This window comes from Agelaius tricolor, unplaced genomic scaffold (genome assembly GCF_023055355.1).
Source record: "Agelaius tricolor isolate 1412-34295 unplaced genomic scaffold, bAgeTri1.0.p SCAF_3, whole genome shotgun sequence".
Classification (NCBI taxonomy): Eukaryota; Metazoa; Chordata; class Aves; order Passeriformes; family Icteridae; genus Agelaius; species Agelaius tricolor.
This window is the reverse complement of record NW_027269263.1, coordinates 21,511,717-21,782,678: the sequence shown is the minus strand read 5'-3', so window position 1 is coordinate 21,782,678 and position 270,962 is coordinate 21,511,717. Positions and strand designations below refer to the sequence as shown.

The 270,962-nt window shown below is 44.8% G+C and overlaps 9 protein-coding genes and 1 non-coding gene across 21 annotated transcripts; 6 read left to right on the top strand and 4 right to left on the bottom strand.

Annotated features, from left to right (window-relative positions):
• Positions 1 to 3,749: 3,749 nt before the first annotated feature.
• On the bottom strand, positions 3,750 to 7,455 carry LOC139588675 (cytoglobin-1-like). Its single transcript, XM_071424287.1, has 3 exons — positions 7,346 to 7,455; positions 5,219 to 5,450; positions 3,750 to 4,034 (listed from the first exon to the last, which is right to left on the bottom strand). Exons 1-3 carry the CDS (start codon positions 7,438 to 7,440, stop codon positions 3,906 to 3,908), a joined length of 456 nt encoding a protein of 151 aa, XP_071280388.1. The 5' UTR covers positions 7,441 to 7,455; the 3' UTR covers positions 3,750 to 3,905.
• A 3,792-nt stretch (positions 7,456 to 11,247) lies between these two features.
• LOC139588091 (heat shock 70 kDa protein 12A-like) lies at positions 11,248 to 19,292 on the bottom strand. Its single transcript, XM_071423042.1, has 4 exons — positions 18,953 to 19,292; positions 17,571 to 17,795; positions 17,041 to 17,212; positions 11,248 to 15,554 (listed from the first exon to the last, which is right to left on the bottom strand). The coding sequence occupies exons 1-4, from the start codon at positions 19,232 to 19,234 to the stop codon at positions 14,491 to 14,493; spliced, it is 1,743 nt and encodes a 580-aa protein (XP_071279143.1). The 5' UTR covers positions 19,235 to 19,292; the 3' UTR covers positions 11,248 to 14,490.
• Positions 19,293 to 19,399: 107 nt separating this feature from the next.
• LOC139588093 (golgin subfamily A member 6-like protein 26) lies at positions 19,400 to 25,966 on the top strand. The gene is made up of 8 exons (XM_071423047.1): positions 19,400 to 19,855; positions 21,170 to 21,313; positions 21,767 to 21,820; positions 22,113 to 22,202; positions 22,701 to 22,881; positions 23,512 to 23,595; positions 24,156 to 24,233; positions 25,294 to 25,966. The coding sequence occupies exons 1-8, from the start codon at positions 19,566 to 19,568 to the stop codon at positions 25,543 to 25,545; spliced, it is 1,173 nt and encodes a 390-aa protein (XP_071279148.1). The 5' UTR covers positions 19,400 to 19,565; the 3' UTR covers positions 25,546 to 25,966.
• Positions 25,967 to 29,783: 3,817 nt separating this feature from the next.
• Positions 29,784 to 29,932, bottom strand: LOC139588730 (U12 minor spliceosomal RNA). Its single transcript, XR_011678789.1, has one exon. It is a non-coding gene; the product is annotated as a U12 minor spliceosomal RNA (small nuclear RNA).
• Positions 29,933 to 30,199: 267 nt separating this feature from the next.
• Positions 30,200 to 43,948, top strand: POLDIP3 (DNA polymerase delta interacting protein 3). 3 transcript variants are annotated; one of them, XM_071423044.1, is made up of 9 exons: positions 30,200 to 30,343; positions 33,615 to 34,002; positions 36,219 to 36,293; positions 38,111 to 38,206; positions 40,024 to 40,206; positions 41,062 to 41,139; positions 41,732 to 41,861; positions 43,056 to 43,122; positions 43,459 to 43,948. In XM_071423044.1, the coding sequence occupies exons 1-9, from the start codon at positions 30,285 to 30,287 to the stop codon at positions 43,631 to 43,633; spliced, it is 1,251 nt and encodes a 416-aa protein (XP_071279145.1). In that variant the 5' UTR covers positions 30,200 to 30,284; the 3' UTR covers positions 43,634 to 43,948. The 3 variants fall into 3 exon arrangements, with proteins under 3 accessions (XP_071279145.1, XP_071279144.1, XP_071279147.1); XM_071423043.1 differs by having other exon boundaries at positions 36,216 to 36,293; XM_071423046.1 differs by lacking the exon at positions 30,200 to 30,343 and adding an exon at positions 30,577 to 31,059 and having other exon boundaries at positions 36,216 to 36,293.
• A 1,607-nt stretch (positions 43,949 to 45,555) lies between these two features.
• RRP7A (ribosomal RNA processing 7 homolog A) lies at positions 45,556 to 50,244 on the top strand. 4 transcript variants are annotated; one of them, XM_071423054.1, is made up of 7 exons: positions 46,816 to 47,008; positions 47,147 to 47,289; positions 47,480 to 47,605; positions 47,880 to 48,003; positions 48,605 to 48,702; positions 49,103 to 49,301; positions 49,759 to 50,244. In XM_071423054.1, the coding sequence occupies exons 1-7, from the start codon at positions 46,957 to 46,959 to the stop codon at positions 49,842 to 49,844; spliced, it is 828 nt and encodes a 275-aa protein (XP_071279155.1). In that variant the 5' UTR covers positions 46,816 to 46,956; the 3' UTR covers positions 49,845 to 50,244. The 4 variants fall into 4 exon arrangements, with proteins under 4 accessions (XP_071279154.1, XP_071279152.1, XP_071279155.1 ...); XM_071423052.1 differs by having other exon boundaries at positions 46,816 to 47,056; XM_071423053.1 differs by lacking the exon at positions 47,147 to 47,289 and having other exon boundaries at positions 45,556 to 47,008.
• An 873-nt stretch (positions 50,245 to 51,117) lies between these two features.
• SERHL2 (serine hydrolase like 2) lies at positions 51,118 to 60,387 on the bottom strand. Of its 2 annotated transcripts, none has more exons than XM_071423048.1 (12): positions 60,125 to 60,387; positions 58,497 to 58,721; positions 58,312 to 58,425; positions 57,291 to 57,332; positions 56,537 to 56,556; positions 56,275 to 56,349; positions 55,397 to 55,506; positions 55,042 to 55,121; positions 54,680 to 54,714; positions 53,847 to 53,923; positions 52,276 to 52,369; positions 51,118 to 51,922 (listed from the first exon to the last, which is right to left on the bottom strand). In XM_071423048.1, the coding sequence occupies exons 2-12, from the start codon at positions 58,642 to 58,644 to the stop codon at positions 51,806 to 51,808; spliced, it is 912 nt and encodes a 303-aa protein (XP_071279149.1). In that variant the 5' UTR covers positions 58,645 to 58,721; positions 60,125 to 60,387; the 3' UTR covers positions 51,118 to 51,805. The 2 variants fall into 2 exon arrangements, with proteins under 2 accessions (XP_071279149.1, XP_071279150.1); XM_071423049.1 differs by having other exon boundaries at positions 53,847 to 53,920.
• Positions 60,388 to 69,934: 9,547 nt separating this feature from the next.
• LOC139588090 (suppressor of cytokine signaling 1-like) lies at positions 69,935 to 85,149 on the top strand. Of its 2 annotated transcripts, none has more exons than XM_071423041.1 (3): positions 69,935 to 70,216; positions 80,148 to 80,272; positions 83,472 to 85,149. In XM_071423041.1, the coding sequence occupies exon 3, from the start codon at positions 83,538 to 83,540 to the stop codon at positions 84,219 to 84,221; it is 684 nt and encodes a 227-aa protein (XP_071279142.1). In that variant the 5' UTR covers positions 69,935 to 70,216; positions 80,148 to 80,272; positions 83,472 to 83,537; the 3' UTR covers positions 84,222 to 85,149. The 2 variants fall into 2 exon arrangements, with proteins under 2 accessions (XP_071279142.1, XP_071279140.1); XM_071423039.1 differs by lacking the exon at positions 69,935 to 70,216 and adding an exon at positions 70,258 to 70,407.
• A 13,457-nt stretch (positions 85,150 to 98,606) lies between these two features.
• On the top strand, positions 98,607 to 114,307 carry NFAM1 (NFAT activating protein with ITAM motif 1). Its single transcript, XM_071423038.1, has 6 exons — positions 98,607 to 98,799; positions 100,852 to 101,190; positions 102,205 to 102,314; positions 104,796 to 104,897; positions 109,438 to 109,524; positions 112,127 to 114,307. Exons 1-6 carry the CDS (start codon positions 98,718 to 98,720, stop codon positions 112,184 to 112,186), a joined length of 780 nt encoding a protein of 259 aa, XP_071279139.1. The 5' UTR covers positions 98,607 to 98,717; the 3' UTR covers positions 112,187 to 114,307.
• A 9,217-nt stretch (positions 114,308 to 123,524) lies between these two features.
• Positions 123,525 to 255,292, top strand: TCF20 (transcription factor 20). 5 transcript variants are annotated; one of them, XM_071423035.1, is made up of 7 exons: positions 123,525 to 123,810; positions 135,249 to 135,362; positions 207,403 to 213,018; positions 239,382 to 239,475; positions 246,219 to 246,268; positions 249,246 to 249,373; positions 253,115 to 255,292. In XM_071423035.1, the coding sequence occupies exons 3-6, from the start codon at positions 207,439 to 207,441 to the stop codon at positions 249,327 to 249,329; spliced, it is 5,808 nt and encodes a 1,935-aa protein (XP_071279136.1). In that variant the 5' UTR covers positions 123,525 to 123,810; positions 135,249 to 135,362; positions 207,403 to 207,438; the 3' UTR covers positions 249,330 to 249,373; positions 253,115 to 255,292. The 5 variants fall into 5 exon arrangements, with proteins under 5 accessions (XP_071279136.1, XP_071279138.1, XP_071279137.1 ...); XM_071423037.1 differs by lacking the exons at positions 123,525 to 123,810; positions 135,249 to 135,362 and adding an exon at positions 172,668 to 172,743; XM_071423036.1 differs by lacking the exons at positions 123,525 to 123,810; positions 135,249 to 135,362 and adding an exon at positions 177,976 to 178,190.
• The last annotated feature ends 15,670 nt before the right edge of the window (positions 255,293 to 270,962 follow it).

Genomic DNA, 270,962 nt, shown 5'->3' with positions numbered 1-270,962 from the left:
CTCGACCTCCAAGCCCCACCTGTTTCTCTAACCCTCAGATGTCTTCCCTACCTTTTTTGCAGTGGATCTTGTCCTCTGAGGGTTCTCTCATTGTCCTGGTGTGAGGGTTGCTGTCCTGTCCCATCAGGAGGGTTCCGCTCTGGTCTCGCTCTTAGGGTTGCTGTGTTATGCTGCTGTTGGGGGAACAGGCTGTTGTTAGGGGGGCTGGTTAGGCCAAGGTTAGGGCTGGGCTGAGGGGTGCTGCACCTCTACCCTACCTTGCCTCCGAAGCTGCACCCTGTAGCAGCCCTGATCACTGCACTGTCCAGTCCTTAAAGCCCTCTCCCTTTACCCCTCAAGCCCTCCCTCTGCCCCTCAGGCTCTGTCTGTCACCCTCAAGCTCCCCCTATGCCCCTCAAGCCCCCTCTCAGCTGCCCCTCAGCTCCTGTGTGTCACCCTTAATCCCTCTCCTTTGCCCCTCAGCCCCCAGCTTCTCGGTGTCACCCTCCAGCTGCCCCTGCCACCCTCAGGATCTCTGTGTGTCACCCACTGTCCCCTCTCCCTACTCCTCCCTCAGCTCCCAGCCTCTGCCACCCTCAAGCCCCCACAATACCTCTCAAGCTGCCCCTCAGCCTCTGTCATCCCCTGAAAAAACCCTAAAAAACCCTATCAATTCCCTAAAAAGCCCTAGTTTTCAAAGTGTCCTAAACACCCCACAAAAACCGAAAAATAGCCTCAGAATACACTAAAAATACTCTACTTTTAAAAAGCCTCTAAAACACCCCTAAAAATCCCCAAAGAACCTCTAAAAAATCTCTAAATAGTCCTAAAAGAGCTCTAAGAATACCCCTAAAATCTTTAAAATGCCCTGATAAGACCCTAAAAAAGCCTAAAAAATTCCTTTAAAAACCCTAGAAATACCCTAGTCCTAAAAAAGTTCTCCATATACCCTCAATACTCCTCAAAAAACCCTAAAAACTTTTAAGCAGTCCTAAAAAAGCTCCAAGAATACTCAAAAACACCCCTAACAGTTCCAATTAGTAGTAAGCCCTTAAAACACCCTAAGAAATTCTTCTAAAAGACCTGAAAAAGCCCCAAAGGTATCCTAAACAATCCCAGAGAATTCCTAAAAAACTCCTGCAAAAAAAACCCCTAAAATATCCTTAAAAATCCCTGAAAAAAACCTAAAAAACCCCTAAAAGACAGTTTAACTCCTACCTGTAACTCTGTGGCCTCCAAACATCATCTCTACCTTCTAACTGGGGTAATTGCCTGCACCTGCTGGGAGGGTTCTGGGGCTGTCCCACCATTTGGGTTCACCTGTACCCTAACCCTACCTGGTACCCCGAGTCCTTTGCACCCCTAACCCTCAGTGTCAGCTCTCCACCTCTCAAGCCCCCCCCCTTTGCCCCTCAGCCCACAATGTCTGTGTATCTCCCAAAGCCCATGTTTGGGATCCCACGTGCTGCTGCAGGGAGTCACCGCTGGGTGGTGGGGGAAGTGAAGGATGGGGTGACCTGCATTGAAGAACCCCAGCAGAGGGCCAGCCACTCAGCACCAGAGGACCCTGAACACCAACGCCGGCCCTTTTCCCTGGCAAACAAAACTCACCAGGCCAGGTTCCTGATGGCAGATTGCAGGAGCCACTTGGCACTGTCAAACCAGCCCCAGCTGGCACTGGTGCCAGCTTGGGTCTGGGAGGCATCCTGCACAATGCTGACTTTCAGCAGCCAGCTAGGCCAGGCTGGGCCACAGGCCCCCAAACACCAACACCAGCCCCTTTTCCCTGGCTAACAAATGTTGTATCAGCAGCTGGAAATACAAGGAAAGAGGAAAAAATGTTTGCTTCTAGCCCTGGCTTTCCCTGCTTTCCCCTCTGTGGGCATGTAATGGAGTCGGCAGGCAATTAGAAAGTTCTCTCATGACCTACCTCTCCTGGCTCTGGCTTTTCAGTTCTTATTGCTGGGCAAACTGCAGTCCCAAATCCCTTTCCCTAGGCTCAGTGGTGCTGCCACACCACTGCAGGCAATCAGAGTTATAGGAGATGCTCCATCAGAAAAGCAGGATTAACTAGCAGCAAAGTAGGGCTGGATACCAGCAAGGTCACAAAGGGCCTGAGAGCAGCAGGAGCTGCCGTGGCTGTACAGCCCTTTCCCACTTTCCCAGGCTGAAACTATCTGACAAGTGCTGACTGTGGTAAAGTATTGATGGTGATGCTCATTTAAGTGCACAAGGGTTAGAAATCGTTCCAGGTGCTGGCTCAGAGGGGTTGAAAAGAAGGCACTTTTACAGCACTGGCCCTCAGGCACCTTCAGCCCGCCTGGAGCCTCCGTCTCCATCTCTGGAAGGTGGTAAATGGGTGGGGACTTTGCACTGGAACCACTGTAACTTTTCTAATGGCTGCCTTCAAATCTTCGGAAGCTCAAACTGGTTTGCAGCAGAGCAATGGGAGTAAAGAACTGCCACCACCTCTTTTCTGAGCTTTAACTACTTGTACTCCTTCAGAGGGATTTGAGACTATAAATAGTTTTTTACACATATTGTTCTTGTTTTACAGTTTTTGCCAGTTCTGTGCGATATGCTTCACTTTCTCCCCGAGCTGAACAGAAAACTGAAGCAAATAAAGCAGCCTGCCCCATCTTCCCCTCTGGCTAGAGTTCCTTTTCTGGACTTTGGGATGAAGCATCCTTTGCCAAATGCACTGGGTGATGAAAGCTACATGTTAAATGAAGAAACCTCTGCGTTTTTACTTGTTTACAAAACTGTTGCATCATGGTTAAGTGGAATCCATGAGAAGCCTGACTGCCACAAGTGTGATGAGTGCCTGGGTGGGAGCTTGAGGTGGTTTTTGAAATCCCCCAGTACCACCAGTAAATGTGCACTGAAACCAGCTGCCATTGCTGCACATCACCTTTTCTGTGAAGCAAATGAGAGGGCACATCTGCTTTCTCTGTGTTTATTGCATTACACTGAAGCAAACCAGCATGTGGTTATTTGCAGTTATTAGCTGATTATTTCACCAAGTCTAAGGAATACCAAGAAAAGCAATTAAATAGTTCAGGACCCAGTTAACACTGAAGGGAGGCTCAGGCTGTGTGACTGGACAGAACGAGTCCTGTGCCAGGCTGAGGCCCCTGTGCTGCCCACGCAGCAAGGCAGCAGTCTCCATCAGCTGGGTGCATTCTGAGTGCACCAGAGCCAGTGAGCTCTACTCTTGCTTCATGGGGGAACTCAACCCAAGTAATTTCCTGGGAGTAACACAGTGAAATCCACACCCTGGGGACGTTCATCCCTGTCCGGAGTGGTCCAGTGGTGACCACACTCAGTGTTGTCATCCCTTGTGCTGGAAGCTGCTCTGAGAAACCAAGGCTGGGTGAATCTCCTGGCTTATGCAAGATGGGCCTTTCCTCATGTCTCTCCCAGATGCTGGTCATTCCCATACAGCACTTCCCCCTTGTTTAAGTTCAAACACAAAACAAAACTCAGGCCTCTTAAATAATGACCTCTACAAAGATTCTAGAGATGCTCCAAAATGTCCTGTCATTCATGAGGATAGAGAGGTGGTAGGTGAGCCAAAGAGCTGCTGGTGCTGCTGGCAGGAGTAAGTCTTTCTTTTAGGAATAGAAAGCTTAAAGTCACCATCTTAAAATGCAGTCTTCAAGGACAGTGGCCAGAGGAACCCACCTGAAACAAACTGCAAAGCAAATCAGGATTTGTTGGTTGACTTTGATGTATCTGCAGCTTTTGTTTAGCTGTAGAAACTCAGTTTGCTAAGGAAATTATTGACATTTATATTCTATATTGTATAAGCCTTTTTTCTTGCTTTTTTAATTTTTAAATTTTAATTTTTCCAGCTGTGGCTGGGGGCCCAAAAGCAGCAAATCGGTGCTGGCAAGTTGTTTGAAGAGCCTGGAGGGTGCACAGCCTCACCAACCCTCCTCTTTGTAGATATTGTTCAGGTGGGTACAGATTTCATTGGTGACCTTCTCAAAGGAAGCTTTGCAGTCTCCGCCAAATTTCTCCTCCATCAGTTGTAAGATAATGTCACAGATAATCTAAACAAGGAGAAGGGAAGAAACAACCAGGGTGAACTTTGCTCCATATTAGAGGCATAAGAACTTATATATCTTTAGCTGGGATTCTTGGAGGGCAGAAAGGAGTACAAGAACAATTCAGAGCACATGACCTGCAGAGCTTGTAACAGGGCATGGAAAATAAGCTGCATTAAAGAATTCACAATAAAACTGCTGCTGGTGTTTTTAACTACCCCAGTTAATGTTGACTGCACCTATCAATTAAGGATAGCTGTATAGGACTGATGTGCTTCATCCATCCACTGCAATCCTTCTCCAGGCAGGGGACTGTCCCAAATATTTAGAGGCCATGATGAGCCCTCTGTTGGACACCTATGGAAAACATACATGGCTTGGGGGCTAAGTTTTTCCCTGACCTTTCCTGCTCATTAGCTATCCAGCACGCTGTAGCAGAGTTCTTGCAGTAAGGTAGGTGGTATACTTTGAAATGCCAACTCCTTTCCTCTACAACATTTATTGTTTTATGTGCATTTTTACCCTGAAAAAGTATTTTCAGCCATAAATCATCACTTATTTTCCCACTCATTGAAAATTGGGCCCACTGCTTTTGAAATCACCTTCATTTGGAAATAATCTTTGCCAGAAGGTGCCTCTTTTTGCTGTGTAAGGCAGACAAAATAGTTATAAATGCACTCTGCTAGTGACCTTAGGTGGATCTGGGCAAGTAATTTGATCCTGTATTTATTATTTGAGTTTGTTTAATTATGACAATGCTGTTGTCATTGTTGCTCAATAACAGCTGGTTCAGTTGTCCTGGAAAATCTCAGCTCCTGTTACAAGATAAAAAATACATCAGGGACTGAAGTCCAGTGTTAAAGTCCTTTTCTGTATCTTGTTATTAAATGGCAGGTATGGGAATCATATTGCTCTGAGAAAACCTCTACAACTCATGGGCAGCTGTGCAGCTCCCACCACATCACCTGCCTGCACCACATCTGCTGTCCAGCCATCTTCCCCACCAATGCCAGATCTCTCACTCCTGCCATCTTCCACCACCAACCTCCTCACCTTCCACCACCTCCATTCTCTGAGGCATATATATGTATTCCTACATACAAAGCCTATGTTCCTCAGTTCTGCCCCTCAAAGAGGAAAACATGCTCTCCTCACAATTACACCCTTTGGGAAGAGGGCTGCTCACTCACCCTAAAGTTTTTGGGGTCAATCTTCAGCTGGGTGGCATGTTTCTTGCCAAGTGGGGTCACTATCCCAAGGAAAGCCTCAGAGTTGTCCAGGTGTTGCACCATGTCATTGATGGCACTGAAAACCTTCTTGCCATGGCCCCTGACTTGATCTGACTGTTTCATCTCTTCAGCAGAGTCCATGCCTCTGAAATGTGTGAAGTAGGACTTGGTGTCTGGGTGCTCAGTAAACATCCTGTTGAGGAATGAGAGACATCCTGACTTGTGAACCAAGCTATTAATGCAGATATAGCCACACATTCCAGGCCCTGCCTTCCACATTTATGTCTCTTTTCCCCCTTCTCTTTATTAGAACAGACACTTCTGCATTCCTTGTTTCTCCTTTGCCTTTTGCACCTGTGCATAACCCCCAGGCACATAGCAGCCAGTCACTCTCCCTTGCCTCTCCAGGGCATTTCCTTTGCTCATTCCACCTTAAAACCTATAATGAGCTTATTCCACTCCTTCTAAAGATAATATATTCTCTGTGTTACTTTCACAAAGAAGTGGCAGCACATTCACATGACTGTGACAGTTTAATATTCCCAAAGATGTTCTGGACAACAGATATGACCACTGTGATACTGGTGGGTGTTTTCATAGAGAAACCCTACTATTGGTTTTGTTAATTAATCCCTTCCTAGAGTCCACTGCAAAACTTTCTTACTGCCTGTGACAGACTGTTGTCTGAGTATGGGGTACTGCTCATTCCATTTATTCAAAAGTAACACAATTCACTGTGTTTGAAATTACCTTCGATCAATTACAGTCATCTTGGTCAAACTCTTTTTAAAAAAGCAGTTTACTCCTTTGGGTAAACTGGTTATCCACCTGAAATATCTATAGCAAATTCTACAATGCATTTCACAAAAAAGAGTCACAAAATGGTTGGGCTTGAAGGAACCTCTGGAGGTCATCTGGGTCAACACCACCGGTCAAGCCAGTTGCCCAGGACCATGGTCAGATGGCTTTTGAGTATCTCTGTGTATGGAGACCCAACAACTTCTTTGGGCAATTTGTGCCAGTGCTCAGTTGCACTCAGAAGTAAAAAAGGAAAAAAAAGTTTCCTGATGTTGAAGGGAACACCCTGTGTGTCAGTTTGGGCCCATTGACTCTGGTCCTGTCTCGTGGCTCCACTGAGACGAGCCTGGCTCTGCCTTCTTTGCTCTGTCCCTTCAGGTTTTTATGTACACATTGACAAGATTCCCCTGGGTTCTCTCTTCTCCAGGCTGAGCAGTCATAGCTTTCTCTGCCTTTCTTTATTGGAGAGATACTACAGTCCCCTCATCATCTTCCTGGCCCTTTGTTGGACTCTTTCCATTATGGCCACGTCTCTCTTGTCCTGGGAAGCCCTGACCTTCTCTATAGGCAGGCCTGGGGCTGTAGGACACTAAAGCAACACCTTCTAGAGTAAATTAGCCCAGGGAGGCAAGCTACTGGATGCTACTAGCATTTTATGGCTGCATTTCCGACCCTAACTGTGCTCAGATTGTGCCACCTGCAGAAGGAAAGAGCAGCATGTAAGGCTTTGTGAGGGTAATCCAGGCACAAGGGGTGACATACAAGGAAGCTGGAGGGAGGGGTAAATGTCTGATAACTAGAAATAGTATTTTAACTGATCCATGCTTATGGAAGTGATGTAAGTCCCAGATGAGAGTAGAGTATGTGAAAGGTGAACAGAAGAGAGGGAAACAGGATGGAAATTAAGAGAGGAAAGTCCACAGAAAGGTTATAATACAGTGCAAGGGATGGACTGAGGCTGAAGGAGAATCAGAAGTGAAATACCGAGTTTTTAAAAAGCATTAAAAGAGTTTAGAGGTAAAGAGGAAAATAACGCCCATGTTTTGTTCCCATTCTCTTTCATACCACATTTTCTTTTCTTTACCTTACATGGGTGAAGATACTGTTCTTGTCTCTTCCTCTTTTCCCATCCCCTTACCCCTTTGTTTTTATTTTTCCTTGTGTGGATTGCTCCTCTTCCCAGCAAGGGCTGCATGAAAAACACCATGACATGCTCCTAGGCAGTAACTCCATCCTTGCTGTTCCTCCTTCACCCCTCCAGGGCAGCAGTTGGATGGGCTCTTTCCTTACCTGACCAGCACAGCTGTCCCATTGTCCTCAGCATCCACATATATCTTCTCCCAGGCACCACGAGCACTTTGCACCTCTGCTTCAGAAAGCGACATGGTGGAGGAGATGCTGGCAACAGAGGGTGCAGCAGGAGGGAGAAGCACAGGGAGGTCCTGCAGGGTTCTTCTGCTCCAGGTCTCTCCTCAGGGCTCTCTAAATACTGCCCTGGGGATTTAAGAGATCTTGAAGGGTCTCTTTGTCTCTGTTACCCTCAGTAACATTTCTGCAGGTTTTAGAGCTACCTAATCACTTTTAATCAGGAAAGAAACCAACCACATGAGGAAGAGGACTAGCCCTGTAGTCATAGGTCAGGTGCCAAAGCAAAGGTCTCACTGTCTGAGGACAGAAGGGAAAAAAGGCAGTTTTCAGTGGGGGAAAAAAAGATAAATTCTCTTCCCCTCTCTCCCCTGCCAAAGCCAGTGCTTGGCTCCTTTTCCTGAAGGTGATCCTTGCCTGAGCACTAATTTTCCTGGTTTTCTCCCAAGAGTGCTGCTGTGCTGAGGTCACTGTGGTGCCCTGCCATCCCCTCTCCCTAGCACTCTTTGGTCTTTCAGGCAAAGATCCTGTTTCTAGTCCAGCAATTCTCTCCAGTCCTGCCTTCATGCCACAGTCTCTGCTTTCCCCACAGCTCTCTGGTTTTACAGGGGCTCACCCCACAGCTGCTCCCAGCCTTGGTCCCATGAGGGTGGGAGGCTTCACCAGCCCAAAATCCCAGCATTGCAGGGATGGTGATGGCAGCGTGGCACAGCATCCACAGCCATCGTGCCCTGCAAAGCCACTTCCTTTTAGCACTGGAGGTAAAGGGTGCACAGGAGCAGAGGCATTTCACTTTCCTAACCCTCTTGGCTGGCAGCTGGGATCTCTGTCCTGTCTCTGAGCTCTGACTGCCTGGGAGAGAGAGAAGGGGTGGAAGAAGGGCCAGAGTGGAGCTGCAGACAGAATCTCTGGACTTGTTACAGTCACAGTCACTTGGAACTGGAGGCAAAAAGTTTTCACGGATTATCCATGCAATGCCTGGGCTTAACCTCTGGCAGGAATGTTCTGGTTAAGTCCAGGGCATGCACGCAAAATAAGGGCTAAGGGGCTTGAGAAACTGCTGCTGGATGCTGAGGGCCGACAAAACTTCATATTGTTTGGGATGGTTTAGAGGGGGGAAGGAACAGGTGTGAGGGGAAAATATGCAGCATGTCAAGAAAAACCAGCCTGATACCCCAGGGCAGAAGGAAAGTGCTGGATGCAAACTCACAGAGACTGATTGGTCTTGGTGATGGTTGTGTCCCACTGCTGCTGAGGGAGGCTCAAATGATCTCACTGAAATCTGTCCCCTCTTGCCTCCCTCTCCCTTTTTACCACACAGCAAACAAAGAGCAGTCTGGTAGAAAGCTGCAAAGCATCTGTGAGTGCCCCATCCCTGGAAGAGTTCAAGGCCAGGCTAGAGGGGACTTTGAGCTACTTGGTCTAGTGGAAGGTGTCCCTGCCCATGGCAGGGGGGTTGGAACTGGATGATCTTTAAAGTCCCTTCCAATCCAAAACATTCTATGATTCCTTAGTAGACTTCTCCTCTGCTCTCCCCCATTCTCCTCTGGGACACTGCAGTATGAACATGCTCCATCCCTTGATATATAGTCAGACATGCTGTCATGGGCCAAAAATACCTATTTTGAGTTGAGAAATTTCAATCCAATTGCCTTATTGCCAAGTAACAAAAACAGCCAACCAACACTTAGATGCCTCACTTCCCCCTGTCCTGTTTCCCCACCCCATGCTGCAGGTTACAACCAGACCTTTTGGTGAGGCCATGGGTGGTGCAGGAGCTGGGATTGGTGTGTGGGAGTCCCTTGCTCGTGCTGCTCCTTGTGTCCCACTCAACTGCTCCAGCATGGGCTCTTCCACTGGTCATCATCCTGTTGGATACTGTACCTGCCCTGAACTTTTCTCTCCCTTTTCAGTGCTCCCTGCCCTTTCTTAAACACATTTCCATGGAGGCACATTTATCTTACTTGGTGGGCCCAGTTCTGGGGCCAGGGTGACAATTTTGTCTGTGACCAAGCAGGTGTCAGCAGCACAGGGCAATCCCTGACCAGACAAAGCAATGACATCTTCCCTCAAGCACGTCACCATGCTCTCTCTGTGACATGCTTTTCTATTCTTCCATCCTCTGGTGTTACTTTTACTGTTTTGGAAAATTATCTTCTGTTTTCCCCTTGCATGATTTGCCAAGTCCTTGTAGATGAATACAATAATTCCTCATAAAGTTTTGATATCTCTAACAGGGTTATATACATTTATTCAACATCTAGGCAATCTCTAGCAATTGAAACAAAAAAGCTTCAGAAACCCATTTATTTTGGCCTGGAAATGGAAAAGCTATGGAAAATGTGCTGTTTAATCATGAAGTCATTGCTGATACCTCCCCACATGTGAGCAAGAGGATGAGTGCTTGGTTTATTTCTTTTTCCTCTCATGTGGTTTGTTTTGTTTATTATGCCAAAGGAAGTGAATCCTCTCATGCATAATTTCTATTGCATGAAGAGACATATTTTCTAACAGGGGTGAAGTTCCTCTGGATGCTATCCCTAGAGAAAGGAATCCTTGTGTGCAAGAGCAAAACAACACATTGAGTCAAAATATGACTTTATTACAAATCTGAAGAAAAGGGGGCCAGGCCAGGCCTTTTACAACCTTTTGGGAAACAAGCAGAGTCCTTTTTACAAAAAGGTAACCAAAACCAATTCATATAGAAACAGGAGATTGGTCACTCATGTTTGTGTTACAAAATTGTTGATGTGCATGTGCTGATCTCAGTCCAGTTCATTATCCTATCATTTCCACATACAAATTCCCCTGGGGATGTGTTCTTTAACATTATAATTATCTAAGGTAACTTGAGGTTGTCTTTACATCCTATCACCTGTTGCTAAGTTATCATTTAATTTTATTTTGTTAAACCTCTGTTGCAGTTTCTGCTTGAATCTATTTGAACCATTACTTGTCAAGGACATAAGGATTTATAGCATTCTGTTCCTAGGGTCTCTTCATGGTTCCATTCATCCAGCACCCCACTGTCATGGTTTCAAGGCTAACTTATAGTGACTGCGAACTTGTTGTGAATCTTTAATTTCCTCTGACATCCAGCAAGCAGGGTGAGCCAGATGGCGCTGGGAAATCCGGAGCAGAAAGCACAGCCACGGTGTTTGGGCTGTGACAAAGCTGCTCCTCTTTCTGTCCCCAGCAGGGGGAGAAGGGGATGTGCCTCTCACCTTGCTGCCAGAAGTGGTGTCAGTACTGCAGAAGGGGGGTTGCTTTCTCTCAGTTTCCAAGAAATCACGTGTTTTAGGCAGAAGGCAGCTGGCAAGATCCAGCCACGGAAATGGGCGACACCTTCTACTCACTCAGCTATTTAGGATCCAGCAGCCATCACAGCTCTAGAGCTCATTGATGTCCTGGTTGGAGGCACTGCAAACCTCAGTGTCTTTTCTTATCCTTGAAACTTGGGCATCTGTGATTCTGTGTTTTTTAGCATAAACACCCTATTTGTTGTTCAGCAGGGTTGATTCCCAGCTCAGCAGACACACCTGTTTCAGAGGATGGCTGCCAGGGGCTCAGCAGCTGTAACTCTTATTTTCCCAACTCCCATGGTGGTGTCAGGCTCAGGGTGGAGCCCCCCACATTGCCAGGTTTCAGGGACGCTTAGCCCAAGACCCTGACACTCAGTGCTGCTTTCACAGAAAGGACAAACACCTGCATCTGCTCATGCTCAGTGTCTGAGGTTATCAACATAATCAGCTCATCAAAACAAGCAAAACTAGGAGCTGCAGTCACAATGGTTGGTGTTGTTATAAATTATCAAATCGGTAGCCAAATTTATTAAAAATTTAACAAAGATTTATTGGATCGATAACAAAAAAAATAGAATTTCGGAAGAGAACCACCACAGCCAAGACAGCATCAGCCCCGGGCGCAGGCGCTGGGTGAACCAGGGTCCACTGACAAAGTGACAGCGTGTCCCCAGGAGTTCACCCCGAGTGCTTCCAGCAGCCAGCTTATATACAGTTTATTCTGCCTGAGGCAGGGATGACCACATATTTCTTTGTGTCTCTTCACATGTAGAGTTGGATCCATACATGTGCAGGAACAGACGGAGATGGATCCGGAGACTCAGACAAATGAGTATCCAGGCAGAAGCTGCATTCACAGGTATTTGAATGATACCAGTTCCTGAGTACTGCAGATGTAATCATGCCCAGGTGCAGGTCTTGTGAGCTCCTTGAGACATTCCATTAATCATGGTCCAGGAAGGTCCAGATGCTATCTCCCAGGTGTAGATGCCAGGGGAAATCATCTATGATGGTCCGGGACTGTCCAATTCATACAGTTGTTGGATCGGTGGGAGAAATGCGGCACACAATATGAGCGAGCAGCAAGTCTCGAACCTTATTGATAGTCACACATATTTATATTGGTGTTAATGAAGCTCATACATATTGCAAAGAAGAGCTCATTATTGGTTAGTTACTTATCAGCCAACTACACCTACTTCTGCATTCTTAAGGTTATTCTGTTACTACTTCTACATTCTTGTGATTATTCTGCTGAAACTATCTTCATATTTTTGGCAAAAGATCCTCTTCCCTATCCTGTTGTTGCACCAAGGGCACAATGTCCTTGTCAGTGGTTGGACACTGACTGCTGACTCCTGGACTTGTCTCCTTCTTGCTTAACCAGTGGTATTATGTAGATGTGACCTTTCTCAGCTAGCCAACTGTCCACAAAGCTCTCCACACTTCCCCCGTTTTTCTGTTGAACAAGCATGGTCTGATTAAATGCAGCAGATATCATCTTTTGCACCATGTTCTGTAGGCACATGCAAAAACATGACAAAATTAATACTACTAACTAACAAAGCTATGATGCTTACTATAATGATAACCTTAACAATCGAGCGTAACCATGATCCCAGGCCTAAAGATTTGAGCCATTCATCAATACCAAAACCCGATTCTACCTGCAGGTTTCCAGTTAACTTCTGCAACTCAGAGAGTTGGGAGTGGATGGACTGTGAATGGTCAGAAAGGTTCACACAACACATGCCTTCAAATTCTTCACAACCATGGCCTTGTGCAAGTAAAAGAAAATCTATTGCAGCTCTATTTTAAAGCATTGCATGACGAATAGAATCAACATCAAGCAAAAGGCTGGAAAGTGCCAAAGAGGTGGTATTGGTTTGCTTAGCAAGCCAACATCCCAACTTATTTAAAATGGCATGGGCACCTGCTGCCGATACCCCTGGAGCCAAGAAAGATGCTGCAACTATGGCCTCTGGGGACCAAAATTTTACATCATCCTTGCAGTCTACAGCAAAATTTTACATCGTCCTTGCAGACTGCAGTCTACAGTCTCCACATACGGTAACAGATCTGATATTATCTTAACGCTGTCCGGGAACTGGTTACAATGAGAATAGAACTCTGCTCCCAGCCAGAGTGGTCAAAGGCATAACTTTGGACATTCACAATATTTTATACACACATATATCTATCTATATAGCATGAATTATCTATACCATATATTACAGTGTCAACGTCTGAATCCCAAAGCCCACCTAGCACATGGGTGGGAAAGGCTTTCCCCACTGCCACTGTCCCAGACCGTACTTCTCTTCCCATTCCAGGGCCTTGGTGAGCTTGGGTGGAGCTGTGTTGGGCTTTCCACTGGTGAAAACACCAAATGCAAAGAGTAACAAAAAGCAGGATTACTCAGCTTCTTGGGACCTCGCCCCCAGAATAGCCCTTATGAAGTGTTCTGAGTGGTACCACCTGACATGGTAGAAATGTACATAGGTGTCTGTTATGAATATTTTTATTGCATGCATAACATTTTAAATGTGAAAGGTAATAATTTCAAAATCATTTCACTTTTCTATATCATAGGGCATAGTAAATATGCAGGTTAGTCCTCTGAATGCTGCTCTCGATTAACAATATTCAACACATGGCCAGCAGTGACTCTAACATGATTATTCAACTAATAAGGATGACAGGGCTGAGTTTTCTTGCACTGTATCCAGCTAACCAAGAATTTGCATTCGTGGAGGCTGGTGTTCAGCAGAGAAACTTTACATCCTTGGTAAAGGGGAAGAAAGCCAACTCCACAAACCCCAGCCCACCCCAAACCATCAGTGTGCTATCAGCATCATTCTGGACCCAAACCACACACCAACATAAGGGTTGCTATGAAGAAAGTTCACTGCACCTCAGCCAGACACAGCACACTGCAGGACTGCATCCTTTTTGTGGACAAATTCAGGCTCATGAAGCCTTCACACTGCTCAATTTTGCACAGGTGCTGCAGGCAGGAGGAAAGAGATCAGTTTTTACAGATATAAAAAATATCATGCCCAAATCAGAGATACAGAGTACCAGGGCTGGACAGAGGCATCAGGCAGCAGCATATGCACTATTCACATCTGTAGTGTTACAACTGGCCCAATTGATGAGATTGAACCACCCCATCATTTAATGGAAACAGACTCCCATAGGTTTTGGACACAAGCCCCTAGACTGGTTCACTCAACTCCCTTGTCTGGGACACTGGAGCTTTAATTACATAGAGTTTATATAAATCATATTCTGAAGAAAACAGAAATCCACTAAATATCACCCCCAGCAGAATTAAACCTGGACTCCAGATAAAGTGACCTGATGTCGGAGAAACAGAAGGTGTAGCTGCAAGAAGACATCAGGCTAAAATAAACAGCTATGGGCTGCTTTATGTGGAAGTTAGACACCAGTCCAGAGACTTTCCATCAAATACAGGTATGTCACAGATGACTGTCTTGATGGTATGGACTATTGTGTTCAGAGATGCAAGCTAAAAGGGCATGAGATAAAGCAGCAGGAAAACCTGCTGTCAGATACAAGAGAAAACGAGATGTTGAACTGTAAGGGCAGTTGGTGAGGAATGGAAGGAACCAGAGAATCAGACTAGTACTTTTCCTGCGTAAAAAGAAAGTTGAATGATGAACTTACTGTCCAATTGTCTCCTCTATGGTAAAAGTCATAGAATTGTTAGAATCATAATGGTTGGAAAACGCATCTAAGATCTGTTCAATATGATGAGTGATAATTATAAGATAAAAAATCTATTATAACTGTACGACTTTCTTGGGAAGTAACATCAGTACATGTGGCTTTAAATTCAGTGAGCCCAAACTGAATCTCCACTTTCAGCCTGCGATTTAACCCCAGCCATGTGGCTGGTGATGGCACTTCACAGGAGCCAAGCATTTCCATCCCTTCCTCATCCACATACTGAGCATTCTGTTTTTTTGTACAATAGAAAGTAAAGGTTACCTTTGTTTGATCTGGTTCTATTGGAAAGAAATCATAGTGGGCAGCTTTGTGTATGTTCACTGACTCTCCAATTTCCACCAGTTTCTGGAAGAGTCCTGTGCAATAAATAAAGTCACCAGCTTTCGAGACCCTCCGTTTACGGATGTCATGGATAGCATCATCAAATTTCTCACACACACTTAAGCCATATGTCCTACAGCTGATTCTTGAGGTAATGATGTGTGGATTAACTCCAAATAAAACAGCCCCTTTTGCAATGGCTGCCTGGGCCTCCATGGGACAAAGGATATGATACTTGCTGCTAAAGGCCTGCCTGACTGCATCTCGCAGGATGATGCTGCATGCAAAGCCTCCCACAAGTAAAATGTACTGGACTTTGTCCATCTCAGGTTTGGAAAGAATTTCCCTCAAAGCAAAAATTATATTGTTGACACTGTAGTCAAACAAGCTCTTCATTTTCTCATATGTAATCATGATTGTCCCATCACACCACACAGCTCCTACTGCATTTTCAAAGAACTTGGAGATGTCCTTCTTGGACTCTGCCACTCTGGTCAGGTTGTAGTAGCAGCGTATGTAGACTGCCTCCCTGCTAGCAGAGCATTTCTGTAAGCTGAAGTTGTACATCATATTTTGTAATTCAGTAGGGTGCTTCTTCACATATTCATCCCATACGCCATCACTGAATATTTCCTTGAGGAAATTGGTGAAGTTTTCATCCACTCTGTTGCCTCCCCATCCACCTCCACTTGCCTTATGTAGCTCCTTTAGGCAATGGTTTTCTTGGATCTCGTGTACTGTGATGTCTATGGTGCCACCTACACGTGCAAACACACACACAGAGACTCAAATTAATTGTGCTGTTTGCTTTAAAGTGCACAAGTTTCCACGGAATTCAGTCTTATCTTCTGAATTCCCAATTCACAGATGTGCTTTTCTCCTGCTTTCTTTCCTCATCCTCCCTCTTCTGCTATTGCCTGTACTTCTCTAGATTTCTTAAATTTCTGCACTTCTGTTTAAAAGCCTGGTCTCATGAGGCTCCTACAGTTATTTCTGATAAGAGCTGGATGCTCCAGCTTGCTCACTGAACAAGCCAATCTCCTGTCTGATCACAAAGCGAGCCTGGCCTCCTCACATAGGTGGTTGACTCCTGAGCAGTGGTGAGAAGACTCTCAGGAACTTGTGGTCCTCTTCATGCCTTTCTGTTGCAGTGTGATGCCATTTCCTGTTTCACCTATCCCAACCCCCCAGGTGTGCCAACCTCTCCTTTCCCCTCCCTCTTTGCCCTCCTGCTGAGAGCTGTCCATCAATCTTAACATTCCAGCAGGGTCGTGGTGTGGTTGGCAGAAGTTCAAAAGAAGCCCCTCAGGTCCGGGCTCATTGGCCTGTCCAAGTGTCTTTGTCCCTTGAGCCTTCCCCTCCTCCCACCTGGTTGGTGCCTCACCTGTCCCTTGCCCTCCCCCTGTCCCCGGGGCTTAAAAGGACACGAGACCATGCAGTTGGGATTCTGTTGGGAGCTGTTACAAGATTCAGAGGTCTGTCATCCTAGAATAAAACTCTGGATTAAAACTCTACGGCAGAATCCTCTCCTTTTTCTCTTCATCATCACCTGAACCTTTTCCACCAGAGGTGAACTGAGTTTCCACTATGCCTGGATTTGTTCTGAGTGCCCAGCTGCAGCACCCAGCCAGCCAAAGGTATCTCTGAGGTGAAACACCACAGCTGCCGCCTTTGGCCCAGCAGCAAGGGTCAGACAAGGCCAGGCACGTCCCACCAGGTAATATTGGGATTAATATTCCATACCTTTCTGTATTTGTTCACAACCACCAAACTGCTCTTGGCAGAAAATTCACATCACTCCAAAAAACCTCAGGAATCTAGAGAAATTACTGCGAAGTGCTTCATCAAATATTCTTAATGATTTACTCTCCGGTGCCTGCTAGCTCTTCTCTTTGGTCGCTTCACTGGGCACTAACTACAGCTGCTTCTGGAGAGGAGGCTGTGAGCTCAGGCTACACAAGAGCTGGTGGCTGATGCTGGGACACTGTGCCAGCTGATCTGGTGTGAGGGCAGGGCCTCGTGTTGTGACTGTCTGGCCTGAAGAGCACTGCAGTGTGAGACACAACTCTGTTCTTCCCTCCTATTTTTCTGCCTGCTCACAGGATCTCATTAGGTGAGAAATAACATTTAAAAATCCATGACAAGCACAGCAATGGAGTCCAAGCTCTGGGACCTTCACTATTGGGAAACAGGCATGCACCATGCTCAGCAAAGATGGTACCTGTTGAACAGGGAAAATTTTACCTCCACAGTCAACGACAATATACTGGATCCCAGGAGAGTCTTCAAACTTCTTCTTGTCACTGCTATCTGTCATAAACCCTTCCTGTGGAAGCTGCTTGCACCACAGCGATGCAGCTTCTGGCTCCAAGGCAATGATCAGGTTCCTAGAGAGCATGCCAGAGATAATTCCTGCCTAAAATCAAAAAAGAGAGGAGTCAGGTCAAGGAAAAGGAGTGAGATTACTGCTGCATGAACACCACCTCCTAGGGAGTCTGTTCTCACCCTAGCGGCTCATGCAAGGGTGGTGGTTCTTGCACTGCTGATCTCTGTGGGGCTCATTTCTACCTGGCGGTGGGGAGAGAGGGCAGAGCTGTTATAGTGCCATTTGGGGACATCCTCTCCCTCACCACCCTCAATGTGGAAGATTTCTCTGCCCAATGGGCTGAAATTTGAAATACAGGTTGTTTACATATTGAGGAGTTCCTATGGTTCAATTGGGCAAAGAAACCTCCAAAGGTAATTTGAGGAAAGGGGGTAACCCCTGCTTTTACCTCTTTTGCTGCCAGGCGCATGAACTGCTTGGCAGCAGCGCTCCATATGGCCGGGACAGTAATGACCCAGGTGATCTCCTCCGGGTCATAGACAGTTTGGGAAGAGGCCTCCTTGATGGTGTTCAAAGCATGTTCCTTCATGAAGCGCAGGCTTTCGGAAAAGACTGTCAAGGCAGGAAGGAACTTTCCATTGGTGGCTTTCAGCTTCATGCCAGCTGTGACGTTCTACCAAAAAAAAGGCCCAGGGTCACATGGTGCAGTGTCAGTATGAGACCCTTCACACCAACACTGCACTACATGAGGCACCCAGACACCCCTGTCTCCAAACCAAACTCCCAGCACTGGCTTCACTACTGTGGCTAAGTGGCACAGGTCAGCTACCAAACTGCTCACCCACCACACCTGTGATTCAGAAGGCAACATGTCAATGTGGTTGATAATTCAGCTCTTTCTCCTAGGCCAAATTTTGTAAAGACCCTGTAGATCCTATAGATTCCTCAAGAGCCAGTGGGGAGTGATTCTGTAATGAAATTTTTCTTCACCATTTGCTCCTCAGATGCAGAGAAATATTTCTGAACTAAAACCTCTCTCCAGCCCCTGCTGAAAGTGAATGAGAACCAACCACTCCAGAGGTGACCTTATGACAGACCATGTCATTCCCAGCTGTCCTGGGGAGGAAAATCTTCTAAGAGGCCTCCCATCCATCAAAGAGAGGACCTGAGGCTTTTGCTGGGACTGGCCTTGTGCTCTGGCTTATTCTATGCTTGAGAGGCCCTGTGGGACCCAGGAGCCCTAGGGTAGTCTGGTGTTTGGCTGAACAAGCAAACACAGATAAAGCTGTGAACTATTCTAAACCAACACAGAGCCTTCAGAGAGAAATTTGATAAAGCCACTGGAGGCTTCAAGGACAGCTGGACATCTTTATATTAGCCTCAGCATCACATTTCAAGGGAGGAAGAGACAAGCTAGGGGGAGCTGTATAACATGGGATGAGATTTTAGGCAATCCCAAAACTGCCCATCTCATTTGAATTACAGAAAATTTCACTTGATCCCTGTTTCTTGTTGAGGACTAAGGTAGGGAGTCCCAGAGGGAGACCAGTTTCTCTGTCAAGCTCGGAAACAGGGCAGCTTTTTATTAGGAACCGATATTTGCCTTCACCCATGTATACAGTCACGTTTTATTGTCTTTAGACAAAAAACAACATAAAGGAAGCGCCTAGGAAGCTTTTGGAATTAAAAAAAAAATTCTTCTTTTGTTCATCAAAATACTCTCTGACTTGCATTTATTCATTCTCATCAACCAGACTTACTCAGCCTAACCCCCACCCCTCAAACAAATGAATAGCTCCAATCCCCATTAGTAGCAGATCTTCCACCTACCGTGCTGTACAGCTGCATCTTGAAGTTCTGGAAGAAGTACCAGCGGTCAGCTTGGCTGGAGGGCAGGCTCTTGTACTTCATCACAGCATCATAACCAAAATATTCAAACTCCTGCTTCTGGTTGAACAAGATGCTCGTAGGTGTCTTTGGGGTCTTTAACCCGTGCTCTGCTCCCCAGTAAACCTGGCGGATTTGGTCTGTACCTGAAGCAAGACAAAAACAGTACCCGCTGTAGGATGTGCCAAAATCTATAGCAATGACAAAGACTGACTCGCTGGCCATGGCCACGGTAGTGCAGAGGCGTGCAGCTCTGGGAGCAGAGAGGCATAAACAGGGACTGGACTGAAACGAAACTGAAACGGACTGATATTGCAGAGGGAGGGGCAATTTCCCCTGATTTTATTGGCTGGAGACAGATCTAACTCTAGACATCCTGTAAATTGTATGTTTTCCTGTAAACCAGGGGGGAAAAAAAGGAAAAAAAGCAGGGCTTTTTATAGCAGCAAAGTGCCTTTGTTGGGGAACTGTCTTATCAGGAGCTTTCTGCACTCCCAGCAGTATCAACAGTCCTCAGCGCTGCCCACACATTTCAACAAACATTTTTTGCTTCTGCATGAACAGACACAAGGTTTCTGGCTCCAGAAGAAGAAAAATGTGGGCTACTGGCAGTCTTTTTGGTGACAGAAAAGCAGAAGTGCCAGATACACCTGATATTTCTGGCTCCAGCAAAGGATATGTGTGGCATACACCCAGTGGTTCTGGCTCCAGCAGACAAGTGTGGTGGACATCCAACATTTCTGGCTCCAGAGGAATACAATCATGGCATGTAAAAAAAGGAAAAGAGGTATTGGAAAGAAAGTGTGAGGATACTGATCCCATAAAGACAACTGCAGAAGGCAGCAGGTAGGTTATACAAGGGGGGTATCTCTGGATAATATTATTTAATTTTTCTAGGTCTGAGCATTTCTACAAAGTTTCTTGGAGAGTTGCATGAGGGTTGCTGAATTGCAAACATTTTCTGACTGTGAAATATTCAGTAAGAGCTCTGTTTTCTACTTCCTAACTTTTCTAGTCATCACAGAGATGGTTACTATCCCCAAATTCTGCTCAAGTTCAACTCAACAGTGGGAGGCAGATCTTAAATTGGTGCAAGAGGAAGAGAAACTAGAAATATCAGTATAAAGAGTGTGACAAGATCTGGGATTTCATGGCTCTGACTCTGAGCTCATCAATTTTGCAGGGAAAGGTGGACTAAAATGTAATTTTTTTACTGGATTGCTTAGCTTAAAGAAAAAGGTTGTGTCTTCAGTGAAAGACTGAAAGTGAAGTAATTTACCTGGAAAGGAATCAATCCAAGTAAACAAAACCAAAATGTGCTTCAGTGGGAAGGAGTAATGCTGAGAGGGGCAGCAGGTTTTTTGGCATAAACCAAAGGTAAAGCCTCATGCTAAGGCTTGCTCTGGCATCTGGTTGTGGGGATGAGCTTGCTCTCTGTTCTACCTGGATCCAGGCTGCAGGAGAATCTTAATCTGGGACTCTTTCTCTAATAATAGCTGATATTTGGGATCCTCGTGAGGAAACAGGACACAGCAGTTGTATAAATAAAAAATTACCTTGAGAACACAGAGCTTTGTACTCCTGTGTTAAAAAAAAACATACATTGCAAAGTTGGTTTTAGCAGAACAATCACCCGCATTTGCTGTTCTCCCACTCTCTGCAGGTCTGGGTTGAATTTGTTTCTCAGGAGCTGTCCTTGTATCTTGCTCACTTTATCCAGACCTAATGATTAGTCAAACCCCCCTGGTTTTGGCATACCTTGGTGTGGGAAATAGTTAAAGTAAGATTTCTAGAAAGCCTTAAAAGCAGGCCTTAGAAACAGGAAGAAGAGAAAACTTAGAGCTAGCTGCAGCTGCAAAGTCTGAAAGTAGAAAAAGTTACAATAAGACAGCAAGCAAGGACATGAAACAATAGCTTGAGTTTTAGGCTTGGCTAAGATAGACAGCCTGTGGAGTCCTCTGAGCTGTACCAGGCATTATCTGGGAGAGTGCTAACTCACTTGTGCCACACCTGCACCCGTGTGCCCTTTTCCTGGCTCTGATCCTTTTGCTGGCATGGACGTAGCCATGAAGCCTCTGCTCGCAATTATAAAGTACTTTTTTGAGGATGTGTTCTTACCCCACTTCATTATAAGAATTCCTTTTTCTTTTTTTTCCTCAGATATATATCTGACACCTCACGGCAGCCATCAGCCTATGGAGACCAGACTTCTAACATGAAGGAAATGTTTGAAATTATGAAAGAGATGTACAAGAACACAAAGGAAGTATTTGAAATGATGACAAAGATGGACAACAAAATAACGTGAGAGTCCAGTGATCAAAAATGACACTGTTTAGTGTGGCATCTGACAATGAACTGTAGCTGGTGCACACTAGGATGGGTGGGACAGAAAATGAGCCAGACACAGGGAGGGCTCTGCATTAGCAACAAATTTTGCCCAGGCTATACTGGGAACCCAGAGCCAATTTACAGAAGTTGTTGGATTTGCACCATGTAATGTGCAGGTCTTACACTTTGGGTATTTCATTTGAACTGTTGGTATTGACTCCAGAGTCACATACTGTGCACCTGGCAAAGAACAGCCTTGACAAGTTTTGGTCTCTAAATTTCTTTTCCCTATGGGCTGATCAGAAATTGGAGGGGAGAAGTTTAGCTTGTGCATTTTTTAAGACTTTATTGCATACTTGCCCACTGATTGCAATGTGGTTTATTGTTTCTTTCTTTCCCTTATGGATGGATGGACAACGAGAACAGAAATTTGTCTGACACTGTTGATACTCTATTTCACCTTCTGGACAGTCACGTCAGGTAATGGTGATTCTCTACATTAATAATCAGTGTAAGAGGGGAAAATCATTATGATACTCACAACCACACCTCTATTTCTTCTGATGTAAACAGCTTCCCACTTGATTTGAGCATAAATTCTGGGTGGGAGCTTTTAGGGGAGGTGTTCAGCTCCCCTGGAGTTTTCCTGGATGCTCTTGCACTTTCCCACCTCAGAGCTTTTTTCCTTGAACTCAGATTATTCAACAGGGGCATGTCCACTGTTGTGCCAGTGTCCAAGTACAAATAAAGAGATTTCCCAAATCTGTTTCAGAGAACTTCCTGAAAAGGTAATTAAAATACTGCATAAGGAGAATGAAGAAAATGAGAAGCTGAAAGAGAAGAACAAAAAGCTAGAGGAAAGGTAAGGCATTTATTCATATTTCAGACATAGTGTGTGTTTCTACACTGAAAAGCCACATGCTTCTTGCTTCCTCCAGTCCTTGGGGACTCTATTTCTGACCAGACATCCATGACACCTTCTTTCCAGACTTTCAACCTGCCAGCATCTCTTTGTAACTGACTCTGGAAGATGGTTTGGGTTGTTCTGCAAAGGGAAGAAGACATTCTGCAAAGGGAGGAAGACAGTTGGGGTAGCCAGTTAAATATAAAGAGTAAAAGAAACCAGTCTACAATGACATAGTCAAGATGCCACTCTGATTAGATGCTACAATGATCATGCAAAACTAAGCTGAGAAAGCACTATTTTCCACAAAAAACTGCTTGCCAGCTATATAATATAAATGAGAAGTGCATCATAGAAAACATGGGATTCATTAAACAGTTTCATAAGTAAAATATTTACATTTGCTCATTATTTCATCTTGACTTAGATATGTTTTTAATATCCCCCTTGACCTAGAATCCAAAAGCTGTTGGCTAAAGCGATGGCCATGCACCAGCACTCTGAGGACATCAATGACCCCTCACGTTTGTCTGCTGTGCTGGAGAGATACGAGATTCTCCGGCTGCAGGAATGGGAGAAAGTCAGGTGCTCCATGCTCCACCGCTGGACCTATGAAGAAGGCAGTGACGCCATCAAGGTTTGTTCAAGTCCATTTTCTCCATCTGATCCTTATCACATCAATTATGGTGTAGCCATATAGCAGCCTTTGAGTATTTGTATTTCTGTACCAGACAGGGTTTGGGCTAAGTTTGGGTCTCTGATTTTCCAGCCCAGCAGGGCCTGTGGAATGCTGTGGAGATCAAAATGACAGTGACCTTCTTCCTCCTGCCTTTCAGAAGGGCACACTCAAATACTAGTCCCATCTCTCACAGGTGTTAAGCACAAGTGGGAAAACAATCCACTTTCCTTATGTTAGTGCTTGAACTGATAGCTGGGAGACCTCATTTTGATGTCTGACTCACTGCTGTGATGCTGCTGGAGACATCTAAAGGAAAATACCACCAAAGTGGTATTACCTGAAAGGACAAGACTGAGATGAGGCCATTATTAGCATTGACTGTGATGATAAGGCCCCACAGATGCTGAAGAATGGGCTCCAATATGCAAGCAGCTTGATGAAACAGTTTGTTTCACAGCTATTGAAGACATGTTTCAATCAATTAGCAGCCCTACAATTTACTCTAATCCAGTTGTTTTCTTAGCTTTGCACACCACACCTGTGGTTTCACTGTGATTGATGCTGTAATCAGTTGTTTTTGCACTGCAGAAGGTGTTTGATGCCTGTGAAAAAGATATACAGCAGAGAAGAGAGGACATACTTAAAGTTCTTTACGTTCCACCTTCGAATAAGGTAAAAATATCTTTGACCAAGGTATCTTATGTTTCTGTAAAAGGCCTGTAAAAAGGCCTTTTATGGCCTGTAAAAGGGCCATTGGCACCTGCCATTTCATTTAGAACTTTGTATCTGCTAAGGACGCCTCTCAAAATATGTCAGCAATGACACTGGGGATACCTTCTGAGCTGAGAGGTCTGGGGCCAAGCTCTAGCAATCCTAGGTATGAGAGCAGCACTGGATAAAAACCAGGTCTTTCTCTCTAAGAGTTAAGCTATTCCATGGAGAAGCAGGGAGCTGGAGTTGAGGATCCTTGTGGGAGCCTTCCAAAATTAAATTATTCTCTGTCCCATGACACACAGGCATACACTGCATATCTGAATTGTCCAGCTGGATGAAGCACATATATGAGTGCAGAAAGCATTTTCCAGCCCTGCGTTGCTTTTATGGGACCCTCCTCCAAAGCCTGAAATGAGTGACTTCCCCATTACTGACTGACCCAATATGAGAAACAAAAGTTCCCAGCGTTTGCCTTACCACATGGTAACAGCCTGCTTTGTGCTATGATTGTTCTGTAGGTGATGATGCACGACATAATGAAGCTGTTAAGGCAACACTATCACCAAAACTGGAGGGTTTACAACCAGATTGTTCAAGTGAGTAAAGATACAGCCCAGGAACCGGGGCAATGGTCCAATTGTCTGTGCAGCTTGTTATTTAAAACATGAGAGGTCTCCCTTCTGAATGAGGTTGTTTTCCACTTGAGACCAGGTTGTTCCAGTCCATATACTCCCAAAATATTCTCCAGTACACATAACCTTGTAAGGGGAGTACAGCAGGATGGGCAGGGTCGTGCCCCTACCAACAAAGGCACAGCCCTACTGGACCCTAGCAAGGAGCAAAGAGCAAAGGGCCAGTGGTGGTGACCAGGGTCAGCCACAAACCAGTGACCACTGGGCAAGCTCAGCCAGGTCAAGACCAAGCTGTGAAGTTGGTCTCTGGGTCAGGACCAGCAAGACTGGGCACAGGCATCCCAACACCACAGCTCAGTCAAGCACCCAGCCACCACTCAGCTCCTGGGTCAATTGGTGGCCAGTTTGTGGGTGAAGATGAGGCTTCTCATAACTCCTTCTCACACCACCTTTCTGCCAGCTTGGCTGTTACTGCAGGAGTTGCATACAATTTCATATGGTCATGCTAAATCTGAGCTGATCTTGAACACAAGCAGCCAAACCCCTGCTTGTGAAGGGGAAGGCAGAGGAAGTGTGCAGAGGCTGTTGATGAGCACAGAGCCCTGACACCTGCTATCCACATGGACAGGTCTCTAGTGGGCTTTTTTTTTGTGGAAGATATGACATATATATCACAGATATATGAAACTTCCAAAGAGGAGCTTCTTCCTTTTGCAGCTTTCTGGGTTTTTCGAAGAGCTTGGTCTTACCAAACTCCTTGCAGATCTCTCTATGAGGAAATAGAGACAGGGGCTGGACAGTGGCACAATCCAGAAGTCAGGACTTGGTAAATAAAAGAACTTTTAAAGTGGCCCTGGGACCCCTGCATGTCCCACTCAAGCAGCACCAGCAGCTTTGACCAGTGAAGTTTTTGAGTGCTTAGTTCCTGTGGAGCAGCTGCACAGAATGAGAGCGGGGAGGCAATGTAACAATACATCGGCATAATATTACAAAGCTTTGAAAACTGTTCTTATTTGATTTTCAGGAAGCTGACATTCACGAAAGAACTGAAAATGAAAAACAGTTCCTGCTGCAGTGCTGCCAAATTTATTGTTTGCTGCTTCTTCAGGATCCACCAGTTAAAGCTGAGTGGAGCATAAACAGCAGGCATGTAGAGCATGTGGACAAGAAAGATGTAGTGTACTGGCAAAATGCATCATTTCTGTGGCCCATAATGAAATGTGGGGAAGAAATTATTGTGAAAGGTGTAGTCTGGGACCAAAGGAAAATGACTTGAGAGTCAGGCTAATTACTTACTTAGCCATAAGATGAAACAGCTGCTATATAGTACTCTGCTTTTCTTTCTCCCATGAATTGCCTACTTTTCAGAGCTAGTAAGTTAGACATCCCCCACTTGGGACACCTAGGATAAATCATCATTACAAACCTGTATTAAAAATTGAAGCTATTCCAATTGTCTCCTCACAAAGACCACCTGTCTGTTAGCACTCCTCTGCTTCCTCACATCTTTACAATTTACCTCTCCCAAAGTCCTTCAGCTACACATGTGCCACAGCTCTGGACCGAAGAATTCCAGAAGTTGTATTCTGTGGCATAATGGGCATGCAATGAGGCAAATGCATGTTTATGCGATTTGGTGTGATACAGTATTCTGTGAGCAACTTGAGAATTACCAAATAAAAAAGACTTTAAATTCTGCTGTGTGCCTGCTGTTGGAATGCATGGAATAGAAGCTTCTCTGAGTCCCTCAGAGAGAGAAAGGAATATAGGAATTGAATTGGAACCTTTAGAGAAACTAAAATATATTAAACCACACAGACATGAAGTAGGAGTGTAAGTTTTAATTTTAAGTAAGGAGAAATATATCTTAAGTGCCTTAAGAAACTGTATTAGCTAGTAAAAAACCCTAAAGCCTAGTTTAAAGTTCAGTAGTGTTATCTTTCACAAAACTAACTTAGCTCCAGACATAACAAAACCATAGCAGAACATTGCTTACATTCCTAAATAGAACAGATAGAACTGTTTGTGTGAACAGATAGAACTGTATGTGTAGATTTTGTGTAAAAACTAACACTACTTTCACACATTAGAATTAAGCTTGGATAGGTGTAGAAAGAATGTTTTAGAATTGTGTTTTTAGCTGATGAGATTATTTATGAATAAATTTCCCCTATATTGGGATACAAAAAAGGTGCTAATTGCTTCTACTAACTACTACTACTTCTGCTGCTTCTACTCAAAACATCAAGACTCCATACCAGAAAGCTTTTAGCACAAACTTTAATACTGTAAACTCTTCACCTTCAGTACTGATGTATTCATACAATTAACAACTTTACAACAACGAACAACTACTCCTGTCTCTTTGAAGACCCAATACCCACTCAAGACTGAACACCTGCCAAGTCCTTTTCTCCAGTTTTCCTTTCTAATCCATCAGTTTCCTTGGCTGCACAAACTCCCTGGGATTTTCTCAATGGGCCCCCAGAAAGAAAGGCAAATTTCTGTGCAGCTCTCTGCAAGCAAATTGCTCTGCATCTCTCAGGAATTCAGTATTCCCTAAGCATATTGCAGGTCACTGACAACATAAACTGGGATACAGGTGTGTTCCTTTATTGGAAATATCTATTATGGAATAGAACAGGTGAAGTAAAATTACATATGTAACATATTTCCTACAATTTTCACAAAAAGAAAGAACTATCATTGTTGGTTTTTCATGCTTTTTAAAATGTTGCAGACTCAGATGAACACTGCAATAATATTTCATTTTTCCAGGCCGTAGAAGGTAAATGAGAGGTAAGTTGTCCAGTACAGGCACTTGACGTGACGTGAAGTAGAAGTTTCAGCATGACCCTGAGCCAAATGCCATGTGATTATGCAGGTATAATACTACACATATGGCAAGCTGCCGTGCTCTCTTTGTTACCTGCTTAGAAAATTTTTAGCCTATTTTTTTTGGTAGCTCCCTGAGTCTGTCTGGATCCTATGCTGTGCATCAGTTTTATCTCTGAAGCTCATCACTTCTGCATCTCCTCAGGTGTGTCCTCTCCTTTGATTTTTCTCTCCTTAATATCATTTTTGCCAGGCAAAAATACTCATCTTTCAAGGCCTTATATTTCAAAGACTGATTTAAAAGTCTTCAGAAGGCTAAAAGGCCTAGGGTTCAGTAGTCCTGAAAAAGAGAACGAACTGCTAAAATCAGAGGATTTTTAACCTCTCACTACAAACCGGGTACTTCCGCCACTGTCGCCACATTTCTCTTCACAGACAAAAGCAAGGCACAATTCTTCCCAAGGATATTCTGGGATTCACATTTCCTGAACCTCAGAGAAAGGGAAGACAATTCTTATCTCATTTGCTGTGCCTGTGTTTGTGCCAAAGTAGAATGCAATATGGAGATTGTTCACCCAGAGTGATGGGGTTTTGTTTCCTTGGCCTATCGGGGCCAAGCGTGTGTGTGTGTGTCAGTCACGAGATGCTGTGCAGTTGAGTGCTTGGCAGATTCAGTTTAGATGTAATGTAATATAGTATAGAATAATATAGTATAACAAAGTAATTATTTAGCTTTCTGATATCCATGGAGTCCTGCTCATCATTCCTTCCTTCGTTGGGGGTGCCCTGCTTTTCCAATAATATTTTACACAAAATTGGTGCAAGATGGTCTCCTCTGGTCTGACTTCCATGCTGTGGGGATCCCAGAAGATTCAGGATAGGGAATCTGCCTCTGGAAAACAAGGGCAGGCCTGAAAGTTTTCCAGCACACTGGGACAAGGAGCCCTTTGTAGAGATCCCTACACTCAGGGAGATCTCTTTGTTGCTGTTTACACAATTATCCCTCTCCCAGCCACAAGGAAGGAAGCAGGGGCCCAGGCCCTTCCTGGAACAAATACTCGACTTCCTATACACAGCTCAGAGAGGAAACCATGAAAAAACTGAGCTACAGCTTGTGTCTGACAGAAAGAGCAAAACAGTCAGAAAAAGGAAGAGAGAGGACAATCTTGATGTTTAAACCCTTCCTTTCTTGCAACACCATGACTCATGCCCCCCAATCAGCCTCCCACAGAGACAACATGGGAAGGTGGAAGCCTGCAGAGGGAAGGGAGCTTCAACCTTCACCTGTAGGAATGTCTGAGCAGGCCTGGAATTCTTCACCTGGACAAAAGAGGACTTCAGGGATCACAGGTGGAAGAGAGGGTGGGTGGCAGCTACACACACTCTCTTCAGCTTCAGTTGCAAGAACTAGGCTGATGGAAGTAAAACAAACAGGAGGATGCAGAAGAAGCAGAGACTGGAAGTACTGCCTGAAGGAATCGTGGCTGCACAAAGAGCACTAAAGTTGGTGGCGTGTCTGGAAGCCACCTCCACAGGAGTCCTTGCAGGCTGGAAACAGGATACTGGCTAGGTGGCCCTCTAGTCTGGAACCACTTGGGCTGCTCTTAAAGTCAAACGAATTTGCTTAAACAAACATTGCCTGTTGGTTTTGCAACAGCAAAACAAATATCACACATTACCCACCCCATTGCCTCAGTTTGATCAAGTACCTCAACAGCTGCAGAAAGGTAGCACAAAAAGGGCTGTATTTTGTGTATTCCTTTGTAGCACTGCAGCCGTGTGCCACCCTGGAGCTGGATCAAGCACCAGTGCACAACCAAGCAGGGACCTGGCATCACCGCTGGTATGGCTTCAGGCTCACAAAGGCCTCCTGAGAGGAAATCAGTGCTGTGGGGGCCTGAGCCTGTGTGGCTGTGAGCAGCTGAATCAGCTGCGTACATCTCCTCTGTGATGGTCCCCAGCCCTCCCTGGCAGCTCCCGCACTGTTGGAGTCCAGGAGCTTCCCCCTGGATCTCATGGAATGTGTTTGGGCCACAAGTTCCACAGCAACACGATGGGTGCAGCAGCACGCACGGCAAAGCCCCAGGGCTACTGCAGCTCAGGATTCCGTGCTGGGTAAAGGGCAGAACGGGAACAGCGAGCAGGAGAAGGGGTCACAAGTGAACCTCGTGACAGAGCTGCGGGCGGGAGCAAAGCTGCGTTTTGGAGCATCTGTGGCTGTGACGTGCTGCAAAAGGGCGTTTTGAGGGAGGACCAGCAGCACTGGGGCCCAGAGACCCAGAGCCGCAGTCGCGCAGGTTATGACAGGGCAGGACCCCGGGAGCTCACCGCTGCCCGAGCTGCACAAGGCACCCTTTCCCTTTCACTCTTAGCTTGATTTTAAACGGTGTAATTGCTCCCTCAGAAGGACAGAAAAGGAATTGCTTCCTGCAGACACATGAAGTATTTATTAGGCTGGGTTGGTGGTTTATTGTATTAAGCCTCGTGGAGACCCTTAAGGCACCTCAGCGAACAGAGCGACAAAGGAACAGCACAGGTTAACGCATTTCTGTTCTTCAGGCCGGTTGGAATGTCTGAGTGCGACGCGCCCTCGTGAGGCGCTGGCGCTGTCCCGCCACCCGAGCTCCCGAGTCACCCCGGTCGCGGCAGTTCTATCCTTGGCACGAGCGCCACGGAGGTCGGGCAGATCACGGCACCCGGGCATCCCGCGAAGTAAGCGGGGCACCCAGGGGCGACCTGTACCCGCGCAAAAATTCCTCTCACATTCGGAGTGAGGACCCGGGCGTCACCCCGGGTCGTTATTTTCCTTACTCATAAGTTTAAGGCATGACCAAAGTCTCGCCGCGCCGCTGGGACAGTGCTCTGCACTAACTCCACAGGTCAGGGCGAGCGCCGCCCGACGTGGCTTCTGGGTGGCCTACAGTGCCCTCAACACTGCGCTCGGTTCTTGTCCCCTTGCGCGCCGCGGAACCACTGCCGCGGGCCGAACCGAGCCGCGACGTGCCGCGCCGTATGCAAATGAGAGACCCGGCGGCCGCGGGGAGTTGTGGGGCGCCCCGGCGCAGCGGGCGGAGCCCGGCAGTGCCCGCCGTACTTCTGAGGGCGGGGCGAGGAGCGGAAGTCGTGCGGTGTCACTTCCGGGACTCGCTCGCTGCGTCTCATCGTTGGGGCCACGACAAGATGGCGGACCTGTCTCTGGACGAGCTCATACGGAAACGCGGTGTGACGGTGAAGGGGAGGTGAGAGGTTGGCACGGCGACGCAGCGCCTCGGGCCGGCGGCCCCCGGCCGCTCTTCGAGTGTCCTTTCGGGTGGCTCCGCTCCGGGAGCTACGGGCCGCAGCTGTCTCGGCGCGGCCCGGCCCTGCTCCCGCCCTCGCGTTCCCATTGGCTGAGCTGCGGGCCTGCGGGACTGCTCTGCCATGCGATTGGCGGCGGCGGCCGTCACTCAGGGCCGAGGCGGGGGTCGGGCCCCTATCTCGGCCCCTGTGCCTGGCGCTGCCCCGGTGGGGCAGGAGCGCTCAGCGGCCCATCCCCTCTCGGTCTTTTTGGGACTCCTGGCGCCGTCCCTTGTCTCACTGAACCTTCCGACTTGCCTTTTGCTTGTCCCCGTCGATTAACCCAGCGCTGCTCCCTGTAATGGGGTGGGCGCCCCGAACCCCGCCGGTAGTCGGGCCGCCGGTGTTATCGAGGCGGTGCCCGCGGTGCCCGGCGCCCTCGCGCTCCCGGGCGCGGCTCGGTGCTTTGTGGGAGAGCCGTGGGAGGGCTGCTGGTGATTGGAGAGCCGTAACCGACCGGAGCCGCCGGGCACCCGCGCGGGCGGGGCTGCTGGGCTCGGGCCGCAGCGCTGCCCGGCTCTCGGAAGGTGCCGTCCCTCCAGCGTAGTTAGTGGGGCTCCGACCGATTGCTTGCAGTGGCTGAGAGGACGTGGAGCATGTTGCAGATCGGAGCTGCAAGGTCAGGTTATTTCTTTGCATGGAAGATGTCTCCAGTGTAGGCTGGGCCATTTACTTCCACAGTTGGCAGTTCTTACTTGGGTTCTCCTTCGGTAGCTTTTCATTTTCCCTTTTGCCATAGTCTCTTAATGCTTCTGAAGAACTTGTCCCCCATCTCTGTTAGCTCAGTGTGCTCTTGTTGTGTTGGTTGGTTGTTCCCTTCTGTTTTTTGTTTTTTTTTTTTAATTTATTAGTCTTCGTTTTTGACTCTGAATGTGTATACATTTACATGTCTAGAGTAATATTCTGAAAGTTATCTGCTAACATATACTACCAAAACATTCAAACATATTTAAATCCTAGTCTAGACAAAGCCTTGGCTTTGCACTTTCATTCATGTTACCCTGCATATTTGGAAGAATCTTAGTCTGCTGACTATGCCCCAAGTACCTCCTTTATCCCTTTTCAAATCCCTCCTTAACTCTCATTTCTTTCAGGAATTTTTCCTGCTTTTTTTTTTTTTTTTTTTTTGCTGAGCAATAATCCCTCTGCAGCACTGTAAGAATTGTTGTGCCCCACACTCTTCTTGTATGTTGTGTTGAGCTCACTTTATAAATTCCTGAGGTAGCAAACTTGGCTTTGTGAAGTCTGGATAAACTGAATAAAGTTAAATCATTATATCCATGCTATTCAGTAGTCTAGATGAAATAAAAGAAAAAAATTCACTAATAAAATGTGCTGGTCCATAACATATTCAAGCCAGAGCTTGGTATCCTGGAAAGTGAATTAGATTTTTGAGATCCGCTTTTATTTCAGGTGCTGTGGCACAAATAGCTAAGCAGTTAATGCTCTTGTAGGGTAAGCAGTTACCTGTGAAAGAGAGTTGCTTATTAGGGTAAAGACACCAGAAATGGTGTAATCTTCAGTTCAGTTTCTTAATCTATTTCGTTGGGTTTTGTTATCAACAGTCTTAACTAATTCTAGTTTAAATGTTGACACATACATTTCTGGTTTTACTCTGGCCTCTCTCATGAACCACTCATCCAGCCCTTTGCAGCACTCCAGCTGAATGCTTCCAACATGGCTAAATAAACGTTTTTTAAAATTGCAAGGAAAGTCTTGCTCTGTCTCTGTTGCTTTATGGTATTGTTAGGTTCTTGTGTTCTGGGTTTATTTTCATAGATGGTCTTAATAATCCTCCTGTTTCTTCTAGCTGTTTTGCTTTGGCTGTAGGAGAGAGCAGCTATAGGACTCTTAGGTAATAAAATGGGATTCCAGTCCCAGCTTTCCAGACATTTAGACACAAGAATGAAAGAGGCAGAAGCAGAGGTTAAGTCTTTCATCTCTCAGTTGGTTGGGGTTTTTTTAAAGATCTCTCCATTGAAAATACATGGCTGTAAATAATGTGAAGGTTGTGGAGTTAGATCAGGAAATACTAATATAAGGGTGCATGAAGAATTGAAATAGCATCATAATTTGGTTTTGTGATACTAACGTTTTGATTATGACAACAAATTCCAGGTATCTACTTTTAAACTTTGTAATTCTGGACAACACATTTTTGAAAGCAGATTAACTTTGTAGCCCTATATTTTGACTTTTAAAAAGTCAACAGCAAGAATATTTTTTCTCTCTCTTTCTACTTTGTCTCTTTTTTTTTTTAATATGAAGAAACCCAGTGAAAAAAAAAAAACTTTAAAAATACTCATCAGAGGAACTCCATTAAGAAATTAGATAAAATTTTTTTGTTCTTTTGGCAGGTTTTGAAAAAGTATATCAGACCTGTAACAAGAAGGTAGTTCTAGCTTTCACCCTGTATTGTGCTGCTTTTTAGGAATACTTGTCTACAAGTACAAATGCTGTCATTTTTGCGGGCTGTTGTCTTTCTGTGCTCAGTATTGTAATAATGATATGCTTAAAAAGTAAAGGCCATAAGTGCAGTAGTTCTTTTATTAGATTAAAGAAGAGGCAGTCATGTTAAAAAGTAATTTGACTAACGACTATTCTTGCTGGAAGCTAATCAACCTTGAAACTGGTGGCTTTGAACTAAGATTGTTACTGGTGCTTGTACATACTAAAATTTGAGTTGCTGTGCTCCCACAAATCTGAACTTGCTGCCCAGAATTCTTGAATTCATGTGTAGTTGCATGTTTCCTTCATATCAGGATGTATGAGTGAATTACGGAAGATGCTTTAGCAGACCTGTTCACTCCTAAAGCTGGAAAGTCTGTTCCTGTTCCTCTTTGTCTTCAAAGGTTGCCCCAAAGTACCTGAGTTGTTGAATTTTGTGTAAATGTAGTATGTACTTAGCACAGCTGAAGTCAGACCCTTTAGTTTGTAAATGTGAGCTGAAGGGTGGATTTTGGAAATAAGTTCCTTAGCTGATTATGTAGGAAAAAAAAATCCAGCATAAAAGAGCTTAGGAGTTCTACTGTTGTATTTGGATGTCCAACTGGAGTGGATTTTTGTGCAGTAATAATGAACTTTTGTTTGCAGCAGCACAAATACTTTCATTGACACTGTATTGACACATAATGCCTGAAACTTTCTTTTTTTTTCTTTTTTTTCCCCCCTCAGACTTAACACAAGGCCAGTGTTTGGAGGTGTAAGATCTCGCATTGGGATCCAGCAAAATCTTCTGAATAGACCATCACCAGCTGTGAGCTTCCAGCAGACTTTTGATGCCCGACAGAAGATAGGACTCACTGATGCCAGGCACAAACTGGGGGTGAAAGATGCCCGAGAAAAACTGGTTCAAAAGGACGCTCGCTTCAAAATCAAAGGGAAGGTTCAGGATGCTCGGGAGATGTTGAATTCCCGTAAGCAGCAAAGTGTTGCTGCTGAAAAGGTGACCAAAGTGGTGGATGCCAGAGAGAAGATCAGCTTAAAAAGGAGCACTCCAGCTGCTATCAGCCCAGCTATGGGGACAGTAAATCCAGCCGTGAAAATCACCAAAACTATTCAAGTAGGTGAATGAGTCACCTCTGAGCCCCTCAGTTACTCTACAGCAGTGCAGTAGACATGATACTACTTCAGTATGTTCATATGGTTACAATAGAAGCAAGGATGATACAGTTCATTCCAGCCCATGGGGTGGGATTCTGATCCTTTTGTGTGTCCTTGCAGCTGCTTGGGACTTTTTGTAGAATCACACCTCTCATTTAAATTTTCGTTTTAATTTTGGGCCCAAAAAGACTAAGGGAGAGCTCCTGTCAGCATTAAAAGAGATGTCTTGAATGGTTAAGTAGTCTCTTTCCTGCCTGAATGCAAACAAAATGATGCAGATGTTTTGTCATTCTTATACTGCCCCTCTTTGCAAGTCTGATGTTGTGGATTGTCCTGTATAGATAACTGGTTTATCCTAGGGGTGGAATAGCAGTTTAGAATATGCAGCTGTGTTTGTATCTAAGAAAATTTAAAATTCAATGAGCCGTTCTACAATTTTCTCTTTTTATACTTGTCTGGTTTCCAGGGATTTGCCTGATCACATGAAGCATTCCTGCTGAGGTTCAAGATTTATTTCAATTGTATTATAATCAGTTGATCACCCTGACCTGCTGATTTCCTGGGCCAGTTTTCTGATTTCACTTTGCTGTGTGCGTGGCAACTTGATTCTTAGCCAGCTTCTCTGAGAAACTACTGCTCTTGAGCTGTGTCTGTTAGATACAATGTGTAGAGTCAGAAGAGAAATTTCCAGACTGTTGGGATTGTTGTTTGAGTGGTTTTGCTCCTTACCTCTACAAGCATGTAACTGAAGTTCCTAGTCTACCTCTTTCATTTTCAGTCTCCCAAAAATCAGCAGTGTGCTCACTCATACCCAGGAATCTATTGTCACCACTTTGAAAGCCTAGATGAGTCTGCTTTCTGTTCAGCTGTGGGTTTTGCTGAAGAGAAACGTCAAACATGTTTCTTCTGCAAATGGGCCTAGGAATTTTCCCACTAGTCTGCAGGTTTCCTGCCAGGCTGATGTAAGAAGGAGAAAGGGCTCTTGAGACAGTAAGAAGGGCTAATGGCAGAGCAATAGAGCACTCTGTTCAGCAGTTGTTAATTAGGAGGGTGATCAGTACTCTTGCTGTCCTTCTGAGCCAAATCACCAGCATCAGCCATGAGGAATTGAACATCTTCTATAAAGTTTCTAGGAGTTAAAGTAGTTTCTACTACTTTAACTTGGTGCAGTAGCTGTTTGTTCTGACCTGGTGTTTTGTGGGGTTTTGTTTGACTTGTTTTGACCAATAGTATTTTCTGTTTGCTAGACAACATAGTGCAAAGGAACATATATATTTATACATAGGGTATCATGGTGATTCAGAGTGTAGACAGAACCTTGCACATAATCAATTATCTAAAAGATTTTTTAAATATTTGTACTGAAATTCCAAATTGCCCCTGACCCTCCTATCTTCCCAAATGTGGGAGTGGAATCAAACTAGTGTGTCTTGATTGAAGGTACAGCACACAGCTCTAAATGTGCTGTCCTGAGGTCTTGTTTATCATGAAGCAAGGAAAAATCTTTGAAACCAAAAAATTACAGTAGGTCTGCTGGTGTTTCTGTAGGATGGGTATCCTTGTTTCTTTGATTAGCAGATTGAAATATGAGGTGCTATACTATAAGTTGTAGTCTAGAGAAAATGCTAATCTGAAGATTTTATTACCTGTGTGGACTATTTTTTCCCTGTTTCATGGTCTAATGGGCTGCACACTACCCTGTGCAGCATTTTATTCCACTACAGCTTATTCCAGCTTTAGTGCTAAGGGACAGTGAATACTTCTCCTTTTGCTTGATGGAGATATGCATGTTTAGTTACCTGTAGCATGAAAGAAGACACAATTCCTTTCTGACTTAGCCCATTCATGGTTTTGTATTGGCAGAAATGTAGATCTAATAGTCCTGATAGGACTGAAGTTAACTTCCCTTCCCAGCAATCTTGGACTAAACCCTAACTAATTTGAATCCATTTCTTCATGTGGTCTTAGATTTTAATTTAAGTGAAGCCATCTCATATTGAACATATCACAGGAAATACAGGTGTTACCCAGGAGCATGTTGTGGTAATATATTTCAAAGCAGGGAAGGTAAGTTTTATATAAGTGATCTCAGGGTATTCAGCTAAAGCTTTGATCTTCTGAACCTGATGGACTGTAATGCTTAATGCTTTGGTTCTTTATCTCTAACTGTAGCAGAAGGCTCCAGGTCCTGGACACTCTCATCCAGCAGGAATGAGGATCAATGTGGTGAACAACCATACACATAAACAGGTGTGTACCTGCTCTGTACTCTTTGTTACCTTTAACAGGGAAGAAAATCTGTCCATAAACGTTGGCAGGTGCAAAGAAAACTCCTAAGTAGGAGAGACGAACATTTGAAAGTTCTCCATCAGCTTAGCTTCCGTGTCTTGTGTAGTTAGAATAGTTTCATGGTAATTGAGGTTTTCATTTAGTATCATTTCTCTTGATTCCTAGTGTATTATCTGAATGAGATACAGGAATGAGAAGTAGATATTCCCAGTTTTATCTCTATGCTAATGGTATATTTTTTCCCTAGAGGCTGACCTCTAGCTCCGATATTTTTGTATAAATTTCTTATGACATCACATCAAGTTGTTGGCTGTTTTGATTCACCATGCTGCCAACCTCTTCAGAGAGAGGATGTGACTGTACATGGTCAGATGTGCTGCAGTGAGGTGGGAAGGGCCACTGCTGGAATCCTGATAGGGAGTGATGTTACCTAGTATTCTGATGTACTTCCAGAGTTCCCATAGCCCTTATCAAGCAGATTTTGAGAAAGACCTTAGGGTATTGTCTTTCTGGGATCAGTTTTAATGGATTTTGTCAGAGCCCCCAGCCATTCAGCCACCCTACTACCTTGGGTGTTTTCAGAGAGGAATTGGATATTTTTATTACTTATGTTGTGTGTGTATACACAAAGTATTGCATGAAATACTGGAAAACTGACGTTCACGATATCATGTCAGGTGACTTTTTTGCCATGATTATCATAATTTTAGGTATTTGTGTATGTTACCTTTATGCTGGCCTGCTACCATCACCTATCCCAGATGCTGTTGTTTAAGGAAGTGTCTTCGTTATTCTGACCTTATCACTGTAAACGTGGAATCCTTTCATTTTGTCTCAAGCTCAAGTCCATTGTCCTGCTCCCTAGTGTTTTTTCCAGCTCTTTTATTTTCTGCACAATTCTCCTCTGTTCTCTGGCCATTTTCAGGTTTTTTTCCTTCATAGCATTTCTGTCACTGGAACAACTTCCTTGTTTGTAAACCAGAATCTTGCTGACTAAGGACAACCCCACTGATTTTGCAAGCTCTCATTGCTAATCCCTCCAGTTTTCTTTACCTTTTTAGTGAATTAATGGGAAGCTGTTTGCAGTTGTGATTTCTTATGTTTTGGGCACTGCTATTTGTGTCTAGACTTTTTCTTAACGTTATTTAGAGTCAACGAAAAAAATGCTTGTGTAGGAGCTCACCTCAGTATTTTATGGCAAGGCTATGAGTGTTAAGCTGAACTGGAAAATGAATTATTCATTCAGTAAAGCTCTTAGTGCAGTGTTTTCTAGGGCCAGATGGATATGTCCTGTGGTAAGGAAAGCAGGCTATTCAAAAGGAATGTTCTGTTTAGATGTATTCAGCAGGCACTTGTTTAGTTGAAAAAAAAACCAATGAAAAACCCCAAACAAACAAAAAGAAACTCCACCTCACACCCCAAAATAATTTAAAAATCACATGCACGGGTGTCAACTGTAAAGGTAGGAGGGTGCTAAAATATAAGACACTGAGGCTCTATTCCAATAATGTAGCTTCAACAGTCCTAATGAGGTCCAGGAGAAGAGGGATCTGTATGTGATTTCAGTATATCTTGGGAAACAGTTTTACTGTGATGTTTTTGGAAAGAAAGTCCCATAGTTTTCATGCTGATGTTTTGACATGGACTTGTATACCTGAAACTAAAATGCAGTGTAAATGTTTATTAGCTGAAGATGGTTGAAGGCAGGAGAGCTTCCTATTTTTGAAATGTCTCGATGAAGTCTGCCTGCATGTAAACTATTGCCTTCTTCACTCCAGGGTCTGTATGACACAGAAGATGATGAGGAAAGTGTCTCTCCCCTTCCTAGCAAACAGATGAAAATCACCACCACAAACAGTTTCCTGCACAACTCGGTAAGGGGTCATCTGGGCAGTCTCTACCATGCCATGCTCACATTGCATGGACACAGAGGCTGTGTCTTTACAGGACTTACCTATCAGACAGTTCTTTTAAAGTCTGTAAATGAAGTTTTCTCCTCAAATATTTGGTCTTCACCCCACCCTTCCTTTGTGCCAATGCTTCTACTGTTATTTTTGGAACAGAGTTCTTTTAGGGTAACTGGTTTTATGGGCTCTCAGCAGCTAGAATGTGTGCTTTCTGCCCTGCTGGCAGGTTGTTGTATCCTGGCTCTTTCTTGTTGAAGTGCATCAAACCGGTTCTGTTACTGTTTGAGTAAACCAGCAAAGGAAGCTTTCTGCTGCTGGAGACTGGGCATCAAAGCAGGAAATCTCTTGCCGTGCAAAAATCGTAGTAGGCATCTTGTTGGGGAGGACTGTTGCTCTAGAGAAGATGGAATTTCAGTACAGACAAATGTAAGGTCCTGCTTTTGGCATGGAATGGCCCTCTGCTGCTTAAACTGAGAACTGACTGGCTAGAAAGCAGCAGCAGCTCTGTAGGAAGGAGCCTAGGGGTCCTTACTGTGTGATCTGCTAAGAATGAGTGAGTAGTGCATCCTTCCAGAAACAAAGGCCAACTTTAGATAATTAATCAAAGAAGATAATTATTCCTGTTTGACATTTTGAGAATGTATCCAGAATTCTGCACCTGTCTTGGGGCTCTGCAATACAAGAAAGACTTGACTGGAACCAGTTAACAGGGTGGTCAGAGGGCTGCACCATATTGTGCACGAGGAGAGTGTGAGAGAGCAGTGTCTCAAGGCTGAGAAGGCTATAGCAAGATCTACTGTGAGAGTGAGTCCACTCTCACTGCCTGGAAAAGTCAAAACCCAGGTTCTTTTCAGGAGTGTTCACAGAGAGGACAAACCAATAAATCTGCTGCAGCAAAAGAAATTTTATTTGGTGAAATTCTCACAGTATTGATCAGCATCTGGCACAGGGACCAAGAGAGGTTGTGCAGTCATCATTCTTGAATATTCAGTGCTTAGCTGGATAAGGCCCTTGCCAGCCCTAATGTTTGCTTGAAGTTAACCCTGCTTCAGACATGGGAGTTGGGCACAGGTTTGGGCTAAGTTATTCTCTGGTCTTGGAAAAGCAAATTTATGTGGTTTTACCATCATGCAGGCATTGTAGTACAGTGATTACCCCAGGAATTTATTTCCTTGTGTGGGTATTCAGAATGGAGCTTCTGGCTATTTGTGATTCTCAAATAATCTTATTAAGGTTTTTTGAGGTTTTTTTGGGTTTTTTTTCAGGGGTAAATTTGTTCTTTCCAGTGTTCACAGCAGCTTCCAAGCACAAGTTTTAGTCTGGCTTTAAACTCGGATATTTCAGCCTAAGTTCCATGTGTTTGTGTGCCCTACCTTGGTGATTCTGAGGAATTACTGCTTTTTGTTCTGTGAATTCTCAATCTTACTGTTAATGAGCAATCTTTGTGAACTCTTTATAAAAGTACTTGAAAGTCCGCAGATGAAAGGAGCTTTTCAAATTCAGATCACATTGTTAAAGTTTGTTTATGAAAAGTATGAAACCAAAAAGTGCTTATGAGGGAAGTGCTCTTTCTGGATAAGCATACCTTTTTATGTTTATGCCCAGAAACCTGCACTGATTTTTTTTTCTCTGAGCCTTTTGAAAGTCTCCAGCACTGTGTAGTGGTTTTGGCACTGGGAAGGACATGCAGTGCATACTAGTAATACTCTGGTGGTGGTGCTTGAAGAAAAGTGATGGGTTTTGTAGGCTGTAGCTCTGAGATACTTTCTTTTTTCTTCCTGTAGACTGGTCTGAGCAGCAATAAATTCTCTCTGTCCAAGACTGTTCCCCTGACTAAAGTGGTCCAGAACGATACATACACAGCTCCACCTGCAACCCTCCCTCCTATGCGGACAAAGGCCTTGGCAAACATGTCCCGGACCTTAGTGACAAAGGAAGTGCCTCCAAAAGAGCCAGCACCTGTTGAGGTGAGCTCAGGGAAGGGGAAAATGCTCTTTATAGAAGTCTCTGAAACATCTGAAACTTGTTCATTGGACATGTGAGCAGCTCATTTTTTCCTGGCTTTCATCATTAGTTCTGGGGTGTCATCAAGGTTATTCTGATAACTGCAGTCTGTGTCCCAATAATTTGAAACCTGTGTAAACATCCTTTCCCTGCACATGATCCTGGAGGAATCCATATTATAGGGAGGTGTTAGTTGTTGTTTTATACACTCCTGGGTGGCTTTCATGTTCCTAGGAGTAGTGTTTTAACACTGTTTGATACATTGTATGTTGCATGTCCACTCCACCTAGCAAGGAGAAAAAAGAGTTATTCCAAATGTACACATTTTCATGTACACATGAGACCTCCCAGGCAATTTGTAGACAGCCTGCCTGGAATTGCTTTGCCAAACTGCCTGATGTTGGGTACAAGTAACCCACCAGGTGTTCCTAGGTGTGCTGAGTTCAGCATGCTCTTGAGAGGCTGGAGCTGTGTATTGGGGTTTGCTGGCTGGTGTAGAGTACAACAGAGACAGGCTATTAAAAGTGTGGGCATGACCAGAGTACTGTGTATGCTGATTTGGTTAATGTTATTCTTGAGAAGAGAATAAGAGTGAAAAGTTATTTCAGAGAAAAACTAGCATGGAAAAGAAGTTCCTTTTCGCTGTCAGATGAGCTGGGCTTTAGTAAACATTGATATTTCCCATTACTAGCTTTAGCTTTCTCCTTTGTGTGTGTGTACAGACATTCCCAGACATATCCTTAGAGACTTTTCATTGCTTTCTCTGCTGTGCTGTATTTTGTGCCATATTTCCGTGATGCATTTGTTTGTGTTGGCAGCTGGCGTTCAGTCCTTTGGAAGGCACAAAGATGACCGTAAATAATCTGCATCCTCGAGTCACAGAAGAAGATATTGTTGTGAGTGTTGCTTACTGCCAGACTGTGCATGAGTGACACTTCCTTTCTGTGTCCTACCTCTTCTGATAAATCACTTGATCTATGGTGAATGCAGTGAAGAGGGGTGTGATGTGGGTTTGCTGTCCATGCAAAAACTTAGAGGGTTCCTGATTGTTTGGGGACACTTCTTGCTTACAAAAAGTTTGTTTACACTTTTTTTAAAAAGTGTGTGCATAAGAACATGGGACAAAATCCCACAGAGTATTTTGAGATACCTGACATCACGTAGAAGAAGAGTTCACACCAAATGATTCTTCTACCCAAATTTATGCCCCTATCCAAATTATCCAGGGGCTTCCATTCTCACCGGGCTGAGAATGAATCTGGTCGTTGTGCCTGAAAAACATTACTGGGTACTGGCCTTGAACTTCCCTGCTTGTGTGCTCTCTATTACTAGTGCCAAGTACTTATATCATAACAAACACAGTAAGACAAGTGTCCAGATCCTGTCAGGTATTGAATAAGCAGGATGGGTGGTGTGATGAAGCAAGTAAACCCTTCCCATGCGGTGCCTTTGATGTGACTATGGTCGTGACTGACTCTCTGCCCTCAGGAGTTATTCTGTGTGTGTGGCGCTCTGAAGCGAGCCCGGCTGGTGCACCCTGGCGTGGCTGAGGTAGTATTTGTGAAGAAAGAAGATGCTATCACAGCATATAAGAAATACAACAACAGGTGTTTAGATGGTAAGTTTGATGCCAGAGTTGCATGTAGGATAAATAAATCAAGAATGGCTTTTCCACTTGAGCGGAAGGTTTAAAAGTATCTTAGATGTTATTATGCTAGCAAGAGAGAATTACCAGAAAATCAGTTCAAGAGCTAGAGAAGACAATTATTGCTGTGTAACTAGCTGAATATATGCACAGTTTATTTAAATGCAATTAAAAACCCCACCCACATTTTCCTAGAAAAAGAAGGTTGAGAGCTGGAGGCAGGGTCCTGCTCTAACTTTCAGATGAAATTCCTTGTGTTTCTGATTTGGTACCAAGAGCTGGAAAGTTGTCACAGTTGAGACAGACAATTCAAAGCAACACACTCCATTTTCAGAAGACTTCAAACTGTTTTTTATTATAGCATCCATGCTTTTTACACATTCTTACTAAACTCATAAGTTTACACTTTACTCATTGGTCACAAGAGGCAAAGTGCTTATTGGAATAGGCAGTTGCAGGTTTCTCTTATTTATCCTTCTTTCTTTCTTGGTTTCTATGTCAACGACCTTGGTAGAAAATTCTTTCAGGGGTAAACATGGATCCTCTTATCAAACATCTCTCTGGCTCACAGAAGTCGCTGTAAAATCTCTTCCACAGAAAGTCCTTAGGAAGGCTTTACCTGCTTACAGAGCTGCTTGCAAAGTACAAGTAAAACTAGTATTTGCAATAGTTTCAGGGTATACTCAGAAACATTTTGAATTGGACTTGTAAAATAGTATCAGATTCTCCATAAACTTTGAATAATGCAATTTTATATTTTAACCATGTTAAACTGAAATTATTGTTGAACTGTTAATTTTTAGCTGGAAATAGGTGCTTTTTCTTTCTTTAGGTGAGTGACGTGTTATGGATGTCAGATGGGGAGCAGACAGCTAAGAATGGGGCACTTATGTCACTTGTGTCCCTGCTAAGGGCTTCATACTTGTGTCCCTGCTAAGGGCTTCATACTACTGTGTAACTTGTTAATTAGTATGATCCTTCCTATGGTACGAAGTGTTACAGTGGCTCTTCTGTTGCTCTGATTCTGCAACAAAAGATTATCAGCTGTTTTTTCTCATGTTTTCCCAGCATGTTGAACTCTGTTGCTTGCACTGTTGTGTGATGTTTCAAGGATCTTGCCTTACCCCACTTCTGATAGAATGAATTTTGTGTTTTGTTTTTATATAGGTCAACCAATGAAATGCAATCTTCATATGAATGGGAATGTCATCACCTCAGACCAGCCTATATTGCTGTAAGTGTCCTTCAGTGGGGAAAAGGTCCAAATGCTTTTGGAGGTTCTATTTTGAGAATTATTGTCCCTTGAATTTTCTTTCTCTCTCCTTCTGTGGCACAATATGTTGAGTGGAGTGCAATGTAGCTTGACTACATAGTGTTCTCAGCCTTGAGGCTCAAAAATAATCTAAGATGAGGATATTTTCTTGTGAGAAAAGCATATTTAAAACCTTTATCTCTGATGTTGGTAAGGGGGAAACACTGATAACAGTAAATGCAGACACAGTGTTAAAATTTATTTCTCATAAAGAGAGGTTAAATACTGCCTTTTAAATTCTTTTTTTTAATCCTCCAGCCGATTGAGTGATACCCCTTCAGTGAAGAAGGAAGGGGAACCACGCCGGTCAAGTGCAAGCGCGTCCTCAAATCCCCCAGCTGAAGTGGACCCTGAAACTATCTTGAAGGCACTCTTCAAATCCTCAGGGGTCTCTGCCTCTGTGCAGCCCACAGAATTCAAAATTAAACTCTGAGAGGGGGGGAGCAAGCAGTGGACTGGAAAACTCATATAAGCTGAGGGATGAGGAAAGTGCAGGAGTGCAGATGTTGTTTGCATTTGCCTGTCCTGAAATTTTTTGTTTTCTATGATCGCTACCTTACTGTACAATAGTGTTTCCTCTTGTGTGTGTACTTTCTGTTTTCATAGTTGGAGTTTTCTTCCATGATTTTTTTTCCCAAGAGAATAATCTTCCCCTTCTGCCAGTTATGTATTACCAAGCATATACCATGTAACTCCATCCTTTACTCCAAAGCCCCCAGTGGCCATTAAAAGTGCACATAGACTTTGAGGGAAGGAGTGGTGATCTCCTTCTGTTTTCTTCTGACTGACCTTTAACTCAAGGGTGCATCCCCTTGATTGTCCACAGGCAAAACACCACGTTGTTTCTGAAGTTGCTGCGCTGGGTACAAAGGCAGGCTGGGCTCCCTCCAGAAAGGACTTGTGTGCATTTGGTGGCATAACAACCATTCCTTCTGGCTGTTGGACGCTTTCCTGCTCAGCAGCTGGGACGTTGAGAAGGAGCAGGAGAAGCCGAGCTGCCCACAGTGTGCCAGCAGAGACATCAGGCAGGAGGGACGTGTGTGCGGGAGCGCCGGCCATTGTGCTACGGGCAGGGCTGTTTCAGCCCTGGTAGTGCTGGAGGGTTGTTCTGGCATTTGTACAAGGAATATATTTGCTCTGGAGAGTCAGGCTCAGTTGCTCTGCTCTTTCTGGACTTAAAAATTAAGAACCAGTCGTGTTCAGAGCTAGAAGAAACCCAGTTGTTTGACTCCCATTAGATTGTATTGCCTCCTCCTGCTGATGCACAGACATGAGTTTCTTCCTTGCCTTCTAACTCAGCCAGTCTCCTATAGAAAGGAATACCTGAGACCCTTTTCAGATCCTAATACACACAAAGTCGTGTGTCTGAGAACTTTGAGAGATGCTATTTGGGCATTGTTTGGCTGCTGTGCGATTTATGCTGCTGGATTTGGAGGACGATGGCTGCAGTGTGTGGCCTCAGGGAGAGGTTTAGGAGCAGCGGGCAGTTAGCGCTGTGTAAGGAACACCGGAGAGCAGTGGCAAGTCTCGTGCAGGGCGGCGAGGACGTGGCGTGGGCCAGCGAGTGTGTGTGACAGGCCACTAGGTGGCACTTCCAGTTCTTCCCGTTGTTTGTACCGCATTGGCGCTTTGGGTGTTGAAAAGTCCCTGTAGCTCCACTCGTTTGTGTTTGTTCAGACTGTATTGGAAGAGAGGAAAGCTGAGAGCAACTTCCAGAACTGGGTTGGGGTTTGAACTTGATCCTACTAGCTGGGAGACTAACCTAATCCATTCTGTTCAGCTCTGCTGAGTAGCTCCTGTAAGTCCAGATTCTGTTTCTTGGACAACCCCATGTTTCTTTTGCTTTCTTGTTCTGTATGAACTACTTCTTCTATCTAGCTTGTGCAGACCATTCCTTAATCTCACTGTGTCCCTTTTAGCCATGGAAATAATAAGGACTTGGCAGGACTTGTTTTTCTGGAGTACTCTCTTTGGTTTGAAGGGCAGTGACACCATGATTGGTGGGGTGCTTCATGTGAACAGCAGATGTTGGTAGGGGAGGGGACCTAAGACAGCTATTGTTCTCCTTTTTTAGATTGCCCACCAAATACATGTGTTTTAATTAAAAAAAAAAAAAGGCGGGAGGGAGGGGGAGGAAACATTAGGGATTGGAGAAGATAATGTATTACCTGTTTCTGAATAAAGGTTTGTTATACAGAGAGTGGATTCTAAGCCTTTTTAGATGCTGTGAAGCAACTAAAGATAAGTGGTGGTGTTCCAGTATTGAGTCAATTGCTCTTTCTAAGTGAACGTGGAAATTTCAAAACTGATAATGTGATGAAGAGCAAGAGGAGCTTATGGGTAAGAGAGCTGTTACTCATCCACCTTTTAGTCTGGATCATACAAATTAGCAGCTGACTCCTGCTAGTAAATTGAAGCCGTTTATGTGCATGTAATTCCAATTCTCTTTTTACAGAAAAAAAAAGTAGCCTTTGTTACTGACAGCCTAGTAATTTAAAAAGTAATTTTATAGCAAAAACAGCTCTGAGATCAAGGTGCCTGTTCTAGGTGAAGTGGATGCTTTCATTACCAGCTAGACAGCTGTGTAAATGTGAAACATGTATTGGGAGTGCATCTCTTGCCTCTTGTGAAAGAATGGGGAGACTCAAGGATTTTTTAGATTAATAGATTCGTGTCCGTCTGAAAAGCCAAGTAACAAGATGCATTTTAACATACTGTTAAACTCTGCCTTGTGTTTAGGCTATCTAAGAGTTTATGATGACATTGAGATACTTCCTTGGAAGAAGTACTGTCTGCTCTGTTCCAAAGCTCTGTGATCTGTGGCACCATATTCTTATTTTTTACAAATCAGTGAATTAAGTGGGTGTCCAAACACAATGTCTTGGTGTACATCGGTGTTCTGGTCTTGGTCAGCTCTTTAATGCACCATTGCATGGCTGCTTCTGCTGGGCACTGAAACAAGAGTAACTGTTTATTCCCGGTTCTTATCTGGCTATTCCCAGTCCTTTTCAGGTAGTTCGCCTTGGTTCTCCAGTTTCTCCTGGATATCCTGCAATTGTCATGCTAATCATGATTTCGAACCTACCACCTTCTGTCTAGATTTATCATCATGCAACATGGTTATATTCTTGTGTTGTTTTGGGTTTTTTTTTCCTTCTGGGCTGGCAGAAATTATAAACTTGCATTTGAAATACTAATTGCCTCCACTCTGAATTCATGTGCATTAATTTAGACATTAAATTAAATGGCTGGCCAGGACAGGTGGTAGGTAATTTGTAATGGTGTTTCTTTTGTTTATTTTGGATTTCTTTCTTTTATTTCAAAAACGTGAGGACTTCTGAAGTGATGCCACAATGTGCAAGTTTGGTATATTTTCATGGCTTTTGCATGTACCTTCCAATAATGATCACTAACTTGATATTTGGTTGGATCAATTCTCCATATCGTGTCATATTTTGTCACCTCCTACATTAGCCTTGCTTCAGTATTTTTAAAATGGTTCTGTCTTCCATTACAAGTTCGTCTGCAAAGGTTTTTTGAGTTATTTTAATTAACAAGAGTCTTTAAAAACAATTCCCTTTGAATGTTTCTTCATCTCTTTAATATTTACTTGCCTCTCTCAGATTACAGACACTGCGTGAGTTTTACACTCAACCTCGCGGCTGCGGCGAGTCCAGCCGCCGCCATTAGCGGGGCCGCGCCGCGCCCGGGGAACTACAGCTCCCGGCGGCCCCTGCGCCGCCGCGCGCAGACAAGATGGCGGCCGCCACGGGGCGTGCGGCGGGAGCGGTGCCGGCGGGATACACGGGTGAGGGGCAGCGCGGGGCACCGGGAGCGGCGCCGGCGGGATACGCGGGTGAGGGGCAGCGCGGGGCACCGGGATACGCGGGTGAGGGGCAGCGCGGGAACGGGGCCGGGGCGTCTCAGAGCGGTGCGTCCCTCGCAGCTCTGGCGGTGAAGTTCGCGGAGCGGCAGCGCTCGTACCACTGCCTGTTGGTGAAGGAGCACCAGGTGCGGGAAGGGGCCGACACCGCGCACCCGCCTCGCCGCACCCTCTTCGTCCTCAACGTGCCCCCGTACTGCGGCCCGGTGAGTGGGGGCGGCTGGGGGCCGAGGGCAGGGCTTGGGGGCCCAGGAGCCGGCGTGTGCCTCGGGGCTGCTGCGGGCGGAGGGCCGGGCTGGGGCCGGGGAGCCGCCCGGAGAACTGTGCGGGCTGTTCGAGGGAGGCATCGCTCCTGCTTTACTGAACCGCGTGTTTTCTCTTACTCTCCCTTTTAAGGACTCTTTGTCTAGGCTGTTCTCCCGCTGCGGGCATGTGCAGTCTGTGGACATCTGTGACAAGCCAGGGCCAGGAGAGAAAAAAGATAAACTGGCATCGAAATTCTTTGACCACAAAACTCTAAAGGTAAAGCTTGGGCAGGGGAGAGGAATCCTGATAGTTCAGTGGGAAAAGATGGCAAGTACTGAATGGTTCTCTTCAGAACACGAGGCACAGGAAACCATATGGGGCATTGGGTGCATGATTACTTACTTAAGTTTACACGGTCTTTTTTTTTTTTTTGCTATCCTACTGCCCCTTGTGGGTTTTTTTTTTTAAGTTATTTGTACTGCAGTTCCTTGCTCCATTGCCAATTTCTCTTACATAATCTGACTCACCTGTGTGGTTTTTTTTCTTTTAGGGATTTCAAGTAGCATATGTGGTGTTCAGGAAACCAGCAGCTGTCCAGGCAGCCAAGGCTCTATCACAGGAAGGTCCCTTGCTAATATCAACAGAGAGCCACCCTGTGAAAACCGGCATTAGCAGTATGTCAGCTCTGGCTATCTTTCTGTGGGCTAATGGTGGGCAAGAACTATACTCATTGCTTGCTGAATTCTACCCTGCATGTCCCATTTTGTTCTAAGCTGGGGGGTGTTCAGTGTTCTTTTATTATTCACTGGGTAGCAATCTTTTTGAAGTCTGGTCCAGTAACCCTATGGAAGAGTGGGGACTTGGAAGGGTCCTTTTTTCCTGACATTTTTTCATGTCCCTATTGCATAGATTCAGAGATACTGTCTGAATCTTGTCCTCAAAATGGAGACCAGACTCCTACAACAGGCCCCAGATGTCTGTCAAGTTGACAGCACTTCACATGTAATCGCTTGATAGAAGCACACCCCTGAATTTTGTGCCCCTTAGGCTTAAGGCTAGTCCACTTCTGCCTGGGCAAGTTGCAAACTCTTCCCATGGCATATTGATTGTGCTCACAGCCGAGTCTGTTTGAGCTGTAGCAGGGGGGAAGTTGAACACAAATGGGAACAGTACGTCCTTCCCCCATGCTAGAGTTCCCTCTAGAGCTGCCCAAAGGCACCAGACTAGCCTGCTTCTAACAGCAGTTGCTGCTGTCTTGTGCCCTCTCTGTCTCAGAGTGGATCGCCAGCTATGAGGCCTCCATCGTGGATCCAAAGGAGCTGAAGGCTGAGGTGGATGCCTACATGCAAGACTATGATAAAAAGGTGGCAGAGGTGAGGCCAGGCTAGGGAGGGACCCCAGCTAAGCAGATTTCTTGGGGCAGAGGGAAAGAAGAGAGATTTCTCAGTGTTCCAGCCATAGTGGAAAGGGCTGAGGGTCTCTCTGTTTGGCAGAGGTTTTTTTACTCCCAGTTGTTGGTGGGCAGTCAGACCCAGGCTTGGTCTGCAACACCTGACCCTTCCCCTAGGGCTTACAACAGATAACCACAAATAAATTGGTTTGTGGCTGACGAGCTGAGAGCTGAATGCCTGCAGCCCTGATCCCATGCCTTCCTTTAAATCTTGTGTGGAAGCAGGAGCTGTAACTTTGCCTGTGTTTTAAGGGAGGGCTGTGGGGAGCTGTGCATTAGGCTGTGCATCTGCACTGGGCTGCCTCACCCTCCTGTCCTTACAGGAAGAAGCCAAAGCAGCCATGGAGGAGGGTGTTCCGGATGAGGAGGGCTGGGTGAAGGTGACGCGGAAGGGCCGGAAGCCTGGCCTGCCCCGGACAGAGGCTGCCAACCTGCGCGTGCTGGAGAAGGAGAAACAGAAAAGAGCCCGCAAAGAACTGCTCAACTTCTATGCCTGGCAGCATCGCGAGACCAAGAGAGAGCGTGAGTGTGCAAGTCTCCTATCCCTGCCTGGGCCTTGTCTCTCACGCCATGGTCCGAAGAGCATCTTTCTGCCTTCAGGGGAGGTGACATCCAGCTGCCACTAAGCAACTGGCTGGCTGGATCTGAATGGCCCCTTGCCACCACCTGTCCTAGCAAGGGCTACTGGAATATTTTGTGGGAGGGTGTGGTTTTCCAAAAGGTGCTTATTCAGTCTGTACAAAGGCAGCGATTGAAGGGGGAAACTAGCCAATTCCTCCCCAAGAGGGAGCTGCAGCACCACCGGAGATGAACAGCTGAGCCCCAGCTTGGCACTCAGCTGAGGTGTAAAAGGACCTGCTCTGGGAAGTGGCTGGGACTGTTGGGACTGAGCCCCTCCAGTGTGTGGAAGTGAAGCTCCCAGGAGAAGGAGATCTGTTGCTCTTGTGTGACCTGTTCTTTCTCTTTTTCTATGTTTTAGACATTGCCCAGTTGAGGAAGAAATTTGAGGAGGACAAGCAGAGGATTGCACTGATGCGAGCCCAGCGCAAGTTTCGGCCATACTAGGTTGTGCTGAGCTGTTCTTCTTCAGGTGCCTGTGCTGGAGAGAGTAGGAGAGATGCCTACTGACTCCATTTGTCAAAGGATTTTGAGGAATTAAGGCAGCTTTGGGTTGCCTCTACCTTTGGATCTGAAACAGGAGGTCCCAGCAACTGCTGCTGGAGGAGAGTTCCCTTTACTTGCACCAGTATCTTCCTGCTCTTTTGTCATTCAGCCCCATGGCACCACTTCTCAGGGTGCTCAGGTCAAGGGGCTGAGGCATATCCTGTGACAACCTGTATCTCCCTGCCACCCAAAACTACACCTCCTAAAAGTTGGTGAAAACTGGGATTGATCTAGCACAGCCTCTGCAGGGGCAGGGAATGGCTGAAGAACTGTAAATAAACTGTTGCTACTGTTTTCAGAACATGGGAATGCTTCTCTCTCCCCTCTGGTCTCCTGTGGGAAACAGCTTCCTGTGTGCTGGGGTGGTGGTAAAAATTCTGGCTTGTAACCTGGTGCTCCTTTGCACATTTTTTTGAAGGAATGAGGAGGGAAGTGACTTTAGGAAAAACCTAACTGTGACTTGTCACAAGGAAAGATCAGTGGTTTGGTAGAGAGCCCTACCCCTTCTCTTGGTGATTCCCTCCGTGGCCAAGTGTTGCAGTGCTTAGTCATCCAGCTGTGCATGGAGCTCTGCAGCCATGTCTAGGCCATGGGAATTTCCTAATACCCAGCACTGTTGCAAGAACAAATGTCACTTTGAGCAGCAGGTCTGAAAGGAAAAACCAGACTCTCCACGCCCTGTTTCCACTTAACCTGTCCCCAGCCCACAGAAGGCAGGTAAGGATGGCACCAGGCATGTTTAGGTGTGGGGCAATGGTTTTGTGCTGCTCCTATAGCATTTGTGCAGCTCTGGAATAGTGGGAGGTCTGTGATCAAAGTAACCCACCCAGTCCCAGGCTTTTACACATTTATTTTACAATCTGCAGCCTCACTAGAGATGTGACCATGAATGTAAGGTGGAAACGGTGGTAAATTCCAGAGAGCTGAGATAAAATGTATTTACCCTCTCCTAAAAAACTGACTGCAAATACAGTTTGCATTGCTTGCAGAGATGACAGGCCTGCCTGCTTCAGGTGGGATTTTGCATCAATTTAACTGGGTGGCAGATCCTTAATAAGGCCTACCTAAGGCAGACAGTGTGTAAAAATGCTGCCTCCCAAGATGCATTTTAGCTGCCTGGGTGAGCAGCCTGAAAGAGAAAGGAGGTTTGTTCTATAGAGTCAAGAAGATGGACTTAACATTGGAATATTAATCTTTATTTAGGACAGAAATTGTCTCTGCCAACTTTTCCATAATTTGTAGTTCTCCCAGCTGCTTCAGATAGAGGATTAAGGATTCTCTAACATTCATTAAAATGGCCTTCTCTGCACGGGTGAGCTCTTATTTAAGCTGATTCTTAAACAGTAGTTCTCACAATGGAACAGAGACACTGAGGCCCTCTAAGCTCAGACATCTATGGAAGTAAGCAGAGAAACAGAACACTTTCCTTGTTTTTCAGCAGGTTAAATCCTGGGAGCAGCCTGTCTGCACCATCCTCAGGTAGGAGGCAAGATGAGCCACCTCTATTGCAGTGCCAAAGCTGGGGAGCTGCTGCTGTCACAGATGATGCCTCTGCCTTGTGTTCTGCTCTGTTTCAGGGTACACATTTGGAGTAAGCCATGGGGAAGGCCACTCTGGGCCTCTATCCCTGTACTCACAGAGCTGGAAGTAGAGCAAGGATTCCTTCTCCCTGTGGCAAATGAGATATTTTGCTCAGGTCTCCTTCAGAGTACCCCTGGCAGACCTGCTTCCACCCTGCAGTGAGCTAAGCATAGGAAAGATTATCACAATCTAATGCTGGATGTGAAGTAGGAATGGTGACAATTCTGGAGCTTGCTTGTTAGCTCCCAGTTCTCCTGGACTGCTGCAGCTGTGAGGGCTTCTTAGAGTCTGGCCCTGGTGTTCTGTGCTGTCAGGAAGTTGCTGATGATCCCAGATACCACCTTGGGCTCATTCAGGTGCACAAAATGACTCCCAGGCACTTCTGCTAGCTGGATATGCTGGAGGGAAAGAACACAAGATGTTAAGATGTGGACCAGGAAAGTGTTCCCTGAAGCACACACTGCTGTGTGACACTCGTAGGAAGGGACAGGGCAAGTGAAGCAGGACGGAGATGGGAGGACCAGGGAAGAGCTGGATCCAGAGGGCAGTACTAACCTGGGACTTTGGCAGCAGTAACAAAGTTGACTTCCTCCCCTGACTGCACACACTCCCCCACCCCCTTCCCCATGTGAGGGCTGTGCTGTTCAGGACAAATCACCTCATGGAGGGTGTCCACCAAGGTCAGCTGCTTCCCAGCTGCTGCTCCCAGGTTGGTGGCCAATCGAGGTGCAAGGATGACATTTACTCTCACCTCTTTGAGGTTGGACTCGAATGCCTCCTGCAGGGCTTTCACAAAGTGATTTCTGCTCGGTAGGTTGTGTGGTACCAAGAGTCCATCTTGTGATCTGAAAACAACAGTGAGGCTCAGTTCAGCACCCAGTGTGCCTCCATTTGTCTTTGTGGCTGTCCTGGGCAGAATCCATGTTCCCAAGACAGTAGGGTGACAAACCCAGCTGTTCTTTCCAGGCTGCTCATAAGCAGCAGGTGACAGCGCCATACATGGTAGTCAGAGTGCACCACACAGCTTGGCTAAGCAGCCATTTTATATCAAACTAAAAGGTGTAAAACCTTGGGTGACTGCCTAGTGGTATCAGAGTGGGGACTGGCTAAATATTGGCCTCCCAGGGCTGGCTCTGTAACTAGTCTGAAAACATCATTCCCTTCTCTGCCTTCTGAAAACATCATTCCCATGCTCTGCCTTCTGCTCTTAACTTCTTCCTTCCTTAGAGTTTCCACCTCTCCCCTCAGTCCATTCTGCCTCTCTTTGCTGCTTATTTAACCAAGTTATGCCCTGCTCAGAGAGGGAGGTACCAGGGCAGTTGCCCTGGAGAAGTCAGCATTACATCTCCTGCAGAGCTAAGATCATGCTGTCTCCTACTGTGCTGGTCATGGGACAAGCGGACATCTCAGGCTCAGTGGCATTTCTGTGGCACAGAGGACTTGACCGCAGCACAATATTACATTTCTGGACAAGCAGGAATAACCTGAAGCAGTTAGGATATTAAAACAGATCAGGGAAGTCAAAACTGTACCTCTTTTCTCAACTGCTAGCACTTCTTGTTTTCTAGACAATCTTCTAACAGCACCCCACCAGCCAAGATAGCCAGAGCCCTGCACACCTTGCCCTCGAAGGAGATGGGAAAAGGCAGAGGACGACTCGCAGAACAAGCTGCGCACCCAGACAGCTTAACAACTTCGCAAGCCACTGGCCCTGTCCCCAGAGCTGCTCGCCCCAGGTGCCACAGGAGAGAGCTTGCAGGAGCTTAGTCAGACCAGGGGCTTCAGGAGCAGCTGGAGGAGATGGGGACTGCTGTAGTTCCACCTGTTTGCTCAGGCAAGAGGTTTTGGGGTCTGGAGAAGGGGGCAGGCTGGGTTCCTGACTGGGGTACAGTCAGGTCAGGAGGACAGCAAGCAGGTGTGGTGCTGTGGAGGGTCATGTATTTGCCAGGGTGGCCCCTTGCTGCAGTGCCAAGGAATGGAAAGTTGTGAGGTGGGATTGTGAAGCCAAGAGCATGGGGAAGATGGGGCAGGACTAACATTTCCTCAGTCAGCCTTGCACCAGGGAGTCCCAGCCTGAAAGCAGAGTGCCAGGCTGGGAGGATGTTCCAGTTGCTGTCTGCCTTCTCCAGGAGCCTACCCAACTGAGGGCAGTGGTGGGGAACTAGGAAATACTTTTCACATGTGAAGCTGTACTGTTATACCAGCTGGCCAAAAGCCTGGATGACTAGTGTAGAGGAAGGGGTAGTGGAGGACTCCTTCCTAGCCTTCATTCCTTCCACTGAGGGAGATAGCAAGGGTTGGTACGGTTTGCACCTCACTCACATAATGATGAGAACACGGTCCTGGATCTTCTGCAGGAGCTTCACACACTGCTCCACTGTGAAGAACTCTCGACTCTGCTGCAGGTGCAAAGAGAGGGAAAGTGTCAAAGCTCAGGGACAGCAGCTGGGGGCAGAGGGTATCCCCAAGCTCTCCTGCACAAGTAGCTCTGAAGGTGGAAGTAACTGTGGCCCTGAAGCTTCCATGCTGGGACATGACAAGCATCCAGGCTGCACACAGGAGTAGATGGCTCTGCAAAGGCTCCTTCTGTCCAGCTGTGTTTCAGGGCTGCCAACAACATTGCCTGCTGGGCTGCAGCACATATGGGAATGATCTCATAGAGAAAAGCTTTAAAAATCATTTTACTAAAAAAGAGAGAGTACATTACCGTGGCTTCCATATCTTGGCAGTAGCACAGATAGAGGAAGCCCTAATTGCTTAAAAGTGGCACAAAACTATCAAAATAGCAAACCTAAGGACTTTGTTCCACTCTCCTTCTTATTCAGGTCACCTGACAAGCTGACAGAAAGCATCCATCCATCTGCTGCCTGAAGAGTTATAACAGTAGGAAAATGTGGCCAGGAGGCCTTGGGGCAGAGGAACTTCTAAAAAAACAAACAGTAACATTTTCCAGTGACTCTGTAAGCTGAATCAATGATCAAGTGCAGGCTCTTTTAAAAGCAGCATTTAAAGGACATGTGGGAATTCGGGAAGCAGAAAGTAAGCAGCTGGGTGGAGGCAGGGCCTAGCTCAGTGAGCAGGCATCCTCTGTGTGAGTGTTCTGTAAGCTCAGGGCTCCGAAGTAGCAGGGGGCATGTCAGAAGAGCAGTGCTCACCGTACGGACTCTCATGTCTCTGTTATACACCAGTCCTGGAAAGAAAAAAACAGAAGGTTTTCTTAGGAGCAGGAGTTGTTCGGTTTTAACTCACTTTTGGGGTCTGCCCAAGACTTTCTGAGATAGGAAGAACAGGATTCAAATTTCTTCTTTTTTAAAAATTTATTTTCTTTAGCTGTTTTAGGATTTGAGCACCAAACCCAGCTGCGGGGAATGGAGAACTGTGCCTCCAGACTTAATTGATCCCATCCAGGCTGTGTAAATCTGTAGCTAGAGCACCCTGTACCCTGAAGAAGACAATGGCTGTTGGCACCAGTCCCTTCCCACACCCAGCAGTGGCCCAGCACCACACAGCCCCTTACCAGCGGGTGTCTCAGTTGCTCCTCGCTGCAGCAGGATTGCCCCACCCTCTGCTGTCAGATGGCTGTTTGCTTCTAAAAGCCTGAGGGAGACATGGCAGAGAGATTGTGACACTGGAAAAAGGGATGAAGTGAAGCAAAAATGCCATGACAAGGTGACAGTGAGCTCTTAGGCTGCTTCAGAAAGGAGCAGGAAGAAGCAGCAGCTTCTGGCAGCAGAAGCAAAAGGTCATGCTGGGATTCCAGAAAAGGACTTGAAACGTGAAATGCAGGGATGGTTTTCCTTTCTCATTTGTGCAGCTGTAACTCTGTCAAGGTGAGGGCAGGCAGTAACTGAAGAGGATGGATGGGAACCCACCTCTGCAACGCTGCTTCGGGGCTCCGTGCTTTGGGAGTTTGCTGCTTTGCCTCCAGACTCAGTAGTCTGTCGATCACCCTCCTTTTTGATTTCAGCCATCCCTCAGTGTCCTGAAACACAGAGAGGTAGGGAAGAGGAGTAACCCCTTTCTTCTGAGTGATTTTACTCCTTTTTGGAGAGGGGAAGAGAGAATTTCACTCTTCAACATCTCTCAGAACTGGTATCAGTTATGGGTATCTTATTAAAAATAACTCACATAATTTCTGGGAGATAGTCCATTTTAAATAAATACAGCAATAGTGCTGTAATTAACTTATTAACCTTTTATCCTTGCCATCTTTTCTAACCCTTCCTACCTCACTTCTGAGTTGAGGACAACTCTCCAAAGTTTGGTATTTTTTGTCTCTCTGAACTAGTTTTGTCTCTGTGAACCACTATTGCCAGCGAAAGCTCCAGCATCTGGTAGCAATGATGGCAAGGTGGGAATGTAGCTTTAGGAACAGAAAAAAATCTACCAATCTTTTACCCAGGTCACCCAACATGCTGTTGGCAAAAAGATAACCTCAGCTGGCAGTTGCCTGGGCAGAGCTTCCAGTTTTCTTTGTTCAAGGGCTTGGCACAGACAAGAAAATTTCAGTGCTAAGGGACTGCAGGATGTGGAGCTCTAGCAAGTGTTCCCCAAGGGCCACCCTAAGGACAGACTTCAGTCTGTGCAACAAGGAGCAGATCAATGCCTGCCAAAAGGAAGAGCCCTAGGACTTGTGTGACCTGCCAGGAAGTGGTCACATCAGTGCTTTCTCTGAACAAGTGAGGAAAAGAAAAAAAACATATATTTTTATATTTTAAAAAAGTGAAGGGAAGGACACATGAGCTCTAACCTCTGGAGCTAGAAGAAAGCCAAGACTTTCCAGCAGGATCAGCTTGTCCACCATCTCAGGATAAAGGAAACAGAACTGAGAAGAGATGAAACAATAAGAAAATGAAAAGCTGAGCACTGAGTGATGTCTATCCTGCTGCATGGGAGAGGGGTCAGGGAAGGGCCTCTCCTCCCCTGAGATCCAGGTCTGCCCTTTCATTTCTGTCCTATTTGTTGTTGCAGCTGCAGAAATCAACCCCATGAAGAAATTATGCTTTACTCACCATTCCTGCCACAGCCCCACCTGCAAAGAAGAAAAGGGTGCTCAGTAATGCATAGAACAGCCCCTGGTAACAGAAATTCACCTTCTTCACAGCAGGTGCCACCTCAGAAATAAAAATGTGCATTGTACCATGGGACAAAACCCCAGTACAGAGGAGAGCTCTCCCAGCCCACAACATGCAGGCAGAGACCAGGGCTGTTGACCTGCTGTGTTCCCCATCTTATGCCTCATTTCCACCCCCCTCAGACAGCAAAGGCCAAGGAGGAGTTACTGTTTAAAATGTTTTGGTGTGCAGGTCCTGTTAGCTGTGACCACAGCAGCCCTGGGAAGCAAACTCCAAATTGTGGCAAAATCAAATAATATTCCAAGCTCAAAGGAATGGATCCTGGAGTCCAGTTCCCCTCATGCAGCTTTACAGCCCACCAAATGGGCTGTCTGTTCCCAGGCTTTGTGGGGACCAGGCAGGAAGGCCTGCTGTGAATTCTCCTGCGTAGACCACCCCCCTTTGCCAATCACTGTTCTGTCCTGTGAGTGGGGGAAATGCTCACAGCAAGAGTTACCACTGTCTGTACTGCAGGGTCTTGAAAACAGGCATTTCAAACACAGGCAGAGATTTCTGAATCACTCAAGCAGGAACCTTGTACTTGGCATAATATAATAAATATTCCAACCCAGCTCCTAGCAGCATGTCTTGGAAGTTAATTATCTACTGCTTTCTATTAATCTCACAGTTTACAAGGACTAGAGCCACTTACCCATACTGTGACCCATCAGGGTGAACCGTCTCCACTGCAAGGCTAAATGGCAAAAGAGAAAAACAGACAGTGCTGCATTAGAAACCAGAGCAGCAATATCTTGCTGCTTCTCTACTGACATGGGCCCTTTCTCCCAGGAGGGCTTTTGCACTACCACATTTGCTTCTTAATCCAGAAACTAAGCAGCTAAGTGGGCCGGTTTTGAAGAAAAAGAGCATTTACCACCTCATTTTCATGGTAGTTAAGTCATACAGCTCTCAAGTTCTCTCTATATGTCAAACAAACTCCAGCAAAGTCCCATTCACGGCCAGATACTAGACTGGCAAGAAGCAGAGGAGCCTGACTGGGTAGCATCTGGTGGAAGAGAGAAACCTTTACAGAGCATCCTGCTGCAGGGCATTCTGCAAGACATGTGAGGACACAGAGCCAGGTATGCTGCATTGAGGGCAGTATGATTCAAAGTGAAAGCTTTCTGCACCATTTAGCACATCAGGCTCTTCAGTCCATTTTTAGGGCACTCTGGGAGGCTTATAGGAAAATACAGCTTTATCAGTGCTGCCCATCTGAAATAGACCTCACTGAAAGATGGGATTTACCCTCTGAGAGCTTCTAGAGGCTCTTTTGTATACTGAATGCGGAATCTAAAATCACACATGCCAGATATGCAGATGGACAGTTACAGCAGGAATTATTAGGAGTACAAGACACTTTGACTTTCAGATTTCTTTGCATGGTACTAAAGCAAGTAGTAGACTGCCATCAGGGAGAACCAGAAGTTTCCAATTTACACCTAACACTGGTTAGGGGTCGCTGCTTAAAAAAAGCCAGTCTGGCATTTTTTTAGTTGCATTGCAAACCATTTAGTTGCATCCACCCCTTCACCACTACAGCTTTTTTAGTACAGAAACACACTAGCAGCAAAGTGTGGGGAACTGAAAGTGCTGCTTGCTTGTTGGAAAGAGCAGGACCAATACAGCAGCCCCTCTACAAGCACCCCTCGAGGGTTCCTTCCAGTACTCACCTGCTGCCACCCGACGCACATCGATCACATAATCTAGGAAATGGTAGGGGCAGCCTGCAGGTCGGTGGGAGGACAAACCATGGCCAGAAAAATCCATTGCCACATAATAACAACCTGAAAGGGAAAGAGGATGAGATGTGCAGCCCAGCCACACAACACAATCCATCCTGACGAGCCACACCTACCTCTGGGGAGCAGTGGAATGAGCTTGTCAAAGGTGTTGGCATTGTCCAACCAGCCATGCAAACACAGCACAGGGTGTCCCTCTGAGGGTCCCCAGGCCTTGGCTGCCACATGTCCCCAGGGCACAGGGAACTTCAACTCTGAGAACATGCCCAAAACAGGGTGATGTCCTTGGAGAGTCACGTACTCTGAGAAGGTCCCAGGGGTCTTGTTAATGGTCTAGAGCTCTGAAAAGAGTAATACAGGTCTTTAGTAACTCACCAGTCTCCTGTGGTCTTAATTAGCAGCTTGGTGATTTATAGCTCCCCATTCAACATCCCAAGCTGCCGTTCCTGACTGTCTGTTTGGGGAATCCTCCTCCCAGCACGTACTAGCTATGCTCCTAGGAAGAAATAAGCTTTCCCTGTGCAGGAGGAGAAAGCCTTCTCTGTGTCTCTGCAGCAGCTGCAGCCTGACCAGAAGGCACAGGAGATCTGGCAAGAGGGAACCATGCAGAATTCCCCCAGCTAGCTGCAGTCAGCCAGGCACCTGTCCTGAGCCAAGAAGACAGTTTGGGGAATAAGGATGCTGCCTCCAACATTAGATTGTTACCACCTTGCCCTCTTTTACCTTGGTGCTTCTCTTTCGCTCCACTGCTTGGTAATTTGGCTGGAGCAGCTGGCTCCATGCTGCACAGCAGGTCACTGCTGCCACTTGCCTGTGCACCCCTCAGGGTCAGGGATTTTGCATGGGAAATGGGTCCACAACCTGCCAGGCAGTTGCTCAATCTCAAACCATCTCATTTACCTGGCAATTACTGACCCTTGCTCAAGTACCAGCTCCTGAGTGAACCCAGCCTCTGGCGACCTTCCAATGGTAGCTTAAACATTTCCCTTTCACCCACAAGCCACAGGCAACCTGACTATCTCCAAGTCTTTCATGTCATATCCCCTTCCAAGTGACTTGTCTTGCGTATCTGCTCCCTTAATTAGCCCTCTGAGACTATACAGCAATTAAATCACTCTACAGCAAGTCCCCCCGGAGCCCATGCCTCTCTAAGGAGTGAGGATAGAGGGGGTCGGCTGCTGTCAGGGCCCTGATGGTCCCAATGAGCCAAGCCTGGGGCTCCCCATGAGTGTGTTTAAGCTCGGCCCAGGACCAGCCGCAGCAGTGCTGCAGCAGTGCCGGTGTCCCTCAGCAACGCCCTCGCCGCAGGAACCGTGGCCCAGCCTGCTGATCACGGGGCTGTGTCTGATCCCAGCTGCCCTCGCCGGGCCAGATCCTGACAAACAACCGTGGGCTGACTTCCCATAGTGTGACCATGGACCTGCCCTGTCCTTAGGGCCCGGGCTCCTGGCAGAGCCTGATGGCCCTCCCAGGCAGTCCTGTCTGGGCCCAGCGGGGCTCCGGCCCTGGGATCCCCCCGGCCCCGGGCTAAGGCCTCCCTGGGCGGGCAGGAGGCGCCGCTAGACCCGGGCCTTCGCCTCGGGGCGCCCTGGAGCGCCGGCTCCCGGTCCTGCTCCCGGCCCCGGGGAAGGGCTGCCCGGGGACCGACCTCCGGCCGGCGCCGAGAGCAGACCCCGGAACGCCACGGCCGACCCGGCCCCCTCTCCCCTCGCCGCCCTCCCGCGACGCCCCGGCCCCCTCCTACCGCTCCGCGAGGCCGGACCGGCTGAGCAGAGGCGGCGGCAGGGCCGGGCAGGGCAGGGCCGGGCCGGCTGCACCGCCCCGCTGCCCGCCTCCCTGGGGCGCCCCGGCCCCCGCCTCTGACTGCGTCGGGCTCGGAAAGAGGAACGGGAACCTAACGATGGCTGTGGGGTCTGGAGCTGCGAACAACCTCCTGGGCGTGATGGGAATCTCTGAGGAGTCGAAATCAAGGAAGTATGGCTGCATCCTTGACTACCTCCAGGACACATTACTGACGATGGAAACTGCCTGTACTGTGGTGACGCAGTGTGAGATGTTTTAACTGTGACCCAGGAGCTTCATATTGACATCAAACGGGCCCAGTGCTTGACACTGACACTGAACTTCTGTCACTCTCTGATAGAGAGACTCTTCTGAACTCCTAACGCTTGCCAGAATCGTGTTGCTTCAGGGACAAGAGTCACCCTCCCATACTGTGACCCATTGTAGTGAACTGACTCTACTACAGGGCCACAGACACACAGGAGACAGCACTGCCTCAGCCACTCCACTCCTCTTCTGCAAAAACAGAAAAAACCAGACCCCTCTCAGATGGAGAGGTTTTTATATGGTTTGCCTCATTAATTGCCCAAAAAGGTGATGTCTGCATAGACCAAGTTTCAAGGAAGCCAATACCCAAGTATGGCTACTTGCTGGTGCCTCTCATTCATCCAGCAGGCAGTCTGCTAAGCCTAATGCAGACCACAACCATTCCTCTTCAGTCAAGGACTCTGCGGTCAAAGTAAGCAAAGTCAAATCGCACTGTGAGCAGTGGGACCTCTTGCTGGAACAGTTGAGGGAAGCAGAATTAATGTATGTTCTTAGGGAATCATTTTTATATTGGTAACTGGAAGCCCTATACTCAGTTCAGCACATCAGTCTCCTAAATTACACAATATATTTTCAGAATAGCCTAAAAAGCTTGAAAGAAACCAGTGTAGAAGCTTAGAGCCCTATTTCTCCTGCCTACCTCTAACTCATCCTGGCAAAATGGGCTCTGCACCACAGCAGTTGAAACATAACCTTGGGGATCCATCACTGAGAAGAAACAAGAGCACTATGCAGCTCACAGCCTGCTCTCCATGTGAGCCATTAGAAAGGAAATCAGAACATGAATTTTTACAGGTTTGCAACATGAATTTTTACAGGTCCAGTGCCTTGCTTTTTCTTAAGCCTCCATACTGAAGGAGCAAGGAAAGCAGACTACAAGGGCTGCTTGGAGAAGGGCTACAAGGAGAAGGCCACAGTAGCTTCTACAGCTTCTTTCCTACAACTTTCAGAGGTGGGTGGCTGATTAAAAAAGGTGAAAAGCAAGAGACAGCTTGGCAGAACAGATTTGTAAAATGCACTCAATAATAATGAACAATAATCAAATAGCGGCTGTGGCTAATAGAGGGCAGGGCCCTCCTGTGAATTCCTGGAATTCCTCCTAAAGAAGCCACCAGACGGCAGTGTAATTGTTAGGCAATGTAATTGTTAGGCAGTGGCTGCTGCTAGGCTTGTGGTTCTGCAGTGTATGGCATGACTGATAAGGAAGAGGACCTGCATCATGAGAAGTTATGTGGACTATTGGTACACACTCCAGTGGTTGGTGGGACAATGGGTCATGGCCAGGAAAATCCATTGCCACTCATGAGCCAGACTCACTTCTGGGGCGCAGTGAAATGAGCCCACTGAAGGTGGTGGCAGTGTCCAGCCAGCCATGCAAGCACAGCACAGCACAGATTGTCCCCAGGCCTGGGCTACCACCTGTGCTTGGGGCATGGGGAACTTCACCTCCAAGAACTTGTACCCACAAGGAACATCCCCTGAGAGCTACATGCTGGAGCTCTACCTGACCTCTACCTAATACCAGTTTTTGGGCACAAGCCTTGTTTGGGAGAATCCGGGGATCCTGCTGTAAATGCTTGCCCTGGCAGTATATGCATCACCACCCACAGGTCTTGGACCACCACACTGGGCTCTCTCCCCCATTCCAGCAGCCAGTAGGATCCGGGCTCTCGTTGCTTTGGGTCACAGAGATTATTCTGGGACTCAGGTGGGAATAATGCATTCTCTAGTGACACTGGACTCCTGTGACCTGCATCCTAAATAATTTCTAGTAGGAGGCTCCATCAGCAACCACCTGATGGGAAAGGAAGCATTCCTCACAGAAATGATCAGGAGCAGGCGATTTCAGTTAGAGCTCCTAGTGGAGAAGATTGCACTGGGATGTGCTCTGTGCCCTCCCCTCAGTGGCAAGACTGTCACCCTATCAGCCAAAGCCATATTGTTGAGCTGTCCTCCACGTCCCTCATACCTTCTCTAGTGATGCTACTCACCCCTCTAAAAGAGCAGCCCAACATCCTACAAGACTGTGCATCTCCCCCAGCACAGCCTGGAAAACCTCCCAGGGGGAGGGCCCTATGCAGGATGCACAGCAGAATTTGGATGGCTCAGTGAATTCATTTTGCTGTCTCTACTTCTAGTAAGTGCCACAGGCCACTGCAGTGGAATTGCTGCTTGTGGAGAACCAAACTGGATTCCACCTGGAAAGGTGCTGAGGTGTTGGCTGGGCTAACTGGATTGGTGGTAAGAAAGGCTGGTTTTGAGGAAAGAACTGTGAGTTAGTGTGAGATATCCCATGTGCTTAGCAAAGGGTAATTTAACCTCTGTGTCCTTGCAAAGGAGCAGGGTACCTGCAAGGGTGAACACTGAGACATGCAAAACTGTTATGCTCCACTGACTTGGAACAGCATTGATCAGTTTGTGCTAGCTGCAGATCTGGTGAGGAAACTTTAAGTACAGCAGATTGATTGCTACCAGGGGACAAATTCCCCATAGCTGGTTGGATTCGAGCACTGAAGTACTGACATATTGATCTATTTATGTTGATTTATTAGTCATAGTCCTGTACCCCAATTTCTCTTGTGTGGTTATACAAATAATAAAAAAAAAAGCATGCTATTGCTAGCTTAACTGATTTCTTTCAAAGGATATATAGAGGACACACCTCTATATAAAGCCCCATGTTGTGAGCATATGCTGCAATCTATAGGGGACTGGAAAATTAAAGTGATCACAGGCAAGCATGTTATCATGCAAGCAGCTCCAACATGCTGGCTCATAGGCTTTAGTTTGAGCTCCAGCTACAAATCTTGCTTGCCTTGGAGATGGTCCCAGGAAGTCTCAAGAGTTTAAATGAGCTCCCCAGGTAGGAAGAGATGGGGTAGGATATCATTCCATGATCTCTGGGCTCTGCTCAACAGCAACAGACTCATCCAGGTACCTTTTGTGGTGTACTTTTCCTTTGGTTTTCCCTAATTTCTTGTAGAATTTCATTTATGTGAATTTCTGATTGAAAAAGTTGCTTACATATTAAGTGCAAAACAAATGCTGTGATGGCTTAGATTGGTTTCTCCCCCTTGCTTCAGATCTGTTGTGTTCCTTGTTTATTGGCATCATGCTGTAACCAACTGAGCTAAACTCAATTTTTCCAGAGCTCTCCAGCTGTGCAGAAGGTGGGAGAGACAAAGAGATGCTGGCTCTTTACCCACCACAGTCTGAGGCCAATATGATAATTTAAATGGAAATCTTTGTTTTAAGCCAAGCAATGAGTGGTTGAAAAAGTGAAGTGCATCTACTTCAGGGATTCACCTGCAGCATAATTTGGGTAGTGGGGCTGCTGGGGTGTTAAATCATTCCCACATGAACCACTACCATTCAGCTGGAAGCAGCCCCAGGCACACACCATGCATCAGGTCCAAGTGGTGCACATTTATATCACTTTATTTGCAGCTAATGAAATGGCTAGAAACATTTATTGCATATAAATTATATATGAGCACCCATCATATAAATAAACTCTTTCCAGTCTCTGCTTTCCATTTCCTCCTTAATCAGAAAGTCTATTATATTTGGGACAGATTCAGGAGTCTCTGCTGGTTCCCATCCCCTGGGCCTGTTTAGATTAACTTGAGAGGTGAGCTACTCTCCAGATCTCTACAAAACCCATACCCACCTTTAGACCATGCACCTATTTTAATGTATGAAGTGGCAGGGGAAGAAGAGAAGTTTCTCTCCAGCTCTTGTCTAGATTTAACCATCTTTCACTTGGAAAATCTGGCAGATTCCCCATAGGCTGAGATTAAATAATAGTGAAAACCATAAGTAATCTGACACTTGTAATTACAGGCCTACCAGCTCCTTATTGACCTCAGACAGAATAAGGAAATAGCAGGTACTAGGATCATTTAAAAACAAGGGAAAAGTTCTAGTTAACACTAAGTCTCATGTGTTTATGGAAAAGAATCTATAAAACTGCTTGGGAAGTTTTGGAGATATAAATTACAGATTTGGGTTATGGATTTGGCTGACAAAAGTAAAAACTGTTGAAGTAATAGCTCTCCAACAAGGAAATGGATACAATCTCACACTGTGTTTTGATTTTTAAAACACTGGAATGATACCAAATTAACACATTTTGTAGTAATCGGACTAAGAATGGACTAGGCAGCAAGTGTCAAAATATTAAAGTTGATACAAACATGTAAGGGGGGATTTTGAAACAGTCCAATGGTGAGTTATTCCACCCAGGCCACACTTTTGATCTGGCCATGCTGTTTGTGGAAGAAGTGACTCTGGTGAAGGGCTGACTCAGAGCAGAGCAGCAGCTGAGTGTGAGCCCCCAGTGCAGTCTGACAGGCTCATTCCATTCCCTGATGTACAAGCAGGGAATGAGGAACAGGTGTAATGAGATTATATTGCAGGAGATTATATTGTGTGTGCTAATTCCATGGAGGTGATTACTGGTGTGAAAGAACTCCCAGTTTTGACAGCTATGATTCAATGAGGAAGGGAACAAGTTGGAGAGGCTTCCTGGCAGAGCTTTAAGGCCTGTTAAGGAGTTGGAAGACATTTTATGAGAGAGAAGCATTTAGGACCAACATGATCAATGCCTTGGTATACCTATGTAGCATTGCATTTTTGCTCCTCCAATTGTCACACTGCCTAACAATGGCACAAGAAAAAAACAGTCTAGAGACAAGTTATACATTCGATAATGGAGAGAGGAGTTAAATACTTGAGGGGCTTACTTAGGGTGCTGGCAGCTTTCCAACCATTGGCAGTTTTTTAATGAAGATGGGATGTTTAACAAAACAACAATGATTAATGTGACAGAGTTCTCTGTCCTGTGATCAGCTGGAAAGCAGAGTGGTCTGGAAGTTAGTTCACTGCAATAGACACTGTTGTCAGATGGTACCAACCTGCAATGCTTTTGCTACAACTACTCCCAAAATTATAGTCCATAGCTGTACTCCTTGCATTTTACATTGTTTTACTTCATTTAGAGGCTTGGTTTCCTCAGCTGAGGAAGCCCCTGTTTCTAGGTCCAACAGTGACTCAGGACCTTTCTGCTATGGAGTCTCTGTCTCAGGCTGCTCCCTGCAAACAGCCTCTCCTGGCTGTTTTTGTCTGTTTTGGAGAAAAGCCTGAAGTGAGTGAACTTGGTGCCTGTGTCCTGTGAGTGGGATTCAGCATCACCGCATGCCTCAGTGTGGGGGGGCAAATCTGGGAAAGCATGGGCAGGACTGAGGCTACATGCTCCAAGTGAAGGATTCTGAGCAAAGGGATTTGGGCAAGATCCACCCATTTCGGCTTCCAGTAACATGTCCTGAAAAGGTGGGATAACAAGGAGAGGCATTAGACCTCAAGGATACAATGAAATCCTTAACTGAGGATTTCACCTCCATGTCTGTTGGGCAGCAATGTTGGGAGAAGTCACCTGGGGTGGTCATGGATTTATGTGGCCACAAAGCCTCAAGGAGCTCACACCTGAGTCCAGTGGTGTGGTAGGCTGGTACCTCGTTTCCCCTGTCCCGGATTGTCCTCTACTGCTCCAGGGTGTTTGCATGTAGGCAAGATTCAGAGGTGAGGGAGTGGTTTGCTATACAGTTATAAAAGACTGCAGCTATTTAAATCTGGCCTAAATACCTTTCAGATTATACAGCCTGATCTTTGTTTGAAAACGCAGAAGTCGCTGTGTGCTGGGTCTTCCTCCCTCAAGTGACCCAGGGGCGTGGACTGGCAACGAGTGAGAGAACTCGCGCTCTGCGGCGGCCGTGGGGGAAAGCCGTGGCGGGAGCAGAGGGTGTTGCAGACTGGCACGAAGGCGCGCTGGCCGCGGTGCTCGCCGTGCCCCCTGCGCGGCTGGCTCCGGCTGCCCTGGCTCCATCCGTGCTCCGGGACACGGGGCACGGCCGGGCACGGCAGCGCCGCCGCTCCGTGCCGGGGCTGGCAGCCCGCAAGCCGCGGCACCCGGCTCCCGCAGCCGCGCTGGGTCACCGCGCTCCGGGCAGCCCCTGTACCTTCGCTTTCCTGGAAAGCAGTTTCTCTTCGTTACTGAGAAGAGCCCTGCTCTGGTAGAGGAAGGAGGGGCCTTGCCACCGCTTCATGCAAAGGGGACACTAGTTGTACTAATTTTTCTCATAAGAGTGGAACAAAACCAGCCTCTGCTCGCTCTAAACCACTGAAGGTGTTTGGTTTTGTTTGGTTGGGTTTTTTTGGGTTGTTTGTTTGTTGTTTTTTTTTTCCTGGGAGAGCAGAGGAACAGGGCTGGGGGATTTTTGTGTGTTGGTTTAGTCCTCCTGGCTCTCTCTTTTTGTGGTATTGGGTTTTTTTTTCCTTCTTCTTAATGTTTTGCTGTTAGCACCTCCTAAAAGGAGGCTTTTAGCAAGTTAAAAGAGAGACCATCTCAAAAGGGGAGGAGAGGTCAAAAGGGAAAAACTACCTAAGACTGAATGCAATCAAACATTGTGCATTTTGTATTCTTTGCAGGTTGGACTTGCAGCACATCTGGAGATGGTGGCAGTCATTTCCTACCCACCCCACAAGCATCCTTCCATCCTCCTATCTGTACAAAATCTCAGGCACTGCCCACATCACCTCTCAACCCAGGGTACCCAGGCCTTCCGGTTGCTTTCTTCTCTCCCTTTCTTTCCCATTTAACCACCTGGCAGGAACCCCCCAGCTTGGGGCCCCGTGTCTGGGCCACTTGGTCAGCTACATTGTCAGGGCAGTTTCATATCCTACTCACATCCCATCCAGAAAGTCAGTGTCCACATCAGTGGGCAACAGCATGTTTGGGTCGTTGGAGCCCAGTAAGGCACTGAGATCCTAAGTAATTGGTCACCTGTGATGTGGAATTGGTGTTCCAGCCCCAGCTGAGCTTCCACACGCAGGTCTGCAAAGCTGAAGGGCAAGTCAGTACTGGATGATCTAATGTGTTCACTCATCTTCCCTCCTCTCTGCCCTCCATGTTCTTCTCCTTTGGTCTTTTGGTATCTTTTTTCCTTTCTTCTACAGATTTTCAATGTTTCATTACCTCCAGTTCTTTCCCCTCATCATATTATCCTCTCCCTTCCTCTGAGGCAATGTTTGCCTTTTGCTTTCCCAGAAAACCATCTTTATTCAGTAGTTTGCAATGACCTGACCCAAAATACTGTTCTTTTTCCCACACCTCCCAAAGTGACAGGAGTAAATAGGCAGACTGTGGCTCCTTCTACCTTATGCAAGATGTAAGGAATCTGCATGCTGAGAAGGAGTGAAGATGTTGGGGTGCTACTTACCAAAGACTTGGAGATTGCTGAAGAACAAGCAGAGAAACACCATAAAGTAGAACTATGATCCAAAGGTAGAATGAATTCAGACCTACTGCTCTCAGCAGCAGGACTTCAGAAAAAAACTCTCTGGAAATGGTTAATTCTGTCAGCAGCTCTATCAATTAATGCTTTCATGTTTAATGTGGTTTAAAGGGGATAGTGAGGGTATATGTATCAATATGCAGGGAAAAATTGAGGGGTAGGATAAAGCTTGTAAACCCTAAGAACAAATCCTGGCACCTTCTTGGGAGCTATTCCTTGTCACACTGTCATCAGCATCCTGGGCATCTCAAAAACTGTTTTTAGGAGGGATCCTGCTTTGTCCAGAGATGCAGCAGTGGGCAGTGTTCAAATTAGCCTGCCTGTATTCTCACTGTCATTACACAAAGCCTTTCAGCTGATTGCCTTCTCCTCCTTCACTGCACCGGACATAAGCTATTTCAGCATTCTTGTGTTTTCCACCTATAATGAAGCCATCTCAGAGGTACCTTGATCCTGAAGACATTTTGGACCCTGTGGTTTAGATTTGAGCTTTGGAAAGCTGCGGTCAATGGTGCCATTGTGACATGTCCCACTGGCTTTTATGGCTGAAGATGATTGCTGAAATACACTTCAGCTGTAACTGCTGCCAGGTCACAGTTTCGAGTGGATGAGAGAAGTATGAGCAAGACCCACAGACAATCTCAGAGCAGTGAGGCTGGATGTTAACTTTTCACAGGCAAAGATGAAGAAGAAGAATAAAAGGTAGAATTAGACTAGGCCATTTAACATTAAGGCAAGGTGGCTGGAAGAGTCTATGAAGTCACCCAATAAATGTTATAAATATCCACAGAGGGAAACAGACTCCCGACTAGGCAACTGTAAAGCAAACCACAGGATATTTTTGAAGCTGCCATCCAAAAATACAAAGAAAAGTGTGACAAGCCTACTTAAAAACCAAAAATGGAACAGATGAGCATTTCATCCCTGCTGTGATTTAGAGCTCCAGTGGCAGGTCCTCCCACTGAAGCCGCTCTGAAAAATAATGAAGTGCTTTGCCCAGATTCTTATGGAAGTTCAGAAATTCTTCTGTGGTCAGCAACATCTTCATGTTGGTTGAAAGAAAAAACAAGAACTGATGTCTCAACACTCAGTGGAACTTCTGGCGAGGCTGAGGATCAGATTCAGCAGCGTTTCTGACTGCTTTATGCTTCCCGGCAATGCCAAGCTGCTGTAAAGCTTTTAGTCTGCTGCTCAAGCTGGAATTACAGCTGCTTTGCATCACTAGGCTAGTACAGAGCAGCCAGAGCACATCTGCGTTGGGCGTTTGTATAGAGCTTCTTCAACAGAGCAGTTCACCTGGTATGCACACACTAGGGAATGTGTGCAGCATCTAAAGAAAGTATGTAGGTGAAAAGAAAGTATGTAGGTGAATGAGAGCTCTGATGACATGATCAAATCATAGCTTCATTACAGGCTAGGCCTTTAAACTGTGAGGTTTGTACTCCAAAGTTTGAATTCCAAAGTTTATCTTTTCTTCTATTACATCTATTCTCTCTGAGCAGCAATATGCTCATATATTTCATATCATAACGTTTCTCTGCATTTGTAATTTTTTACGTGATTTCCAATATTTTAATTTGACCCACCAAGGCAACAGCGTACGTTTCGCGGCACGCTCCTCCAATGCGTATTACCCTGCCACACACGCTGTGCTTCCAGGGTGCCCGGTGTTCTGAGAGCTCCTGCAGTGTCCGAGAGGAGCTGGGAGAACTCTGGCCGGGAAGGTCGGGGCCGGCTCTCTGTTTTCCGCTGGTGTAAGAGCCCTCTGCGCCCCCCTCCCCGCCCCCATCGGCCCTGGACATTGCCCCTTCCCCGGCGCTTGGAGCCCCGCTGCCCCAGCCCCGCGCTGCAGGGCAGGGGATGGGGGCTGGGAGGAGGGGCAGAAGCCCGGACGGGCCGCCGCCTCCCCGGGCCGACACGTGGCTCCGGCGGGTCCTGGGGCTGGCGGATGCTGCGGTGCCGGCCCGGTGGGGTTCCTCTGCCAGTCTGCGGCGGAGGGGCTTTCACGGCATCCTTTTTCTTCCTTTCCTTTTTTCCTTTCTCTTTCCCGCCCCCCCCCCCCCCCCCCACCATCCGTCCAAGTTTTCTTTTACAAAAACCCAAACTTTTTTTCTTCTTTACTTTTTTTTACTTTTATTTTTTTTCCCTTGCAAGAGCCACGCCGTGGAAAGACGGCGTGGTGGAGGGAGAAACCCCTCCCCTTCCCCTCCCCCCGTGGCTCCTTCCTCGGAAAAGAAACATTTTGGGGGTTTCCTCCCCTCCTACCTCTCCCCTCCCTTCTGTGCCGCTCCGCTCCCCCGAGCCGAAGCCGCCGCCGCGGCGCCCGCCCGCCCCGCGGCCGAGGAGGGCCCGGCGGGGCAGCCTCGCCGCCCCCGGTAAGCCGCGCACCGGCCCCTTTGTGAGCAGAGGGGCCGGGGGGGGATGCGGGGAGCGGGGCCGCCTCCGTTTGGCTTCGGGGCGGGAGACGGCGGGGGCCGGGCCAGGCAGCGCCGCTGTTGCCCCGGCACTGAGCGCTCGCTCGCACCGGAGGCAGCGCCGCCCGCCCGTGGCCCCGGAGGTGCCGAGAGTAAGTTGTGCTGCGTTAACTGGAAGCGGCCTTTTTGGGGGGCGGGCTGCGAGGAGTCTGTCTGTCTGTCCGTCCGCCTGCTCCGATCTCCCCTTGGCTTGCGAGGGGGTGCAGCCCCCACTGATTTGGCTCCTGGGGGTGTTGGGGCCGCTCTTGGCTGGGAAGAAGAAGCGTGTTGGAGCTTGGGGGGCTTTTCCCGAGGAGTCGAGGGAGATTTGGGGTGCCGGGATCTCACTGCCGGTCTTGAAGGGAGCCATGTGCTGTATTGGGGTGGCGGCGGGGTGCTGGGAGTAGCCTGGGAGGCTCCACGGGGACTGTCCTGCTGTCAAGGTGTTCTTCACGGCGTCAGGACAGGGAGCTCTTTCTTTTAAAGTGAAACCTGCAAATTATGTAATGTCTTAGATGGGTCTGTAGGGAAGCAGCCGCACAGGTCTGGGTAACTTGGTCTTCACAGCACTTCTTTCACATAAAGCACTGGAGAAGCGATGCTCAGAGCGTTACACTTCGTCTTAGCTGGCAAAGGGAGCTGCCTGCCAGAAGTGAAGGCGTTACAGGGAAGAGGGGTAACTGTGAACCGGGGGTGTACATGCCCGGCTGGGGTTGCCTTGAAGGGCGGAGAAACTCGCCGTCCTCCAGACCTGGCACAGTCAGAACGCAGCCTCACACCTGCTGTTTCTCAGAAGATCAGTGCTGCGCGCCCATGAAAAGCCTCATCGCAAAGGTTATCGCTAAATCCTCCTTCTTTATGCAATCTGAGTCATGGTGCTCACAGCCATGCAGGATCCGCTACTCACTTTTTCCCACAAACACACGCGCTGTTACTGAGAATTTTGGAATGGTTACCGCGTAAAACCTCAGCTCATGCTACTCTTAGGTTTATTTTTCTTTTTTTTTTTTTTTTTTTTTTTTTTTTTTTTTTTAATTTAGTTTAAGTGTATATTACTTCTTGCTAAAACAGGCTGGGAAACAGGATCTGGATGAATCCCAGAGGTAGCTGAGAAGAACTCAAGAATGCTAAGTTAATGTTCCTGGCTTTTTTCTTCTCCTACATGGTGAAGAAGGGAGATGTGGCTTGACCATTGTTCTGGAAAGTTGAGGGTAAAGAGTATTGTTAGCAAGCTGCTATTTAGGACTATGTGGTCCAGACAGTGCCATTTACTAGTTCTAGTCCTTGCAGCTCTCAGAGAATTTAAATGAAAAACCCAGTCACATGTTGACCATACTCAACTCTGTAAAATGGGGTGGAATCAGAAATAACTAGTTTCCTGATGTTTCATTCTCTACTGACTGTGTCCTTAGGAAGGTATGCAAGCATATCTTCTTTCTCCAAACAACTGCAACTGCAATTCAGATGCTGTGTGAGTGTCAAATGGCCCATTCAGTCACAGCAGGGCAATGGTCATGTGCTTTAAAATCATGCACATGCACAGAAGTTTGTGAGACTGAGGCTGTATTATCACATAATGTTGCTTTTAGTTGAATCAAGTTACGATGAAATGTGGCCAGTGGCTGCAGATGAAGCCAAGCTTTGTTTCTGTGTTCATGAGTGATTCGGCTGGGTATGTGATTTAAAACATAGTTGTTGAAGTATGGATTCTTGTTCCCGTCAGAGGGGACGGCTCTTGGGCACAAACCCGCAGGATTACTGGGATGCCAACCTCCCACACAAGTTCCCATCTTTTCCTGAGTTAAACTGGGATCTGGGCCTTTGTTATTTCTGTGTTCCTTGTTAATATTCTGTTTGTTGCATGTCCTTTAATAACCTGGCTTATCACTTACTTAAAAGTGGGGTTGAGTGGCAACACAGGGGTTTTCTGTAAGATTGTGTTGGAAGGCACGGGTAAACTGTGCTTGGGTCCCCAAAAATGGGCATAGAGGAGCACTAGGGAGAGGCTGAGCTTCTTCAGATCTTTCCAGGTGTGTGCCTCTGTCCTCACTGTGTCTGCTCAGAGAGGGCCAAATTCAGTTTCCAGATGACAGCTTCAAACATGCAGCCAGTGCCTCTTGCCCTCCTCAGTCCAGCTGGGATTTCTGTGAAGTTGGTGGTCGGTTTGTGCAAGGATAGAGCTGGGGCTGGGTGGTGTAAATTCTTAATTGCTGTCACTAATACTGTGGTTGCATTGCTGAGAAACAAAGGAGAAAATGTGCCTTTAGAGCTGTATTTTTTCCCTTGTTTCTCTTTTTCTCTGTCCCCACTGGGAATGTTTTGCTCTTTTCTCCTAGTTTTTCCCTGCAGCTCCTTGCCACCCGCTCTCCCCTTGCCACCCACAGGCTTCTCTGTCCTGATTTCTCCAGCCTTGGTTTGGTCAGCAATAAAGAGATAGTGCCAATACTTAAATATGACATCATTTGGTTCGGGTTGATACTGTGGTTAGATTAATAAAAGCTGTGGGGAGGTGGTGTGTTCCTGAGTTGTTATTCCAGGCCACTGCAGACCTCAGCTAGTGCTGCTTGCCAAAAGCTCACAAGATGGGAGAGGAAGGCACATGCATCTCTGTAACTTAAGATGTAGATGGTGTGAGAGCTGAGTAAGCCATACAGGAGCCATATATTTTAGAGAGTAAAGGTGTTAAGCGTGTATGTCATTAGGAGGCATATTTATTTAAAATAATGCAACTAAATGCTACATTAATTAGATCCTTGGTTACGTGTAAGTAGAGGCAGAGGCAGGTATGATAGCAACTTATCCCCTTTATCCTGTCAGTCTACTTCATTACAACCTACTCTTCTGGTTTGCATTTGTGCATATCCTGCATCCTTCTGCCTCAGTAAGGTATTTATTAGCTCACCATTTTGCTGAAATCTGTCTCAACCTTTTAAAAAAAGGTGCAGTGCTGTTTGATGTAGTAGGATTTGGTGACTTTGTGTTAGTGAGTGATCAAAATGATGAGTAGAATTCTTCCCCCTCTCCCCTCACCAAGTGTCAGGTTTCAAGTTAAGATTTAGAAGTGTGAGGTGTAGAAAATCCTACTTTTTAAACTTCTGGAACTCAATGCTTCTGTTCAATCAGTACTTAATAGTGTAAAAATGTAAATTCAGTTTCAGTAGAATGGCTAAATGCTGGTTTGTGTTGTCTTTGGAGACTTCAGGGCTGCCCCTTATTTTCATCCTCTTCAGTGGAGAAATGAAAAGGCCTGTGTGCACTTCACAGGAAATGAGTGTCTGATACAGGCTCGCAGGCTGCACATTTCCAAGAACCGCTCTCAAGGTATTTTGATAATGCACATTCTCTCTGCCTTCTCCCTTCCTGCTCCTCCTGCACTTTGTGTGCTTCTGCTTGTTCGCAAACACATGCAGAGTTGAGGGGAAGAATCAAACGGTGCCACTGTTAAGTTTGCAGATGGGTTCCTTTAGCTTTGTACTGGAGCAGGGGCTGGGAAAATTGGGACAAGCTGGCAGCATTCAGTTGCCTTTGTTGCAGAGGGTTTTTGTCCTTCCCCTCACTCCCTGCAAATGCTGAAAAAAATTTTGACTTCAGAATGTGACTTGTGCAACAAAGGAGTTTTTGCATGTATGTGATTCTGCAGTTCAGAAACAGTTTGGATCTACTTTCGTACTTCCTCAGTAGCAAAGTTTATTTGAAAACTTAGGCTAAAGCTAAGAAAATGAGTGTGGCTGTTAGCAGTTGGAAAATGCCAGAGATCTGCAATCTGTACTGTGTAGCTAGGCTTCTGCACATCCTGCTGAAGGCCCCTTGCTGAAGCTAAGGGGATTCAGCATAAGTTTGCCTCGGTTCGCACACCAGTGATGATAGCACAGGTTTGATTGTGCAGGAATGGATTGTTTGTGCTTTTTGACAGATCACCAGTGTTGTTCTTTATCCATATTTTAGTTCTACCTTGTATTCTGGTGAGATTTTGTGGTGTGGAAGGAGAGAAGTTGGAGCAGGAGAAACATTTACCGCTTTAGCAGTAAAGACTGAAATCTGCTGTTTGTGTAGGGTGCATGCCGATTTTCACGTAAGCAGATCCAAAGAAGAGGTGCTGTTCTTTTTAGTCATCAAAGAAAGAGGAAATCATGGACAGAGCTATTTTAACTCTGCACCAGGTCCATCGTTGATTCCTCATATTGACTTCATATGCCCTTGTTTACTACTTCAGTTTTGCACAAAGGACATTTATGCCTTGTGCTGGGCTCCCCTTAGTGTTATGTCAGGTTTGAATGGTTAAGAGATGTCTTAAAAAGGTGTTGCTCAAAACCCCAGCCCTTTGCTGCTGGATTCCTCTGCCTAAGGTCTGCTAAAGCATGATGTGGTGGGTACAGCATAGAAACAAAGCAAAGACATTTGAGAGGGAAGAGAAATGAGACTTCTCAGATCAGCTCTCTCACTTTCCCCAGTCTACATGATTGGAGTTTTTCCTTTTATGAGTTTTCAAATTAGTTACTTTTCAATCTTGGTTACCTTTGAACTTCCTCTCATCTGGTTTTCTGAAAGAATACAAAAAGAATGTCCTGATTGTACTGTATCTTTCTCTAGCATCCTCTTGTATATATATCTGCTCTCTAAACTGAGCAAGAAATTTCTCCAGTCTCTCTCTGTACAATTACGTGTTGCTTCTTATTACCCATCTTCAGGCCTACCCTCTTTGTTTCAGCTCTGTATGTTTTTATTTCAGGTAACTAGAACTGACTGTATTCTCTTAGGTGGTGACATTACCATTACGTTCCCATCCATTTTGCACCCTCCCAGTCCCGCTTGCCTCTTGGTTTTTAAATGACTGCTTTTGCATTCGGAGCTGGAGCTTTCCTTAATGAACCCTCAGCACTGTTACTTGGCTCATTGGTCAGCTGCACCACTTAATTTATTGCTCTTGAAAAGATAGACCCAGCTGGTTTTTCTACAAGCCTGCGTGCATTTGCGTGTGTCAGGACAGAGTCCTGCCTGACCTCCTGCTGCCTTCCTGCTGATGAATTTTTAATGACCTCTGACTTCTCTGTCCTGCAGGGAGTGAAGTGATTTTGTCACTGTTTACCCTGGGAAGGCAATGGAGAGGGCTCGCTACATTTTGAGTTGGATTTAAGTAACATGAGGCTGTGAGCTGTCTGCTGGGGAGCAAGGTTAGCCTCAGGGGTGTTGTGGGTAATGACAGCTTGAAGATGGAGAGACAATTCTAGGAAGAGACCTGGGTCAGCCTGTGAGTTTGCACAGTCACGGGGGAGGGAGCTGCTTGCATAAAAGATGGGGGAGCCTTTGGGCTGCTTGTACCCACCAGCCTGTTGAGGAGTGAGGTGGGCTGCTCTGCAAAGTGGGCTGAGTCAAACCAGGGGGAAGATGCAGTGGCTGGGAGAGTGGCAGAGAGGTGACCAGATGTTCAGGGGCTGAAGTCCCTTGGTTTCCTCTGGCCACCTCTCTTCTACCTCCCATTCACCCTGTGGCATGACTGCCCCATGTCTTCTGCCCATCTGCTTTACAGGTCCTGGCATGTTGCTGGCTCTTTAGCTTGTGTTCCATGTCTTGCTTTTTGACTTGCTTTGAGGAAGCACAAAGTGTGTCCTGTCATCTGTTGTTTCTTCAGGTGCCATCTGCCTGATGGGGAACTCTGCCTGGGGGTTGGCTCTCCCCCCACACCAGGTAGCCTTGTGCTGCTCCTGCTTTAGCAGCACATGTCAAAAGAAGTTCCTTCCAATACTTGCAGCCCTCTGGCAATTGCTAGTGCAGCTGATTTGCTTGAGAGAACACTTGCTTGAGAGATGGTCTCTTTGTATCTCAGCCATCCATTTCCAATTCCAAATCTCCAGGTATAGTCCACCGTGCCCAGCTGGCTTTCTGCTTTAATGTCACTTTTCCCTATCTCTTCTGATAGAGCCCCCTCTTTTTTCCTTTCAGGTTAATCAGCACTAAATACTGGGAAATGTCAATATCCTGTGCAAGAAAAAAATAATACCTGCTTGCTTGTGTAACTTTTCTGCAGTGTCCCTGTCCCCACTAGCTGGTATCCCACTCAACTAAATTATTCCCCCTGAGGTTTTCTGGTTTTGATAAGCTGAAAATGCCATATGTTTTCTGGGTTTTGTTTCGTTTGTCTTGGCCACCTACTGTCCCAGTTTCATAACAGCCATCCTCATATAAATTTGTTCCCTACTGTCAATAATTTATATTCCTTTATATTGGCTCCTCCAGGATGATTTTTTCATCTTCTGAAGGATTATTGAGGTTGTAGAGAGATTTGAATAGGGACTGTGGTTTTGTAGTGTATGTGTGTTTGATGTCTCTGATCCACAGCAGAAGCTCTTGCCAGCTGTTGCACCTACAGCGATACCTGCAGTGTGACCCATATTGTCCGCCAAGCCTGTCTTCTTAGCCAGGCAGCATCTCTGCCGTCATTTGTGGGAGGCCTGCACACTCTGTCACTTAAGATTTCCTAAATAACTTTTTTTTTTTTTTTTTTTTTAATTCTTTTTACTTTTAACTCTCAGGACTAGTTTCTTTATTTTGTGTGTTGGAAATCCCCCATTATAAAACTTAGTGTTGTGGTGTGTCTGTGCTTTCTGACCCTTGCCCTTTGCTCTGAAGGCACAGTAGCTGGTGCTGCATAATGGCCCCTCACATCTTTTGAAGCTGGTCCTCCTGAAGAGCCAAGGCAGGGTGTTTCCCTTGTCCCCCTGTGGTCCTGTTGGTTAATCATCTGGGACTCCTCTAGCAGCAGAGTTCTGGTAAGGATTCTGAGCCAGCTTTAGCTGCAGACACTGCTAATTCCTCAGAGTTAGCTGCTTCTTTGAATTCCTTTCTGGCTCAGTGTGATGGTTTTGATAAAAAGCCGGACCACTGATGGCTTTTGTGTCTCAGGATTTACTCATTTCCTCAAACAAGGTTTTGGAACAAAGTCAGTTCAGTAGAGAGAGGCAGAGGAAATGTACCTGTGCTGCTGGTCTGGGGGTGGGGGAAGCTGGTAATGCTGAGGAGCCGTGATGGGTTGGAGGCAGCCCTGGGCATCGCTACCCCCTTCCCACTGATCCCTCTCTCAGCAGGGAGATGGGATGGAGCATTTCAAGTAGGGAGACACGAGGGACTGCTGTTATCTTGGCATCTTTCTTCTTCCTCCTTGTGTCCTCTCCCTGTCTCCTTGTTTCTGCCCCCAAGGTGGGGAGAGCTCCAGCCACCTTTCCAGAGGGCTGCTTCCTGAGCTGGTATATGGTGTGGAGGGAGGGATGGCAAGGCAGCAGCCCAGATTCTGTGTTCCCTGGCCAAGCACAGGGCTGAGGTTTTGTGTAGCTGTGCAGCACTGACATTCACAGGAATGGCTGCTCGCTGTGAAACTGCAAAGGTCAGGAGCAACGCCACTGGGCTTCCCTCACTTACCAAAAATGCTGTTGGCCAGAGGCAAGCAACAACTCTCTGCTTAAGCCAAAGCAGGATAGGCTCAGCTGCAGCTTTGGAACTTAGTAGTAACTCCTCCTGATTTCCTTTTTCTATTTTTTTTTTCTTCTTGTTTCCCCAGTTACAGGAGAAGGCAGAAATAATTTAGTCTTCAGTAGAAGATGTCTTTGGCAGAATTCAGATGGTAGTTTTGGTAGTTTTACTTGCTGTGGAATAAGCTGTAGTTGCTTGTGGCTACTGCAAAGCAGCCTCTGAGACCAGGGAAGTGATAAGACTTCTCTGTTCTGAAATGGCAGGATTACAGTTTCACATTGGGCTATTTAGATGAGGAGTAGGCTCTTTTATTTGAACAAGTTTCTGAAAGTGCATAGTATTTCCAAGGCTTGAAAAGGGGACCCTAAAAATGGATGTCTTTCTTCTAGCTCCTTCAATTAGCTCAGTAAAGACAATTGGTTTTTCCTTTAAACTGCCACCTTGTTGAGTTTTTATTAACGTGTGTCATGGAGAAACCAAAGTGCTTGCAGACTTCCCTCCCTTGAAGAATATTTGTCAGAGATCACACTGTCTTGTGGGTTTTCTTGGAGTAAAAACCTTTCAGCCCCTATCAGCAAAGTGCCATATTAATTCAGAAAACATGTGTCATAGAAAAATATGTTGAGAAGTACCAAACATTAATATCAGATCCATGCAATGTTATTTGTGGGTTTTGAAGTATATTCTCCAGACCCAAATGTCAGGAAGTGTTTGATAAGACAAGTGTTCTTGCAAGGTGTCCAACTGCTGATTCCCAGAGCCTGCATGCAGGATCTTCCTGCACTGTGTCTCTGCTGTGCGAAATAGGAGCTGCCACAGTGTGTATGCTGCCTCAGCTTATTTTTTTAAATATTGCATCCTTGGATGCTGGTTGTATAGGGAAATGCAATTTTGGTTTGGGGTATGTATTGTGGTGTGGTTTGGTTTTTTTCCCACATATTCTCTCATGTGTCAGACATAATGGCACCCTCACATCAAACTGCCATGGCATAAAAGATAGAGGGAACTGCAATGTCTCCAAGGCCTGCTTTGTGCTGGAGAAATTGGCTGTGATTAACACTGGTTCTCTTGGCTGAGCTGGGCCACATTCTTCCTCTAACCACAGCTCCCTCTGTTCTCTTTGGCATGTCTGTCTGTGCATCTCCTTTCCCTTCCCCCTCCATGATCCTTTCTGGATCAGCCCTGGTCTCCTTGGCTGTGGCAGGGTGCTCATTGGTGTGACCGTGCGCCATGGCACGGTTCAAACCTGTGCCGATGTGTGGCAGGCGGTGGCAGCCTGAGAGCCAGCCTGGCCTACCATTAAAACCCAGAGCTGCGTGCTTGGCTCTTAACAGGGAGTTTTCTTCCAGCCCTTTGCTCAAGCTTTCCTTTGAAACAGCCTTCCCAGCCACAAATCAGTGGGCAGCACATTTCTGTGGGATGCAGACGTGCAAACAAGCGATGTCTGCTCTGGCGCTGCTGCCTGGAGTAGGGACGCTGTCGCAAGGCCTTGCAGGGTACGTTAGGGAGAGCTTTTCCTAATCCCAGCCTCCATCTAACTGCTCTGGGAACTGCAGGGTTGATATCTGGGAGATGTCAAAGCCAAATGGAGCAGGAATGGAAAAGTGTAATAATGGGATGGTAATAATGTGTAATAATGGGATTTTGCTAGTGGCAAGTCAGTGTAGCTTGTGGGGTGTGTGCCCAGTTCGGGCTGGGGAGGATGTGGAGAAGCGATGTTACATGGCTACAAGTGAAGCTGTGCAGGGCCTGCCTCTGAAAGGCCTGCAGAAAGCTGGGATTGTTTTTTCAGCTTGCTGATGGATCCACTGACAGACACGTGATTGCACACATGGTGGTCTGCAGCTCCACCAGGTCAGTGGGTTTACTTTACCATCTGCGAGGTGAGGAGGAAAAGTCTTGAGAGCTGGGGAAGCAGGGCAGAAGAGTGTGGGCCAGAACAGATTGGGTCACAGTGAATGGATACCTATGTGGTATCAAATTAGATACTCTAAATGTTGTGTTTTATATTCAGAACAAGTTGGAACTTTGCTGTTCTGAATCCTTAGGTTTATTTCTGTTGCCATCATCTCTTAATATTTGAGTTTTATGGTTCCTGCTTTTGGAAGATGATGGCAACTTTATGGTCTTTCCACTTGTCTTTGGGCCACGTGTGAGCTGCCTGGACCTACTCAGCTCATGGCTTTGTAAATAGCAATAATAACTACAACAGCAACAATCTGCTGTCTCTGTTGCTATCTGAAGTGCTGTATACGTGTTTCTACAGTAACACAGATCAAAGAGATAGAGACAAACAACCTGTCCCCAGATTTGTTGTATTTTAGATCCACATTACAGCAAACTAATGGGCTTAGTCACCTGCTTGATGGATGTCTTTTTCTTTTCAAAGGATGGATTTGCTCTTAAGTAAAGCTGTGCAGAAACTGGGAAGTGCCGCATCAGAGCTTTTGAATTTGGACCACTTGCAGTCCTGACATTCAGAAACTCATCCCTATGGGTGGCAAAGACAAAGAGGTAAGCTTTTTCAAGTGTCCTAGAAGAAGAGTGCGAGGATGCATCATAGCTGAGTACTTGAGGCTGATGTTGAACATGCCAGATTTGTCAAGCCCCAGGGTGCAGGGTTGGCTTGGCTGACACCACACGCTGTGCACAGTCCCCTGGTTTACTAGAATTGTCTACTTATATAAAACACCCTGCCTTGCCTGGGTCGTGAGTGAGGAGGAAAGCAGAATGCCCTGTGTCAAGAGCACTTATTTTGAAAAGCTCTTGAACTTGCAGTAAATCAGAAAGTCTGGGGAAACTTATCCAGCCTTTTAATTCAGCAGGACATCAGCTTTTTAGGATATGTTGCTTTGGCTGCAAGCATTGTTCTGACTTGCAGTAGAGAGGTAGTAACTTGTTTGGGCGTTGGGGTTTTTTGGGGTTTTTTGGAGGGGAAAAGAGGGAAAGCAAATCATGGTGTGACAAGTCAGCAGAACTAATTATGCATGTGTGTTTTATTACACCCCTGGCTTATTCCTAATCCTGGGTCTGTACATCCTCCGTGATGTGGAGGCTGTGTACGCCTAGGACCTGTTAAGCCATTAAAAGTGAACCTTAAAGGTAGTATCAGGAAGCACTTTTAGGGCTAATATTACTGTAACTAATGCTGTGCTGCAGGCCAGGCACTTAGCTCTTGGAAATGGGTCACTGAAGCTAAACAAATTCCCCCCATCTCAGGCTCTGACCTATATGTAGATTTCAAACTAAATGAACAAATTGTCAAGGTGCTATTTTTGCATTTACTTTGAATTTGAAATTATGACAGTCTCAGTTCTTAGTCAGCCAGATTTCTAGTAGCAGTGGATTTTTCTTAAAGGACTTGGGTGAATGACTAAAGGTTGAAAACTGGGAGAAACCAGTTTGGGTTTTTCTTCTGTCAAATAGAATCTGCAGCCCTATACAAATTATATATTTGTTGTTATTTTTAAAACTAGCCTGGAATTGAAAGACAGCTGCCTGCTTCTGTTTTTTTTGGTTGAATTAAATTTCCAGCCTCGACCCGTGAAATTGGCAAAATTTCCATTTGGACCCAAGAGAAATTGCTGTTTAGGAAGGTTCTTTATCACTCCTTTTGAAGCTACAGCCACAGCCCTGGAGGCAACCTAGCAGATGACCTTTGTTTCCTATAGGAGCTGATGTCAGAGGGCCCTGTAGCTTCCTCACCCAGCAGAGAGAAGAAGGAGAGGAGCAGTGATGCTACAACTCCTTGTGGTGCCTTCTATGCTGAGTTTTCAGTGGTGATAGATGGCCCTTGTTGCTGTAGTGGTGACTGTGTGTGTTTGCATCCTGCTCACTAAATCACCTTCACCTAAGATTTATTCTGACTTGCTGAATAGTCTAAGCAGCTTTCAGCTGCTGGGTTTTTTTTCTTTCTTTCTTTTTAAATGGAAAAGAAAAACCCAACTTGATTAACTCCTTCCCACCCCTCCCACCTTTCTCTAAGCATGGAATTTCCCTCCTACTATGAAACTATGTAGAGGGCAGGATCAACAGCACTCAGAACAGTACCAGGGACATTAGCAGCTTGTGGACTGCAAATCACAGGGCAATAAGCTGGATAAGCTTCCCAGGCTGCTCTTGGAAAGGATGCTTAGGGCTCCATATATGAAATGTGCCTGGCAGTTACATTATTCATATTACTGTTAAGTATTGAGAGAGATGTTAGACTAGAAAAGGTATCTGTGGTAAGGCACTGCCAGGCACATGCCTGCTCTCCCTAACTACTGTGCCCCTGTGAAGGAAAGATGTGTGTCCTCTCCTGGGGTGCAGAGTGGCCACCAGCATAGCCACCCCGCTGGCACGAGCACCAAAAGGAATGTGAGGCTTTTGAATAGCTGGCAAAGGGGAACCTTGCAAGGAGCTAAGCTTAATTAGAAGCTCTCCCTGCAGAGCAGGCCCAGCACAGGTCCCTGCACATTCCCTGGGGGGCTGCCTGCCTGCCTGATACAAGCCCTGAGCCCCAGTGCTCTGGCAAGTCTGTGGTGGCGGGGGGGACTGCTGGAGATGAAGTGTGTCTTCCTCTGCTGCAGGCTGTGCCAGCACTCTGTTCTGCTCCAAGCATGGCTGTGCTGTGAGTGAGTATGACTGGGTTAATGGAGTATGTCAAGGGAGCGAGGGCAGCATTTGGCAGCGAGCTACTGACTTGTCAGGCCTGGGGAAGTGGTATGTTACAGCTCAGCTTCTCACACAGAATGAGCCTCTCTGGCTTAGGGCTGTGGGTTTTTTATTTGTGCCTATACAGACACACACATTTAGAATATATATATTTTTTAATATAATTGAAGTGACTTGGATGGCTGATGGCAACAGTGGGTTCAGAAATGCAAAACAGCCTGGTGATAACACAAGGTGCAGGAGATGAGCAGGGTCATGACAGTACATTAGAGGACGGTGACTGGGAGAGGGCAGCATTGTCTGCAGGCAGGGGGAGTTGTCCTTCTGGGAGAAACAGAAGTTAAGAGTCTGGAAGGGCATCAGCAGTGCCTGGTACCAGTGTTAAGTGAACTCATTCAAGGTAGTTTCAGCTTGAAGTTGATGTAACATTTCTTGAGTGGTCTTGATCTGAGACCTTTGCTTTCTCCTGACATAGTGAAACAGGCATGTCTTGGGACAAGGGAGTGGTTCCTGGGATTTGGTGAGAAAGGCTCATACCTGTCTTCTGCTTTTGCTAAGTCCTATTGTCAATCTTTTTGCCAGAGAAAGGGTTGGAGAAGTGTGAGGAAACCTTTCTATCTTTCACTGAATGACAAAGTAAATTATACTTTCCTCCTTTAGGAAATCTTTCCCTTTTCATTTGTGGTGTCATTTCACCTCTCCAATCTCAAGGCCACTCTGAAGAGTCCCGAATGTCTATCAGAGGGAAATCTTGAAATGTTGAGATCTGCTGGGTTCAAGCTAGCCTGCTGGAGGGTGTGTAGGAGCCCTTGGCTGTGAATCACAGAAACCCAATGGATGCCAAGCTCTGTAAAGTGCCACCTTGTGCTGGTGGGGATTCCAGCTGGAGCCCTTTCTGCACATATATCCTTGGTTTTCCCCACAGCTGGGGGTTTGTGACATGCAATAGCTCCTTGGTACCCTCTTTGGTACTCATGCTGGTCTTTCTCCCACGGGAAGTGTCTTGCCCAGGTTGAAGAAGGTATTGGGTTTGCCTCACTCTCCTTCTGTCCCACAGGCTGGATGCAAAGGAGGAAGCATGGTAAAGGCAGCATCTGTCCAGGATTCATGGGCTCTTTGAGAGATGATCAGAGGGAGGCCAGATGACCTGCACAACACACAGAGCACTGTTTCTCCTCTGCAAAGGCAGCATCGGAGCGTTCTCCCCAGCCCCGTGCCGCCCGGCTTGCCCGATCGTTTCCGGATGTTTCGTAGCTGCGAGTGGGAAGTCCTGGAGCGATCCCTCAATATCCTCCAGGCCAGTGACTTCTACTGGGGCCCCTTGTCCGTGGGGGAGGCTCACGCCAAGCTCCAGCGGGAGCCTGTAGGCACCTACTTGGTACGGGACAGCTCGCAGGGGAACTGCTTGTTCAGCCTGAGCGTGCGGATGCCCACGGGGCCCGTCAGCCTTCGGATCTCTTTCCAGGAGGGCTATTTCCGCCTCAAGAACTGGTTTTCAGACTGCGTGGTCCGGCTGCTGGAGCTGGTGGTGGCGGGGACCCGGAACAACCCCTTGCACTTTGATGAGATGGGGGGAACTCCCCTGGTCTTCTCTGAGCCCTTGTGCCGGAGCCGCCGGGCAGTGCCCACGCTGCGGGAATTGTGCCGCCAGAGCCTCCCTGCTGGTGCCACAACAGAGGACAGAGCAGGGCTGGGGGGCTCCTTGGGAATGTGTCTGAGGGAAGAGGTGTTCTCACCCCTGGACAGAAGGGGAGGGTCAGAGGGGAGCGTTGGCCCCAGCCCCTCTCTGTCCTGGGCTAGGAGATGATGGATGCATATGGCAGATGAAAGGAGATGCCACTTTTATGGCTGTGCTGGTGGGATGTGTGCCACACCAGTGATGCTGGACTGGCTGCTGGGAGAGGAAGGGGGAGGGCAGAGGGAGCAGAGCTTGAACCCAGTGGCTGTGACAGATGTGTCCTTATACATACACAGTGAGTCTGACTTTCCCAGATGTGCCTGGGCTAAAGCCAGACCTAAAGAGCAGACATTGTCTCTGCCACCAAGTCCTACTCTTTGCTCCATTTATAACTTAAAAGCTTCAGAAAAAGGTGAGCTGCTCGTCTTCCCAGGTCCACCCTGTGTTCTCTTCTACCCCAAAGTGCTTGAGCTCATTCCTGCCTCACATCTGCCCTGGTGGAGTGCAGCTGAGTCCAGTCCCACAGCAGTGCAGCTTGGACATCGATGGGCATGACCCTTGTGCTGACCCACGAAGCTGTGGTGGAGCAAGAGCACGTTTCACTCCCTGCAGCACAAATGTGATGCCTGTTACTTCAGAGGCCGGTGTTTCCACCAAGTGAAACCATTGCAGCCATGTACAATACATGCAGCTTCACTGGCTTTTGCATTGCTTTATTCGATTGGATTTTGGAGAGTGAAGATGGGTTATGCTGTACTTATGGGCATGGCATTCCTGCAGAGATAACCCTGGTCTGGAGAGTTGTATCTGCCCTGGGAGGGTGTGAAGAGATGGGATCCTGCACCCTTTCTTAAGCTCATGTGATAGTGTGCTGCTGCCATCTGTCGAGCATCAGAAGATGTTTTGGTTTTGCCTCTGAAAGGCAAGGAATTTTTTATATAAAACTTCTAAAATTTTAATAAAATTTTTATATTGATTTTTAAAAGTCAGTGAATACTTGGTGATAACTTCACTCCCTTCTAATGTTAGAAGCCCAGTTAGTTTAGTGCCCAGCCTTGGCAATCAAACTGAAACTGACTTAAGTGAATTTCTCATAAAGGACACAAGCAGAGCATAAATGAGTGGTCCTAGCTGGGAACATTAAACTTAAATTCATCTTGTAGTGTAACGTAGTGAAGAATTTTCTAAACAGAGAATACTTCTGAAAATCTCAGCCCTGCATTTTTAGGAAGTTTTTTTAGTACCTCAAAATTTGTACTGAGTGTTTGAAAAAAAATAAGTAATTCAAGATCTTAGAACAGGGCACAGCATCAGTGAACTTGAACTGGTGAGTATGAGTACACATGAGAGGAACACAGTTGGCTTAAATAGGGTCATGGTTAATTTCAGGGATAATCGGTATGATGTCTTCAAAATGAGTGATTGAAAACAGCTACATGAAAGAAGAAATTCAGATACTCTAAAATTTGAGCCAAACTGTTTTATAGGCTGCTAAGCATCCATAGCTGGGCAGACAGCCTGCTTTGCTCATGCTGACTTTCCTCTTCAGACCTGTATGGAAGAAAAAAGCTGAACAGGGAAAGAGAGCACACTGAATTTGCTCTATTGTCTTCAGCTGTTTTATCTGAGGAACTAAAGTGTGTGGTCAGCACAGAGAGAGATACAGGCTGTGATTCATCACAGGAGCCTAACTTAGACACTCTGAATTATTCTCTGTAGGGCTTTGTTGCCCTGCTGGCAGTGAGGTGCCTGGCTGCCTGTCTCAGGGCATTGGCTTATCAACCAAGGTAGTTAGATTAAGTGTCAGGGAAGTGGTAATCTTGTCCTTGCTGCGTGCTCCTTCCAGCTGCAGGGAGGCCAGAGGCAGCTCGGTGGCCCTGCAGCTACTGTGTCTCAGCCCAGTGCAAAAGCAGGAGCTGGGATTGTTCATTTCTGCAGGGTGTGTGCCCTGGGGTGGCTGACATGTGGGCATAATGTTGCTTGCTGCCAGCATCTGAGGTGGCTCTGGGCACCTCTGGGACCGTTCCTGGGCTCTTGGGTGAAGGCCCTGCCTCAGCAGGGTCAGACACACAGCTGTTCTCCCTCTCTGCCATGCAAGAGTGGGACTGGATCTGCTGGCCCAGGCATTATGTCCACCCCTCGATCCTTTGCTTTCTTGAAGGTGTCTGCTGAGGTGCCTTGGCTCCCTTCCTGCCTTCCCTTCAGAAAGTAGGGGGGTGGAGGAGCAGTATAATTTCTTCCGTGTTTAGAACTGAGCATAGGAATGCTTCTGTTTTCTGGCCATGGTTATACCTCACTGAGGGAAGAGCTTTCTGACGGTATTGCTCTGACCTGGCTGTGAACTGCTCTCATTTGGCCACAAATGAGCATCTTGGGTTGTGCAGCTGGGGACTGCAGAGGAGCCCTATTTGCAGCCTGGATTGCACTTTAGGAAAATCACACCATAGGAGAAGGAAATAGTTTGTATTTTAATAAAGTCTACTTTATTTTGTCCCTTTTTTTTTTTTTTTTCTTTTTTTTTTTTTTTTTTTTTTTTTGTTTAATTGCGCAGCAAGCACTTGTCTCAGTCTTACAAGTAAGTCAATTCCATGCAGGGCTGCAGCGAATTGATTTGAGATCTGTGGATGAAAAGCAGTGAATTACTGCCAAGCATTGTTATATTGTGGAAGTTGAAAGCACATCATGTGTGAGTATCCTCATTATTCCCAAGGAGAGGTCACTCTGCAGATCAGGATTGGTGCAAGAAAGGAAATCAATGTAGAAAGAACAGGAAAGTGAAAAGTGCATTGGCTGAGGCAAGCATTAGAATCCTTCATTCTCTGCTTGGATGTTGGAGGAGAAACGTTTTTTTTCAGCTCTTGAGAAAAAAGATGTACAAAGCAAAAGGGTAAGAATTTACTTCTATGGGGTAACACTATCCCGCTGTTTTCATTAGAGTGGGAGATGTTCACTTTAATGACCCTGCCTCAGAATGGGTCCCTCTATCACGTAGGAGTAGCTCCTGGTGGTCTGTATCCAAATGTTTCTTTTGGTGGCTCCTAAGGGGACTTAAAAAGAAATTGCAAACTTCCTCACAACCTCTTGAGCACCATTTGGGGAATAGAAGAAAATTGTTTGCATTTTTATATGTTATGTTATACATTTCTCCAGCTGACTCATTTCACTTTGTCGAGGAAACTTACACAGGCTTTGCAGATGGTTTTTTTCAAGTGTTCTTCCTAACAGCAGAAGTTGAAAAGTTTAGTGCTTGCGAGAGGGGCTTCCTCTACCATGCTGTGAAGGGCCTGGATCTCAGTCCCAATATGCTGCAGGCATCCAGCAGGAAACTGCTCTTTGTCTGCTCCCAGCTAGCTGTCTGTTGGTAGTGCTCTGGGACCCCAAGGGTTAATTTCCCAAAATTCTTCACTGGAACTTGCTAATAACTTCCATATGTACCCATGTGTGTGCTCAGGAGGGGCCCCACAGCCATCAGCTCTTGTAATAATACTTGATTACCTCTGACATAAAGGTCTGTATGTTGTTAGGGATCAGGATTCACAAAAATTCACAAAAAAGACACAAGTTTGTGCAAAAACACTTTAAAAATGTATTAACATTTGGTCATCCTCAGTGATTTCTTAGGTAGTCAAGCTTCAAAATCAAGTCTGTGTACGCACAGGATTGTGTGTAAGGTCTCAGTTTTGACCCTTACCCTGATGTCCCTCTAAAAATGTGTATTTAGTCTTATGTGTCATTAGTCTCTAAGTGTGCAAAACCCCTTAATTTACAACACACCTTGGCTAGGGAAATGTGATGGGTTTGTCTGATGGAGTTTGTTTTGCCCCAGTTCCTCAGATGTTTGGCATCTGTACAGTTAAAACTGCACGCACTGGAGCTTTCTGCCTGCCCTGTGCCATTCCCTGGTGCAAAGGCCAGGCAGATGAGGGCAGCCTTCAGAGAGAAAGCAGGTGTCAGAGGGAGAGGGAGATGTGGCAGAGTTGCTCTGAAACTCCTGATGCCTCCCTGCAGAGCTGCCTGGGTCTTGGCAGGCTCCTGCTGCCTTCTGATCTCAGCTGGGGCTGGCGGAGCTGAGGTTTTGATTCAGGCAAAGCAAAGTACTTCCAAACGTTTCCTATGCAAGGGCTGGCTCAATAGTAGGACTCTTCAGCCAGAAAAGAGATGGCTGAGGTCTGTGGCAGAGATCTATAAAGCCTAAATGCTATGGAGTAGGTGACCATGTGTTTTCTTAAAAATCCAGGGAGGCGTCTGATTAAATACTTCAAGACTCAAAAGGAGACATTTCTTCATGTGACGTATAGTAGCTTAAGCTCTAGAAATCCCTGCCACAGGCCACCTGCAAGGCTAACCTCTATGTGGGTACAAAAAGGGATTAATGGTGATTGATGGAGCACCTCTGGAGGAAGAAAAGCAGAGTTGGAAAATAGGGGAGAGGCAGGATCCAGGTGGAGCTTTTGAGCTCTGTGCCTTGTGGAGCAGACCTCTGCTATGGCAGGAATGTGGGAACAAGGCCGCCTAGGCTCAGCCTGAGGCTCAGCAGCACAGGGGGCAGCCCAGGCTAATTGAGCCAGTGGCTTGGTGAGGGACAGCTGTGCTGAGCTCCCAGAACTGTGCTGGGCCTCTTGAGACACAGGGGTCTGCACCTGGCAGACCTGTACACCCTCCCTGCAGTGCAGTTGCGTGCCCCAGAGTTTTTGATGGCAGCCCCAAAGGGAGCAGCCCTCCGGCGCTTCTTCCCAGCTTTCACAAGCAGAAAAATTGGGACACCCATCTGATGCCTGGAGGCAAGCATCAGCACAGGCTGAGGATAAAAACATCACCATCATTCAGAATGAGTGAAGGAGTCTCAATTGTCAGCTGGGGGCACTGGGGAGGCCAGCATCAGCCTGAGGTAACGGCTGGTGGGGACAGAGCTGGGGGCTCCCAGCCTGACTAACTGCATGTCAGAAAGGAGCTGCAGAGCTTTGAGAAACAAAGCACTAGGCAGGCTGCTAGGTTCATCCATCCCAGAGCAAATGACTTGCATACACTTTTAAATATTTTTGCCTCCTGAGCTACCTGCTTTCCCAAGACACCACCCTTGGGAGGGTGGTGTCTTGGGAACAAGACAACAAAGACTGAATAAGAGGGTGGTGTCTTGGGAACAAGACAACAAAGATTGAGAGCTCTCAATCTTTGAGCTGGTCCCAGATGCCACTGAAATCAATGACCAGATTATTGTTCCTCTCTGAAGATTTTGGATTTGGCCTCCCTGTTTTGTCAGGCTGATGTAAGCAAAAAGTGGGTTTTCCACACTAAACGTAATCAAAACAAACCCTGCTCCCACTGGTTTGTGCAACAAATCATGCTGGGGGAATTGCTGGCATTCGGCATGATTAGCCCAAGTGCAGATGCCTTCCAGCTTGTAAACAATAGCCTAAAGGATTGGAGAGGATCACAAACAAAGCACTTACAGAGAAGACAGCATTTTCAAAAGGGACTTGAGAGCTTATGTCCATTGGGGGTTTGTCTTTTAAAAATAAACTAGAAGTAAACAAATTGACAGAGACGGCTCTGAAGGATGTAGGAGAATGAAAGTGAGGAGGCTGGATATAATACACCAAAATTAAGTAGGGGAAAACTAGACAGGGCTAATGGGTCCTCTTAAACTCTTCAACAAGATATCCCACAGCCTTAGGGATGGGCAGACATTAGAAACCTCATCTGTCCTTGTGAATGAAGCCAGTTGGGATATGTAAGGGATGCAGGAGAAAACCCTTCTTCAGTTCACAGGACAAAAAAAAATCCCTAAAAAGCGGTGAGAGGAACAAAAGGATCAGGCAACTTGTGCTTGTTTTATAGTGGTTCAGTCTGAAAGGGACATTCCCTCCTCAAACTGCAAACTAGTGAGAAATTGCTGTGATTTTCAGACTGAAAACTGTCCAAGTCACGTAAACCATAGTTTTTGTATTGTGCTTTTAATTATTTTTTCTTAATCTCATTTTTATATAGGGTTTTTAAGTATGGGCTGATTATTTTCAATTATGTCTCATTTCTCCTGGCCCTGGCAGAGTGAAGCAGCAAGTGCCCAGCTTCACACTCAAGAGCTCCTGCAAGGGGACAAGGTTCGTGGCACTGATGGTCACTCATTTAATCACATGGTGAATGGCAGTTGCAGCCAGAGTGCAGCAGTGTCTCTGTAACTGAGATGTTGTTTCAAGGAATGATAAATCCAGAAAGATGTGAGCACCCTCACGCTTTCCCTGTTTCTGTGTGTGCTAGAAACACGCGGTTAATCCCTTTGTTTAAAAGGTTCAGGTAGCAGCCATGATGATCACAGAGCATGAGGTGTTTGCCAGGTCCTTGCTGCCAGACTTTCAGTGCATCTTGAGTTGTTTTGGAATCCATGGAATCTCAAGCCTAGAGTAATACAGGTGCAAATCCAGGCGTTCCTGGTAGTATCCAGACTCCATGTTCTAAGTGCTTCAGTACTGCAGTTGTACCTTCTGCAGTACCGAGTTAGGAAGGACTGATGGTTCCTTTTATCCTCGGTCTTCTGTAAGGAGCTCTCCTAGGCATTGGGATGGGAGAATGGGGTGGTGGAGAACATGAGCTGCAGATCTTTTCCTGCTCTTCCAGACTGTGCGAGGAATCAACCAGATAGGAAGGCAAGTCTAATGCACGTGCTGAGATACCTAAAATAAGCCATGCAAACAAATCAGTCGTATGTTATCCAGATGGGACTGTTCAAATCCAATAATAGCAGTAAAGTGCTCCTGAACTCTGCAGAGAGAAAGATTATAGAAGGATCAGGTATAATTAGTGCCTTATTATTACCCTTCTCATCATTCTTTCTAACAAAGCTTTTCAATAGGATGGAAAAACTTCTTGCAGGAGATCCTAATGTGTTTGCTGGCACAAACATATAAGGAAGGATTTTTTCATTCTTCCTTCCAAGGCTGTTCAAGTCAGCCCCTGTAAGTGGCATTACTAAATATCATAATGATCTATACTATCTTTCAGATGAAACCTTCTTCAGCATCTCTTTATGGCCTTGACTGCAGCAAACCCTTTTCCAGAAACACCTCACTGTTGCTACCTCTAATAAAAGCACCAGCAAAAATTCCCCTGTACTGCTCTGATCCTTGCTTTGATACAAGCCCTTCCAAGCAGGGTTAAGTAATACCCTTGAAATATTAGTGTCTGCAAGTGGCTTGTCTGTGTACTGCTCCATGTATTCTACCTGGAATTATGGGTGGAATCATTCAGCAAAGATTCTCTACTTTGGAGAAGGTCATAGAGCTGGAGGTATATATCTGCAAGGTGTTCTCCCCTGCCCGAGTCCCATCTCCTCTGAATACCAGCAGTGCTTGTTAGAAAAGTCCAGGGTTATCAGAATCAGACCACAGGCAAAATGGGTGAGGGAAACACACATCCATGCCTGCAGGTTGGTCCCGTGGGCAGGCACCACTCAAGAGAAGGAAAAAAACCCTGGCATTTATTCAGCAGTATCCCTTCCCAGATCACTGCAGATCCCTGGAAATACTGCTGTAAGAGGAGCCTAACAGTGCAAGGGAGCCAGCTCACCTTGGAGGCACAGCCAAACAGTAGCTCTGAAACCCAGTGTGGACTTCCCAGGGAGGGGATTTTTCACAGGAGGGAAGTCCCAGGCAGCACTTCCACTTCTGCAGCTCCCCCAGCCTAGGCAGCATCTTGCTATGGGGAAAAGCTGTCGGTGAGCATGTGGATGGTAAAAACTACCAGCTCACCTTGTTCATAATCTGCAGCACACCCTGCATTGCCATCCTCATGGCCCTGATTTAGTGAATCCCTTGCACCTCTCTCAGCTTGGGGACATGCCTGTACCTGTGCCAAGTGTTGCAGTGCAGGACAGCATCTCTCCTAGGCTCCATAGCTTTATGCCCTGCTCACCTGCAAGTCCTGGGCAAACCAGGAGGAGAGGCAATGTGGTTTGAACAGATGCAGCAGGTTTGGAGAGGATGCATTAGGTTTATTTCTTGGGCTGGGAGGAAGGGGTGATTTGCTGAAATGGGTCTTCTCATCTCCCCTGAGCACCTTGTCAGAGCCTTGCTCTCAACTCAATGAAAGTAGGGCAGAGTCTAACCACATTTCAAGCTGTCTGTGTTTTTGGATTCTGGGTAACTGTGATCTTTATCTGTTCCTAGAAGAGATTTAAACAACTTATAAACCACAACTGGGCAGAGATAATAAAGGAAGTAGTACTGGGGTGGGGAAGGATTTCCCCAGAGTGTACAGAGTGAGGGGAGGAGAAACCATGGGCCCAGCTGTGGCAGAGGGTCTCAGAATGGTGGGACACAGAGGGGGTGCCTTAGGGAAACCTCAACAATATTAGTAGCTAGGTATAAAATGTGGGTACATGTGTATATACATGCACATATATATATTTATATGTATAAAGAGCAGGTGGAGATACAATTAGTCACAGATGTCTGAACCCTGCTATGGTATCTATATAGTCTCAACTCCATGCACTTGCTCCTGTTGAGGTTTGCGTCTCCATGCAGGCAGGATATGCTTCCTCTTATACTCCAGGGTTTTTTGCATTTCTCATTCCCGTGGGACTCACATCTGTCATCATGCAGTTCTCTAGGGAAAGGAGACCTCCTTCCATTGGAGGGGTTGCAGGGGGTTCAGGCTCAGTGCCTTACCTCCAGGCCCACAGGGAAGTTCACAAAACCCGTCCCAGTCTCCCCATGGCCTGCAGCAGCCTTGGATGCTCCCAGTGCACTCAGCAGTGGTCTGTAAGGGTTTGAAAAACAAAACCCAATGATGTTTCTCTTGCATAAGGTCAAAACTACAAATCCTTGTCCTGTAGTTCTGTCAGCCAGGAATGTAGACAGCAGGTGGGAAATTCAGGGGTAGGGAGGAAAACAGAATGAAACACATTTCTGTATTGGCAAAAATCCTAGCAGAGATGTGGTTCTTCCAGCACATGTTTTTGCCAGGATCCTTTATTTAGTTTTCATAGCCAGAATAGGGCCTGGTGGCAAAATTATGTTTTTCTACCCTAGGAGGGTGTGCTATTACAGCTGTATCAGCCTGCATATTCTCCACAGTCCACAATCAAAGCAAAGTTGAGGAATTAATAGAAAGAAAAAACAATATATTCACTTGCCAATAAGATACTTAGCTACTTAATCCTTTCCCAGCTTTCCTCCTGGGAGCTGGCAGAAGCCTGGAGTGCATGAGGAAACCTGTGCCAACTAAAGTGGGGTGTGAGTGCACTCCAGTGTCTGCTGTGGGGGTCCATGCTGGTTCCCAGGGTCACTGCAGCTGTGCTGCCTGTTCTACTTCCCAATGTCCTGAGCTGAAAAGCTCCTGCAGGTTGAAGAAAAGGTCCCAAAAAGATACCAAAAAAGGGGAAGACATTAAAAGGAAAATGAAAGAAAAAACAAAAGCCAGAAAAAGGGAGAGAAAGAGCAGGCAAGGGAATGAGGTGGTTTGGGTGAAAGGGAGTGCAGGGATTTCTTGAACAAGCTCAGGGGGAAGGAGCTTAGATTCAGAGTCAGCTGTGGGGCAGGCTTGGGTACCTGGGGGCAGTCAGAAACTGTTGCCAGGCTGCAGGGAGCTGTGGTTGGCACAACTGGCTGGCTCCAAGCAGGGCTGAAGCCCAAGGAGTTTTCCTGCACGGACAATACCAGAAGGGCCATCTGGCGAGGCCATTGCTGGCAGGAGCCAGTCCTGCGGCTCCCTTGCAACTGCTGCCATCTTGTCCAACATGATCCTCCCTGTGTGTGCCCTGCACAGCATATCCAGCACCTGCCAACCTTCCTGCCTGCCCCCCTTCACCCCCAGCAGGGAGGATGCACAGCCCTTCACTCAGGGCAGTTTCAGAGCCCGATGTGCACACCTGAAGGCATGCAGCTGGTGAGCAGGGGCTCAGGAGCTCCTGTTTTAGGAGAGCACTGCTGGCAGCATGCCCTGCTCTTCCCAGCATCCCACCCCAGCATTTTTGCTGCTAATAGGAGAAAGTTTGGGCTGGCCTGGTTGTGGCATTGAAGGGCTGGTGACACATCCTGTGACCGTGGGAGGGCTGTGTGCCTGCTACTCCTGTACTCATGCTCCCATGGGGGCTGTCGAGGTGTGCGAGTCTGTGGCTGTTTGTGGGGACACTCCTTTGAGCCTGCCCCTGCTGAGACAGACACAGCAAGCTGAACACCATTACCAGCACCTTGACAAGTGCAGCATCACTGGTCACTGGGATGAAATAGGTACTTGGGCTTTGCTTGTGGTGGGAAGCATCCACGCGTGGTGCCAAGAGGCCTCTGCAAGCTGAGAACTGTCATTCATAATAAAACTGTGCTCCTCACTAGCCCAGGCAGGAGTTTCCAGAGCACCCTGGGAATAGAAGGGACGGCTGTGAGTGCGGAGGCGGTGCCAGGGCTGGAGGCAATGCTGCCGGCAGCTCCCTGTGCTTTGCCCCCCGGCTGGGGCTGCTGCCCCCCAGAAGGGCTCAGCAGAAGTGGCTCGGCTGCCGCTGCCAGAGAGGGCTGCGAGGGGAGGGTCCGGCGGTGGGGCAAGAGGCGTGTGGGGGATAACTGGGCTGGGCTGCTGCGGGCGGGGACAGTGACTTGTGGCGCAGAGAGCGGCGACGAGAGCAGGACACAGCGGGGACGGGATACACCCGCGGCACAGCTGTTCATTTTCCTTTTCCACACCCGTCTTCTGCTGCTCCTGCCTGACGGGCGAACTGCAACTGCAGTATCTACAGCTTGCCGAGTAAAAGTTGTTCCTCGAGCTGTTGATTACGGTTAATTAGCATTAATTTTGCCTTAAATGGATCCTAGTTGTGCTCGTTTTCTCTAGGGTTGCAACTCCTCCGGTCCCGCGGTGCCCTGGGCCCGTGGTGGGTGGGCGGGCGCGGGAAGGAGGGAGGGGGCGGCCGGGGCGGCGGCGCCATCTTGTGGGCGAGGGCGCGGGTCGGCGGGAGCGGTCACCGCCCGCCCCGCCACCGCGGCACGGCCGCACCGGCCTCCGTGTGCGCGGCTCGGCCTCCCGCAGGGGCCGGGGGGGCTGTCCCCCGGCAAGATTTAACCCCCTGGATCAGGCGGACCTAACATGGCCCGTTCCGCCCTGGCCTCGCGTCAGCCCCAGGCCCGGCCAGGTAGATGTTCTTCTGGAAGGTGTCACCCTGAGTAGGCACAGCTCTCCCACCAGGCTGGGAATTCCCGCTGGCCACACAAAGAGCCAGTGAAGGAGAACGGGTGGGATTCGCCGCGAGGCTGAGGCACGGCCCCGAGTGTTCGTCAGGCCTGTGGTGGTAACTTAGTTCCTGGGAATCCTTCCAGCAGGTGAGCAGAGGAAAAGCAGGAGTGGGTGATTTCTAAGGCAGACTTGTTTTGCTGGTTAGAGAACTGTCCCCTCCCTTCCCCATGGTGGTGTCAACACCTCTAATTTTCTGTTTTCCCATCAAGTCACTGATCATTCCCTACAGCATTTCAGTGGGTTAAAACGTAGTGAGGGCATTGGCAGCTTTTACCTTAGCATCATCCAGCCCTGCTGAGAGGCACTCAACACACAACAGTGGTAAAAATGCTGGCAGGGGTACGGTCCTGCTCATGCTGGCTCCGCTATCGCTCCTGCTGCCAGACAGAGGGAAACTCTATGCCCTGGAGTCTGGGGTTAGATGAGTCAAAGAGATTGTGAATCCTCAGAGGTGCACATATTGCCACTGGCTGGCTTTCCAGCGATGAGGGTTTGAGCTGGTCTCTGACAAGGCAGCAAACCCAGAGCTGCCGTGCTGGGGAATGCTCTGAAGCGCTCTGTGCAATCAGGCTCGCTGAGCTGCTGCAGCTTTTCTGTGTGCCAAGCGGTGTTTCTCTTTTGGATGGTTGTGGTGTTAAACGCTTCAGCAATAAAGAGGCTTTGTTGTGGTCTCTGCAGCATTGCTTTTTGCCTTGGCTAGCAGCAACCTTTTTGTTTGAATTAATGCTTTCCCTGGAGTTGGCTGTGGGGGCATGTGTGGGCTCGTGTGTGTGCCTTGACTTGTGGGTGTACATTGGACACAGCTGTGAACAGGCACTTCTGGTAGGTGCAGCACTTGCCCAAACTTGTTGTTCATGCGTGCTGGAACAATGTGCTTTTCCTCTTGGTTGGGAATGCTGGCTACTATTGTGGGCTTTTTAAAGTGCTTCAGTGAAATTAATATCCACTTTTCAGCTCTAGGCAGAAACTGGCTTGAATCTACCCCAATCCCGTATTTAATTTCAGGAAGTGTCAGCATTTGCTGCATCAAAGGAAGGACCAAGCCGTACAGGTCCTGGCCAGTCAGTGCTGTGGTGGGTTTACAGCTGGCCAGGCTGTTCTCTCCTCATTGTGCTGTAGAGACTGGCTCACATGCACCCATGTACTGTATAATACATGACCTGTTCCTTTGGAGCTTTTTAATTTATTTCCTTTGGCACAGGTATCTTGGTTAGCTCCACCAAGTAAGTTTTGGGGCGATCAGTTCAGTCCTGCTACTGGCTGGTAACAGCAACTCCCCAGCTTTTCCTCATCTTCCTTCCATTTATGTCTCCAGGGTTAAAACTCAGTTCAGAATCCCCAGACCAAATTGAATTAGAATTTAACATTCAAAGATTCAGGCTCCCTTTAGGCTCTAAGGAACAGAATGTCATCCTGTCTCGCAGTTAATAGCTGCTGGGTAGTCGTTTCAAAGCCATTTCTTTTCAGTGAGCTCTACCATAGCAAATCCCAGCAGTGAATGTATTTCTGGCCTGGCTGTGCCTTTAATCCCACAGCTGAGTCTTATGTGTGATCTCTTTTGAAATGCTAGATTTTTTTTTTTAAATTCCAGACAGGGATATTTCTAGGACTTGGCATTTCGAGTGGCACCAGGATTGTTTATAGGAAGAGAACAGAAAGGACAGAAGGATGATGTTGACCTAGCAGCCCTACAAACCTACCTCACTTAATCCACTTATCACCCTGAATTCCTGAAGCAGATAAATGCTGATAACAGTTAAAACACATCACTGGCAGGAGCAGCATGTTCTGTCCTCTAGAAATACATCAATACTGGAAATTACAAAGCCGTGTGCTACCATGGGATGAGCATGATATAAGAGCCGAGGAAGCCCTCACTATTCAGTGGAGTTCTTCCACAGGAAGGTAGTGAACCTCTGTTTCCTTCTCTCTCCCTGCCCCAACTACCTTGAGATGCTGTTCAGGCCTGTTGTGACCCCAGAGCCACAGCTGCCTGATCTGTGCCTCCATATCTGAAATACCAAGTGGGCCCCAAGTGTCTTGTTACTGCTTTTGATTGTCCTTGCTGCTCAGCATTAAGACCTGTGAGGAGTGATTTCCAGCTGAGACCAGCCCCGTGCAGCTCACATCAGCATGTCTTGGGGAGAGGAGTTGGTTTTGGCTAATCTGAGCTAAACCTTCCCTGGAGGAGTGCAGCTGCTGCACCAGCCACACAAAGCCACTTTCTCCTCTCCCCATCTGTCAGGGTTCTCAGAGAGATACTGGAGCCGTCCCTGGGCATCATGCAGCACATGCCTCCCCCTGTGTCAAGACCCCTTCCTCCAGGGGACCTGTCCCAGGCTGAACAGGAGGAATAATGCTGTAAACCAAAGGATTTTTGGAGTAAACTTTGTTCCTACAAAGTCTGGAGGCATAAAACAACCGATAGCGCTTTTGAATACACAAAGCCTACAGGCTCATCTGCTGCCTTAGGTCTTTCCCCACGTGACCATCCCGCACCAGTCTCTGCAGCACAGCACCCCATGTGAATGGGCACCCTTGAAGTTGCAGCAAGTCCTTTCTTGTGGACACTGCAATTGTCCACAAGAAGTGTGAAAGGAGGAAGCTGCCTAAAGAGAAGTGAAGACCTCTCAGCCACAGGAGTTTTTATGAGTCAGATGCTGCTCAGCTGTTGCATTGCAGATGTCTTAGCTAAAAACAGGCGTTCATTGAAAATCAAAGACTCTTCCCGAGTATAGGCGGCAGGAGCCTCCCACAAAACGTGGTTTTTCTTCTTCAAAGGGCTCTCCTTAGATTTGCCTACAATAGATTACTTAAAGCTTGCCTGCACTGTGAAGCTGGTTCAGAGCCAGCATGGTGTGGATCTGAAATGGTCCAGCTGTTCGGGACGAATTCGCCGTCTGGTTGATGTGAGAATGTGAGTGCCTTCCTCTGGAGGGACCTAGTGGAGAAGTTGGCTGTGGAGGGCCATTTTATGGAGTCAGGGGTACAGTAGAGCCTTTGCTCTGTACTGACTACTTGTGATCTACTGGTTTTCTGTGTTGAAGGCAGAACAGGTGATCCCCCACTTTGTGGAAGGTGACAAAGTTTGTTGTAAATGCAAGCGATATTTTACAGCCATCAGGAAGCAAAGCTCTGTGTGTTAAAGTGCTTGTGGTCTAGTCTTTGGACACCCACTAGTAGGTCTAACACCATCGTTGTAGTACAGAGAAGTCAGCCCTGGTGTAGGGTGGAGTCTGACCAAAAAGCAGAAGAGCTTGCATCTGCCAGGAACTGCTTGCCAAATGCAGTGTGTGTACATCTCGCCTGTCCCTTTGCAAACAGGAGGGGATCGACCAGCTGCCCTGGCATGAAAATACCTGACAAACCTCCTTTGCCTTTTGGATCTTTGTGTCTGGGTGCATGCTTACAGCCTTTGACCTCCCTGTCATGATCCCAAATCTAAAAGACATCTTCCTGTTTCTTTGGTTGCTTCAGTGTGGAGGTAAACAAATATTTTCTTTTTAATTCCTTTTGTTTACTCTCATGTTTTTTGTATTAGAGCAGTTCCAGCTGCTATCTTTTGCTAATTTCCAGAGATCCCCTCTAGGAATTTGCACGCTGCTGCTATTTCTGTCTTTTAAGCATTTCAAAGCTAAGAGAGTGAATCCTCAAGAACGAGGGAACATGGGAGAAGGGTTAGATAACCTAAATAAAATGGTTTGGCTTTTTCCTTGGTATGTTCTTTTCAACCTAGTGGCTTCTGGGATAATATGAGAAGATGGATCTCTCCTCTCTTTTGTTACAGTAGTGCTTAGCTGTGTCTTATGTAGAAACAGTATTCATGTGTGTTCTGCTGTATAGAGAAGAGGAGAAGGATGATGAATCATTTTGAAAAATATGGCCCAGAATAAGCTACTTGGGTTATCACTCCCAGTGTCTGCAGGATTTTGTTACCACCTTTCCATAATATTATTGTAACTAGTGTACACAGGACTGAGCATGTCCCTGAGGACTGTACTGTATTTCAGTTGCTTTTACAGCCAAGAACCTTTCTCTGGTGTTGTAACCTAAGCTCTTCCTTACTGTCAGGCTGTTGTCCCTGGCTATGTGATGTGTAGAGAATTTTCCTTAACATATGGTACTTCCCAGCAGTCCTTTCGGGGCAGTAGCTGTGCCCTCTCTCCATTGTTGTCCCCCACCACGAATCCTCAGTGCTCAGCATTCAGCAGTGCTAAGTCTGAGTTGCCTTTTCCAATGCCAGCTCCTGCTGTGCTGAGGTGACACTGCTGTTGTGATGCAGCGTTAGTCCATGGTGACAGAAAAGCAAGCCTGGCTGTGCTCTGGGACAGCTTTAATACCTTGTTATGAGCCTGCTCATAGATGCAGAACTCCAGGGAATCCCATCAAAAGCATAAATGGAAAAGCCGGCCCATCCCCTACTTTCTCTCTCTACCCTTTTTTCCCTCTTCTCATTTCATGTCTCTGAAAGAATCCTTCATTTTGTGAGAAGACTTGTAAGTTTCCAGTTTCCTTTCTCAAAGAGCCTCCTCTTAAGTTGCCTTATATGTGGTTTTATATCAGTTGACAAATAAATAGATCCAGAGACTGCTTGATACTGAATCCAGATTTGGCTGGGAACCAAAGAAGTCCTGTACCCCAGTCTCCTTACTAGCCAGTGGCTCACTCTTAGGTTATTTTCCTTTTCATTAAATAAAACAGGGAGTGAACTGTGGTGTGGTTCCCCATCTTATTCGTCCTTTCTTTTAACTTCTGACATCATTGTCTACTGAGTTGCAGTGATAGATCACTTTAAACTGCCTTGTGTGTATTAGGAGGAAGCATGAGAAGGGCATGCTCTCATCTCTGCCTAAGATACTGTCACATATAAATACTTAAGATCTGCAGTCATCTGCAGATAGTTCCATAGCTAACACTGAGGCTTGTGCTTTGCTCCCGTTTTAGAGCAGCAAAGGTTTGGAGTGATTAAGCTGTGGCTTATTTCTCCTGGTGCTGGCTCCTATACAGAACATGCAATCTCCTTCCTCACTTGCTATTCAGAAATACACAGCCCCACTGATAACACCTGCTTGCGTACAACACCTTCTCTGCCACAGAGCCATCACACAGCCTCACGTAGATTCCCGAGCGTGGTTTATACATCAGGACACGTCCAGCTAGCGTTTATCTTGGAAAATTGCTTTCTATTCACCTGCTGTAAATACGTTCAAACACCACTGCAAAATCAGTTCACTTCCTGCTTAATTTCCTGTCTTTCCGCGTACTGCTGTTGTATGGAGGAGCTCACAAGAGAAAAGGGGAAGCCTGTGAATGCAGGAGGCTATCATGGATCACACAGCAATTACCCAAGAGATGTGACAGATCACACAGGGCACATGCTCTGAATCACTCAGCTTCTGACAAGGGCCAACACTGCCTGCTATTGGTGTGCTTCCTGGTGTATGGTTATTTTCAGAGTGATCCTGTCTTTGGGACAGCCATCCTCTCCTCACTAAAAGTGAGATTAGGTGACTGCTACCAATTATTACTCTTACAGGAGGAAATGTCGATGTACAGCAGAAACCTCCAATCCAGGTTGCCTTGCTCAAGGAAGAAATATCCATCCCCTGTAAAGTCATCTTCCCTTACATGCCGAAATACACCAAATTTTCAATCACCTATTACTGGATTAATTCACTGGATCAGAAGACATATATCTATAGTAGGGTGGAAAATGTAGCCATTCCTTCTGGAGAAGAGAATAAGACTGCTGCCTTATCTTATGACCACAGAATCATGCCACTTGAAAACACCTCCTCTACTGGCACGTACTACTGCGAGGTCAAATGGAATGGTATCCAAAAAATAGGAAAGGGAGTGTTTTTCCTTATTAGAGGTAAGTGAAAAACCAGAAAGTAAGGGCAGGAGGTTAAAAATCAGCTGTATCTGGCTATGGAAACCTGATCTTTGCTCTTCTTTTTCGCTATCCACACATGCTATGAAGTCAGGTATGAATAATGCTTTATGCCCAATACTAATTGCCATCAGAGTTGAAATGCACTTAGTGCAGGTGTTCTGCTGTTCCCAATGCATAGATAGGGACATGAAGAGACAGTAATTTATACCTGCCCTGCCAGATGGGAATCAGGATCTATCTAGGGACCCTGAGCACTGGATCAGACAGTGCTTTTAGGTGTCAGTGTTCAGAAGACAGTGTGGTTTGTTCTTCAGCAGTGTGACAGAGGCAGCTGATAAGGTCACTCATTAGGGTGCTTGCTGTTACCACATTCAGCATGCTCAGTTTTAGGGACTCATGAACAGGTTATGGCCTCACCAACATGCCTCCCTCTTTTCCATTTGGTACAGCGAGTTGGTTGGTCACTTAATGAGCATGCTGGAAAGCAGTGGAAAGCTTGATGCAACATAAGAGGAATGTTAAGAAAAGTGATAAGGAAGTGCATGCTGCTGACTGGCTGGATGTGCATTAATGACTGTTGGATATGAAGAACTTGTTAATGTAAATGCAAAGAGCTGTGATGAAGTAGCTTTGCTATACTGGTCAGAGGATACCTGCAGTACCCATCCTCCCAGTTCGTGTGGCCTGTGTGCATTCCACCATCTGTCTTTCTGCTCCTATCACAAAAAGACCTTTGCCAACCTCTATCTACCAAATTTCTTGTCTCATATCACCTCCCTCTGTGAAGTAGAGCTGCTTATACCCTGCATCTTCTATGTGATTCTGCAGCTGCACCCTGCTCTCTGTTAAGTCAGAGTATGTTTTGAAGGGTGTGTGCATTTCTGCCACTATATTCTGCACTCCTGCATTTTAGTTTTCTCAAGGCTCTTTCCAGGGTTAAAAATACAGCAGGGTTCCACTCTCACTGTGAACCTTTTACCTTCTTTCTTACAGATACAGGATACATAAATATCTTTTACAGCTGGGAAATCCTCATTACGCTTACTGTTCTTCTGGCTGTATTGAGCATCACTGCAACAGCTCTGCTTCTGTGGAAAAGAAAGGCAAGTAATAACTAAATACAAAGCAATACCTGATGCACTCTAGGAATTAATTCCATTTTTTTCTAACTTGGCTGAATTGGAAGTCCCTATGCTAAAATTTTCCATGCTGAGTGTCTGATCCAGTTTATTTTTTTAAGTTTTTCTGAGAAGAAAAGATTACAGGAAAGACAAAATAAGTAAGTGATTTGCCCATTAAAGAAATTCTGGCAATCATTTTGACTACAGCATGCTCTGCTTTAGAGCAAGGATTTGACACAGGGCAAGAAGGCACACTAGCAGTGTACTGGCTGTGAGAATATTCAAGGAGATGTAGCCTTGTGATGGGATTTTGGAAGATTGCAGTTTGTGCATACTCAGTCATGGCTTTTGTCAGTTTACCAGTTCAGTTGCCTAAAACCTCTGTGAAGAGACCAGTTAGACAAGTAATGTCCTGTGCACCCGAGCAAATCTGTTACAACCCTTATGGCAGGACTTTCCCTATTTCTAATCCTCTTTCAAGATGGAGGTTACTCTTTCAAGGAGACTGCAGCTGCATTCCTGAGCTCGGGCACCATAGCAAAAAAACTCTGCAGTGTGATGGGGATGGTGACCAAAGCCTTGGGCATCTGTTTGGCAAAGAAAACACTAAGAGATAGAGTGAGAAGGGAAGCATCAGGGCAAGGATCCCGAGGAAGCTTGTGTGAAAATTACAAATAACTGTGGGGAAAAAAAAAAAAAGATAAAGGGACGAGGATCAGACTATACAATCTCCAGGGACACCTTCCATTAGCAGTGATTCTGTGAAGCTGGAATAATGAGCCTCAGGGGGGAAACTGGGACTGGAATCTGGAGTGAGGAAGCACTAGGAGGGTCTTAAGACTGGATTGACAGAACCTCTTGGGTGACCAGACTAGTGTCCCAGGTTGGGACCAGATTCCAAGGAAGTGGAATCTGGGAAGCTGAGAGCAAAAGGGAGATACCAGGAGTGGGGAAGAAAGGATTTGAAGAGTGGGAGAAGAAAAGCCAAAAGCAGAGCTAGAAGATCTGCATGAGATGGACCCTGTGGAAAAACCATCTGGAGTCATGATATTGGAATCCCTGTTGTTTGTGGAAAACCTACTGCTTCTAGTACTGCCTCCCTCAGGTGTTCCAACAGCATCATCTGGATTCTTCCAGAAATCTCAAGGCTGGCCTAAAAATACCCTTACATCCTCTAGAATGGAACATGGGATTGTTGGTTTCTAGGTAGAGTGTGCCCCGTAACTCCTTGAAGCTGCTCTCTGCCACTGCAACAGCAGACTCTACATGCTCTTTTATGTGGAAGCTGTGCTGTGTGTACAGTCCTTGGACTCAAAGGAACATCAGGTTTCAGCACACACAGTCAGAGATCACCAGGCTGAAAACAGAATGGCAGCAGTTGGCAGCCCAGCTAATCTCGTGAGACTTACCTTGCAGGCAGTCTGACGTGGGGGAAGAATGTAAGAGGCAAAGGGAGTCAGCTGGAGATGGGCCCCCATCTCTGTTTGCCTAGAGAGTGTCTCTATGGGGATGAGGAGGGGAGGCACTGTCACTACTCACCAATTGGCATCTCTGGGTTTTGAGGTGGGCCAGTGAATCTCAGACTTATGGCCTCTCCTTGGGGTCTGAAGAGATTGTGCAGTCATTACATTTGCCCTCCTGCAGAACACAGCCCATATTTCTCACCACAGCTTGCTCAGACCTGCTGGTTTAAAAATGTTTATCTTTAAGAGAAGCTATTTAGCATCCTCCTTAGTTACTAATGGACTGGAAAGCAGTTTGTCGTTTTCATGTGATGTGAATATAATCATCCCACTTCTTTCTGAATTAGAACAGAGATACTTAGCAAAGCCTTCTGCCTTTTCTGCCTCTTCTCTTGCTTGCTGAGCAGAGCTAACCCTTCTCTGTGTGTGCATGGAATGTGTTCAAGGAGAACTCATCTAATGCAAGAAACATTCAGACTAAGGGTCCTTCTTCCTTCAACTCCATGCTGGACTTGTACATCCATGTATCACTGACTAGATGTCACCATTAATGATTATCTAGTGCTCTTCTGTAGACTCTTTGTATTAGGAAAAGCTTCCTTGCCAAATCCTGATAAAAGTAATTGCATTTTGCCTCTCTGAAATTCTTTTCTGCACTATGACCAGTGCCCTGCTTTACTCCCTGTCCTATAGCATTGTTTCGTGCTGCTCAATACTTACACCCTTCAGCCAGTAAGGTTTTGGTGGTGAAAGTGCTTTATATGTACACACAGAGCCAGTTCTCCTTTCCACTGCTCCAGTGTAAGTCACTGGATTCTACACTTAACCATGCAGTGAGGAAAGTAACCAGCACATGTACAGACACTGCCAACACTCTTCCTTGTGGAAACATTCAGGAGGTGTGCAAACAGCTGGCTTTGATATTGCATTGGTATTCATTTTAGCTTTGGGGACATGTGGTTTTCTCCAAATGTGTCATTTGGTGTCTTGTCCTGAGCAGGTGTTGTGCCCTAGAAGGAACCAGCCAAATATCCTGAGACAGAAGGTAGAAACTCAGCTCCCTTCAGCCAGCCCACCACCACTACCACCTCCTGTCTATGATGTGAGTACCAGAATCACCCTTCATCTCCTCTGTCCACAGCATGGTACAACCCTTCCTTTCCCTGCCATGCTACAGACAATGCCGGTGTCATGATGTGAAACAGAAGCAATACCTCCATACCTGCCTGCTCTTGGTGACCTTGCCCTGCTTAGCTTCTCTCAGGACTGGGTGTGTCTCCACCCTAATCCTGGTCATGGCCTCCCCAGTGCCCAAACCTTGCCCCATGCCCTGCTGAGCAGCACCTTTCCCTCTGCCAGCAGCACAGAGCAGCAAGTGTGGGGCCAGGAAGGGTTCCTGGTGGAAGAGGTAGAAGAATCTCCAAAAGTCAGGAAGGAAGAGGGACTCTCAGCCCCACTTTGTACTGCAGTTTCACGAGGGCATGGCCTTCCTAGCTGGAGAATGATGCCTCAGGAAAGGGGCAGAGACATGATACCCTGACCAGCCCCCAGCTGTTTTGGGTCTCTGCTGTGGCACCTTCACTGGTGTCAGTGTCACAGACCGCTGCAATCCTGAGCAAAACAACTAGCTAGCAGGGGGAAATAGGCAAGGAGAATGTCAAGGGAGACTTTTTTTAAAGCATTTCCCTTTTCATTGTATAGGATCTCCTTTTCCATTTCCCAAACTGTTCCCACTCCTTGAGCCCAGTAGCCGCAGTGTCATAGGTAGTAGGATTGAAGTGGTTCCCCTGAAATGTCAGGCTAGACCTCAGCTACCTCAAGTAACCATGACTCCTAATCCCATTTACAACCTATCCAGCTTCATTTTATATGGATTCCTTTTTCTCCTTTTACTCCCATGGGATGGCTGCTCCACTAAGAAGGAAAGGGTTTGTTGTTTTTTTTTCTTGTGAACTGTGGGACCAACAAGGAGGAATAAAATGAAAGTGAGTAGAGAAGGATGTTGCCTGCAGATTAGGAAACCTTTCTGTCTGTGAGGTCTATAAGGGCTGGAAAAGTCTCTCAAGGAAAACCTGTGAGTTCTGCTGCATTAATCATTTAAACTAAACAAAGCGAAGCTCTGGAGAATGTACTACAGAGAGGAGCAAAGATCTGCCAGGGAGGCAGGAGACCTGATCAGGGGCAGATACCTTCAAGAGGATGGGCCTGCCCCTTTTCATTCTCACTCTGTGGGGGGAGGGGGGGGCACTATTTTGTGGCCCTTTAATTTTTGGAGTAGCAGTTTAAAAGAGAGCACTATGTATTGTATGTCATGTGTTTATTCTGGGCGAAAGGCAATGCTTTGGGTAAGGGGGGTTGCAGGTTTTAAACCTTTTCATTTGTATCAAGTAATTTCTTTTTAATTCAGGCTTATAAAAATCCAAATGGGTAGTTTCCTGCTGAAGTGGATGATTTCTGCAAGGAGACAAAAAAAAAATCAAATCCATTTCTCGCTCAGTCGGCCTCGTCATGCATCCTTAGCTCCATCTTAATTACATGTTTCATCATGTTATTCTGTTCAGGCTCCACTAAGGCTAATATAGCAAGCCAGCAGAGCCAGCCTTAGGCGCAGGCAATCCCAAGAGCTGGCTGAGCCCCTGTGCTTGCAGGAGCCCTATGGACCTGGCCCAAGCAGCCTTCCTGTGAAGCCTGTTAACCACACACCAGCTGTTCAGGGCTCCTGCCAGGCCAGTGTGCAGGGCAGGTGGCTTGGCCCTCTTTGGCAGGGCTGCAAGCAGCCTGGGACTACCTCCTGCATGCTGGGGGTACGAGTCTGCCCACGGGAGTTCCCTGCTGTGGAGCAACTGCTGCAGTAGGGGGGCTTGAAGCAGCAACTCCTGCTCCAGACAAGGCACAGGCTGAGAGCAGGGCTGTGATGTGGAGAGCAGCAAGCATGACCCTGCATGGCATAATGGGCAGGGGGGGAGGGAGGGTGAGAGCCCTGGGATGGAAACCTGCATTGGATGGGCCCTCAGGACAGATGAAGGGAATAGAAAGTTGACAAATCTTATTTCCTTTGAATGATAACTCTGGTGCTCCACGGCTAAATTTTACTGGGGCTCTGCATGGTGTAAACTGAGCCCTGCAAACTGTGTTTGAAACTAGGTGAGTTGTGAAAATCTATTGGTGGATGTTGAACTCAGTACTTAATTCATGGGGAAGGGAAAAATCTGTGATCAGCATTGGGGTAATCTAAGGCAAGGAAAAAAAGGAAGGACGAGTGAGAAGTAGCTCTCAGTGATGAGATAAAGAAGGAGGTCAGAGATCAGGGGCTGGACAGGAGACCAGCACATGCTAGCTATGTTGTCTGTGTGGGAAAGCAAGAGGTTGGCGTTTGGAGGAAGGTAAGGCCAGGGAAGCACAATGTCCTCCCTCCCTGAAGCTGGGAGCAGAAGCAAGAGGAGCCAGCACTGGACATCAAAGTAACAGATGCTGTTGGAACTACATGGCATAGCTCATTAAATGCTCTGTGTTATCCTACATGGCAGCAAGGCTCATCCCTGGTGTGGGAAGGGTCCTAATACACCTTCTGCAAAGCTGTCCTGCTGAACATTCCTGGGAGAAAATACCTTCCCCAGTGGCTCTTCTAGGTGCCACTATGTATTTTGTGGTCCTTGGGGGTGGCTGTATTCAGTGAAAAGCATACAAGGTAGAAAAAGCCTGGTAATAAGGGGGCAGCTGGGAACCCATTTTGTTCTCTCTATACTGCCTTCCTTGACCTCTCTGTCCTCCTGCAGCTGTAGAGTAGCTCTACCTCTCTGCACTGGCCAGAACCAGACCTGTATATCCTCTGACTTCCAGCTTAGCTGCTCAGTTAATGAGCAGCTTGGAAATAATAATCTGAGGTACTTGCTTCATCTGCTTTACACTTCAAACAAGCTTTTTTGAGCAGCAAACAGAACTCCTGCAGTGCAGGTGCAGTCAGGTTCCAGAGCACAGGAGCTTTTCCAGGTGTGAGGGAGACCGGAGGCTGTTCAGGGATAGGAAGGCATCTGTCAGCAGGGAGGAGAGAGGCCTGTGTGCCTTCACTGTGACAGTAGCAGGTGATCAGTGATCAAGTAAAAGTAATTAACTTGCAAATGGTGGTTGGAGACACCAGCTCTCCAACTGACCTGAAAAGGACCAGCATTGTAACAGCCTGCATGGGAAGAATGCATGTGGAAGGAAGGGAATCGTTTCTGGTAGTTAGACACCTTGCTTGCAAGTAGCTTCAGACTGGAGTAGAGAAAGAGGCTGCCTGTCCTGCCAAGGGGACATGGAGCCAGGCTTCTGGAAGCTCAGCACACAAGACAAGGTCCTCACTGTGAGCATCACAAAGAGAATTGAAAATGAGTGTGGGGAAATAGAATTTTCTGTGTGCACATGTGCATGTGCAAATGGTGGGGATGTCTGAGTAGGCAAAGCAGGTTTTGGGGAGCAGGAAGCAGACAGGTGAAATAATTTGACTGTTTCCAGAGTAGCAGTGGGAATGTGAGAGCCATGTGGTACCCCATTCACTGTGGCCAGCTCATGTTTAAGTGCCTGTTTATTCCGAGGCTCATTCCCCAGTGCTGCTTCTGTATGCTCTGGCCCTGTTCAAAGCACTGTCCTGCTGGCCATAATCCTTAAAGATTCTGAGTGTTTGCAACTCTGCATGAAATTATGAGGGTTCAAGTGATTGGCAGCCCCCAATGAAGCCTCCATGTTTTACTCATCCTTCTCACTGCATTACAGGGTGCCTGGCTCTCTCCACTAATACCATCTGCCCCTCTTGCAGCCAGAGCTCCTCCCATCTTCCTGTTGCCAGAGAAACAGCCACCTTGGCAACCTGCTGTCATCCTTGAAACACACATGGAAAAGTCCTCATGATTGTTATGTTTGATCCTTCAGGCAGATCTGGAATATCACTCAAACTGACATGCACCTCCTGTGACACAATTACCTGGGGGACAACGGGTGCATATGCATGCAGGGCGTGTGTGTGTGTTTCTCTGTGTAGCTGAGTGGGACCATGGTAATATTTGAGGGCCTGGGAGCATATGGATTTTTTATTATTCTTTGCTCACTCAAAGAAGAAAGGAGAGTTCTGGCTTGGAAAAAAAAAACCAAAACAACAGACAATAAACAGAAATTGTATTAATTTTCTGCAGGTTCTGTGCTTCAGGACCCCCACCCTCTCCCATTTTGTCACTTTTGTGTCCCTAGAATAAACATGAACAAGAACTTGTGGTTGTCAGGCACCTAAACAGTCTTGGGTGGTGCAGAGCACTGCTTCTTACCTGTGGTCCCCCAGGTGCACAACTTTGCATTATGGGACAATTTTGAAGCAGAGCGAGGCAGAGGCATTGGCATTCTTCTCCACTGCATTACAGAGGGTAGGCAACATCAAAGCCTGTCTCTGTAAGCCTGGAAAAAAGAAGATGATGCAGCTGCACTGTAGGGATTTCAGGGGAAAAGGATTTTCTGTTTGCCCAAGTTAAGGTTGGGTACTTCAAAATTTTGGAGGTGGCAGGGGTCCCTAAAAAATGTCCGGCATGATATGGGGAGCAACCCAGTGGGTAATTAGTTATCTTAAACCTAAGCATTTTATTTGACACCTAGTTTCTTTTCTCTTCTCTGTGCAGAGCCTGGATGTGCAGCAAGTTGATGTCTATTCTAGCCTCGAGAACAACACAAACAACCCATCACACAGAAAGAATCCTCCAGGGAAGGTAAGGGCCAGGGCCATGTTCTTGGAAAGTTCCCATATGCCCTGGGCATCTGGGGGAAGAAACCCCACACAATCTCATGACCTAGCAGTCAGTAAATGTGTCTGCAGTCCCACCAAAAGAGGAAAATGAGATGTGACATGCACTCACCAGCTGGGCTGCACATGTAGCCTCTCTTCCCTCTTCCAGCAGAACCCTGGCTCCTGCAGCTCTACCAGTTCTGGCACTCATGGTTTTGTGCAGATGCTTTTCTGTGTGACGTGTGCTGAAAGGCACCGAGGGGTTTGGTATTGCTGCTCCCTCTGAACAAGACAGGCATTCATGAAGAGTTGGGCAGGTGCTGGTCCTGTTATTGCCCTTTCCAGATTTATTTAGGCAGCTGAGACATCCTCTGGGCTGAAGGAATCTGTGCACCAGCAGCAGACCCTGAACACAACTTTCGTCTTGCCAGCATTAAGGACCTGAGAGCCATTTCATGGTAGCAGAAGCTAAGATGGTTTGAGCAGAGGCTGGGCTTACACAGTCTATGCTGTCAGCCCTCGTGCTCAGGAAAAGGCAGTGTGGATATGTTTTGGACTTGGATCTTGTTGGGCTGAGAATTATGAGTGAGAGACAAGGAACTAAATTCACTCCCAGTGAAAATAGAGGCAACTAGGAATATGCAGGTGTAAATCAGTTATGGGGGCCACATGAAGCAGACCAGAGGCCCACACAGCCTTCTACCCTGCCTTTGGCAGGCATCAGCTGTTTCATATGGACAAAACTTGCATCAGGCACCCCAGGGAGCATTTCCTTCCTGTCCTCAGAACCTAATTTTTCTTTTCTTCTCCAGACCTCTTATCTGCTTAAAAAAATATATCCTCTTCCAGTGCTAGAAAATGTTCCTGGAAAACATCTGCTGCTCTCTCCCATTAAAGTTCTTTTGGGGAGAGTTGCCTTGGTTGTACCAGCCCTCTCTTTCATTAAGGACATGTGTCTAAGACATTTTCCCAACTCCCACCTTTTAGGAAAAGGTGGTCTAAAATCAAGCAGCCCCCTTTGTGTCAGAGCTACTTGCTGTGTGGTCTGGTCCCATGGCCACTGGCCTCCTGCAGTTACTGCTGTGACACCACCATGGTGGTGGTAGCAAAAGCAGTGGCAGGCTCCTGGTTATTGAGGGGATGGATGGGTTGTTCTACATGGGCTAGTCTTATCTGATGCACTGGAAAAGACAGCATCCCTGCATTTGTGTTTTGCTGCATTTTGAATTATTTGGATAGGGGCCCTGTTTCTGATCCTGTTTATTCTTCTGTATACCTTTACCAGCTGTTCCCTCTGAAATGATTCAGTCTGGATGGTAAGATGAAGTATGTGTGGGGTTTCTCCCTACCAGGGAGCTGTCTAGGCTGTGCTGAGTTGCTTGTGTGTGGCCTACACCATTCAGCCGTTGCTTGGAGGGACAGAGGGTCTGTAAAACAGAGCAGCAGCAAAGCAACAGCAGAGGAGCATCTGTGTGTGAGTGGGTCTGGCACTGGCAGCCTCAGCCAGGGTGGGGTAGAGGTCAAAGCAGAGATGGGAGAAAGAGAGGAGAAAGCAGAGAGGGGATGGGATGAACTCTCACATTGAGAGCAGACAACTCCAAGTGTCCTCAGTTCTTGTGCTGCTCTGGAGGAAGGGAAGTGTGAGTGGCAGGATCCCATTAGCTCAGCACGGGAGAGTTTGCACTATCCACTATGGTTGCAAGCACTTTGATCAGCTTCTCTTAGTTATCCTGGGCTGTGACCACTTGAGACACTTGTCCTCCGGCTGTCTTTGCCAGAACATAGGAGGGTGTTTTCCCTAAGAGTGAGACTTGTGGGTCAGTGGGTTTGGCCTGTGAGTGGGAGCTGCGATTGCTGAACAGTGCCTCACTCTGCTTCAGAGGGTCCAGCCCAACCCTTGCTGCCAGAGGCTGCACAACTGAGGGGGATCTGCAAAGGGAAGCAGGGCAGAAAGCCTCTGTAAAGAGCATTTGCATGCTGTCACTCTGGACCGGTGGCCAGTTTGGATAGCAAGGGGTTAATCCTGCATGCTTTGGAGTGCCTTCACTCAGCACTTTTGTAGTGTTTCCCTTTGGTGGTGGCAACAGAGAAAATGCCTAGTGTAGGTAGGGCTTAGTTCAGCCGGTGGCGTTTTAGCTGCTTGCTGTGTAACCTTGCTTACGCAGGCCTGTGCCACACAGCACTTAAAATATCAGTCTGTCAGCGCCTTGTCTACACAAGGAACGGTCGTGAGGAATAGACTCAACTGTTGAAGAAACAGGATTGAGGAGGTCAGGGAATTCCTCCTTCACAGAATCCAAAGTGATTTATTTTCTTACTGAGTCCAATTTTCCCTCCCCTCCCTGTCTGACAGTTTTTTTGGGGAAGAGTGACTAGTAAAGGAGGCATCTTTATCCCTTGGGCTGGATTAGTCACGTTCGTCTCTGGTGGAGCAGCATTTCTCACTGTAGTGGCTTCTGTTTCAGCCGATCACTTATAGCCATTTCTAACAGAACAAATGTCAGTGTCTGCTTATTAAGAATTAATTCATCATCTTTTGAATAATTTTCCTCCATTTCTTTTTTCTCCTTTTCATCATTCTGCAGACACCTAAGAAGCAAGAAACTCTAGAAGAATCCTCTGATACATTGTATGAGAATATTTAACAGGGAAGATACCTGACCCTATGTGGACAAGACATCTCTCTGTAGAGCAGAACTACTCTCTTACATCCCTGATGAGATGCAGATACATGGAGAGATCCACACTGACTTCAGAGCACAACCACGAGGGAATTGTGAACCCCTTGCCCCTTCTAAACTGCCCTTCATTAACAACAGAATGTATCTGTTGAAATCCCTCGGGGCTCGGTCTGCATTGATGCAGCAAAGCTATTTTGCAGCAAAGCTGTTTGCTGCAAAAGAAAAGCTGCTTTTGTCAAGCACTTATCTTGGGAATGGGCCATCTGTGAAGGTTTCTCTCACCTGCCCCGGCTGAAATACTTAACTGTTGATCCTCTGCAAGTGGTAGGACAATCCGGAGATTTCCCTGCGTGCTGGCTTGATGCTCCGATCCCGACCTGCAGTCGCCCATCTGATTCTGTGCTTGTGGCTTTGCTGAAATAGCCATCAGGACTTCATGCATAGTTTAATCAGATCCAAGCATCCACCTGCCCATTTCCCTTTCTCAGGAACCCCACAGCAAACAGCTTTCTCATAATCTGCTAATCCCATCAAGTAGTCACAGATGCCTGCTGCGACCTTCCTGGGGCGACTCAAATCAGTGCCTCTAAGAAAATGCTTCCCCTTCAGCACTATCAGCAGCGAGGGCTGGATGCACTGATGGAGATAAAGGTGGAGAAAAGGAACACAGAGAAATATCCCTTCCTGACAACATGTCTCAGTGACAGTGCTCATTCCAGAACAAGAAAGAGGAACAAGGAGGTGGGAACATGAAGAAACTCCCTTGCTGGGGCTGCATAAGCCAGACGGGTCTGGGGCCAGGCTCCAGCCTGCAGAAGTCCTAGGGGAACTCCCCAGTTTCCCTTTCTTCTTGGCAGTGGGCATTGTTATCTCTTGGGTTTTTGAGCCTCTGTGGGAGCAGGCATGGTACCTCTGCCCCACCAAAACCAATCGGTTGGCCTTTGTTTCAGCTGGCTGTTGTAGAGAGTGTAAAGCTCCTTTACCCCTCCACCATACATTATTGGCCAGGGAGATCAGTTCTGAAACTTAGAACGACTGGAACAAGGAGGAGGGAGGCCTTAGAAGTGAATTTGCTGTCCAAGTTCTTTCTCCCCTGTCAGCTGGAACTTGCCTACCGTTTGTGTTGATGCATATTCTGGTTCTGATAGGGAAGGAGTTACATTAAATAGCTGTATAACATGATCAAACCAGCAGATTAAAAAGCTGAGGCTGTTTTATCTCATATTAAAAAACAACAACGAAATAACAACCAAACAAAACCAACCCAAAATAAGAATATGCAGCATAACTTGAGAGGAATTGTAGAAACCTCTTTAAAGAAGAAGATCAAATTAAAATTGAGCTCCAGGGTCATAGGACCCTCTCTAGCTGAAGATAATGTTGCTATGTATCAGAGATAGAGGCTGTGGAAAATATCTCCGGGGCCTCCAACCTTCCTATACCATGTTTAAAGAGATAATCCGCTTATTGCTTTGCTCTTTTTATTAGAAAAGATTTCAAACATGCAATTTGGACTTTCTTTAACCACAGAAAAACCACAGTTTTTTCTCTTCCCAGCGCTGAGGAATTCATTTCAGAAAAGGCAACGAATGGACAGCATGTCTTATTAGATCCATTTATAATTTGTTAAGTGATCACAACAATTATAAATATTTTTGAAGTAAAACGTTTTACATTTTACTAATATGACCAGGAAATATTTGTGTTTGCAGAAGAATTTACAGAGGATTGTACAGGTATAACAATTCCTTTCCTTAACAAATTTGAAGAAATGATGAGATGAATTATAAATATGTTGCAGTATGGCAATAAAATATTCAGCAGATGCTGGTGGATTAGATGAAAAGTAAAAACTTTCAAAATAATGATGGCTAGGTTTTGTGTTTTGTTTTTTAAATTTTATAAATGTTAAAAATACTGGATGCTACTGGAAATTTCCTGGCAAGGATCTCTCTTTGCAGTGAGTTGATTTGTCTTGTGTTTCTGTTACCTTTTAAAGTAGCATGTTTCTTACATTTATGCCTGAACAATTCTATATTAAAAAGCTGAAGCTGTTTAAAATAAAACATAAGAGAAAGAGCAGTATTTGGAATGGAAAATGCTATTCTAGAACAGTGAGTGCTACAGTACTGGAAGAATCATACCAGGTTCTGATCAATTAAGTGAAAAATTAAAAATTCCTAAGAAACACTGGCAAATGTGAGGATTTGGGCTGTGTGTCAAACTTTGTCAAAATCAGGGTGGGGGTCGCTGTGTTGATTTCAATGGCTTTTGGGTTGGCCCTGTGAGGAAGGCTAAAAGGCTGCTGCATGAGAAAAAGGAAGTTAAAAGCTATGAAGCCACAATCTAAAATCACTTCTTTAGTATTATGCACCATGGGCAGCCACAGCACCCACAGCTTGTGTGAGAGAGAAAAGCATAAAGCAGAAGTCTGTGAGAGCAGGGATGTTTTTAAATGGTATGGAGTTTTCCAAGGTGGTATGAGGAAATGCCTGAAGGCACAGGTAGGAGAGACTATGAAATATGATTTATATAATATTGGTATAACTACTTTGTAGCAGAGATTTGTTCAGGGAAAAGGCAGTCACTTGATCTTTTTGTTGTCATTTGGTCTTTTTGTCTTACCTGGCTCTGTGGCCCATGAGGATAGGTGCAAAAAATGAGTGCTACTAGCAAGAGGAAATGTATTTCTAAGTGTTAGGCAATTGGGAAAAAAAAAAAAAAAAAGGAAATTATGGCTCAGTTTCCCCAGCTCCACAAATGTGAGAAGCAGTGACTGGCTTATTGTGTTCACCCTATACATTTTGCTTTAAACTGAATGCTGAGAAGGGATTCCTGTTAAAAACTGTGTCTCTAAGGGCCTCAGCTTCACTTGCTTCCCCCAGCATGGTGCTGTTATGCACAGAGCAGGCTCCCTGGTAGTGGTATAACATTTGATTCCCAAGTATTGAATTATCCATTTCTATTGACAGGATTTCAGGGAAGTGGAGGCCTGTTATCAAAGTAAGCAGTGGTGTGAGGTGGAAATGCACTGCCTGCCTTCTTCTAAAGGAGGTGCTGTGTTAGGACTAGGATCCTTTGCCCTCATCACCAGACATGAGCCTTTGGTCCTGAGAGTGCATTGCTACAAAGAGTGTTGGTGACACTGAAGTCATCTATTCCCTTTAAATGGACTCCTTCATAATGCTTTACAGCAAATCCTTATTTAAGAAGGCAAAACCCAGGGTGCACTTGAAGGTTTGTTGATTTGATCTTTTTCTGCAGAGGACAAGCTCTTGCATGGGTACTGGTTTGTCATACAAAACAGTGCAAACTATATTTTGCCTTTATCTGCAGACAAGACCTTACTGTGGTGGATAATGCCAGTGAAACGTATCCAAAGTGTTCTCCTTCATCACTTCTGTCTTCTTTCCTTTAGCCTTCTCAGGGGTCTCTACTGCAAATCATCTCTAAATACCCAGCTAGGGCTGGTTCTTTATCAAGGGAAGGGCTTGACTGAACAGCACCCAAGAAAAATGGTTACCATGACTCTGGTTTGCCCTGCTGTCCTACCCAGCAGTGCCTACAGGTGTGCGAGTCTGGGCCAGGGGCAGGGGTGTCTAGTTCCAGCTGGGCTGTCTCTTGGGAAGACTTGGTGTTCTTTCAGCCCTTGGCCATGCCATATGATGACCCCGTGAGACAGGGATTTAGGGAAGGCAGTGAGTGAAGCCACCAGATGGTGCCCTAGGTCCTCTCTGCTCTCTTTCCTGTCCCCTGCCCCCGCCAGCTTCCCTGGTAACCCTCAGACCACAGACTCCCCGGGGGTGGGCAGCTACAGCCTCGCAGAACATCCCCAGCCAGGAGTGTCTGCTGCCCCTGGGGCTGGTGACTCTGCCACTTCTCAAAGGTCTGCATCTTGGCCCAAGTGCCACCAGCACCTGTGAAGAGATGGGGACAGGATAGGCTCCCCTTTTTTGCATCCATGACATCTGGAGCAATTGCTTCATCAGGTACCAATGTCTTGGCACAAGGCTGCCCATGCAAGGGACGGGAGAGTAGCTGCTGACACCATCGCTGGGTCAGAGTGGCATCTGAATTGCAAAATTAGACAGATGTTGGGGGTTGCTTGGAATTTCCACCACTTTCTTTCACCATTTGCAAATGGCATCTTATCTTGGGTTTGGGAAAATTTACTGTGTGTCTGTGGTGAAAAAAAATCATTTGCACCATATGCTGCTTCTCTTCTTCACTATGTCAGGAAACTGATGAAGGGTCAAATATTGCTCTTTCTATGTTTTGGGATTCTGTGGTGGTCAAGATGTGCAATGCACAGTGAATTATCATTGAGAGTTTATAAAGAAAAAAGGAGCAGCTCAGAGAGCACCAATGATCTCCAAGAGAAGAATGAGAATCTTCAGTGTCTTCTCTTGCTTAATTCTCGGGCAAGCCAGGCTCCACTTACCGTGAGGGATGAAATGTTTTTCTTTCTTAATGATAAAGTAGAAATGCAGATCACTATTAGTAACTAGTATGTCACTAGGTCCTTCACTATTAATAACTAGGCCTGTAAACTGCTGGAATGTGTTGTGAGGTGTGGATCTTCAATGTTCACAGCATCTGTGCATCACAGAGCTGCCACTATGCAGCTGCCGGGGGACAAAGTATGATGGTGCCCTGACAGTACCAGGCAGGTTCCTGTGGGAAGTGACATGGAGAAGCTGATTCTCAGGGAAGGACTGTTTCAGCAGGAGGGGAGGGCTCCTGTTCCAGGAGGAAATCTTTCTCACTAGCTGATGAACCTCTCCTAGAGCTCCTCTTTTCCTTCAGCTTTTTGAAATATGTGGGTTGTGTTGTATCACTCTGGGCCACATGAAGATTTGGATATACAGCTGGTAGGGCCAGGCAGGTCAGCCACCCTGCTTTAAAGAGTTAGAACGTAATTATCCAAATTGGAACAGGGTGAACATGAAAAAGCTAACATATGGGCTTCTTCAAAACGTTATGTCTTTTAATAACCTGTCAGGGCCTCTGGTTTCTATCCCATCTGAAAGATTCATCTGCCTACAATTTTGTGCAATGATATCTGAGCACTTCCAGGGGTAATAATTGTATCCAAAATACCTGTGACACAGTGGGCTTCCCTCTCTTGTGAGAGAATTAGTGCTGTAATGCCCATAATGGTGCTTTTGGCACTGACAAGTACTATTAACATCAGAGGTTTCAGAAGTTCTTGCAAGGCTCAGTATGTCATTTCAGCTTCATGCATGGAAAAAATGGAGACTCAGGAGCTTAAATGACTTTTCCAAGACTACAGAGCATCAGAGGTGAAGTTTGGAGCAGAATTCAGGTTTGTGTGTTCTTAATTCTATCAGGTTGTCCAGGAAGAAGCCAGTAACTGGGTAAGTAAGAGCTACTGAGCTACTTATAGTTTAGGGTAAAATGAAGTTTCTTCCTGAGTCACCAGCACTGGGTTGTGCTGCACTTTGCTTTTCATTTTTGATTTCTCAGACCTGCATCTGCCTAGCTGAGGTAGCAAAGCTGCAGAAGAAGTTACTCCTCTCTTTTACAGAGGCATCCATCATTTTGACAATAAGGAAAGCTCATCAGATCCAAATTACCACGGAAAGTCCAAATATGTATGCTCCAAATAAATGTTTACAGAGGGAATGTGATGAGTGAATGTGCTCATCCAACCCATGAAGTCTTTCTGATTGCTGAAGGAGTTCCTGAGCTCATGGAGAGGAAAGCAAATGACTGGAGCTGAGTTGCAAAGGCTCTCTCCACTCCCAAGGAAGGAGGCAGGGAAGTCCCTACCATCACAACAATTAGATGCTGGAGAAGGAGGTGTGAGGAGAGGTGATAATGCTGATAGTTATGTGAATGGAAATGCTTGCCATTCTTTTTAATGTTTAAAGGAAACCACAGTTTTGAAGTGATGTAATTCCTGCTCATTTCGGTTGTTTATTCAAGCAGTGCAGTGCAATCCTGTGCTGGCACATGGGGGAGAGAAAGCAAAACTTCATCTTGGCTCTCTTGGGATTTCTTTACACTTTCAGACTCATTCAGGTAAAGGCAGGGTGTGAATCTGAAGTATGCAGCTCTTCAGCATGGCCCTCTGTACAGGCTGGCCCTTTGCTATGAAATGTGCAGAACGCAGATGGGGGTTTTGAAGGAACCACTTTAATAGAAGGAATTGTAACTGTTCTCCCCATAAGATTTAAGATCTTGCTGTCCATAAAAATCAGGTTAGCTATTTTGGGTTCTTGCAGAGCTAAAAGGAATGCAGCATCTCCCATTTCCAGTCATGATAAGTCACTAGATATCAATTCTTAATTGCTTGATTAATCTTGAATTTTCAGAGCTGACAGTGCCTGTCCGAGCATTTAGACAAGAGCTACATTTAAAAGAAAGGAGAAAATGCTTCTTTTTTCTTATTTTTTTCCTTTTCTTTAAGCATGGTCTGCAAGGTAAGAGCATGAAATTACAGAGATTTGTAACATATGTTGTCCTGAGAAAGATGGGCCATTAAGCAGAGTGCAAATGAAGTAGTCCTAGGTTTGTGATAAGCTGGGGGGGTGATGAATTAATTTTAGCATATGCTTCAGCAATTTCTTACAAGATTATGTCTAATATTAGTACATTTTTGCTGTATATTTGTGTGTTAGGCCATGTTTTTTATTTACATAAATAAGCAGAAATGTTTGCTTCATGAAGATCATGACATTTCTATGTAGAGAAAGACAATTTAAGGTCAACACTTATGGGGGACTATACCTTTGTGTGCTTTGTGTATGGATGAGCTGATAATGATCACTGCACATGCCTTCCTAAAGGGTGGTGTTAAAAAAATATAGACCAAATTAAAAAGACATTCAGACTCCCTACAGAACATTTATAAAATTGTTTGGGCTTTTTTTCCCCCTGTTTTTTCTTCCTCCCAGCAATGAGTGTGTGGCACATCTGGGCTTAGCAGTGACATGGTGTATCAGCCCTTGCTTTGAAGCAACATATTAAACTGTCAGGTCTCCTTTTCTGTATAACAGGCAGGCTAGAAAATATGATGGCACAATGTGATGGAAAGGTGCTATGGGTGCAAGCTTTCCTATGTTACATCTTTTACATCCTATCTTGGTTTCATCCCGCTAACTATGGAATATTAAAGATTGTTTTCATTCTAATTAAGTACTGTATCTGCCACAGACCTTGGAAGAGGTTAGTGCTGTCCAGGACATCTACTCAAAGGTCTGTGTAATCCAAATGAATGTATATTAAAACATCACTGCTGGTTTTTGCAGATGGTGAGCCAGTGGCATCTCAAGGAAGTCATAGTGATAAAAGGGAAAAATTCTGACAATAGACCTTCCTGCCCACATCCCCTCTGAATACAAGACTGTCTATGGTTACCCACATGGTTATTTTGGTCTACAAGTGCCTCCAGCAATGGTGTGGAGAAGGGAGATTTCCACATACTGGGCTGGCACCTATTGCTCTGCAGATGTGCCAGTCTGTGAGCAGTTAAATGGTCCCAAAGGCATATTGTCCTCATGTAATCCTTTTCTGCAGTCAGGGTTTTTTTAGTGGTTTCTTGTGTGCTTTGCTCCGTAGTCTTGTGTGAATCAGGTGATGGGAGCTCCTGTGGGATGCTATCTTGCAGTCTTGTAGATTAATGTTTCCTTTACTTAATTTACTTTATATTTATACCATTTATACTCACTCAGACAACCCTAAACATTGTCTTGCTCCCTGGTGCTTCTGCACCCCTGAAGTTCTCACCTGCAATTCCCATGATGCTCTTCACAGTTGTTATTTGGCCAACCTACACATGCTGTAATCCCTTCCATCTTTTTATGTTCCTCTTGTTTTATTTCCCTCCAAGTTGTCGACATGTAGCTAGCACTACGTTGTCCAGAACTAAACATGTCTTCGAGCTGCGGTCTCACTACTATATTAAAAAATGGGACTATTGCCTGTATCTGTGAGAAGAGGTCTCTGCCTTTACAACCCCAAATTAAATTAACTGCATGATTTTTGCTGCCATATCACATTGCAAAAACATATTAAATCTGCTGTCTACTGTCTCCCTGAGGTCTTCTGGCATTTCTGCTTTCAGTGCTTGAGCACAGATGATTCCTCTCTTCACCTCAGTTTCTGTCTTTCAGTAGCTCGTATGTTGTACCTACTGCCTTTGTAGACACATGGGATCGTTCAGGGTTCCTCTTTGAGGAACAGCAATGTGATTCTTTACACATAAGTAAATTAAATTCCCTCTCTTTTTTTAGCATGAAATAATCTGTCTCCACCATTTCCCTTCCAGGCTGTCCTATGATAATCTGCCTCAGTGCAATTAAAAGGCATGTTACTCTTTTTGGTTTCCAGATTTTCCTATTTATAACCGTATAGAGCGCTGGCCTGTATGTTAATAATCTGCCACAATCTGTTTGAACGTCGCATACTGAGGATCACAGGTTGAAACTCTTTTTCTGGAGAAAGGAAAATGCTGTTCTTGCCTTAGGAAGTTTCTGTCCCAAATGTCAAGAATATGGATTAGCTTTTCTTTGGTGGGGAATGACATAGTAAAATGTTGCTTTGTGCGGGAGACTGTTTCTATGGGTGGCACCACAGTCTGAAATTAGTTTCCTTGGGAAATAAGTCTGTCTGTCACAGAAACTGCCATTGTCTTCATTTTCTGTGGTATAAACACAGAGCAACATGAGTAGAGGAAAGGGGACGAAATCATCACAAAACCATAACTTTGCTTCATGCATAGTTTTCTTCCTGCGGAGAGAACAAAACAAACCCCAAAAACCAAAAAAAAAACCCAAAAAACAGTCCCTTCATATGCCAGAAGGTAGTTAGATCAGCTAATGCAGTCCTAGAAGGTACTTGAATATTATGTTTATGAAAACAGTGTAAGTGATACAGAAGGGAATACATTTTATCATATTCTACTTCATAGATAAGAGAATATGGAAGAATCAGTTAAGGCAAAACATTAAAATGGTATAGCCATGATGGTCTAAAGATCCTAGGGAAGCAAGGTTTGTGGTGAAAGGTAATATCTTGTATTAGATCAACTGATAGAGCTAGAAAAAGCAAACAGCTATTGGGCTCAGGGTCTTTTTATCAGATCTGACAGAAAACACAATATTCAAGCTAGCTACAGGTTAGATGCAATTGCTCTTAGTTTAATCTAATTATATTAATCAATTGGACCACTTGAGAAAAAAAAGAAAAAAAAAGGAGCACCTATGAAGAGGAAAGGGGTGTAAACATCAGTGACTGGCAGGCTGCTGGTTTTCTCATGGACCTCAAGCGAAAAAGGGCTGTTTGTGCTGGTGACAAAGGAGAGGTCAGCAGGGAGGCTGTAACAGGCTAGGCAGGCAACATCTCCCTTAAATCCATAGCTTTAGTATCAAGGGATTATAAGTTTTAATGCCAAGCTTTAGCTTTTGGGAAGGTTTTGGTCTCCTTTGGGGTAAGGATTGAGGTGTTCATGTTGTTGCTGTCTGGGGCAAATACTCTCCTAATGTCCTTTGCTGACTGACTATATGTGCTTATTATAAGACAGTAATTATTTAGTTTCATTCACATGGTTTCTGTGGGGTATCTCATGTGCTGGATAAAGTGATGAACTGCAGAGATTTGGGACAAGTACATGCAAGAACAAAGAATTTCGGCAGATTTGCTATGGGAGGAAGGGCATTGATTATGCTGTCTGTGAGGCGGTACTGACATATTTCATATTTGATGCTCCAGTGGTATCTGGTTCTATTTCTTATGTTTGCATCTGTGGATTTGCTTCCTGTAATGAGTTGCAAAAGGGAGAGCCTGAAGGTTAGCAGGAGAGATATGTGGGAAAAAACACCCTTTCAGAGCCAGTAGTTTAAGAGATTATTTTATGAGTGCATTTTAGCATGGAGTATTATCATCAGCAGGAGCACATGGTTGCAGGGGAGAATGCTACAGCAGAGACTAAAATAAAAAGCAGAAAAACAGATTGACAGAGAGCTAATGTGGTTAGAGACTTTGCCAATCCCTGCTAATTTTGGTAGCATTAGACAAACACCAAATAAACCTTGATTCCTTGAAAAGTTATTTTCCAAAATTGCTGTTGTTGCTACCGTATCTTTATTGTAGTAAATTTGTATCTATTTTATGGAAGAGTGACCTTCCTGTTTAAAGCAGATCACCGGTGTTCCCCTCAGAGCAGGTGTAACAGTATCTGCAGGACTGACTGAATCTCACAGCCTTTTGTTGTGCTGTGCATGGCTGCTGATCTTATTGCATCTGCTTTATAGAGCAAATTTGATGGTCTGTAGGTTCTCGTGTATGTGCTGGCTTTTGGGGTGCCATTTTTAATGTCAGCTGTGGTGTCTAGGAAGGTGATTCCCATGGAATAGCAATATTGGCATGGCAGGGAAGCTGCTCATTGAATTGGTGGTTGTGCTTGATGAGGGAATCTGAGATTTTCTGAGCTGTCTGCATTTTTGATAGAAATCTCACCCATGTTTCCTCTACAAGGCCTGGCTTGGTGGTGCTTGTTTTTCAGTCTTGGATTGTGAAGAAAATGGCATATTGGGGTTTTAAAGACCTGCAGGAAGGTAATCTCTCTCTGCCCCCTACTTAGAGTTTGGCAGAAAAAAGGAGATGATTAAATGCTCTCTGGAGAAGAAAGCTGGATGCTTGCTGCATGATGGAGCAGACACGAACATTTCAAATGGTTCAAGACCAAAAATACTGAATGTATTAAAAAAAAAACAAACAAAAAACCTTTAAGAGCTGTTAAATATGAAGACCCCAGCTATTGGTAAGTCCCTGGTCACAGGGTCATGGTCACGGTCATAGTCTTCTGGGGCAGTGCCGTGGTCTGTTTCTTGTAGCCAATCCCTAGGGTTTGTCTGTTCAGCAATCTCAAAGGCAGGATGCTGATCTGATCCAGTACTGCTGTTTCTCAGATCTCTTCTCGAGAACACGAGGGGTTTTCCTCTCTTTTGTTGCGAGCCTCAACTAGAAAGCACATAATTACGTTTTTATTTACTTTCCTGACTGCAGCGGCAGGCCCGGGCCTGTGCATCAAGGCCCCAAGCGCAGCGCCAGCAGCCTCAGGAGGGGAACAAACCCCCTGCTCGGGGCTCCGTGTTACCCCTCCCGGAGCGGGGCTCTGGCGCGGGGGCAGGACGGCCCGCAGGCAGCGCCCGCCCGGCCCCTCCGCTTCCCGCTCCAGACCGGCAGCGCTGCGCTCCGCTCCGCTCCGCTCCGCTGCCAGAGCCCTCCTCGCCCTCCTCCGCACCCGGCCCCGCCGCCGAGCCCGCCCCGCCGCCGGCTCCTCCTCCCCCGCCGCTCCGCCAGCAGCCCGTCGGGCCTGAGACCCGCTCCCGGCTGCGGGGCCTGCGCTCAGCGCCGGCGGAGGGCGGGCAGGGGAGAGCAGCGAGGAGGGGCAGCGGAGACCGAGCCCGCCGCGTCACATGAGCTGACAGGACCCGTTCCCGTTCCCCTCCGCGCAACAAAGGCTCGGCAGCTCCTGTGCCCGCCGCGGGACGGGGCGGGGCAGGGCGGAGCGGAGCGGGACGGGGCTGCCATGGGACCCTGAGGGCCGCCGGCCCGCACAGGTAAGCGGCGGTGAGGGGACGTGTGTGTGGGGGACCCCGGCGTGCGCGGCGTTTGCTGGGGGTGTAATTTGCTTTCCACACCCTCCCTCCCCCGGGTCCCTCCGCCGCCTTCCCTCGTGTGAAGGACGGGCAGGGGCTCAGGCAGCCGGGCAGTCCTCGCGCGTGGGGGTCTGTCCGTCTCCTAAGTCTCCGGTTACTTCATGTTATTTCATTTTTTACGGCAGTCAAGCAGTTAAAACCGTGGGGGTTTGTGCATTGCCACCCCCCTCCTTCCCCTCTCCTTACCCATCTCCCTCCCCTCCCCCCTTTATAGACCTCCACGTCGTGACCTTTCTGGCTGTTAAGGATAATATTAAGGTGATCTTTATTTTTGTTAAAGCGCTGTCCTGCTTACGAGCGGCCTTTCCCAGGGCAGGTCGCTGCTGGGGCGGCAGGCAGCCCCCCGCCCCCGGGACTTGCCCACTGGGACAGCGGCTGCAAGTTGTTGACAGCGGCGGGCACGCACGTGTGCCACATGCTCTTCGAGCCGCCGAGGTTCAGGGATGGAAACTCCCGCTGGGAGCCCGGGCAGCCGCACCGCCGGGGGAAAAACACCCCAGCAAGGCTGGCAGCTGCAGCCTCTGCTTGTTTGGGAAGCCTTCTACCCGGCTTGAAGTGGTCCCGGGGGCGTAGATGTCAGGCAGAGTTTGTGGGTGGCTGAAGGCGGTCCTGGGAATGTTTGCTGGAGGTGCAGGAGGGGCTTGCAGGGAGCTGGCACCGTGGCACGGGTGATGGGAATGAGAAGCTGTGGACAGCCTGGGCAGGGTTCTTGGCCCCTCTATTGTGTGTGTGGTTCAGTGTGATGCTGCTGAAGGGAACAGTGTGAGGGATGGTGTGGGGGTTTTTTGTCTGGTTTTGTTGTTAAGTGGGATTTTTTTTGTTGTTGTTGTGGTTTTTGTTGTTGTTGTTTGTTTTAAAAAAAATATATTTTTGGCTTGTGACCCAGTATGCTGTGATATGAAAGTAATCTCTTCTGGGCATGGTTAGCATCTTCCTTCATATGCCAAGTGACCACTGGCTTGAGTTTTAATGGAGGCGCCCCTAAACCCTGGCTCTGTCCAACTGGGAGTGTCCCTGGGAAGGAGTCTTCCGCTGTGTGGTTATCTTGGCTTGTGTGGATGGAGAAGAAAAGGCAGTTCCCTTTCAAAGGGAGATGCTTGGCCAGCCTTTATAATTGTGTTAAATCTCTTCAAGTCAACATTAAATGTGAGTAGAACTATGAAGCGAGGAGACACAAGCCACCTGCTGTACTCTATGTGCCAGGTGCCCTTTGGGGCAGAAATAGTTTCTGGCAAAGCTGTTTGCATTTGGGTGGTATTGCAGGACTGTGGTTCAAGCAGTAGGAAACTGTTGGCATGCCAGGGAAGGTGCTGGGCAGTGAGGAAGCCAAGGGTGTGTAGCATCTTCCAGTGCAGCTGATGTGTCCTGAGGTGTTTCACAGCTCCTCTCACTGCAGGGTTTGGTAAGAAATGGGGTGCATGAGCAAAGAAGTTGGGCAGATACAGCTGTTAGCCTTGACTGTTGAGAAACTATGAATTAGCCCACATGTGCTGCCCCCACCCTAGCATTTTTAAGGAATTGGTGTCCTTCAGGGTGAACCAGATTTGCAAGTTTATGCCTATCTTCATGCAGACTTGGACCTGGAGTTTATTTTTAATGGAAGCCAAACATCTTAAGCAGTGTGACTTTAGTTAAAGCAGCAAATGTTCCAAAACTGGGAAAAACCGTGAAAACAGAGAATACTAATTTTAATTGTGCATTTTTCCACAACTCCCTCTTTTCCCAAGATTTCTGTCCCAACTCTCCTCACTTTGTGGGTGTTTCTTGGTCATAGTGGAAAACAGAAGGTAACTTCTCAATAGCTGCTCAAGTTGGGCTGCTGAGGGTTGAGAATGTGACTGGTTTTTAATGTAACCAACTAGCTGTGTCACAAGGGTCTGATCTGAGACCCTGAGAGTTTGTTTCATGGGGGTCATTAACTGCCGTGGAAGACCAAATGATTGTGGCTGGTAACTTGTGTCTGCATGGAATAGGAGAAAAGGTTGGCTTTTTCTCTAGCATGGGTGGGAGGTTTGAAGTGAAAGTTAGTTCATCTGTCCCTTCCCTTTAAAAGAATGTACAGCACATTTTTGAAACTGAGTCATCAGGTACAGTTTACTTCAAGTATTTTAAGCTGTTACAGATTTGATGCTCCTTGGCCACATGCTTACTGGAAGTTGTTAGACAGTCTTGCTCAGATTTGCCCTGGCTGGGCTCAAAAATGTGATGAGGGGGTTTCCTTGCTGCAGCCCTTTTAGATCTAAGCAGAGCAGAAGTATCTTAAAAGGGGTGGAATATTTTGATGTCCTGTGCTCCAGACAAACTGGGAAGGGAGCGCGCAAGGCTCTTGTCCACCAGCCAAGCGTGGATGTGCTGTCAGCCTCCCACTGATAAACCAGAGTTGCTTTCTGACTCTCTCTGAGCTGTGCTTCTTGAGAGGTGTAGCACAGGATTGGGCACTCAGTGTGTGGAGGGCAAATTCCCTCCAAAGTCACTTTGTCATGGAAGTCATAACAAGGATGCACAGATTCAGGAATGATTATTAGTGTCTGATGACCTGACCAGCATTGTGTGATGACACTGAGTAATAGATAAAAGGTTTTATGTCCCATAAACTTGGTTCTAGCTTCAGGGTAAACTGCAAGGCTTTTGAAAATGTCTGATGACTCTGGTAACTGCAAATAGGTGCAAGCATTAGTTGCTTGAAACAAGTCCTTAAAAATAAGAACAGATGCAGGCTATAGGTAGGAAAGTGAAAGAAGAGCTAATTGCTATTTTTCAGTGTATTTTTCAAATCACGTTCAATCCTGCATATATGATTCTGTGGGTGACCCAGCAGCTCCAGCAGTTTATTCATTTATTTAAAACAGCTTTGTAGTTCACCTTGAAAACCACTTCCTGCCATATGGTTATATTATTTCCCTATGCCACATTTTTTGCTAATTATCAAGACCATTTGCTTTAAAATAGGTGTTTTTAATTTCACAGCCTTGTCTGCCTCTCCTGCTTGATCCTGCCCTGGAGTCAAGAGGCCGTGTCTGTTCATTCTCCATGGCAACAGGCTGTGATTTACTTATTTCAATTTAATTAAAAAGCAGATATCAAATTCTAGGCATTTTATATGTTTCTTATATTAGAAAAATATCAGTGGATCAGTCTCCACAACAGATCTACCAGTCTCAAAAGTAAAATTTTTGACCTAAGACACTGGTTTCTTTCTCAGTCCACCCCTTTGGGAGAGTTTAGGAGAGGGGGGAGTGCTGTAACCTGTCCTCAGGTGAAGGAATTTGTATGCAGGCTGGAAATGAAGGCCTAAGTCCTAAAATAGGTTTTCAAGCTCTGTGATTGTACAAATACTAATTTGTGTTAGTCAGGGATAAGGAAACAGGGGCAATGATGGGCAGTTGCTGGCTAAAGAGGAGATTAGGGTCAAGAAAGGACCTTGGGGATGGATGGAGGAGCATGCTGAATTTACTAACCTATAGGTGTTAGGTTTGGTAGAAAATGGATGGAGTGGAAACAGTGTAATTAACTGCCAAAATTAACACTCCTTTTTGCCTTCAGTACCAGCACACCAATTCTTAATAGGATTATTTTCCCTTGAAGGGCCTGTTGAGATGACTCAGCCTTTGGAGTACCTGCATGCCAGTGGTGGTTGCTTCCTAGTAGAAGCTGTGCCTGCTGAATTGTATAACTAGACTCAGGTGCTGTTTCTGAGCTCTGATAATGTGTGGAAGAAGACAAGTTGGCTGTGCATTTTTATGAAGCCTTAAGGAGCAGTTATCATCAGAAGCGTGCCTGCACAAAACTGCACCTTTGGATTTTTTTTTCCCCCTTTAGTGTTGCTACTCCCAGTGCTTTTTCACAGTCATGGCTGGCAGCTGTAACAACAGACACTGGTTCTTGCTGCTCCTAGCCCTGCCAAAGCCCATGAGGCTGTCAGATAACACTGGACTCTCTCCTGGCTTGCTTATCTGTATTGATTAAAATGATGTCCAGAGTTTCTAGCAGCAGATTCCTGGTGACCATGCACCAGCTGGTAAGAGAGCCTCTCTGAGTCCTGAGGTGAGCAGTCAAGCAATGTTTACTGGTAAAGCCAGCATGTTTGGTCTGCGAGCAGTATATCTGAAATCTCATAATGCTCTTCCTAATAATAACAGAATAAACCCAAGCAAAACCTCAAAGCAAGCTTTTGTTTGTTACTGTGTTTAAGCAGATACATTCAAAGAATTTATATCCAACTGACAACATTCTTAATCCTTTATTACTAGTTTTACTAGAGTACAGTCATGATCTGTATTCTTTAAGAGTGCATCTGTTCCTCTTGCTTATCCAGCTTTGAAGTAGACCTTGCTGATATTAATTTCTCTATAGCCTGTAACCTCATCTATAAAATGAAGGGAATACTTCATACAGGCAGCTGTGAAGTTACATTTATTGTCTGTAAATTGCTTCTAGTAATTGAGCAGAGGTGGAGGAGAGAAATAAAGACAGTGGAGTTAATATGGGCTTGGTTGTTTTTTTTTTAATAAAGGAAAAGCATAATTTTTGTTCATCTGATGATGTATAAGCTAATGGGAAAAGAAAAATTCACCCTGAAACTAACTGTTAAGTTCGTAATGAAAACAGACATTTCTTTACCATAGTGATGAAGGCAGCCATCTTGTTTGATAATAACAAAGTCCAATTTAGAAACAGGGAAAATTATTATTGGAAATCCTGCAGTACCTCTTGTATTTCTGTCTAGTTTGGGTCTGCTCAGTTTTAGTGTTGTTTTTCATGTGCATGGCTGCCTTCATAAATGCTACTGGTGTGGACACCAGGTAAAACTAGGTAAATAGGTAAAACTACCCGGTTTAAGAGTATTAGCAAACACCTCTATTGCAGGCTTTTCAGCTAGGCCACTTGTTTTGTGCTGACCAGTATACTTGTTGGATGAAACTGCAGTTTCATGTGCGTTAGGATGGATTTTCTTGCTGTGGCTGACCCAATCTAACCACTTGCTCCTCCTAAGAGGGGCGATCATGAGTTGCTTCTGGCTCTGTGGCCATATTTCTTGCCTTGTGGATACAGCTTGTTCAGCTTTTGGAAAGCTGACTTGCCCAAAACAAAAAAAAAGTGAATTGTTTTCTCCTGGGACAGAGAGCTGAACCTGTTCACCAGGTTCAGGCTCGTATCAGAGCTGCCGCTGAGGAGGGGCGAGATTTGTTTTGCCAGCAGTGAAAGGTAAGGAATGAAAGAAAGGTGAAAATGGGCCCCCCCCCCCCCCTTTTTTGGCAGCAGTGATCTATTAGCCTGGTTCAGTTGTAATGTGAAGCCTCACCCTCAGCTTTCATTTTCAGATCCCTCCCTTCCCCCCTGCACCTCTTCTGTCCCTCAGATATGCTCATGTGCCTCCAGATGCTGACTTCATTCCCAAGCAGTATTTGCAAAAGGGGAAAAAAAAGGAAAAGGTTGAGTTTCATTGCCTCTACAATTGGAGACATACTGTAGTTCCTGAGACCCCATTGCTGGGAGCCTAAGAATTATTATTATTAGGCTCATGTATTATTATTAACAGGCTCAGAAAATAGTAGCTGTAATCATTCTTTATGAGAGGGCAAAAGGAAAACTGCCTGGTGGGACAGCTGTAGGCCAAGTTTGTAAAAGAGCTTCTTCCCCAAACCTGGTGATGGTGGCTATTTGGACCGAGACCCTGGCGCTGGTGGGTCAAGGTGGTCTGGGGTAAATGACAAGGAGAGGAAACATCTGGAGAATTTTCTGCATGCCGTGGTGAGCCAGGCCTGCAGCTGGGTACCATGGCACCAGGAGGAAGTCTCTCCTTCTCTGAACTGTGGCTTGCAGTTGTTCCAGGTGCTACTGCCTAACTAATTTCCAGACACTAGCAGAAATTGTCCCTTGCAGGACACTGCTGTGGTGTTGTAGAATAGTGCTGTCTTGCTCAGGGATATGATGAAGCCTGGCGTGAGATGAAGCTCAGGCTCCATGCAAAATGGCCAAGGCAAACTTAGCTTCTGCTGACTGGCAGGGGTGGTGTTTGTGCCTTAGCTGTGCCAGGGATGTTTTGGTGTAGCTGCATTAGCCCATGCTGGCTGCGAGGAGGACGTGTGTCCAACGAGACACGTGCCCAAGCATCTGCTTAGCAGGAGCACAGTGCAGGTTGGAGTATGGATTTGGAGATGAGATGGAGGCATCTGCTGGCCTACAGCAATTGCCCTGTGGCTAGAGGAGCAGAAACAGTGCCTGCTTGGTGAATTTTCTACAACATGAAGGTGGAGATGATGTCAGTAAAGAGCAGTGTGCCAGAGGCAGCAGGATGCAGTGAGCCTGTGCATGTGTGGACTGACCCAGCAGCTGTACTTGGCAGGAGGGGCAGGCTGCAATTGGTGTGGTGCACAAATTAGAAATGTTTGTGCAGCTATTTTCAAATAAGGAGAGTCATAGGCAGGGATGAGAGAATTCGCTCCAGCTTTGAGAGTTAGAGATTTGTTTCATGCTGTACTGTAGTGGGGTTGAGTTTTTGAAGCATTTAAACCTAAATTCTTCTCATTGGTAGCCAAAGACATGGCAAAAGAAAGGTTATTGTAGGGTTGTGTTGTGTTGAATGGTAAGATTATACACTGGGTGGCTGTTACAGTGGTTTTGTGTTCCAAGGATGGAGTGAATAAAGGAAAGAATCAGTGCATTGATATTAAATAATGATGCCACTGGATATGGTGAGTACAAAGTGTCTTTGTTTTCAGGGCTATGTTTGGGTTTTTAAAAACTGACACATTTATAAGCCAGCTGCAATATTTTTTTTAAAGACACATTTGTAAGAGTGGGGGCAATATAGAAAATGCTGGAAGTAATCTCATTGAGAGATACGGTTTTTTTCCATTCCTTTGCACGTGCATGCAGCCTCTGGGGAAGATGTTAGTGAAGGAGCTTGGATAATCAGGGTCTTCTCTGGAGCTGCCATTGTTCTGATTGGTGTAGTGGGTATTAGCTGGGGAATGTGTACAGATGCACAAGCTGATGGGCTGTCTGGGGTTTCATCTCTGCAGTCTCCCTTTTTTTCACTCCTCCTGGATAGAGATATGTATCCTGGCAGATTTGTCTTCCACCTACATCTCTTTCTCTTCTCGTGTAAATACTTGCTGATTTTTTTTTCTTTTAAGTTGTTGTTCTTCTGGCAAATCTTCTACTGTGCTTGTAATGGGTAACTTTTCTCCTCATGATGATGGGTGTTCCTGTAAACCAGTCTCTTCCTGGATTTCCTGGATCACTTTGCTGAATTTTCATGCAATCTGCCCTGTCTGGGGGCAGCTTATCTGCTCTTGTGATGGTTGCTCTAAAAAAGATCCAGGTGTTGTAGCTGACTCCAACAATGCTCCAGCTGCCCTTTGGAGTGCAAAGGAATGCAGTTAAAAAGCAGCCTTTCTGGGGTCCTGTTTGTCCTCAGACCTGAAATGCTGAGAGCATGTTAGAGTTCCCATGAAGGACTGTAGTAATTAAGTAGTACTGGAGGGAGAGGGAGTAGCAGAGCATGTGATGGTCATTTCAGATAGATTAACAAAGAGGGGCTATTACAGTACCAGCAGAAGACATCCTAATCTGGAAGTTCCTAGCCAGCAAACATTTTAAAAAGCTATTCCAGAGAGTAAGAGGGAAGCCTGAGAGGTCTGTGCTATAATTAATTGCCCAGATACCACTGAAGAAGGGAACTCATATGGGAGCTGGATATGGTGTAGAGGGGGGAATGGGAATTTCCTGACTTTTGTTTGCAAAGATCAAGCATAGAAGGAATTTTAGACAAAATAGGTGCAAAGAAGGACTAAAATTAATAGGTGATTCCTTTTTTTTTTCTTTGCACTGCATGCTCCTGGCTAGTATTACTTGAACATCAATTGAAGCAGTATGGAGCATGCTTGAGAACTGGAGACATTAGGCAGAAAGAGAGAGTGAATCTGATTAGCTTTGCTTTTCGAGCATTAAGCAGAAAGACGGGCTGAAATGTGATTGCAGACAGATAATAGCAGCAGGCTCCTGAGGCACCACCACAACCCAGCATATGGGGTGATGGATCTAGCCATGCCATAGAACTGTTTCTTGTAATAGAAGCTGCTTGTTTTTATGTTGCGGTTGCTGTTGTACTTTCTAATTATCCTATTCATCGCTGTCTGCCATTTTGAGCCTTGCCACGTGGGATGGCTCAGCCCCCTGGAATGTGTGCCCTGTGGAGCACTTCTGCCCTGAATAGTAACAGGATCTCTGGTAGCCAAAGGGTGAGGGGGAAGAGGTGCCAAGGCTCAAGAGTCCTAGCTATTTCCCCCCTTATTTCCAAGAATAAGGGAAGTAACAGCTGCTGCTTTTGCCATGATGGAAAAGATGAATGCTGATACTGTGTGTAAATCTCCAACTTCCCTCTGCATGTCCAAGTATCGGAGCTTGTTGGGAGAAGGTTTCTAGTGACCTGTAAAAAGGGGCATCTATCAGTTCTACTTATAATTAATAAATAGAATCTGGCCTTGCTACACCAGTCACTTTTTTGGCATGGTAACAGAGATCCTGGAGCCACTTCCAGTCTGGGGCCTCTCTTCCACACAAAGTAAATGCAGCAGAGAAAGCAGGCAGAGGCTGGGCTGGGTGCAAGCTGGAATTGGAGCTGCCGACAGAGCATCCGACACCCATGCCTGCTGCTTGGGGTGTTTGTCTTGTGGTGATCCTTTCCCCAAAACTGCCTGCTTTCCCTTCTTTCTACCCAAGGCTTTCATTGATGGAAAGTCTAAGAAACCATTTCCAAAGCTGACATGGATCGGGGGAATGTAGATAGAATGGGAAGAGCAGACCTTTCCTTAAAATGTCTGAACAAAGCACAGGAGCAAGGAGCTTCCATGTGTATGTGTATATATATATATGTGTGTGTGTGTGTATATAAATATATATGTATATGTATGTATTTTAATGCTAGAAGGGGTGGGTCAGACTGGTGTTTCTGTGACCTTTTCTCAGCTGTGGCTTGCCTTTCCTGCATGCTGCCTCTCCTTGCCTGTCAGGGGACTTCCACTTCCTTCCTGCTGACCTGCAGGGCTGCAGGCAGCCTCCCTACTCTTGTGGCAGCTCCCAGCTCTGGCTCTGAGCCCAAGCTAATAATCCTGACATATTTTACTGCCTTGTGCTCTGCTCTGTGCCTTGCTGTAGGGGAGACTGTGTGAGGTTGTGGTTTGTATGACTTTAAGCATTGCACTGGCCCTGGGGAAACCCAAACCTCATAATAAGCACCGGCTGAGCCTCTGGTAGAGCCTGGCTTTGCTCAGCAAGGCCCCTTGCTTCCCTACTTGCAGGTGACCAGCTTGCTCAGATGTCATCCAAACACCCCTTCCAATTGTCTCTGGCTGTCCAGATGATTGCCAGTGCTATGGGGTTTGGGTGGAAGCAGGAGGTGTTGATAGCCAGGAAAGGAAAAATTCATCAGGTACCAGAGAAGGGTAATGAAGATCTCCTCTCACCACTCTCCCCACGCATCAAAGCACTCTTAAAAAAAATAGAGCACTCATCTTTGACCCCCATTAATGACTGGCTTGGTCTGTGTAAGAGTTTTATGAGTCTGTTGATGCTCCCACAGAGTTTAATTATTTAGAGCATGAGGTGGAGGTTTGTGCTTTCACTGCTGATGGTGCAGGGTTCAGGCCCTCCTGGCGGGCAGGGGGTTGGTTACAAAGGCAGGCTGGCTGGGAATGCAGCCACTGGCTCTGAGGACCCTAAGGGAGGCACGAGCTGCAGCTGTGTGGTCCTTGTGCAGGCTGGGCAAAGCAGTGTGTCCTTCTCATTGTGCGAGTTCCACGGGACCTGTCATGTGGAATTCAAGGTCTTTGTCCTTATCATCAGGGCATTTAATGGTCTGGACCTGAGATAACTTAAGTGTCTACCTGAAACTGTTGGGTGGACGTACTTGTGGCAGATCCTGCTTGTTGCTGAGCCCCCCAGTCAGTGCTAGAGGCTTTAGGGGCTGGTGTGAGACTTTGGCAGCAACATCTGATTTATCAGCCTGGGACTACAGGCCTTTCCTGTTACCTGTCGTAGCAAGTCTTTGCCTGCCTCTTTTCTGTGACCAGCACCTCCTGTTCCCCCCAGATTCTGCTCTACACTCTAGCAACCAGTTTTCCTACTGTAAAATCCCATCTTCAACCTGCTGCTTCCTTCCCTTTGCAGTACATCAGCTTGTTCTTGCCTTTTCTACTTTTCCTCACCCTCATTTCTCTGCTGGTAATCCTCCTGAGACTTGGGAACACAGAACAGATATAAGAACAACAAAGGAACAGCAGGATGTCCGAAGACCTTTGTGCAGCTTGTGTTCCCAAACAGGCAGCTGGTCAGCTAGACCAGGAGTATTTTCCTGATGTCCTGCTGACCATTCAGCCAGAGTTCCACTTCTAGTGGGAAGGTACCAGTCTCCAGGTTTAATTGAATGGGATGTGGGGTGGTCTGATGTGTGGGCTGGCCAGCTGGAAGGGTCAGATGCTCACCTTCTGTCTGCTTCTGGAATGGGTAAATTCCTTTAGCATTTACCTCTTATGTTTGTGGGTCCTTAGGGCTTTCAGTTGTCATCAGCACTGAAATGAAACAACAGTGACTGTTCGTTGCAAGACTGTAAGTGGAGGCTTATTTCAGAGCAAAAGTGATTAGTATTGGTGGATCTGGGTTTGGCTGATAGCCAAATAAATTTATGGGCAGACTGGGAAGCCTTAGTTGATGTGGAAGGTTCACATGACATTGCTCGTACAATCCAATATCAATATTGATATACTGAAAATGCGATGGCAGACACCAAGCCAGTGGGTCACTTGGTGCTGCTGCTGAAGGCTGAGATCACTGTGTGTGCTGGGGCTCACTGCTGTGCTCTGCTGCCATTTTTTACCCCCTGAGCCCAGGGACACTTGAACCTTCTTCCCACATCTGTTTTCCCGCTGTCTCCTCGTACGTGCTTGATCTCCTGTTTTCTGCTCTAGAAAGGGCCTGTGTAGGCTCTTGGTTGCGTGCCAATGGGCTTTTCATGCTATCCCTATTTACCCTGGTTTATCTCTTCCCACTCCTTTCCCTACTCCTATTTCATTTCCTTTGGTATGGGACTAATGTTCCAGGTTGTTTTGAGAGACTGGGCTGAGCTGAGATGACAGAAAGAGGGTGGAATAGAAAAAGGGGCTTTTGCTGGTAGATGTGAGTTTCTGTCATCAACTCAGTCTTCAATCTGTTGATTATTGTGGATCTAGCTAAATCAGCTGGATCTGCTAGACAAACGTGGGGTGCTCTGTGTCCTGTATCCATATTCTACTTTGTTTTTCTGTTTTTCTTTTTTTTTCCCCCCTGAAAATTAATAGGATTCTACCCATTGATGATTAAAACAGCGCCTGGAGTTTTGGAATGGATCAGATGCGTCAATCAAATGTTACCACCACATTGCACCCAAAGAGAGGAATGCCATCCAGCTGGGGGTAGGGTCTGTTTTTTCTTTGTCCCCATCAGTGTCTAGAGTTACTGGAAACCTTTCTGGGTTTTTAAATGTGAGAACTTTTAATAGAAAGTACTAGTTTAAAAATTAATTGCTTCATTGTGTGAAAACTTGACTGGGTTTGGTGGGTTTTTTTGTTGGTATGGAGCAAAGTTGTGCCTCTTTATATTCAAAATGTTATTAATAGTGTTGAGGCTTTGCAGGCTTTGGTAAAGAAAACATTTCAGTAACTACTTCAGATATTTTGGGAGGGAAATTTCATGTTTTAAATGAAAAGTAAGTCTATTCTGATTGCTAAGGGAGATGAAAATAATTTAACTTTTTTTCAGAAATGTCAAAGTTCAGGTTATTTGTCCTAGTTCTTGAAATTAATGTAAAATGGACTAATACTCCTGCATAAACTGTTCCCCTTGCAACAGGAGAGAGGAGGGAATATGTCAGTAGGAAGCTGTGTCTCTCTGTGTACTGCCTGTGGTCACGTGGCTACTGTGGCAACAGGTACTGCATGAGACCTGGAATGAAATAAAAGCTTGGTGGGAATATGAATCTGGAGCCTTGCATGGGTGTAAAGCACAGGTTGCCATCCGAGAACAAACTGAAGTGGCTTTTTGGCTCCCTTCCAGTTGGTAGAGCATGGCTCCCCATTGTCTTCCTGCTGCTATGCCAGTTGGCTGTTCCAGCAGAGAGGCTGCAGAAACAGAACGTTTACCTGGCTGTCAGAAGTGGGATGGGCTTTCCAGGTCAGGCGTGAGAAGATGTATGTGTTGGGATTTGTGTCCAGAAGTAATGCTGTTCCAGTTTTGCTCACTTGAAATCTGAAGCTCCTTATGCTTCACATAAATTTCCTGTTCTTGTTAAAATTGCTTTTGCTTTAAAAATGAAGGGTCTTAAAGCTGAGGGGTTTGACAGAGTGTGCTGCAGAGTGATTCTTTTCTCCTCTGTAAGTTTCCTGAATGAATGATTTTGAAGTAAACTAGTATTTCCCTGCAGAGCTTGCCTCTGTTAAGTCTTTAGATGTGGGATCTCAGCACATCGTTCCCGATGTCCAGAGATGCCAGGAGAACCCTTGGGAGTCTCGGAAATCCTGGAATGTTGCCAAGAGTGTTTGGTGGCTTGATTTTGATCCGTCCACAGAAGTAACAAGAGTTTGAGGACAAGAGAATCACTTTAGAATAAAAGGTGTAAAAGAGACACATTTAGAGGGTGAGATATAAACTTTAAGGTTTTTGGTACAGGGGGGTTATGGAGACAAGATGGAGGGATCAGGGCGTGTCTCGTCCTTCTTCATTCTTCTTCTTGTCCTCCATCTCCTGTGATGATGTTGGCACTTGGGGATTGGTTTCTGGTGAAGGTGCACTTGCTAAGATGGGTGAAAAGCATTGGGAAATAAAGGTAAATATTGTGTACGTAGATTTTAGTATAAAAAGACATGACCGCCCCGTGGGTGGTCAGAGAGTGCCTGTGACTGCTTGCAGATCAGACCTCTGTTGGGCAGAGAGAAAAATTTTGTAGATAAGAAATAATAAACAACCTGAAGATCGAAAAGCTGAAGAGTCCAGACTCGTCCTTTGAATCACGTGCCACCCAAGAACCACTCTACCCGTGTCGGGGCAGAGACAGACAGCCGAACCCGACATTCAGACTGTTGCAGCAACAGTGAGACTACTAGTGCAACATTAATAATTTATGTGTATTCCTCATTTTGGACCTTTGTCAGTCATTTCAGTCTTGGGAGGCTGGAAGAGATGAGAAAAGTATGTGTAAGTTTTGCTGCTGTTCCCTCTGCATGTGTTCTCAAGGTAGGCAGAGGATTTGGGTCTTCAGAGCGTGTCTATCTGGAACCCTTTATCAGTGCTGAATTCACAGAAGTAATACCAGAAAATAGCATGGTGGTGTTTCATTTCAGTCATCTCTGCATAGGGTAGTACTGCTTTTGTTGGACAAGTGTGGCTCAGATGTTTGTGAGCTTTCCTTGGTTGCAGAAGGTTGAGTGGAAGGTGAATTTTTTATGGGTTCCTCCTGTGGGATGAGCCCTAGCCAGGATTTTACTACATGTCCATAATCAACCCCAAATGCATCTGTGCTGCTGAAGCTGCGTGAGGCTTTCTTCAAAACTGGGTTTCAGGTCCTTTATTCTCTCCCTTACTCCCTTCTTAAGGGAGGGAGATATCAGCTAGTTTGTGTGTTTCCAGAGTAGGTCTTGCTTGAAGGGAGAAGCAGAATATTGAACCAAATGAAAAGGGGTCCTCAGAAACAAGGCTGATGAGAGGATGTCAGCAGAGAACTCAACTGGTTTAAATACAAAGTGTTGCTGAATTCTGTTCTGGAGTTTACTGTTGCAGGTTTGTGCTTGGCATTAGCATTTACCTGAGCACCTTCCAGCTTGGCTGCAGAGCAGGTACTTCAAATCTTGTTGGAAGCATGGCAGTGTGTTTCAGGGGGCTTTGGAGGGCCAGTGGTGTAGAATGCATGAACTTGCTGAGGTGTTTCAGCAAGCCTGTGTTCTTGCAGGCAGGTACTGAGCAGTTTGAGTCAGATTAGTCCACTTAAGTGGTATTTAGCAAGCAGGTAAGTAGTTTGCAGGAAGTTGGAGAGTTTGCTCCCATTTGTTACTCATGGTCCAAAATGGTTGATTCACCTCATGCAGTCCACGGGTTTTGTACTGCAGGGGGATGGATGCATGGATGGATGGATGCATGGATGGATGGATGGATGGACGGAACTGTCAAGGGGAAAACAATGTTTTGCAAGGAATCTGTCTCTTAAGCTTCAAATAGGTTTCCAGAATTGTTTTGGGGGGAAAACTGATTTTTTTTTTCTTTCAATTTCTTCAAAAACTGGATTACATTATTTCAAATGTAGTTTTTGACTGTCTTGGTTTGGAAGAAAGTTTGGCTCAAAAATGACTCTGTGTGCAGAAGGACCTGCAGAAAGATGAATGGATAAGAAGAAACTTTGTCTTATTGTTTTCTGTTGCACTCACTAAAATAACTTTTAATTTGAGAGTGAATTTTTCACTGTGCTTTGTACCTTTGTATTTCAAACATACTTTCTTCCTGGATTCTCTATTCTGTTAAATCTTCCTAAGAGCGTGTATGTACAGCTTGAAGAAAACAGGATGCAATTGACTTAAGATTTCTTGATCTTAAATTTTAATACTTCAATTGAATAACTAAGTGGGTTGGCTGCTGTGGGATGGTTATAGTTCAGGAAGAAACTATGATGCCTTGTTTGACTTCAGATGCCTCAGTTGCAGCAATGAGAATTTTTTTTTCCTTTTTCTCTTTTTTGGACTGATAAACCAGGAGCCTTATTCCTGGCTCTGCACTTGTGTGCTCATCTAGTATACATATGCATTTGGAACAAAAGGCTGCAAAGCAGCACTGGTTTGTTCTGCAAAACAGAGGGAATTGGGAAGCTGAGTTGGAAGATTTTCTTTCCTCTTTTCCCTTTTTTTTTGGCCCCCTCTCCCTCCTCTTTACAAGAAGTTACTTTAAATAGGGAGCTGTTCAGCAGGTTGCAACTAGAATTCTATAATAAGATCTCTGTTCGCTCTCCCTACTTTTTCTCATGCAAGTTGTGGCTGTAATTATATGACAGCTGCCCTCTTGGCTGACATGCAGCAGATTGAACTGGGGATCTCCAGAGCTGAAAGTGTGAGCTGCTACTCTCTGAGCTAAAGCTCTATAGCTGGAGGCTGTAATGATCTATATCCTTCATGACTGAGTGTAGAAGGGAGCTGCAAAAAGCACTTGCTGAGTTATGGTGCATACAGGGTACTTACTGTGTACATGGTCGCTTCCCAGGTGTACTGGAAGCTTTTTTTGTTTGTGATAATTGTACAAACTGTTGTCAACTCATGGGTGCTTTAAAATGACGATCTGTTTTGAAGCCTTTCTACCTTAAAAAACTTTACTAGCCTGTTAGTCAGACACAGACATTTGTTGGTGTATGTGTAAGTTGTGCTGAGCCCGAGGTGCCCTGATATTACTGAAGTCCTTCAACTCCAATGTAATATAAGTAATTGTTACCAATATTGAATGCAGTCTGAAAAACTCTACACTGCCAATGGTGTTCAAACAAGTTTGCCTTTATCTTTGCCATTACTTCTCAGATGGCACCATGGGAGCTTTGTAAAAGCAAAGGAAGGAGAAACTGGAATTGCTGGAATCTCTCCTGTTTCCTCAGGACCAAGAAAATCTGTGCAATGCCAAAGTTTGTTAGGCTGAGAAAAAATGAGGAGAAGCAGAACCATATGGAGCTTCATGAATGGTGTCAGCCCTGGGTAGCTTCTGCAACCTGTGTTGTGAGAGAGGGGAAGTGTGTTACAAGTTAAGACGTCGATTTCGAACTTTGTGAAACATTAATTTTTGAATCCTTAACACCTCTTTTACCCACATCCCCAAACAAAAAAAAAAAAAAAACAAACCCAAAACCCCTCAAAAACCATAACAACAACAATAAACCCCCAAACCAAATAGGAGATAGGCATCTGCTAGCTTTAAATATGGCAAAGTAAGCATTCCTATTGATCTGCACAGTTCAAAACCAAGTTGATCTTTTCGCATTCAAAAAAATAGAAAAAAGGAAATATGTAAGGGGTGCAATGCAATGTTAAATAAAGTGTAAACTGAAAGAGTCTTTCAGACCTCAAACAGTTAAGTTACTGCTAGTCCAGTGTGTCAGAAACTTACTTGATACTGTATATATTATCAACAGGGACATTGTCTGCTGTAAATTAAGATAATCTCCATATATATTAGGCCATATCCTATTACACAGGTCTGACCATACTCAATCATAGTTTAGTAAACACCCTCCATCCTAGTTGCATCCTCCACTGCCTTTCTTTGCATTATTTCTTGCAGACAGAGTTAATATAAAGATGCCTGTAACATGGCCTAAGAAATTCTTATTTCCTCACCTCTCATTCCTGTCCTGTGCCGCCATCATCCCATTGGTTTTGGGGGTGCAGTCATTGGCAAGACTGCTGTAGCATACATTAGTTACCTGCTGTGGTTTAGAAGCCCCAGTCCTCCAAATATGTGAAATGACCCAGGCTACAGTGATGTAGTCCATAGTGCTCCCTTGCAAGCAGCAGTATCAGCAGAACTGGGGAGGAGATGTTTTGCAGGAGGGGCAGAGGAAATTTCTAAAGTTTGTGTTACTCCTGAGGTATCTTACGAGACTTTCCGTATCAGGCAATCGCACCGCTCTTAGGGCTTGATTGCCTATTGCCTGTCCTATCACTTCTTACAGAGAAGTGGGATGAGGATTCTTCCACTTCCCATGGGAGCCTGTTCCACAACCTAATAGACTTTTCTGTCAGGAAACATTTCTTAATTGGGCTTTAATCATGGATGTCAGACTGCTGGTCCCTGGGATGACCTTAGCCTACATCAATACCAGTGCCTTCCTTGCACTGGTGCCTAGAGCCTGCTTATCCTCCTCCTCTGGCATTTATTGTAGGCCTGTTTCAACTGTAGGCAGCTGTACCTTGGCTCAGACTCCACTGTCCTTACTGCTGCTGTTGGAGGTTGTTGCAGATGTTGAGATCTGGAACCCCACGTCCCGGGGGGGGTGACTTGTGATCTGAGACAGACTCGTCTTCTGAGTCAGTTTTCAAGAATCCAGGCTGCTGGCAAGTAAGGAAATGCACACTGAAGCAGCATTCATGTGTGACTCTACCTTGGATAGAACCAAGTCCAAGGAATCTGTTACAGCACAACTATCCCATGGCTTAATTGTGTTGCTGTCAAATCCAAAAGTGTGGGTAAGACTCCAGTATTTTCCTGCAATCAGTTTAAAGCAGGGCTTTTGATTTCTTTTACATAACAGAGTTTGTGCTGCCTATGTTGAAGCAGCAAGGAAGAGCAACCCAGCCAAGCTGTTTGTCTGCGAGGCTGTGGAAATACCAACCATGAGGCTCAGCAATGTAGACTCTGTATGCAGTGTATCCAATTTGGCAGTTGTGGGTGAAGAGTCTGCCTTGCTGGCTCCTCGAGGAGTGGCTCTTCCAAGGCTGGTGCAGTTAGGCCAGGTTTTGGTGGCTGGCTGTGGGCAGATGGACAGCTTTCCTGGGGAGAACAGCATGCACCCACTGTCACAGTCCTGGTATGTGCTGTAGTATAGAGGCACTAAAAGACTTCACTCCACTTCACTCCACAGCACATGGCTATTGTTTTGCCCATGTGGACTTCACAAAAACATTTGATACTTTTCAGATCTCTTCTCTTTGTTGCTGAACCTTCTCACTTTCTTGCATTCTCTTTCCAAGGTGGGATGAGTAGAGCACGTTTCAGTGCTGCAGAGGCAAATGTGCATTTGACTTGCATTGTATCATTATGAAATTGACACTATTTTCTAGTTGGTTTCTAGTGCAGTAAGTACTCCTATCTGCTTCCATAATTTTGGTAGACCTTGTTATGTGATGTCTTTTTAAAGAATGGATGTAATTACTCCAGAACCAGGGGGTGTATGAACTGTTTGGACAATGACCCATTAAACTGTTCACAACCAGAATGGCTGTGACACCAGAGATGTGAAATAGCTTTCTTAGTGTTCCTCCTGATTCCTCCTCTGTACCCAACATGGACTCTCTACATCCTCATCCAGCCTCTGTGTCCTCCAGTTCATGTCCTGGCTCCCTTCTGCTCCTCATCACTCTGCAAGTGAGTTATTTCTCTGGTATCCCCACACAGTTCTTACTCCTCACTAGCTGTGGGTTTCTATCTTTCTTGATCCTCAGAGGTCTTTGTCCACCTTTCCAAATGGTGCTTTTCCATTGTTGGTTCTTCTACAAGCTCTGCCTTTCCTGACTGTACTGCCTATTACACAAGGGAGAGATTTTTGCTTTTCTCCATTCTCATGGGAGAAATAAAACTTCTGTCTTGTCTAGAGGTGCATAAAACATGGCCACACTGTCACCAGATTTTTGGTTAGCTCATCTCTAACCTGTTAACCATGTATGTAGTATCCCTTTTCCCTTTGTTTTCATGGGGTTTGCATGCAGTGTCTTGCTCCCCTGGGTCTTAGTGTCATGTCTGTTGAATCAAGGGTGTCTTTTTAGGAGGGCTGTTTTCAGCAGTTCCTGCTGCTGCTTCTCAGCTACTTGTTCAGCTGTGCCAGTGCAGCTGAACGTGCTGCTGCACATTGAACTGGATCAGGGAATTGATCTGGATTAAAGTAGCCAAGGTGGAGAGGAAAGCTGCTTAACCCAGTGATTTGCTCAAAGAAATACTTGAAAAACTACAGTTTAAGAGCACTTTGACTTGATGGCCCTTTGACTAACAACCCCCTGGTATAGAAATCCCTTGTTTAAATGTAGAGTTGCTGCCTCTGCCCTTCAAACCCTCCTCCTGAGCTATTAAACACCAGCGGCCACCTGCTTCAGGCTTAGAGCAGCTGCTGCAGGTTAAGATGTGCTGTGCAGCCACTCCAGCATGCATGGGACATGATGCTGTTTGGAAGGGATGAGGACCCCCTGGAGTAAAAATGGACATGTGTCAAAGTGTGCAAAATCATCCTTTCACAGAACATCACAGACTGAGACAAAGCTTTGTGCTTTTTTTATCATGATTGCTGGTCTGGTTTCACCCTGAGCCTTATTAATGTTTCAGGATGTTGCTGTGTCACTAAGTGTTGGAAATACAGCATACCTTGATGCTGGCTTGAAATGTTGAAAATGCTTCCCTCTGCCCTTCTCTGTGGGACACATTTAACCTGCCCCATCCCTCCCGAGCTGCTGGAGTGGAGCCCTGTCTGGTGGCTCTGCTCCTGCTCTTCCCCTTGGCTTTCTCATACCCTTCCCTGCCTGATCCGTTCATGTGCTCCCAACTTCATGCTGTCCAGGGTTTAATTTTTGTTTAAGATCTTCGTTCCTTTAATGACAGCGGGAACCGAAGGCTGCCCTTTGTGGGGGCTGTGGTGCGCGGCTGTGCTTGAGGTAATGAGACTTGATGAAAACCTCTTGTTACTGTGGCAAGATTTCTTCCTTCTCTGTGTTTAAGAAGAAGGGGAGGGGGAGGAGAGGAGGAAAAGAAAAAGTGACAGACCCTGCTGGGTATGTTAATATATTTTTAATGGCTTCCATGTGGCTAGCTGAGGACTTATTTGTCCAGCCTGCGAGAAAAGGGTGGCAAGCATGTTATTCTTGTGCACCTTTGAGCTTAGCTGGGAGTTGAAATGGGAGAGAGGGAGGATTGAGTGAAAATTTCACAGAAATCCTGTTGATAAAAATGAAATCTGCTGGAGATGGAGGGGATTGGCAGGGAGAGAAAGATTGGATCCCAGATACTCCCCCCCTCCCCCTCCCCAAATCTTCCTTTTTTTTCTGGAATATTCCACTGTCTGCAATCATCAAGAGAGCTACTGTCTCAGACTATGGTATTTCTACCAGTGGTGAGGAGTGAGATTTTTCTGAAATAATTGCTGTATTTCTGCAGAGAAATATTTTTGAGAAACAAAAGGGTTTACGCTATGGTGGCAGGCTGGGGAAGGGAGGGGGCTGGCGGGGATGCAGGGCGGGTGCTGGGCATTTTCCCCTTCCAGCCTTAATATGCCAGTTAAGCTGCAGGCAGGATGAGCCTGGTGGTCTCAGCCGGCTGCCTGGGGCAGTGAGGGGTATTGCTGCTTTCCTGTTCCAAAGGCATGCAGAGCACTGATGGGACTGAGGGGCAGTCAGGCCAGGGCAGCTGTGGGTTCTGGGGGTCAGGAGCCAGCTGCCTGGGGCAGTAGGTCAGAGCAGAGATGTGCTTGATGGAGCTGGGAGGAGAGCGAGAGCTGCCAGTGAAACATTAATGCTGCATAGCCCTGGTGAGAGGGGGAGAGAGCAAACAGCGAGGAACCCTGGCACTTGGTGTGCTGATTAGATGGAACTGCCAGGGGAGAATGGTGCCTGTGACACACTGGCAGATTGGCTGGAAGGGTTTTAGTATGGTCAGGTACAATGGATTGAGTCCACAGCCAGCCAGGTCCTGGTGCAGGAGGGTTGGGGGAGCACTGACATCTCTCCCTCTGTCCTTGTATTCTCATTCTTACAAAATCCCAGTCAAAGGTGATGTAACCCTAGGGCAGGAAGGACTGAAAATCAGGTAGACAGCAAACTAGGGTTTTCCCTGCTGCCAGCAACTTGTTGTTCCTCAAGAAACAGCTACTGTGCCAGCTCTGTATCTCCCCTGTATTCAGTGACAAGCTCATCTCTCAATGTCCACTTACAGGAGTTCTGTCCACCCAGTGTTGAACCCAGGTGGCTTGGCGGACCCTTCTCCAAGTAAAGAAGCCGATACATGTGAGGCATCTCTTGTCAAAGCCATAAAGGCATGCTGGCATCTCTTGAGGCAGGTGCATGGCTGGGGTCACTGCTGGGAAGATGTCAGGAAGCAATTTTCTTGAGTCACTGCCCAGTCCTGGAGTAGCGTGTGTGAATTGGCAGCAGCCCTTGCCTGGCTTCTTGTTTCTGAGAGGCTGGAAAACGTCCCACAGCAGACATGCCTCTTCTTGGTGGCAACTTCTCTGGGTGTTCCCAAGGCAGCACTCCTACAGGGTCAAAGCTGTATTTTTGGGGGAAAATTAAGAATTTGATGTCTATTTAATTTTGGAGCCAAGAAATAGTGGTAGACTGGCAACTCTTGGGATATCCTTTGTAGCCTGCCCCTGCCAATTTACCAGATTGCTGACTCCCAGCCAAACTGGCCCCTCTGATTTTTAAGTCTCACAAAAACAGTTTGTGGGAGATTTCTCTGAGGATATTGTAAGTTTCTTTGTGTTGCAGAAGACTAGAGGCACATATGGTGAGTTACTGATATCTGTCTGAAAGGACAACAACTTGTTAGTCTGCCCTGACCCAATTGCTTGGCTAATCTGACCGTACCCTTATTTAGATTGAAATTAACTTTCAGGTGATTTAGTAAAAATAGGTTTAGTAGTGAGGCAGGCAAATCAGGGATACGTTTGCATTCTGTATAAATCTGTCCATACGAGTGTTTTATGTCATTTTACCCATCCACTTAAAGTGCTTCAGCTTGCCTCTCCTGTGTACCCCTCTGCAGGCAAGACCTACTTTTTGGTGAGTGTCCACTGCTTTCTTAACCCACTTTTCCAGCTGGGCTGAAGTTGCTGATGGCATCATCACTTACCCAGGAGCACGAGTGAATGCAAATTGGCACAAAATAAAAACCAGGGACCCGCCAGGCTCCCAGCCCTGTAAATCCTGGGTTGTTGAAGTCCTACTTTGCTTGAGTAGCCAACAATAACAGTTCGCTAATATACGATATATTATTATTTTTACTCAAAACTCTTCCACTGATAGTATGCTTATAAAAAAAAGCATTTTGTTTCTGTCCTTGAGCATGCTTTCTAGTGTTAGGTCTAGATTAGTTTTACAGATGACCCAAAGGGAGCGTTTGTTCTAAACTAGGCTTGTACTGGTTTATCTCCCCCATTCACCCCATCACAATGGATTTAAAAAATGGTACTGTCATCAACCCTGATATATCTAAGGCTGCAATAAAGAGTAATGTGTGCTCTGTGTTTTAATTTTTTGGAGGCCTTAGAGAACTGTTACTGAGGTATAATGGATGTTTCTGTGAGCTCTAATAGTTTAATTGTAGGTAAGAGAATTTTGCCTTTCTGCAGCTTAAAATAACTCAATAAATATAAGTCTTGGTATAGACAGTATCAAAATCAAGTGAAGACCATCCAGAATTTGTTGTGAGCTGAGCAAAACCCCATTCCCTTTTAACAACACAGCTTTCAGTTTCTCACTGTTCAGGAGATATAATTTTCTTAGCCCACCGATTCTCAGTCTTTCAGTCTAGAAAAGTCTTTCATTGCTGGATGGGCAAGATGGGTGAGGTAAAGGAAATGGCAAGAATTTTTGTCTTGACATTTTTATGTTGTGTGTTTTAAAAAATACAATTGCCAAACGGCAACAAAAACTAAATCACAAAGTCACATGCACATGTCTATTTTTAAATTTACAGATGATTGTAAGGTGGCCTCTAACAATCTTTGCCATAGGCCTCTCGCTGTACCATACCCTCTTCTAAGATGTGTTTCCATAGCCTTGATTTTCTGTAGGTACAAGGCTGTACAACATGGTCTTCCTGCTTCCTAGTTGTTTACTGGGACACTGGTTTCCATAAAATGAGGCCATTGGGGAAGGTCTCAGAAGATCATGGAGTGTCTTGCTGGTGTTGCATGCATGTAAAAATTGGGTGTGTTATTTGCTGAGGGAGGAGGAGGGGTGAAAGGCCTTGAATTCCCCTATGCAGGAAGGTGCACACACAAGGCTGGGGGAAGGCAGCTGACGGAGGTGCCCATCAGGCTAGTGGGGATGCCCCAGGGAAGTGGCAGTGAGGTTTGTTCATTAGTTCAGTAACACTTCACCCCCTTGCCTTTCCTCTCACTTCCTTAGCCCTTCCCCCTCTTTGGGAGTCTGTGTTGGGGGAGTTGGGAATTACAGCCTGTGAACTGCACCCAGCAGCTCATGGTGGCAGTTGTGGCTGCTGCTAAATCAGCCAGCTGAGCACCTGCTGTCTCCTGCTAAGGGAACTGAGCAGCCAGCTATTTGTTGTTAAAGAGACATTGTCAAAATAAAAATCCTGTTTTAACCAGGCTTTTCCTTGCATTTCTGAATAAAGCACTGGATTATTAAATTAAATTTAGGAAATTGCATTGGTCTCCCATTTTTAGCCAAAGGGGATGGCCTTGAGCATCAGGTATGAATTACCTACACACCCTGCAACCACAACTTCATGTGCTGAGGTCGATAAATTGACTTCCATGCAGCTTATTAGGTGGGGCTCTTTCAGATGTGACCTTATTAAAACCTGGAGTCCTCTCTGGATGATGGCAATCCCATAACTGTTTCCTGAAGTATAGGGGAGGGTGTTGTTGCAGTGTCCTTGACAAAATATCTTTCTTCCCCAGAATATCTGCCAAGAGAGGCATGGGGCGCTCATTCACTGAGCTTTAGACATTACTGCAGCATGTTGCTGAGTGAACAGATTCTTCTGAGGGGCATCAAAGGCAGCTACTGGCCTCATGCTAGTGTAAGGGCTAAGGCTCTTCCCTGAATGGGTAGTTGTGCACTACACTTGATTACGTTGTTTTGTTGGTGAGATTCCTGTTTGTCATTAAAAAAAACCAACCTAGCCTTCTCAAGCCAGCTGTTATATCATTTCATAACCTCAGACTGTTTCCTTCCCTGCTTCTGACCTATTAGTTCATTATTGTAGTGCCTCAGAGCTGCTTCCTTCTCTGTCTCCTCTTGAGCTTCCTACCCCCATTCTTCATGTGCTTGGCCGCATACCAGCATTGAACGCCTGTGTGCTCAGATGGGAGTTTAAAACTACTGTGAGATATTTAATATGTGGAAGATGAGACTGACTTGCCACAGACACACAGGAAGGAGAAAGGAGTGACCCAGCATCCCAGGCTGAGGTGTGTGCTCTTCTCTCCCCTGCCTCTTAGCCTCCTGAGAAAGTCGAAGGTTTCTGCTAGAGCATCAGGTCTCTGCTCTTGCTTATCTTCAAGTGTTCTTTCCTGGCTCTTTTCATCCTTGCTCAGAGCATCTTGGGTGGCACAAAGTAGAGAACAGGCCTTTGTTCCTGGTACAGGCTCTTTTGTCAGGAGGGAGAGAGGAGCACTGTGGTTTGGGCACTGTCCCTGGCTTTGCTTCCCCTGTTCAGATGCTCTGCTGTCTGCAAAATGGGGCTGCTGCAGCCCATAGGGCTGGGGGATGTGCCTGCTTACAGACTGCAAAGCACTCGGCAGCGGGAGAAAGGAAGCCTGTGGATCGACAGCTGCAGAGCTGCCCCTGCCCTGCAGTAGCAAAGTGGAATTGGCACCTTGGGCTTTGCTGGGAAACAAGAGGGCGAGAGCTAATAAAAGATCAGTTTCTAATCTTCTGTTTTGGGGGAAATGCTGAGCAGCAGCAGAAGTGCTGGAGCTGCTGATCTACAGATTGCTATGGCTTGGCTTAGTCTCGTTTCACATTATAATGATTTTCTATGAGCTTGTGTGTGTGTGTTTGTGTTAATGAAGGCTTTGGTTCTGTACAAGCTGTTACCACTGGACTACAATTTCTTGTTTTTCTCACAAGTAAGTGAATTTTCTCAATGTCCTACCTCTCTGTATGCACACACATGCACATGTGCGTTCATTTGGGGATTCTTCAGGATGGAAAGTGCAGTGGAAATGTAAAATACTATAATTATGTGCAGTGTTCATTTCTATTTTTGCTCTGCAGTCAGCTTGGCAAGGGGAACTCTGTGTCTGGGCAGTCTCATATCTGATCTGATCTATTTGTCTGTGCTTTTTTGCATTGTGGTTTACAGCCCTGCAATTGAAACCTTTAAGATTACCTAAAGATGAAATGAGAGTGTTCTTCCACTGAGATTTGTAAAGGCCATTTCTTCTAGTGCAAAATAATGGGCCTAAATGAGTTGACAGTGCTCCTTTTAAATCCAGCACTGGGTTCCTGAGGGGGCGGGGGCGAGGACGTAATGTATAGGTCTTACAGGAATAAAGGCAGTGTTTTGTGCTCCCCTGCGGCTCTGCAGCAGTAGCTCACTGACTGACCCTATTAGCAGAGCTGTGCTGTCAGCGCAGGCCGGTCTGCTGTGTGCACGGGGAGCTGAGCTCAACAAATAGCACCGACTTAGGGGTTCCGACAAGGCTACGGCAGAGGCTGCCACACGGGGGAAGGAGGGGATGCTCCCTCATAGCTCAGTTGTAAAAAAATAGCTGAGTCTCTCCTTCTCTCTGGTTCATTTGAAGGTGCAGCTGTGGGAGTGACAGGTCTGAGGAGTTCCAGTGCAGGCAGTGCCTTGCAGTGCTGTAGAAGAGCAGGTGGGGGTACCAGAGGGGTTCATTTCTCTCTGAGCCACAGCTGAGCCCATGCACCAGCATTGTTCTTGAAGAAGCTGCAAGGAGTACTGGAAACTCTTACGGATGAGAGGTAGAGACGAGGTCTTGATCAATTGATTGTTAAAGATCCCACTCCACTTCTCACGAGATGAGGGGACAGTAACCTCAGTGTCCTCGCCAAATTCCAGTTCATTACTTTCTGCCTGTCTAAAATTTCCCCTTTCTCTCCCCCTGCCATTTATCCTGGAGAAGTTATCATTTGCTTCCTTTCCTAATGACTCACGGGTAATGCTGCTGGCACACAACTGATGCTTTATTTCATCCTGGTGATGAGGGAGTGATCCTTGTGGTTTGGGGTCTTTGGGCTGGAAGAGGTGCTATGGAAACACAAAGATGTTTGGACTGTACACATGTATACAAAGGCGCTGTTGGCTACTGTTCCCTTCAGCTGCTGTTTCAGAACAGGTAAACAGGTTTTCCAGCTGCATCTTCCAGCTGAATCCAAATCACAAATGTGTGTGTGCAACTTCAGTGTGTGTGTGTGTGCGCGCGCGCCTGTCTCTTCCCCCCCTCCCCTTTCGTCTTGGAACAAGAAGAATGTGTCAAGCCCTCTGGCTGCAATCCAGGACTCTCCGTGGAACTATAAATCGACCCGTCAGGGAGGGGGAAAGAGATTAACGTTGGCCGTCTTCATTAGTGAGTCCCCAGAGGAAACCGGGTCTGCCATGAGCCGTGAATGAGACCAGCTGAGAGAGGAGGGGGAGAGCTTGCGGTTTTTATCACTGCCTCCAGAGACCCTGGAGGAGTGGAGGAAAAGAGTGTGATAGGGATGGGAGGATGTAAAATGAAGGAAGCTGGAGCTTTCCAGCACATCGCTCGCTCCCTCATTGGTGGGCAGGTAGCTGTTTGCTGCTCCTCCGCGCCAATCCCTGACCCGTGAGCCCATGTGTGTGGCTGGAGTACTTGGCATGCTAATTGGGAGCAGAGAGGAGCGAGCCCAGTGGCAGTGCAATGCCCTGCCATGCTAAACAAGTGCCAGTAATTGCATTCAAGGTACTTTCATTATGTCAGATTTTTCACAGGACCAGAAAAGTGCATTTATCACGAGCAGCATAATTCTTCCTGGGCATTGCTTTGGGGGGTGTGTGTGCTTAATTCCCTGCCCCCTGTGCCTCACAGAAAGATGAAAGTAATTTTTGCTTTTTTTTAATTCTCAGTTGCACACAGATTTTTACAAATAGCTTCTTTGAGCTTCAAACAACAATCTCTTTCTTCCTCATAGTGTTTATTGTGTATGTTTTCACTGCAGGCTCATGCAAACACATGCATGCACTAATGCACACGTGTGCTAATTGTTGTTTTTCCAGGCTGACAGAGGATATGGAGGCTGCAACTGTAGCTGGTAACATTTCAGGATCCCTTGTAAAGTCCCTGAGAGCCTGGATTCTGGTGATGCTCCTACCAGTAAAATCTGGTTTAAGCTGGTAGTTGTCTTCCCCCCCCGCTTCTTGCAGTGAGTGACGCAGGCTCAACAGCTCCAGATAGTGATGCTCTTTTTTCACCGAGCAGGCATCACACATCGTGGCAACACCAGCTATGCATGCACACTCTGCTACCAGGGTGCCTAGCTGCGACCTGAGGGAGAGGGAGGCTTCCTGTCTGTGCCCATGTGGTCTGTGTCACCCCTGCAGCATGACAAGGGAACCAATTAGTGTCAGTTGTGGTGGCAGTTCTTACTGATGGGGACACAGACCTGGCTAAGATGTGAACTGAGACGTCATACATCTTCTCACTCTGCCTCCCTGTGGGTCTCTGGGGTGGGGAAGTCACACTTGGGAGCAAGGGAGCTCCTGGGAAATACAGCCAGTGCCTGCAGCCACTCCAGTTTCTGGAGGTGCAAGTGACCTTTGCAGTTGATTGGAGTTACCAATCTGCATGGCAGAAATCTCTGCAAAAACTTACTGTTCTATTCTCCCTGTTCTCTCACTGTTGTCTTCTTGTTCTCTTGCTGTTTTCCCCTTAGACATCTGACTGCCCTCAATACCACCACAGCTTCCCATGTTGGCTTTACCTTGATATCCACAGTCCTTTGTAAAATATGGTGCAAGGCTTAGCTTTTGCTTTCACACATGCCACCAGAGCTTAGACACCTTTGGTGTGGAATTTGTCAGCTTCTTGAAATTGCTTTTTAACTAGCCTTTGCAACACAGCTGTGACTTGTACTTTTAGTCAGTTAGTATTTACTAAGTGATGCTCCTTGGTAATAAATAGAAGTAACACCATGTTTCTGATATCGATAGATTTTTTAAAAAAATATTTTGTTAGGACCAACCCATAGCATATAGTCCCTAGCTTCAGGTGTTCACAGGCAGAACTGGACAAACAGATAATGGTTCAAATAGAAATGTGGACAGGAAGGAGAGCAGAAAGCTGGAGCAGAGGAGCTGCTGTTTACATGAAAGCAGAGCACTCCTGGTGCTAAAAATTGGTATTTCAGGTGAGTCAGCCCCAGACTTTGTCTAAAAGCCAGGAATCCTGCTGCTTCCTAGTTCCCTTTTACAGCTCTCACTGTTCCCAGCTGAGGAGCACACACTGATGTTTTGCCATACCTTGGAAGGAGAAGAAATAAATGATGATGAGTAGAAGGGTAACTGCACTATGGTGTGTCGTAACACACCACCAGCTACGGTGTCACTAATGATCAAGCTGATGGATGAGTTATTTACTCCATGGTCTGGAGGGAAGAAGCCACCTTTGCTGACACCCACCTCTGAGCAGTGTGAGAAGAATAATGTGTCATCTGCAGGAGCAAAACCCTGCTTTTCCTTGTGCAGCTGGATGCCCTTTGGAAAGCTCCGGTTCAAGCCTGATCCTCCTTAGCTTGTGGTATGGCCTAAGGTGTTTCAATCTGTGAGGCAACCTGCTGCCAGCTGAGATAGAGGTCTCTGCTCCTGTGGGACCTCTGTCCTGGTGGAAGAGTGGAGGAGGCACAAGGGGAATGCAGCCTGCTGTGGGGGAAAAGTGCTGCAGTAGATTAAAGCAGCTGCTGAGGGACTCCTCCAGTGAAGCTTGAAATCAGATTGTTTGACAGACATCGTGTTAGAAGCACCTGGCTGGTTCTGTTTGCCCCACAGCTCCCTACCTCAGAGAGAAAACAAGGATTTTCACTGCTCCAGAATTGCTTTACTCTTTCCTCTTCCCTTCCTTTGCTATGCCCCAGAGGGTAGATTGCCTGCCCGCAGTGAGCCACGGGTGTCTGCTGGAGGTGGAGGGTGGTAGAAGGGTTTGGGAACCCCTCACCCCAATGGCATCCCCCTGTCTGAGAGATGGAGAGCTTATGGAGACATGGGTTGGTATAGTGTGATTTTTTTTTTTTTTCCAGCTCTGATTTTTGTTCTGCCTCATTTGCATATTGTGGTTTTTTTTTTCAAGCCTCTGCATCTCCTTTTTGCTTTTTTTTTTTTAAATTATCTTCTCTCTGCTAAAGATTGCTCCCTAACTCTCAAATGTCCCTCCCCCGCTTCACTCTCCCCCCATCCCCCCCCTGCATTTTTCTTTCATCCTTTGTTCTTGATTGCTTGTGCCCGGGAGCAAAGAAAGGAAAAGGAAAGGATACCATCTTTCTGTGAAATACAGGAGAGAGAAATAGGCAGGCAAGCAAAGTTGTCAGCCTGACAGAGTGAGATTGAATCCATCTCAGGAACACGTTGCACACCTTGAACACGGGATTGACCTTCTCCATTATGCTTGCCATGCCATGCCATGTGGCTCTGGTCCTGCTAGCCCTGGATGGGATTGCCCTGCAGAAATGTTGCTTTTAGCATCTGCTGCCCTAGAGGGTAAAAACCTGCCTGCTGTGTCTGTGCTGGTTGCTAACAGGGTCCCGCGCACAGTCTGCTCCTGGTCCTGGTCCTGGTCCTGCTGTGACTCTGCTGTGTCTTTCTTGCACAGGAGTGTAGGGGTAATCATCTGAAATGTGTGTGCACGCTGGCTGATGCATCACATCTTCTCTCTCCTTCCATCTCCTCTCCCCCTGCATCAGCAGCGCTGCCATAATCTCTCAAAATCAACAGGCCATTACAGTCTGATGTAACTCAATGAGTACTCTGAGACAGAAATCCTGCAGTGTACTTAAAAACCTTAATGCAGAAACACAGCGCTGTCTTGCATTCTCCTTCCACCTCGTTTCCTGGTTTCTAATGTAAAATGAACATTGTTTCTATGTCTGCACATAGAGTTTTTTAGCAGAGCTAGGCTTCAACCAGTTTTTTATTCCCTTTCAGCTCGCAGAATCTCAAATATAGAATCTTATCTTCCCTCCCTCCAAACTTCTCAATTTTTCATTACCTTTTAGGAGCAATGACTTCCAGCTTGTGCCTTGGGAGAGTGGAGGTCACAGAGGTCTCACAGAGGCCCTCAGTTTCACCTGCCTTTGCCTGTCTGGCCTGTCCCTCAGCAGTGGAATGTGCACTTTTGTTGATCAGACCCTATGGGTGGGCCGTTCAGATAAAGATGGGCCATGCTGGGTTTTGCACAGCAGAAATGTCATTCCCAAGAAGAGCTGTATGTTAAATGTAGCCTTATATTTCAATCTTCCTTCTTAGTCCCCTCTCCTGAGTTTTTGATGTAAGCCACATTTCTGCCCCAGAGAACTCTTGATTTTTAATCTTTATTAGAGAGGGGCATCTACTTTCCTGATACTTGTAGGTTATTCCTGTTTCTTGTAGGACTCTTACACATCTGAGACCTAGGTTGCAGGCTGATGCAGTGGGGTAGCACAAACTTCAATGTCAAATACCACAGAACTGGATTTTTCGTTATTTTGGTTACATAAAATAAACATAAAAGATGGATGAAAATGAATGAGGTGTTGGCTGGATAGACCATGTCAGTGGTTCTTCCAAGCCTCTTAGCGTGGCATCTTGCTGGATCATCACTGTGTGGGTGTCATGGTTCATGTGTTGCTGTGTGGTTTGCTTTATGCCCATGGTGAAGTGCCAGAGACACTGTCCCACTGTTGGACCACTGACCCATTCAGTCTGATAGCCTGCCTTGGGCACTGGAGCTGGCTGTGATACCAGAGCTGACCCCAGGTGTCCTCGGAAAGTGAAGAACTACTCCAGTGTGGGTAATTTGGAACAATGACCCTAAGAGAGAAGCTGCTTCTTTATGTCTCTGTCAGTTGGCTTTCATACTCTTGGAAATGTGAGGGTCTGCACTAGTTTATAACTGATTTTCTGCCTGATACCACTGTTGATATTTTTGTTATCTTTGCGAAAGTCTAATTGAATTAAGATATTGGCCAGCCTGTCTTCTGGACTGTCAAAGGAACTCCATGTGCTTCTATCCTGTGGCTACAGAGACTGCAATTTGGCAAGACCTCCTCCTCCTGGGTGGTGCCTGCATCTAAGAAATTTCACTTGTCCTCCATGTCCTCCTGCCAGAACTGCAGGCACTGGAGACAAAAATGTGGGATCCCTCTATTCGTACTTACCCCATCCATCCAGCTAATGTGCTTTACAGCTTACCATCTACTGGTTCCAATCAAAGCATTACAGCTGCTCGAGCAGCTTGAGCTTCCCTTTTCCTTTACTTTCTCTTCACACCATACCTTGCACTCCTTTGAAGACACAGCTTATTTTCTGGCTTGCTATAAGATCTCTTTTCTGGTACAAAAAGCTCTTGTACAGCTGTGTGACTTTGGAAGGCACTTGCTGACCATTTTGTCATTTCTCTCTCATGTGTCTCATTTAATATGAAAACACTCAGTGTTCCCTCTCTTTGCTCCTCTTAGTGTTTCTCTTCTCCTTGGATTGTAGACATGAGCACTTGAGCCAGTTGGGGATATTGATTAAATGTGGGTTTTTTTTCTCTTTTGGAAAGTGTTAGTTTAAACACTAGTAAGTGTCTGTCTAAGATACAGCATTTCATACAAGTTTCACAGGGAAAGGAATGTGGTGTTGTCTGGCTGCCCAGAATATCCCCTAGCCTGCCAGCACAAAGGCTTTTCTCCGAGCTAGAGTGAAGCCTTTGCTCCTGATGGGATAGGGTGGTGGGCAGAGAGGTTTTTCATGGCTCTTTTATGAAACAGATCCTGCTTCCCAGTGACACCCAGAGACAAGTGGGAAATGGTTTTGGCAACTGGCTTTCTCACCAGCAGCCAGGTTCCTGCTGTGAGTATGATGAGGAGAAGCTTCTCCATAAGACCTCCTTCATGCTGTTCTGTGAGGAGTGGGAGGAGAAGCTTGTTTTGGTTTGTGTTTTGTTTCCTTAAAGCTTTGAAAAGGTGTGTCACCTGCTGCAGTGTAATTAAGGCATTCTTACATCTGTTTGACTTTGAAAGCTGGTTTGTTGTAAGTTGTTACTGGAAAATGCCTTCAAAAGATGTTGGAAGGTGAAAGGGCAGGATTGGGTGTCAAGTTATGAACCAGGTACTTGTTGGTATGATGCACTGAACAGTTGTTTCTCAAGCTGCAGGTTTGTATTAAGTGGTCCTGGCAGTGGTGTGGCTGCAGTATCATTTAGAACATGTGCAGTTCAGGGAAGGGGAGAAGATAGGCCATCCCAGTGGAGGGAAGGCCGATGAGGACTCGACTTGCTGTGGTTCAAACCAAGCTTGCATCTGCTGATGACGTTTTCAGCCTCTCTGCACCTCCAGAAGAGGATGTGCTAGAGAGCTTCCCTCTGTAAGCTCTGGCTGTGGGCATCTGATGAGGAAGGCAGGAATTAGGCTTGAACCCCTTCTGACTGAGCTGGGGGGAGGGAAGAAGATGGAAGAACCTGAATGAAAGCAGGCTTGCACTTACTCGGTGCTGTTCACCATTTGGAGTTGAAATCTATGGCCCGGAGATGGAGCAATATTGGCATTTGGGTTCATAAGGGCATGGCTTTGTGATAGGCTGACATAGATAGAGATCAGCGCAGTTACCGAATGGAATGGTCCCAGTTGTCTCCCGCATTCCTTGTTACTGCTGCAAGTATGCTGTGGTAAAGTAGCCAAGTAAAGACAGCGTTTTTCAGCCAGATCTAGTCAGGGGAATGTGCTGGGGGAAGAGAGGCAGGAGGGGCTTCTTTGCCCCCTCAGCAGAAGAAGCAGAAGAAGACTTGGATTGTCTTGACGTGTTATCTGACAACTTGTTTTCAGCTCATTTAGCTAACTCGTCTGCTTCCTGCCGTTGCCCTCTCCTGTTATCCCCATTTAATAGTACTTCCCAGCTTTATGAGGGTGTGATAAGGCTATTGCAGGCTGAGAAGTGATCCGATGAAACTGCGTGTATGTGTATACATGTGCGAGAGGGAGAGAGACCTAAGAATAATTTCTGCTGTCAAAACCTCTGCGGGGCAAGAAACGGCATTGGCAAGGGCTGCTGACAGGTGGGAACGGGCTGCCTTGGCACGGTCAGGTCCGTGCGGAGCTTTCCAACCCTGCCGGCCCCTTGTGTTGTGCTGACTGTGCGTGACTCAGCCGAGCACTCGCCTCGGTGGCATTTCGCAGTTTGTCTGTAACACAATAGCACTGGAGCGCTGCCGCCCATCAATTCTGAAACTAAAGGGGGTGGCAGCAATGGGCAGAAACCTATTGATTGCTCTGTAAATCAGAAGGCTAAAGGAAAAAGCCCGATTCCCAGGAAAATTGCAGGTCTCTCACCTGCTGCAGGCAGAAGAGTCTTTCTGCCACCTCTTCTGGGCATGTGCAATATTAATGCTTAACTCTCTAGTGTACAGGGACCAGTGATAGTCTCGAGTCTAAGATCAGTGCTAGTTCTTTCCATGTTCTGTGCAGGCAAATGATGGGATTTCAGCAGGGCTGGATTAGGTCAGATAATGGTGCTAGAGGGCTCACCCTTGCTTATAAAGGAATCCCGAAGAGAAATGGGATAAGTGAACTATTGGAGCTCGTGTGAGCTGGTGTAGGAGAGGCAGAACTTGATGCCTCTGCTTTTTGGATTGGTGCCTGTTTTTGCAGCAGAAAACAAAGATCTGTGACATAGAATTATCCCTCTTGCTTTTGCGAGCAGTGGTTCTGCCCCAGAGATGCCTGGCTTTGGGAATGGTAAACTGGAGAATTTAGCTGGTGTCTGTGAAAGGAGACAGCTCCAGGAAGAGCAAAGGTGCTGCTCAGAGGTGGGATGTGACTGGGTTATGTGGGACAGAGACAAATGTGGGACAGAGACAAATGTTAATGCCAGGGCAGAAGAATGCATGCAGTGGAGTTAGAGATTTGGGGGAGATGATGAATTGCTGGGCAGAAGATGGACAGATGGAAAGAAATTTTGGAAGAGGTCCCAAAATTGCCCCATTTAGTACATTTGGGAGAGTCATCGTTCTGCTCATCAGGCATATGTTTTGGGAATGGGCCAGGGGAGTTTTCAACAGAATCAAAATCACAATCTCAGCTTTCTTTTCTTTAAAAAAAAAAAAAAAAAAAACCAAAAAACAAAACACAAAACAAAAAAGAAAAAACCAAAAACCTGGTGGGAAAAGAAAGAAAAAACCAAAAACCCCGTCAACCAAAAAAAATTAATGAGACCAGACTCATTATTTTGGGGTCATTCATTGAGAAGCTTTTTAGAAATAAATAAAAATCTGTTTACCGTTAATATCTCTTAGTTTCTAATGCAAGTATAAACAGGAGTTTCACATAGATTCAGGACAGATGTAGAGGTAACTTGGGAAAAGTGGAATGACAGGAAATTATGTTGGTCACAACTGAAATGTTCAGCACAACCAAAGCACTTGAGCTAGTGAACCTTTTTTACAGCACATGTTGCCCCTGTACCACAGACTGTTAATTTTCTCTTACCCGGAGCAGATGGAGAAAACCTCTGGGGATGGAATTTTTCTCTTGTGACTGGAGAAAAGTCTCTGTGCACTCTGGAGAGAGAAGAGTCACAGCTCTTGCTTTCCTTTGTCTGGCTTAGCAGGAAAGCTCCATGAGGATCATGGCTACTATACTGGATCCATGTTTGCTTAAGGTGCTGAGGGATGCTGAGGTCAGACAGGCTTCCTCTGCTGCAGTGGGGAACTGCTATAATAACTGCTCTTTCTGCTGTTATGGGCCACACAAGGATGAGATATATATTAGGCTAATGAGCAAATTATAATTCAAAGCTTTAGGATGAACAAAAAAAGAAATGTATGTTAGCTCCCAACTGGTAATGGTTGTAGGATCAGAGTCACAGAATTCTTGAATTTCTAAGTTTTCCCAAGTGACCAGTGCTTGGATGAGATGCAGCTATATATGAGTATGTAGTTATATTCTTAAAGGTAGAAATGTATGTATGCATCATGGTCATAATACAGGATGAGGAAAAAAGCAACCTTACCTCATTTCCTGCCTTTTTTAATGTCAATTCCCATTCATAAAGCACAAAGAAAGGAATATTTTTGTTTCTTAGGGAGATATTTTTCTTCTCCATACTAAAAGAAAATGCAGAAATCTTTGGTCATGCATTTAAATGCACCTGAGTTTGGTTTGTGGTGCAGAGGTCTAAGTGTGCATTAGGACATGACCTGCCTAGTGTACCTGTTTTGTATCACCTCTGTACACAGAGAGGAGGTTTTGTGTAGATTGTATTGACCTGCTATCCAAAGGCAGTTTTGGATTACAGTTTATCTGGGCTGGATTCAAATCCTCAAGGAGAAATATCTTTAATCATTCAAGCTGGATGCTGCCCGAGTTTTGGAATCTTGCAAATATGTTGGCATTTATGTAATAAACACAAACTTTAAGAGTGTTTCTTTTCCTTGAGGAACTCTTGACTTCATAAGCTTTTATTGTGAGCTGGTTGTTAGGGCTGAGAATTTGCCACTGACTCCCTCTCCCCACCCCAAAACAAACAAATAAATAGAACCATATGTAGTTGACTTCATCCTCCAAACAGGCTCTTTGGCTACTTCCCTATGAAATCAGCAGGTTTTTTTTTTTCCTTCAAGTTTTGAGACATGCCAGACCACTGAGGCTGTGGGGAGAAGGAAGATGTTAGCCCTAGTGATGACTCTTAAGTCAGTTGTCAGCTCAGTCCGAAGTATCAGTCATTTTCCCATTGCTAAAGTCACTGCAACATGTTTTTCTTGCCTTGTTCCCAGTGTGAAATGAGTTACTGTAGCAAAAGGGTTTTAAAGACATTCTTTGTTGTTTGGGTTGAGGCTTTTTTTTTTGTGGTTGTTGGGTTGTTTTTTTTTTTTTTGTCCAAAATAGAAACATTTAATCATCTTTTTAATCATAGCTTCAATGTTCAGCCAAACAACATTTTTTTTCCCAGTGGCTGATTTTGGTTTAGGCTTGACATAAATCTATTTCAATTGGTCAGTGCTGTGATCCAGTTCAGACTATGAAGTGGCCCAGGTACAGATCAGCCTGATTCTGCCTTTTATTCCGTGCGATACTACTGACTTGCCATGTGGCCTTTGCTCAGTTACTTGTAAATTTATCTTTTATTTCCATTATCTTTAAAATCAGAGTAGCTCCTGCTTGTTTAATATACTTGATATTGGTAGAAGAATCTTAATATTAGAGAAGAGAGGACACACCTGGTGACCTAGCAGAATTAGGATGAAGAGCATGAAGGGGCAGAAAGGGAGCAGTGACAGAAAAAAAGGGAAGTTTAGACTGAGAGGTACTGGCAGGAGGCCGGTGTTGAGCTGCAGGAATGGGAAGAATTATTCAAAAAGTGAGAGGAAAGGAGATGCTGCAGATCAAAGAAGGAAAGGAAGTGGAGCACAAATGAAAGCAGTGATTTGGAGCAAGGTGGGTTAAGTCAAGGAGTTGGAAGAAAGCAAAGGGATAGAATAAGGAAAAGGGTTTGTTCAGTTCACTTAGCTTTGTAGATTATCTGATTTGTACTTTTCAGACATTACCCTTATGTTTCTCAACTTAGAGCAAAATGAGGCTTGCTTTTTTTTTTTTAAAGCATCTGAATCTACATTATCACATTAAATAATTTGGAGTAGGAAGATCTCTAAAGTTTGCTCTTCGAGGTCACAATGGTGTCTGATAGCACCCTCCTTTCCCTGGAAAATAGTCCCTCAAACTGTTGTGTTAATGGCTTGGCACAGTCCCCTGCCAATTTGTCCTGCTGGCTTTCAAATTACTGTCCTGTGTTGTAGAGGACAACTTCTAACATATAAAGCATTTAAAACATCAACAAAAAGTGGCTACAGAAAGTTTGGTGTCTGTGGATTTTTTGTCTTCCTTTCCTGTTTAGAGAGTAATGTGCCTGATTTAAAACTGTGCCCAATAAAGCCTTTAGCTTTGTTTGATTGCTCTCAGTGGTGGTTGTTCCCTTTTCCCTGCTGCCAAGTCTGTGTGTGAGGAAGGACTGGTGAGGAGAAGGGATGCAGCAGGGATGGTTTGTGATGACTTGTTTTGGGAAATAAGAGCAGGATGGCCCATGCAGGGTTGAAACGGGGCGGGGTGGGGGGGGGGGGGGGGGGCTGGGGAGTGCTGCTGTTCCTATTGTTCTGCCAGACTGCATGATTCAGCCACAAAGCAGCTGGTTCTCCAAATTAATGTTTAAAACTCCCCATTTTAAAAAATACTGGTTTAAAATATAATGAAGCACAATAAAAAACATTAAGACTGATACTTTGAAACTACCTGAAGGCAGATGGATCGCTTGAAAATTCTCACAGTAAAAATATTTCTATTTTCTCTCAATGAAACAGTATGTTAAATTGTAACCTTAGGTCTTGAATAAGCTTCTGCAGTGACTAATTAGGCAGTGGAAAAGCAGAGAAATCACCTCACCTCTGACCACAGCACTAGTTAAGAAAGTTGTGGAAAATATAGGCAACCACTGCAATCCTGAATTGTAAGAAGAGGTGGAGATGGAGCAGCTGCCTTCCCCAGGGCTCTGGTAGGTGCTGCATTGAGTAGCAGCACCCATAACCACTCCTGCTAAGATTAATGAGGAGGAGAGACTTGTTCCTTAACGCACGATCGTCACTCATGGGAGCCAGGGGAGACTTGCTGGGTATCCTGGTGTGGCCCATCACCACTGGCACAGGATGGGGCAGGTGCCCTGCCCTGTCAGTGGCATTGGAGGACACAGGGGACTGTGGTGTCCTGGGTGGGATGGACCAAAGGCGCTGCCAGATGCGGCAGCTCCTGTGTTAAGCTTTTATCTCCTCCTTCACTGTGGGCACATCTCCTTCAGATGGTGACAGCACTGTGAAATCTTTCAGGAGCCACAACGTTTCCTTGAAAGTTGAGATAGCAGGGGAAGAAGTGGGGAAAAACATTGTGTTTTTTTTCAAATCTTGTTTAGGCTTTTGTTTGTCTGGTTTTTTTCCCTCTGGAGAGTGCCCAGCTCTCTGTTTCAGGCTGGTTTTCACCTTTGAGAAATTCCTATGAAACAATCAGACGACTTGAGGGTGTGTGAGATGCTTCTGTATTTTGAGTCCTAATCACTTAGGTGAAAAAGAATAAGTAAATTATATATTGAACTGCTAACTGGTGCTGAGGCCTGGTGGTTTCCATGGCAACAGGGCTGGAAATAGCTGCCTGTGACGTCACCAGCAGGCACAGGTAGATCCGAATCCTGTCGTTGCTGTTTCCTCCTGAAGAAGTGAGTGTGGCAGGCACAAACACCTTGACATTGCAATTAACATATGCAAATATCCCTGCCACCCCAGTGGTACCTGTCCATCACCAGGGTACACTGAGTTCACTGCGGGCACAGCAGAAGTATCTGGGCCCTCTTGCAGGTACTGAGGGGGACCAGATCCCCCCACCCCACACCTCTCTGCATTGGCCACACTGGGGTGCAGAGCCACAGCGTGAGACTTTTCAGCCCCATGCCCAGGCTGAGGGGCTCAGGTGTTCTCCTCCAGTGGCTGGTGATGCCCCACTTACCCAAGCTGCTCCTCTAATTCATCCTACAGCTGCAGTATTGCATGTGAGAGGGGAGATATTTCTAAACAGCTCGGACACCATTTCTTCTTTCTGGAGATGGATAGAAGACCCGGTAGGTTTAGGTTTGGTTGTTTTTGTTTGGTTTGGGTTTTTTGGTAATTTGGTTGATGTAGGTTTTGATTTTGCTGTTTCCTGGAGGATTTGGTTTTATTTTCTCTTTTTCTTTTATCTTTGAGACACCAGGAATGTAAACTCTGATCTTTTCTGGCATTGCTGAAGGACAAGTGGGAGGTGTAAATGAATCTATGAATGTGAATGTTTAAAATGTTAATTAAAGGGGTGAATGTGGTGAATCTTTAACAAAGGCCTTTTCTACTTAAAATATTAATTACTTGTTGAAGTAAATACATCTTAAGCAAAACAAACAACCAGCAGGGTTATTTGATTATCCTGGCAGAGTCAAGAATGGAGGTTCTGCCTGAAGCCTCTTTCACTGCACTGTAGGTACCGGAGCGTCACAGTCCTGTGACAGGGACTGACCCACGCTGGAGCCTGGTTAGACACAGGCAAGGTGGATGTGAAGAGTAAGTTGCAGTTTAGCTGTGGAATTAAATATCCTTTAGCCAGCAACAACCCCCCTCACCCCACTAATCTGATTACCTAGCTCCACACATGATCAAAATCCAGTGGATGTGATACTTCCTTCCATGTGTTTTCTGGTGTTTGCGTTCAATTTTGTTTTAGCTGTCCCGAGTGATTGCATTTCCAATATTTTCCTGAGAAGACGAGACCATATGTCTCCTATTAAGGTGATCTGTCCTCTTTTCCCCATGCAGCAGCAGTCAGGTTATGTTGAATACTCAGGTGGCACTGAATGATCCTCCTCTTTTTAGTTTGTGCTTCTCAGAGCTTTGTAGGCAGTTCAGGTCCCAGCTCATTGGCCATTGCTTAGCGAGATCTCCTCTTTAATCTTTGTGTTTGTAAATAATTTCTCCTTCTTGATAATGCACTTGTTGCTCTTCTGCAGCCTTCTATTTTGTCATGAGGTTTTTTTGAGCAGGTTTAGCCCAAAATTAAATACTAGCTTTCTGATATGGTTGGAACCAAAATAATTTGAGGATTGTCAGCTCTAACACATAAGCACACGCAGCAAGTGCAGCTATTTGCTTCCAGCAGTGCCCACCTGTACACAGGAGTGGCTCTGTCACAACAGTCTTCTCCAAGAGATTGCATGCTGCATCTCCTGTGCCTGTGCCACTGCAATGGTTCTGAGTACCAAACGCTGATGGTTTGGGTGTGATGGCTGGTTCTCTCAGCAAGGGTCTCACATTGTCTCTTCCCATTGGTAAAAACAGATGCCCTCTGGACCATGGTACACATGTAGCACATGTAGATAAAAATGCTTATCTGTCATACAAGCATAAAAACATGCAGAGCTTATAAGGAGAAAAATGACACGGGGCAATGCACAGGCAGTTTTACTGGGTGCTGTGGCTTGCAGAGTGTTGTTTGCAGATAGGGCACTGCACTAACTGCCTATTATGCTTCACAGGCCATCAGTGACCTGTGGACCACAGTTCAGGTGATGCTGTTCTAGGGTCTTATCTATACTAGAAAAAGGAAGACAAATGATGCATAGTTTATTGTTTAGTTGTAAAGCTAAATGGCATTGTGGAAGGGTTTGGGGTGTTCTTTAATGTCAGGAGCTGATTCTTGCATGTGCTGCAGCTGTGTTTCTGCTGCCAGAGGTAAAATAACTGTCCTGATTTCATCAGTGTAGATGCAGATAAATGTAGTTGGAGCTACAGAAGGCTCCTGCCTTTATAATGTAATTCTTTTCGGAAGCATCTCCAAGTGTTACTGGCTCCTTTTTTCTTGCTTTAATGGACTTTAAGCCATTCACATTATTATGGCTTCCAAGGGGTTTTTTCTTCCAACTTGGTTTTTAGACAGTGCCCCAAGAAGTGAATAGATATGACTATGAAAAATATGAAGATCTCCAAACCTTATGGGGAAACCTTACAAGGCATTCCACTGCTGCTGTCTTCAGTTAGCTGTGCTACCACTAGTGATGAGGCAGAGGAGTTTGAGATCACCTGTGGCTTGTTAGAGGCAGCATCAGAATTTAGAACTGAACACCTAGTGCTCAAGGCTTTTAAACAGTCATGAGAACCTGGTCTTTGTTTAGACACCTTAGTCTTAGCTGAGCATTTAGAAGATGCTTTTCTTACTTAGACCTGCAGTGATTATGTATGGTATGCTTGAAGGATTACAATCAGCATTTATGTCTTAAGGTACCTGTTACTATTAACACTTGTAGTGCTCCTCACGGTTTCTAACACCTCCTATCTTTTATGCATGTGTCTTTCAGGAAGTGAAACCTTGGGACAAAAATCAGCGCACTTTTGTCATGTAGCCATATTGATAGGACAAGAATGGCACTGCTCAGTGTTCCCATCAAAGTAGTTAGCAAATGCATCTGTCAGGAAGGATTTAGTGATGGGTGTTAACATAATGAGCCACAGGGAGGTAGATTATGACTTTTCACTCTTTGCCATCTCTACTTTTCTCCTAGTTCACAAGGTCTTCAGAAAAAGGAAAAGCTGTTACTATTGCTGATTGCTCAACTCTTCCAGAGTTCTTGATCTCTGCAGATGCTGTGTGTAATACCCGTGCAGTGGTGTTGCTTGGGAAGGGTGAAAGCCAAGAAGATGGGGGTTTATTGTCTTTAAACCTGAGGCTTGCTCAGGTTTTGGTGGCTGCAGTCTCCAAAATTAGATGGTTTGTGTTTGGATTTAGGATATCCTCAATTGGGCCTACTGGGGAGAAACTGCTGTTAATGCACCCTAAAGTAACCACTTTGTCTTTCCTCTGCCACAGAGTGGATGGAAGGGGAAACAGGACCTCATGGAGGGCTCAGGAGTGAGGGGTGGGTGGGAGATGATCTTCAGGGAATCAGTCTGGTGGCTGGAAGGAGTTGGGCCTCATTTAAAATGGCTGCTGCCGCATTCAAGGGGCCATTTTAAGTGCCTGTTATCCTACTCTTGCTTAGGGCTGTAGTTTGAATGAATGTGAAGCCAACAAAAATGTTAGATTCCAATACAAATCTGTTCTGATTTGGGGATTCATCTGAGTCCCAACAATGTGTAAAGTACTGCGGAATGAGAGGTGATACATTGTGGAAATGTAAGATATGAATTTTATATTTATTACTGACTTGGCAGGGTGCTTTTCACATCACCATTCTGGTACAATTTTGATTAGATTTTTATGCTGAGCATCAGAGAAACACTGTTTGTGTGTACGTAATTCTCTTTCCCTATTGTGCATCCCTTCTCTGATAAGGAGGACTGTGTGCTGATGACACAGGGTTGACAGTCATTGCACTGTAACTATATAGTTCAGATAATGCCAGTAAAAACTTCCTCTGCAGTGTGCAGGATGTGTGTTGACACGGAGCAGAGTGCCACTCACAGTGGGAGAACAGGTAAGTTTCTGTCTTGCCCAACTGACCTCTGCAAGAATTTGTAAGGGTGATGGTAGCTTCTGTCATCTTGCTGGGTATGGCGGAACCTGTTCAATGGTCCTCAGTCTGTGTGTTGATCTCATTTATCATTCATTCTTGTCTTGTAATGGATTTTGTTTACTCCCAGCATGTTCTGACTCTGAACTGGCATTGAAAGCAGGTAAAATTCATCTCCAGATGGAGTGCTGTCTGTTCTCTCACAGGTATTCATTTGCTTTAGATGGGAAAGCATCAGCATGGGAAATACCCTTTTCTGTAGACTACCTTACAGAGTTAGAGTTCTGGGGTAGAGGTAAATCTGACGTGTATATTTATATTTAGTTATTTCTCCAATTCTTCTCCTTTGTATAGAGCTTTTTACAAGCACTGGTACATGTATTTCACCTTGCTTTGTGTCAAAAGTAGTAGCGTCCCCATTTTATAGCTTAATAAAGAACTGTGTTGTGTGGTTTGAGATGGTGCAGAAAGTCTGCATTAAAACTGGGAACTAACCCCAGGCTTCTCAGATTCTTGGTTCAGTGTCCAGTACTCAGGAAGAATGAGGAAAAAGGCAGGATGATTTTTGTGCTTATTTAAAGATATATATACATATTTTTGTGTTGAATTGGCCTGTGGAGATGAACAGCTTCATTTTTCATTAGGATAATTGTCTTGAGAAGGGGTTTAGAAGGATAAAAATGTAGGGATTTTTTGCATCTTCACTGCAAACTGCATTGCAATTGTACTGCAGGAATGCACTTGGCTTGTGGCATTTGGTGGAATCAAGATTTGACACAGTGTGATAATGGCAGAGCAAAACATATGAACAGACGATGGCCAGCAAGTTTATTTACCACATTAAGATTATAAATTATCACCTGGGCTATAGTAGTTTGACTCTGTGATCTTTCTTCATTGCAGTAAGTACTAAAACGTTTGCCTAGACTATCAGGACGTTGCTTGATTCAGTGTTACTGTGACTCAGCTGGCAAATGGTAACTTGTTAATTTTGGTAATTCAGTTGCTTATTTCTGTGTTGGTAGCTCTTGAACCGATTTTGGTGGGTAACCATTGTCAATGGGTGGCAAGTGAAAGGAAAAACCTGGGATTTACCTGGATGTAATCACTGTTCTCTGATAGTCTGGATAGAAGCAGATCTGCTCGTAAGCTGATGGCAAAAAGAAATGGGAAGAGTTTTGTCTGTGTCTATGGCCTACTGAATACTGTTTGTCTGTGTCACCGGCCTACTGAAATAAATCTGTCACCCTCATCTGAGCTGTGAATTTTTATATTCAGAGTTTTGGCAGCAAATGGACAAAGCTGAAGGTGGTGTTATATAGGTTAGTATTTTACTCCCTATCCTCCCACAGTTGGAAGACTGACTCTGTAGAAAAGGTGGAGAACCTTCCCCTTGCTGAGAACCAAGCTGGGCTTTTGGGTAGCCACGCATCAGTCCACAGCTCCATGTTATCCAACAGTGATGTGTGAAGTCAGGTGGCTTCAGCCTATGCAAAATGAACTTGTGATCTGTGCCCAGCCCTTGAGCTGCAGATCTTCTCCCCAAGGCCTGAAACGTTAAAATAGCCCACATTCAGGGTCTGCCTCTCCAGGAGGAAACCTTGCTTTCAGTGTAAAACCACTGGGCCCTTACACAAGGAAGTTGGCATGCAGTACGCTAGGGTGTGAGTTTATGGCTCCCCCGCTGTTCTTGACTCTTCTGTGTGGGCATTTTTCATATGCAGTTAAGAGCTGAGCTGCTTCCTCCAGCAGCGTTGAGTAAGAGAGGCTACAGCGTGAGTCGGTGTGCAGTGCCCAGTGTGCTGTCCGCTTGGAGCCCAGCTTATCGCTCCCTTCCCAGGGTGAACAAGCCCTCGGGAAATGTTTGGATTTTACAGGAGGCCATGCAGGATCAGAGCAGCAGCAAGGTGATGGGGTGGGACTGTGGAACTGTGCGGCCAGGAGGGATGCCATACCAGACACAGCTGGGACGTGTCAGGCTTAAGGGTGCCCCGGTCAAGGCAGGAGCATCGGTGATGGAAGTGGAGAGTGCCTGTGTGGGGATGGGGACATCGTTCTGCAGAGCCAGAAGCCAGGAGAGCCTCCGGATCACGCTGAGGGCAGGTCGTACAGGTGGGACCTTGCCTCTCCCCTGCCTTTGCCCCACGCTGGCCTTGGCAGAACCCACGAGGAGGCCGACGGTGCTCAGCGGAGGAAGGAGGGGAGCAAATGCTTCCCGCAGTGGAGCAGGAGCTGGCATCTGAGCAGCCTCACCTCTGCCCCAGTGGCTCTCACCGGCCCTTCCTGGCTGCCTGCCGCCTCTCTCCAGCTGCCAGCCCCCCGCCCGCTGGCAGGCAGCGCATCCCCTGCCGGGGCTGGGAGCAGGGAGGAGAGGGCTGGGCTGCTGGGAGGACCAGCTCCCCCGGGCCCCTGCTCCAGCCCAGCAGAGCGGTGGGCTGCTCCCCGGCTCCCCGTGTCAAGCGCGTGTTTGAGCTTGTGCTAGTCTCCTGGACACCTTCCCGGTGAGTTTTCCAGAGAATGACTACAGATGAAATGCAATTAGACACAGATGGAGGGGGGGGTGGGGGAGGGGTGGGAGATGAGCCGAGTTTGAAAATGGGGGGAGGGGAACGATTGATTGCGAGGCCGTGAGGCAGGACCGGCATGTGCGGGAGAGATGAGTGCGAGGATCAGAGGTCCCCGCTGGGAATCGCTCGCTGGGCTGGGGCCGGGAACCTGAGGAGGTCTCTGTGCTCTCAGCTGCTGCTGCCGCCGCTGTTGTGGTTGTTGGAGAGCCAGAGGGAAGCAGCAGGCGTGTCTCAGGGATGATTAATCATGTATGGCAGCAGTGAGGAAGGAGGACTCGGTGTGCACACGGAGACCAGCACCTCCCCTAGTCCTGCGCGCCTTTGGCTCGCTGACAGCGATCTCTTCTGCTCGGAAAACCAGTCCCAGAGGAGGGCAGCCGGAGGGGGACCGTGTTTCGCCTGAGCCAAGAGACCGCTCCTTACCCACCCCATCCTCCAGGAACTTTAAGACTTGAGAAACTTAAATCTCCTGGGTCCGGAGAAGAATGAAAAATAATGTGAAAGCAGGGAGTTGAACTAGTCCAGGTGGGAGGAGAGACAGACCTGACTGAAGGTTTAATTAGTGAGGAGAATGGAAAAAATAAAAGTAGGTTTGGCAACAGCAGGCTGCAAGTGCTTCCCAGTTGGAGAGGTGGGGACAGGGCATACACCAGTCCAGATTGTTGTTGCAGGTCTCTCTTTGCCTCAGGACTTGTCAGCCGCCTCTCCTTCCACACCCTGGCAATACCTGAAGGGAAAAAAACCCCAACAAATAAAAACATAATTTGGCTTTCTTTTGGGGAAACCATTTGGGGAAAGCATTTGGTTTTAAATCTCCAGGATCTGACTTTTATTGCTGTAAAGAAAAGCTTAAGAAATAGGAACCTGCCTTTTTTTCTCCCTGTATGTGTGTGTATATGGGATTTTTTGCAAGGTCAGCGCCCCACACCAGGTGAGAATATCAAAACCTTCCAGAGAAGGAGACACGGCTAAATCAGGACCACTGGCAGGCCTACAACTTTTTGCCAGGCTCCCCAGTCCAATGGCAATTACCTGCAGTGGTCTGCACACACACCTTCCCCTTTTAATTTCTCCTGCAAGTAGGGGAAAGTGTCCCCTTTTCTCTACATCCCTCATCAAAGATAAGGCAGTATTCTTCCCTATAATTTATAGTCCCTTTAACCTTAAAGATGCCTCTTTCACAGTCTGTAACACTTCTTTTTGAGAGTTTTGCACTGAAGGAAGGTGTTTGATTGTATTATCCTACCCTTATTTCCTTCTGCTCAAGATTTGCTCAGACACCTTTAACTACAGTGCTGTATTCTGTCACTGAGGTGGGATTGCTGAGCTAATTTTTGTAAGGCTGCTTGGACTCACTACCTTTATGTTTGGCCCTGCAAGATTGCTAGAGAATGTTATTGAATGCTTATAAACAGCTCCACATTTTCCATGTGCCACTTCCTCACGCAATGCAGAGCTGTGGCCAGAATCTGGAATGTACTAATTTCTTTATTTTCCTCCTTTTCCCCCCTTAATTGTTCTAAATGTAGCTAAGTAGTATTTCACAAAGCTAAATATCACCACAAAATAAGAGAGGAGAAGGGCATAGGTTGTTCAGAGGTGGGACTGAAAATGGGTCTCTCCATATAGAGTTAAGTTTTTTATGAAATGCATGCTGCAGAGCTACAGAAAGCAAGGCTACTGTTGGGGAGATTGGAGGTACCTTTGTGTGGTTGTTTTGGGATCCCCGGATTAAAAATAAGAAAGGCAATGTAGTTTTTCAAGCAGAATCGAAACATGTTGGTGGCATCAGAAGCTAACAAACCAAGAGCTGGAATAAATACTTAATGCTCTTCCCTGTAAGACCTCTGCTCACAGCCAGTAGTCATGGAAAACAGGACAAAACAGATGTGGATGCCCGAGCAAGTGAATAGTACTGCTTCATTCATTGCTGTTTTGAAGTGAGATGTTTCCCTCTCCTCACCAATTTGCCAAGCTTCTTTTGTGGTTTCAGTGGCCTGGGACAGTGGTGGGAAGAAGGTGCTGGAAGCAGCTGGTATGTTGCACCTATGCCAGCCCAGCAGGTCTGATTTTGGGATCTGGGCAGAGCTCCTCTGCTGTGGAGGGGTGTCTCTGCCTTGGCTGACGGGCCCATCTACTTGTTTTGAATGGATGGATTGAGAACAAGTGGAAGAGCAGGAGGGTGTCCGCAGGCTGGTACAACACAGCTCCATGTGGAACTTTTCCTGAAATGCTTTCTCCAAGGGCGAGCAGCAAAGGGAGGGGCAGCTGCTGGTCTGTGGCACCTTCTGTGTCCAACCAAGGGGCTGAGGGGAGTGGGGGTCATGCTGAGGCTTACCCCATAGTAAATGTAGTTTAAGAGAGAGGAGGAAAACCAGGGTTGAAAGGATGCAAACCAGGGACAAGAGGATGTATTTTGTTCACTCAGCTGGTGGATGGGCAGCAAGAGGGATGTGTTGCTAATTAAAGTGAACTATTGATCATATTTGGACAGAGGTGATGCTGTGGAGGGGAGTAGCGTCCACCTTTGTGCTATTGACCATCCAGGGGTTATTCAGTCCTTTTCCCGTTTGGGGACCATTTTGGTGAGCCCTTCAGCTTTGTGCTGCCTTCCAGCAGCAGTGCTGGTGGCAGTGGCAGGGTCCTTGGCTCCCTGGGGGCTGTAGCTTGCAAGAGGGGGTGGGCAGGACTCCCCCATCTCAGCTGGCACCTTGGGAGCCACCTGGTCCCCTCCCCTGCCAGGGGATGCTTTCTGACTGTGTAAGGGGAGCTTTTGGAGGAGCCAGGGGCTGGCTGCCAGGCTTCCTTTAATTCCCCCAGCTGGCAAACAGGAGGCCTGTGTCGGTTGCCGGGGCAATGGCGGGAAGCTGTGTTAGTTTAATGAAGCATTGGGAAGGCTGCTGTTTATTTCAGGGGAGCGGGGGCTCTCTCGTCTGCCAGGATGCTCTGCCTGGGATGGAGGGGCAGCTGCCAAAGGACTCCTAGGCCATGACTGCCATGCTCTTCCCCTCAACTGCTGCCCTAAGCCCTTTCCAGGGTACAGATGCTAGCGTCAGGGCCATCCCTCAGCACAGCATGTCTGTCTCCTCCCCTTCCACTCGAGTCCAGCATTTTCAGTGCCATGCTGTCAAACTTGTCCTCCTCCAAAAGCGCCTGCTGTTTCCCAGGGAAGACCCCCCCCAGTCCCACTCGTGTGTTGAGGATCCAGTGCTTGCCTTAGGCAGGCTGCCTCCCTCCCTGGATGTCCCTTCCCGTTCATTGCCTGCCTGGGGTACAGTGGTTATCTGATTGGGGTGTTGAACTTACTTCTTTATTTAAGCAAATGAAGACTTGAAGCATCAACGTCTTCATAGTAAAGGTGACCTACAAAGGAGGGAGGAGAAGAATGAAGAGGGGGGAATGGGGAAAGTGCCTTGCGTTATGCCCCTTTTCTAGTGTCTCTTTTTGATTTAAAAGGGATCTAATGGGGGGCTTGGGCTTTTTTATCCTTCTTTGCTTCTTTTCTTCTCAGCGTGTTATTTCAAATACAAAAGGATTTCTGGTCTTGTTTAACCTCTAGGGGGGAGGGGGAATTCGATGCACAACTTGAGCACTAATAGGCTTATGACTATTCAGATAAAACTTCATTAACTGAGTGTTTAAAAAAATAAGCCTTATTCAGACCTGTTAAAAATCAAGAGAGTGTAAATGGGTGTGAACAAACAAATACTAGGTGGAGAGGTTGTCTGAAAGTTCAGTAAGCCGTGTCCATTTAATAAAAGGCTAAGAAAAAGCCTCAGGCCACAGACCGATGAATTTTCACACAAAAAAAGGTGAAATAAGACTATTGTCTTGCAAAGGGAAAAAAAGGCCTTTTCATATGTGAAAAGAGAGATGTATTTGGTGAAGATACACAAACAGAAATGCACCTGATTTTTTTTTTTTCCTTTCCTTTCCCCCCCCCCCCCCCCCTTTTTCTGGTTCCCGTTTAAAATACTGTATAAACAAATGCTGTCCTGGATGATGCTTCCTGAGCTGGTGTAGCAGAGCATTCCCTTGTCCTGCAGGGGCAGCTTTCCACACCGGCCCTTGCAGGACCAAGTCCCCCTGTCCCCAAGCACAGTGGCATAAGGTGTGCCTGCGCCCAGGGTGGCAGTGTCCCTGGTGGCAGGGGTTTGCAGGCTGCTGTGCCAGCCCTGCCGTGCGGCTGGAGCACAGGGAGCCGTTTCTGGGCTGAAGCCCACATCAGCCCAAACTCTCGGGCGCCCTGTTGCTAGCCCGCCTCTCCGGCCCGTTGCTCCCTGTATGTGCGAGTCTGTATGTGCCCTGTGGACGGCTGGTAATTAAAAAACCGTGGAGGGGGATATTACTGAGTTAACAGTAGTTATTTGTGAGGCTGCTGGAGTGGGGGGGAGAGAGATCTATCCCCAGGGAAAGCTGCACTGACGAGGGGTGGGGGGAGCAGGAGGGAGGAGGAAGTGGGGGCGAGATTGGCAGGTGACTGCCAGCTCCGAGGAGATGACAGCGGCAGCAGCTCCGCCAGTCCCACTTGAACACTGCACTGCAGGTACTGGGTTAATGGGTGGGAAGTGGTGAAGAAGAATATCAGGGTGGGTGGCTGGAGGGGAGGGTGTTGGCACGGGGGAGTTGATTTCTGTTAAACGCCAAGATAGAGATGACACTCCATATACATGTAATCATTAGACTTCATTACCAAGAATATTTTCCTTCATATAATTTTTTTAAATGCAGAGAAAGCTTTCCCCAAACCTGACAGTATTCTACCTACAATCACTTTCCCCATGCCAAATACTACCATGCTCTACAAAAATGGTCTGAAATGCTGTACTATTTTTGACCATTTCATTTGGGTTATTTGTAGTGAAATTTTAATTTTTAAGGTGCTAGGAATAGGCTCCTCAGTCCCACATTATCTCCATGTATAAGGCCTTTTTACTGAATGTGAGACTGCATTACAATCTAAACCTCACAATTTTCTTGTTTGATGACACTGACTATCCAACTAGAAAATTCATGTATCCTCCTTTTGCAGGACTGGCAGGTTAGACCTAGACTGAAGTCCTGATTGACATCTGCAGACAGCATTCTTGCTCATGCTCACGCTCTCTCTCTCTTTCTCTCACTCTCTCTCCCCTGTGCTCATGCTCTCTTTCCCCCCTATTCCTTTTCAGTGGGCAAAACATCTGTTTGCAAAGGGCTGAGGACACACACTGCACAGGGAGATAAAAGCAAAGAGCCCTCATCCCATGTAAGAGTTCATAGATCTGTAACTCAGGGGGCTGGCAACAGGGTTTGACAAGGGTTGAAATCCTTCTGTCTTTCTCCCTTCTTATATATTTGAGTTTGACAAACAAAACCACCTGGGGTTATCTCAGGTGTGCAATATTGAGGATTTACATGTCAGCTTCACTATCAGCTTCATTCTTTGTGCACAAAGAGAGAAAGAGGATCACAGATTTGCACCTAAGCTACAGAGAGTGATGCCAGTGCCTTGGTTTGTCACAGTGGAGGAAGCCCATGCCTCTCCCTGCCCACTACAGCAGAGTTAAGCCCCAAGGGCCTTACACAGCCAGTGCCTCAGTTGGAGTACTGTCCTTTCTCTCCCTGCAGCAGAAGCCAAGTTTAAGGAATTGGCTGAGAGTTCAAGGCGCACATATGATTGTAGACCTGCATGGTACAGATAGCAAGAAGAAGCTTCAAAAACATTGCTATCCTTTTCTCTCCAAGCAACAACAGCCCCCTGTAAAATATTTAGCCATAAAGATATGACTTTTCTTTTTGACCTGCCATGATTGTGCAGGTCAAAAAGAAAAGTAATATCTTACCACCTGTGCACCTGTGGTGTTACAGATTTTAGTCCAGAGACTGGGTTCTCAGTTGTGAGAACAGCTGATGGGCTGGTCTGAACATCTAGTTTAACCTGTGACTCAGATATTGTACTGGTTCATTTATCAAAAACACCGGCAACAAAAGGGGCAAAACCCCTTTTGATTTTCCAGTACTGACATAAGTACACTGATTTACATTACATGGACATACATATTTTGACTGCTTGACAAAGAAAATCATGCCCATGACAGCTTCTTATTAAGCAAGTAATCCTACTAAATTGGAAGCATGGCCAGCACCATCCATTTTTGAGGTCTCTTCTGCGTGGTAATTTCCAGAGTCCTGGTATGGCCAGTTTTAGGGAACTGTTTTCATCTGGCGACTACCTGCAGTCTTTGCTGAGCAGCACTGGAAGCACTGGGCATTTAGCGGCTTTGAAAATTACATCATAGGCATCTTAAATGTACTTCTCAAGTGTGCATTGGTTTTAAAGCTTAGCAGCTGGCCTCTTGGCCATATATATAGATCACACACACTCTGACTTGCTTATCAGGGATGGCAGTTAGTTGAATGCAAAGCAAAATTATATGTTTGTCTCCTGTCTTCACCTTCCCCTTTCCTGTTTTCTGTGTGGAATGAGGATCTTGGGGATGCCTTGAGCTGGACCATGAACCCCCTGGCCTGTCAGTTTTGCTAGGGATAGAAGGGACTTGCTGTGTAAAGTGCTACAACCTGCTATATTTTCACTTTTACTGGTGTGTGGCAGCAAGAGTTTTAGATGCATGAAGCCTTGCTTAGGGGTAAGGGGGGCTGGGGGAAGACCCCAGCAGAAGAAACCGCTAGTTCAGAGCTCACAGTTAACAGGACTGAGATTCTGAGCAAGTCTCAGGGTAGTGGGAACGGGTAACACAAAGCCAGCACTGGGAGCTCATTTTAATTTCAACCATCTTGTGCATGTGTAGTTGGCTGTCTTTGTTTAAAGAACTTGGCCTTCAGGTAGATTTTATTTGGACGGCTTGCTTATCCAAAGAACATTAATGACTTTCCTTGAGGAGTTGCAGCCAGTACCTTTGCACCCTGGTTCTCCTCTAGCCCTGTTTTCTCTTTTCCATAATCTCCCGGTGCCCAGCAGCAAGCCTTTAGGGTACATGCGCAAGCAAAAGGAGCTCGAGTTGGGGAATTAATATTCCTGGAACATAACACCAGCAGCATGCACACGCTGAGGAGAATATTAGAGCTATTAGCGGTGGGAGTTTGGAGTGCATGCAATATCTAGATGGAGAATTCAGTGTGATTAATCTGCCTCTAAGCAGCAGCCTCCGGGCTCTGGGAATTCTGTGGCACGTTTGAAATCAGAACTTTTTTTAATTACCTTTCCGCATCAACAAAACAATTGCAGTTGTGTGAAAATAAGCCCATTCAGTCCCTGCCCTGGCTCTGTTCTTTTTTTTTTCCCTTTTTCCTTTTTGGATGAGGCATGCTGCCGGAGCCCTGAGTATTCACAGTCCCGGCAGCTCTGACAGCATTTTGCACAAGTGCAGAGGGACTTAACCTGGGAGGCTTGGCCAGCCTCCAAGTCAGGTAATTGCATCGTGGGCCAAGCTGGAGCAAGCCCATGCTAGTCGGTGTGTATGTGTTAGATTCCTTGCTCTTTCCCCCTTCTTTTTTCCTCTTCCCAGCAAATGCCTGTGCCTCCCTTTCTCCCCCATTCACCTCCTCACCTTGCATCCTGGCATGCTGGCAGCCATGTTGCCTCCCTGCCACGGGCAGGTTGAGAGAGATTCCCCAAGAGAGGAGAAGTGGGATAAACATGGAGCTTTCCTCTCATGCAGTCAGCAGGGTGGAAAAAATAGATAAAAAAATGAAAGGAGTCGATATAAAAATGGTAGTAAAGTTGTGGCCAAACAAGGAGCAAGACATACTGAAAGATATGAGATTGGATGGGGACCTCCCTGCTTGCAATTCATACCTTTTCCCTCCCTCTCATGAGCAGAGGCAGGAGAGTTTATTCCATCCATTGCAGCCTGGTTTATTGCTGTACTGGCATGGAGACACTGTAAAACAACAGGGGAAATCTTCCCTAACACTGTGGCTCTGCCAGGGCTGGGATGATGCCCTAAGGCACTGGGATTCAGAGTTGATGTGGGAACAGAGGCCAGAGGCTTTGGCCATGGAGCAGCTCCAACCTGGAAGACCATCTTCTGGATGCCTGGATTTTATGCTGGAAGCACATAGAGCTGCTGGGGTACAAAAGTTTCTGACAAGTGTCGTGGGTTTCCAGTGCTGGTGCCAGCCCTCTGGGGCACCACAGGCACTCATGGGGCGCTCCCACCGTCCAGCAGCAGCAGGTTGGGAATGTACTTGCCAGCTGGTTCATGGCAGGGATCTGGATTGCTTCCTCCTCGCTTCTCGCTTGCTCCACATCCAGATTTCCCTCCTGCCTCACTGGCAGGTTGCAGAAAGGGCAGGCTGCGATGGTAGTGCTGTTTTCTCCTCCCTTCCAGGTCGACACGGTGATGGGAATTGCTTTGTAGGTCTTGATGAGGGCAGGGATGGAGGTTGGAGAGAGGAGTGGACACACTGTGAGGATCACAAGCTGTCTTCCTTTTGGCTCTGCAGATTCAATAACTTCATAAATATAACGTCTGCAATTAGCACAGTTTAATTTTTTAAGATTTATTTTTAATTTCACTTGGCTGTGGCTGTGCCCTTGACTTATTCCTCTGAATTCCTGGCCTTCAGGCATGATTAGCACAGTGTGTTTGAGCTGTCTTGCTTCAAAAGGTGAAAAAAAACCCTCCATTTTAAACACAAATAACAGCGTTTTAGTTTTTTGAGTTTATTTACTGACATGTTTGAGGTGGTGTTAAATTTTCAGAAATTGATGTTAAAAAAACTACACCAGCTGAATAAACAAAAAAAAAAAAAAAAAAAAAAAAAAAAAAAGCCCCAAATCTTACAACTTTCCAGGTCACATTAAGCCAATAGCTACTTAATAAGCCTTTTTTTTCTTCTAGGCTTCATTTCAGAAATGACTACAGAAGTCTTATATCATCAGCTTTTGCTCCCAGAGCAACATCCGAGCATTGCATTGTATTGGGAGTACATCAAAGTCTCCTGGCCTTTCTTTCATCTACTCCAGTCTGTCTTCCCCTCCCCAGGGCACCTAAAACCTAAAAATACACTAGGGAATCAAAAACTCCCCTCTTTTCCCTATTGCCTTGCTTGGGCCTTACATACAACTCTGTTACCTTTATGCTGACCGCTTTTACTCAAATTGTAGTTCAGTGGTGATTTCAGATCCTCGGGTGGGGGGAAAAACCCCAAGTGCCCACTGAAGAGCCTCACCTCTGCCCGGCCCTCAGCTCCCAGACCTCTGGCACGGAGTTGTGTTCACTCTGGTGGCCCTGCTTGCCCGGTGGCTCTCAGCGCTGCCTTCCCTGCGTGCCTCAGGCAGAACCCACAGCATCTGCCTGTTTCCTGCAATCCCCCTCTGCCCTGCCCCCCGGAGCCTCTCCTGTGGCCACTGCCACCCCTCGATCTTCCCCCCAGCACCTCATCCTGCTCCATCGCGGCAGGTCCAGAGGGGCCACGGCAGGTGGTTCTGTCCCAGAAGGGCTGCTGGTGCTTGTGCTGCGCTGGAGGATGGCGCCTGGGCTGGCGCTGGCTGTCTGTCCTGCCCAGGCCACTTTTAAAAGGTATTTCCACTGTGGTCACAAAGTTTATTTGTGAAGAAAAACCACAAAAAACCACCCAAACCCACAACAAAAAAGGGAGTATGATTTATAAAAAAAAAAAAAAAAAGAAAAAAAAAAGCCATTTTCTTGGCCAGCCATTTCCTGAGTTCCCTTTGTTACTACTGCAGATATGTGTTTGAATAAGAGCCTTTTCCCCTCCCCTCTCCTATTCCTCCCTGTTCTACCCTGCAGTGAAGTCACAATCCGGCGTTTGTGGGCTCTGTGTGATGTCAGAGACTCGGTCTTGTGACTTCACCGGCGGGCTCAAGCAGAAGGTGCAGACGAGGCTGAGAGAAGAGAAAAAAAGCCCCCTCCTCTCCTCTTCCCTCCCCCCCTCCACCCTCTCGGTTTATAAAACCAGTAGCTGAGATAAATCGGAAGGGGGTGGGGAGAAGCAGCAGGGAAAGCTGAGAAAGATGCCAGAAAGGTACAGTAAATGGGCTTTATCTCTCTCTCCCTCTCCCTGAAAGTTGAGAGTGGAAAATTGCCCTGCAGAGGCCAGCTCTCGCCGACCACGCGCGGCGGCGGCGGTGGCGGCCGTGTGTCTGCGGCGCCCTGCGCGTGTCACCCGCCCCCGCGACGCCGCCGTGCCCGCCCGGGCTGCCCGCGGCGGGGTGGGGGGCTGGGGGCGGCGGGGAGGGCTGGGGGCGCCGGGGGCAGCCGGAGCCCGGCGTGGCTGGGCACGGCCAGCCGCTCGCCTTGTCCCTTTTCAAAGGCCCCAGCTGTTGGCTGCTCGCTGCAGTCTGGCTCCTGCGAGACCGACATAAATGGGTTATGGGGTTTATGCATATGCCGGGGGGGGGGGGGGGGGGGGAGGTGTTGTCCCCCCCTCCCCGTTTTCTTCCCCATGTATCTCTCGTTGGTGATTTTTTTTTAATTTATTTTGTTTTGGTTTTGGATGTGGTTGTTTTTTTTTCCTTGCTCTGCAGGCTCAGAGTAGCACGGGGGTGGATGGGGAGGGGGCCTGCCATTCCCCCGTGATATGTGGGTGCATCAAGAGGGAGAAGGGCAAGGCCTCAGGGTCACATTCTCAAGGGCTGTGAGATATGATTTCTTCTTTAATTTCTTGATTTTTTTTTTGGAGGGGGGGGTTTTGGTGATTGTTGTTTTTTTAACTGACAGCTGCACAATAGCAATGTGGATGCACCAGCAAACAGCAACCTAAAAAATATTTTTAAAAAATAAAAATTAAAAAGGGGGAGGAGGAAAATGGGGGGGGGGGGGGGAGAAAAGTGGGGGGTTAGCTCGCCCCTCCCTTCTTTGGTAATTTTTTTTTTCCCCTGTGTCAAATTTACTGTTCACTTGAGATTTTGGACAAAGACGGGGGCAGTGGGTGGGCTGCTTTGAGTTTTGTGATATAATATGACTGGAGCAAGAGAGTAAAGCACAGACAATTAAGGATCAGCGCGAGGGCTTTGCTCATTCAGTCTGTTGAGGAAGCCGTCATTTTGTGTTAGTGTGCGTGTCTGGAGGAGGAAGGATAGTGGAGAGTGACAGTGGAAGGATGCCTAATGTTGTGGTGTATTTGTACTTGCTAAATGCCTGCTCCAGGAAAGGGGGGCTTCAAAAGAAAGGGATGAGCAAAAGGGGGTCCTTCTGAATTTGCCCTTTGGTGAAGCCACTTCGGACTGGATTCCCACTACTGGGAATGTGATGTTTTGTTGCCTCCATGAAAGGGGAGGGCTGAGAAACGAAAAGGGCAGGTGTCAGGCAGGCTCCTTGCTGCCACCGCTCTGCCTACGCACCTCACCCCGATCACCCCGATGACCGGTGGCTTCTCTGCTGCTCTGATTCCTGAAGCTCCTGTGAAAAGCACCGCGTCCCGACTGTCTGCAGGGCCAGGCTTCTCTCCGCTCCCGGGTCACTGGGGTCCTGCTGCTGCACTTCACTCCTAAAGACCCAGAGCACCTCCTGCTTTTGTAGTTATTTATTTCTTTATTTCAACTACTGGACCCTGGCTGTCCTCTGCCAATATGTTTCAAGGCTGATGAATAGCACCCCCTGCAGTTATAGAGCTGATCTTTTGTAGCACAGATGTATAATTAATTGTGCAGCACTTTTGCAGTCTGAACAGGCAAGTGGATTCTTGGAAGACACCCATGTGCTGCCACCTGCTTCTCAGTGCCCCAGCTCCACTGCCCTTGGGGAAGGGACCTGTTGGCCACAGCTTAAGAGCCTCTGTCCTACTGGAGTGATGTGAAACAGGATTCAAATCCAGGTCTTTGGTGTAAAAGCCACAAACAACCTCAAACCCCAAGTGCTGCTGCACCACAGGACTCCTCTCGTCTGCCTCTGCTCCAACATGAAAGAACTTTTAGGCATTTTTGCATCACTGTTCCATCCCAATGGTGATGTTTAGGGATTTTTTTTTCCTTCTTTTTTTCTCTCAGAGGGGAAGTAAGGATCTATAAGTTTGTAAAGCACTTTGAAGATAAAAATCATTGTCTGTGCAGAGTACTGTCTGTTGGCTTGTCTGAGTCGCTACCTAGCTTCCCTGGGAAATGAAACCTAGAATCCTTCCATAGGCCACTTGGAGAATTAAGTCAAAAGAACCTTTGAGGCATCCTCCTTTGGACCTCTGTCCCCAGGGAGAACAGAAGTGGGGGTGACCAAGTGGGACTGGACACTGCATGAGTCTGGGAGGTGGGGGGGCCACGACTGAAATACACCCTGCAAAACTGAGGGCAGAGGACATTGGGGATGTGATTTAGCTAAGATTAGGTACAGAAGAGATTTTAAGCCTCATTATTTTGTCTAGGTACGGCAAGATTATCCCCTATGGGGTTTTCCTCAGTTCTTTATCTACACCTGCTTTTAAAAGAGCAGCAAACAGTGGAGAAACCCTTTCCTTTGATTTCTCTTCAGCTGGGGACATCCGTCACCCAGGACTGTAACTGTAGGTGTTCAGGTCAGGGGTAGATGTGCATCACTTCAGCCCCATGCTAGGACATGAAAGGATTAAATCTCTTTCCAAAGCAAAGTGGAAGGTCCCCAGGTGCCTTCTCTCAGGCTCAGAGATTGCAGTGGGAGAAGGAAGTGGGATCCAGCTGGGTAAGAGACCTCATCAAGAGGATAAAAGCATTTAGGGTAAAGGACAGTCTGTCTCCCTGAGTAGGGGAAGTAATCAGTGAAGACGTGCAAGGGTGTCTCAAAAAGCCCTAGGCAGGCAATGTGTGTATCAGAAAAGAATTTCTAGGCAGTGGTGAAGGGGCACGAGCTGAAAGCGTTAATTAGTTCCCCCTGCCCCCGTTTCTGTTAAGATATTCCCTTTCTTGTAACCACAACTGCTTTTTGTCTTTCTTTTCTACGTGTTCTTTTTTTTAAACTTGTGTCCCAATGAAAAGGACTGTTAAGGAAACCCCCTACTTATCACCTGAGGCTGGCTGCTGACTTACTGTTTCTCGAGAAGAGATAATGCTAGCTGATTATAAATAGGCTGACTGCCCTTTTTCATCAATATTAGGAGTAAGCCGACACCTTGATCTTTAGCCTGTGGAATGAATCACACTGCAAGAGTTGTTACTTTTGGAGAAGAGTAGTCATTTCTTCTCTCACATTATGCTCCCTGCTGTGAAAAGGCTTGGCCCGGATAAGGGGATCCTTGAGCTGGGGGTGGGTACCCCAGGGTATGTGAAATTTCACCCTGGTGAAATGATTTCTCTCCACCAGTGTAACCAGTGTCTCGGCATTAAACCTGGGTTCAGCCAGGGCTGTCAGCGGATGACCTTGAGTACTGCTGCCCCCCCCACCTCCCAGCCTAATGCTGCTGCTTTTCATTGAAAGTGTCAGTGCTGGCATAGCTTGTTCGGAAGTTTGGGCTATTTCCTAAACTTGCTAAAACCAGTGGAGACTTACTGAGTTGGTAGGTGGACATGAACTGTGCTTGCTGAGGTATCTGTTCTTGCTTTGGCTGTTCTAAGAAGTGCTGACCTTATTTTCACAGCCCTAATGGAACTGACAGTATTTTGTTTAGGTCTAATTACTCACAGCACATTTACAGAAGTTAAATGGGAGACCTTCAGTCCTAATCATCTCTCAGGACAAATGTGAGTGCAAGCAGGATTCCCATCTGCAGAAGATAATTTCAAGAGGAATGATGAAAGCCATGATATGTAAGGAGAGGTTTTGTTAGTTTAAACCTGAACTTAAGTAGGCAACTTGAAGAATTCCTCAAATCTTGAAACAAAACCAAGTTACTTAAGATTTTACATGGATTTTACTTAAGATTTTTATGTGGCTTGGACTCTCTAAAGACAGATTTGTCCAGCCTTTAAAAATTAAAGACTCATTTTCTTAACTGAGGACAGTTGTGTCTTTGTGTTTGTTACCTAATAGCTTTTAAAGTGTTCCATCACTTGGCTCAGGTAATGTGAATGAAAATATGCTACTTTTCCCCATCCCCAAATGAGTCAGTAGCGTTCATAAATAGTTGAATAAGTTGCATTCAAAGTTGTAAGTTCTATATGTTCTCATGTGCCCTATCCTGATTTGGATTTGATTGCAACTTTAAAGTAATGCAGGCCACTAAAATGAGACATTAATAACTTCTGAAATGTAGAATTAGAGTGTTTGAGCATTGAATAAACTTAAATGAGTCTCAAGATACAAAGTAATTAAAGTGGTTGTGTTTGAAGTAGGTTTTTTTCCCTCATGTTTTGTTAGCAAGAGGAGATATGTAAGTAAACTGTGGTGGAACTTTAAAAAATATTTTCAATAAACCAATCTCTCAGATGAATCAGGACCAGAGAACATCACTATACCTAACAAAAAAAAAAGGCACAGAAGTTGATTTCTGTGACAAGAAGTTAATCAGATTTCTTGCAATGTTTATCTTTAGTGCACCCTTAGGTTTCTACTTTCCAATATAAGTACAGACTTCTTACCAGATGAATATAGAAGACTCTCTTGGTTTTGGTCCAGTCTGATGCTTTCTGCATTGGCCTCTTGCTGCTGCAAGCTCTTCTTAGGTGCTGTTTCATGTGCCTGCAATTCTGGAGCATGGTAGCAGCAAGGTGACTGGAAGAACTAAAGCTGTTCCTTCAGGGACCTTTTTTTCTCTCTTGTTGGAACAGCTGAGATTCAACAGCTATTGCATACATCAGGGAGGAAGCCAACAGGGAACAAAGTAAGAATCAAAACCTTAGTTGCCTGTAAAATTTGGAACTATATATCATGGGGATTTGTGCTTGTTAAGCCCAGAAATTCCCACTTCCCTGTAGGCAGAAAAAGCCACCCCAGCAAATGAAACCTCTGTAAAGGGGTAGCAGAAGTAAGAGAGAAAAAATGCCCTTTCTGTAAAACATGTTCAGGCAAGGCAGAGTTGGTTTTATGTAAGATAATTTAAAAAGACAAGTTCTAATATTTGAATTTCTACTTTTATTTAGATATGCATAACAATTCAGATAATGAAGATTTATTGATGGACTTTTCTGCCTTGTTGGAGACAGTCTTGCTGGAGAATCACATTTGTATGGCTTTCTGTTTTAATTTCCACCTTTATTACTCTGGGCATCTGCATGGAAATTTGATTGGCTTTTCCTTAAAAGTTCAGCTTCTGTTGTTTTTGTTTCTTGCTTTTTCTGCTGGACTCAGATTCTTTTGTCTGCAGCATCACAATCACTTTCACAGCAACTAATTCTATTCTGCCAGAAGCAGCTTTTTGGCAGGAAGCAAAAGGAAGAAGCAGAAGAAGCAGAGGAGGTCTTAAGGTACAAAGATCTTATTTTCATGAATCAGCTCTTTGTAATGGGAAGATGAAAAGGCAGAAGTGTTGCAGTGTTTTAATTTTTCTCCTGCTATGATTCACACTACCTACCTTCAGCTGCTTTATCATTTTCCTTCCTTTGAGATGCTCCAAAGTCTTTCAATCCAGTTGTTCTGCTGCAGGAAGGGGCTGTAGGACTTAATACTATTGCTTATGGAGACATTCTCAGTGTCTGGAGGAGAGCACCTTCCAAGTGATGCACCCAAGACATGACCATCAGTAGGCTGAAAAATCTGTGCTTGTCAAAAATATTTTCCAGCAAGCACAGATCCTCTGATAATCTTAAGGGGAAAAGTTAAATATCAGTGAATTAATGAGAGGGGAGCCCTCTCTGTCCTTGCTGCAGTTCCTTGGGAGATGTCTGATACTGCTTCTCCCTTGTGTAGGTTCAGGTGTAACACTTTTTATCTGAAGTTAAGTGTAAAAAAATAAGAGGAAGGTGTGGGAAATCCTGGGGCTGGGTAGGAGGAGAGGTAGGAAATGATAATGAATGTAGCCATGCTGATGTCTTTCTTGGAGAAAGGAAAACAGGTGAGCTGCCCTTGCTTTACACTTGCTTAAAGATGTAGCTGTCCCACCGTGAATATAAGTTTCAGTCCCCAGTCTCGTGACCTGTAGGTGCCCAATCTTGCTGTCATGTTTTGTATTATCTATCTTCAAGGTAGTCACTAATGCCCATTCCCATAGCGTCTAAGAGCCTCTAGATGAAAGCTGTGAAAGTGCAGTGGTGAGCCTGTGCATGACATGAAATTGTGTAACAGGGGAATAGATTAGGATAAGGGTAATACTTTGAGGGGAATGGGGGCCATGTCTGTGGGAAATCTGTGAGCCTGACTCCATGGAGGCTTCACCTTCCTAGTGCTGCATCAACAGTGAAACCTTTTGTAAAGAAGAAGAAATCTCTCAGAGGACCCCACCAGCTGCATTCAGAAATCATGTTTGCTCTAACAAATGCTGGGGTGCTCGGAGCCTTTCCAGCCTATGTTACCTGCAAATTTGTTCTCAGTCCCCCATCCTGCATCACTTACTGTCCTCCCCCCTTCCAGGCAGAGGGAGCTCAGGGAGTGTGTGAAGATGAGAGGTGGCTGAGGTCAGGATGGTGTCATCCTTCTGTTCCCCCTCCAAGCTGTTAATGTATGCTTCTGGAGAGCCACACAAACTGAGTAATTACTGAATTACGGCTAGATCAGAAGTGGTGACCTCAAAGACAGAAGGAGACTCTCCATCTCCATTTGTCAGTCCCCTTGGGGTCAGAAGGACAATTTTTCGCTGGCATCTGTGAGGGGGGGAAAGGGAAGTGCAAGGTAAGCCTTACATTAAGGCATAACAGGGGAAAAAAACGTTTGCTTTAGCCATTGCAGCATTCATGTGCAGTAAGATGCAGCATTGCTTGCATGTGTGTAATGACAGCAGCACTGGTGGGAGCAGTGGCACTAACCCAGAGGGCTACTCAGGGGACTTCATTTTGCTCAGAATTGCCCATCCATCATAGAGGAGGGTTCCAAGTCTTGAGGCCATTTCCCTGCCTTATTTGTGCCTCTATCCTCAAAAGCATTTTGATTAGGAGATGGCAAGGAGGATGTAGGTAGGATTTGGAAAGTTTCTGTTGTGGTAGGACCATGGTGGCTCTGTACAGTTTATGACCGAGCTGATTTTCTTACACTAAAAGCAGAGACTTCAGTCTTTCTTACAACTGTGGTGTAGCACATCTGCTGAATTTATAGCACTTACTCTTGGACGATGGAATGTATTTGCTGGAAATTTGCATTCAAACCTGCTTAGTTCATTGTGTTGATTGTAAAATTGATCCTTTATGTGTTGTGGGGATTTAAAAAATTTTTTTAAAAATTGGTTTTGGGTGGGTTTTTGTTTTGTTTGGTTTGGTTTTTGTAACCATTTTTGGCCTTAAATCCCTGGGGTTTTTTCTTCTTTTCAGAATTGAAGGGTGAGAGCGTATAGATGCAACTGAGGACTTCACCCTGAAGTAGAAAGGCATGCATGGATGTTAGATTTCCACCCTGATCATGTGTGTGGGATTGTAGCCTAGTAGCCTGATGGGGTTACTTTCGTCATTAGTCCTAGGAATGTTTTGTATGTAACAATTTTTTTGTGTAACTGACAGTGGTCAAGTAGGTAGATGTCCCTGAATGGCCAAGTCAGAAGGTTGAATTTCTTCCTTTTGGAAAGAAAATGAAATGTTCAGTGGCAAAGGAGAACTTGGCAATGTGAACAAGGTGTACTAATGACAGTGGTTTTTCATCTGGAGTCTGCAGACAGCCAAAAATTAGTTTCTGAGAGAATTAAATTATCCATTAAGCTCAGTGGGGTTGTACGTTGAAGCCTGATATATCACTTGGAAAGCTGCAAAGGATATGGCGTCTCTCCTTGCGTGATATTTAACAAATATAGTTTTGATAATTTTGTTTACATTATGCACTTAAATTGACCCTGTGTATTACCAGTGATGCCTACTGTAATGCAACAGCTGATGATGATGTGACAATTGCCTGCATTTATAGCATGAGCTCTTTTAAAACTTCAGTTCATCCTTCAAAATCAGCCATATAGTTTTCAAGCTTTTAAATATTTTAAAAAGCAACTCCTGTTGTATTTCCCTTGTAACACCTACAAAGTAGTCATAAGGGAGATGGGAAATGCTGCTCTGCAGCAGACTAGATATCCAGATATTGAACTCTGTGAACTCACTTATTTTTGGTCCTTTGAGAGATGTTTGACTTGGGAATGGTGGCTGTCCTTGTATTTTTATATGCATTTTTGAGCATTTTACAAAACTTCTGCTATTTATGCTGCAACTTCATTTTAGACATTAGGTAAAAAATACCTTGTTATAACAAGCTTATCTAGATAAGGCATGCTGTCATGTTTTTATTTATACCAAAGGGTTTTACCTTAAGGTAAGTTTAAGTTTAGCTTTAGTTAGAGTGCTCTAAGCACTCCTACCTTACAAATATACATAAAGGATTGACCTCAATTGATGCTTCACTACAAAATCAGAAAACAGATAATGGAAAACCAAATTATAAAAATCTTATCGAGTTCCCCCACCCCATTACAGCTTTTATCACAGTCCTGGATCCCCAGGGGGAATGCTGCTCTAACCAAGCTCTTAGCATGCCGTGGCAGTCAACAAGATTAAGGCTGTTTCTGACGAGAGCAACCTCGGGTTTATCACGGTGAATGTGCTGTGGGAGCCTCTGTCCAGGCGAAGGAAGCGATGACCTCCACGTCATGTGAGCGAAGCAGCGTGCCTGAAACCCCCCCTGTGAATGGGCAGCCAGTGCCCAGGAGAGCAGGGCATACAGTACTGCCAGGGCTTGCAATGAGGCAGCGCCTGCGTGCTCCAGCTGCAATTTCCAGGGAGATGATGCGGAGAGCTTCGCAATATTCTCATCTGAAGGAGACAAGGCATAGATCACAGCAGTAGACTCGCTTCAGAAAGGAGCCAGTGCCTCTCGAGTTCCAAGATGAGTGAACAGAGGAGCAGGCAAGTCTTTCCTAGATGCTCCAGGTGCACGATTGCCTGACCAGCAGCTGGGGAGTCCCTAACACCCACAAATTGTTAACTTGAAAGACAAATGGTAGGAGCACATGTAATTGTTGTCTGCTCTGGTTGCTTTTCTTCCAACTACTGGCATCATTTTAGGCTTATCTAGATGGAATTTCAGCTAGCCTCCAAATTATTTTTGACAGATAATGCATGGTATGAGATGTGGTGGTTTGTATTTATTTTTCAAAAAAAGCGAGGCACCTGTGGAGGAGCCATCAGTGAAGTTGTCAACTGGCTGTGCTTACAACACAGTCCTCAGCAGTTCATCGCCTTTTGGATGAGCTCTGAGCAGAGGCCTACTCTCGGAATACGGCTTGCTGAGGATCTGGGAAACAAAGCTTGGGAAACAGGGCAGTTATTGAAAGTGTCATATCTGCTCAGTAAAGTTCCTGGCAAAGCAAGTTTTAAATGCCGCTTGAGCTTTCTCTGCCCAGCACTTAAGAGCTTTGCAGACTGCCAGCCCTACTGCGTTTTCACGTGAAATGTTCTGAGTGGCAGATGGAAGAAACTGTAATGTCATATAGAGCTTCCTTTGCTGGCATACGGGCCTAAATGAAGGAGGTGATGATTTGACAGGCACTGCATCCTGGCTCTACTGCTACCCCATCCACAGCCTCCTCGCCCTCTCGCTCTCAAACCCAAAAACTCGTGAATGATCTGAAAAAAGCTTCATTATCTCTCCAGCACAGAAGTGCAACTGGACACCCCGGACTCCCAAATGCAAAGGCGGTGGGGACTCGGAGAGCTGGCAGTGCCACCTCTGATGGCCCGGGAGGCTCTGGGCTGGCGGTCGCGGCCGGGCGGGCTGCGGGGCAGGAGAGCCCGAGCACCGCCGCCTCCATGTTGTTTCCTGAGATCCCCGCGCCTCCGCTGAGGCACCTCCGATTCGGGGCCCGCCCAGCCCCGCCGTACGGTCCGACTGCCGCCTCGGGGTGTGCTCCAGGGCTCCGGGCCCGGCCATCGCTGTACGCGTCGGGGCTGGCGAGGAGGCCAGCCTTGTATCCAGGCGGGAGACAAGTGGGCAAACGGAGCAAAGCCCGTTCTTAAAATGACCTGGGGGAGGGTGAGGGTGGCGGGGGGGGTGGAGAGAGGCGGTATTGATTTACGAGGAGAGGGAAACGCGAGCTGCCCCGGTGCCTGCCCCGAGGGGCGGGGGGCGGCGCGGAGCCCCGGTCCCCTCCGTAGGGGCGGGGTGGGGCAGCACGAGCACCGGGCGCGCCTCGCCCACGTGCTCCGGGCGCGCGGGACGCGGTGGCGGGGGGGGGCGGCGCGCGGCTCCTTTAAGCGGGCGCGTGGTGGTGGGAGGGGCGGTGGCTCCCTCACGCGCCCCCCCCACCTCCGCGCGCGCGCGAAGGCACGTCCCTGCTCGCGGGGGCGCGCGCGCACGCGCTCCCCCTCCCCTCCATCCCATCCCTCCCTCGGCCGGCCGGGACCCGCCGCCTCGCGCCGCCGTTCCCGCTGGCGCGCGCGCTGGCTCTACCGCCGCCCGCCACCATTGGCTGCCGGGGGTCAGGTGACCCCGTGTTATTTCCTGTGTGTGTGTGTGAGGTGTGAGTGAGGGGAGGAGGATGGAACCGGACGCCCCCGCGCCCCCGCCCGCCCCCCGGCCCCGCCGCCCCGGCTGCTGAGCCGCCCCGCCCCGCCCGCCGCGGCGGAGGGCGCCGGGCACGGCGGCGGGGGGGGTCTCAGGTAAGGGGAGGCCGTGCCCTCCCGGGCTGTGTCGGTGTGTGGGGGAGGCCTGGGGAGCGAGTGCGAGCTCCTGGCGGGGGAAGCCGAGGTCGCTTGGGCGTGTGGGAGGGGATGTGAGGGGCTCATCCGTGAGTTGGAGGGCGAGCGCTGGGTACGAGGGGGCTTGTGAAGGGGCTCCTGGGAAGTTTAACCTTCTCTTTCCCCCGCCCCCCTTTTTTATATATTTTTTTCTTTAAAGAAAAAAAAATGTTTGTTTACGTGTGTTCGAAGACGCCCTCGTGCTACCTGGTGGAGTGCCCACCTGTTTTCCTGTCCCGGAAGAACGTTTTTTTGCAAGAATTGAGAAGTTTTTGTGGGATTTGGTGTTTTCGTTGAAGAGATAAACGATTAAAACTGTTGGAGAAGATGGATGCACAGTGCTCAGATTGTAGTAGGTGGACAGGCTGTTTTGGGAATGCTTGAGGTTTGTAGTGCCTCTCTGCTTTTTGGAGATTCAACGTAGCCGTTGCTTATCTGCAGAGATAATCAGGATATAATGTGTTTGGGCTGCTGTGAGGATCAGTTTGTCTTTGCTTAATGGTGCTTACCTTGCTGGAAGTTGTGTTTAGGGCTGCAGTTGGAAGTCATTTTTCCTGCCTTGAGGGAAGGAGTAAGAGAAAGTTATGTAACATAAGTGTTCTAACCTATGTATCAGAGCTGCCTAATGGTACCGGGGCTCTGTTATTAACCTGAAAATAAGAGCATGTTTGTGTGTGTGAATCAACAAGTGACTGTCTCTGGGTAGATTTGGCTCCACCAGAATCCTTTATTTCTTGTGCATACTGTCTTTTCCTTCATTAAAAGGGCAGGCAGTTTGATTAAAATGCAGCATTGTTTTCTGTACCATTTCGTGGTTTTTAAGTCTTCCTTTGAAAACAAAAGAAAAAGGAGAGGTACACCTGTGAGGGGATTGAGTTTCAGAGCTTTCTGTGTTTAGGTTAGCATTTTGAAAGCTATTCATGTCTGTGTCGCTTGTTGCCATCTGTTGCTGCATGCATGGGTAGTTCTTTGGAGAGTATGATTTTTAGCATGCTTCCTGACCAATAGATGTGCATGGAACAGTTGGATCACCTCTGCTCAGATTTTATAGAACAATGAAGTGACTGGATGATGGAGATGCAGCAGCTTCTGGGTTGGGTTTGTAGCACACTGGCTGAACTCAATTCAAGAAGAGCTGATTTCTTTTACACATTTTCTAGACTTCTTTTGTCAGATAAGCTTGTTTTTCGAGGCTTAATGGGTATTATGTAGCCTAACCGAGTGCACTTGGTTAAGTGTACGTGATAAACAGTTTTTAGTATTGTTATTTGAGTTTTAATTTGCATGAAATGTTTCTGGTTGGTTTTTTTTTGTTTTTTTGTTAAATCCGCATCTTTAAATAGGGTTCCATGTTACTTCACTTTGAGTTGTTTGAAGCTGTATTATTTAATCTTAAGATTAGGTTCCACTGGCGTTTAAAAAGGCAGCTGCATTAGTATACTGCAGAGAGAATTACTGTTAAGAAAAGGGAAAAGATTTATTTGCTCAGTCATCTGTCTCCTAAACTTTGTTAATGCTACAAGGAGAGGAGGAGAGTCATTCCTCATTTCTGTAAATTGCTGGTACATGAAATGCATATTGTGTATTCTGGTTAAATGAACAAGCAAGTTATTATGCTATTTGAGTGAAAGTATGACAACACTTTTTATATTAAAAATACTACTTTCCTCTTGTATCTTCTAAATCTTGTAGTTTTGGGATAGCTTTTGGGCTTTGTATTGTTAGGTTGGAATGTCTAGGGGGAAGTTCTTGGACTTTTTTGCTGGTTTGGTACTCTTCAGATTACTTAGCTTTAAGTCTCTTAGCATCCTTTCTAGTAGAATTGTGTGTGTTTTGACACAATTTGGGTTTTGACCTTTAAATCAGTTTTCAGAGGTTTGGGGATTGATGAAACATGGCTTTTTGCTGAAACATACTTTCCTATACCTTTGCAGCTTGGGGCAGGTTAAGTGTGGTTCCCTATATGGAAGCTGTAGGAGCAGCTTCATCGTTGTGACTTTGATAGGAGATCAGGAATTTTTGGTTTTATTGTAATTTCTTTTCTTTGTTACTAATGCCGCGTAAAAATAGCCTGAAGTGAACTTTTATTAAAGGAGTAAATGTGTTTCTATAATGCATAAATAAGAAGTGAAAGTTATTTAAATGAAAGAGAACTTATTTGTGTATTAGTTGTAAAGGAGACCTCATTTTATTGTCAGAAGCTTCCTTAATCTTCAGCTGAAGAAATAGGCTGTTACTAACCTGTTGGCTACATTTTAAAGGGTACTCAGAATGTGAGTAAAAACATTCTTAATGGCTCTGTGATTGATACATGTATGAAGTTTGTAGGACAGAGAGTGAAATGTGTAGGATTTTGAGGTTTTTTCCCCTCTCCCACTTCCTGTTGTGGAAATGTGTGCAAAGACAACCTTTTTGGGCTCTTAGGACAATGTTAAAAAGAAAATAATTGCACAACCCCTTTTCTCCCTCTGTAGGTCACGTTTAACTAACCCACCCATTGGGCACAGCAAGATGGCAACAATGCTGCTCTTGGAAGGGGCCCTTCCTCAGAGTTGCACTTCCTGTTGCTATTGGACAGCTTGGCATGCTGCTGTCTGGAGTGAGGGCATAATATGTAATAAACTTGAATAATTTCATGCTGCTTCCTTGGCTTCTCTATAATTTGAGATAAGGGTATTTAAGAGTTTATAGCTGGCTTCTGTATATCTTGCCTTTTGACACAGAGTGTGCAAGATCTCCATTTGGGTGGGATAGGTTTTTAATTGAAGCATGTATTTTTTCATACCTTGTTCAGTTATGCTTTATACTTATGAAAGGTTTTACACTCATGTTTTGGGAACCTGAGTTCTTATAAGTTACAAAGATGTAGTAATGCTTTTGGTAATGCTGACTTCTCAGACTTCAGAGTGTGCCTTAACTGGCTGTGTGAGAATTTGTGTTACTTAATCCCATGGTAGGCCTCTGAAATGGGGAAGATTACAGATGGCAGTTTCTGAAGAGCCAACTAACTGATTTGTTGGTGGAGACTGGACTGAGACCAACCAACTCTTCCCATTCAGGAAATTAAAACTGCAGTTTAATAGCAAAAGATGTTTATTATTGACTGCTTTTGGTGAAATCTCTTTGAAAGTAACATTTTAATTTGTGGTTTAGCTTTTGGACTTCTAAAATCAAAAATAAAGGGAGTCTTAAGTATTTAAACCCACTTCTCATAGTGTTGACATGCTATGTAGAATTTTCTTTATTGTAGAAAAGCATTTAGTGTTACTGATAGAGAACACAAACATAGTGTAAGCAGAGGTGTATACTTCTCTAAAATCATCCAGGAGAGAGGCTATTCCTGTAGTGGCATCCTGATGTTCAATTCTGTTCCTATCAAACTTTTCTTACTTAAAAAAGGAAAATAAAAGGTGGTTCAGTTATTATTGCCTGGGTCCCATTCCTGATGGTTCTTGAGTAGACTTCAGTCTTGACTGAACTGGGAGAACTGAAGATGTCTGCAGCCATGTGCAGCACTGCTGGTGCCTCTGTATCACACTGGTGTCTGGCTGCACCACTCCTTGATTGCTTCAGCTGAGTCTTTCCGCTGGTGCTTACCACTAAAATATATATTGATTTGTTTGGGGTCACTTGGCAAAGCATGTGACATTCTTCATTATGCATGTACATGGGTTTCCTTTCATTTTAAGAACAGGAAAGGACAAAAATAAAAAGCAAGACCCAAAGACTCAAAAATCAAGATGGACATGTAGTCAACAGTGGATTCTGTTTGGCCCTGTTGGAGGATAAGATCTGCTCTGGGTCTTCTGTGCTTTGCTGCCTGTTTGCCTTTGAAGACAAATGAAAAGTAGAATTGCATTTTACCAACTCTTGAACTTCTTGCTGCCTTCATGAACAACAGCACAAGCACAAGTCAAACTTCCAGTTTTGGTTACAACAGAGCAGTGATCTTGCAGTAAGACTCCTGTTTCTTCTTGCCTCTTCCCAATGATTCCTCAAGAGTGGAGCTAAGCAGTGGTAACCAAAAGTGCAAGCATCCTCTTGTCACCTCAGCCTGGTGACAGTGAATATGCTTGTGTTTCTTCCAGTGCTTTTTGTATTTCTCTTTTAGCACAGTCTTTGTAACCTGTGATGGTATTGCAAGAGGGGGGGGGAAAGTGTTACCAGGTTCTTTGTCGGGGAGCCCTGGCTTGAGTCCCTTGAGATTTCACCTGTTCTCCATTTGGGAAGGCTGTTATTTCTTGTCTCAATTGTGATGCAACAAATAGAAAAAAGCTAGGAAAATTTTCTTTCCCCCTACCTCTTCATTACAAGCACACAGCATGCCTATGTTGATACCAATAAATGTGTATGGAATTCATTGTGTATTCTGTGCTGGAATATGATGACTTATTTTGTAGTATTTTACTAGTATGAACTCAGTCATCTAATTGCTAGTAAATTGCAAATCCTAAACAGAACCCTCTGATGAGCTCTGATAAGAGCTCAGTACTTAGCTAAAAATTGTATAGGGAGCTGCTGTGCTGGAAGCTTTAGTACAGTTTATTGGAAATATTGTTCATATCACTTTCCTTGTAAAATTAGATGCTGCAAAGTGTCTTTTTAATAGCTTTTAACTGATCTAAAGACTTGATATTAGCAAAGCTAACTGAATGGCTTGTGTCCATGTACAGCATCACTAATGACTGGGAAAAAGCATACCTAAAACTTATTAGCTGAAAGAAAAATATGTGCTGTCATACTTGCCAGAATGGGCATAACCCTTTGTACACCATAATGAAATGTTGTTAATCAACCTTCAATTCAATATCTGCAATTTGCTGTTACCTTTGCTCATATTCCTGGATACTCTTGAATTTCCCTGGGGTTTGATTTGTTTAACAGTGTTTTTCTATGAGTAGATGTTCTGGAATAGTGGAAATGCTATATGTGATTTTTAAAAAATTAACATAAATGGTTATATGATAAATGTAGGGAATGCTGTGTGATTAGCATTATGTTTTCTGCTGGAAATACAAAGCATCAGGGCAGAAACAGTGTGTAAGGTTCCTGGAGTGTGTGTCCCCTGACACAAATGATGAGGTGGAAAACTGGGGAAGGCACCTGCTGGACCTGTGGTTTGTGAACAGAGAAGGACTCTTGGGTGCTGTGATGGTCAGAGAGTATCCTGGGCAGAGTGAGCATGCAAGGATAGTTTTCAATTCTTGGGGAAGCAAGTGGAGGAGTCAGCAGAACTTCCACATTGGACTTGCAGAGAGCAGGGAGTCTGGCCTGTTCAGGAGCCTAGTTGATAGAGCCGCTTGGAAGGCATTCCTGAAGGGCAGAGGAAGGTTAGGCATTCTTCAAGAAGGAAATCTTAAAAGTGCAGGAGCAGGATGTCACCTTGTGCTGAAAGGTAAGCCAACAGGGAAGACTGGTCTGTCTGAATAGAGAGGTTTGGCTGGAACTTGGGGAAATAAAAAAGAGACAACCCTTGAACCAAGGGGCGTTAAACTCAGGATGGTTACAGGGATGTTGTGAGGTTACACGGAAAGAAACTTAGAAGTCCAAAACCTAACTAGAGCTTAGTCGGGTTGCTACCATGAAAGACAATAAAAATGTTTCTATGACATACATTAGCAACAGAAGGAGGGCTTTATTGGATGTGCAGGGAAACAAAGTGACAAAGAAGAAGGAAAAGATTGAGGTGCTTAATGCCTTTTTTGCCTCAGTAATGTAAGACCAGTTGTTCCCTGGGCATCCAGTCCCCAGAGCTGGAAGACAATGATGAGGAGAAGAAAGAAGCTTCTGTAATCCAAGGGAAAATGGTCAGTGACCCTGCTACACCACTTACAGGTACTGATGGACTTGGCAGAAGTGCTCCCTGAGCTGCTTTCCTTTAGCAGTCCCAGCTACCTGGGGAGGTCCCAGGTGATTAGAAGTTTGCAAACCTGGTGGCCATCTACAGAAAGGGCTGGAAGGAGGATCTAGGGGACTGCAGGTCTGTCAGCCTGACCTCTGTGCCAAGGAATGTCGTGGAACAGACCTTAAGTGCCACATGTGGCATGTATGGTTCAACCAGGTCTAGTGAGCACATGTTTAGGAAAGTCAAGTCCTACTTGACCAACCTGATCTCCTGCAACAAGATGGCATGTTTAGTGAATGAGGGAAAGGCTGTGGATGTTGCCTAGCTGGACCTTAGTGAAGCTTTTGACAGTGTTCCCCCCCGACATTCTTCTGGACAAACTGCTTGTGGCCTGCAGGGGTGCCCTGTTTGCTGGGTGAAAACCTGGTTGAATGGCCAGTCTCAGAGTGGTGAGGAATGGAGAGATCCCACTGGCAGCCAGTCATGAGTTGTGTTCCCCAGGGCTCTGTGCTGGAGGCAACCCTGTTTAATGTCTTTATTGGTGATCTGGGTGAGGGAATTGAGTGCACCCTCAGTCAGTTTGCAGATGACATCAAGCTGTGCAGGAGTGTTGTTCCTGGAGCACAGGAAGGCTCTGCAGAAGGATCTGGTCAGACTGGGTTGGTGGACCAAGGCCAGTGGTATGAGGTTCAACAAGGCCAAGTGCCAGGTCCTGCACTTGGGTCTCAACAGCACCGTGCAGTGGGCAGACTGGGAGGGGAGTGGCTGGAAAGCGGCCCAGTGGATTGATGGCAGCTGAGCATGAGCCAGCGTGTGTGCCCAGGTGGTCAAAAGGGCCAGTGGCAATGTGGCTCCTATCAGATATAGTGTGCCCAGCCCCTGTACACTTGTGAGGCGCCTCGAATCCTGTGTCCAGCTTTGAGCCCATCACTACAAGAAGGACATTGAGGGGCTGGAGTGCATCCAGAGAAAGGCAATGGAGATGGTGAAGGGTTTGGAGCACAAATCTTAGGAGGAGCAGCTGGGGGAGCTGGGGTTGTTTAACCTGGAGAAAAGGAGACTTTTCTCTCTAGAGACTTATCACTCTCTACACGACCAGGAAGGAGGCTGTAGCCAGGTATAGTTCAGTCTCTTCTCCCAAGTAACAAGCAATAGGACAGGAGGAGCTGGCTAAAGTTGTGCCAGGGGAGGTTTACATTCAATATTAAGAAATATATTTTACCTGAAGAAGTCAAACATTTGAATAGGTTCTCCAACAAAGTAGTGGAGTCGCCATCCCTGGAGGTATTTAAAAAGAGGTGTAGGTGTTCTGTTTAAGGACCTGGTTTTGTGGTGGCTTTGTCAGTTCTATTAGAGGGGTTGGATTTGATACTCTTTAAGGTCTTTTACAAGCCAGTGGATTCCATGATGCTATAAACCATGTCTTTCCCTTTTGTTTCTCATCTTGCATTCAGGGGAAAAAGAATGAATTCAACAGTGTTCTGTCATATTGTGTAAGTTGGTTTGCCCACTATAAGTTTTCTCTATTTCACTTCGTGTGTGGAGATGGGGGAGGTTTCTCTTCCCTCCCTTATCCAACATTTTATGAAATGTGTACATCTGATTTTCTGTTATTATTGATCCTGAACATACCTTGTGTGTGTTGCTACATAAAATTGGTCTTTTGGATAGGTCTTGATGAGTGTAATAATAATGGATACTTAGCAGGCAGTAAATTAAATGGGTTGGGCAAAATTGTTGCAGAAGGAGGTAGCAGATTGTCTTTGTCTTTGTACTGCAGGGCATTGCTGAGTGAGTGGCAGATTCTTTTCTGTAGTGTTGGAGAGCGGAAGTAGCAGGAGCATAACTGAGAATTGCTCCTAAGTGACACTTTTTATTTTGCATGAGAAAACTGAACTCTGCTGTTCTTATCTCCCTTCCATCTAAATCACTGCATTTTAATGGAGAAACATCTCATCCCATGTTACTCTGAGAGTGCATAAAGAGAACTCTGCTGTTTGCCAGCTATGGTAGGGCACTGGTTTTGGTGATGAGCTGGGAGTCCATTGCAGTGTGGTATTCTGCACCTTTACAGTTCTGACTTCAGCTAATATCATATTTACTCTGGAGAGTAGGGATTCTTGCATTCTGGCCTTTTTCATTTTGCTCTGTGTTCTTTTCTACATTTGGTGTCTTTCACCTTTTCTATAGTAGGTGTCCTTTGTATTCTGGTTGTCAGAGACAAAACTGTGTTCTTGCTTGCAAATTGTTTGGTTGAGTACATTTTTATTTCAATGATGTTGGGATATAGAAATTTGACTGGTCATGTGTTTATTTTGTTTGTTTCCTTGTCTTTTTGCCTTGCAGGAATACAACTTGTTTTATGTTTGAAAGGTGGAATTTATGGAAAACCAAAGGGAGGTGTATATATAATAGAGCTGCTGAATATAGCAAGGGGAGGAGAGGAGGTTAATTATATGTATACTCTTCAGCATAGTCAAAACCCTGTCAAAGCTGGCAGAAAAAGAAAGCTTCGGTAAACCTGGGTCAAACTCACCAGCAAAAGCACATCTCTTAGCTCAATGAGGAACAGCATTAGGGAGTTCCTGAAAGTGGAAGGGAGGAGGATTTAGGAAATAAACATCTTTGCTTATCCATAGAACTGTAGTGTTTATAAAGTCTTTGTTGGTCTGTGTTTACTCATGGAATTTTGGCTCTATGTGCATTGCCTGTCTGGATTAAGCTGAGTAAGGTCCTTTTGGTCAGTTGGTTAACAGGACTTGAAGAATTAAATCAGGAACAATTCTCAAGGTGAAAGTCATTTAGTTGCCATCTTTCTAGTTGAAACAAGGTAGCAAACTTCATTTTTTCATAGAAAGTTGGGATGTTTTAGAGCAGGGGTAAAAAGAGATCTAGTCCTCCTTTTTTTTTTGTAATAGAACACTAGGACTACATTAGCATCATGAAATGGTTATATGTTATCCTTCCTGTATGGTTTATGTTACTTGTTCCTCTTTATTTAGCCTCCTCACATGAGGAGAGAGGTGGACACACAAACTGTGGAGTCTTCTGGTTTTGTTTTTTCCCTCCTTCCTGGTGTGCAAGATGAATGACTGCAGGAGTGTGAGAACTTAAGTTTAAGAGAATGATGGGACTGGTTCTGAGAGTAGTGGACCATCTAAACTCCCTCTGTCCTACTTTCAAATGTTAACTCTAGCATTTCCAAAAATTATACTCTGAGTGCAGTATCTTTGTTATCCTCCACTGATCAGTATTTACAGAGGCTTTTTTTCTGCTCTGGTTTTGGATTTGTCCCTCCTCTTTCTTTTCAACTGCTGACTTCCTCAAGAGTATATCCTCTAGGATGTGACATGGAATACATGCAGTGGAAGCTTTGTCCATTGACTTTCCAGCTTCAAACATTCCTGACACTAGCACTGTGGTGATACAGAAATCCTCTGAGGAAGGAGAAGGCTTTGAAACCCAGTTGTGAGACGATCTCTAACTGTAGGTTGTTAATTTCTGTGAACTGCTTATGCTCATTAGAGTTAATTTTGTGCCTGTGGTGTGGTCTGACTGCTGTTGACATTCCCTGCCTTTGGCTGTGGCAACAAAATTTGGAAGTGTAGATTTTGTTGGTTACAGTGGCTTGAGTTTAAAACCTAGATTTTTCAGACTTCTAACTGAGGTGTGTTAGAAGTTTAATCACTTTATATGCATAAAATTGACATAGAAAGGTTGCTTCTGAAAGGTTTTGACTCAGTGGGGAGCTGGTGAGAGCGAACCAATTTAAGTGCTTTAGGCCAAGGCTAAGTATAAACCTCAGGAGTTGTGAGCTGTTTGCTATGACATTGCTTTGTGCTGCCTTCTCTCTCTCTTCTCATCTGTCTGTTGGTTATACCAGTGGAGCTACAGCGGGGATGCATAATGAGGTGGTTCAAGAAACTGGTCCAATCTGAAAATTTCAAAGAATGCCTGCAGGGGTGGGGATGGGTAGGAAGGGGGAGGACCTCCTTAAAATAGTCCTACCTCTGAAGTAGTCTCTTTGTTGAATTATTTAAATGTATAGAGTTATTTTGTATTAATCTAAACTGTTTCTTCTGTCTCCATGTAAGTGTGGCTGTAGTCTTAGTCACTCCCTGTTAGTCTCAGAAGACAAAGCTTACTGTAAGAATGTGTCTGCTTCAGTTTGTGGCTTCCACATGAGGCAGATGCTGTGGAATCTGAAGTGTGGAGAAATGAGCAAAGAATTTAGAGGACATAGGTTGTAGGAGACAAGGAGAAATGTTAGGCAAAGAGAAAGTTCTTGTTCTTCTAGTGTGAAAATCTTACAAATGCTTTGAATTTTTTTTTTTGAGACAAGTTCAAACAGTTCTCATGTTTGAGAAAAATAAGGTTTCTCTCCAATTTTTTTATCAGTAAACTTGATATGGCCTTGACTGTATTTTCTTTTAAAGTGTGCCATAGCAGTAGTATTTGCAGACCTTCCACATTCAAATTCCTCTTAAATCTGCATTGATATAGAGGTATGAAGTGCTGAATTAATAGGAAGAATGATAACCTTGGCTAGTGAAAATTGAAAATGTTAAAGCGAAATTTTTTGTCTTACCTTAAAGGAACAAAACTCTATAAGATGATTGGAAGGTGTAAATTTGAGTACAGCTTTTCTTCAGTTGAGCAGTAATTCTTTAATTTGTTAGTTTAGGTAGATCAAGGTTCTATTTCTACCTGATTTTAATGTTACTGCCTAGAATGTAAATAGGTGGTATTATGTTCAGCAATGGTTTTATCCTAATCAATGGATATAATTCTTGTGTACAGTGCAGAGCCTCCATTGTAATAATACTTGCACATAACTGATACAGATTTTATGTCAATTTACTTCATTTGCCTTGAGGAGTTCCCAGGAGTCTTAGTTACAGGCTCATTGCACCAGACATTGTAAAAAAATATATATATTTAATTGTATAGACTATGTTGAATAGAAAAGACAGACATATTACAGGTACTATTTAATATGACCCTTATAAAGTATTCATCTTAGCAACTTGTCATCAAGGCTGGGGATAGAGCTTAGTATGAAAAATGATAGAAGTTGATTAAAAATAATGTGTTAGGATGGTGGGCTTTCATTTCCTTCACTGTATAGTTCTGAGTGTTTTAGATATTGGATAAAGTTCTGCACAGAAAATGGGAGCTTGGGCAGATAGAACCTGACAACACTGCTTGCACTTTACTGTTTCCCTCTTGCAATTAATAATTGACATCTCCCTTTCATTGTTTTGTAACTGAAAGGAGAAGGTTTACTGAGAGCTGTGATGCCTCTGCTGAGCTTCCTGTCTTGCATGTCTGAGGAGGAGCAGATCAGAAGTGGTTCTTGAAGTGGATGTTCAGATTTTGCTGTACTGCCAGAGCAGATATCATTTTTGGCTGCTTGAAGACATAGGGGGTATGGACACAGGTCAATTTGCAATAAGAGGTATGTAATGAAGTGATGAATTGCCCACATTTTTGGAGGACTGATCAAATGGATTAGGATGTGCAATCAGCTGATCTGCAGCTTGGAGGAAAAAAAAAAGAGCTGAGGGTTCAATATTATTTTCATTTTGGTTAGGAAAGGTAGTTCAACTATTGTGTAAAGAGCAAGAGCCTTTTAAATACTTTTAAATGAGCTCCTGATTTCAAGTGCCCTTCAGTGGCCATGCCACTTAAAACAGTTCCTGCTGTGTCTGTTTTGCTGGTGCAGATGTTTGTGTAATGATACAGTGAAGGGATCTGTCAGGTCAGAAATGGCTTTTCTCCCTCACAGAATTTTCTTGACCGGATCAGTTCCCTGATTTGACTTGCTTGTGAATGGCTGTGTTAACATCATAGAGAAGGCCAGACCCCTTCAGCTGGGCTAGAGAAGACTGACCCTATATGTGGATCCAAAATTGTTGTTTTAATCTTTGACATAAAATGGAATCTGACTGATTTGCATAGATTCTTATTAAAATAGCAGTGTCTGTTAAAAATTTGGATGGATAACTTTCAACAAGAGGTTGATAGATTTTTGAAAGCTATTTAAGTGCATCTGTGCTGTTGATTGAGACTGAGAACCAATGGCATAATAATAAAATCAGATACATACCATCAGCCAAAATTCTGCTGAACTTTGATCATTTGTTATATTTCTAGCAATACATTTTTTCATAGTACTACAACTTAAATACTGGCTTACAACAGAAGTTCTTGTCAAATTTCTTCTTTCTTCATGTTTAGGAATATGAAGTTAACAGTACACTTCACTAAAAGTGCAAAGCTAAACTGGAGATGGTATTTTCGGTTTTTTGACTTGATGAGTAAGGAAAACTTGCAGATGCAAAAAAGTCTGTGTATTTCTTGGTGCTACAGAAACGTTTTTTTTACAAAAATATTTTGGATGTGAGGGAAGAAAGCAGCAGCCAAGTAATAGCCACATGTGAAATTTGATTATTTTTTGTTGTAGTTTGTTTACATTATGCCTTTTATTATAGCGGTTGAATGCTCTGAATATGTCTGCTCACATCTCCCCTGTGAGGTAGGAAGGTACACTGACTCAGGCTTACTGTGGTTGGGCTTTTTGTGTGGTCACTTAAGGAAATACATGGAAAAAGATGTGAATGTAGATTTTATCTAGCACAATAATCTCCAGAGCATTCCCCTCTCTCAACTGACAGAGCTCACTGTGCTCCTTCTGCCACGCTCATCTGTTCCTCACCCATTCTGTGAGAACCATTTCCTTAATTGTTTGGATTTAAGCTCAATACATAATGACTTTCTGAAAAGCTGTACAGACATTTTGGTAAAGAAGGCATAGTGTGTCTGTGAGATGATGGAAGCTAGTTACAATCCACTTGGCCAAGATGTAGCTCATTTGAGGAATTTTTTGATAAGTTTTCACTAGGAAGGACAAAAACTAAGTTTTGCTATTTTGTGTATTTTTTTTGGTTGTTGGGATTTTTTTTCTGTTTTTTTGTGTTTTGGTTTTTTTTTTGTCAAGACCAGTATTACCACTGATTTGCAATACATGTTGCTAATATGTGTTATTAATAGGTACTTAAGCATGTGTAACCACTACATATGGTTTCTAAGACATGCTGTGATTTTTTAGAATGATAAAATCTGGTTTCTATTAATGCAGTATTCTCGGTTTAATTTAATTTTTATCTACTTGACAAGATACTTCAGTTTAGCTACTTCCATAGGGTCTGGCGCTCTCTGTGGTAAGTGACTGTATCCTGTTTCAGATTTGAGTGGTGTAGTAAGGTTTGTTTGACAGAATATATGATGATGGCTTGGTGAGAGCCAGATCTGACTGTAGTTTTTTCTCGAAGTGTGGTGGTGAATAATATCAGAAACATGACTTTCTGAAAGAAGTGAGCAGTGAATGTTACTGCTTGGACAAACTGGTGACTCTTTGAAGGGCTGACTGTCTTGGTTTACTTCTATAGCACCCATAATGTTGAAAACAAGTTTTAATTATTCTCCTTTTTCTTTTAAAAAGGCATCAAATGTAGAAGAAATAAGTTATATCTGTTACTTTGTTAAATGTAGTGTCAGGTTTGATCTTTAAATTCATCTTCTCATGGCATAGGTGGCTGATTTGCCTTTTCTTAAAAGCAGCAGTGTTCCTCCAAAACTGAAACGAGGTCAGTCTATTCCCAGCCATTGATCAGGTGTGCAGGTAATAACTCTGTACCTGCAGAAATGAGGGTTAGCAACTTGGCCTTGACAATAGAAGTGTACTCAGTACATGGAAATCCTTTTTTCCTCTGTTTCTGGCTGAATTTGGAACACGGGCATTATTTCTTACAAAATATACTCCTGAATTACTCATACTCAGGTTCTGGCTTTTGAGATTGTTTTGGTTATGTGTGTTCTGTGCTAGTTTAAGAAGATAGAATGAGGAGGGACGAAAATAGTGATTTTTGCATTTTGTATGAGTTGTGGCAAGAAATGGCTGCAAACTTCTCTGTACAAGTACATCTCTGTCACTTGCACAGCATTTAGCAAGTGAGTCTATTTTAATCAGGACTGTGGACACTCTGTAACCCTCCCAACTTCTTAGTGTACATTTTGGCCTGTGGAAAATACTGTCTTACTGTTCATCACCTGCCTGTAAATGCATTTTCTTCCCTGATAAGCACGCTAGGAAGTGAGAGGCTTTTGACAGAGCACTAAAGATATATTGCATTTGACTGCTGCCTGAGACTTCTCTGCACAGATGGATCGCGGTAGTCAACCCAAGTCTAAAGAAAATTTAACGAAGCGGAAAGACCTCACTTATGTCCTACTGAATGAGCTGGTGGTGGTTTCATTTGCTCCTTTATAGGCTTATAGTCAAGAATTAGGCGTGTCCACACAGTATTTTGGTTTTTAGTTCGCTTGTTATGAGCTGTCTGTAGTGATGCATTACTATGTTGGCATCAGTGTTACATGGGGAGATTGGGCAGCTGTCCTGTTATTTGTCCAGTCTCTGATATTCAGGGCAGAAAGAGTTGTAAAGATTTATGTGGCTGTGAAGGAAAGCCTAGCATGGTACATTGCAGAAGATCATCTCACAGAGTAATCTTGATGTGGGAGAACTCAGGAGTTCTCTTAATCAGCACTGGTCAGGGGCACTCTGATGCACATGCAGGAACCATTGAAAGATGCTTAGATGCTGTTGACTAACATTGGATAATCTTGCATACAGCGAGGTCACGATGCAGTAGCTTCATATTTTGAGGAACTCCTATATTAACAAATTTCTAGGAGGCTGTTTCAAATGATTAAACAGGAGAGAAAATCTGCATTATGCTTAAAAATAAGTTCACATGAAGAAGGTCAATTGATACAGTGCTTGAAATAACTTCACACGTTTCACAAATAAATCTGAGATTTGGGTAAGAGGACCTATTGCTTCTTCCTATTCATGACTTCTGTGCAGTGATTCTGTAAGTGAGGCTGTTTTTTATCAGCCTCACAAGCTTGTAATGTTTCCTTTGTTTCCTGCCAGGTTGAAGGCAAATTTTGATTAGTGGGCTACTGGGGGAGAAATGAATGTGTTGGGGCAAAGTGAAACTGCTTAGCTTAGTGAGTGTAGTCTGCAGTGTCTAGATGGATGTGCTTAGATGGCTCTACAGCTACAGGCTATAAATACTTTAAAGTCATGCAGCTTTACTGAGGGAGCTGCATGCACGTGTAGCAAGAGTGTAGGTGTGACACTGGAGTAGTGAAAACTGTGCCAGACTCTTACCTTCCCTTTGAATAAACGAAGGCGTTGCATCTTGTGTGTGTTGGAAAGTACTGTAAATGTGTGTAATTTGTGCTGTTAACAAAACACTTGTTTGGAGGCAGGACTTGGTCCCTTCTGCTGGGGATGGCACTATGGATGTGTACTGGCATTATGGAGTTTTATATGATTGTGTTGTAGTCTCTAGTTGGCAGGTGCTGCATTGTCCTCTTGAGATCATGCATGAGGAGGAGTATGTACCAGCTGAAAATGTTTTCTTTAAAGGCTTCCAGTAAAAAAATAATAAAACAGATACTTTTTTTACATGTGGGTGAGGGTAGACTTTGAAGGCCTTATCTGTCTGAATGTATTTTATTAACAAGACTTGTCCAGGGGATTATTCTCAGTGGTTTTGCTCAGAGTGTAGCACTTACATATAAGCACTTTACAGGGCTGTTACCATTAAGAAAGGCTATTGCAGTAGTAATTCTAATAGTTCTGTATTTATAGCACATTAATGACAGGAAATGTGCTATATGTCTTAAGTTATCAGTGATGTAATGGGTTGGATCACGTTCTATCTTTTTTTAGTCCTGTTATTAATGAAATGCCTTTTTTTTGGCAGCTATTCTGCTGGATATGTTACTCAAGTTAGGCTCCTTGTGAGATACTCAAAGCAAGTATTGTCCTGGTGAAAACTTCTTATTTGTTTGTCAGGGTAAATTCCAAGATTGAAAAAAAAAAAAAAAATTGAAGGATAAAAATATGTTCTCCCTGTTTTGAGTTAGCATATATAACTTCTGGACTAAATAAATGTTACATGATTGCATGAGATTATGGAGGATAAGAATTTGTGCCTTGGTTGACCTTTACTGTATCTCTGTTCTTAATGGCATTTTCCAGCATCTTGTGCTGTTTCTATTCATTATATAATTAGAATTACTCTTTTTTTAATAGTGAACAGGTCTTAAGACTGTTTGCCAGCATTGTTAACATACATTAGCTTGAAAACGTAGCAGTTTTCAAGCCTGTGGGTAGAGTTACAGAGAACGAACATCATTCAGCGATTAAAGTTTTTGTATGATGTAATGCAGAAGAGGCTTCCTGAGATCTTGTCCAGACTATGCAGAGTAAGCTTTGCTAAAGCCATGTTTAAAAACTGAGTGTGAGATTCTGTGGGAGACTGAGCCTGTGAGAGGATGGCAATGTTGCTTTCATGAAAAGACGATGGATGCCAAGCACGTGGTAGTCAGGGTGTGCACGCAGCCTCCATGGCACGTGAATGTTGCTGATTGCAAAGCCCCACGCTGCTTATCTAGAGAAGCTGCTTTTAACATCTGCCAGTTGCAGTAGATGTTCTCTTACCTTTAGCTTGATAACTTCTATGTATGTTTCTTTTCCCCCTCATTTTTTTGCCTTAACAGCAAGTCACACAAAAAAAGAAAGAAGCTTGCCTTAATTATCCCAATTTTAGTCCTACCCCGATAGTGCTGGAGCTTCAAACTAATAAAACATCGAAAACATTCAGAAAAAGGAGGAGCTTATCTATAATAAGCCTGAACTGGACAGATTGGCACACTGTGGCATTCATAGAAGTGTTATTCATGTGATATATGTAGTCTTTAAAATGCTAAAAAAGTGGAAGTTCAGCAGAACAGCAGATCTCTCTTATGACACTTAAAATATAAGATTAAAACAGCAGTAAACTTGACTCCCTAGAAGAAGAGAGACAGAATTTGAGGTATTAACAATTTGACAGTTCCCTTTTGATTCTAGTAATATTGTTATGTGCATCAATCTGCATGAACCAAGGCTGTGACGCAAAGAGGCCTTTGAGTTAGAGGAAAGGGGCTGCAGAGACATGCAGTGCTGTGGGGTGCTTTTGTGCCTGTGTGTTCTTTAGCCTACACACACAGATAGCAGAAGATGAAAGACTCCAGGGATAGAGTCTTCTGTAGATAACATACATGTTAGATAAAAAAATAACCTTGGTAGGCAGATGGGAAAAGAGCTGGATGCCAAATCTTGCCTGCATCTCATTTGTGTGCCTGTTTTGGGGTTTTTTTGTGAGTTTGGTAATCTACTTGAACAAAACTTAAGTGCAAAGCTAGAAATTAATTCTAAATGAGTTCAGCTGAACGTGGCAAACAAAACATGGCTAAATATGAAAACATAATGCAGGCAATTTTCCCAGGAAGTCTCCAATCTGAGGAGTTGGGGTTCTGTTTCCTGGAAAAGTGTGAGCATTGTCTTAACATTCTTTTAAAGGAAGGAGTCTGTCCAGGTGGCTTTATCCATATTTTTTTTCAGGAAGAGAAAACCACAAGGTGTTTCAGACATGAAGTGCTTATGTCATCTGTTAGTTCGGGGGTGTTGTTTTGTTTGATTGGTTTTGGTTTTTTTCTTTGTTTGTTTGGCTTTGGTGTTTAAAGGCAGTGTACATGCACATACTTGTTCATTTCCATACGTTTCTTAATGCATCTAGTAATGTGTCAGGCTTTTATAGAGGGACTAGCCAGGGTCCCCAGACAATTCTGCAGTTGTGGTCCAGTCCTTGAGGGTGAGTCATAATTCCACATACTGAATAACATGTTGAAATACAGAGGAGAGCCTTCCTGGTGTTTGTTTACTTATGAGTTGCTTATGTAAGTGTAGATGCTCATACACAGTATTCCAAAATATATATTCTGACTGACAAGTGTTTTCAGTTATGTTTCATTCAAGGTAATATAGAAGTCCTGAGGAATTAAGTTGTAGACTGTTTTGCTTAAATAGAATGAACTTGTATCAACTTTCCATCCTGTAAAGCAAAGCAGATGGCTGGGGGGGGGAAATGCGGTGTGTTGTCTTGTGTTGGTTTTCACCTAGGGGTGTCATTGGAATTACTCAGGAACTGAGCATTGAGTATGCTGGTGCCAGTTCTTTCACACACTCACATGGATCCTTTCATTGGGTTGTCTTGGTTTGAGCTTTGGTCAATTGTATCTTGAGTGTTTGCTTATAGAGATCTTCCTCATGTGAAACATGGACCTTGGATATCATTCCTGTAGTAAATCCAAGGGTGGTTTGAAAGCATTGCAGGGTTCTTGTCGCCTCTTTAAGCATGGTAGCAAAATACTTGGATTACTCCCAGTATTAGCCATAGGGAATAGTTGGATGGTGAGGCTTGCTCTCATTTGCTTTGCGAATGTTGTTGGAAGTTTCTCTCTTCAGGGGCACAAAAACACAGCCAGTGAGTAAATGATGATGGGGAAATATTAATGCTGGAAATGCACTCCAGCTGGTAGTAGGCTATTGGCCCGCATTATCTAGAAGATTGGCAGATTGCAAGACAAGAGAGTTAAACATTGATGTACTAGGAAGTAGAAGAGAAATACTAAATTTTAATTGCTGTTGAAGCAGGGAAATTGAGTGGGGTACTGGTGTGACTGAGAAACATACCTTTTTTTTTTTTCCCCTCTCTTTTTCTCTCCATATTTAGGAGGGCTTTCGAGCTACTGCTCTGCTGCTGAACAGCATGCAGTCCTTTCGGGAGCAAAGTAGTTATCACGGAAACCAGCAGAGCTACCCGCAGGAAGTGCACACTTCATCCCGACTGGAAGAGTTCAGCCCCCGCCAGCAGGCCCAGATGTTCCAGAGCTTTGGAGGAGGTGCTGGCAGTGGACGTCGTGGAGCAACAGGAGCCTCTACAGCAATGCCTGGTGAGAGCTCTGGCCATCAGAGCTACCAAGGTTTCAGAAAAGAAGCAGGAGAGTTTTACTATATGGCTGCCAACAAAGATCCAGTGGTATCAGGAGGGCAGCAGCCGCCTCAGCGCAGGCCTTCTGGACCAGTACAGAGCTATGGGCCCCCTCAAGGGAGTAGCTTTGGGAGTCAGTATGGGAGTGAGGGACATGTGGGCCAGTTCCAAACACAGCACTCGACCCTTGGGGGTGTATCCCACTATCAACAGGATTATACTGGTCCTTTTTCTCCAGGGAGTGCCCAGTATCAGCAGCAGGCTTCTAGCCAGCAGCAGCAGGTGCAGCAGCTGAGACAGCAGATCTATCAATCTCATCAGCCTTTACCCCAGGCTTCCAGCCAGTCTGCTTCTAGCACCTCACACTTGCAGCCAATGCAGCGTCCATCCACCCTGCCTTCCTCTGCTTCAGGCTACCAGTTACGAGTGGGTCAGTTCAGCCAACACTATCAGCCACCTTCGTCATCCTCCTCCTCCTCTTTCCCTTCCCCACAGCGTTTTGGCCAGTCAGGACAGAATTATGACGGAAGCTACAACGTGAATTCTGGGTCGCAGTACGAAGGCCATGCTGTGGGTTCCAATGCACAGGCCTATGGCACCCAGTCAAACTACAGCTTTCAAACTCAACCGATGAAAAGCTTTGAGCAGTCTAAGCTGCCCCAAAGTGGGCAGCAGGGGCAGCAGCAACAGCACCCACCTCAACACGTAATGCAGTATTCAAATGCTGCCACCAAACTCTCTCTTCAAAGTCAAGTGGGACAGTACAGCCAGACTGAAGTTCCTGTAAGGTCACCGATGCAGTTCCACCAAAACTTCAGTCCAATCTCTAATCCATCTCCTGCTGCATCTGTGGTTCAGTCTCCAAGCTGCAGCTCTACCCCTTCTCCACTCATGCCAGGCGGAGAAAATCTCCAGTGTGGGCAAGGCAACATGTCCATGGGTTCTCGAAACCGAATCCTGCAGATGATGCCTCAGCTTAGTCCTACACCATCTATGATGCCAAGCCCCAATGCTCATGCGAGTGGATTCAAGGGGTTTGGACTGGAAGGACTGCAGGAAAAAAGGCTCACAGATCCAGGACTGAGCAGCCTGAGTGCTCTAAGTTCTCAAGTTGCCAATCTGCCCAACACAGTCCAGCACATGTTGCTCTCAGATGCTTTGGCACCTCAGAAAAAAAGTTCCAAAAGATCATCCTCTTCCAAGAAGGCTGACAGTTGCACCAACTCAGAAGGCTCCTCCCAGGCAGAGGAGCAACTCAAGTCTCCTATGGCAGAGTCCCTGGATGGTGGCTGTTCCAGTAGTTCAGAGGATCATGGGGAAAGGGTGAGACAGCTGAGTGGCCAGAGTACCAGCTCAGACACCACTTACAAAGGGGGTAATTTAGAGAGACCCAACTCCTCACCAGCACAAGGTTCTCAGAATGAGCCATCAAAACTCAGCAGCAGTCCTACATCTAGGGAGGATGTGGCCTCCCCTGATGGGAAGGAAGCTGTGGTGGCTGTGGAAAATGCCCCAAAAGTGAATGAAAAGGCAGTTGGGGTGATTGTCTCCCGGGAAGCCATGGCAGGAAGAGTAGAAAAGTCAGGTGGACAAGATAAACCTGCCCAAGATGATGCTTCCACAGCCCCTCAGGCACCAGCTAGCACTAGTGGAGCAAAAGAAGCTGGGCATGCAGGGACACAGCAAGAGACTCAAGGAGGAGGTAAAGGGAGCAAAAGTGGTGATAACACTAACCATAATGGGGAGGGGAACAGCCAGCCTGGTCATGCAGTTGTTGGGCCGAATTTTCCTGCAAGAACAGAATCTTCCAAGTCTCCTGGCAGTTTAAGATACAGCTACAAGGATAATATAGCACCTGGTATACAGAGAAGTATGGGTGGCTTTCCACAGTATCCATCTGGTCAAGAAAAGGGGGATTTTCCAGGGCATAGTGAGCGCAAAGGCCGTAATGAGAAGTTTCCTAGTCTCCTCCAAGAGGTTTTACAGGGGTACCACCATCATCCAGACAGAAGGTATTCTAGGAACGCGCAGGAGCATTCTGGGATGGCTGGGAGTTTGGAGGGAGCCATGAGACCCAATGTTTTAATTAGTCAAACCAATGAATTGACCAATAGAGGCCTCTTAAACAAAAGCATGGGGTCCCTCCTAGAGGGCCCTCACTGGGGTCCCTGGGATAGGAAGTCTAGCAGTGCAGCTCCAGACATGAAGCAGATAAATTTAGCTGATTACCCTATTGCTAGAAAGTTCGATGTGGAGTCTCAGTCTGCTGCCCATGAGGCAGGAGCACTCTCAGAGAGGAGATCAGTGATCTGTGACATATCCCCATTAAGGCAACTTGTAAGAGATCCTGGCCCTCACCCCATAGGGCACATGGGTCCTGAGGCCAGAAGCGGAAGGAGTGAACGTCTTGCCCCTGGCTTGAGCCAGTCAGTAATACTCCCTGGTGGTTTAGTATCCATGGAAACAAAGATGAAAGCTCACAGTGGGCAAATAAAGGAAGAAGATTTTGAACAGTCAAAGAGCTCAGCTAGTCTCAACAATAAAAAAACAGGAGACCATTGTCATCCTGCTGGCATCAAACATGAATCTTTCCGAGGCAATGCCAGCCCTGGAGCTGCAGTCTCCGATGCTGCTCCAGACTACATGCCCCAGCAGGACAACAGATCGACACAGATGAGACGAGGACCTGGCAGAACTGGAAGGGGTAAATCACCCTCTCAATATCAGGATCTTGCTGATAAGCTGAAAATGTCACCAGGCAGAAGCAGAGGCCCAGGGACAGATCTGCATCACATGAACCCACACATGACACTATCTGAAAGAGTTAGCAGGGGTTCCTTGCATTCTGTCTACCCTCAGAATTCGGAAGGCCCATCTCTGGCTTCAGCATATCACACGAATGCTAGGCCTCATGCTTTTGGTGACCCCAACCAGAGTTTGAATTCCCAGTATCATTACAAGAGACAGATATACCAGCAACAGCAAGAAGAATACAAAGATTGGGCAAGCAGCGCTGCTCAGGGTGTGATTGCTGCAGCTCAGCACAGGCAGGAAGGAGCAAGGAAGAGCCCAAGACAACAGCAGTTTCTGGAAAGAGTAAGGAGTCCCTTAAAAAATGACAAGGATGGAATGATGTACCTTCAAGGTAGCTCTTACCATGATACTGGAAGCCAGGAAGCTGGGCGCTGTGTCATGGGGAGTGACAGCACTCAGAGCAAATGCACCGAACTGAAACATGGCAGCCAGAAGTTGCAGCATCATGAATCTGGTTGGGACCTCTCTCGGCAAACTTCTCCTGCCAAAAGCAGCGGCCCTCTAGGAGCAGCCAACCAAAAAAGATTTTGCCCTCAAGAAAGCGATGGGCATCGACGAGAGGAATCTGCAGATTTGCCCAAGCCTAGTAATGCTATGCTTAGGCTCCCTGGCCAGGAGGACCAGTCTCCACAAAACCCGTTAATTATGAGGAGGAGGGTCCGTTCCTTCATCTCTCCGATCCCTACCAAAAGGCAGCCACATGATATGAAGAACAGTGGCAGTGATGATAAAGGGCGACTGATGACTTCAGCAAAAGAAGGAGCTGATAAAACATACAACTCCTATGCCCATTCATCTCAAAGCCAAGATGCTGGCAAGTCAGTTGCAAAGGGAGATTCCTTCAAGGACCTGCCAAGTCCTGATAATAGGAATTGTCCTGCTGTTTCCCTCACAAGCCCGGCAAAGACCAAAATATTGCCCCCAAGAAAGGGGCGTGGATTAAAACTGGAAGCTATTGTTCAGAAAATTACATCTCCCAATATTAGGAGAAGTGTTTCTACCAACAGTGCTGAAACTGGTCCAGATACTGTCACTCTTGATGACATCCTGTCCCTCAAGAGTGGGCCTGAAGGAGGAAATGTGGCTGGACATGGACCAGAGGCTGAGAAGAGAAAAGGAGAGATACCAGATCAAGTGGGGCCAGCAAGCCAGGATACAAGTGGTGAGAAAACTGTTCCAAGATCTTCAGAAGAGTGGCAAAGCAGTGAGGATGATAAAAACAAAAAAGAGGTCCCTGAAACTGCCAGTATTGGCAAAGAGGGAGCAGGATCCAGTGCAGCACCACCGCCTTCTCAGAAGTCAGGTGGTCAGGGAAGGTCTGATGGATCTGTAAGTGGAGCTGGAAATCTGACCTTTTCCGACTCAAAAACAATTTCCCCTTCCAGTGTGTTCATTTCAGAACCAAACCCAAAATCTGAAGAAAAAGATGGAGATGTGACAAACATTTCACCCAAGCCAGATGGTTTCCCTCCAAAGGGATATTTCCCCTCTGGAAAGAAAAAAGGGAGGCCAATTGGGAGTGTGAACAAGCAGAAGAAGCAGCAGCAGCAGCTGCCTGCGCCCCCGCCTCCCCCGCCAGCGCCATCACAGCCTGCAGAAGGGGTGGGTGCTGGTGAGCCAAAGCCCAAGAGGCAAAGGAGGGAGAGACGAAAACCTGCAGCACAGCCACGGAAACGGAAGCCTAGACGGGCTGCTCCAATCGTGGAGCCTCAAGAACCAGAGATCAAGCTTAAATATGCTACCCAGTCTGTAGATAAAACCGACTCCAAGAATAAGTCCTTTTTCCCTTATATTCACGTGGTAAACAAGTGTGAATTAGGCGCTGTGTGCACAATCATAAACGCGGAGGAAGAGGAGCAGAACAAATTGGTGAGGGGTCGGAAAGGACAGAGGTCTTCAACACCCCCTCCCAGCAATGCAGAGAGCAAAGTGCTGCCCACCTCAACTTTCATGCTGCAAGGCCCTGTAGTAACAGAGTCTTCTGTCTTGGGGCATCTGGTTTGCTGCCTGTGTGGCAAATGGGCCAGCTATCGTAACATGGGTGACCTCTTTGGTCCTTTCTACCCCCAGGATTACGCAGCTACCTTGCCCAAGAATCCACCTCCAAAGAGGGCCACAGAAATGCAGAGCAAGGTCAAGGTACGGCACAAAAGTGCTTCTAATGGTTCCAAGACAGATACTGAAGAGGAGGAGGAACAACAACAACAGAAGGAACAAAGAAGCCTGGCTGCTCATCCCCGCTTTAAGAGGCGGCACCGCTCTGAGGACTGTAGCGGAGCCTCTCGGTCACTTTCAAGGGGAGCTTCTTGTAAAAAAGCATCCACTGATGGTGGCAGTGGTGGTGAAAAGACTCCTTTGGACTCAAAACCGTCTATGCCCACTTCAGAAGGTGGCACTGAGCTGGAGTTACAAATTCCTGAACTACCTCTTGACAGCAATGAATTTTGGGTCCATGAGGGTTGTATTCTCTGGGCCAATGGGATCTACCTGGTCTGTGGCAGGCTCTATGGGCTGCAGGAAGCTGTGGAGATTGCAAGAGAGATGGTGAGTACCTGACCTTGCTATACACAATTATTTTCTTTCATTAGCAAATATATACCCTTTGGAATACTGTTTTTCCTTGTTTTTCTCTCATGTCCTAAACAGCCAATTTTAATCTTTAAAAAATCTCTAATGATGTCCTTTTGATGGCCTCATTTAGATCTCTGCCACACCTGATCAGATAAGATTTTTTGGACATCAAAAAGCTGGGTGCTTATTACCTAGTAAAAGTTCTGGATGTCCAAAGGCTTTCTCGTGACTACAGTGGTCTCTTTGCCCTTCCCTCTTCTATTCTGTTAGATATTTAGTGTTCTCTAGGGCTCTTCTTGGAGTCATAGAGTGAAAGGACAAGTGGTAGCAGACACAAATTGCAGCAAAGAAAGTTCTAGTTCAATTGGCAAAAAATTTCAGTGAAGGTAATCAGACATTGGATTGAGGGTGGGGAAATGACAGAAAAGCTGTGGAATGCCCTGGTTTTGGAGATGCAAAATTTGGTTCTGGGCGGAGCCCTAAGCATCTTTACATCTCAAGGTGGATCTGCCTTGGAAGTTGGCTCTGCTTTCAGCAGGGGCTCCTTCCACTGTGAGTTACTCTGCACTATAATACATACTACACAACTGTAGGAGAATTTGCAGTCCTTACAAAATAAGGTGGATAGAGCAGAATTGCACAAAGGTCTGTAAGCATTGAGTGAAATATGTGTGGGGTTAGTATTGATGAGTTCAGCATTCACAAATGACACTGATAATTTACTTTCTCCAGAGAGGGAGTATACAATGAGTGAGAAGTAATGGGTAAAATTAAAGCAGGGACAAAGGAAAAACTTTTTTCATAACTTCCTGATTGTGGATGGACACGTTCACTGTTCTTGATTTCCTGAGGCAGAAGCTGATGCTTTAAAACCAGTTATGTGCCTTGCTTTGCCATTGTCACTATCCTGCATTGCTTTTTTTATGGTTATCTTTTTTTGTATTGTTCTCTGTCCTGGGTCAGACCATGGAAGAGGCATAGAACTACTTTTTCCTGTTGCCTTCAGTTTCTTTCTTTTCTAAACAGTGTTGGGATCCAGTTTTTATCTTCTTTCCTCTGTATTGTTACATACAGCGTGCTTGTTTCCTCCTCATGAGCTTTTTCTCTGCAAGTTTGATTCCTGGCTTGTTCTAAATTTTCACTCAACTGTTCTTTGACAGTAATTACATGCTTCTCTGCCCTAACTTGATTTGGCTTGCATTCTTGTTTCTAGTCTCTCATTAAACATAGTCAGTTAATTTCATTTGGTTTTCATCGAGCCATGCCTGTGTGCTTGTTCTGATGCAACTGCTGAATTTCTTATCTCTGATAATTGCAAGGTTTCTTTCAGGTCCTCCACCACCGTTTGGATTCTACTCGCAGTGTGGCCTGCTTTCATTTGTCTGGTAGTTCACCAGTATTTTGAATTTGTATCTCTCCAGCCTGATTTTCCCTTTTTACTGTGTGTAGGGTGTGTCTTTCACTTAGGATTCTGGTTTTCCCAATAGCAAATGCCTTTTTTACAAGTTCTTGAACCGCTTCAGTTATCCTCCAGTGATCGTTTTTGTGTCCCTGTTTGTGCAAAGGACATAAGCCCAGCTGTGCTAAAACATGCTGTGTTGAGAGGCTCTAATCAAACTTGTTCAATAATAGCAGCCCGTTATCCACATTTTCATGTGGGTTTTTGCATGTTGTTTGACGTCTAGTTCTTTCTCTGCGTGGAATCTTTGACTTTCTGATTGAATATGCTTTGGCTTACCCTTTAGCACTTTCTTCCAACTGTTACAATCATCTCCTATTTACAAGTAAAAAAATTTTTTTCCTCTTCTTAACCGTTTCATCTGCCTTTATGGCACCTTACAAAAATATCTCCTTATCTCCCTTGAACTTTGTGTTCTTTTCCTCTACCTCTTTCCCTCAATCACTTCCTCAATTCCTCTATCTTTTCTTTTCCCTCATAATGCCAGTAGAAATAAGTGTTTCTCTTTAAAAAAAAAAAAAAAAGTACAAAATGCTTGTGGCCTCTCTTGCCTTTGCAACTACCTCTTAATTTCCTTTTTCTTTTTTCATCTCAAAGTTCTTTGAGTGCATTGTCTGGGGCTCTTGTCCTTCACTGTGGCTTCAGTTGTGCTCTACTGCAGTTGTAATCAGTGTTTATGGTGATCTTTTCCCAGTTAAGGTTCAGATCCAGTGCCTAATTTTCCATTTTTCTGTCGACTACATTATCACTATCAGCTGCGCTGCTTTTGAAGTGTTGTTCCACCTTTGTTTCCTGCCTGTGTCTTTTGATTACCTCCTTGCTTTCCATTGTATTTTTCAGAGAGGCTGTTTTTCATTACTTCATGCTTTTTTTGTGGGCTCACTGAAGTTTGCTTGTGCTTTTTTTTTTTTTTTTTAATCCTGGAATAGCATGCTTTTGAGTAGCTCTTGGTAACTCAATGACTTTCTTCCAGAGTCTTGTAGAGCTCTTCCTTTTTTCTCCAGATTCATTTTATTTCGACACAAACTTAAAAATTGTTTTTGAATTCATAGTGAGTTTCCAAAATCTCACTTTAAAACATGGCTTTTAATCTACATTATCCTTAATCTATTGTCTGTCATTTTATTCTGATTTTCATGTCACTCAGATTCACAATCTCATTTGGTTTTAAAACTATTTCTTCCTAATCCTTCCTATTTAAGGCTGCAAGAAATACTGCTTACTTTTGGTATATGATAAATAATATGTAGTCTTTCAGTGCTCTCCACTGTTCTGTCTAGATCCATTTTTTATCTGTTCATAAGACTGAACTTTCAGGGACAATTGTCTTGTGTGTACATTTTGTTTTGCCCTAGAATCATAGAATGTCTTGAATTGGAAGCGACCTTAAAGATCAAACCCCCTGCTGTGGGTAGGGACGCCTTCCACTAGAGCAGGCTGCTTAGGGCCCCTTCCAAACTGGCCTTGAACACTTCAAGGAATGGGCTGTCTACAACTGCTCTGGATAACTTGTTCCAATGCCTCACCACCCTCACAGTAAAGAATTTCTTCCTAATACCTAAGTTAAACCTACTCTCAGTTTGAAACCATTCACCCTTGTCCTGTCACTACATGTTCTTGTAAATAGCCTCTCTCTTGTATGTTCCCTTCAGCTAGTGGAAGGCCACAATTAAGTCACCCTGAAGCCTTCTCTTTTCCAGACTGAACAATCCCAGTGCTCTCAGCCTTTCCTTGTAAGGAGAGATGCTCTGTCCCTTTAATCATTTTGGTGGCCTCCTCTGGACTTGCAAAGACTGTCTTGTTCTTTTTGCATAGAACAAAAAAGGTCTATGTCCTTTTTTGTGCAGAAGACCTCAGAGCTGGATGCAGCACTACAGGTGGTGTCTCACCAGTGCAGAGCAAAGGGGCAGAATCCCCTCCTTCATCCTCTGCCCATGCTCCTTTGGATGCAGCCCAGGATACAATTGGCTTTCTGTGCTGTGAGTGCCATTGCTGAGTCGTGTCCAGCCTCTTGTCCACCTGCACTCCCAAATCCTTCTTGGCAAGGCTGCCCTTGATTCCTCCATCCCCCAGCTGGTGTTGATACCAGGGGTTGCCCCAACCCAGGTGCAGCACCTTGCACTGGGTCTTGTTAAGCCTCATGAGATTTCCACGTGCTCACTTTTGAGTCTGTCCAGATCCCTATGGCTGGCATCCCATCCTTCAGGTGAGTGAAGAGCACACTCAGCTTGATCCCTTCCTCTGTGTCATTAATGAAGACAATTAAATAACTCTGGTGCCAATGCAGACTCCTGAGGGACACCACTGGTCACTGATGCCCACTGGGACTCTGAGCCGTTGATCTCTACCCTCTGGATGTGACTGTCTGACCAATTCCTAATCCATCTAATGCGTCAAATCTGTCACTCTTCAGTTTGGAGAGAAGGGTGTTGTGTGGGACTGTCAAAAGCCTTACATTTCAAAAGCATTACATATAAATTACATCCTCACCCTTTCCCAGGGAGGAAGGAGTCACTCCATCATAGAAAGCCACTAGGTTGGTCAGGAAGGACTTGTCCTCTGGTGAAGCTGTGCTGGCTGTCCTGAATCAGCTCCCTGTCCCCTGCGTGCCTTAGCACAGCTTCTAGGAGGATCTGTTCCATGATCTTCCCAGGCACAGAGGTGAGCCTGACAGGTTGGTAGTTCCCAGGGTCCTCCTTTCTGCCCTTTTTACAGATGTGTACAATGTTTCCCTTTTCCACTCACCTGGGGTTTCACCTGACTAGCAACTTTTCAAATACCATGGAGCATGGTTTAGGAATTACATCAGCAGACTCTCTCAGGAATCTCAGCTACATCTTTTCAGATCCCATAGACTTGTGTACATTCATGTTCCTTAGGTGTTCATTAACCTGATCTTTGCATACAGTGGGAGGAACACTTGCCTACCCCAGTCCCCATCCTGTCATCCATCCACTTGAGAGGTGTGGGAGGAGAGGTTGCCATTGAAGACTGAGGCAAAAAATTTGTTGAGTACCTCAGCCTTCTCCTCGTCCATTGGTAGCTGTTTGCCAGCATTGTTTATGGTAGGGAGTACACCTTCTTTGTCCTTCCTTTTCTGGTTAACCTACCTATAGAAGACCTTCCTGTTATTCCTTGCATTCCTTTTCAGGTTCAGTTCCAGCTTTGCCTTGGCCTTCTCCAGACTATCCCTGCACAACTGAACTTCATTCCTATACTCTTCCCATGTTACCTGTCCTTGTTTCCACTGCCTGTGTCTTTGTTTCTTTCCCTTTAGTTTGACCAAGAGTTCCCTACTCAGCCATCCAGTCTTTTGGCTTCCTTGCTCAGTTTCTTGGTTCTGAGAATTGCTAGCTCTTGAACTCTATAAAAGACTTCCATAAAGATCTGCCAGCTCAGTTCTGCTCCTGTTTTCCTGAGGGCAGTCTCCCAGGGTACCCTATTGACTATCTCCTTGAAGAGCTGGAAGTTTGCTTTCCTGAAGTTCAGGGGCTTAACTTTACTCCTTACCTGACCCATATCACTCAGGACTGCAAAATCCACCAATGCACGATTGCTCCAACCCAGTCTGCCTCCCATCTTGACATTCCCAGTTAGTTCATTTACACTGGTGATCATCAAATCCAGTATCAAGTTCCCTGTGGCAGGGTTATCACCTGGCTCAAGAAGCTATCTTCCATGCATTGCAGGAGTCTCCTGGATTGCCTGCAGTTACCTTGGTGCTTTCCCAGTAGCTGTCAAGGTGGCTGAAGTCCCCCAGCAGGACTGGAGCATGTGAGCACGACGCCTCCTGTGACTGGGGCAAAGGCTTTGTCAATGGGCTCCCCTTGGTCAGGCAGCTGTAGCAGACCCCGGCCTCAGGGTTCCTTTTGTTACCTCAGTGTCTGATTTTTACCCACAGTATTTCAGCCTGCTCATGGCTGTTCTTCAGAGACAACTCTTCACGCTCAATGCACCTCTTGACATAGAGGGCAACCCCTCCACCTCTCCCTCCTTTCTGTGTCCTGAACAGCTCATAGCCATTGATAGTCACACTCCAGTCACACAATTTGTCCCACCAAGTTTCAGTAATGGCAACGAGGTCATAACTTTTCAGCAGCATGGTGATATCCAGCCCCTCCTTTGGTTTGTTGCCCATTCTGTGCTTTGGTGTAAAGGCACCTTGGCCAGGCTGTTGGCTGCATCACCTTCCCAGAGGACACCCCTTAATTCCTTTGACATATTTCCCTGCTGGTATCCCTGTTGGCTTCTGTTACCTCAGGAGTCCCTGGCTCACCTCTGTAAGACTCCAAGTGTGCTCCAGTGTGGCCAGCACATTTCAGAATCAAGGGCAGAGTGCCCTCACTAGTACCTTGTTTCTCTAACCTTTGCATCTCATCCCACAGCTTGCCAAGGACAAACCTAATACTGTCCCCCTCCTGAATCAGAGGTGAAAGCTCTGTATTGTGTCTCATACAAATACAGTACCCTGAGATGATGCTTGGCTCCTCTGTATAGCATCCGTAAGAGTAATCCATTTATCACCCCTGTGACAAATAATGGAAAAGGTTTTCTTCTAGCTTTTTTTTTTTTTTTCCTGTTGTAGCGAGCTGTTGTGCTGGTTTCTTCTCTGGAAGCAGTGTAACCTCATCCCTTTAGCTCACAGAGGGTTACGTGCAGCACTAAGATGGCCATGGGGTATTCAGAGGTGTGCCTGCCAGAAGCCATCCCCAGGCAGTGGAAAGGCTCTGTTGAACTCAAGTCTCCTGTCCTGCTGCCTGAGGAAAGCCTTCTGGCTCACACAGCTGATTTCCTATGCTTGTTGCATATGCTTTTTCTTTACCTTCTCTGTGCTTTGCAAGTGCTTTTTCTCTTTTTTCCTCTGACATGCAGTTCATTAGTGTTGCTGCCATGGAAAAGCAGATGTGCAAATCAAGTAGCTGCTTCCTACCAGGAACAAGTAGAGAGATGTGTGCACAGGCACACAGGAATGTAGCTCTTGGATTTTGTCTATGGGTAAGGAAGGACATTAGCATATGGTATATGAAGAGTCATGATCCTGGAAGTGAATAATTCATGTATGTAACTCATTCTGTGCAAATTAAATATTCCCATAACTAAAAATTACCTAAACTGTCTGTGGTACCAACAGGGTAAATATGCACCAATTTAAACTGAATCCATACCATTAAGTGACTTGAAATATTTTCTTTAGACACCTGGCTCAGTTGCTGTTGTTTATGCAGCACTCTAGTATAGAAATAGGAAACTTAAACCTCTAGTCAAAGGCCATTGATGTAGGTAGGGATACAAGTAACCTGTCCTGTCCTGTGTTTCTTCTTCTCACACCTGTCACCTATTTTTTTATCACATGAAAGCTCATTATAGATTTTTTTTCCCCTGGACACCTATTTCTCACATGCTTTCCAAGATCAGAAAATAATTTTTCTTGCTAAGTTGTTTCTTTTATGAATAAATGTCTGTCTTAGTGCAGTTTTTTTGACAACTGGCCCATAGTCAATCTCAAGAAAGGAGTTTTATTTATGTGAAGGTGCTCAAAGGTCAAATTGTACCAGATGCTCAAGAAGAATTCCTGAGAAGGTATTATCTTAAAAAGGTTTATCAAACTGTGAAGTGACTCTCCAGAACTTTGAGCTTTCCTTAAAGTCTGTTTTCACTCTGGACTGAAAATGGTGTATGTTATCTGCTAAGCAGCAATCCAGGTGATTTCCAAAGTGCTAGAATCTGCCTTTCTTGAAGGCAAAAAGGTGTTCCTTTTACTCAGGTCACTCTGCTGTGCTTTTTGGTTCTGAGAATGTGATCTAATTAATTGGGCTGCTTCAGATGCAGAATGACTTAATCCTTCTCCTTATTTTGAGGCTCAAATAAGATACCCCAGCGGATGAGCTAAGGAGTCTGTCTCCCTCATAAACTGTTAATGCATAATAGTCAGGGTGCTAAGTGGCCTTCTTGCAGTTAGATTTTTTTTGTTCCAATGCTGATGAAATCTTGAACTGAAAAAATGCCATCTCCTTAGTGCTAGGTGATCCTGTTGCTTATAAAATTTTTTCTTTTAAATACTGTAGGTGGCCAGAAAGTTCCCTGTCTTGTCTATTCTTTCACCATTTTTCTGTTAATGAGAAGTTCATTTCCATGTAAGATGAAGTATTGGTTACCTTTGAAACTGGAAGAATTATGGAGTCACTTTGGTAGTTGTCAGCAGTTTTAATGTTCAGAAGAATTGATGGTCTTTAGTCTCTGCATTAAATATATGAAGCTGTAAATGAAGAGAACAATGCAGATAATGTTCTTTGTGTTAAGTTGAATCCAAGATAGTTCAGCTATTGTTTTCTAAAAAGCTGTTCACTAGGAAGGTGGTATGCTATTTCTTACAGGGCTTTTTTGTAAGACATGTTTTTTCCTAAGGCAGAGGCTCTGACCTAGCACATGTATTACTTCTGGTTAGGATGGGTTTTTTTGTTTGTTTGTATTTTTTTTTCTTCTACCCCTGCTCTTATCCGAATTGACCTTGCTGAAGATAAATGTAGCTTGTGTTCCTGCTGAGAGCGTTTTATGAAAGGAAAGCTTGTTTATCCCCCTTTTAAAGATCTCTTTAAAAGGTCTAAAAAATGTAATGCTTTTCTCATCAATCTCTGCATCTCTCCCAGCTTTAGAAATGTTTTAATCCTTATACATGGAAAGGAGTCCTTGGAACCTGTTTCCTTTGTTGCTCCTTATTGAAAAGATCATCTTGGATTTCAATCAGGTGAACTTCAGAGTAACAAATGGTGAAGGGTGAAACCTGCCCATGATCTACAGTGGAGCAGAAGATTCTATGTTTTCTCTCACCAGTCTGTAATTTTGTCTGTCCAGCTCTCCATGGATTCTCTTTCAAAGCCTGCTCTTTATGCAAAGTGGAAAAATCTACCAGCTTCAGGACTCCTAACAGACCTGTTTTGAAGGTCTGATAGACTTTAGTGATGAGAAGTTTAGTACCTAAATGCCTGAAGTCTCTTTCTCTTCAGTTTGATACTAGATATTTGTATTTTTCATGCCTATTGGGCAGTGGTAGCCTTGTGTCTCATGTTGTGAGTGTGTCTTTGTTAGTTTTAGAGTTAGAGGTAGGTTTGCATGTTACCCATATTTCACAGGGAACAGCTCCTGGTTTTGCACAGGTAAGTTGTTCTTGACTTGTGACTCCTGATAGTTATCTTCCACCGTATCTTATTTGGAGGAAATTGCCTTTCTATAATACTTTGTTTACTCTGATGCTTTCATAGAACCATTTTCTTTTGTTTACCTCTACCCTTACCCTTTACCTTCTGGACCCTAGCTGTAAATTGGGTAAAGAAGGGTGCCTGGAGGGATCACTAGGATTTAAACTATTCATATTCTCGAATTTGGGAAATCACAGCCTAACAGAAAAGCTCCCACGCTCTGTAAGTAATTGCTTATAAAAGGTTCCTGGCTGTATAGCTAATCAAGTGGCTAAGCCAGCGAATTGGTATGAACTGGGAAAATTGTGGCAGGTTAGCTGCCTTTGGCAAAACAAAGCAAAACAGTTTCTAGGCCCAGAAACCTGACTACTGTAGTACCATACAAGTATAAAGGTATAAGTTCATTCTGAATCTCTCATTTGGCACAGGTGGGCTCTCTTATCCCTGAGCCAGAGCAGGAGGGAGCTGCTGTCATGAGGAGGGATCCTGCTTTATTTTCTTTGCGAGCTGCTTGCTTCCACTACTTCACTTGCACTAGATCTACCTACCACCTGTGCATTTGCACAGTGGGCTGATTTGTAGCCAGCTAATCCATCAGAAGACTAGCTTGGGGTGGGGGAATCTTTATGCCAGATCAGCCGTCTGACTCTGCTTACCCTCTGAACCATGTTTGCTGCATCTGAGAGGAAGTGTCCTTTCCACTGGTAATGATAACCATTAGATCAATTTAGCTGTAACATAAAATTGTGCCCAGGTGCCACCAGCACTTGAAAGGGTTTCAGGTCTATGGTACTACTATTTAATAGTGTTTGGAGAAGAATGTTAACCTTTTATTCATCATCTTTCTTTGTAGAGAAGAAAAACATGCAGAACCTAGTAATTTTTTTCTCCCAAACCCATTCTCACCCACTCCTCCCCCCCCCAAACCAAAGCATGAAACCAAAAAAACTCCTCAAGTGCAGGAGTTCTGTGTTAGGTCAGGGTTCAACTGAAATAATAATCTGCTGCTTCAAAAATAACATGCCTGACAACACACAGGAAGGAACAGTTGTATTTCGACACCTAGAGCTGTGTTAGTAGGGACACATTTCAAGAGTAGGAAGAAGTGACACTGGAGCTTTTTAATTTTTCACTGTGGGGGAAGGGAAGCAGATTTAAAATCACTGCCAGCAGTGGTTGGAAAAGGGATGTACTGAGAACATTGCTTGCTTGTTTTTATCTCTGGAAACAGCTTTTAGTATGCTTTAGCCCTTCAATGAGGATTGCCACAGAACCTTGAGGCACTTTCTACAGTTACCCTTAAAGTGGCTGAATTCCTGGTTTTCATTGACAGACTGTGCCCAAATACCTAGTTATCTGAGCTGGAAATGTGCACTCTAGCGTAATACTCATTTTCATTCCTCAGGAAATGGCAGCATCTTTAATATTCTTCTGCAGTGTTATAAAAATAAGAAAGCATGAAATTTTGGGTGGAGGAGAAATTCTGAAAGACAGCTGAATGATGAACTTCAGATTTGGTTTTCTCAGAAAGGCATTGCCATCTGCTGTGCCACTGAAAGTCTGTGCTGTCATGACTCCTGCTCTGTAAGAGTAATCCTCCACAGGGAGGAGAACCTGGGAGGAGCCCCTGGTGTATCTCAGTTCACTGCCTTCCTCTCTTGGGGACCTGGAAGTGTGAATCACTACTGCTGCAGCACTTGGTAGCTTACAGCAACTCTGTGCATTGGTACCACAAGCCTTAAATGCTAAAGAGCTGAGCAGACAGAATCCACATGTACATGTCTAATGCAAATGTTTCAATATCTTAAATTATCAGAAGCCAGTAATTACATTTGTAAAATGAAGTTGGTTTTCTTTAGCTTTACTGTGAGTAGAAGTGAGGTGAATTTGGTGCAGCCTATTGGTGATTATGGACTGAAGGTGATAGGAATCACATTTTAGTTGTGATCTCAAGCATAAAGTTGATGCTGGTAAAAGGAAAGACTCCAGTATTGACCCCTTTGTAATGGGGGAGAGAGAAGATGCAGGGAAGTACTTTCTGTGCATCTTTATTATAGCAGACTCCTTTGTCATTAGTTTATCCCAAAGTACAGGCATTATGTCTGTGCTTGCATGTGGTTTTATATTTTACTGTTTGTCTTGCATGTGGAGTGAGGAAAGTGGAAAATAGATTTACTGACAATGGAGTGTTGGGAAAGAATAGGATGTTTACCCACTTACATGAGTTGTAGCCAAGAGCACTGGAAACTTGTATGCAAAAAGCAGCTTGCTCATTCCACAGTTGCCTTTCTGTAAAGCATCAGGGATCCTCATCATTTCTGTACAGTTTTAATTTAAAAATACATTTAAATAACTTAATTTTGAGGAAGCTCTTCCGAATGTGAATGGGGCCTTCTCTGTGCAGGAGATTTCTAGACGAAGCTTTAGAGCTTTTTGTCTGGCTTATCCACAAGCTCACAGAGTCTTTTTTTTTTTTTTTGTAAGATTTCAATTGCCTGTTACCATAGGGGTGCCAAACTCTTACTAAATTTTCAATAGTGAGTGAATGCAATCCATTTATGTGTCATTTTAGCTTGAATCTTTTTAAGCTGTGCTGGTAAAAAGCTTGTTAAGATTCCCCGAAATTTTGGAGGAGAGTTGTTGCGTTGTTGGTGATTTGTTTTGTTAACTTAAAATGAACCAATTTTTTAAACTTAGACTAATTCCAGATGGTTGTCACTTCAGCTGTATTCCTTTAGCTTTGTTAGAAGAATACTACTAGCAAATAAGTTTATTCTGCTCCATGCCTCGGTATTTAAAATGGTGTGTATTTGATTACAATGGGCAAAAGTGCAGACTTAAATGTATTTTTCCTGATTCTTGGAAAAAAAATAAATTCTTTTTTCATCTTTCATCTGTCTTACTGACTATGAAAAGAGGTCAATTTCTGAAGATAAGAATTCATTACTTTCTTTTAGATAATATTTAGTAGATTATTAGAATTGTGTTCTATCTTTTGTAAGACCTTTTTAAATTTAAAAATCTACAATTTTTAAATTTTATTTTTAAAATAAGCATTATATTGAATTCTTTGGTCACTGAATAAGTAAGAGTAATGCTTCAATTATACTAGTGTTCTACTATTCATAATAAAGGAAAGCTCTCCAAGCATGGCAATGCAAACCAAGTTCATAAAAAGTTATCTACAAGTAAGGCTTTATGCCAGATTGGGATAGGAATTCTGCAGGCAAAACTGGGACACTTACTAATGGTGGTATGAAATTACTTTAAAATCATGAATTCACAGGATGGTTTGGGTTGGAAGAGACCTTACAGGAACACCTTCCATGAGACCAGGCTGTTCAAAGCCACATCCAACCTGGCCTTGAAGACTTCTGGGGATGGGGGGCATCCAGAGCATCTCTGTACAGCATTCCACTGCTTCATCCTCACAGTAAAGAATTTCCTCCTAATACCTAATTTAAACCTCTCCTCTTAGTTTAAAACCATTCCCCATTGTTCTGTCACTATCTGCCCATGTTGAAAGTTGCTCTCTCTCATTTTTATAAGCCCCTTTAGGTACTGGAAGGGTCTGTAAGGTCTCCCTGAAGCCTTCTCTCCAGGCTGAACAACCCCAGCTCTCTCTGTCTTCATAGCAAAGGTGCTCCTGCCCTCTCATCATCTTTGTGGCTTTATAGAAAGCAGGTTTTAAACTTTCTTCTTTTCAAAAGTAGATTTCAATCTGTCCATTACAAGCCTAGTTATATAACCTCAATATATTTTTTAATTAGAGAAATATGTTCTGAAAGAGGTTAGATTAATTTCCCTAGATTTAGAAAGATGAGTAAAAATAAAACTGAAGTATGATGAGTATTCATGTAATAATTTTAGAAACTACAGCAAAATTATAACTAGTTTTTTGCCTTAAAGAATGTTACTCTACAGAGACAAGAACTGGAGAAAAGAAGTTCTTTCTGTGCAGCACATTGTGCCTGAGGTTATGGAAGGAGCCAGAAGAGTAGTTTGGGTTCCCTGAATTGTAAACTCATCCTTCTTAGCTAATTTATACTATGCTGCTCTTATCCTGTTGTGCTCTGGCTAGTCTGTTGGCAGAGGAAATATTTTTCAAACAATTTTATACACTTAACTGGACTCTGTGTAGAGGATAGTCTTCATGGATAGAGCACTTTGGCAAAAAGATATTAATAAGCCTTTATTGTTATGGATTGGATCCCAGCCAGCTGCTTAGTGATTAAAGTTTAATTGCATGATGATTAGTTTTCATTAGTAAGAAATTAGCATTCAACAGCAGTCTTGTGTTGCTAAAGCTATGGGTAAGCATAAGTGGCTAGAGCCATGTTGAGGGAGAAGGTCTGTAGCTGGAGATGTGGGCACAGAGCTGTTTGGAATATGGGAATAAGGATTCTGAGGTTTAGTTGACCTCATCAGCTTGTTCCTACTGCAGCATTAGGAGGATGGATGGGAGTGGGGAATGGAGCAAATGTCCAGAAGAGCACAGCCTGCACATTAGCCTGAGTGTAGGGAGCTAACAAAATAATCATCATCCTGAAAAGGACCTTTGAAGGTCTGAGTTGCTCTCACAGTAACACTGGTTTTCATAGACTTGTCCCTCTCCTTGCCACAACTAAAGCTCCTTTTTCAGAATTCCCCTCTGAATTGGTGAAATTCCTTTTTTTACTTTGACAGCAGCCCTTAATTGTTTTGTGCCACTGTGGGGTAAATTAGGAGAAAGATGAGTGCAGGGCAAGGGCTGGGGGAAGTGAAACAAATGAGGGCAGAGGGAGGTAGGAGTGTAGCAAAAGGTCAAGGCTTCTTTGTGTTAGAGGTACAAATGAGTGAAGAGTGGCCCATGTAAACCATTTCTGCTTCACTGAGGAATCTGTTGTGAAGATGAAATATGGTGGTAATTTCATCTAGGCTAAATTAGGGTTGTTAGAAGCCATTTTTCTTGTCCACACCTCCCCTTCTGCCAGCAGTAGTGCTCTGTGACTGAAGTGAGTTAGGTGGGTGATCGAGCCAGCAAATCCCTCCCTCACCCCATTCCCATTTTAATCAGGCTAATTTTTGGCTGGACTGGCTTTCTTGACTTTCACTGTCAATACTGATAAAGGGAAATGCTAGGCATAGGAGGGGGCTGCAGGCTGTGCAAGAACAAACTCAGGTCTTAAAATGATTTGGAAGTGGGAAGCCTGGTCAAGATCATGACATCATATGGAAAGTTCTTCCAAAATGATATTACTAATTATGCAAAGTAGTAAATTTTAAATTTTTTTTTTAAAAAAGGAGCAGTTTAAAGATTGTCTAAGGTGGTTCTCAAATGTATGTATTTATTGCTGATGTCAAGTACATCCATCTCATTGTCTAGACATGGGAAAAGATGGGGGCTTTCTTTATTATGATGATCCCATGATTCAGAAGCACGAGGGACTGGATGCTCCCTTCCCTCCCTTGGCCTACTTTGCCAGCTGGAGTAACCTAAACCAGATATTTTCTTCCAATTAAAAGGTCTCCAGTAGCTACAGTTTCTTCTGAGAAATTCTGACAGTGCTCAGTGTATGGTTTTAATGGTGTAGATCTACTTAAATTGTCTTCAGACTTGCCATAGGAGGCAAAATACCAGTGTAGGACCTGGTCTAAATTCCAGCCCAAGGCACAAGACACTGCTGAGTGGCAAAGCCTTCCCAGGGCTCTGGGTGTTGCAGCTGCACTGTTTGTCACCACCTGGGCTGCTGGTGGTAAAAATAGATTGCCTTTCTGAGGTCTGGCTGCACAACTGATTGCAGCATAAGTGCAGTCAGGTCTTATCTCAGTCAGCTGATTGTTGCCTGGGTCATAAGCTTTCCTTCTGTTTGAGAAAATATTAAAATTCAATATTAAAAACTGGTTGTGCAGTCTTCATTTACTAGTGACTTTTCCCCCTCATTTCTATCTTGCATATTTTCTTTTGATTTGTGCTTACAGCTAGGAGACTTAATTCAGCTGTATTTCTTTTTCTCATGGCTACTCATTTCACAACATGGTTTTGTTGTTACTTTGCACTAGACTGCTGTTAATTGCAGCTTTTCTTGTGCTTCCAAATCCTTTATTCTTACTGAGAACTCACACTTGCTAAATTTCAGAAAGTTATTGATGATTAAAGGCGACTGACCAGCTTCATAAAAGACTTACTGCTAGGGGAGGGGAAGGGGGAGGAGAAGGGCATCCTGGCATGAATCTCTGAAATGCGGATTTTCACTGGAGGATACTGCTGCTCAATGTGAAGCTTAAAAGGAAAATAAAAAAGGTGGGTGGGGATGAGAGGGGAAAAGTAGGTTCATGTGCTTGAGTTCAGGTATGAGAGCTGTGAACTTTTCTGATTTCGTGCCTGTGCTGTCAGAAATTGCTGCATGGCCTTTGATAAATCATCTCTAATTATTCTGTAAAGGAGGCTTTAGGATCACTTATTTTGTGACCATTAAGTCAAAGTGGTAGGGTGCTCTGGAAGTACAGTGTGTGTTTAAGTTGTCAGATGTTCTCAATTAAATTGCAAGATCAGGGAGCTGATGCAAGGCTTCATGGTTTAGTTGCATAGATGTAATGGCAGGAAGATAAATTTAAGTTTGTTCATGTATCATTTAGAGTCAGGTCCAAAAAGATAATAAATATGTTTTGTAATGTGTTCATTTGCTGTTAGCTTTCTCTTTTCTTGTAAAAGGTAAAAATGCTGAAAATACTAATAGCAGTGTACTTGTCCCATATGTAAATTCATTGTTATATATAATTGTTAAGATTTTTCTTGGGAAGTAACTCTCCAAGTTAAATTTCATCACTAAAATTTCAGAGTTGACATAGTTCATAACTGATGCTTTCCAGAAAACCAACATTATTTTTTTGTTTAATGTTAACTTTAGGAAATTGTTTAGAAAAATTCAATACTCACATTATAGGTACATAAAACTGTTTTACAGTGGTTTTTATGCAGTCTTAAGTCCTGTACTTAAATTTAATTATTCTTCCTTTCAAATGTTACAGTTTATCCTTGAGAGGTATAAGGATTCTTTAGTGATGCCACATGGTACCACTTGAAGCAGAAACTTTCAGAGGCAGTTCCTGGGGAACAGGTGTTATAAAGAGCTACCAATAAATTCAGTTTCCTGGCCAAATAGCTATAAGGGTAATGCCAAAAGAAGAATTGTCTATTCTGAAGCTGTCTTAACAAAGAAGACTTTAATGTTGACTTACTCTTCTGCTTTTGGGCTAGAGCCTTCAGAAGATGAAGGAATAAGTTAGAAGAGGATGTGTTTGTGTAAAATAAAAGAAAAACAAAACAAAAACACATGTATCCTTTGATTTCTACCTCAGGTGAAAAAAAGATTGAAATTTCTCTTTGATCTTGTCCAGTGATTTATTTCTAATAATCTGTGGCTCATCCCAGTCCTTTTTTCCTAGCATAGATTGATCTAGATTTATAAAACTGAAGGTGTGGCTTGCAAATGAATAATATTATTGCCTTTACCATGATTCAGCAGTGTTCTGAGCCCAGAAGATCTTCATTAGTCCTTTCCCTTCAGATCTCAGGAGAACCCCATCTAATCCTTAGATGGAGGAAATTCTTCTTTCAGGGGAACCACATTATGTCTGTCCTTTAAAGAAATTACTGACACTACCTCAGCTGCTGTGTAATATCCAGCTGGAATGCCATCCAGGCTTGGACTGCTGCTATTTATATTTTCTGCCTCTTCTAAACTGCTGCTAGCTCATACCGTGTTTTCCTGTATCGTATCTGTGACAATCCTACAGACACTCCATATCCTTTTATAAATTCAGTTTAGAATTCATAAACAGTACCTATTATTGCAATGGGCAGTTTAAGTACCACATATATTATTATGGTTTATAGGGTTTTTTTTCCTGATGATTATTGAATAATGAATTAACATATTCTCTCTAAACCCATTCAAATTTTTGGCCAGGGAATATTACTTTGCATAGAGCACCTTCTGTCTATCTGGGGACGTTTCATCAGTATGTGCTAATTGTCTACTTGCCTTCAGCTGTGATTGATGATTTATTGCTGTGGTTTGTAAGATTGTAATAGTTTTTTGGGTTTTTTTTAATACTGATATGTTACTTGAGAGCTTATCACTAAAGAGAGATCTACCGACTTGCAGGCATTTCTCTTTCTGCAAAGCATTGCGCCTTTACCTCTTCTCTTGGATTTACCCTCTGCTACTCTTCCTCGGTGGTAGCAACAGCCCCCAGTGACCTCAGGAATACTGGTGTGCTCTTCATTACTCCTTATTGGAGCTCTGCTGCCAACCACTGCTTCTGTGGCTTTCTGGGGAAGCTGTCTTCTTCTTTCTTTAATGGTATTGACTAGTGGTTTTCTTTGCTACCTTTTTTCTAGAGACAAGTTATTTATTTTCCAGTAAGATAAACATTGTACTTTTTTCACCTCTCTTTGCAGTGAAATGTATTTTGACTGTGCAGCAGTCATTCTTCAGACCTCAATTTAAGAATTGGTATTCTTAGTACGAAGTGCAATTTCGATGGAATGCTGTCACAAACATTTGCTGTTCTAAACGGTCATTTTCACATTCCTACTTCTGTCACATTCATCTGCCCACCTCCTATTTTCTTACGCCTCAAGCATAAGGCACTCATCATTATTTTATCTGCCTTTATCCTGCTGCTTTTTCTTCTTTCAGTTTCAAGAACTTAAGATTTACTTCCAATCAGTACACCCTGGCTAATTTTATAATTTCCCAAATTAAGTGCTTCACTTTCAAACCCCTGCACATTTACCTTTGTTTTTCTTCATGCATTTCTTCAAAGCCCTTCTTGTCTGGGATTTATGCTGAATAATTGGATATGCTTAGCCTGCTGCTGAGATGGACTCTGCCCAACACTGCTGGCTCAGGCTCACCGTTCCTATTTCATCCCTTTGCATCCACCAACGCTTTGTTCTCTGTTACCGAAGTGTCTTGCACAGTGGGGCTCTGTTTATGATGAAGGCCTGCACAGATTATTACAAGTAATGACAAATGGTGTATTTCTGTCCAGTGTTACAAGTCTTTGAGTCATTGACGGGATGGGTTTGTGCTGCACCCTTTTTCCTGTCAGGTTGCACAGATATGTAATATCTTGTCAAAATATTTTGCATTTACAGTTTGCTTTTATCAAAAGTATTTCTTTAATATTAAGCCTTTATAAAGATTTTGTTTCTGTTGTATCCACTGCTCCTAATAACATAGTGATTGTGTCTTTAATGAACCAATATTTTTTTTTGTTTTGTTTTGAGCCTTTTAGTAAATATTCAGCATAATCTCTTTTTTCTTTCATTAGAAAAAAGCTGGCTCTGTTAAGCAGTTTGCCTCTTGAAAACCTTGAGTTTATTGCATTTTCTTGTTTATGTCAGGTTTGTTCCTTTTTTATATCACTCCAGACAATGATACTCAAACCTATTGCTTTTCTGGTAATAATTAATTTATCCAAAATCTCTTTGATTATGATGGAGATGTTGCTTTCTTTTAAGGTAACTGCATGCTGTTGTTTCATGCTCTACACGGTAGATCTTGCATTAAATAGAAATTCACAATATATGTGGATATTTCCTGTAATCAGTATCCAAGATGGCTGGGAAATAAATCTAGTACTGGTAGAAAATTCAACTGGAGCAAATGCTCTCTTGCTGACTGTGCTGTTTCCACTACTCTGTGGGTCCTTATCACATAATCACTGCTTGAAAATTTGAATTTCTTTTTCCCCTTTTAAGTCTGCTTTTCTATCTTTCAAACCTTTTTGTAACTAAATTGCACTATTGTTGCATGTTTAATTCCCCAAATGAAAAGTCAAGATAACATAAACTGTATTATTTTTTCTGCTAGACTTGCATACTTTGGCAAATTCAAATCCCTATACTTACACGTGGTTTTCTGAACTGTTTCATTCAGGGTGTTCTTTGAATCAAAGGAAAAAAGATTTACACATTTCTTAGCTTGTTGGACTTGGTGGTGTATATGTTATTTTAATATTCCTTTTAAAATATGAAATGGCTACATAGGTATGTACTTAGCCTGTTTAACTGAAATTAAACATGCTTTTGCAGCACCATTCAAATTACGGGTTTTGTTAATTTTGCTAAATCTGTTTTAGTTAGCCCCTGGTTGACTCTTGAAGGACCTAACCTCTATTCTGGTTCAGTTACACTGCGTCTTTTCATTTGGGTTTTTTCTCCTTCCATTGTGTGGAGGAGGCGGGAAGGGTTCATCCCCCTTCAAGTCTTACTTGGCTCTTCAGCAGTCTCATGTATTCATGCGCAGTTAAGCCTTTGATCACTCCACCAAGTGAATGAAGCAGGCTTGTAAGGAGTAGTGAACATGAATTTATCAGTTAGGTTTGAATTTTAGTCTTTTTTATATAGCGTACAGTTTAGCTCAACCTTCCTGTTAGGGAGGTAAAACTAAAGAGTCTTAAAAACTTGTAACCAAACAGTGTTTATTTGGTGCCTGCATTCTTTTTGATAATCATGGGGAGGCAGGGAGTTTGTTGTTCATTGTGGAATTTCACAATCCCATCTCTTGGTGTTCCCAAGAGCTGCCTTTCCAGACAGGTGCAAAAGTACCTTTTGTTGTGGTGTCCTGTCTCCAGCAATGGCTGTGTATTTACCACTTCACTGCACATATTCAGAGATTTGTAGTAAACTAGGCATGTGCAGAATGATAGTTGCATATTTTTTCCTTCCTTTCAGCAACCACAGCTTTAGAGTTGTAGCTTTGGTATCCCTGTGTTTACCAGGCAGAGGCATACCTATCCTTGATGAACTGGTCTAATCTGTTTTTGAACTTGCTTATCTTTTTGCTAGTGCGCCATTCTTTAGCAATGACTTTTAGTTACTTGAGTGAAAAAAAAAAAACAGGTTTATGTTACATTTGAACCTGCTCTTCCTTCTTGGACATGGCTAAGAATCATTCCCTTATGTGCATCATATTGGATTTTGTAGGTTTCAGTCCCCCTTGAGTTCTCTCTTTTCCAAAATACTTAGACTTCTCTTATATACCAGTTCTTTACATTCCTAGTTATCTCTGTGGTCTGTCCATTTTTGTTTCTCGTTAGTTGTACTCCTTTCTTAAGAGGGTCATCAGATAATATTACCACACACAATATTACAATGTCAGGCTACTACAAGAGTAACAGACAGACATCATGAACATTTGAGTTTCATTATGGATTTTTTTTGTAAATAACTGCTTACATTTTGGCTGTCCTTTTTTTGTGCTTGCGGGGACTGCATGATGTTTCTGTCTAGGATGACTACTTATACCTTCCTATGAGTAGTAAAAGCTAATTTAGAATCTATCATCATGTATATGCATAGGTGAAAATATTTTTACCACATACATCACTTTGCACTTAACAGTAGTAATTTTCATCTCCATTTTACCATACAGTTATCCATGGCTGTGAAGATGGTTTTGAAGCTTTTTACTATCAGTTTGAGGTCTGGCTACCCTGGATAATTTTACAAACTTCACAAGTTTTCACATCTTATTGTTCACCCCCCTTCTTGAGAGTCTCTATAAGGGCAGTTGAATAGCTTGAGTGTCTGCATAGGACCTTAAAATTATTGCTGGCAAGCCATTCTTTGTTAAAACTAAATATTTATTTCTGTTCTTGTTGCATTCTATTTTTCCTTCTAGTTGAGGGTAATAAAATGCTCTGCTCTTACTTTCAAGTGCTTCTGTTCTAGCATAATCAGTTTCACATGTATTGAATAGGATTTTCCATGTTTAAGACATTTTCCAGCTCTTGGATTTCTTGTGGGTTTTTTTTCTATGCCATCCATTTTGAGCTGCAGTTTCCCTTTGTGCTTCAACAGCCTGTGCAGCACTGCAGTTCTAACTTTTTATTGTTTCCTAATGCAGCCTTATTAGTGTAGCGTCTTCCAGATCATTGATTTGTCTGTTTGCTGAAATCTTGGAATCTAAATTTGTCCTTAGTTTCTTGACTTGAAGACAACTGTCCAGTTTTACTTCTGAAATACTATCCTTTATTATTTGATTTGCTTTCTACAAGAAGATATCATCATTGGCAAGAGATGCCTTTTTGTGATGCAGGTTTAAAGATTTTTATCTTTTTAATTGTGGGGTTCATTTTACTGATATTCTGTGTCTGGTTTTTTTGATAAGTTAAAATTGTTTGTCAGGAAATGTAAACTAATAGTTCTGTGTCCTTTCGTGCTGGTTGTTATCTCTAGCCACAGTCACATAAACAATTTTTTTCATTAACCAGTATCTGCACATCAGAGTGGAAGTATTTTCCTCTCCTGTTTCCTAAAGATGTTTTCCCACCTCGCTTTTTTCATCTTGGTCCCTTTTTGCAGAAGTCTTCCAAAATCACGTATTTCTTTCTCCTGTAGCAAGCAGTATATATATGTATATACACACACACACTTATTTATTTTTATTTTTTCTTGTAGCTTTCTGGAGTAAGTTGTCTCTTTGCATCCCACTTTCCAGGAAAGAGAATGAGGCTGCCTGCTGTTTCTGTTGCCCTTTCGCCTGGATGTTAAATCCGAGCCTCTGCCGAGCCTGCCAACTGTTTAATCAGAAATAGTCAGAAGGCCCTCCTTCCTAATATTGCAGCTGACTCTGAAGTCCTCATTATCTTACATCTGCATTTGTGCAGTGCAATTATACAGAAGCAATTATTTTCCTAAAAGCTTATAATTTAAACAGGAGAAGGAGAGAGTGTGAAAAATACATATAACATGTAAAGCAAAGACTTGTACCTGTATAATTAATGCCACGTATATTTCACTTTTTGCTTTCTTTGCTTTGTTAGTAACCTTCAGTTGTTGCTTTCCATTTTACTCCTTTTATGCTTTCTTGACACTGGTATGGGAGAAGGGGCAAAACAAGAAGATGCCTAGAAAGCAAAGTAAAGGAAAAAGAAAGAAAACAAACCAAAGGAAAAACTGATCTTTGGAAGAGGGGAAGCCAAGAGGTCTGAGTATAGGGTATATAACCACTGATCAAGAAAAGATGGTTTGTATTACAGATAGTAGAAAATATGATCCTGCTGTGAATGTCCTGGTGTAAACTGGTTTGGTAATTGTTCGGCAAGGAAGATTGCTGAGGAGTCGTCTGAAAACACCTTACATTCGTGTTACAAGCAATTAATTTCTGCTTCTAAGCAACTGTTCCTGCTCCTGCCCAGAATATTTTGGAAGGGCTAGTCAGCAGCTTCCATCTTCCCACCAGCAAAGCCATGTAGGATTCCAGTACTAAGAAGTACTTTGTCTAGGGACAAAGATACTATCTCTGTCAGTGCAGAGCCAAAGTGAGCAGCTTGGGGCACTGGTTTTCACAAGGCTTTGTGCTTGTTCAGGAGGAGGAAGGTAGGTAGCTCAGGACATGTTTATGTTACAGCACTTACATGGAGTTGGGTACAAATCTGAAGGAGCAAAAAAAAGGTACTCAAAAGCATACTCTTATTATATATGGCAGTGTGGTGTCAGAAGAGTGGAAGAATACAGATTGCAAGGGGGAAAAAAGCCAAGCATAAAGCAAAAGAAATATTGTTGGTAGGTGCTGTAGCATTTTAAATGAATCAGAGCTGTTCTGCCACCGCTGGTAGCTGTCCCCCAGCTGTTCACACTTCCAGGTTGGCTGTTACTTCATTTTGGTAGACACAGAATGATGAGCTGTAGCAAAGAAGAAATGGGCTGCTAATAGCAGGGAGAGGTAGAGACAATGTATCTGGCTTTAATACTATTGATAATTTAGTTCATGGGATGGAGTGTCTCCTCTAAATGGCACTTTTCAGTTTCTCCAGCCTATTCTAAGTGAGATATATGTGCCTTGTGGTCAGAGATGAATTGTGGAGATAGGACCTATGAATCAATCTTTGCTGTGTGGTCTCTTTTTTCCCTCTTTTTTTTTTTCTTTCTTTTTTAAGATTTAAGCCAAGAGTTGATTAGATGCCTGGCAATGATTACTATCCATTGGCACCTCCCACTGGGAGCACACTCCAAGTACCAGCCTTGAGCTCTTTCAAGCAGGGGAGGTTAAGCAGGCTGCTTACTGAGCAAAAGGAATTTCTCTTCCCAGGAGAGCTGGAGTGATGTTTCCCTGGCTAAAGAATGCTATAATTCCTTTACAAGTGACAAGCAGGCTGCTACCATCTGCTGGCGAATGGCTGCAGGATGGTGGAGTTTGGGTGAAAATTTGCTGGTGGACCAAGAGAACAATTAGTCGTCATTATGCTGAATTTACACATTTCCTTGTAAGAACAACTGTGATTTTATTTTGGTGTTAGAATGTTTCCTAGTTGTAGTGTACCTGTTTTTTCTTTTGAAGCATAAATACATGAGATATATAGCTAACCAAAGCTACAGAAAGTACCAGCAGGAACGAGGCATCTTTTTTACCTTTTAAGGCACAGCAGCAATGTCTTGAAAAAGAAGACTGAGACCATCCAGAAATTTTTTAAGCACTTTTTTTTTTGTCTTCATGGGAACACCTGGGTGTGTTTGGAAACCATGTGGCACTACATGATGATAGTCTCTTTCAAAGATAAAGTGATAGACTCTGAAGTTGTTTTAGAACCACACATCTTTGTAGGGCGTCTGCTTTGTTCAGTCACTCAGGTGTGCCAAGAAAGAAGAACTTGAAAAAAAGAGCAGTTATTGTGTATGTGGTTCCCTCAGCTTCCCCTGAAAGAAGCAGATGGTTGGGGGTCCCGGGAGGTAGAAGAAATGGGGCCATTAGACTGTCAGTGGCTTGTGAAAAGCAGAAACATCTGCCAGAATGGAGACTTGTTCAGCAGCAGGGGAGCCAGCAGCAGCAGATGATCTCTGCCTTGAGCCGTCAGTGGCATAGTCATCCACCTGGGAATTGCTGCTGTGGGCGTAGCACAGGTAACCTTGGTAAAATCTCTGTTTGTCTGCCCGACTTCAAAAAAGGGGCAGTGAAGGCTTCAATGCACATGCACTGGCATCTTAACTACCCACTTTTACTGTCTAATCAGTCTTAAAATCACAAACAATTTTAAAGCATTCCTTACCCATTCTCAGCTGAAAATCTGTCAAAATGCCTGTCATGTTCAGAATGTGATTTTCAGAATAGCGACATGAACCATGCTAGATGCACCAAAGAGTAAGTTCAAAAAACAAATTACCTTTTGGAAAAGTATCAAAAATTTTGCTAGGGGTCTTGTTTTCTGTTGTGTCACACACCATACTCTTTCAAGACATGCCTGTTTAGTGTTAAGAAATATTTTATATAGCTGCAGTTCAATCTCTGCTGCTGTAGTTCTTATGTCCTTATTGACTGCTCTGCACAGGACACAGTGTTCCAGGGAAGAATGACCTTCTGTTGCAACAGTGTGATGGTACATAAAAGATGAGATAAAGTGGGGAGGGCAGAATGCCTCTGAGGAGCAAGACTAGAAATTCATATCTACATTCAAAAAGAATAGTCAATTTGGGTTCTCTCCTGTTAGAATAATTAATCCCAGTCAGCCACATCTAAAAACGAGAATCAAGTACGCAGGTACAGAGCTCTGTTTCAGAACTCTTCAAGCCGCACTTTGTGAGTACTTGGCATAGGTGAATCTGGGACTGTTGCCAGTACATAATATCTTTCTAGAGTTGACTTCAGAGCCAGGAAAAGACATTTTCTGTGGATGAAGTTTGGTTTTACTCCCATGGGAGAGTGAATTACGTTGCAGTTTGGCTAGTGGTCCATATATTTCGGTGTGCATTTCAATATTGGTTTAGCCTCTTTTTTTAATCTTTGGAAACTTTCATTGATGTTCTGACAGGCAATAATAAGCTGCTTGTGTGTCTCTTTCTAGGCTTCAGGGATACTTCCCTTGCATCATAAATACTGCAGTAGTTTGTCGTGCTTAGAATATAGACGTGATTTAGTGGGAAGTACTGAAGATCAGGCTCAGGATGCTTTGGCACACCCGTAAAGAGAAGGTATTACTCAAAACTGCAGTTGTAGATGTCACGAGAACTGACATCTCACAAGCTTTTCTGTTAGTTGCATCTGCTTTGATTTGAAGAGGGCCTCCTGGTTTATGGCTGGAGCTAGTTTTGCTTTCATCTTCATTCAGGCATTTAAATACAAACTATAGTCATCTCTGCAAAGCACAGAATAGTAGGAAGAACAATAACTGTCAGATATTCTCAGAGGGTTTGGAAATACTGTAATCAGCCCCCTGTTTACCATGCTGAGTGAGGAACTTTGCTGTGGCTGTTAGCTTTGGCCGTGTCTGTTCTGCAGATCTCCACTGCAGCATGCGTGCTGATCAGGGATTGAAGACACGTGGGCCAGGGGCTGTGGCCGTGTTGGCAGATGAGTGTCCCCGTATGGTGGGAATGCCGGGCTCGTGTCCGGTGCCAGGTGCGCTGCTGGCTTGGGCACAGCTGTTCGTGTGCGGTGCAGGTGCAGCTCACTGGTAGTGGCAATAGAGCAGCCTAGTTCAACACCAGCTTTGCCAGCAGCAGCAGTGATTTTAGATCATGTCATCATCCCTGTGTGCAGGCAGGGACCAAAGGCAACTTCTCACAGCCTGAACTCAAGGTGAATTGTACAAATTATACAGGGCCTTATTATGGTGTTTGTTGTATTTAGCAGAATAAATAAAATTCCTGTCTTTTTAAAATGTGACTCAAAAATTATGGTAGTTCCTCTCTTTGTTTTCTGCCAGTAGTTAATTACTTTTTAATTTTTAAATAGTAGCAGTCTCCTAGCTTTTGGTGAATTCTACCACGTATGGCTGCATCTTTTTTTAAGGGAAAAATGTCAACTTGTCAGAAATCAGCTTTCTTCAGAATCAGATTAGTTAATAAAAATCACTTAGTGTATACATTCAAGAAATAAAATGGCTGTCTGAATGAGATGTGAATTACTTCCTTAGGTCATTTCTTAAGTCATTCAGGATGAAGTAAACGGGTGAGAGACTTTCTTTCTGCTTTCACAATTGTCTGATATTATGGTCGAATACATCATTAACTAGTTGAGTTAATAGGATTTAACTATTGCAAATAGAATGTGGTCATCAGATCAGTCTGAGCTATTTTGACAATTGTATGAGCATCCTTGTTGCACTGCAAGTGCGGGTTTTTTTTTGGACATGGGCCATTTCTGTGATGATGATATATTTTCCCACAATGGCATCTTCTGCTCCAGATAAACCCTTTTTGATCACCTGTGAAAAAACTTTGAACTTGGCCATGATCATCTTCAACTGCTTGTGATAATGACAGTGATGTAACCAAATTACTTTTATGGTGGTGTCTTCTAAATCTTTATTTGTTATGCTAATTCTCCTTTTAAAGCTGCTGTAGGTTCAAAACCACTCTTTTTCCTCCTATTTTAATAGTGATGTCATTGTCAGGTACTGAAACACAGGCCAGTAAAACAGATTTGAGCACTATTCCAAATTGTTTCTGAATGGCTGATCATTTGTATCTCTTGCCTGCTTAGCGCAACTGAAAAGTGCATAGTTTGAAAGAGCTTATGTTGTTACTTGTTTGAAAGGCCTTTATTTGCATGGTGTAGAAAGATGGAGTTTAACGCGATTCATCAAAAAAATTGTGCTGGAATGTGGTTGATAAAATTCCCAGGAAAATACAGGTATTCAGAAAAATGGCTGCAATCTTCATTACTGTTTTTTGGTTTCCCTTTCAGAAATGTTCCCATTGCCAGGAACCGGGAGCCACCTTAGGCTGCTACAACAAAGGCTGCTCCTTCCGATACCATTACCCATGTGCCATCGATGCAGGTAGGAACACATGGCAACTGTATTCCATAATTACTCAACTCATACTACACTAAATAATTCTGAGGTGCTTTACAAATTACTCCCTCTCAGTTTTTCTCCTACTGTGAAGATAAAGTAATAAAAATGGTGAGAAACGGCATGCAATAAACAGCATACAGTAACACGCTGGGACAAGATGGAGCTTGTAATGAAAAGGAGTCTGCCTGAAAGAGCAGAAGAAGCCTGGCTTGGGGGAGTGCAGCTACAGTGACTGAAATTTGACTGCAGTGTGAGAACTGATCACTCATTTTTTACCAAAAATAGAAACCCTTTGTTAAAAGGATGTAAGTAAGCAGCAAGGGGGTTTCTTCTTTCAGGGTTATACTTCTATGGGTGGTCCTAGTAAAGATTTCCAGTGTTTGTGTTTGTAGAATCATCAGTACCATTTGCAGCACAACCATCCTTCTCCCTCCTAAGAAGCACTTCAGCCAGTCTCCTGAGTAGGTCCAATTTTCATCCTTATACAAGCTAATTATTTGGATGATACTATTTCCAGCTATGAGCCTGGGCTTGTGAGTTTGGTGGGTTTTGTGCAGTAATGACAGTTTTTCATGGAGATAAACTTTGTTCTTGGGTAAAAAAAATTCAATCTCAGAGTAAATAATACCCCACTTTTCCAGTCCCCTGTAACTCACTTCTGTCATACAAAATTTAGTCTGATAACAAGCAGGAAAGGATTCAAGATTACAACTCTAGACTGGAAAATAATTGCAAGCTTCTTGTTTGTTATTCCAATTCCACAGCAACCCACTTGTTCACCACCCATTTTATGCTGTTTTCCAAGTATTTGAAGTAGGAATGCTCATTTCTGTATGACTGCATTGCACCTCTCACTGTGAAGTCCCACCCTATTGGAGATGTGCATTTTATTCTAATAGGAATGTTATTTTAAAATTAATATTGCAGTGGAATATTCTAGTACCACAGTACTACTAGCAGAGAGAATTCTTGACTTCACATAAAAGAAAGATTATTCAGGTTGCAAAAATCACATACTCAAAAAAATACCAGAAATAAAGGTGTCCATTTAAGTATACTTTCGGTTTTTTATGAATCTATCTTATAGTAATCACCTAATTAAAGGTTGATATGTCTTTTCATAAGGCCCTACCTCAGCCTGTAGGATGGAGGGGTACTCATTCATGAACATGTCCTTGCTTGATCTGTGTCTTACTGCAGATGATTCCTTCTCAGTTCTGAAGGTAGAACTAGGAGATTTACTATAATGTTAATCTCTGTCCTGCCTGAGAGTTTCATGAACATTAATAAACTTGCTTTTGTACAATGTGTTTGAGACACACAATCACCAATCAGATTCACATTCGTGTTGTGTTTAGTATGTATTTGTTTCTGGTTTGTGACTTGCCCTTTTCAGTACCATGAAAAAACAAAAATCATAGTGAATGTTCCCAATAATTTGAGGGCTTAATTTAAATTCATGTTTTACTAGATACAGTATGTAGCATTTTCTGGGTTGTAAATTGAGATATCAAAATTCAGATACTCTCCTTTTCCTTCAGCTATATTAACTCTACTCCACTTCAGCAAATGTAGGATTCTCCAAAATGAGAAATGTACTGAACAATCATGACTGATTCCCAAGAGCAGTTCTGTGTCATGCATGGAAGAGGCAGCATCATGTACATAACCCAGTATATAATCATACTATTTAGTCCAATTTAAATGTAACATGTCTGCTATATAATGTGTAGACATGGGTTAGATTAAATTTGGCTTTTTTTCACTTTTGTCTTGACTTTGCAACCTGTGAGATTTTTTTTAGAGTAGCTTTTTGTGTTCAAGTTCCAAGGCTATGCTTACTTCTTTTAATTTTGTTATGAGACATCATGTTGTCATGTGGCCATCTGTTGGAGTGCACAATTCCAAGCTAATTTCCCTCCTTTGAGTAATACAGCGGTAATAAATTGCAAGAGCTTCATGGAGATGGGATACTTGGACTGTGAGGTTTCACAAACATATTTAAAAAATAGTGGAGGAGTTGGTAAAACTGGTGAGTCTCTGGTTTCACTTCAGGAAGAGTACGGTGTAGTGAGAACAAAATACTTCATTGGTGCTTTTAAAATACATTTTCCTATCTGTTTGTTCCTTTTCATCTGTATGTCTGATGTGTTCTCTTTGGCTTCTCATACCAGCCACAGGTCTTTTATCTAGTTGCTCTCAGGCCCCTCTTTACAAATTTCTTACTCCAGTCTCTTTGTAAGACCCAATTCCTCCTAATTCTTTCTGACTTTTTTTTTTTCCAATTTTCTAGCTCGTACTCTGACTTCCTCCTCTCTGCTCTTACTTCACCTCTTCCTCTCTTTTGTTTTTTCTAGTTCTTTCTCCTCTCTGGGCTTTGTTACTGCCATTTGGTTCTCCTAACTCAGCTCCTTGTCACACCTCACCCTGCTAGTCCTGGTTTGTTCTTGTATGTTGTCCTTTATATTCTCTGTTTCACTTTTCTGTGCCTTTTTCCAATCAGTTCTTTGTCTTAGCCTCCTGCTGGCACTCATCCTTAATTCCCTGCTCCTGACTTCCAGTAGCACTGGTCTCCCTCCTGCTAGCCTCCATTCTTTCTGTATCTTGGCCGCCTTTCTCAGTACTGTTTTCACTTCTGCCTGCTGGACTAGTGCTTCCCATTTTGCAGTTTTGAAATGGTCACTTTCGTCTTTTGGGTTGCTTGAGTGTTAGAAATGTCCCCTGATAGCTTCACTGCTTTTGGGACTGGTGCCTGAATCTGAGGGCAGAGGTTCATTTATAGGAAGGGCCTGATCACCCCCAAACAGAAGTATATTTGGTGGAATTTTTAAAAGCTACTAGCTAGCTTCTAAAATCTGAAAGGCCGTGCTACTAAAATCTAATAGGCCTCTTCTGAGGATGTGTACATGAAAATCCCCATATTGCTTTTCAAGGAGTTCTATTTGCTGGTTTTATGGTAGCTGGCAAGGGCATGCCTTAGCTAAAGTCCAGGTCCTACTGAAAATCAGGATATTGTTAGAGCTTTTCAGAGAAAAAATCCTGGGATGTTTATCATGGGCAGAATAACTTTTTTCCAAGAAGGAGTTTTAAGGAAATTGTTGGGCTGCTTCTGCTGAAGTTTTCAACCAAAACAATTAAAAAAGCCCCAGCTTGAAGTAGATTCTCAGCATTTAAAATTTCAGCCTGATGGTGTGACAGTAAAAGACCTTGTTTGCAAGGTTGGTTTTATCTGTGGGTGTAATCAAGCTGTCTTAATCTATAGACACTCTTCAATAAATCTGTGTAAAATAACCAAGCTATATGGCATAAGGTCTGGTTTTCATTTATGACCAAGCAGAAAATGTAGGCTTCCTTGAGAAACAAATCAACATTATTTCTCTTTGCTCAGCCTGTAAACCCTTTTTATTGGTTTTGCAGTTCTACTGTCTTTCTGTAGTGAAACTGTACAGGTGCTTCTCAGCTTCCTTGAGCTCAGTGGTAGTTCCATTTTGAAATCAACCATCCTGCTTTGAAGGATGGTGCCACCTTGCTTTATTTAGGATCTGTCACAGATCTGTTCTGAATCCTCAGAAGTTTGTGTTAACATTTACAAGGGCTTTCAGGCTTTTGGAATATGTATGACTGGTTTTGTATCTCAAAGAAATAAAGCCAAACAGAAAACACTTGCTGGAGTGTTTTTTAGGGTATGTTGAGTCATACACACTTGGTTTGTCTGAATTCCTGGAAGTGACCGTGCCTTGGTTGAGATGAAGTACCCGTGTTGTATTTCGAAGCAGTTCAGTGTGAGCTGAAATGTTTCTGCCTTTGCATCCATGTGGGTTAGGAGTTGGTCCCAGTCAGTTACTGTGCATCATGAAAGGCAGAACGTTTTTGGGAAAGGGCTGGAGGCTGCAGTGTGTCAAATGGCTTCAGTTCCTTGCAGCACTGAAGGCAGCCCTGGGGTGGGACCTGGGCTCTGGCTCTGCACCAGTGGTCAGTGTCCAACCCCACCCTGGTGAGGGGCCAGGCTCTGCCCCACTGTTGCTAATGGAGTGCTGTGCAAGGCACGTGGCTTTGTAAGTTGCCAGTTTGTACATATGGATGCTTTTATATAGCATAATTCAGGCTGTCTTTTAATTTCCTTTCATAGAAAATAGTCTTTGGCAATATAGGGTGTAAGAGAGCTGAACGTTTCTTATCCATTTACATAAAAATCAAGATCAGTAGTCCCACTTAAGTAATTTTTGTATGGAAATGACTGTGGTTAACATTGTCTGTGTTTGGCTTTCATCTGTCCAAATTTATGAAGAGCCTCTGATGTCTCAAGATAACTTAGTCCTAGGGATGTCTCCATGGAAACAAGATCTTTGTTTTCTGAAATTTTATATCCTCTCCCTCTGCTTGTTCCTCCCCACCTGGAATCAGATCCTGATGGTTGCAGCACACTTGTTCCTACAACATATATCCAGCCAGTTCCACTTACGGAAGATTTTTAACTGTAAATTAGGAAAAGATTAACAGGAAAATAAAATGAATTTTCAGAGAACAGAAATCCTGTGTCTTCACAAGTATCATTAAAGATGAGTAACAGGCAGAACACAGAGGGTGAGACAAAAGTATGAAGCTTACAGAAGAATAATTGCTTCTATTAAAAGTGTTTTAGGTTTTCCCTGACTACTTTATGGAGAAAAATCTGTGGAAACAAGGACAAGTCTCAGTTCTTTTTGCTTTCTGCCACAATGAGCTGATCATAGCTCTGTGTCTGCTGACTTCATGACAAATTGTAATCTGTTATATAAAATACTTGGAACTGCTAACCAAAATCCAGGCCAGCTTTGTAATGATGAACAATTTCTGCCTTATTGGTATTCAGCTGATTTTCTGCAGTGTGCTGATGACATTTTTCATTGTTGTCCTTTAAGAGAAACAAAAAAAAATTGCTATTAATTGGATCTGCTATTAGTATTTGCAACAAAAATGCTGACCTTAGTAGGAAATGGAGCTCCACACACAGATCAGGCATTAGGTACAAGGTTTCTGGCACTTCTTCCTGATCCTTGTAGAATCTTCCTTTCTGATATACTAGCTAAAGAACTGCATTCATTTCCAATGTTGGGTTTCCAACAAAGAAGAAAACTCCATTCTGTTCTAACATACTGTGTATGTTTTTGATGATTGCTCTGTATATTTTTGATGATTGCTGTATTATGCAGTGATAATTCATGCTGTAGTCTAAATGTATGATTCCTGCCCTTATAATGAGAAGACATTTTATTTATTTCCTGTGATTTGCTAATGCTGCATTTGAAATTATCTGTGGCAGGATTAAGGGTTTTACTCCCCTTTGCTAAAATCTCTCAAGTAACTTAGCCTCTTGCATGCTGTTTCCCTTTGATTCAGGCCAGAGGCATTCATGTTAAAACATTAAGCAATCCCTAGCAGAGGGATGCTCTGCCAAAGCTTGGGTATCTAGAAAGCTTTTCCCTCAAGCTTTAGTTCCAGTCTCCTGCTGTCTGCTAAACTCTTCCAGCAGATCGAAACAGCAGGTAGCACTGGTTATGCTACATACTTAAGAGCGTTTTAAATTAGCCCATCTTAGTTACCATTGCACTTCTCTACTTGTGAGCTCTTGGGCGTGTTGGAGTAGGCAGGAGGTCAGAAGCACCTTGCTCAATTCTCCAGGGCAGCATTGCTCGCTCGTGCTGAGGTGGGGATGGGTGCTTGGTCCTGCCCATGAGGTGACAGCCTCGGGTCAGCCTCCGAGGCAAGAAGCCATTGGAACCGAGCAGTGTCAGGCGTTTGGGCAGGTTGAGTGGTGACCCTGCAATTCAGGGTGCCCAGGGGAGGCAGCTGAGTGCGCTGAGGGGAGTGCTGCTTTTCCTGTGGCTGAAGCTCTGAGAGCTGCCGACTTGCATCACTTAGAGGCAGAGTCTGGGAGGGGGGATGTGAGGAGAAGCAATCCATACTCTGGCAGTGCTGCTAAATAAGTGCTCTGCAAATGGCAGTATTGCTTAATTTGTTCCTAAATAAGCAGTTCCATATAGGTGCCTCACTTTACATAATATGTTTAAATAATTACCTGAATCATTTTTTAGATCATAAAAGCTTCACATATAAGATTCATGAAAGCAGATCTAAAAGCAGCATGAGTGACCAGACTACCAGACATAGTGTCACAGTGTAAACTTACCACCAGGACTTGTGATTGCAAGTAAACTGTAAACACCATACCTAGAGACACACACCCCTGCTCTCCCTGATGCTGGCAGGGCCTTGGGGTAAGGGTGAAAGGCAGCATTTGTACTATGGAATGCAGGGATTGTCTGTTCAGATTGGATGAATGTGTCCATCTTCTGTGTGCTAAAGCAAAGAAGGCTGGAATAGCTGAAGGGGGTTGGGATGCAGGATTTGTAGGCTTGCTGTTGTCATTCTTACTACATACAGATCATTGGGAAAACTGAGGTTGCTTGGTAATCCAAGCAACATTGTCACTTGGGGTGTTCAGTTACTTTGTTTGCTAAAACTTTGGGGCTGGAAGGAGTGAACCTGCTAATAATACACAGATCAGGCATTAGGCAATGAACCTGCTAATAATACGCAGATCAGGCAATACTGACAAAGTATTCCTATAAGAGATCTTTGAATGAAAAATGTGTACCTGTGAGGCAAGATTAACACATGTGATGTATTATTCAAGTTGGTTTTCATTAAAAAAAATAATGCATTGCTGTCTTCTCCTCCTTTAGATTGTTTACTAAACGAAGAGAATTTCTCAGTGAGGTGCCCCAAGCACAAGGTAAGAATCCTCTCCTGGATTATACCTGGGTCTCTTGTTGCCCTCTTCTGGTTTCTAAATTTGGATTAGTAATTTTATTACCTGGATAATGTCTGTAGTCAGAGATGCTTTTAGTTCAATTATTCTGTGATATATGCTTGTGGTATATTCTGGGGGCAAACATCAACTCAAGAAGACTACAAGTTTAAGAAGATAAAATTTTTGTTCCATCTGCTCAGTGTTTCTTTAGGTCCTTGATGACTGTTCAGAAAGCTCAGCTTCATTTCCTGAATTCTGTGATATAATCAGTATGTTGCTTGCTATTCCTGTTTGAATGTTTCATTGGACTGTTGGGTTTTCTCCTTGGATTTACTGAGGATGCAAGAAAGAAGAAAAATGACTTTATGAAAAAGTTCTCCTGGTTTTTGGAGACATCTTGTTCAAGTTTACCAGTAGTAACTGGACTGAGTCCAGCCACTCAGCCTTCAGTGGGTCTGTGGGGTTCTTCTGTACATCTTTGGTTCATCAGAAGATCCCTTTGCTCCTTCTGCCCAGGGTCTGGGTGTCCTTAATGATTGTCCCCAGAGCCTACAAGCACAGTGGTGCAGAGAGCTGTCTGTATGGCAAGAGGGGACAAGGGAGACAATACCTACTCTCTTGTAGCATAAGTAATGGGATACAGTGCTGGAAATACCCTCCCAGCCCTTAAGGGAGGATACATCCCTGGGAGGTTGTGGATACCAGTCTTCCAGTTTTAAATGGTCAGAGAGTATCCAGAAAAAAACAGCTGTTCTTGTTGCCAGTTGAATACAATAGTAATTGGGCAAGAGTTTGGATGGCTTGTGCTGAAAAGGAAATGATAATAGGGAAGAATTGTGTTGCTTTTGAGCAGGGATTAGTCTCCATCTAGTTCTTGTCTGCAGATCCCTGCCTTGAATTAGACTGACATCTGGTGGTCTTTTGTTTTCACGGCTTATTCTTAATCTGTCTTTTGTAAACATACAGGAATTAGCCTCATGTTCCTTTCTGGATGTTCCACCACAAAATGATGTATTTATACACACGTATTTAAAATGTGCTGGAAGATTCAGTGCACATTCAGGCTCTTATCCAGAATTGGCCTACTTTTCATTATATAAAAGAAAATAAATTATTCTGCACAACTGTGCAATAATGTTGACAATGTACAGCAAGCTTAAATTAATGCATTAATGCTACAAGAACCTGCAGATCTTGCCAACAAACCGGGAAAGATGAGCTCCCCTTTCTGTGTAATGTAACTGCCTAAGTGCCACCCCTCTGCCCGACTTTGGATACTTGGCTAAAGATAATTGGGTATGTCCTGGGTTTGGATGGGATAGTTATTTTCTTCTTGGTACTTAGTTGCCAGCTGGGGTTAAACTATTACAGAGAGTTGTGTATTTGAAGGCTGTTTTATTTTTGCTGCCTGTTGCCTGAAGTATTCCAGGGAAATACAGTTTTACATAGATGGCTTGAGTCACTGCTGCTGTATGGGAGCACTTTGGAGTGATGGTGCTCAAACCATGAAAGGAAAGAACTGGTTTAGATTCAGGCAAAGAATCCGCTTTTCAGAGAAAATTCTGAGAAAGCACATGGATTTCTAGAGTAATCTTGAAGGATGGGAGTGGGACAGCTACCAATTAAGTTCTTAACAGTTCTTCATGAGGCAATAAAATTTTTAATTCTATTCAGAACTATCCCACTGCGGATCACTTTCTTTATTTTGTCAAAAACATAACTTCAACACCAGCAGCCTTTGTTTGACACTGAAGTTTGTTGGCTTTTGCTTAGTAAAGACAAAAATAATTTATTTGAAGCCAAGTAGAGTTTTCTTTGCTTTCTTTCTCTGCCCTCACTGCGTATTTCACTAATCATTATTGGTTTGTTCCCAATCTTTCTGCAGTGCAGAATATAAGCTTACTCTGTTCCTTCCATTCCAGTGGCTGGAAAGGGGAATTCCAGACAGTGACAATGCAGGAACAGGAAGGCTGAAAACCATTGCTCTAGAATGACTGGGGAACAAATTGCATCAATTTTTTTGCATTATACAAGTATGAGCAATTGAGAGGAAGAAAGACTTTCAATTAGTTTGTTGAATGCGATGCTTTTAGGTAACACCACCTTAGCCCTGTTAGCAAATTAGTAACTGTCTCATAGCTCACTCTGCTGTGCTGTAGCTAATGGGTGGAGGAGCTAACTTTATAAATCTCCAGCATTGAGTCCCCCAGTACAGGGCTGTTACCCTTTGGCAGTCTGTGCCTCACACCGGTAAATACACTTCATCACAGAAAGCGGCTCCTGGAGAGCAAAGGTGCTTCTTACCTCATTAACTGTGCTTGACTCTTAGGGCATAAGCAAGCTGAGTCCAGAGGGAACTGGTCCTGCCTTTCCATGTGCTCCCCAGTGAGCTTTTCCATTTCCTTCTGTCAGGATTGATGTTTCAACCATCCATGTCCTGAATGTGCTACTTATGCAAAATATCAGCTTTTATCCCAGCGAAAATGCTGTCTGAAAACTGTCATCTTTTGAAGGGTTCCTCTCACAGATCCAAACGGCTCTGTCTGCATCACAGCAAGTGAGGTTGCAACAGACCTGATGAGGATGCTGAGCTGTAGAGAGGCTATAAAAGGGGTGGGATACCTCACCTTTTGGTGGCTCAGCCATCATAGATTGTCTTAAGCCATCTGTTTGGGCAATTTTCAAGTGATGCTCCTCAGCTTGTTCTACCTTTTTGTGTTAAATTCTGTGTTTCTTAAAATTAACCAGGCTTTCATATCTCAGACTCTACTTTTGTGGAATTACTTGCTTTTGTCTTGGAGAAAACTCTGTCTGAAAAGTCTATTTCTGACTCCAATACTGACTTCTCTTTCTCTCTCTCTCTCTCTCTTGCTTTCTGTATGTTCCCTTTCCCTACCCCTGTCTTCTGTTTCTCCCTCGTTTTCTTTTTCCTTCTCTGTTTGGCTTGCTGGTTTGTCAGCCCCTCCTTCCTTGCTCTTTTCCCTCCTTGCAGAACAAGATGGTGAAAGGCAGCCTCAGCACAGAGCAGTCGGAGCGGGGGTGAGGGGGGAAGTGTACTCCTGGGAATGGATATAAAAGCAAGCACAGGTGAGTGGGGAAGAGCTTCCAGTTCCACCTGCTGTCTTACATCCAGTGCCTTCCCCATTTCTGTGAGAAATTAAGGTGCTTTTATATATATTCAGACAGTTTGTCATATTTTTTTCTCTGCTACCATCCTGTTTATTTTTTTGTATTTCTGCAGCAGTTCCTTCTGTTAAACAATGAAAGGCAAAGCTTGTTAGCTGTTACAACTGCCTGATTACTCTCTCAGCTAAATGAGTCGCAGAAATCTCCTTTTGTATCGTGTCCATAAGGCATTGAAGGTGTTTTTCTGCGAGTCTCAGAGTAGTTAGTAAGCTTCTGTATAAATAAAGTCATCAAAGTATCTTAAATTCTATATGTAAGAAATAAATAATATTGATGAGTTCAGGATTATTGTAGGATTCCCATTTTCTGGAAATGTAGATAGATCCAGGGATAAGTAAATCAGTCTTAGCAGGTGTTTCTTTTGGCCCAGCTTTTTTCTCTATTTTGCAAACAGACATGGGGCATAGAAGGTAGAACTGTATCCAGAAGTGGTCACAATTCCATAACTTTGTAATGTGCCCCAAGTTCCTCACTGCAGTTCCTTCCTGCCTCCTCCTTTGTTTAGGCCCAGCGTTCATACAGCCAAGTGAGAACTTGGTTGGGAATTCAGTTTGTCTGAAACAGCTTTTTGCCATGTTAGCATCAGAGCTGGGTCATTTTCCTAATCTGGTTCACTGTGTGGCTGGGACAATACACTGGCACAAGGAGGGAGTAGCACTGAGGTGGGAGTTAGCACCCAGGGAATGGGATGAGCTTCGGATTTCTTATTTCTTACTCAATTGCAAGTGCACTGCAGTTCAAAGGCAATGGGGTCGATTAAAATGAAATAAGTGTTTGGTTTCAAGTTAATACTTGTCACCCTGTCCATGAAACTGCAGCCCAAGAAGGTCTCTTGCCTTCATTTCACTACTGAAATGCATTTCTTACTCAAGCTATTTGCTTCTCTGTCTTTTTTCTTGCAATCATGCAGAGGAAGTTGCTGTTTTGTGTCAGTTCTTGGAACTGCTGATGGTAATCCTCTTCCTTCGTTACCATTCCCTTGCTTCCCAGGCACCTCTCCTGACTTAAAATCTTTCCTGTTTTTCAAGTAAAGTAATTGTGAAGTACTTCTAATGGTGTTCTGTGTGAAGGATGAGAGATTAATTGGAAGATTGTGGGGTTTTGGTGCAGTAGCACAAGACAGGTAGTGTCCCATATAAACACTTTTTGCAGATTGACTGCTGACTTGCTTTAGCTCAGCTGTGTTCTGTGACTTTCCATTTTTAATAGCATTCATTCCTGGCTATGGAGTGTTGTTTTAACAGTTACCATGTAAACAGTGTTTAACAGTATTCAGTGTTTGAGTAGCTTTCTCCTTCCATGGTAAAGGTCATTGGGATTCCTTTAAGCTTTTCTCTTTTCCTTAAAATGTAACAGGCAATGTAATTCATAATGTTAAAGCAGGACAAGAGTCCCACAGCCAAAGTGCCTCTTGTGGCTGTTTAACACTAGGGAAGTGATTTTTGGGCCATTCCTTTAAGGTGCTGGTGAACATTACTGTGTCCCAGAGACCTTTACACAGCTTTGTTCCCTGCATTATTTTCCAGTGCTAGCTCTTTTTTTATATATCATAGGACTGTCTTAAGACCTTGCAGGCTGTGGAATCTCTGCACTGTATTCACTGTATGCTCTAGATATCTCTCTAAGGCATCATGTCTTTTGAAATCCACTTTTTGCCTCAAGTAATTCTTACCAGAAGGTCCTATTTAGCCACCCCCTTTCAATGTTCAGAATATCTTAAAAATTAGATTCTCAAATTCCAACCTGATCTTGCATTTCAAAATAAAAGCCATGCAAATCTAAAAGGTCCTTATAACAACAACAACAAAAACTTGTTGTATTACTGTGGCAATTAAAGAACTTGAGGGGAATTCTGTAGCAGCCGAAGTAGTACTGGAACTGTCCTTCTGCTGGCCTTAGTGTAAGATACAATGGGTACTCAGTTGTGAGATTATTGGGCTGTTTTAGTCCTGGTTCACTCCCAGGCCTAGCAAGTTAAGAAAAATCCTGCGTGTTGGATAACATCCAGGCAAGTCAGTGTATTCTGTCTTCATTGCTTCTCTCTCCCTGAGCCAGTTGCCTCTAGAACATTTGGATCAAGTCCAGATCTGGAGAGTGACTGTGAGAGCAAGTCTGGTGCTCTGGATCTTGTCCAGGAATGAGGCAGGACTCTCTGTGAGTTGAGCCTGTTTCTTCCCTGAGCCAGTGCCTAATGCTCTGGACCAATTCCAGGCATGGGCAAGCTGCAGTTGTACAGGAGCCAGAGACAGCAACACGGCCCTGACACTCCCTCAGCGAGGGCTCGCCGTTGCGCGGTAATGAAACCACAGAGGGCAGCTGAGCTCTCTGGGAACCTCCCCCTTTCCTCCTCAGCTGCTGCTCCCTGACCTTGCCCGTCTGCATTTTGTGTGTGCTTGCCTGACTCTTCACTCACTCGCAGCCTGGCACCTGGGTGGGGGATATCTGCAGCCAAGAGTTGGGCTTGCTGGGATGTAATCTAATTGGCGTGCCGATGATCAAAGCAGTATTGACTTCTCCATCTCACTTAGTTAGAGTTCCTGGAGTTTAATTGCCAGCTATGAACAAACATGGGTGTTACTTTGCTCCCAGGCACACCTCTAATTCCGTTAGCTGCTTTCCATATGCATCACTTCTGGTGTAAGTTCTTTTCCCAAGCTCACTAGCTGGTAGGAAGGGATTTATCTAAATCATATCTAACCTTACTAAATAAATAAATTGCTGTTGGGCTCACTTGTGGTATGGGATAAGGGAAGGAAGGAATACATTATTTCAAGCTTTGCTTTCTCTCTATGCAGAATAAGAATGAGAACCCTAACGTAGAGAAATTAAATTTTAACTTTGTAACTTCTCTTTTGAGCTGAGCCTCCACCAACTTAGCAAACTCCTGAAGTTCATTTTCTCACCTCGGACAATTTCTGGACAGGGAGAACATGTGCCAAGCACTTGGACGTTTCCACATTTGTCTTGAAAGACATCACAAGCTTAGTCCTTCTATGAACTGTCTCTGTAATATGAAAATTAGATCCAAAAAGCAGCAGAAAGAAATATCACCTGCCCTTCGATTAGTTAAACCACACACAGCTTTACCTTTAGCTGGTGAAATCTGGCAATTTCCCAGGATTGGTTCCTGGACTCCTGTAATTTTGACACTAGTTGCACTATCTGCTATATATTCACTGGAAACCACCACTGGATGGCCCATAGGGAAACATTTGGATGCAGTCCCTGATGGCATCCCAGGAGCTGTCACCATGTTGGGACATGCTTGGCCCCTCTCTTTCCCAATCTCACGGTCAGTGTGAGGAGCGGACATGAGGTGAGTGAGCTCCTGCCTGGCTGCTGAAGGTAGAGGTGAGTGCTGTGCCATTGTGGTATGGATCATCCTGTCATCCCAGACCTCCTTCAGAACTGGACTTGCTTAATTTTTTTTTGCTGGTTGTTAAATGAAGAGTTTTTATCACATGGATTAGCTTTCATGAACTACTCGCCATTGTGTATATCTGTTTTCAGTCCACAAAGCTAAAGAGCTCTTGCTGTTGCTGCTGTGGTAGGCTACTGAGTGGGTTTTTCCAAAGCCTGAGGGGCCTGTTTGCAAATGGAGGGAAGGAACCATTCCAATATTATTTTGACTTTGTTTTTCAGGTTAGGCTGTTGAGATAAAAAGCGGTGGACATTCGTGACTGAATGGAATCTCTCCCACTGTGCAGCCATGCCCCCTCTCGACGTGCCTGCCAATGCCAGCACTTCCTTCATAAATTCTTACATCACACTCAAGACTGATGACATCACAGAATCTGACCAAGGAGTCTGAACCAGCTGTTTCCATGGACACAATCTCCATAGTGACAGTGGGGAGGGGAGGGGGAAAAAGGAAACAGGTGGGGGGAATTACAGAGGGAGGGATAAATATATATATATATAAAGATCTATTTTTTAGTCCTGAAAGACTTTGTTTTAAATGAAAGGTGCGCTATATCCCTTTTGATGCTTTTGATTAAGATTTTAAAAACCCCATATAAATTAAAAAAGAAACTTATAGCTAAAGTAAATATTAAATCCAAAATTAAAGCAAGGCATGTGGAGCCTAACATTTTGTGGGAAAGAATAGCAAAACTGGGAGTACTCCAAACAGGACTTGTCTCTGTTCCTCTTGCTTTCTTTCTCACAACATCTGATGAAATTCAATTTTGAAAGGCAAATAAAATACTGATAAATTGTTTATAGGGTGTGGGAGGAAGGCTTGGATGATTGCAGGTAATTTGGTGTCAATAGTTGTGTCTGAGGGGTAGGGAGGTTTCCATTTTTGAGAAACACTATTAACAATGTAAGCTTGAATAACATCTGCGGACTCTTGGGTTGTGAGACTCATGAAGTAAGAGGTGGCTGCTGCTTGCTAGGTCCCATACACCTCACTGGTGTGGAACACCTGTACCACACAGGGGAAGGGAGTATCTGGTATCTGCCCTGTGTGCCACAACGTGACCCCCAGATCATTCCAAGAAGCTGCCTTCAGTTTGGAAGGCAGGTGAGAGGAAGACATGGTTTACCTGCCAGATTGGGGAATGAAAGGAAGTCTGAATGTTGGTGGAGTCAATGTATCTTCAAATTGATTGGGGTAAATCCACTTGGCCCTCTTTTTATTTTTATATTTTTTGCTTTTCCTAAGGAAGGAAGAGGGAATGTCAGTGTAACAGCCTACACTATATGGTTATTTGGGGTAGGGTTTTTTTCTTTTTTTTCCTTTTTTATTTTCTTTTTTTTTCTTTTTTTTCTTTTTTTTTTTTTTTTTGTAAATTATGTAATTTTAAAACATTTGGATTTTAGGAACAACAACAAAAAAATCATGGTTTTTTTTTTCTTGTTAAGGCCTTAAGAAAGGGGTTAGTGCATCTTTCAGGGGTCACTCTGCCATGGGAATAAAAATAGCTGTTTCACAAACAGTTTTATATAAAAAAAAGCTTAAAAAAACCAAAAAAACTAATAAACTTCATTTTAACCTTGTCTCCTTTTGTTTTGTGCGAACTTGATTTGTTTAAAAGGACAGAGACAGTACTATCTGCTGCTTTTTGGTTTCTTTGCCTTCATCGGTTCTGCCTTCAGTGATGACCTTCTGAACTGGCCCAGCAAGAGGAAGACCACAAAGGCTTTGAAAAACTAAAGCTTAGGATTTGTTTGATGTTCAGAGTTAACAAGCCAATGACTGGATGAATTTTCTGTTCGTGTGAGCTGGTGGTATTTCACCAGGTCACTGACTTCTTTCACTCATAGGATGGTAGCATATCCTAGCGATATCAAACAGCGTGTTGTTTACTGGAAAGTCACTAGAGATAGGGATCTAACCAGCATGACATGGATAAAAAAATGGGGTTGATATTGTGGGGAGGGAAGAACTATTTTAAAAGTTATGTACTGGATGCTTGCTCAGCTACTCACATTTTGGAGTATTCAGCACATAAAAATAAAATCTATGATAGCTCATATTAAGATATCTATTTTAACTCTATTTTTAAAAGATCGATTTAAAGATTTGGGAGATAATTTGGCAGTTATTTATTTCTATAAGTTGCTACTCTCACTCATAAATATTTGGAAAGAAAAGGCAGCCTTCTGCTTATTCCTTTCCCAGTAGCAGCTACTGAAGTTAGTATGTCCTTTACATTAAGAAATAGACCTGTTGTGATAAATGTCACTAATGTGTCATGAATTGGTGCTGAAAATATTTAACTGCTGGTGTAGTCAGAAAAAAGTCATTTTTAGCATAGTTAATGTGATTGAGTAAATGACTTCTTTTCAACTGAATAAAAATTGTTTTTTTTTTCATAGTGTCTGTTCTATTCTACATACTCAAAAAAAAAAAGTTCCTGTTATTGCATTGATTTTATGTTGGTGAAGAGTCAACTCTGTATGTAGCACTGTGACAGCAGAACAGTGTGTGCTGGAACTGCTGAATTTGGCTCCTCAGGGTGGTGTCACAGCAGAGGCAGAAGGTTTTCAGGTAGCTGGGAGGGAGCCTTGGAAGTTTTCCATGTGGGAGCTTGTGGCAAGTATGGAGATTCAGTATTTCCTCGTGCACCGTGGCTGGAAAGTAGCGGCAGTTGTGTAGAGCAAATAAAGAAATGGTACCACAGTCAGTTCTGTGGGAAGTATTTCACAGTGCTTCAAATCCTTTGACTTAGCTGTGGCTTAATCTCCCCAGTGCTGTAGTCAGAGGTGAGGGGTGCTCTCCAGTAGAGCAGGATTGTGCTTGGTGGTTGAGGCTTTACAGAAAGCAGAGCTGTCGTGATTCTAAAACCGAGCCAGGAGGAATTGAAACAATGTGTAATGGCTTCCTGGGAGAACTTGGAAATTATCCAGAAGAGTCATAAAATCCTGTTGGAAATAAAAATTTATTTTGGCTGAGAAAATACAAAGTCCTGAGTGGATTTTGAAAGCTGTTGTACAAAACATTTACCTGCTCCATCCTGCAAAAGCAGTTAAAAGCTCGACATCGTGGATACCCCAAACTGGAAAGAAAGAAAAGGTTTGGAAGTCTTGGCTAATTTAGAATTTGTGGAGCAGAAATGACCTGCAGCAGAACCTTAAAAGAGATTGTGTATAGATGAGAATGGCATCGTTTGGGAATTGCCTGCTTGGATGAGGAATGAACTAAGGAGAGCTTGGATAAAGCAGCTCATTTTCAAAGTGCTTCTCCGTGCTGACTCCCATCAGGATCTCTTTCAAGAGACTTACACCCAGAGGCTGGAATTGAATGTGATGGTTTAGCAGCGCTTCCAAGCTAACCAGAGTGAGTCAGCACTGCTGCATGGGGTCAAAGAAAAGATGTTTTCACGTCAAGAACAGGGAATGGATTCAACATGCAAAGGATGTTTGTTGATATGACAAGGATAAAGGGAGTCCTGCCGGAGCTGGTGGAGGCCCTGGGATGTGTACAGAGCAGATCTTGATACCAGGAGCTGCCCATTGATACATTTGTTGTTTGTATGTATTGCATGTGAAATCCATGCTTGGAAATCCGAGGCACAGGCCACTGTGGATCGTGCAGCACGGGAGAAAGCCACCTCAGCTGCTCCTGCAGAGGGCAGTGGCCAACCTCACTAATCTGTACCACTGAGGTATGAGAGGGAGTTTTACTTGGGGTTGTGACATTCTTGAACCTTAGAACAAGACAAACTGATGATGTTCAATAGTATTGAAATAAAAAACATTCAGGGGTTCAGGGTGTAGGATCTGCTGAAGAATAGTGCAGATCTAGTTCATGGAGTCCAGCTAATGGCAAGCTAAAGAAATCCATTTTTGGTGGGACATGCATGTAAAATGCAAAAAGTTTGTTGAGATATGGGCAATTGAATGACAGCTCTGGAATTCTGACTATTTAATGTGCAGTAATGTACATTAAAATGTGTATTAGGAAAGATAATACCTTAAACTGGCACAGTTACAGGGGGAACATTTGGGGGCTGATTTGGATATAAACTTTATAAATTATCATGCCTATTAGCTGAGTCATTATGTAAGGAATTACCTGTGCTGTCCCAAGTGCAGTGGGTGTCCTGGATGTTACAGAAATACTTGGTAGAGGGATACAGCATTGGTCTGTCTATCTAGTCCCTGGCTTGCCAGAATGACTGAAAGAAGCAGTCCTTTATCTCAAAATGTAAAAAATTAAGTGTAAATATCATACTTTTGGGAGTGGAACAGGATATTTAGATGGTTGAAGATTAATAATTCACCACTGCTCTGGAATTTCTAAAAAATTATTAAAAATTATGAAAACAAACAGAATACAGGTAATCCAGGTTCAGTTACAGATCTAGAAAACACAAAGATATGGTTTTACTGACTTTGCTATGAGATGCTGAAAGAGTAGTTGCAATCTTGGCTTTGGGTTAGAAATCCCTGTTGTGAAACAGGATAAGATTCTTGTCTCACTGTGAAATTCCAACAAACAAGTTTAGGTTTGGGTTTAGTCTTTCATTTCAGGTTTTTTAAGATGGAACTCTGGCAGCATATTACAAGTCAGAGAATTTAGTCAACAAAGGTAGAGGACAAAAGTAATTAATTATTAGAAAATTGTGGGAGACTGGTAACAGTCTGGTACTTTTTCCTGGCATTGCTACAGGCCAGTGAGAGCTTGGCTAATGCACACCACTGAAAAATTGGCTCCATACAAATACCGTGCACCATGAGCTCCCTACCTGACCTGTGCTATTCAGCCAGAAATTAATATGTAAAGCTCTGAAGGAGATTATGAGGTTTTTCCTTAGAGTGCAAAGGTCAGTGAAATAGCTGCTGGCATCGTCCCTACATGTGATTGTTTAATTGTTTGTTCTCTCTGTACTTCTGGTGGAATTCAAAAGGTTTACTCTGTCATCCAGCTGGAAAGTGAAGAGAGTGCTGCTTACAGAATCTTTTTGTAGGATTTAATTTCTTAAGTGGATCCCACTTCCTGTTTAGTGTGTTTAACCTGAACTGGAAGGAAAGCATCACTTGTTTGCTGGCTTCTTCCACAGGGCAGTACTTAGAGCTGAGATTGCTTCTCTTCCCCCTTCATCCTCCAGAGGTTTCTTGCAATTTATTGCTTAATTCAGTTTTAACGCTGCGGTTTCAAGGTTTTGACCTTACCTGGCCAACTTTTGAAATGCTGATATTTCTTAGCAGCCCAGAGAGACTTAACTCCCATCCAAATAATTTGAAAAAGAAAAATAGTCTCCTAGCTCATAGCAAACCCCCTGTGAAAGAAATGTTCCACTCTAGCTGGGCTTCAGGAGTCATCCTGATGTGTTCTTCTCTGCATGATAAAAACTGCTTGCATGTGCTACTGAACATGAGCATAGCCAGGTTACCTGCAAATACCACCTGTATTGCATTAGGGGCTTTTGGGTTGTAGCTACCCCTGCTGACAGCCAAACTTGGAGTGCTCAGTAGATTTGGAGGTTGGTGCTCCCTGGTTTTGAGATACAGCATGGCAATGGTTTTCTGAGTTTTATTGAAATTGCTTACTTTCAGTGCCACATCTTTTAGTGGGGAGCAGCAAAGAATGGCAGAGAAATTGTTGGGGAAAGACTGGGAGGTGTTTACACTGAAAATAAAAATGGTGGTGTAAGGGTAAATTTGCACTGTATAGCGAGAGTCCTCTGAGCTGAAGCCAGTTCATCAAAGAAATGTCACCACTTCTCATGGTTTTATTAAAAAATGAGAGTCTGTACACTTCACAGCATTTGTATGATAAAAACTTAATTGGACTTTCACCCAAGTTCTTGCCCACCAGAACTGGTTTCCTCTCAGAAAAGAAATGGAATTATTAGATTCTTACAAATTGTAGATTATTTTGAGGACATTACTTTGAAGGCTGTTGGATTTACAGCAACCTGGATTATGGGGCATAACAATATCTACTTCTTCTCATGCACCTTTTCATCACCTTGAATTTAAAGTAACATGCACGTAAGACAGATCTCACGGTTTGCATTTGTAGTCAGAAGAAACGCGGAAGAGCAAACAAATTACTGTTTAGAGTTGTACTGTGAAATTCAGAATTGGCAGGTTGCAATGGATTTCAAAGAGGCAAGAAAGCACTGTGTTGTAAGCAGAACAAGGATGAATTTAATGTTACACTCCTGGGTTTTGTAATATTTTGCTGCTTTGGAAACCAAGGTGAGGAAGTAACTGTATAAAGTGGATGTTGCAGTCTCTCTGTTCACCTGGTGTCCTGCTGTGGCTGAAACTTCTGAGGGGGAATCACTACCTGTACAGGTGATAGATGGCAAAAATACAACTGCCCATTTGGGAATGAAGCCAAAGAGCTGCACTCTGCAAGAAAATAAGCCAGTAAAATAAATGCTGCTGAGAGAGACTTTTCCTGCAACTAAAGGCAGAGGCCATACAGAATGGCCCAATTCTGTAGCATCTAAGCTGGTTTCCAGGGTTGTGTTTGACTCTGCTCCAAGTGGGAATCATTCTTGGCTTTACATGACAGGAAAGTGTGCCAGGAGAAGAAACAGTTTCCAGAGCTGTGAGATGGAAGTGGGCATTTACAGCCTTGAAGAGGATGTCAAGGTTTGCAGGCCTCTTGACTGACTCCAGCTGCACTACTCATTTCTACTAAAACCAGCAGTGTCACGTTGCCACAGGAACACAAAATACTTGGAAAAGATGCTGTTACAGCAGAAGTGTAAACATTCCTTATGACCAATGTGAAAGATGGACTTAGCAAACATCAAGTTTGTGGTCTGCTGCTTCAGGAAAAGGAAAGAAGGTGCATTTTTTTAACTGCGCAGACTTGTTGTTGTCTAGAGGATTCATGGATCAGAAGATGTACAAATTATTATTAGGAGCACTGCTAATCAACAGCAGTGACTGTAGGACTGCCAGTAACTGGGAAAAATTCTGCTTTGGAGCACAGCCCTTTGGCCTCAACTACTGCCCACACCCACGCTGGATGGATTCACCCCTGAGCTGGGCACAGCAGTTCTATGATCCAAAGTTCCTCTTGAAAATAAGGAGAAGTGAGAAAACCTTTTACAAGTGGCCCAGTCATGTGAAAGAGTCATGGAGAAATAACATGTCAGTAGAAGTCTGGGGAGATTTTTTCCTGAGGTTCCTTCTAGGGAATGCTATGCCATGAGAGGAGCCCTGAGATCATTGGAATGGCATTTGAGGGCCTCACTGGTGGAGGTGGCTGTTGCTGATGACCTTTTCTGTGGGAAACTCTGTGTGTGTGAGTTTTGAAAGAACAGTCCAGGTAGGTACCTTACCAAATCCATTCTGTGCCATTTATTAGACTACAGAGCAACAGGCCCTGAAATTCACCCTTTAACGTAGAAAACCCTTTTTGCATCCAAATGGTCATTCCAAATAGGAGCTTGTCTTTGTTGTGCTTCAAGGGGGAGTGTTAGCCAGGTAGCCAGGGTTGGTTGGTACCTCTTCAGAAATGCATCAATATGGTTTTCTACCTCCAGTCAGTGGCATGCCACAGAAACTGGAATACAACAGCTGATGTTCATTTTCTAGGGTTTCATTTGACCTCTTTGAAAGAGCTGCTTGAGACAGACACCAGAAGTCTTTGCAACCTGTATTTACCATTTTTGCTGAGAGAGAGAGAGAGACAGAGAGGGAATGAGATTTGCCCCTTATTTTTAGTATTTATTTGAGTTACTTGGACATTAGGAGTAGCTGATCAAAAAACAACCTTTCCCAGTCTGCAGCTAAGTGTCCAATGCAGGGCTTGGTGGAACTTCTTGTTCCTTACAATGCAAGAGGAAGACAAGTCAGGGGCTTGCCTGAGCAACCTCTTCATGTCTGTTAGCCAGAACCCCCTACAAAAAAGCCACAGTCTTTTTTTGGCCTACCCATGTCTTCACTAGGTGCATTAAGGATATAGCAATTTGTAGTTTTTAAGAACATATGTCCTTACCTTTTTATATGTAAGCCTGCACATATGTCTGGAAATACGTAAGGGTTCAGAAGTGGAGAAAAAAATGTTCATTGACCAGCTTGTATGACCTTGGGTGGGAGTGGTAAAAACCACAGGTCTGTCACAAGTGCAGGGGGCACTTCAGCAATTAAAATGTCACAACTCAAAATGTCCCACAAGGCACTGAGCCTCTGTCTGGCAAACAGGCAGTGTACATGAAACAAAAAAACCCCTTCCCATGGAGTAAGCAGGTTTTGTACCTTCAGGCCACAGCTTCCAACGTGCTCATCCTTGAAATGAGCTTCTCACAGCCACACAACACAGCAGCTCCTGTATTTCCACTTTGCTTTCACTTCTGCCTCAACTAACAGCAAGTGTTTGAGCTTGATTTCTGCTGCAGCCTGCTGCAATTATCAGAGCAGCCAACTATCTCCAGTCATTCTGAAAAGCCTTGTGGCACTCTGATTCAAAGAGCCCAAGACAGTTCATAAGAGGTGTGACCAGGTGGAGACACTTCCATTCTCGTCTCCACTGATGAGGGGTATCTGTAAGACTGGCATTGCATTTCTCCATCTTTCATTACTTACAAGTGATCTGTGTATTGCATGGCTGTGTTGCTCGCAGGTAACTCAGCCTGTGTGTCATCATTTGTTGAGGTGTAACCCAAAGGTTCTGTTTTGGAGTTGTAGCTCAAGCAGGAGCCCCCCCTCTCACCCTGATGTGGTATCAAGGGTTATCTGTAGCTGGTCCCTGTCCCTCAGGAAGCACAGAATGCCCCAGTATCTCCAGGCTCATGCAGAGGTTACTGCCTTGGTAGCCGGTGTCTATTGCAGTGCTGTTATACTTCACCAGCTTCTCCTGTTGGATTTTTGGCCTATCTCATGTCTTCTTCATCCAGGCAGGTCTGAAGTCCTGAGATTCTGCTCCCCCCAACCCCCCCTCTCTTTCTCTTCTTTCTTGTTTTTTTACAGAATCAGAACATTTATTTCAGACTCTTAAAACTTTGGTTTTTTCTTTTCCAAAACTGAAGAAATTTTCTGCAGTGTTTGCAAAGGTATACCTGCTCTAGATCAAAAAATTAAATAAGAATTCAAACTGTGTCTGTGATCAGGAAACCCATCCAGCAGCCATGACTATTACAGCCAGGACACACATGAAATTTTTACTTGTCATGTATATTCATGTTTTAAAACTCTCCAGAAATCCTGTTATAGAACAGATTGGAAGGCACCTTTCAAGGTCTCTGGTCCAACCTGATGGCTTTGTGAAGGTCAGCCTCAGAACTATAACAGCCTGCTCACGGCTTTGGACAGTCCAATTTTGAAAACCTTCTAGTGTAGTCCACGCTAATTCTGGGCCCCTGTTCCTGTGCTGAGCTGTCCTCTAGGAGCAGCAATTCTTTGTATCTAGTCACAGTTCTCATTGTTGCAGCTTGTGATTTGCCTTTTGCCCTGTCACTGTGCCATTTGGAGAAGAATCTGACTCTGCCCTGCCTATAAAATCAGCAGTTCATGGTGGTATGACAGGTTAGGACAGCCAGGCTGCTCGAATCCCTGAAAATATTTAGCAGTGGTTTTAATCCCAAAATCCAGCACACCTGCAGGCCTTTGGTGCAACTGTCCAGAGTAGCTTGGGGAATTGGGGCAGCAGTGGGTGTTCATTCTGGATCCAGTTCCTGCAGGGAGCTGTGCCTCAGTCCCTCCCTCCACAGCCAGGACAGGGGAGTGTAGATCACTGCCTGCCTTCTGAAGCTCCTTCCTAGAGGGTCAAAGACTCGAGTCTTCAAAGCTTTACTTCTTCTAACTGCAATTCCCTGCTAGCTCCCTGCTTGCTTTTTTCCTACTTTCCAGCAAACCTGATGCTCAGGTGACGACCAGCAGTCTTCATCCTGACTCCAGCCAAGCCTAGCATGCTTGAGGGAAGCAGGACCGAAATCTCTTTCCTTCTCAGAACCCCGAGCTTTTCGCACCCTCCTCTGCCTCCCTGCTCACCTGCCCCTCCTCGATCGCTGCCGCCTCGCAGCCCTCGGTGGTTCTGTCCTTGCCGAGCTCCTGGCCGGCCCAGAGCTGCGGACGCGGCCCTCAGGGCTGTCTGGTGCTGCCACCTTAAGGCTCTAAATTCGTACTCCAGCAAAACCCGTGCCCGCCTTCCCTGGGGACAGAGGGTGGGGAGCTGGGGACCGGCCAGAGGCCGTCTGTAGCAGCTGGAGGATGGCACAAAGCCCTCACCCCACTCTCGCTGAGCCCGCTGCCTCCTCCACCAGCTCTCATGGGAAAGCATAGCAGGGTTTCACGGAAGTTTTTGCGTGCACCTCCTGATTTTGTGGCTTGTGAGAAACCATCCTTCGTAATCTGTAGGGCAGGGTCGGAGCAGATGAGGCTGGAGATGAAAGTTTCTCAGAGGTTTCTACAGCCTGCCTTTCTGTGGGGAGAGAGAGGGCTTGAGGCTTGGTTTCATCAGCTCTCAGCCACAAATTAGAGGTGTGGATGCATTTGCACTTTGAATGCTTTTTGGTGGCAAATTTTGTTGTTATTTGGCTTATTGTGTGATCTGCAGCCTTTCCCTTCTTGTGCTTCTGGCTGAAAATTCCTGTGCTGTGTGACACCGAGAGGAGGCACCTCTGACCTGAAGGTCTGTCTGAAGCCACTTCTGGAGAGCAACCAGCCAGGGGAAGACAGCGAGATGAGTGGCAGCTCTGACACTGCAGAGACCATGGAAGTCAGCTTGGCTGGGGCTGGCAGCTTTTCCCTCTACTGCTGTTCCCTCCAGCAACACTAGCAGCAAGGTGTGTTTGTAGGAATCCATGTGGATTCTGTTTCCACAGGAGCACATAGGTGATGGGATCCGTATGCCACAAAGCTGTCAGCACAGGAGGTGCCCTTCATTATCAAAAGACTTGCACAGGAGAACAGGTAGCATTAGAAATAGTTGCTGATTTTTAACTCTGAGTGCAAAGGTTATCCCAGGTATTAGGCCTTAGGTCAAAACAAAGTGAACACAAATCAAAAAGCTTTTGATTTTCAAAAAGGCAATAAAGTATCATTAAGTTAAAAAACGCAATTGAGGATTTTCATGAGGCCTTTCCCTCTTTCTGGATATGAGCTAATATGTTTTATCCTGGAGTAGCACAAATGAGAAAGGATCTGCAGAAAGGATTTAACTCACATTCATAGTGCCTGTGTTCAGTCCATAGGAGAGCTAAGGTTTGTCATCTCCATCTGTGGCATGGCTTTGAAAATTTTCATGGTTTTGTGGTTTTTTTAAGAAACCCAACAGAAAGTTTTAAAGTGTTATCACCTCAAAGGCATTCATTTTTCATGGATAGCTCAGGCCTGCATGTTGCTGGTGGTCAGGGACACCTCGTTCTGAGCTGCAAGTGCCACATAGCCATTCCTAGGGAACCTGGGATTCAGCAGTTTTAGGAAGCTGCTGCTTCTGTGCAGGTGGGGAAGCTGCTTATGTCAAGGAGCTTGCTGTTTTGCCATCAGAAGGAAAGAAGCAGGAACCAGCACATCCCGGGATGCTTCCTTACCACTCACCTGCTGCATGGCACTGTGATGTCTTTCAGCAGCACCCTGGACTTTTGGTCAGCTTAAAAATCACAAAAATACTTTCCTTCTCAGTTTCCCTAGCAGCCACAGGATCTTTGATCCTCCTTCCTGTGGATACCTCCCGAGTAAAAGAGTGTATTTTTGTTGACACAAAAAGACAATTACAAATGAGCACAGAAAATTAGGCTTGTTATGTGCGGTTGCTCTGAGAGTGTAGCAAGCACTGTTGGCAAAAGTAACCTGCAGATCATTTGGTATGGAGCTCCAAAGGTAACTGACAAACTGAGAGCCCAGTAGTAAGGTCTTGCATGAACTTCCATAATTTCTAATTTCTATTTCACTCCATATGCTCCCACTGTTACTAATTCATCTGTGAGCACAACTGTGCCAATATTTCAAATCAAAAGTTATTTGAGGGTTTTCTATTCCTGCAGAAATACAAAATACACATTTTGACTTCCAATGCACATTTGGATTTGTGAAGCATAAACTATCATTGGGAGCATCAAACTAAAATCAAATATAAACAACCCCCATTTCACTGTCATGGCACACACAGCAATCTTCTATTTGCAGCACACTGAGAAAAACTTCTAAATGCTGACTTGTATTCAAGTCATTGTTTATCCTGACAGAAAAGTTTTTTTTCAGATAAAACTGCGAAAAATTCTTAATGAGAACTTGATGCTGCATTATATATGAAAATAATAAACTCTGTACTCTAGCAAGCATACTGTTCTCTCAGAAATTATTAACAGAGGGTTTAGATCATCACAATTGTATGTTTGAATATTTTCAGTTTAGTGTGTTAATATCATCTGATATTAAGGATTAATGAGTGAAAAGATAGAGATATATTGCTGAAACCTGAAATCTGACTTTCCTATAAGGAGACAGAATCACCCAAGGTTATTCTGCCTGCTCCTGAGAGCCATAAGCACCGGATTAGCCAGATTAGCTTCCCTTTTTCTTATTTTATTCATAAAAGACTAAATTGAGGACCTAACTATGAAAAAGCAGCATCTCTGACTATCCTTCCAAGGCATGGAAACAGCAGCAAAATGCTTCCAGTGAAAAACTCCCTCTGCCAGAAGAAAAAGATCCTAGCTAGACATTTCCTGTAAGCAAAGAGAGTCTTCAGGTTAGCTCTTTATCTATTTTAATCTGTATTTGAGATCATTAGCAACATATATCTTTACTTTGTAATCCTTCTGGTATCATTAGGTGATATCATAGGTATTACCTATGTAATCATTCTGGCTCATTAATGCCCTTTGCACCAGGATTTCCAGGTTCTTTATCACAACGGAGTAAACAGCTCCATTAAACACATTATAAAAGTGAGGAAATGGAGCCAGGAGCCAGCTGAGTGCTGCTCTCTAAGGCACAACCACTTAGGTTTAGGCTTATGCTCCAGGTTAGGCTTGTGAAAACCACAAAGCCCAGACCTTCAGGGATGTTTCAACTCCAAAATGCATGCAAAGTGGAGTACTTTATGTCATCTCATTACATTTGATTACAATCACTTCATTTCAGCATTTTTGTTTTATTTCTTTACATTGAATTTAGTTTTATTATCAGTCTACCATACTCAGATTGTTTCACTTTCTTCTCTGATTTTAAGATTGTCAATGAGTAGTAATTCAGCAAGGTTTGGCCCATTTCCATGCATTTTGTGTCATCCCAGACCATTCTATAGTTTTCATTTTGTTTCAGAATTCTCTCTTTTATTTTTGGCATTTCATTTCATCCCTTTCCTTTCCTGTCCATTCATGTTGTTCCCTGATTTCAGGATTTCAATCAGTATAATTTTCAATGAGTCTAATTTTGGCAAGTTTTGCTTCTTACACTGCACCTCATTTCCCAAAATCAGGGAAAAAAGGTAAACAAAGAGTCAGGAGAAGAAATTGAAGGAATGAAATGCTAAAAAAAGAGAGAAAATTCTGAAACAAATGGAAAGCAATAAAAGTGACTGGGATGACCTGAAGTGCAGGGAAATGGAGTGAAGCTTGCCCATTAGATCCTCATTGAAACCTTGAAACCAGAGAACAAAGTCTAACAAACACTCTGGATAGGAGATATGATGAAATAAAACTTTTTGTTTTCTGTACAGTGGTGCTACCTCCAAAGCACAGTTAATACATCTTATTAAACTATGCAGCCAATGTCTGGTAGCTAGGCCACCATCCTAACAGATGCAAGCTCTAGTTTGATTCCCTGTCATGCTGAGGAATTCTTACAACTTTGTATTCTGAGTTGGGGGAAGGAAGGTTCACTATCTATTCAGGCTTTATAGAGAACATGGGGCAGAGCCTCTTCTTTCTAGATTCTTTTTAAAAAGCAATAGCTCTTACCAAACCTCACAAGGTTCTTAAATCAACCTCCATTTCACACATGGTCTGAAACTTCCTAACATAATAAGCCTCTCTGAAGAGTGAAATACAGTGAAGTCTAGTCTCTAGATATTGAACAGACCAAGCATGAAATAATTATCAAAATACCGTGTCCATATTAACATTCACAGTATTTGGAATCTGAGACAGTAAAAAGCAAAAGAATGAAAGTACAATGGAGAACCAAGTACATGCTTACCTGGTAAGCAGATCATCAGTTATGCCTCCAGACTTAGAACTTTTGACCTCTGCACCCAAATTCCATTCTGGGCTTCTACTGGACCCGCCTCAAGACATTTCATGTAACATTCCTTTGTTCATTCCCATGAGTACAGAAAGGCAGATGTTATTTCATTCTCAAACTGCAATGTTTTCTAAAGTGAAATTATTGTATTAAGCCACTTTGAGGCAAGACAGACTCCTTATATTTATATTACACTTCAGATTATACTTAGGAAAACAATATCTTAAAAGCAAAGTGTCAATACTTCTAATATATAAAGCACTGAGTAAACAGCAAAGCTAGAAGAATTTAACTGGAAGCTAGCCTCAAGAGTTTAAACAGAAGAAAGATTTAATAAATAACAGCTTTCCTGGAAACAAATTTTTTCAGCATTGCTAAGTAGTGATACCTTCCATTTGAGGATGGACATTTAAATCACCTATATAATCGAATGTTTGGAGAAATATAGTTACATTTATCATGATGGTATCTGAGTGCAAAGAAAATCCTAAACCCAGGAAAATTATCTGACACAACATCCACTCTCTGCTGTCCATGTTCCCAGAAATGTATATGGTAGAAGTATTTGCCTTTTTCCATCTTCTGCATGTTCAGTTCATGAACATTGCTTTGGGAAGCTTAGTGCGGGAATACATGGTGCTCTTTCCTTACAAAATGCTAATATTTAAACTGGGTATTCAATATTTCCCAGACAGCTATGAGAAAGCCCAGCTCTGTGCCCTGGCAAGTCCATGTTGTTCTCCTGGCAACTTAGAACCTTTGAGCACAAGAGTCATGCAGGATGACATTCATGGAATAGGAAATTATTTCTGCCAGGCTAATTGAAGCCATAGAAAACAGAAAAAAGAATCTTAAAATGCATTCTGTATTGATCCAGGACTCAGAGAAAGTGTGTTCCAACAGCAATCTGCTGGTTTGCAAAACAAGCTTTCTATTGCTGTCTGCAATACATGAATCTGTAGGCTTCATACACAAATTTGTAGATAGGAAAGCTGTTAAAAGTTTACTGTATTCTGGTACTAAATGGCACAATTGAAATATGCACAAATCACAACCAGGGTGTCTCCAACTCAAGAAGTTTAGGAAAAATATAAGCAAATGAAATTATTATTAACCGGGTAGTGACATAGCTCAGTGTCACAGGACAAATCAATGGCAGAAAGTAAACCAAGATGATTTTGTCTGTCTGGCTTCCAAACCATGGATTTAATTACACCATTCTTTCCAAAGGTGTCTATTGATCTCACACTTTAGAAAAGTAGGATGAGTTTTTCTGTGTGGACTTAAATGTATCTCTTAGGGAAAAAAAATAATAACAGGGTTTCAGCCAGTAGCTGTTTCCAAAATTCCCCGGGATGCTCTCATTACAGCAAAGAAAAAACCCATGTTATCAGTATTAAACCAAAAATGAAAAGAATAGCAAGATATTCACAGCTCCTGAGAAGCTTAAAAAGCAGGAAACCAAAACCAGCAGCTGAGAGAAATCAACAGCCTATGGTATTGGGGGCGTAAGCCATGTTTTTCTGACAGTTTCACAAGAGAATGTGAGTCAAGGCAACTGCTGCCAGTTTCCAAATGAGCAGGCATCTTCCCAGAGCTCAGACACATCACAGAGGTTTAATGGAATCTTCAGGAGGCATTTTGGACCAGTGCTGCAACCACAACCTGTGCAAAGCAGCCCCTTGATTCATTTCCTCCCTGCACTGGGCTTAGAAATTGCCCGTGCTGAGCTCTGTTTGGTAACTCAGATTGAAGTAACAGTGGGAACAGTTCAGCCTGTGAGAGAACTGAATTTGGCCATTAAAACCAAGGCAGCTTGCTCTGATCTCTGCTTAACCCCAGTTAACACGACAAGGATGCTGTGGTTAGGGCCCATAACCACAGCCTTGGGCTTGCTGAGCTGGTGAAGCCATTGCTGGGCAGCGTTACGTGTACGTGTGAGCCCAGTCCTGGATCATCTCAAGCTCTGTGAAATGTCAAGTCAAATAAAGCCATTCTGCTCTTATCATTTTCATTTTTCAGTCCTCACTGTCCAAGGCTTTTCTAGGGGTGACTTCATCTCAGTGGCTGCTTTATTCACTCAGATGTTGATGTTTGCAGCAACTGCACAGCTCACTCTGCCAAACTGCTCACAGCATCACTGGAGCTCGTCTCTTGACATCTTCCAGCACCAGCACAGAGTTGTCTCTCTGAGGTAAAAGAGAGGGGGCCCAAGACATGCGTTGCTTTTGGCACCAAGTTCACATCATTGCTCTTTCAGGGCAAGGGACATGTCTGGGGATGGATGGGATGGCATGAGGGGTAAAGGCATGGGCAGGGATGGGTGAATAAAGTTCAACTACAACTCACTTTGGTGATAAGTGAACTGGTGTGATTGATATAGGAAAAAGGGTAGGAAGCCATGGAGAATTTAAGGAAGAAAAGCCTGTAGAACAGATTTCTTTGCAATGTGGGAAGGCTGGCAGTAAGTCATAGTAACAGTAACTATGAAAGTCTTGGCTATTTCAGTTCTGCTGACTGCTTTATTATGAACAAGCTGTTAGCACAGTCCATCTTAAGGCTGTAGAAGTACTTCTAATGTTTAAAATCCCCATCTGAAGGCCAAGAAAGTCACAATGAACCAGCTGAGACTAAAATTTCCAGAGTTGGGGTTGTGCTTCAGGCTAAATTTGTTTGGGAACATTCAGCCAAAAGTTTGTTCATGCCTTTCTAACAGCTGACATCTTTCTTAGAAATCCATTGTTTATCTGACCTTCTCCTAACCCGTTAGAAAAATTTCGGGTGCTATTTTCCTGTCTCAGTTGAATGCTTTGAAGCATTACAGGCAAAATTTGGCAGGAGGCAGCTTTCTGTTAGGAAGACACATTGCAGCAGCTCTCTAAAACTGTGCTCAAACTTGGCTCTGCTACAAGCACTTGAAAACCCAGTTTGTGTGCACCTGATAGAGCTCTCAGTTCTTCATCTAAAACTCCCCCGAGATGTCTGAGTGGAGCAGGTGCTGGTTATTGCTGGCTGCCAGGGCTGCTAAGGGCAGATGACAAGTGTGAAGCTGGTCTCTGCCATGCACCCCTTGCCCATTCCAGCACCAAAATGGTCAGGGGGAAGCCAGCTGAGTGAAGGCATAACTGGCAAAAGAGACATTGTGTGCTGAAAAAAGGAGGTGGGGGAAGGTTAAAAAAAAGTCTGGAACTAGGTTGGAGACCATGGGGTTTTTGCCTTAGAAGAGGCCACCAAAGAGGAAAGGTTTCTGGGATCTTCACCAGCCCCAGCTCTGCTGTAGCCTGGGAGATGAATAGCCAGGGAATGAGAGCAGCAGGCTTGACACTAACCAATGTTGTTGCAAGAGGCTTTGCTTCTCCAGAAGGAAAAATTGCTGGGGTTTGTGTCCATCCACATCTGAGGTATGAAGGGGGAAGCAGTCAGCCTGATGGGATTTGGACAAAAAATTTCTGAAAGCTCATGGAAATATTCATGCTATGTGACCAGTGCTTCCTGGTTGGCTCCAGACTTGAAGCAAAGAGGGAAGGAGGGAAGAAGGAGCATCTCTTTGGCCATTGGAAGGGTTTCACCCCACCCTTGTGGAGAGGGAAGTATGTGGTGCTGGGTAATTACTGAAACAGGGGTTTCATAACCAGGCACTGACCTTTGACCTCCACGTCCAGAGCGCCAAAGCTGTGATCCTGCAGGAAGATCTGCAGAAGCTGCTTGCAGCCTCAGCTGGGAGCTGGCCATGTGCCGTGGACAGCTGTGTGTGGAACCTTCTAGACTTTTACGCTCAGTTCCAAGCCTTAGAAGGTCATTTGCCTCCATTGGTGGCATCTCTGAGGGATGCTTTGGGGACAAATGACCACCTGCTCCTCACCCACGCAGGCACTGATGATCACTGATG

What these genes read in the sequence shown, in the direction of transcription:
- LOC139588675 (XM_071424287.1), bottom strand. Translation starts at nt 7,440, where the DNA reads ATGTCGCTTTCTGAAGCAGAGGTGCAAAGTGCTCGTGGTGCCTGGGAG. An exon ending in GGGACAGCTGTGCTGGTCAG is followed by an intron (nt 5,451 to 7,345) that starts GTAAGGAAAGAG and finishes ATTCCTCAACAG; the next exon opens with GATGTTTACTGAGCACCCAG. An exon ending in TTGACCCCAAAAACTTTAGG is followed by an intron (nt 4,035 to 5,218) that starts GTGAGTGAGCAG and finishes CTCCTTGTTTAG; the next exon opens with ATTATCTGTGACATTATCTT.
- LOC139588091 (XM_071423042.1), bottom strand. Translation starts at nt 19,234, where the DNA reads ATGGCCAGCGAGTCAGTCTTTGTCATTGCTATAGATTTTGGCACATCC. An exon ending in AGATGCAGCTGTACAGCACG is followed by an intron (nt 17,796 to 18,952) that starts GTAGGTGGAAGA and finishes TTTTTTTGGTAG; the next exon opens with AACGTCACAGCTGGCATGAA. An exon ending in TATTGTCGTTGACTGTGGAG is followed by an intron (nt 15,555 to 17,040) that starts GTAAAATTTTCC and finishes TTGCACGTGTAG; the next exon opens with GTGGCACCATAGACATCACA.
- LOC139588093 (XM_071423047.1), top strand. Translation starts at nt 19,566, where the DNA reads ATGAACAGACACAAGGTTTCTGGCTCCAGAAGAAGAAAAATGTGGGCT. An exon ending in ACGTTCCACCTTCGAATAAG is followed by an intron (nt 23,596 to 24,155) that starts GTAAAAATATCT and finishes ATTGTTCTGTAG; the next exon opens with GTGATGATGCACGACATAAT. An exon ending in TTTACAACCAGATTGTTCAA is followed by an intron (nt 24,234 to 25,293) that starts GTGAGTAAAGAT and finishes TTTGATTTTCAG; the next exon opens with GAAGCTGACATTCACGAAAG.
- POLDIP3 (XM_071423043.1), top strand. Translation starts at nt 30,285, where the DNA reads ATGGCGGACCTGTCTCTGGACGAGCTCATACGGAAACGCGGTGTGACG. An exon ending in ACAACCATACACATAAACAG is followed by an intron (nt 36,294 to 38,110) that starts GTGTGTACCTGC and finishes TCTTCACTCCAG; the next exon opens with GGTCTGTATGACACAGAAGA. An exon ending in ACAGTTTCCTGCACAACTCG is followed by an intron (nt 38,207 to 40,023) that starts GTAAGGGGTCAT and finishes TTCTTCCTGTAG; the next exon opens with ACTGGTCTGAGCAGCAATAA.
- RRP7A (XM_071423051.1), top strand. Translation starts at nt 46,784, where the DNA reads ATGTTTCTTCATCTCTTTAATATTTACTTGCCTCTCTCAGATTACAGA. An exon ending in TTGACCACAAAACTCTAAAG is followed by an intron (nt 47,606 to 47,879) that starts GTAAAGCTTGGG and finishes TTTTTCTTTTAG; the next exon opens with GGATTTCAAGTAGCATATGT. An exon ending in ATGATAAAAAGGTGGCAGAG is followed by an intron (nt 48,703 to 49,102) that starts GTGAGGCCAGGC and finishes CTGTCCTTACAG; the next exon opens with GAAGAAGCCAAAGCAGCCAT.
- SERHL2 (XM_071423048.1), bottom strand. Translation starts at nt 58,644, where the DNA reads ATGTTCTCAGAGTTGAAGTTCCCTGTGCCCTGGGGACATGTGGCAGCC. An exon ending in GCTTTCTTCTAGCTCCAGAG is followed by an intron (nt 55,507 to 56,274) that starts GTTAGAGCTCAT and finishes TCTGTGTTTCAG; the next exon opens with GACACTGAGGGATGGCTGAA. An exon ending in GAGACATGAGAGTCCGTACG is followed by an intron (nt 53,924 to 54,679) that starts GTGAGCACTGCT and finishes TTGCACCTGCAG; the next exon opens with CAGAGTCGAGAGTTCTTCAC.
- LOC139588090 (XM_071423041.1), top strand. Translation starts at nt 83,538, where the DNA reads ATGATCAGAGGGAGGCCAGATGACCTGCACAACACACAGAGCACTGTT.
- NFAM1 (XM_071423038.1), top strand. Translation starts at nt 98,718, where the DNA reads ATGCTTACAGCCTTTGACCTCCCTGTCATGATCCCAAATCTAAAAGAC. An exon ending in AGTGTTTTTCCTTATTAGAG is followed by an intron (nt 101,191 to 102,204) that starts GTAAGTGAAAAA and finishes TCTTTCTTACAG; the next exon opens with ATACAGGATACATAAATATC. An exon ending in TACCACCTCCTGTCTATGAT is followed by an intron (nt 104,898 to 109,437) that starts GTGAGTACCAGA and finishes TTCTCTGTGCAG; the next exon opens with AGCCTGGATGTGCAGCAAGT.
- TCF20 (XM_071423035.1), top strand. Translation starts at nt 207,439, where the DNA reads ATGCAGTCCTTTCGGGAGCAAAGTAGTTATCACGGAAACCAGCAGAGC. An exon ending in CCCATGTGCCATCGATGCAG is followed by an intron (nt 239,476 to 246,218) that starts GTAGGAACACAT and finishes CTCCTCCTTTAG; the next exon opens with ATTGTTTACTAAACGAAGAG. An exon ending in TGAGGTGCCCCAAGCACAAG is followed by an intron (nt 246,269 to 249,245) that starts GTAAGAATCCTC and finishes CTGGTTTGTCAG; the next exon opens with CCCCTCCTTCCTTGCTCTTT.